The 288,358-nt window shown below is 37.6% G+C and overlaps 1 protein-coding gene across 6 annotated transcripts; it reads left to right on the forward strand.

The window, feature by feature from the left end:
- The first annotated feature begins 33,448 nt into the window (after positions 1-33,448).
- Positions 33,449-237,043, forward strand: KLHL13 (kelch like family member 13). Of its 6 annotated transcripts, none has more exons than XM_037004865.2 (8): positions 33,449-33,738; positions 124,521-124,594; positions 203,472-203,613; positions 213,984-214,116; positions 214,656-214,852; positions 223,145-223,940; positions 233,244-233,357; positions 235,517-237,043. In XM_037004865.2, the coding sequence occupies exons 2-8, from the start codon at positions 124,545-124,547 to the stop codon at positions 236,002-236,004; spliced, it is 1,920 nt and encodes a 639-aa protein (XP_036860760.1). In that variant the 5' UTR covers positions 33,449-33,738; positions 124,521-124,544; the 3' UTR covers positions 236,005-237,043. The 6 variants fall into 6 exon arrangements, with proteins under 6 accessions (XP_036860760.1, XP_036860761.1, XP_017512110.1 ...); XM_017656621.3 differs by lacking the exons at positions 33,449-33,738; positions 124,521-124,594 and adding exons at positions 161,695-161,977; positions 163,665-163,730; XM_017656622.3 differs by lacking the exons at positions 33,449-33,738; positions 124,521-124,594 and adding exons at positions 172,714-173,167; positions 173,659-173,771.
- Positions 237,044-288,358: the final 51,315 nt, after the last annotated feature.

Here is a 288,358-nt window from a genome sequence, read left to right on the forward strand (position 1 = left end):
CGGAATTAAGCAAAATTGCAGGATACAAAATTAACACACAGAAATCTGTGGCTTTCCTATACACTAACAATGAACTAATAGAAAGATGTCAGGAAAACAATTCCATTCACAATAGCATCAAAAAGAGTAAAGTACCTAGGAATAAACCTAATGAAGGCAGTGAAAGACCTATACCCTGAAAACTATAAGACACTCTTAAGAGAAATTAAAGAGGTCACTAACAAATGGAAACTTATCCCTTGCTCCTGGCTAGGTAGAATTAATATTGTCAAAATGGCCATCCTGCCCAAAGCAATATACAGATTCGATGCAATCCCTGTCAAATTACCAACAGCATTCTTCAATGAACTGGAACAAATAGTTCAAAAATTCATATGGAAACACCAAAGACCCCGGATAGTGAAAGCAATCCTGAGAAGGAAGAATAAAGTGGGCTGGATCTCGCTCCCCAACTTCAAGCTCTACTACAAAGCCACAGTAATCAAGACAATTTGGTCCTGGCACAAGAACAGAGCCACAGACCAGTGGAACAGAATAGAGACTCCAGACATTAACCCAAACATATATGGTCAATTAATATTCGATAAAGGAGCCATGGACATACAATGGCAAAATGACAGTCTCTTCAACAGATGGTGCTGGCAAAACTGGACAGTTACATGTAAGAGAATGAAACTGGATCACTGTCTAACCCCATATACAAAAGTAAATTCGAAATGGATCAAAGACTTGAACATAAGTCATGAAACCATAAAACTCTTAAAAAAAACATAAGCAAAAATCTCTTAGACATAAACATAAGTGACCTCTTCTTGAACATATCTCCCTGGGCAAGGGAAATAAAAGCAAAAATGAGCAAGTGGGACTATATCAGGCTGAAAAGCTTCTGTACAGCAAAGAACACCATCGATAGAACAAAAAAGTATCCTACAGTATGGGAGAATATATTAATAAATGACAGATCTGTTAAAGGGCTGACATACAAAATATATAAAGAGCTCACACACCTCAAAAAAGAAAAAGCAAATAATCCAATTAAAAAATGGGCAGAGGAGCTGAATAGACAGTTCTCTAAAGAAGAAATCCAGATTGCCAACAGGCACATGAAAAGATGCTCTATATCGCTAATCATCAGAGAAATGCAAATTAAAACCACAATGAGATATCACCTCACACCAGTAAGGATCGCCATCATCGAAAAGACAAACAACAACAAATGTTGGCGAGGTTGTGGAGAAAGGGGAACCCTCCTACACTGCTGGTGGGAATGTAGATTAGTTCAACCATTGTGGAAAGCAGTATGGAGGTTCCTCAGAATGCTGAAAATAGAAATACCATTTGACCCAGGAATTCCTTCTAGGAATTTACCCTAAGAATGCAGCACTCCAGTTTGAAAAAGACAGATGCACCCCTATGTTTATCACTGCACTATTTACAATAGCCAAGATATGAAAGCAACCTAAATGTCCATCAGTAGATGAATGGATAAAGAAGATGTGGTATATATACAGAATGGAATATTACTCAGCCATAAGAAAAAAACAGATCCTACCATTTGCAACAACATGGATGGAGCTAGAGGGTATTATGCTCAGTGAAATAAGCCAGGCGGAGAAGGACAAGTACCAAATGATTTCACTCATATGTGGAGTATAAGAACAAAGGAATAACTGAAGGAACAGAACAGCAGCAGACTCACAGAACCCAAGAATGGACTAATAGTTACCAAAGGGAAACGGACTGGGGAGGATGGGTGGGAAGGGAGGGAGAAGGGCGGGGAAGAAGAAAGGGGGCATTATGATTAGCATGTATTGTGAGTGGGGGGCACGGGGAGGGCTGTGCAACACAGAGAAGACAAGTAGTGATTTTACAGCATCTTACTATGCTGATGGACAGTGACTGTGAAGGGGCGCATTGGGGGGACTTGGTGATGGGGGGAGCCTAGTAAACATAATGTCCTTCATGTAATTGTAGATTAATGATACCAAAATAAAAAAAATATATATATAGTATTCTTACACAATTAAAATATTTAGCATGATCACAGTCACTTTCAAATAGTGCCTCTCAACTTTCCTTTTATCACAATCCTAAATTGTGTAATACTGAAGCTTTGTAATCATAAAAAGGTTAAAATAGCTTAAAAGGGGTGTTAGATTATGGGATACTTAATATTTTAAACACTCTTTTCTGATTTTAAGAACAATATATAATCATTGTAGGACACTTTAAGAAACACAGGAAAGTATATAAGAAGGAAATAAAACTCATAATCTCATCCCTTTTTGTGGTACCTGTTTTAAATGATGAAATTCACACATATGGGTAATTACTTTGAAAGCAATAAACAGAAATTCATGAAGTAAAACTGAGCTAAATTCACAATGTACAATTATCATTTGTTTTTTAATTCACATACCAACCATTCCAGGCAGACAGGAAGGAAACAGAATGTCACATCAGCCAGCAGGAGAGTTGCTGATCAGCAAGGTGATCTTTGAGGTCTGACAACTGGTAGGATGCATCATCACTGTTGAGGTCACTATGGTGGCACAGCAGGCTGCTTCTGGAACCATTCTTTTATCCTGACTGCCTCTGTCCTCCCCTCTCACCTTAAAGTTAGTCGGTCAACATCTATTTATTGAACAGAACTGACCTAGGCCTAGAGGCATCGGATAGAGAAGCCACCAAAATAGGGCAGGCTCTCTGCCTTTTTGCAGGTTAAAGACTAGTGGGAGTGATTAGCATTAAATAATTATGCCAGTAAATAGAATCATAACCTAAGGGCACTTCTGCGATTTCCATTCTGAATACTCTCCTTTTCATATAATTAAACTACTGAGAGATGTTTTATCTATAAAATCTATAATATTCAGATATTCATGTGTATGCAATACATTTATATACACAGACAAGGGAGTATATACAAACCACCCATATTATACTTTATGGGAAATTTAAATGATTGTTAATGGTAATTTTAATTCTGCTATTTTCATCTCCTATGCTGATTTTAGAATGTCGGCCCTGGGAGAGCTGGAGCGTAGGGTTTTGAGCCAAGAGCACAAGGTGCTAAGAGCCAAGATAACCCAAGGACACCGCTCAGATTGGGAAGGCAGCAAAGGCTCATTGCTTCCACTCTTTGCCGATGCTGGGTGGATTCTCAGAGATCCTGATTAGGTTGTTTCCAAGATCAGGAACAATTTTCCTAAAATAGCCAAGGCAGTGGTTCGGCTTTGCAGAAAACAGAAGGTAGAAATGGAAAACTGAAGAGGTATTTCTGGCAGTGGTTCTCAACTAGTTCAGAAATGTTCAGCCCCACTTTCCGTACAGAACTGCTCTTGTTCCAACAACTGATTTCTTCTCCATGAATAATTCCCACTTTTGTGTTCCGATGCAACGATCCAGCATTCATTGTCATGATGAGAAAAGAAAACGGCAGGCACTGATGTTTCACAGCAATTAGCCCTATGTCTGTTTTTTGATTTCTTGAGCATATACAGGCAAAAGAGGAGGGCAGTGATATGGAAGAGAGTACCTCATGCTTTTAATGAGAGACAGTTGTTTGGGTAGTAAAGGATGATGGTGGATGTTGTATTTCAGAGAGACTTTTTTTCCATTTCAGATTTAACCTTTCCTCATGTATAAGAAACATCTGCTAAGAAGATCAGATTTTATGTGATTAAAATAACAATAACTTTATCAGGGTTTCTTTAATCTCTTCTGATACTTGACATTTGAGGGACTATTTTTCAACCCCATCTGTTTTGAGTATACCAAAAGGACCTGATAAGATCAATTAAGATAATGTATAGAGCAGCATTCTGTAAACTGTAAAAATGTTTTAGGAAAATAAGATTTTATTACTCTTCGTTCATGTTGTAAATTCATATTGAGGGTCTGCTCTGCCATGGGCAGTGTACTAGATGCTGGGAAAATGCAGAGAAGAAGGCAGGCAAAGGGCTAGTCTAGGTCCTCATGGAGTTTATATTCCATGGCGGGGGGGGGGGCGCAAGGAGTGACAGTCAGTAATGACGAATATGGGATAAGTTCTGGAGATCTTGCTTCATTATCTAGATAACCCATGCTTCAAAGCACCTTTCAAGCATCATTTGCTTCTATAAGTGTTCCCTGATTCGCCCTTCCACTCCTTTCCCCTTGATGTATACACATCTCCATCACAGCACTTACCTCGCTGTAACATGATTGCTTCTCATTGACCTATTATCGTTTTTTTTGTATTGTGAGCTCCTCAAAGGCAGGGGATGTGGCCCATTCTCTCCTTGGTACCTATGATGCCTTGCATATAGTATGTACTTACTTAATGTTTATAGTAACAGATCAATTAATGCATGGTGGTTAGTCATGGCCCTGAAATCATAGACTGTTAGTCCACACCCATAAAATAGGAAGTTATATCTAAGATCATGTAGTCTAGCCCCCCTTTACATGTGAAGCACTTGAGTCGCACTGATTTCCTATGTGACTGTGGGCAAAGCACATCATCATTCTGTGTCTTGGTGTTCCCAACCGTAAAGTGGAGATGAGAGAATTTTAGAGCTGAAGGGAGGTCCACAAAAGTTCCCCCTTCTAAATACTTCATTATGAGAGGGGAATTCAGGAGGATTAAACAAACTCATCTCAAGTCCCACAGCAAGTTAGTAGAAGAACCAAGAGCAGATCTTCTTGGACCCACAATAATTCTCTTTTTCACAATCCCATGTGCTTTCTCCCTGTAAGCTTAAGTGCTATCACAAAATTGCTGTGAAGTTACAGGGAAAGAATAGATATGAATACTGTGGTTGAAGTATAAATTAGTGCTACCACTTTGGAGAACACTATGGTGTCATCTAGTAAGGATGCATGTCCCTGTGACCCAGGAGTTTAGCTCCTAGGAACACACCCTAGAACACTTGCATGTGTACATAAGGAGGTATGTACAAGAATATTCAGAGAAACTTTGTTTATAACAGTAAAAAACAAAATGAGCAACAACTCCAATGTCCATTGAGAGAATGGATAAATTGAGGCATACCCATAAAAATGAAACATGAGATAGCAAATAAAACAAATCTCATAATGATGAGCAAAAAAAAAAAGCAAGCCCAGAGGACTACTTACAGTCAATATCACTTATAGAAAGTTCAGTTATGAGGAACATTAAGCAATATATGTGGTAAAGTAATGAATAGCAGTAAGAGATGGATAAATACAAAATACTAAGTGGTCCATGGTCACAGCAATATTCAGCCCACACCAAATACCACCATTAGAGAACAAGCTTGTGAGATGTAAGAATAAGTCTAAAACATCACTTTTAAAATTAATTATAGCTGCACTTCCATTAGTAAGTAGTACAGCATTCAAATTTTTTTTTTTTAGTTTTGCATTTGGAACAGGGACAATGATTTATTTTAAAACACCGTCAACTGCCAGATTGCTCCTGTGGACACTGAACTACATATTGTGAAACTAAATAGACATTCACTGTCAACTGAGGTCTATACAGAAACAAGATATTTTGAGGGTGCCTCCATTTTCTTTAGTGTCTTCTTTTTCATTACACATTTTATATTTTCTATTATGTAGAAGATTGAAGATGGCTTGTCATGGATGTGGTTATAACTGATTTGGGAGGTTTTCTTCCTTGTGAAATTTTGAGGTCACGAAGTTGACATTCCATTTTTAACTCGTCCTCACAAAATGTAAACCATTCTCGAATAGAACCTTTAAAATTAGTCCTTAAAGATGGCTTTGTTTCATATTAGAAATGCAAACACGCCAAATAATTAAAAAATGCTAGAATTACTGTCTTCTCTAATCTATGCTATTTGGCCTTAAATTAATATTTAATTTTTGTAACATCTGATTAGTTAAAAAAGTATATAATTTTCTTCATGGATTAATCCAGTAAGCACACTCTTGTTTAATATTTATGCTCTCAGTCTGTTTCCCTGTTTATTTGACATTCATTATCATGCTTGTACATAAATTTAACAATTTATATAGCATCTATATAACACTAATTTATTTATGTGCCATCTTACACTTGAAATCTTAAGGGAATTTTCAGTCCAATTATCTAGAATGCTTATTTATATTTGAAACAGAATATTTTGCTATTATAATAACTCTAAATGCACAAGTTCAGAGGAGCTGAAAAGATGTTGAGGTAGGCATTGGTTATTCAGCCTCCCAAAGACCTAGATCAAAACCAAAAACAAATAACAGATTTGGCCCGAATACAGAGGGCAAAAGCAGACTTTCAGTGTCTCTTTGATGGGCAGTGGGTGCACAGATGTTGTGACTACGCTTTCTAATTTACACATACATTACAGAGATTTCTTCAAAGGTATCTTATATTTAATAATTAAAAATTGCAATGATCTGGAGGCATTTTGAAAAAAAAATATCATAGGATAATCCAAGCTGTAGTTCATGCTCCTTTTGGCCTTTTCTTCTCGTGTCTCAGGCAGTTTCTTTTAAGATGCCAGATCCCTCCCGACCTCTGTGCTCTCTCTCCTATTCTGTGCTCGAGTGATCCTGGGACTAGCAGCAGGTACCCCACGTCACTGCATTCACACTCAGGCTGTGCTCTGGCTAAGACTTGCCCAGTGTTCCTTTGGGTGCCACATAAATCCCTGGCAGACATATAGATAGGCATATGGATGTTAATAGACCCTCCCTTGCTATAAATTATTCCTAAGAAGATTTAATGAGCTAAGCATATTAACATTTAATAGCTTAAACACTAGTCATATTCACAGCGAACTTCCTGGAGGTAAGAGAAAATTTATGCAGGAATTAGTTGATCGCCTTTGGGAAAAGTATTAATGTCTTCCTGCTCATGTTTATGGGCTCAGCAACATAAATAAGAGTCAATTCTGTGAGGCAACCAAGGACATGCTGCACAATGATCCCTTCCTACTATTTTTGCTTTTGTTTTTGCATCAGGGGCTTATGACAAGGGAAGTTCTGCCTTAGTGGGAGATCAATTGATTTTGCAACTAACAAGCGGTGAGGGGACTCTTTTTGAGAATCTGCTGTGGCCTAAGAACTTAAAACATGCCCAACTGGCAAATGGGAAGGGTCTACTGTGAATTTTTTCTTGGTATTCTTAGAAGCAGAAATTTTATTCATAGGTGTTATTTGAACAATGGTCTGATTAGAGAGATGGTAGAGTGCAGTGATGCAAGAGTATGGGTGCTGGACTCAAGTGGCGCTGCTGTTGAGTCCTGGCTCTGCCACTTAACCAAATGTGGGAACTAGGACAGTGGGTTTAATGCCTCTGAGCCTCCACTTTCACTTCTGTAATGTGGGGGTTAGAGTGGAATCCATCTCATAGTGTTGTTAGGAGGATTAAATGAGATAATGCCTGTAAGTACTTAGCACGTTGCCAGGCACAAATGTACTCAGTAAACATTATAAACAGCATTCTGTTGTATAGAGGCTAAATTATTATCTGTTATATGTAAACTTTATTTATGGCTCTATCTTGTGTCAGAGTTTTACATAAAGGCTAAATTCCTGAGCTAAGCTCCTTGGGGGAAGAATGCTTGTCTGATTCACATGCTATAGAGCCTAACACAATGAGGCCGCACTAAATGGTAGGTGAAACTGGTAGCTATTAAGCATGTTTGACCATGGCCCAAAGCAAGATGTATATATTTTACATAATAACTGAATACATACACATACTTGAACTTAGATTTACAAGACAAACTTTACTAATATGTAAGCAGTCTAATACTTTCTTTTTGTTCTATTTCATCCCTTTAAAAAACAGTCTCATCTTGATTGACTAAATTTGTCTCAAAACTCACTAATGGATCTCAACTTGTGGTTTTTGAATCCCTTGCTGGACAATGAAGCAGCCTTGAATCTCCCCACCAAAGTTAGTGGAAGCTAACAGAAAGGCAGGGCAAGAGCCAAATGGTGGCTGCTTTCAGGACCCTTAGGGACCAAGTCCAAATAGTAGAGATGAGGCAGATCAAAAATAGCAAGGATGGGGATGAGAGGGCTTTGACTTGGAAATGCTGAGTTTTGAAGGTGAAAGCGTCTAATACAGAGCTGGGTCATTCCAGCAGTTCTATTCAAAACAAAGAAAGGGAAAAAAAATAGGAATAGGGATCAATTCCCTGGAAATAAGGCTGATAGGACAAAAGGCCAGGTGGGCATCAGTGTCTCTCCTATCCCCGGAACTCTTCTTTTTCCCAAATTTTTCTTTTCCTGTCAAAAATAGCTTTTGAGTGATTTTTTTAAAACGTGGAAGGTAACACTATAAAGTGTGAATGCATGCACACACACATACCCTTCACTTTACAATCCTGCTTAGTTGTCTTGTGCCAATTCAGTAGATTCAACAACCCCCCCTCCCTTCCTCCCTGCTTTTTCCATTAGTCTAAACTCCACTTTTCTCTGTCTCATTTTCCTTCACATACTATTTTGGTCTAAGAGCTTTTGCCTCTATAGCCTCCTATCTTTTTCAAAGCCCAGACCATTTTACAATCACATCTGTAGACTTCTTTTCAACTTCAATTTCTTTTTGCTTTCATTGGATCCTTTTGCACAAGTTAGTTTCATTCCATTCGTTCATTCATTTCGTCTTCTCAATTTGTTGACACATGCTACATGCTGCTGAGGTAGCAGTGAACAAAAACAAGTTCCTTAATATCATGGAGTTCACAGTTAGGTAGGGGAAGCAGAAACTCATCCTGGGTTTCACACAAAGATATAAAAACAGCCACAGTGACATATGCTGTAGAGGAGAGGTATGTGACAACTTGAGAGTATTTGTAAATCTTTGGTCAGGAAAGTTTTCTTTGGGGAAGTGATTGGATCATAGCTTTGTTACTGCAGGTCAACCAAACTAAGTCACAAGGAGTAGAGTTGATTTGAATTGCAGGAGGAGTCATATCCGTCTTTTCTAGAAATCCTTCTTGCCCTGCTCCTGAGATGTCACTTGCTCAGATTTTCTACTTAGACTAGTCTGTGCCTCTTCCCAACCTGGTTCAGAAGGTGGAGGTGGAATATTCAAAAAGTACATGGATTTTGGAATCAGAGAAATCTGCATTTAAATCCTGACTAAAGGACCTCAGGAAAGGTACTTCACCTTTCTCCAGTTTCCTAATGTGTGAAATCATGACTACATCCTACCCCTTGGAGGACTGAATGAAGTATAATACATACGGGCATCTGGTAATGCACCGGTATTCATTAAGTATGAGCTTCTCTATCTTTCTTTCCTTCTGTGTGTCTCATCATAGCTGTTCTGAGGCTGTTGGACCCTCTGAAGCATTTGCGTTTTACTATCATTAAAGAGTCCCATGGCTCACTCAATGGTGCCACATTAACTTTCAGACCACCGGGATTGTGTGTGATTCATTATTGCTTGACTAGCTCAGTTAATATTAACTGAGAATTTATTACGTGAAAGGCACCACAGGAAATGTAAATCCACCCCATTTCTGACTCTTTACTTTGGGCTGACTTACCTACCCTTCAACACACCCTGTGGGCCTGTGAAGCCAGACCCAAAAGCTAGCAGGCATTCCAGGCAATTGCTATGGTGTCTCTTGCCCCTGTTTAGTCCTGATCTGCTTTTGCTTGATCTTGTCTCCCTGGTTTTCTCCTTTTGCTGTGTACTCTGATTTTGATCATGTGCATCTTTGACCCCCACCCTTTCCAGGCCTTGATCTTTCCCTAACTTTCCGGTTGGCATTTGGACTTTGACTGGCATCCCTTCTGTCTTGGCTCACTACTTTGGCTCGAGAGTTTTCTATTGCCTCAGGTGAGAGTACTTCCTTCTTCATCCAGTTTTCCTGCCCGCTGGGTTCCTCACACTTTCCCAAGTGTGAATTCTGTCTAGCTGCATGAGTCATGGGGGCCCAGGGTGAGGGTGGGGTGAGCTTAGGGGTGTGCTATCAATTAAAAATTATGCAACATAGCTTCCCACCCTCAGGGAGCTCACAATTCATTTAAAGAAAAAGAAATCAACCTTTTTTTTTTTTTTAAAAAAAGCAAGGAATGAATGGTAAGATCAAATAATTGATAATAGAAATACAACTTAATGTTAAAATTATCATCTAGTATTTAAAAAAATAGATCAGCTGAAAAATTATGTAACTATCAGAGGTGCCTGATTTATGAATTCAGCTCTCTTGGACAAATTGGGTCAATATGCTTTGCGGTTTTTAAATAATTTTATGATCAGTTTTTCTTATTTTATCACAAAATATTTTTTGTAGCTCATTTTCCTGTTAAGATCTTAATTTTAAATAAGCAAGTGGGACTACATCAAACTCAAAAGCTTCTGAACAGTGAGGGAAAACATCAACAAAACGAAAATGCAGCCTACTAAATGGAAGAAGGAAGGTATTTGCAAATGATACGTATGATAAGGGGTTAACCTCCAAAATATATAAATTCATACAACTCGAGCCAGGATGGCAGCGTGAGTAGAGCAGTGGAAATCTCCTCCCAAAAACACATAGAGCTATGAAAATATAACAAAGAAAACTCTTCCTAAAATAGAGACCAGAGGACACAGGACAACATCCAGACCACATCCACACCTGCAAGAACCCAGCGCCTTGCGAAGGGGGAGAGGAAGGCCACAAACCAACAAGAAGGGAAGCTCTTCCAGCGGTCACTCGTAACAGCTCTGCAAACTATCTCTATCACCATGAAAAGGCAAAACTACAGGCAGACAAAGATCACAGAGACAACACCTGAGAAGGAGACAGACCTAACCAGTCCTCCTGAAAAAGAATTCAAAATAAAAATCATGAACATGCTGACAGAGATGCAGAGAAAAATGCAAGAGCAATGGGATGAAGTCCAGAGGGAGATCACAGATGTCAGGAAGGAGATCACAGAAGTGAAACAATCCCTGGAAGGATTTATAAGCAGAATGGATAAGATGCAAGAGGCCATTGAAGGAATAGAAGCCAGAGAACAGGAACATATAGAAGCTGACATAGAGAGAGAGATAAAAGGATCTCCAGGAATGAAACAACACTAAGAGAACTATGTGACCAAGCCAAAAGGAATAATATTCATATTATAGGGGTACCAGAAGAAGAAGAAAGAGGAAAAGGGATAGAAAGTCTCTTTGAAGAAATAATTGCTGAAAACTTCCCCAAACTGGGGGAGGAAATAATCGAACAGACCATGGAATTACACAGAACCCCCAACAGAAAGGATCCAAGGAGGACAACACCAAGACACATAGTAATTAAAATGACAAGGATCAAGGACAAGGAAAGAGTTTTAAAGGCAGCTAGAGAGAAAAAGGTCACCTATAAAGGAAAACCCATCAGGCTAACATCAGACTTCTCGACAGAAACCCTACAGGCCAGAAGAGAATGGCATGATATACTTAATGCAATGAAACAGAAGGGCCTTGAACCAAGGATACTGTATCCAGCACGACTATCATTTAAATATGATGGCGGGATTAAACAATTCCCCGACAAGCAAAAGCTGAGGGAATTTGCTTTCCACAAACCACCTCTACAGGGCATCTTACAGGGAATGCTCTAGATGGGAGCATTCCTAAAAAGAGCAGAACAAAACACACAACATATGAAGAATGAAGGAGGAGGAATAAGAAGGGAGAGAAGAAAAGAATCTCCAGACAGTGTATATAACAGCTCAATAAGTGAGCTAAGTTAGGCAGTAAGATACTAAAGAAGCTAACCTTGAACCTTTGGTAACCACGAATCTAAAGCCTGCAATGGCAATAAGTACATATCTCTCAATAGTCACCCTAAATGTAAATGGACTTAATGCATCAATCAAAAGACACAGAGTAATAGAATGGATAAAAAAGCAAGACCCATCTATATGCTGCTTACAAGAAACTCACCTTAAACCCAAAGACAAGCATAGACTAAAAGTCAAGGGATGGAAAAACATATTTCAGGCAAACAACAGTGAGAAGAAAGCAGGGGTTGCAGTACTAATATCAGACAAAATAGACTTCAAAACAAAGAAAGTGACAAGAGATAAAGAAGGATACTACATAATGATAAAAGACTCAGTCCAACAAGAGGATATAACCATTCTAAATATATATGCACCCAATACAGAAGCACCAGCATATATGAAGCAAATACTAACAGAACTAAAGAGGGAAATAGACTGCAATGCATTCATTTTAGGAGACTTCAACACACCACTCACCCCAAAGGATAGATCCACCGGGCAGAAAATAAGTAAGGACACACAGGCACTGAACAACACACTAGAACAGATGGACTTAATAGACATCTATAGAACTCTACATCCAAAAGCAACAGGATATACATTCTTCTCAAGTGCACATGGAACATTCTCCAGAATAGACCACATACTAGCTCACAAAAAGAGCCTCAGTATATTCCAAAATATTGAAATTCTACCAAGCAATTTTTCAGACCACAAAGGTATAAAAGTAGAAATAAATTCTACAAAGAAAACAAAAAGGCTCACAAACACATGGAGGCTTAACAACATGCTACTAAATAATCAATGGATCAATGAACAAATCAAAATAGAGATCAAGGAATATATAGAAACAAATGACAACAACAACACTAAGCCCCAGCTTCTGTGGGACGCAGCGAAAGCAGTCTTAAGAGGAAAGTATATAGCAATCCAGGCACACTTGAAGAAGGAAGAACAATCCCAAATGAATAGTCTAACATCACAATTATCGAAACTGGAAAAAGAAGAACAAATGAGGCCTAAAGTCAGCAGAAGGAGGGACATAATAAAGATCAGAGAAGAAATAAACAAAATTGAGAAGAATAAAACAATAGCAAAAATCAACAAAACCAAGAGCTGGTTCTTTGAGAAAATAAACAAAATAGATAAGCCTCTAGCCAAACTTATTAAGAGAAAAAGAGAGTCAACACAAATAAACATAATCAGAAATGAGAATGGAAAAATCATGACAGACTCCACAGAAATACAAAGAATTATTAAAGACTACTATGAAAACCTATATGCCAACAAGTTGGAAAACCTAGAAGAAATGGGCAACTTCCTAGAAAAATACAACCTCCCAAGACTGACCAAGGAAGAAACACAAAAGTTAAACAAACCAATTACGAGCAAAGAAATTGAAACGGTAATCAAAAAACAACCCAAGAATAAAACCCCGGGGCCGGACGGATTTACCTCAGAATTTTATCAGACACACAGAGAAGACATATATACCCATTCTCCTTAAAGTGTTCCACGAAATAGAAGAAGAGGGAATACTCCCAAACTCATTCTATGAAGCCAATATCACCCTAATACCAAAACCAGGCAAAGACCCCACCAAAAAAGAAAATTACAGACCAATATCCCTGATGAATGTAGATGCAAAAATACTCAATAAAATATTAGCAAACAGAATTCAACAGTATATCAAAACGATCATACACCATGACCAAGTGGGATTCATCCCAGGGATGCAAGGATGGTACAACTTTCGAAAATCCATCAACATCATCCACCACATCAACAAAAAGAAAGACAAAAACCACATAATCATCTCCATAGATGCTGAAAAAGCATTTGACAAAATTCAACATCCGTTCATGATAAAAACTCTCAGCAAAATGGGAATAGAGGGCAAGTACCTCAACATAATAAAGGCCATCTATGATAAACCCACAGCCAGCATTATACTGAACAGCGAGAAGCTGAAAGCATTTCCTCTGAGATCGGGAACAAGACAGGGATGCCCACTCTCCCCACTGTTATTTAACATAGTACTGGAGGTCCTAGCCATGGCAATGAGACAAAACAAAGAAATACAAGGAATCCAGATTGGTAAAGAAGAAGTCAAACTGTCACTTTTTACAGATGATATGATACTGTACATAAAAAACCCTAAAGACTCTACTCCAAAACTACTAGAACTGATATCGGAATACAGCAAAGTTGCAGGATACAAAATTAACACACAGAAATCTGTAGCTTTCCTATACACTAACAATGAATCAATAGAAAGAGAAATCAGGAAAACAATTCCATTCACCATTGCATCAAAAAGAATAAAATACCTAGGAGTAAACCTAACCAAAGAAGTGAAAGACTTATACTCTGAAAACTACAAGTCACTCTTAAGAGAAATTAAAGGGGACACTAATAGATGGAAACTCATCCCATGCTCATGGCTAGGAAGAATTAATATCATCAAAATGGCCATCCTGCCCAAAGCAATATACAGATTTGATGCAATCCCTCTCAAATTACCAGCAACATTCTTCAATGAATTGGAACAAATAATTCAAAAATTCATATGGAAACACCAAAGACCCCGAATAGCCAAAGCAATCCTAAAAAAGAAGAATAAAGTAGGGGGGATCTCACTCCCCAACTTCAAGCTCTACTACAAAGCCATAGTAATCAAGACAATTTGGTACTGGCACAAGAACAGAGCCACAGACCAGTGGAACAGATTAGAGACTCCAGAAATTAACCCAAACAAATACTGTCAATTAATATTTGATAAAGGAGCCATGGACATACAATGGCAAAAGGACAGTCTCTTCAACAGATGGTGCTGGCAAAACTGGACAGCTACATGTAGGAGAATGAAACTGGACCATTGTCTAACCCCATATACAAAGGTAAACTCAAAATGGATCAAAGACCTGAATGTAAGTCATGAAACCATTAAACTCTTGGAAAAAAAACATAGGCCAAAACCTCTTAGACATAAACATGAGTGACCTCTTCTTGAACATATCTCTCCGGGCAAGGAAAACAACAGCAAAAATGAGCAAGTGGGACTACATTAAGCTGAAAAGCTTCTGTACAGCGAAAGACACCATCAATAGAACAAAAAGGAACCCTACAGTATGGGAGAATATATTTGGAAATGACAGATCCGATAAAGGCTTGATGTCCAGAATATATAAAGAGCTCACACGCCTCAACAAACAAAAAACAAATAACCCAATTAAAAAATGGGCAGAGGAACTGAACAGACAGTTCTCTAAAAAAGAAATAAAGATGGCCAACAGACACATGAAAAGATGCTCCACATCGCTAATTATCTTAAAACTACAATGAGGTATCACCTCACACCAGCAAGGATAGCTGCCATCCAAAAGACAAACAACAACAAATGTTGGCGAGGCTGTGGAGAAAGGGGAACCCTCCTATACTGCTGAACAATGTAAATTAGTTCAACCATTGTGGAAAGCAGTTTGAGGTTCATCAAAATGCTCAAAACAGACCTACCATTTGACCCAGGAATTCCACTCCTAGGAATTTACCCTAAGAATGCAGCAATCAAGTTTGAGAAAGACAGATGCACCCCTATGTTTATCGCAGCACTATTTACAATAGCCAAGAATTGGAAGCAACCTAAATGTCCATTGGTAGATGAATGGATAAAGAAGATGTGGTACATATACACAATGGAATACTACTCAGCCATAAGAAGTGGAAAAATCCAACCATTTGCAGCAACATGGATGGAGCTGGAGAGTATTATGCTCAGTGAAATAAGCCAAGCGGAGAAAGAGAAATACCAAATGATTTCACTCATCTGAGGAGTATAAGAACAAAGGAAAAACTGAAAGAACAAAACAGCAGCGGAATTACAGAACCCAAAAATGGACTAACAGAAGATCAAGGCCTAGCTTGGATACCCAGAAAATGAACTAAGATACGATATGAGGAGGAGCTTCCGGCATCAGCACTCTCTGGAGGACTTGTGCCAGGGGGATGATCAACAAACAGCCTCCACAGGGATCTGGGCGATGCTGCGGTTGTGGCTGCATCCACCCCACCATTTCCTGGACTTGCCATTGGAATGAGGAGGGAGATGTCTAGGCTGGCATGTGCATACAGTGAGACAACGAATTTGACCGGATCTGCACTGTTGGAACTCAACCAGGAGTTGGGAAGTGTGCAAGTTGTAGCACTCCAAAATCTTATGACTATAGACTATCTACGGTTAAAAGAACATATGGGATGTGAACAGATCCCAGAAATGGGCTGCTTTAATTTGTCTGATTTCTCTCAGACTGTTCAAGTACAGTTGGACAATATCCATCATATCATAGATAAATTTTCACAAATGCCTAGGGTGCCTAAATGGTTTTCTTGGCTTCACTGGAGATGGATGGTAATTATAGATTTGCTTTGTTTATGTAAAAAAAAAAAATTCATACAACTCAACACCATAAAAACAATCCTATTGAAAAATGGACAGAGGAAGTGAACATTTTGCCAAAGAAGATGTACAGATGGCCAACAGACACATGAAAAGATGCTCAACATCACTAACCATCAGCAAAGTGCAAATCGAAACTACAATGAGATACCACCTCACACCAGTCAGAATGGCCACTATCCAAGAGACAAGTGTCTTGCCAATGGGTTTCAGCCCTGGACAAGTTCACTGTGCATTCAATGTGACCAAAGAAATGACAGTAGAATGTTCTTGGGGTGAAAGGGTTATACCTACCCAACTTTATTCCCACGGTGGCAGGTCAATCACTAGAATCTCATCCACCCAGAGTGAGTCTACATGCAGCAAGCTGGTCTCTGCCTCTGGGCCTCTCTGACCCCACAGCCATCTCAGTCTCTGTCCTTGGCACTGCCACCACTCCAGTCTTGTCTCTGCTCTCCTGTAGCCTTGCAGCCCTGCCACCATGTCACTCAGAGCACTCGGTGGAGCTCTTTATATAGAGTCAGTAACAATGTATTGCCCACACGTGTGTAGTGAGCTAGCCAACTAGGGCCAGTTGAGAATCCTGGCTACAGGAACCTTCACTTTATCCACAACAAGAAATAATGACTGTTGGTGAGGATGTGGAGAAAAGGAAACCCTCGTGCACTGTTGGTGGGAATGTATATTGGTGCAGCTGCTATGGAAAACGTATGGAGGTTCCTCAAAAAATTGAAAAGAGAAATACCTTGTGACACAGCTATTCCACTTCTGGGTATTTATCCAAAGAAAATTCAATTTCAGAAGACATATGCATCCCTATGTTTATTGAAGCATTATTTATAGTTATACATTCTATACATTCCAAGATATGGAAGCAACCTAAATGTCCATCTATAGATGAATGGATAAAAAGGATGTGGTACATATGTACAATAAGAGTATTACTCAGCCATAAAAACAATGAAATCTTGCCATTTGTGACAACATGGATGGACCTAGAGTGTGTTATACTGAGTGAAGTAAGTCAGACAAAGACATATACCATATCATATCACATACATGTGAATCTAAAAAAAAATTGAACAAACACAAAAACCCAGAAACAGACTCAAATGATTCATAAATACAGAGGGAAAACTGCTGATTGCCAGAGGGGAGGTGGGTTAGACAATAGGTGAAGCAGATGAAGAGGATCAAGAGGTACAAACTTCCAGTTACAGAGTAAATAAGTCATGGGGTGAAAAGTACAACACAGACAATATAGTCAATTTTGTAAAAAAGATCTTAGTGATTTTAGAATATGTGATTCTCACACCAAGACTGTTCCTTTGCAGGAGGGCTAGAATAATTGAGACTTATTAGCAGAAATATCAGGCTGTATTATTATTTACAGTGTATGCTTTTCAGGTTTTTCTACAGGATGTAGCTGAATCCATGCTCAAACCTGGATATATATTCAGCTTTATGAAAATATGGTATTCAGGAATCTGACCTTGCAGAACAGGTAAGTAGGACTGTTCATATTACTATTGGACCATTCACTTTTACTTTTTTTTTCCTTTTCATCTACTGCCATAACCTGTGCAAGCTGGCACAGGCTAGCGGGGAAGTGGTGGAACCTGAGGAAGAAACAGGAGAACTAAGCAGTCTGTATACTGACTCTCAAGGATAAAGAAATTGAATGGGAATGGGTATTGGAATAGAAAGCATTTCAGATAGTGTTGTGATATTGTGATTTCTAATAGGAAATATATATTTGATCTTCTCCATTTCTGTCATAGAGCTCCTAAAACCCTTACAATTTCCTGTGAGGAGAGCAATGAAGGTGTCCTTTGTTCTGTCAATGAGGTGACTTTTGGACCACACCTAAAGATGGGGTTGGTTGCCAGGTGAACAAACCACATGATTAAAGGGTTAGAACTTTCAGTCCCATCCGTCTGCCTCCGGGGAGGGGAAAAGGCCTGGTGGTTGAATCAGCTGCCAATGGCCAATGATTTAATCAATCATGTCTATGTAATGAATCTTCCATAGTAGTCCAAAATGACAGGATTCTGAGAGCTTCCAGGTTGTTGAACAAGTGGAGATTCAGGGGAGGGTGGTGTTACTGAAGAGGGCATGGAAGCTCCCTGCCCTTTCCCCATATCTTGCCTTATGTATATCTTCCATCTGGCCATTCCTGAGTTATTTTCTTTTATTGTAAACTGGTAATCTAATAAGTAAATTGTTTCTTTGAGTTCTATGAATTGTTCTGGCAAATTAATAGAACCTAAGGAGTGTGTCAATTGGAATTTATAATCGATAGCTGTTTGTCAGCAGCACTGTCTATCGCTGGTTGGTCAGAAGCACAGGTAATAATCTGAAATGGTGAGTGGGGGTTGAGAGGGCAGTCTTGTGGGGCTGAGCCCTTAAGCAGTGGAATCTGATGCTATTTTCAGGTGGGTAGAGTCAGAATTGAGTTAAATTGTAGGATAACCACCTGTGTCCAGAGACTTGCTTCTGCTTGTGAAGGAGCTCTATATTGACCACACACACACTGGAATTGGGTGCAGAATCCAAAGTAAGTGTTTAAATGGCACAGCAAATTCTAATCCTGAAGAACATCCATATGGTGATGTTTGGAGTCAGACAGATAGTTGCTGTTTGTAGGTTGAAACAGGCCCAGTTCATGGGGTAAGAGGAGCATCTGGACTCTGGTCAAGTAAGTTGAGGTCCAGGGAAGGCACTGAGCCTCAAATTCAAGAACTGGAGTGCAAAGCAAGAATCCAAGGCAGGAAGTCACTTTTCTAGACTGAGCAAATCCAGTGAGGATTAGAAGGATAATTAGGTGTGAGTATACGCAGGCTTCCCTTCATGTCTGCTGGTTTTAAGAAGAGCAAGACTTCTCTCAACCAACAATCCTCCAGGCTTTAAGTTTAGGGTAACCTAACCTACCCTTACTTGCTGAGTTATAAACCTACCCTACTTATTGAGTTATTGTATATCTCTGTTTGGATTGCCTCAGGGAGTAGCAGGGCTGAACTATATAGGTTGAAAGTGGCCTTAATTTGAGAAGTCCCATGGGTCTTCTATCTATAAAAATCCACTTTTCAAAAACATCACCACTGCTTAAGAAATTGTTGAGGATTAGTTGTTATGATGGTTAATTTCATGTGTCAACTTGGCTAGGCCATGGTACCCAGATATTTGGTCAAATATTATTCTAGACGTTGCTGTGAATGTATTTTATAGATAAGATTAACATTTAAATCAGTGAACTGAGTAAAACAGGTTGTTTTCCATAATGTAGGTGGGCCTCACCCAATCAGATGAAGGCCTTAATAGAACAAAGATTGACCTCTCTGCAGGAAAGAGGAATTCTGCCAGCAGACTGACTTGAGTTTCAACATTGTTTCTTCCTGAGGTCTCCACCCTGTTGGCCTCCACAGTTGTATGAGCCAAACCAATTCCTTAAATCTCTCTCTCTCTCTCTCTCCATATGCATATATATATATATATACACACATACATATATCCTAATATGAATTTATGTGACTATCACTCCATTAAGGAATATCACTTATAATGTCATGCTTCCTTCTAAACTATTCCATTAATAGCATCTCTACCCTAGTTCTCTACCTGGTTCTATCATAAGGATAATAGAGAAAAATAACAAAACTGGAAAAGTACATATTAATTGCATTTAAAAAACTTTTACTTTCAAGACCTCCTTATCTTTGACATCAAAATTTGGCCATAATCTTAATGATGTGTGGAAAAGTATTCACTTGAGAATGAAATATTGAACCCTGAAGGATATTAAAAGACATTGTGGACATACCTGTTTGAACAGATTTCAGCTGTGAACGTTCTTTCAAATGACTGGGAGGGGGATACATAAATGCAAATGGTGATCTCATGGTTGACCAAGCCCACCTTCTGGCTTTCTATGCAGCATAATGAATGCTGTGTCTTTGCTTTGAGTTGTAATTTCTCTTTGGGGCATGTGTTAGTTTGTTCGTTTGTTACTTTGTTAGCTCAATACAAGTTAATATTAAAATTCCTGTGTGGTCTTTGTTTTACAATGCACTTGTGTCCATCACATCATCAATATATTTATAAGCTTGAAAAACGGACTAGTGAGGTAACTTAAAATATGAGCAGTTCTACTGTGAATTTAGGTCAGATACTCTCTTAGTAACAAAGCTGCTAAGTGTTGAAACTCCTTTTTCCCTGAAGACATTTCAATCTTAGTTTTGGTTGGACATCTTCCTGGTGTTGCTGAAAGCTAGTAACTATGACATTCCTAAAGATGTTTTCTCAAGTTTCCTGTATTTTTCTTTTCTTTGACTTCACATTTGTTCTTTCCAGCTGTGGGTTTTGATCAGTTGCTTTCTAAATATTCAGTTTCTTTTAACATGTTCAGTAGAAAATTTGGATTTCTTGGTTGGAGAATACGTTTATAGAAATTATTTTAAATAAATAAATGAAATTAAATAAATTTATTATAAAATTAGAGTCATCTGTTGAACTCTACCTTTGGTTTCATCATCCTATATTGATGTTCTTATATGAGATACACATATAGGCAGCACCTAGAATTGTGTTTGAGAGAAGACTCAACAAATACTTGTTCAGTTAACTTAGTTAATAAAACTCAAGCATACATATATGGTTTTACTAGTTTACATGTATGTATGTATGGATGTATGTTTAACCTTATATACATACATTTACCACTTGAAAATCCATACATATATGGTTTTACTAGTTTAGCTTGCAAACAAAAAAATCATTTTAAAGAAACTATGGAAGGATACATAAGAAGTGAATTATAATGGCTATGTGGGGCTAGGGGTACTCAGTGGACAGGACAGAAATGGGAAGACTTTTTCATTGTATATCATTTGATAATTTTTTGGTTTTGAACCTTATGAAATTAATCATTGTTCAAAAATTCATATTAGGTAGACAAATCACATTCTGAAACTTTAATGTCTCATTGAAGTGGCTGGTATGAAGTTTCGAGGATAATCTAATCAGAATATAGGATACTCTCATGAATGTGTGCTTCACTTTTTGAAAATCTGAGAATATTTAGATAGAAACTGAGATTTTGCCCTTTCTATGGAAAAATAAAAGTATGGCCAAGAACATCAGTATTATAAGTAAGATTGCATCAGGAGCATATAAAATACTTAAAAGAATAAACAGTTGATACATTCTTTTAGGTACAATTGGCAGGGTAGTACAGTTAGTCCATCACACAATATTACTTAGTGGCTTGAATTAATAAATTAAATCAACAGCACTCCCAATTTACCTGGCTTTATTTGAGACCCGGGGATTCAGAAATGAATAAGACAGATCTGGTCCTTCCCTTCATGGGACTTACATTCTAGCAAGGAAGATAAATAATACTTTACATTAACAGGATGACATTATTCGAGGAGTACACTTGCTTTGGGAATGTTCTAGAAATACTCATTGTAGTCTAGGATATGAGGAAAGATCTTCTGGAGAAAAACATTAAGCTGAGACCCGAAGCACATGGGATGACTTAGATGCCTTCCTTGGCTGACTGTCTTTCTGATGAATAGAGCAAATCTGTCAGCAGCTTCTATCAACTCTTTCCCAATCTAATTTGCATCTCTCTATATACCTGAAAGTAAGACAATTGTTTTTCCTAAAAATATCCTGATCCCTATCTTCACAAATTCAGGCAAAGCATTGCTGTAATTTTTTTAAATGGCTTCTGTTCTAAACTTGATACATTCAGTAGGTAATTCCTGCTGCCTTCTTTGCATGTGGATTGCTCTTCCACATGTAGTCCAAATCCTTTACCATTTTCATATTTTTCTAGATAACATTGACTATGGTATCACATTACTACATGATGGCATTGTAGGTTATTAAGCGGGACTTCACAAAACCTCTAATGTCTCACCAATGAAAAGTTTCCACATTTTCCATGTCATTTCCTATACTCATAGGGCATTGTATAAGGGGAGTGGTGTTAGAAAGAATTCTCTGGCATAGTTATATATATATGTATATATGTAAATTTATATATTATATATATATTCATATATATATGTGTGTGTGTGTATAAAATTTCAGGTTACTTCACTAAACCAGATCTGTGGACCTGCTACTGCACAGTAGCCACTAGCCACATGTGCCTGTTGAGCACTTGGAGTGTGACTAGTCCTAACTGAGATGTGTTGTAAGTATAAAACACACACCAGATTTCAAATCATAGTATAAAAAAGAGGAATGTAAAATAGCTCACTAATTTATTTGGTAGTGATTACATGTTGAAAATATTTTGGTTTTATTGGATTAGATAAAATATATTATTAAATTAATTTGGCCTATGTCTTTTACTTTTTAAGATGTGGCTACTTGAAAATTTACTATTGCATAGGTGGCTAACATGGCTCGTGCTGTATTTCTATTGGCTAATGCTGCTCTAGACCTCTTTATTTTGTGTATGCTGGCAAAGTCTGAGGCTATTCAGAAGGCTTGGCTAATGTGTTACGGCTGTTAGTGAGCATGAGGAGTCCTCACTGCTGTTTAGGGAATGTTTGACTTTTTTTATTATTGATATACAATCTAGCATTAGTTTCAAGTGTACAACACAGTGGTTAAACAGTTACCCATATTATTAAATCCTTACTCTGACTAGTGCGGTTACTATCTGTCAATGTAGGAAGATGCTACAGAATCATTGGCTATATTCTCCATGCTGTACTACCATCCCTGTGACCAACTTATATTATGATTGAGAATTTTTGTGTCCCTTTATCCCCCATACCCTCCCCTCCCAACTCCAACCCCTCCCCCATGGTAACCACCAGTCATTTCTCGGTGTGTATGAGTCTACTGCTGTTCATTTTGTTTTGCTTTGTTTTTATATTCCACAAATAAGTGAAATCATATGCTCTCTTTCTCTGCTTATTTCACTTAGCATAATAATTAATTAATTGCTTATTCCACTTAGCATAATACCCTCTAGGTCCAACCATGTTGTTGCAAATGGCAGGATTTCTTTTTTTAATGGCTGAATAATAATCCATTGTGTATATATGTACCACATCTTCTTTGTTCATTAATCTGTTGTTGGACACTAAGGTTGCTCCCATATCCTAGCTATTGTAAATAGTGCAGCAATAAACATAGTGGTGCATATGTCTTTTCAGATCAGGAATTTTGTTTTTTTTCTGGTTAAATTCCCAGAAGTGGAGTTACTGGTTCAAACGGTAGAAAGTTTTAGTTTTTTGAGGAACCTCCATACTGATTTCCACAGTGGCTGCACCAATTGATGGGGAATGTTTGACTTTTAAACAGAATCAGTTAGTGACATGGGTCAAAGTCTGTGGATGCAACGGAGACTTTGTTGGGATGAGGGGAGGGACTGGAGGAAGAAACCTGATCACATGCTGCTCAGGTGCTACCTAATGATAAGAGGAAATTCCTAATCATGTCATGGTTATGGGATTGGGACCATTGTTTCCAAGGAGTTCATGCTGCTTAGTTTGCCCATGGAACATCAAGGCAAGCCCGAAGAAAGAGGTGTAATTTTTCATCAGAAGAAATTTAACCTGAAGAAATAGAAGCTGAGCCTCCTTATAAACAAAGTTGCTATACTCACATTTACTATCACCAAGCATAAAGAAGGCAAATCCTGTCAAAAATACTTTGCAATTCTGTGGAGCATTTCATCCTAAAAGTACCTTAGTAACATTAATTCATTCATCAGAATTTGTAAAATGTTGCATAGTGAGCACTACAATCCCATTTATGGATTAGGGTAGAGTCAGTGATGGTCAAACACTTGCCAGAGTTACGTAGTGTTTCGGAGAGCTCGCCTGTCAGCATGGAAGAAGTGAAATGTAAAGCCAAAAGGCAGTTTTGAGACAGGATTAAAAAGGATGTGGTAGAATAGTGCATTCCCACTTTCTCCATTCCCTTGACTAACAGAATTGAACAATTGTACGAGAGTTTTGTAGATGGCCATTGATTTAAATGTCCCTGGTGGGCTTAACATTTAAAGCATGTAAAATGCACAGACATGAATGTATTCAGTTTGTTTTTGTAATGGTCTTTTTTGGGATCTAGTTTGTTTAGAGTAGGGATTACTTGTTTGTCACATACAATCATTCTGATGCCGGGGTTCTTCTTCATGAAGCCGAAGAATGAGCTTCACAAACACTCAAGGTAGGAAAGCAAAGTACAAGCTTTTATTTAGAGATAAAGTGAAAGGACAGAGCTCCCGGCTCACACCAGGAGGGGACAAGAAAGTGCGTAGTGGTGCATTGTCTAGGGGGTTTTATAGGCAGTTGAGGATTTTTTGAGAACATGAAAAAAACTTAGGGGTGTGGACTTGCATCACCTGCCCTGTCCTCAAGGTGAGCTGGGTCATAGCCTGATTGCTGGGGCTGACAGCGGAGTCATGAGTTATGCTGATACCCTTGCGGAACACTCAAGCATTCTAGGCCAAATTGCTCCTGGCCTTTTGACCTTTAACTGATCTCACTGAAGATGTCTATATCTTTATCCTAGAGAATTAGTGTGACCTTGACTTTGCATGATGCTTAGCACAGAGTTTCAGAAGGGACTTCTTTGCCCATTGTTACATTGCTCTGACTGTAAATATTCTGCCCTGCTTTTCCCAGAGGCCCTCACCCTACTCTGACTACACCCACCATCCGGGTCTCAATTTCTTTATCCCACAAGCATTTACTGAGGACTCATTATTGCCAGGGTGAATTGGACATCTTTCCTGACCTTGGGAAACTTATAGTCTGGTAGGAAGAGGCAGGCAGGTGAAAAATACCAGAAAGTGTTTCAAGTGCTCTGATGAGAGGAGTACATCCAAGATTGATAGTATCTAAGACTTAGGTAGCACTTTCTATGTACCAAGCACTGTTCTAAAGTGCTTTTATGTATAATAACTTATTTAACCTTCAGGAGAATCCTACAGATAAGGAATTATTTGTAGTCCCATTTTACAAAATACCACAAATGGGCAAAAAGAGACTCAGTGATTTGCCCAAGGTCACAGTGAGGGATTCAAACCCAGGAACCTGTGCCACCTGGTGGGACAGAAAATGTTTGCTAGGGAAAATGATACTTGAGCTGAGTCTGGTAAAAGGAGAAGCTCTTTGCTAAGCTGGCACGAATGGGGGCATTCTTATTACGATGATTATATGAGCAAAGACCTGCCAAAATGAAGCACTTAGCTCAAAAGAAAATGGTTCAGAGAACGGAGAGGGAAAGGTGGAAAGAGGAGGGAATAGAGTAGGCCAACCAGAACTACAGGGAAGGAGGAGGCTGGAAAAGAGGAAATTTGAAACTTGACAAAGTTTGTTCAGTAGAATATCTCAGGATTCATTTACCAAAGCTCCTGCATTCCCCTTTAGCAGAGACAGCTGAAAATTTAACTATGTTTGAGCCACTGATTGTGCGACTGGGAAAATCAGTTTAATTCTCTGGGCCTCAGTTTTCTCATCAGCAAAATCAAAGGCCAAGCCAAAATGGTCTTTGCATTCCCCTCCAGCACTAGTCTCATGATTTCTGTGAGTTCTAATGTGCAAAGAAGAGGCCAATTTTAAACTGATAAATGATTTCCATTTCAGAAAGTTGAAACTATTTTATATAATAATACCATGGTAAATTTTAGAAAAGGCATCTTAAGCTTTAAAATCCAACACTTGCTCTAGACACTTCCACTTGGAGAGTGTTACCATGTTCCCTGTGGGAGTAAATGCCCCTCAATTCCTCTTCTATGTTTAACACAACTGCCTCTCCATTGGTTCTGATGTTCTCTTGTTTCTTACTTGGAGGTGACCTCTTTTCCTTCCCACTGATCTTCGGCATCTCTTCTGGCAACTAAGTCTTCTGTGAGTCTAAGTTCCCCTGAGTTTTCTTAATTGTTTCCATTGTTTTAACTACTATCTTTACATAAATATCTTCCAATTAAGTGCTCTAGTTCTGTATCTCTAGTGGATACCATCCCATCTAAAAATGACAGGGCTAAAAAATAACTCTGCATCAAAAGTTCTCCAAGGCCTTTCCTCCTTAATATTAATAAACCACATTATTTTCTTCTTCCATTCTCAGTACAGAAAGGTCAGAAACTACAATAAGCAAAAGAATATAATCACCCCCATAATCCTACACACCGAATGGATACTCAGTATTACTATCTTGCTGTAGTTTTCTAAATAATCTTCTCTTATGTATATATATGTGTGTGTATTGTAGGGGTCCTACATATTGTTTTGTAACCTGCCATGAACATCTTTCCATTTCAACACATGAAATCATACGCTGTTTTGAAAGACTGTGGATTATTCAATTATATACTCATATAATATGGTTAACCAAATTCCTGACATTTGGGAATTTATTTTCAACTTATGGACATGAGAAACAGTACTTATATGAATTCCCATTGCTTGTATTATGCATGTCACTTATCACACACAGCTGGTATAATGGTTATGTAAGCTTTGATATATCTCCCCCAAATGTTTTAATACTTTTTGAGACCACGTCTTATATTTCTTTGTGTCTCTCATAGAGTTTAGCATTGGCTTTGCATATGGGATACATTCAATAAATACTTGTTGAATGAATGGAGAGATGAGGTTCCAAGCTTGGGTGACGGGGAATGATACATTTATTGACAAAAAGAGGGGCACTGGTTTGGGGAAGAGAGAAGATGAATTTGATTTAAACATGTTAGTTTGAGGTGACGGGTAGTCTCAGTTTAAAAAAAATATTTTTTAACAAGTGGAACACTTTAGTCAGTTGCCTGTCAATTTTATTTCAGTAGACTCAAGCTAAAGGACAATTCCAGAAACCTTTAGTGTTAGGTGGCATTCCAGAGTCCTTACTACAGCAGCTTGGTTACTTATAGTGAGAATGCTACTCTCTTTTTGAGTTGGTCAATTTGATTAAGAGCTGGCATTTGAGGGCTCTGTCCTTTCCCATATTGAGATGTAATTGACATACAGTGAATTGCACATATTTAAAGTGTTATCTATTTAGTTGTCTTAACTTCACAGCTTTGTGGAAAACTATGTGTAAGGTGAACGTAGAGGATAGGGACCTCCTTTTTCTAATTTCTGAATGCCCCTGTTACATAATCCATTAATCATGGTGTTACTGGCTCTGCAATGAGAACCATGAATATATTTGTGTAGCAACAGGATGCATCAGGAAGCCCTTTTGTGGAAACTTAGAAATTGGCACTCTTTATCTAATATGTCTGACTTTTCCCTGGTATCTCTCATTATAAATGCCAGATGATTTAGTTAGAACTCTTGGTTAGAAGTAACAAAACCTTCTTGGAGCTAACTGAAAGCTCCAATAGTGACCTAAAGTCATGAACACTGTTTTACCAAATTCTTAATAGCTAGGCGAAGACTTTCCCTATCTAGTCTAGATTCCACCCAGGCCAGGTATTAGTTAATGATCAGAAAGTGAGTAGCTGATATAAAAGAACCAATCAGAGACCCTCTGATGGACAGTGGGACTGAGTTTTAGAGATCCTAGCTTCAGTTTGGTTGGTCTCTTGAATAGAGGAGACATAACCTAAGGCTTGTGGCCAATCAAGTCCTACCGGGCAGCCAGGAAAGCACAAAATGCCCATCCGTAATAAGACAGAACAAGGAAGTAGATTCCCTGATAACATACAGAAACAAGACATGGAGATAGTCCTGCCCGCATTCTGGTCTCTGATTTCATTGAATTCCTGAGTCTTGACTGTCTCCATTTTTGTGTTCTTACCCGCAGAGAGGGAAGAAAATAGAGATGCTGCAGTTTGTCAAGACCCATTAACAGCTTTATTGAGCTATAACTGACATTCAATGCACTGCACACTGTAATAGTGCACAAATACTGATATCCATATACACTTGTAAATCCATTACTGCAAAAGTGAAAATGAGTATAACCACCAATCCTAAAAGTTTCCTTGTACCCCTTTGTCTTTCCTACTTTTCCTCACTCCCTCTTCTCATCCTCAGCGATCTGTTTCAATCACTCTAGACTCATTTTCCTTTTCTAGACTCTCATGTAAGTAGAATCATACAGTATATACCCATTTGCATGGCATCGTTCACTTAGAATAGTAATTTTGAGATTCATCCAGGTTAAGTGTATCATGTTGGTGGGGAGACAAACAACAGTTAGGCGCCATATCTTGTATAAGCCTGGCAGCGAGGACTCTCTATTGCAGAGAATCTATTCTGAGACTTTGATGCATACAGCCTGGCCTGCTTGGTCTCTCTCCTTGAATACATCACAGACAAATGTCACATGTCTGAAATGGAACTCCTGATGAAACTCTCTCCTGCTAACAACAAAAAATAAAAACTTGTCTAAAACCTCGTTGCTCTAGTCTTTCCCAAGTTAGTAAATGACATCATCTTTCATCTTCTTGAATGGGTCTTCCTAGTTGCTGGGCCCTTTTCCTCAGTTTCACTCTAATGCATCTGCCTTTTTTTTCTGAATCTATTGCCGCCACCCTATTCTAAGCTGCACCATCACTTGTCTACCTTCCACAGCCTTCTTACCAGCCTCTCTGCTTTTGCTTTTGCTTCCATCCAAATTGGAGAAGCCATGGTGATTCTAAAACACACATTGCCTCTTACTACCCTCATGCTTAAAACCCATCGATGGTATCCTTTGCATGCAAAGTAAATTGCAAACACTTTACTATGGCCTGCAAACCCCTACAGGGTCTAGCCTTTGCCAGCATCTGTAACTTCATCACATTTTCCTCCTTTACTACTCCCTGGCCTCCTTCCACTCTTCAAATGCACCAAGCTCTTTCCCCTTTCATGGCCTTTTCCCTTGATAATGTTTTTGTATGATTGGAGAGACAAAGAAGAGAGGCTTGCAATTAGAGGGCTAAGAAGGGGAAAATTAAGAGGGAGATGTGCATGTTGTTGAAGACAGAGAAGTCAGTCAAGGCAGAGAAATTGAGGACCCTTTTTGGTAGTGGGGGTTTCTGTGGGTACATAGTTCTCTGTGGGGTTGGGACACAGGCTGGAGCATCTAGGTAAAGAGAGGAGATCATTCCATAGCATTATTTTTAGAACCTGTGCTTTCAGAATGCCCAGGAAATGTTTGTTTCCTAAACTTCCAAATCTGAGCTCCTTTTAATTTCATAGGAGCTGTGTTGAGAAGTCAGCTCTGAAAAGTTTTGACAGAAGAGAGCAGGGTTAGAATGTTCTCAAAGTTCTCTGCCCCCGTCCCCCTGACAAAGTAGTGTTAGTCTAGTTTATGGCTAGGGTCATCCTTGAAATTTGAAAATCTGTACAGATATTTTAGATATTTTCCTTCTTCTGACTGTTCAAGCTCAGTCTTGACTTCTCCTTGAAGCCCAGCTAAGAGATAACTTATTCTAGAACTCCTTTTCTGACTAAGGGGATGGGAGCATGTTGGTTTCTCTTCAGTTAGCAAGTGTGTATTTACTTCTGAATTGCAACCCCCACCCTCACCACCACCCCACCATATATGCGTATTTTTTTTCTGGCTACTTGTCTAGACTAGTTTGTGAGCCCCAAGGGAACAGAAATGTTTTTCCTTATTCTGTTCCTTATACTCTATGTAGTGAGTAAAAGGCTAAGCAGACACCCTGTGGGCTTTCCATAAATTCTGGTTCCACTCAATAATGGACCAGTTGAGTGTTTTGAAGAAACACACATTGAGCAGAGAGGCAAAAAGGGGGTCTAATACTTTCTAATTTGCTCTTTAATCAGAGTTAATGCAATTGAAATCCTTTGGTTTCACAGTAGGCACACAGCACACTCACAAATGCTTCTTGAGTGAGCAGGCATCAGCCATGGCTTGGTGCTCTTTGTGGCGGTGTGTGTGTGTGTGTGTGTGTACATGTTGTCCATATCTGCTCATATGGTCTTGGTGAATTTTTATAAATACATAATAAACCTGGTGCTGTCAAACCTTTAGGGAGTATGGTAGGCAGAACTCTAAGATGACTGCCAAGATTCTTGTCCTCTGGTGTTCATGCCCTAATATTCCCCTCTCCTTTAGTGTAGTTGAGCCCTGTGCTCAATGCTGGGAGATTACTCTGATGATTAGGTTACATTATACGAGAAAAGTTAAGAGATTTTGAAAGTGTAATTAAAATCGCTTCCAGAAGAGAGCGAAGTTCTGCCGACCTTGACAAAGCATGCAACATGTTGTAAACTACCATGGAGGGGGGCAATCTCTAGAGCCTGTAGATGCTAAGAGTCTCAGTCCTACCACCATGAATAGAATTCAGGCAACATGAGTGAGCCTGGAAGAAGGCTCTGAGCTCCACACGTGAATGCAGCCCAGAAGACAACTTGATTGAAGCCTTATGAGACCCTGAGTAGCATACCCAACTCAGACACGCCTGGACTCCTGACCCTCAGAAACTGAGAAATGTGTGCAGTTTTAGGCCGACCACCAGGTTTGTGGCAATTTGTTACATAGCAATTAACAATAACGAATACAGAGGATACTTGAGCTGGTATCTAAAACATTTGACACTGTATTAGTTTGTTGGAGCTGCCATAACAAAGAACCATAGACTGGATGGCTTAAACAATTGTAAACAAGAAACAGAAATTAATTTTCTCACAGTTCTCATAGAGGCAATGTGTCCAAGATGCAAAACTACCATGTTTGGTTTCTTCTGAGGCCTGTCTCCTTGGCTTGCAGGCAACCACCTTCTTGCCGTGTCCTCACATGTTCTTTCTGCTGCATGAATGCATGTATGTATCCTAATTTGCTCTTCTAATGAGGACAACTGTCATGTTGGATTCAGGGCCATCCTAAAGACCTCACTTTAATTATCTCTTTAAAGAATCTATCTATAAGTAACATTACATTCTGAGGCACTGGGGATTCAGATTTCAGCATATGAGTTTTGAGGTGAGGGGACACAATTCAGCCCATAATAGCCATCATGCTTTGCTGTAGTCTTCTCACCACTGACGTTTTCGACTTGTTTTCTTATTCCTTGAACCTCCATTACTTCTTGCTATTCTTCAGATTTTTACTATACTATTGTATTCCAAGTGCCTTTCCTAGTTCTTGACATTTTTGACTGTAGGTTAACATGTAAAATCCTTCATAATTACAACCTTAGTTTCTAGTGGCCAGTCTAATATTAATAAAAACATCACCTTACATTTGTATTTATTTTTTTACAAATTTACAAGATATTTTCACCTCCTTTATTTTATTTGAAGCCCAGAACAATGCTGTGAGGCAGGTCAAGTCAATATTATTATTATTCACACTCTGAATTCAGGAAAACACACTCAGAGAGGTGATGGGGCTAACAGTGTCATATAGCACACTATCTTCTGACTCCAAGTCAGCATGCTCTGTCCACTAGAGTAATTATTCAAAGCATCCTAACCCAAACAGCAACTAATTCCTACTGGATAAGCATATTTGTAATATCTTATTCCTATCTGATTATTCAAATGCAGATTCTATAATTGCCACCACCCTTGCTATGTACTGTGAAGGGTTTTCTCATTGTGTGAATAAGAGTTGCTAGGGCCACACATCCATTTACCCCATTTTTCGGTCATTTCTGTTTTAGAACTTACTGTAGAACAACCCCACTTGAACCTTTTTGTGGCAGGCATGAAACAATGGCTTGGATGTGTATCAATTCAGTTTATATTTGCTTATTTATTTTTAACCTATGTGCCAGATTTTTAATACATTCTGAAATTGCTTTAAACCTATCTCCTCAATGAGACTGTAAACTGTGACAGGTGCTTTTCAACTAATAGGCATTTTGTGTGTACTGTAGGTATATACTATTTATTGCATAAACATGGTGGAGAAGCCAATGAATGCATTCCAGTTAACAAAGATGAACTGTGTCCAATATACTGACAGGTAAATGATAGTGCAAATTCCATTGCATTTGGAGTTCTTATCTTTTCACCAGTGTGATAAAGCCTAACCACGTGGTCCTATCTTTAGTTCTAGCAAGTTTTGGAGTAGCTGATTATTACCAAAGTTACCTAAAACCGACTACTAGAATTTCAGTGTATGGAATTTGAAATACCAAGTCAGCAGTGTTGAGATCTCAGATCCCTGATGGGTTTACTGGTAGGCAAAGGGAGAAACATTAGGAAATGTAAAGGACTACAGTATCCACACTCACCCCATCACCTTCTCAAAAAGGGGAAAAAACCTGAGTAAACTGGCTGCTAGCAGTAAGCTCCCATTATTTTTCTAAGGAGGAGTCTGGAATTAATGAAGTAGAAAAGGGGAAGGAAGAAGTATTGGAAGGTGGCCCCAGGTCATAAGCGTCAAGAAGGCAAAGAATGAATTGGGACCTGCTAGGGGAAAAACAGGCTTGACTGGGGTTTTTGTTGGGGGCCAGTCTGACTGAATTGGTAGGGGAGAGTCAAGATTCTGAGGTAGGATAGCAGTTCCTTCAGAGCTGGGAAGCGGGAGAGCACAGTGGTTAAGAGCTTGGGATCCTGGGTCCTCCTCTGCCCCTGAGTAGCTGCGTAACCTTGGGCAATTTGTTTGACCTTTAGGCCCTGGTTTTGTCACTTGTAAAATGCAGACACTGTAGACCTCGTGGACTAGCTGTGAGAATTAAGTGAGTTAACAGTCAGCCCTCGGTTCGGCGTAAACGCTCAGTAAAATGTTAAACTGCGGTATGTGTTGTTACTCTTCCTCTTTCTTAATTCTTTTACTCCCGCGGGGAGGGGGAGAGATGAAGGGCTCACGGCACCAGAAGAGGGATGAACAGTTGTGTGAGAGCCGGGGTCAAGCTTATTCTGAGGCGCGTGCCGCTGCGAGAAGCGGCCCTGTTTCCAGAGCACAGCCTGTGCCCAAGCCCTCCGTGGGCACAACGGGTCAAGATAACCACTGGCAGGAGGCCCAAGTGGCCCTCCTCTTGGAGTGGCAAACCTGGGGAGGGCGCGCTGCTGTCCCCGGATACTTGACAGTTTTCACCTCTCCTGCCTCCGGGGCATTAGAGACCATGTGTGCTCTAACTAGAGCGTCCCAGTTTCGGAGGCTTGAGGGCCACTTGGCGGTCACCTCCACTCCCGGCCCATGCTGGCCGCACGTCGACTACGGCCGAGTTCTGCTCGGACCCTATACACTGACCTAGCCCCAGCTCCCGCCGCCTCCCGCGCAGGCGCCGCCAGGGCCACCCCCGTCGCCATGTTTCCCCCGCCCCCGCGCTCCCTCCCCCTCCCCCTCCCCTCCTCAGCTGGGCTCCCGCCCCCTCCCTCTCCCCCCACCCCCTGGTGCGGTCAGACGGAGGCTCTGCCGCGGCGGTCGCGGCGGCTCAGCTCCTACTCCAGGGAAGCCTGGAACGCTGACTTTTGGAAATAAGTGGAGCGGCGTTCGGGTTAGGGTCCGCGCTCGCCGCCTGCGCGAGAACTGCGCGAAGTGACCGGAGCGAGCAGGGCGTGCGGAGGTGTGGGGCTGGTGCCTCCCGGCAGGAGGGAGTCCCGGCTGCGCCGCGCCACTCGCTCTTTGGCCCTCGGAGCGCAGCAGCGGGCTGACGGGCAGCGGGACGCGGGGACGCGGCAAACAAGGTGAGGCAGGGTCCTGAAGTCGCAGGGGCTCCTCCTTCAGCCGCCTCGCCGCCTCCGGGGACCTGGCGCGGCCAGGCGGCGCGCGGTAAGGAGTTGCCATCTGCACCAGGGGCAGAGAGACAGGGAACCAGCTTCGCTCTTTGCACGTCCCCCCCCCCCCTTTCTCGCGTGCGGGTGCGCGCCCTCACCCCTACACCTTTTCATGCCTATCTCCCGGACTCGCAGGCTTCGCCAGACGCCTGGGTTCTTTCCGGACCCCAGAACCCAATTTTCCTTGGCTTCTTTGTTATCCCTCCGAGATCTTCACGTGTGGGCTTCGCAGTCTCTGCCGTGGGTCTGGGTTCCCTCTACCCGCTTCGGCCCCACAGTCTCTTGCCCTCCAGCAGTTTCTGCTTGGTGCCACCCAACTCATCCCTTCCTCAGAGTCTTCTAACTTGGGAAGCTTCGCTGCTGGCTCTTGAGTCAGGAGCACACTTCTTTTCCTCGAAGCTTTGCTTTTAACTCCGCTGTGAACATTTTTCTCTCTGAATGGCTTGGCTTCTTTGATGTAATCACAGTTGGCTAATGATTTTCCTGGAAGCTCTCCGTAGCCTACGGTTTACTGAAAGTGATGGGAACGATCCTCTAGTATATACTTGCTAACGAACTTAAAAGTTTCTTTCTAGGTTTCAGTAACTTTGTCCAAGAACCACAGCCACTTGAAATGTGTGTATATATGTTTGTATGTAATCCTAGCACATGGCCCTCAATCTGATTCTACCCCTCATGCTGAGCAGGCCCGAGAGAGAGAGAGTGGTTGGGACTTTGATGCCTGGCTCCACTTTTCCATCTGCCAACTGGGATGTTCATCGTTTAAATGTAGTCAGAGGACCCGAATGGTGTGGGATAAAGTTACTCAACTAGCATAGACTAGTTACTAAGCACATTGAATGGGAACTGAGAGACTCAGGGGTTTAAAACTGCCTCTGTTGGGAAGGAACCTGCCTTTTTTTTTTTTTTTTAAGAAGCCACAGTTTCTTATTCTACACCTCATATTTGTAAAGCCTCAAGAAGCAGCACTGAAAAACTAACTATGTAGTTAAAAAAGAGGCTACTTTTCTGTCGACTGGAAATTTAGTTTGCTGATGGTGATTTCACACAGCACCAGTTACTCTGCGATATCACCTTCTCCCCATGCAGTTACCCTGTTAGCTCCCAGGTTCTCCCCATGCAGTTACCCTGTTAGCTGAGGTTCGCTTACTCTGAAAGTGAAGGCAGATACAGTGAACTAGCACATGCTGACATTGCCGCTGTTTTTGGAAATGGGGTATAGACGTCTAGTGCTCAAATTTTAAAACTGAGAAAAATGAAATAATAAAGTGATGACATCATTTTACATTTAAAAATATTTGCTCCCTTCATCCAAGTTCCTATTGATATCATTCTGTGTAACACTGATACAGTTGTTTGATACATTACCAAGTGTTGCCATTAACCTAGTGGGCACTAATTGGCAGTGATCTCAGAAGAAAGCAAGTGTGAATGAAGATAGCAGCTAAATCTCACTGTCCTGGTAGCACTTCTTTTGGCAGTGAGACAATGAATGTAGTTTCTGCTGTAACATCAAGTGATGTATGTCGAAAACAGATAAATAAGAGCCTTAATTTCCCAAGGTTTTGAAATCTGTATTGTTATAAGCACATTTTGAAAAGTGTAGTGGGACTATATAGAGTTTTAAGTTGATGTTCTGAAGAAAGTGATTTTTACAAGAGCAGGAAAGACTATTTGATTATCAATTTAGTTAGATGGTTCACAGATGATTTGTAGTTTCTCCCATTCATTTGGTAAATTCTTGACTTCACTTGGGTTATATTAAAAAATAGGATATAGTAGGGAAAGGGGATTTGTGCTAATAGGGTCACCCTTCCATACCTGTAATTTCCTTGGCAACCCATTCTGGGACAATGTATAAACTTGCAAACTGTTTCAAGGAAAAGAGTTGTATCATTGTTTTATTTTTCTTTTGTGATTACTATTGATACTATGTCTAAGCTAAAATTGCCATTAGTGTGAACTATTTATGTTTAGCCAAAAAAAATAAAGGTGAACGTGAGCCCTTCATAGCATGTTGCTCTGAATCTTTTCAATATGTCTCAAATATGTTCTTGAAAACCCACCTGGTACACCTAGAGGCTGTCAGACTGGATATTTTTGATAATACTAAACATAGCTGCAGTTGCTATTGAATTCTTTTTCATTTTCTTCACATTTTAAATTCTTTTTCTTCATGTAATTTGACTTACAGTAATGAAATGAGATTAACCAATTTTCAAATTGTTTGATTTTGTTGATTTTATTGACATTTAATAAACAATTACAACCTCTTCAAAGTATTTTTCCTTAAATACGTTAGTTGAAACTCACCTATTTTCATTGGTGCAAAATAGCACAACAACTTTGCAGGTGTTTTCAGGTTTCAGAAACTATAGAAGAAGTATGGAAAAATGAACAGCCCTATAGAAAGCATCTCAAAATTAGGCAAAAAAGGTTTTTTTTCAAATTACTGGCATTCATAGCAATAAAATATTTTGTTCATTCATTTAGTGATTTATTTGTCAAAATCAGTTGAGCACCTTGCATGTGCCTGGACCCTCTACTAGGCACAAAGCCCTGTATCATTACAAAGCATGATCCTTGCTCTTGTGGAGTCTCACAGAGGCTATATTCCACCGAAAGATATAGCCAATAAGTAGGTAAATGTGGACGATCCTTCTAAATTTTAGTAAGGACAATGAAGGAAATAAGTAGCCAAAAGTGATATAGAGAACTAGGAAAGGCCTTTTTATTAGCAAGGGTGGTCAGGAAAGGCGTCTCAGCAGTGAAGGTGACCTTTGAGCAGAGACCTGAAGGAGAAGACAGTGAGCCTACCTTGTGAAGAGCAGAGAGATGGCGTAAGAACCGAGGCCTGGAGGCAGAAAAACAGACTTGGAGTGTTTGAGGAACAGCAAGCAACCCAGGATGGCTTGCAGCCTAGTGAGGTGGATTGGGGGAGTGGTTAAAGGTGCTCCAGAGCCTAGAGGTAGTCAGATAATAATTACGGGTCTGGAGATTCTAAGAATTTGGGTTTGACCTCAGAACAGGGGGAAGCCATTAAAGAGTTTTTGTTAACTCCTTTTCTGGGGAAGGTCACTAAAAAAAATTAGTGGGAATATATTGAAAAATTGGTTTTCAGAGGATAAATAGAAAAGCTATTCATTAATTGCATTAATATCTGAGAATAAAAAGCTTTCCTATATGTGCTGAATAAATATGTACAGTTGACCCTTGAACAACATGCTGTTAGGAGTACTAACTCCCCTTGCAGTTGAAAATCTGTGTACAACTTTTGGCCACCCCAAAACTTAACAACTAATAGCCTGTTGTTGACTGGAAGCCTTACCAATAGCATAAACAGTTGATTAACATATATTTTATATATGTATTATTATATACTGTGTTCTAACAACAAAGCAACATAGAGAAAAAAATGTTTTTTCAAATTGTTGCAAATCTTCAAAATATTTTCCAATATCTTTATTGAAAAAAATCCACGTATAAGTGGATGCACCCAAGCAGTTCAAACCCATGTTTTGTTGCTCAAGGGTCAACTATAATTCAGTTCTTCCACTCTGTTTAGATAAGGGGGTAGGGGAATTGGAACTCTGAGGTGAGTATGGTAAAAAGAAGTTTACTGTCCACTGTCACACTGTCACTTGTCCTTGAGATAGGTTGTCACCAAATTCATTAAAAATCAGATCATTGTGTAATGTAAGGATTTGTTTTTCAAAGAATGATGTTTTATTTTCGCATAGAAATATGTTTCCTTTGGAAGGCTGGAAGGTTCACTTGTATATGCAGGAATAACTTAGGTCTTAGAAATGGCCTTTGGGATTTTAAGAGTAGCTTTCCATTTTCCTTTACCTGATGCCTTTTCCAATGTGTCCAAATTGCCATACCTTTATTTTTTGAGAGATTATGGTTGCTCTATTCCTTGAGGCTTAAATGCATTTAGACTTGGCATTGATTTTGTTGTGCTGAACCCTTGCTTGAAAGCAATCCAGCTTTGAGGTCTAGTTGGCTCCAAACAGGGATTCAGGTAGTCACTGACATTCCATAGGGGTAAGTCCTAATATTGTGTGTCAATAACCTTTCAGTGACTCCTGCTGGGTCTAGTTCCAACTCTTAGCACTCAAGGATTCTCCATGATTTGTCCCAGCCTACTGTCCACATGTCCTTATTATTCTCTTATGCAAATCTTCTGCTGGTTTAAACAGATTTTTCTCAGTTTGGAACTTTTGTGCTTGGTATTGTCCTTGGCATAGAGTAGGTGAACAATAACTGCTTGCTGAAAAGATGCCACACCTTCATCCATTTGAAAAGCCATTCCCTTTCCTTTTTGTCATTGTAAATCCCAATACTAGTCAAGGAGCAGTTCCAGTCCCATGTTCTATTTTACACCATCCTCTGCTGACCTGCTCTCTTCCACTGAACACGAACAGGAGGCACCCACCTGCCATGTGTATCATAATTATGTTTTTTGATACCTCTCCATCTCCCCGCTGGCCTCTTGGCAGCATGAAGGTAGCCTGGACCTTGTCTGATTTATTCATTGTAGTATCCTGAGCACCTTGCATATGGTATATGCCCTCTTATACAAAATTGTTGAATAGCAAATAAATGATGATTTGTGATGTTTCTCCTGTTATTGTTTTGGATACTTAAATAGTTGAATACTGTTCTGCTCTTCACATCTTTGCCTGGTATTCTCAAGTAGTGTCTGAGAGGAACACAGCTGTTAAGAGCCTGTGTTATGTGGGGCTAGGCTTTCTGGGTTCCAGTTTTGGCTAGACTTACTAGCTGTGGGACGCTGGGTGAATTTAGTTAACCTCTTTGTATCTGAGATTTCTCATCTGTAAAATTAGAATAACAGAACTTACCTCTTAGGGAACTTGTAAGGATTAAATGAATTATCTAGGTCTATAATACCTTGTTTCCAATTTTTAAATTTTAAAAGCTCTGAAAATGGATAAAAACTGTATTTGGTAGGTTAGGTGTCAAAACTCAGGTGTTGACAGGTCTGGCTTGAACTGACATGAGGGTCTTTATAGTCTTTTATTCTACTTAATGTTTAATCTTTATTTGGTTTTCCATAGAATTAGTAACATGTTTATAAGGTAGTATCTCGGACTCTACTGGGGCATTAAATAATATATAATATATGCAAGTTATTGCCTATCCAAAAGTCTGGACATTTCTGAATTTGGAAGTACATCTGGCACCAAGGTTTTCAGATAAGGGATTGTATAATTTACAGCAAAGTGCTTAAATTAAGGCCTTTGCATGTAGTGAGTTTTTCTTGGTGACGAAGATTAGAGAGGTAAATACACTATTTTAACCTTCCCAATGCCTTGCTTTAATGGTTACCATGTAAATACATGCTGATTTATTCATGCAATAACTCTGAAAAGCGGGCTGTCTGTATGAGCCTCATTTTATCATAGGAAAACAGATATGTCTCTGGATCACATGATTGAAATGAGCCAAGACCCAGGTTTTTTAGTACTCTCTCATCTAGTACCATTAAGAATATTTATTTATTTTTTCTTCTGTTATTTAAACCAAAATGCTTCTTTAAGGCAAGCCTTTTGTTTGCAGGGGAGGGGGTGCAGAGGGAGGATTCGATAAAAAATTTGTTTAATATGATTAGACACTTGCTCTTTGCAGTCGCTAAACATTTATTGAACTTGTGTGTAAAAATTGGTATTAAAAGCAGGAGAAAGGTGTAAAACAAATGAGGCATGGTTCCTGGTCTTCAGTAGTTCTAGCACCATGCATGATTACACAGGAACAATGGTGTTCACTATAATTCCTTATTTTCCTCTGTAAGTTTGCACTCATTAATATTAAACACATACAAAGGAAAACACGAGATAATTGAAAAGTCATCTTAGTGTCCACTATATGGAATTGGTTTTTAATCATCCTCGCCACCCTCCGCTCCCAGAAATAAAATCCCTATATGACATCCTGGCCACCTTTTCTTTCCAACTGATCAAAATATGGTTTTTATTGTTCTCCCTTATCAATATTTGTAAATTACATATTTAATAATATTTGAACAAATTCATATACATTGTGATTTAGAATATGATATTCATACGAAAATTTGGGGTAAAACCCAGTACTTTAGGTAAACCAAATCTTGCTTGCAAGGGAAGCTATGAAACCCCTGGGGTGACCCTTTGAAAAGCACCGAGGCCATGCTGTGTGAGTCTGTTTCTTTAGTTAAATACCCATGCACTTTCATAACCTTAAATTTCCATGGACGTATATAAAAGGTAGTAGACATTAATTCCCCCCTCCCCCATGTTGCCTAATTCCTTTTAGTTCAAGGGAACACTCTGGTTCCCTTGCACAGTTAAAACTTGTGGCATACTATAGGAGCTTTGCTATTTATATATGAACCAGAAATGTGAGGGAAAATTGTGTCTGTTCCTTATCTTGCCTTAACCCCAGCTTTGATGCTATTTTTTGAACATATTTCTCTTAAATTGTTAGTAGACCACTATGAAATAACACCAGTTTTCTGACAGACAAGAACGTATATGGTAAATGCTTGGCTTATTTTTTATTCAAAGATGGCATCATATTGAATACAAGGAAAATATCAATTTTTAGTACAATTGGCCCAGTATATAATTTAAATACAATATTGTTTAACTTAATAGAATTAAGCATTTTAACCATTTTGAAGCGAAAGGGAGCTACAGGAAGATATACACAACAATCTGGTCTTTTAAACATGACTTTTGGTGTCCAGATAATCAAAGAGATCATACATTTTCCTGACTTAACTTTATTCCAGATTTCAGGTCCTCAAAGAAGCACACATTGAAATATTTATAATAATTAAGCCACTGTGAAGAGGGGTAATTCTGTTTGAATGCTGTTTTCTATAGTTTTTTGAACTGTTATGGCTCTCTTAAGCTTTTACTATAGTTACGATAGCAAGAAATCAAATAACAGCTTAGAGATGATAAAAATTCAGTAGCAGTTTCGATAAATTAATAGAGAATTCTCAATAGACCACCGAGAGCAGCTTCAGGTGTTAGAAGGTTTGTCTAAGCTTTTGAGTTGGAAGTACAGGAAGGTAGCATTGTGCTCTCCCATGTTCCACTGTTGTCCTTTGGTTCCAATGTCAAAGGTGCACAGAAGAGAAAGAACCAGAACAGATTGCTCAAATACTGTATATTCACAGAGTTTTGTGAAGATTATTATAATAATGTACATTCAAGTACTTGAGGAGTCTAGCTCACCATACTAACAATGTATTTATTAAGAGTGTACCTGCATTTTTGGACAGTCATCATCATCAGGATCGTGTTTGATCAGGAAAAAGCAACATTCAGGAGTATTTTTAGACTTATTCTACCCTCAGGTAATGAGCTCAAATGTTACAGGTAATGTTCTTCATTTGTAGAGCAACTTTCTTTTGAACCACAGTTAATTATCCTTATTTTATTTACTCTGGGGGAGCAGGCACAGTAAGGGTAAATGAATTGCAGAAGGTCACATTGTCTGAGGTGGAGCTAGGAGCAGAATGTAGGGCCATTGGTTTCTAACCTGGTGCTTTTGCATTACTGACATAAATGACCCTCTAGCTGGAGGGATCCTTTCATATTCCTAGTCTTTCAATTGATGGATGAAACCACAACTTCAGCGGTAGAGATAACAACCATCATTCTATACCTGTATACCTTCTTCTACAATTTGGCATTTATCAAAATAAGTTTTGGATTTATTAAGGAATTTTCTAAGCACTTTTGGCATCATATACATGTGGTATTTAAACATTCATGAGCAAGCATTTGAGTAGTTATATAAAGCATTCTCCTAGGAGGGAGAAAATGTACCCACTGCCCTGAAATATCTTATAATCTAGCAAGGGTAACAGAGAAGGTGAAGCACCTGGATATCAACCAATACTAATACCGATTAGTAATTTATAAATTGTTATAGCACCTACCTGGTACTAATAACAATTGATAATTAATTATTATAGCATCCACCATGAGTATGGCCTCATTCTAAGTGCTTTATATGCATTAACACATTTAAACCACATAACGCTATCAAGTAGGGACTATTATAATCCCCACTTTACAGGTGAGAAAAACTAGCCACAGAGAAGTTAGAGAACTTCCCTAAGGTTACACACCTCATAAGTGAAAGCGGTAGCATTAAGATCCACGTAACTGAGGTCTCAAAGCTGTGATTTTAACTACACTTCCTTTTATTTTAGCTCTGATAGGGGACATTATATAAGAGCATGATAGCTAAACAAGGCATATTAGAGATCATTCTGGAACTAGACAGAGGAATGATCAGAGAGGGGGATAAATTTGGCAAGTTATTTTGAATAAGGCATTTTTGAAGGGGATCTTATTGAAAAGCAAGGAAAGTATTCTGAATATTTTAATATCCAAAGCTGTGTGCACGTATGTTGCATGTGTGTGCACTGGTGTGCATGTGTGTGGGAAAAAACTCTTCAAGGGTAAATCAAATTAAGAATCCTTTATATATATATATATATATATATATATATATATATATATTTTTTTTTTTTGGGAATCCTTTATATTGACAGCTAATGAGAGTTCTATGTTTATGTATATTTGGCTTCACAAACATGTCTTTTAAAATATGTAACAACTTCAATGAATTTTACCAAAATTCAACTACCATACAATTCACCCCTTTAAAGTATACAATTCAATGGTTTTTAGGATATTCACAGTTGTGCAACCATCACCACAATCAATTTTAGAACACTTTCATCACCCCAAAAACAGAAATAAGTGTTTTGAAACAAATGTGGCCACAAAGGAGATGGAACTAGAGTGCCTATTGGTACTACTGCTTTCCTGTCAAAATTCACAGATCCCTGCTCTGTGTAACTCAGATCTTATACTATTTTATTTTTTGCAGTCTAGCTCCAAATTGCTGTAAAATGCCACCTTATTTTAATTACATTTTGATTGTGACTGTTGAAGGATTATGTATTTATCTGATTTTGAATTCTCAATCCAAATTGTTTGTGTAAATTTCTTTATTATGTATTTCTCACAAGTGTATTGATATTAGTACTGCATAACAAACCAGACTTGTATTTAAAAACAAAACTGCTAAAACCACTAGTTAATGGCTACCTCCTTGTCTAAGCATGCTTCTAGAGGGGGCCAGAGATGCCTGATAAATTTTATGTGTACACACTGGCATATTTTCGTATTTCTGAAGGTTATGTCTGATATAGGTTACTAGTGGATAGGTGGTTGAGATAAAAGCTTTTTATTTTCTTGGCTGAGGTGTATAGTATTGGGGTATGTGTTATGGAAAGTGTGTTATTAAATGTGTTCCATGATACTGTGTACAGATATTGTGAAATATTTGTCCTTTTTGGAAAAAAAATATGAAAAGATTGGTCAGCCAGTCAGACTTCACCAAAATATGGTCATTTGTTAGAGTCAAGGACTACATTTCTGTCTGGTGGGAGTTATCCAAATATCTGCATGTGTGGTGCAGGAGGGAGCAGGCTGTTTCCAGTCTTCATTACAGTAACAAGTGATAGTCAGTGTTATTTTGCAGGCTAAAGAATGGTCGTCTATTTTTTATTATTAAAATAATCTTTGGACATAGTTCAGATGTCTTGAAGAACATGGGTGACTTTTAAAATGAGTTAATTTGGATTTGTCTCTTGGTACTTCTGATTTCACCTACTTTTTCTTTCAAAATGATTTTGAAATGTTATTTTATACTTCTTCAGTATTTTTCTATGCTTATTATATACTTTAGTGTCCATTCAGGGGCCAAAGTAGTTTCATTTGAAATTGAAGTGGCTTGATTCACTCAAAAAGATTTGCTGTGAATCTTGAATATATTTTTTATTTGCCCACATGGACTCTCTGCTCATCATGTGTGACAATGGTGTGCTCATGTTGCTGCTGGGGGATAGGATGGAATCAGATAAGATGGCATTAAGGTCACTGGAGCAAGCAAACTAAGTATAACTTTGTATTTATTTGGTGAAAGCACGTCTTTATCATGGAGATTAATAGTTCACATGGCCTCAGGGCAGGGAATCAGGTGCTGTGGAGTTAAAAAGAAAAGATGCTTGATTAAGGAATTTCCGTTTCTATATTAAGCCTTTTTTTCCATTGCTAATTTTGTTTTTCTAACCTACTATGATGCTGGGCCATGTGGGGTTTGAAATCTGTTCATTTAAGGAAGTCTAATTGGTCTGGTTTAAGAGGGCCATCGTGAATGAGAAAGTATCACACCACGGAGAAAAGAGAATCTAGAGGAATGCAAATATTGGGTTTTCTGAAATGACTTGAGATCTAACTCAGTGATTTTAAAAGATGAATCCATTACCATATACCTATAATCTATTACTTCACAATAATTTGATCTTGTGCTTAAGTTAGTGCCAAAGATGGTTTACACTCTTAAATTGTTTAGAATGGCTTTAAGGGGCTCTGCATGTGGGCGAGGTCCATCTACCTCTTTTAAAGATGAATCTGCTTTATCTCTAGATAAAGGAGACTCACTGACTTTTATTAACCTTACTATGTATGACAGCATTATTTCTCTGATGAGATGAAATGAGGTATTTCACTGAAATTCATTCAAGAAAAATTAGTGAGCCCCTTCTTACTCAGGTTTTGGGAATGAAGTGGTCAATAGGCAAAGTCCTACTTTCATTGTCAGAGACACTCATAGTATGCTGTCCATCCTCTTTGTTCTTCTGAAGAGCTGGGGAAAGGCCTTCTAAGGTCTAGTGTGTCTCTCCTGGTACGCTTTGGTGAGAGTCAGTATAACTATAAGAAGAAAGAGTAAATTGCTCTCTAGCTCCATCAAGCTGAAGTGCTGCCTTTAGTTAAAAACCCTTGTTCTTTCCTTGTGTGCCCGAAGTACCTTCTAAGTTATTACCTGTATCCCTTTCCAGTGGCTTAAGTGGAGATTATAAGATCACAATTGTGACAACCATCATTTAACATTCAATTGGAGAAACAGTGGAAATACAAGCTGCCAGGGGACTTGTATAGGAATAGATGATTTCCATGGTATGGCATCACATGACAGGCACCTAGTGGCCCTGCCTGTTTTAAAAATATTACTTCCAAAGGTACTGCAGTCTTATAATTTGCTTGACGTTTCCACTGTTTGGTTGGACTTATGTATGCTAAAGATTTGTTTGGATGGTTTGATTTTGGTTTTTACTTAACAGAGCCACTTTTTAAAAATCCAACCAAATGAAGGCTAGGTACTTGGCTCTGGCAGATTAAAATGGGTTTCCACAAAGCCTTAGCATTGTCTTCTTTAACCTTTTCTTCTTTAATGTGGAATAGCTTACTTGATATGTAATTATCATTCTTGGAAGATACCAAGAGCCTCGCCATGAAGAGGCATTTCAGTATGCTGGCAAAAGGGATGGATGGAAATTAGTATTGGAGGGCAGCTTGAGGTCCTGGCAGTGCAGGGTTAGCTATGCTGGCATGTCCCTAAAGTACTTCTCGGGCTCCTGTGTAGAGCTTGCTGTGTTAGGAATGACATGTGCAGGGCCACCTGAGTCTCCTGAACACCTATTATACATAGTAACTTTCACTTCACTAGTTTGAGAACCTTAGAAATCAATTTTCTTAGTTAGGGGACATGAATACTGCTAAATCCAGGCATGAATGTTGTTCCTTTCTCTCCTGTGTCATCTTCAGTGATGAGAACTTTTCTATCAGTTAAAAAAGCACTGATTCTGCATACTAGACTAGGAATTTAAGGATCATAAAAATTAACACAAGCCCATTGCTGTACTATCCGAACTATGTTATTTAGGTGATTTATGTTGATAACTCACTCTTTCCTTCTGTTCATGTTCACTGCATTAAATTGTTTTAACACATTACATTCTGATAACCTACACAGTCTCACTTAATCTTGAAGGATGTGAATTCTAGAACTCCTTTTTAAAACTCAGTTTGGTTTTATTGGTAAATATAAGCAGTTCTTGAGTCCTTCAGATCCAGTTTTGAATTTCACAGCATATTCATGTGGATACAGGTTAAGCTGTTGTGAGGAGACCTCCAAATACAGTGCCTTAATCAAGATATTTCTTTGTCATGTAACAGTCAGCTGAACAGGCCAGGGTTGGATGGCAACTCCTCAGTTATGTGGTACCCAGGCTCCTTCTGTCCTCTTCTCCATCATCACTAAGCAGCTTCCATCTTGTGAGCCTAGGTGGCTGCTCTAACTCACTGTCACATTCTCATTCCAACAAGAGGGATGGGAAAAGAGGCGGGAGAAAAGACACTCATTCCATGTAAGGATATAGCTTAGCAATTGCTTACATCACTTCCACACATATCCCATTGGCCAGATCTTAGTCACATGGCTAGCTCGAAGGGAGGCTAGAAAATCAGTCCTTAGCTATGTGGCCATGTGTCCAGTCAAAATTATAATTACTATCTAAGAAGGGAAGAATAGATACTGGGGAACAACTAACAGTTTCTGCTATGGGCTATTTCTAATGTAAAACTTGAATCTTTGGTCAGTTTATTTGGAGATACTATTTCCAGAATGTTGGCTACCCATTTGCTTCAGGATAAGAACCTAAACTTGTCAGTATGACATAACAGCCCATCATCATTTTGACTCCTGCCTTTCCCTCTGGCTCCTCTCTCACTTCTCCTAAAGTTTGCATTCTGAATTGCACTTCTCCAAACTTGCTGCATTCTCCTAACCTCCCACTTCTGTTGTTGCAATTCTCCCTGAAATGCTGACTACTTCTTGTCCTTCAGTGTTCAGTTTGGTTTTCACCTGTCCTGGGAACATTTCTTTGAGGTTCTTCTACTTCATGACCACAGTGAGGTGTTTCTTCCATGTAACTCTATAAAATCATGTGTGCCTCTCTTAGCAATATTTATTATAAGTAGTGCTTTTACTTCTCTATTCCTCCCACTGGATTATGAGTTCCTTGAGGGCAGGGGCCAGTCAGTCATCTCTGTGTTGTCTGGGATGATACCGACCCTAATGTTTAATTAGTGTTTGTTGAGTGAGAAAATGAATGAATAGATAATTAGCTTACTGATTATGTCTGCTTGATTCATCTGGCATCTCTTCTTATTTGCCATCTTGAAATTGTAATACTTAGAATATTTTCCAGTAGCCAGGACTGGGTAATTTTATAATAGACTGGTAAAATCAGATAGACAGCTTGAAATATTTATGAGATGACTACAATATACATGTTGCAGGAGGTACAAGAAATAGAGGTACAAATTTTTAGAACCAGGAGGAGCCCTAGGGATCATTTAACCCACCTCTTCTAATTTTAAAAAGATACCTAATCCAAAGGAGAGGAAGAAAAGTATTTGCTTAAGGGTCTCAGTTTCCAAGGAGCTTGCAGTGTCATTGGGTGAATGAAATGTACAGACATGGAAAAGTTGATTTAGAAAAAAGTCCAAAGAAATCGAAAAGACTGGACTAGTCAAGGTAGGTTCAACCAAGGATTTAGGCTTTGAGGTTAGCCTTGATAGCTGGGTGGGATTTTGATATGAGAAGACATTCCAGGTGTAGGAAATGTATAAATCAAAAGTGCAAAGTTAAGAATGTAGATGACTGTTGGGATCTGTTGAGCTGAGTGGTATTTAATAGAGAGAAAGCAGAAAAGTGGAATCAGAAAGTGAAGGGATTTGAATTTGAATACCAGGGTGCAGAGAGAAGCCACTGACAGTTTTTGAGTAGGTAAGTGATAGAATGCAAATGATTTTTGCATGTTTTATTTGACTGATAGGTGAACTGGGTTGAAGGTCAAATGGATCATGAAGCTGGCACATTGTCTAATATGCCAATTAAAAAATATGAACTTAATGGATTTTAAAGTTTTTGCTCAAAGGCAAAAACATGATACCCACAAATTCCCGTGATAATTCACATAACAATGTCAGCATTTTTCTTAATGGAAAAAGTAAGCCCAAGGAGCAAGCTTGTAATGTAAGTAATGTGCATGTATTAGTCATGACATACTGTAGATAATTGTATAAACTCTCACGTTACTCCAATAAACTGTAAAAATTCCTGAAGTAACTGAGAACATGGTAGCAGCTGCAGCATTAGACTTTGCCATTTTGCCAGTCTGGCAAATGAGCATGAAGTGGCATGAGCCTTCTCAATGCATTTGGGAGTCATTCTGTTCAAAAATGGTTTTTTAGAAAGCTAAAACAGAATACTGTATTTTGGTACAAAACATAGGCAAAGAAAGAACAATAAGCAGAGATCAACACTAAATAAAACTCTATCTAAAAATGAAAAACCTTTGCACAGTCAGGAATGAGTATATTTCTTTAAGGACAATAAACATGTGCATGTGGAAGCTACCTGTAGGTGGCTTTAATTTAGACTTGGGAAGGTCTAAGTTTACAGCTTCAGAAACATAATGAATGCTGACTCCTATTTCAAGGACCTATATAAGAGCAATTTGTATTCTCATTTATTTATATTTCTCCTAAGAAATACAGGGGAATTTCCAATTAAATGGTTTATCAAAGTTGTATTGATTTGAGCCTGGCATATTTGTGAAACATTTTTGGGAGGCTAGACAAAAAGTATTTGTTTCAGATGGTGTACAATTAAAGGTGTCTATACCTATTTTGCAATATTTTGGTAACATAATTTAAAATTCACTTTATGTTGTTTTGAAAATTAAAAGCATTTTAGCACATAAAAAAGTATAATTTTTCTGTGATTTTCTTCCTACTCTGTTAGGAAGTCTGGTAAACTTTAGCCCATCATAAACTTCTTATGCCTGTATAACAACATGAAAATCTGTAACAGACAGTTTTTGGCATCATACACCATTGTAAGACTTATTGTCAAAATGTTGTAGGGAAGTGCTAGTTGTATGTGCCTTAAGACATAAAATTGGTTCCTATGTTGTCCTAGCTATAATCTATTGAAAAACATTTATTTTCTCTAGTCCCCAATCAGATTAAAATCATAATTGAAATACTTAAAATAATCTGCAATGTATGATTTAATAGGAATCAGTCAGTAGATAATCTTCACATGTCTATCCATTACATAAAATAGCACTTAAGGATTCTGGACTTAGAGTTACAGTGTAGTAGTTCTGAAGAGTATCAGCTCTAAACCTAACTTAAAATCAGACTCTGACACTTGCTATTTTTGTGTTAATAAGAAACAGGTTACTTCATTTCACTGAGTCACAGCGGCCTCATCACAAATGGGGAAAACAAGGACTTTTATAGGAATTATATAAAATACTTTGAGTATTTAACCAGTTCCTAAAATGCCATAAGGTACAATGAATGCTAGGTATTATTTTTATTTTATATACATAGTATCAATTGATTCTCAAAGGAACTTTGGCTGTTAGCTTCAAATTTATTTTTTTAGCTATTTTATTTGAAGCAAATGTCTACATCATAAAAACAACCAACTGTTGGTTATCATAAGAGAGAGGAGAAGGAGGATGGTGAAATAAGAGAAGGGGATAAAGAAGTACAGACTTCAAGTTATAAAATAAGTTAGTCACAGGAATGGAAGTACAGCATAGAGAATATAACCAGTAATATTGTCATATCTTTGTATAGTAACAGGAGGTATCTACACTTACTGTGGTGAGCATTTAGTAATGTATGTGCTTATTGCGTGGCTATGTTGTACATCTGAAACCAATATGATATTGTATATCAACTACATTCCAATAAAAAATAAAGCAAATGTCTACAGAAGAAGAAATATCAAAAGAATGAGGTTAGTGACATCAGCAACTCAATAGTTATCAAGTAATAAGGGGCACTTTTAACAGGTAAATTGTTATTGTCAATTATTTGAACAAATAAAATGACAGAATTAACCACCAGACTATGCTTGACTTTGCTTTTAACTTTTATAGGGTTTTTAAAAATTGCCTCAGTATTACTTAGGGAGTAACCTTATTGTGATTAGAATTTTTAAAAACTTTATTTTAAAATAATTACAGATTCACAGGTACTTGCAAAGATAGTATAGAGGGGTATCATATACCCTTCATCCTCTTTTCCCCAGTGTAACTATAGAACATTACCAAAGCCCAGAAATTAACATTGGTACAATGTGTGCGTATAGTGCTACGCCATTTTATCACATTGTAGATGTGGGTAACCACCTCTGCATCAAGATACAGAACTATTCCATCACCACATACATAATTTAGACAACTCAAGAGGAGAAAGAAGAAAGAAAATCTATTGTATTTACCCATGTTTCTTAACATGGTCTTTCTATTCTGCTGTTGAGCCTATCTGTTGAGGATTTTATTATGGTTATTGTGTTTTTCAGTTTTAAAAGTTCCATTTGGTCCTTTATAGATTCTATTTTTTTTGCTGACGCCATCTATTTTTTTTTCCATTTGTTTCAAGCATGGTCATCATTGCTCACTGAAGCATTTTTATGATGGCTGCTTTAAAATCCTTTGTCAGATATTTTTAACATGATAGTCATCTTGGTTCATAATTGTCATATTGATTCTTTTGCCATGCAGCTTGAGATCTTTTCTGACAGTATGGCAAATCGGTGTGCCATGTGATTTTATTGATGGGGGACCTGGATATTGTGGGCATTATGTCATGAGATTTTGGATCTTACTCACACTTTGTTTTACCTGGCATCTTCTGACACCGCTCTTTCAGGGATAGGGACCATGCTGCCGCATTACTGCCAGGTGGGTTTATAGTCCAGGTTTCCCATTTGACCTCTGTGTCACTTGAGGGGTGGTTCCTTTTGGCTCTCTGCATGGCCTCCACTAACACCATGAAGGAAGGTGGCCACATTACCCCTGGGCAGTGGTGAAAGTCCTGGCTCTCCACTAGTACCTTCTGGTGCCACCTCAGTAGTGTCAGAGGGAGGAGGTGTGCCTCATCACAGCCTTGTGGGTGGAAGTTTAGGCTCCTGCTAAACCTTTGGAGAAGTGAATATACTCACATTTATTTTTTATTTTTTTTAATTTTAGCATCATTAATCTACAATTACATGAAGAACATTATGTTTAGTAGGCTCCCCCCTTCACCAAGTCCCCCCAATGCGCCCCTTCACAGTCACTGTCCATCAGCGTAGTAAGATGCTGTAGAATCACTATTTGTCTTCTCTGTGTTGCACAGCCCTCCCCATGCCCCCTGGCATTATACATGCTAATCATAATACCCGCTTTCTTTTTCCCACCCTTATCCCTCCCTTCCCACCCATCCTCCCCAGACCCTTTCCCTTTGGTAACTGTTAGTCCATTTGTGGGTTCTGTGAGTCTGCTGCTGTTTTGTTCCTTCACTTTTTCTTTGCTCTTATACTCCACATATGAGTGAAATCATTTGGTACTTGTCTTTGTCTGCCTGGCTTATTTCACTGAGCATAATACCCTCTAGCTCCATCCATGTTGTTGCAAATGGTAGGATTTGTTTTCTTCTTATGGCTGAATAATATTCCATTGTGTATATGTACCACATCTTCTTTATCCATTCATCTACTGATGGACATTTAAGTTACTTCCATTTCTTGGCTATTGTAAATAGTGCTGCAATAAACATAGGGGTGCATCTGTCTTTTTCAAACTGGGCTGCTACATTCTTAGGGTGAATTCCTAGAAGTGGAATTCCTGGGTCAAATGGTATTTCTATTTTAAGCATTTTGAGGAACCTCCATACTGCTTTCCACAACGGTTGAACTAATTTACATTCCCACCAGCAGTGTAGGAGGGTTCCCCTTTCTGCACAACCTCACCAACATTTGTTGTTGTTTGTCTTTTGGATGGTGGCAATCCTTACTGGTGTGAGGTGATATCTCATTGTGGTTTTAATTTGCATTTCTCTGATGACAAGTGATGTGGAGCATCTTTTCATGTGTCTGTTGGCCATCTGAATTTCTTCTTTAGAGAACGTCTATTCAGCTCCTCTGCCCATTTTTTAATTGGATTATTTGCTTTTTGTTTGTTGAGGTGTGTGAGCTCTTTATATATTTTGGATGTCAACCCTTTATCAGATCTGTCATTTATGAATATATTCTCCCGTACTGTAGGAGACCTTTTTGTTCTATTGATGGTGTCCTTTGCTGTATAGAAGCTTTTCAGCTTGATGTAGTTCTACTTGTTCATTTTTGCTTTTTTTCCCCTTGCCTGGGGAGATATGTTCATGAAGAAGTCGCTCATGTATATGTCCCAGAGATTTTTGCCTATGTTTTTTTTTCTAAGAGTTTTATGGTTTCATGACTTACATTCAGGTTTTTGATCCATTTCAAATTTACTTTTGTGTATGGGGTTAGACAGTGATCCAGTTTCATTCTCTTACATGTAGCTGTCCAGTTTTGCCAGCACCATCTGTTGAAGAGACTGGCATTTCCCCATTGTATATCCATGGCTCCTTTATCGTATATTAATTGACCATATATGTTTGGGTTAATGTTTGGAGTCTCTATTCTGTTCCACTGGTCTGTGGCTCTGTTCTTGTACCAGTACCAAACTGTCTTGATTGTTGTGGCTTTGTAGTAGAGCTTGAAGTTGGGGAGCGAGATCTCCCCCCTTTATTCTTCCTTCTCAGGATTGCTTTGGCTATTTGGGGTCATTGGTGTTTCCATATGAATTTTTGAACTATTTGTTCCAGTTCATTGAATAATGCTGTTGGTAATTTGATAGGGATTGCATCGAATCTGTATATTGCTTTGGGCAGGATGGTGATTTGGACAATATTAATTCTTCCTAGCCAAGAGCATGGGATGAGTTTCTATTTGTTAGTGTCCTCTATAATTTCTCTTAAGAGTTTCTTGTAGTTTTCAGGGTATAGGTCTTTCACTTCTTTGGTTAGGTTTATTCCTAGGTATTTTTTTCTTTTTGATGCTATTGTGAATGGAATTGTTTTCCTGATTTCTCTTTCTATTAGTTCATTGTTAGTATATAGGAAAGCCACAGATTTCTGTGTGTTAATTTTATATCCTGCAAATTTGCTGAATTCCAATATCAGTTCTAGCAGTTGTGGAGTGGAGTCTTTAGGGATTTTTTATGGACGATATAATGTCATCTGCAAATAGTGACAGTTTGACTTCTTTACCAATCTGGATTCCTTGTATTTCTTTGTTTTGTCTAATTGCCATGGCTAGGACCTCTAGTACTATGTTGAATAACAGTGGGGAGAGTGGGCATCCCTGTCTTGTTCCCGATCTCAGAGGAAAAGCTTTCAGCCTGTCGCTGTTCAGTATGATTTTAGCTGTGGGTTTATCATATATGGCCTTTATTATGTTGAGGTACTGGCCCTCTATGCCCATTTTGTTGAAAGTTTTTATCATGAATGGATGTTGAATTATGTCGAATGCTTTTTCAGCATCTATGGAGATGATCATGTGGTTGTTGTCCTTCTTTATGTTGATGTGGTGGATGATGTTGATGGATTTTTGAATGTTGTACCATCCTTGCATCCCTGGGATGAATCCCACTTGGTCATGGTGTATGATCCTTTTGATGTACTTTTGAATTCGGTTTGCTAATATTTTGTTGAGTATTTTTGCATCTACATTCATCAGGGATATTGGTCTGTAGTTTTCTTTTTTGGTGGGGTCTTTGCCTGGTTTTGGTATTAGGGTGATGTTGGCTTCATAGAATGAGTTTGGGAGTATTCCCTCCACTTCTATTTCTGGAAAAGTTTAAGGAGAATGGGTATTATGTCTTCTCTGTATGTCTGATAAAATTCCAAATAAATCCATCTTGCCCGGGGGTTTTGTTCTTGGGTAGTTTTTTGATTACCGCTTCAATTTCGTTGCTGGTAATTGGTCTGTTTAGATATTCTGTTTCTTTCTGGGTCAGTCTTGAAAGGTTGTATTTTTCTAAGAAGTTGTCAATTTCTCCTAGGTTTTCCATCTTGTTAGCAATAGGTTTTCATAGTATTCTCTAATAGTTCTTTGTATTTCTGTGGGGTCTGTTGTGATTTTTCCTTTCTCGTTTCTGATTCTGTTGATGTGTGTTGTTTTTCTTTTTCTCTTAATTAGTCTGGCTAGAGTCTTATCTATTTTCTTTATTCTCTCAAAGAACCAGCTCTTGGTTTCATTGATTTTTTCTATTGTTTTATTCTTCTCAATTTTATTTATTTCTTCTCTGATCTTTATTATGTCCCTCCTTCTGCTGACCTTAGGCCTCATTTGTTCTTCTTTTTCCAATTTCAATAATTGTGACATTAGACTATTCATTTGGGATTGTTCTTCCTTCTTTAAATATGCCTGGATTGCTATATACTTTCCTCTTAAGACTGCTTTCGCTGCGTCCCACAGAAGTTGGGGCTTTGTGTTGTTGTCATTTGTTTCCATATATTGCTGGATCTGCATTTTAATTTGGTTGTTGATCCATTGATTATTTAGGAGCATATTGTTAAGCCTCCATGTGTTTGTGAGCCTTTTTGCTTTCTTGGTACAATTTATTTCTAGTTTTATGCCTTTGTGGTCTGAAAAGTTGGTTGGTAGGATTTCAATCTTTCGGAATTTACTGAGGCTCTTTTTGTGAGCTAGTATGTGGTCTATTCTGGAGAATGTTCCATGTGCACTTGAGAAGAATGTGTATCCTGTTGCTTTTGGATGTAGAGTTCTATAGATATCTATTAAGTCCGTCTGTTCTAGTGTGTTGTTCAGTGCCTCTGTGTCCTTACTTATTTTCTGTCTGGTGGATCTGTCCTTTGGAGTGAGTGGTGTGTTAAAGTCTCCCAAAATGAATGCATTGCATTCTATTTCTTCCTTTATTTCTGTTAGTATTTGTTTCATATATGTTGCTGCTCCTATATTGGGTGCATATATGTTTATAATGATAATATCCTCTTGTTGGACTGAGCCCTTTATCATTATATAATGTCCTTCTTTTTCTCTTGTTACTTTCTTTGTTTTGAAGTCTATTTTGTCTGATAGTAGTATTGCAACACCTGCTTTTTTCTCCCTGTTGTTTGCATGAAATATCTTTTTCCATCCCTTGACTTTTAATCTCTGCATGTCTTTGAGTTTGAGGTGAGTCTCTTGTAAGCAGCAAATAGATGAATCTTGCTTTTTTATCCATTCTATTACTGTGTGTCTTTTGATTGGTGTATTCAGTCCATTTACATTTAGGGTGATTATTGAAATATATGTACTTATTGCCATTGCAGGCTTTAAGTTTGTTGTTACCAAAGGTTCAAGGGTAGCTTCTTTACTCTCTGTCTAATTTAACTCACTTATTAAGCTATTATAAATACAGTCTGATGATTCTTTATTTCTCTCCCTTCTTATTTCTCCTCCTCCATTCTTCATATGTTGGGTGTTTTGTTCTGTGCTCTTTCTAGGAGTGCTCCTATCTAGAGAAGTCCCTCTAAAATATCCTGTAGTGGTGGTTTGTGGGAGGCAAATTCCCTCAACTTTTGCTTGTCTTGGAATTGTTTAATCCCTCCTTCGTATTTAAATGATAATCATGCTGGATACAGTATCCTTGGTTCAAGGCCCTTCTGTTTGATTGCATTAAATATATCATGCCATTCTCTTCTGGCCTGTAGGGTTTCTGTTGAGAAGTCTGATGATAGCCTGATGGGTTTTCCTTTGTAGGTGACCTTTTTTCTCTCTCTGGCTGCCTTTAATACTCTGTCGTTGTCCTTGATCTTTGCCATTTTAATTATTATTTTTCTTGGTGTTGTCCTCTTTGGGTCCCTTCTGTTGGGAGTTCTGTGTGCCTCAGTGGTCTGAGTAACTATTTCCTCCCCAAGTTTGGGGAAGTGTTCAGCAATTATTTCTTCAAAGACGCTCTCTATCCCTTTTTCTCTCTCTTCTTCCTCTGGTACCCCTATAATGCAGATATTGTTCCTTTTCGATTGGTCACACAGTTCTCTTAATATTCTTTCATTTCTGGAGGTCCTTTTATCTTTCTCTGCATCAGCTTCTATGCATTCCTGTTCTCTGGTTTCTATTCCATTAATGGCCTCTTGCATCCCGTCCATTCTGCTTTTAAGTCCTTGCAGAGATTGTTTTATTTCTGTAGTCTCCCTCTGTACTTGCTCCTTTAGCTCTTGCATATTTCTCTGCAGCTCTGTCAGCATGTTTATGATTTTTATTTTGAATTATTTTTCAGGGAGACTGGTTAGGTCTGTCTCTGCAGATCCTCTCTCAGGAGTTGACTGGACTATTTTGGACTGTACTAAATTTTTCTGCCTTTTCATGGCGATAGCGGTGGCTCTAGGCAGGTTGTGGATGTATCAGCTGGGAGGAGAAAGTCCTTTCCTGCTTGCTGGACACTTTGCCCTTCTCTGCTGCCTGTGTCGATTTCCCGCACTCCCGGAACAGCCACCGGGTTAATCTCCTAACCTTCTGTGAGCGGGGTCTCTGTCAGAGCAGTGCAGAGCCCTGCGGGGAGTGGGAGGCATGCCGGGTACACTCCTCCATGATAGCCGCGCCCCTGCCAGGGACCTGTGTCCCAGCAGCATCCTTTGGGTCTGGCCCAGGTGGCTGTGCGTCGGGCTGGGATTCCAGTCGGCTGCTGGGAGCGTGGCTGCTCCCTCTGGCACCGCTGCAGTTGTGCACGGGCCTCTACCGTGCCCCTCTGGCGCCATGGTCGCTGGCACATGCGGGCTGCTCCTGGGCCACTCAGTTGCTGCGGGCTCACATGGACCTCTCCCAGGCCCCTCTGGCACTGCAGTTGCTGGTGCACGCAGGCCGCTCCTGGGCTGCTTGGTCGCCACTGCGGCAGGCTTGCACGGGCCGCTCCCGGTCCTCTGTGGCGTAGCTGGCATGCACGGCCTGCTCCTAGTCCCCTCTGGCGCCACCACCCCTGGTGCACGCTGCCACTCTTCCACTACTGTGTTGGTGTCCGTTCCAGTTGGGGGAATGACTGGCAGGCTGCTTAGTGCTGTGAGGGGCTTCAGAGCTTCGCTGCCACCCAGGGAGTTAGGGTGCCTAACATTCCCTGGGATTCCCAGCTGCTGGCTAAGTGTGCCGGGACGACTTTGTCCAGCTGTGGGGTCCCTGTCACTTTAAGACTTGCAAAAAACACTCGCTTTTCTTTTTTCTCAGGGGCGCCAGTTGCAGGGACCTGTCTGCAGGTTTTGCTTTTCCATTTCTCTAATATCCAGCCCCCCGTGCACCTTGTGTCTATTCTCTGGATATGGATTTCTAGAGCTGGTTGTTTAGCAGTCCTGGGCTTTCACTCCCTTCCCATTCTGACTCCTTTCTTCCCGCTGGGTTCTGGGGTGGGGGAGTGTTCGGGTCCCACCGGTCTGCGGCTTATATCTTACCCCCTTTGTGTGATGTTGAGTTCTCACAGATGTGGATGTATACTGGCTGTTGTACTGTATTCACTGGTGTCTCTTTTAGGAATAGTTTTATTTATTGTATTTTCATAAATATATATGTTTTGGGGAGGAGATTTGCACTGAACTACTCACGCCGCCATCTTGGCTCGGCCCCTAGTGACATTTTTACTGTGGTGTTGGGCAGGAGCAGAGTGGTTATTTATTTAAAAGTGTTCTGTCCTGCTTAGCTGCCCCTTCCTGGTCCTTTGGCTGGAAAGAGCAGGCTTTTCTTAGGCCTTTCTTTTCTGCACACTGCGCTCATTCTCATTCCTAGGTTGCCAGCATCTTTAGCTTAGTGTGAAATATATGAGGCCAAAAGAAAGCCCAGGGCACTCACCACTTTGTCATTCTGTGGGTCCCAGGGTCCCCAGCTACTCTGCCTCCTCTCTTCACCTTTCAGAGCTTTCTTGTATTTGTTTTATATATAATGTCCACAGTTTTTAGCTGTACTTTGTAAGAGGAATAGGGAGAAGTACATATACTTCATCATTCCAGAAGCAGAAGTATGATTTACTTTTGGCCTTTCTGAATTCTTGTTAGTTATTAAGATTTCATTACATTTTAGAACTTGAAATGAGACTTATTCTAATTGAGACACTTTGGTAATAATACTATTTGAAAGTATGTTTATATAGGAAACATTTCTTTATTTTGTAAGGCAAAGTGCTCAGTCTCTTTACCTTACATGTACCACAGAGATAAGAGTCTGTTATACCTTTAAGAATTTACTTGCATTACCAAAAAACCTGTTTGATAGAGCTATAAAAGTAGAAGGATGTCCTCTGTACATGACTTATATTTCACAGAGAAGAAAATCTTGGAGTCAGAGTGTGGGACTTATGTCATACAGAATTTAGTAATGTGATTATAATGATGATTAAGCTTGCATGTTATTGCAGCATCAGTTAACCAGTAAGCATAGAACTCTCATTAAGATCCTTAATAATCATAAGCCTTGAAACAGTAAATATAGATTGGATTGAGAAAGTCTTTCTGCTCTAACAGTAAATTTCCTCAGTACTTCCATATCTTAGTGGGCTTTACTTTGTCTTTCCCGTTGTGTTCCTCTTAAGAGAGAGAGCATGGCTTCATAATAACAGCAGGCCCAAAGCTTCCCCTTCCCCTTGAGTTGAGGCCCATGGATAAAGGGGTAGAAAGGTCTATTGGTGACCACATAGATAAAATTTAACTTAAGAGAATAAAATATTCAGAGCTGAATGTTACCATGTATATCAACCCTCTCAGTTTAGAGATGAAAAAAAGCCCTGAAGCCCAGAGATGTTGAGAGACCTGGGAACGGTAACAAGCTATTTAGAAAGAACTGGGCCTTGAACTCAGATTCCCTGATCTTGGGGCCATTGTGTTTTCAGTGGGCTGGTAAAGTGAGGGGAGACTCAGAACTGGAGCCTGCTCTTCAAGAGTCTAGTGGAGGGAGATGGCAAGGGCAAAAGTAATACAGTACGTGGCAGAAAGTGACAGTTCTCATAAAAGAGGGTCACATAAAATTCTGTGAAGTACAGTTCTTCAAGCATTTAACAGTATTCTTCAATTCTATGAATACATTAGGAAAAGGAAAGAAGTCAGAAATCTTGTTATTTCCAAACTCTTTTAGAGAAAAACATCCCCAAATTTCTTAACTTTTATTTGAAAAAAGTACACTGCCAGGATAAAAATATGGATAATGATACTTGGTTTAGAATTTTTCACAATTTATTTAACCCAAAATAAGTTATATATATATATATGTGTGTGTGTGTGTGTTTGTGTAGACACACACATATGCATATATATAATGAATGTATAAATGTATATACACATAAGTTATATATGTATAATTTTAAGACTAGATTCAGTAGGTAGAAGCTTCAAAGAGCTAGACATCACCTCAGTATAAGAGAGATTTTCTAATAAAGCTATTTGAAGATGGAATGGGCCATCTCAGAGTACAGGGAGTTCCTGTCACTGCAAGTGATCAAGGAAAGGCTAGTTGACCTCTTGGCAGGGATTATAGTTTAGAGGGTAATTAAGCACTGTGTAGGTGGTGGGACACAGATGATCTATTAAATTCCCTTGCAATTTAAAGATAATTTTATTTAAATTATTTTAGTTGTTGCCTAAACCTTGGAGACAGAGGCATAATTTAAATATTTTATTTTTCGCTGAAGAAATCCTTTATTTCCTGGTTTTTGGAATACTAAAGTGTCATGTCTAACAGTAAAAAAAAAAAAGAGTTTATCATTATGCAGTAGCATTCTCAGTCTGTAAGGATTGTATTATATTACATTAGGAATGACCAAGTCTTTATTTCATCACACGTGCATATAGGACTAACACATTTTAGTACATATCTCGTGGACTGGAAGAATTTAAGCAGAAGGCCAGGTTGAGCCAGTGCACTGATTTCCCACTATAACAAGACATGCATGTATTTTCACTCCCTTTTCAGTAGTAGTCAATGTTCCTTCTCAATACAGATATTTCAGGTATTTTCTAGTTTTATTATAAGAGTAATGCACACAAATGGCAAAAGACTTAAAAAACAAAAAGTATCTAACTGTCTTCTCTCCCTAGTGGCAGGCATTGTTCATTTTTTTTGTCTGTATGCTGACAGATATTTTCTATGCAAATAAAAGCATGGGTGTATATCCTCTTTTAAATACAAATAAGAACACATGTTACAAACTACTCAATGCATACTTTAAAAAAAATTTTGGTATCATTAGTCTACAATTACATGAGGAACATTATGTTTACTAGACTCCCCCCATCACCAAGTCCCCCCCGACAAACCCCATTATAGTCACTGTCCATCAGTGTAGTAAGATGTTGTAGAATCACTACTTGTCTTCTCTGTGTTGCACAGCCCTTCCTGTGCCCCTGCTACATTATACATCAATGCATGCTTTTTAAAAAAGAAAACTTACTGTAATTATAAATCTTTCCATATCAGGACATAAATACCTTGTATGATTTTTTGAAGTTGAGATAAGATTTACATACCTAAAATTCACCCTTTTCAAATGAACAACTTAGTGGAATTTTTAGTACGTTCACAAAGTTGTGCAACCATTAGCACTAATTCCAGAATATTTTCATAAAAAGAAACACTATACCCATGAGCAGACACTTCCCATCTCCCTTCTATCCCTGTATCTAGTATTCACTAACCTGCTTTCTGTCTCTATGGATTTGCTTATTCTAGACATTTCATATAAATGAAATAATGAAATACGTGGCCTAATGTATCGGGCTTCTTTCACTTAATACAATGTTTTCAAGGTTTCTTTATGTTATATAACATCTATCACTATTTAATTCCTTCTGTTACTGAATAATATTCCGTTGTATGGATATACCACCTTTTTTTGATCCATTGATTCTTTGATGGACATTTGGATGGTTTCTACTTTTGAGCTATTATAACTAATGTTGCTATGAATATTCATATACATGTTTTTATGTGGCATGTTACCTGTTTTTAATAACTCCATATTAAGCCATCATGTAAATATGCTATAGTTTATCTAAATAGTCTGCTTCTTAGGGACATTGCAAACTGTCTTGCACATATCTTTCTCTGTATGTTTGTGAGATAACATTATAAGAGGTGGAATTACACATATCTTTACATCTAAAGATATGTGTAATTATTAATTTTGATTTATATGTTGCCTCCTTGGCCCCCAAAGAGGTTTCATCAGTTTATGCATCTAAGTATCTGTATCCCCACAGCCTTTCTGGTTGTCTTTTTAATTTCTGCAGTATTTATAATGTTCACTTTTACTCCTAATATATTCGTGCTATCTCTCTTTTGCCATAAGTTTGTCACAATTTTTAGGTTAAAAAAAAACAACACCCAACAACCCAGCTTTCAGTTTTCTTGATCTTCTGTTGTTTTTATTTTCCATTTAATTTATTTTTGCTTTTCATTATTTCTATACTTGTAGTTTCTCTATTTTTTCTAGCTTATGAAACTGGATGCCTACTGTATCTATTTTTAGCCATTGCTTTTTAATGTAAATATTTATAGCTATAAATTTCTCTCTAAGCTTTGCTTTAGCTATACCTCAAAAGTTTTGCTATTGTTCAGTTTTAAGCAACTTCTTGTTTCCATTATGATTACTTCTTTGACCCCATGTGTTGTTTGGAAATATTTGTTAATATCCAAACATGCGTATTTTTACTTATCACTTATTACTGGTTTTTGGCATAATTGCAGAATGATTAGAGAAGATACTCTGATTTTCAATCCTTTTGATATTTGTTGAGACTGACTTTATGGCCCAGTATGTGGTCCACTTTTGCAAATGTTCTGTCTGTGCCTGTGAAAACAAAGTGTTCTCTCCATTTGATGAAATAATCTTCTATGTATACCCAATAGATTAAACTTGATAATCTATTCAAATTATATATAACCTTACTCTTATCACTCTTGTCTGCTTGTTCTGTCAGTAACTAAAAGAGGTGGTTTAAAATATTCCATTCTAATTGGTGGATTTTTCAGTTTCTTAGTTGTATAGGTTGTTCAGTCAGTTTTGCTTTATATATTTTGAAGCTATGTATTAGGTGCAAAAATTTTATAAATGTTTTACCTTCTGTCAGGGAGGTCACTCTAGAATCAAACCACACAATTTCAAAGCTGGGAGGGAACTTAAGAGGTTTTTGACCTGTCCCTTTCCATCCTCAGTACACTGTATAGATAAGGAAACTGAGTTCCTTGTATGTGAATTAACGTTTTCAGATTTATACCTTTTAGTAGAGTGGCAATTAGAAACAAAGCCCCCTTTCTGACTCCCTTGTACTGTATTTCCTGCTTTTTTCTGCTTGAAGTTCTCATTATAATCATAGACCTAGCAATGTGCTGAATTACTGGAATGTTCTACCTATATAAACTACTACAAACTGGTTCTTCTTTGTACACTCTGGACAAAAGGACACTATGACCTCGGCTGAAATGTTGGTTCTACCTTTGTTTGTGAAGTACAAGCCTCAACCATAAATCTGCCAGCTCTTTTCAGTTTAACAACTCTTGCAGGTTGAGAACAAACGGTACTCAAAGGGTCTAGAACCTCTTCAAATGCATATTTATGCATCTGACCTGACAGCAAGCTTTCTTACGTATTTCATCTTGTGAAATGAATTTATTGGCTTCATCCTGCTGTTGTGGTTCCACTGTATTGTTTGTAATAAATTGCTTTTTCCTCACTTTTCATTCAAACTGCCAGGATACTTCACATGGATGTTAGCATTTCTTTGTGTTATGCCAGTGCTTGGTGTGTGAGCTCGTGGGGGCAGGTGGACTTACCATTATGGTAAATAATGTATGTCTTCAAACAGGCCATTGAACTTATGCCCATGGCAAATATTTTTCCACTGATGATTTTGTGAGAATTTATCAAGTTGTAAACTCCATGTAAAAGCTCTGTGCCCATAATTATTACACCTTTTTGAAGACTGGGGTCTAGTAAATTCATTTTTTGCTTTACACTCCCACACCAACTCCCAGAATCATAGTCTGATAAGATATCCTTGATTTGTGTGGCTGGTTCTCTCTCCTTTCTGCTCCCTTGCCCCACCATGTACACTTTGAATTATCTCTAAGCTTCCCCTTCCCTTCTAAGAGAGTCACTGCACCAGTACATCTAGAGATCTAGAGATATACTGACAGTTACTGATGGAATGCACGACACAAATAAACAGTATGGGAGAAGATAATCCTTTGAAAACTACTGGTCCATCCCCTTTGGGTCAGAGAATTGTTTAGATCGTCTATGAGGCTTTTGTTTCAGTAGCTCAGATCCCAAGCTCAAGACACTATAGTTAATATTCTTGAGTTGTTAAAGCTTCTCAGAGGTGAAGAAGACTGATTTCAGTCTTTATTAGACAGTGTGTAGGAGTTAACTAGGCAAAGTGGGGGATGGAGGGGCATTCCAGACTGAGGCAGCCATATAAGGGAGATAAAACATGAACTAGGGCAAGGAACTCAGTTTGTGTGCTGAGGGTGGAATGTGATTAGAATTAGCAAGTGACCATGTCCTCACTAAAAGGTTTACATATAACTCCAAAAAGTTTAGATTTCATACTGATGACATTGGGGAGCTACTGCAATATTTTTAAGCAGAGGAGTGACTTCAGAATAGCCTTTTAGCAATGTAACTCAGGCTGCACTTTGTAGAAAGAACTAAAGGCAGGAAAGTCCCAAGATTAATAAAGAGATTATTTAGATGGCTGATAGGGTAATCCAAGGTAAAGAGAAAGTGTCTGAACTAAGGTCTAGTAGAGAAAAGAGAGAAGGTGAGGGATGGATTTGAAAGTCAGTTGTAGGCTCCACAACTTGAATGGATGAAGGAGTGAGAAAGTGGGGAGGAATAAAGGATGAAGTCCTGGTTTCTGGCTTACACTTACTTGGTGGAAGATGTCCCATTCCTAGTGCCAGAGAATACAAGAGGAGGGGCAGTGGTAAAAAGCAAATCATGTAGGTAGGATGAGGGGTTAAATTCTGGACACATTAAGATCAAGGCATTTGTGTGCCATCCAAGCTATTTCGTAGACATTTGGATATGTGGTTCTGGATCTTGGAAGAAGTCGTGGCTTAGAAACATAAAACATTTTTATGTTAGGTGTGTTTTACCACAATCAAAATAATTTAAAAATAAAATAAATGTTTTAAAGAATGTGTTTTAGAAGTCATCAACAAACAGGTGGTAGTTGAAGCCAAGGAGATGCATGAGATTGCTTGCCCAAGAAGAGTATGTAAAGTGTGAAGGGCAAAAATATGAGACAGGGTTAAGGGAACCACCAACACTGTTGACAAGAGCTGTGCAGAGAAGAGATCTAAAATAGTGGTGTGAGGCAACCTAGGAGACTAAGAGGGTGTGGATTTAGGATGTGGTAGAAGAGATGTTTAATTGAGGGAGTGGTCTTCAGTGTCATGTTCCAGAGATGGCAGGTCTAAAAGGAGTGAACATGCTCACTGACTTGGATTTGGTTATGAGAGCTTCTTAGTGACGTTGGCTGGTGAGAGCTGTTGCTGGTAATGCATTCTTTTGCAATTATATTTCACTAGTCTTCTCCACTGGAGACGTCTTGGCATTGTCCACAGTAAGCACTCAGTAAATATTTGTTGAGTTAATAAATTTGAATGTCATCTTCCCTACCTTCAGGAGAAATCCTAATGCAAGGTGGATATGCTTTGCTAAAAGTTCAGTATTTGGTGGATAGAGTAGTCTGCTCGATTCTGCCTGTCAGAAGATACTTGTGTAAAAAATCATACAATTCTTAGTTAAAATAGGTAAGACTGTTTCTAATTTTATGTTTTATTTGAGCATTAGGGGATTTTAGCATTCAAGATTATTAATACTTCCACTTTATTTTGCAACAGTTTTTCTTTCTTCTGTTTCTTGCTTGATATGTTGAAACCCCAGTTTCAGTTGAGGTCACTTGTACCTTATTTAGAAAGAGCAGCATAGGAAGAAAATGTAGTGTGCTCTAGGAGTAATGTTATTTTGAAATGAATTTTTCTGTGATTTTTTTTAGTACTCTGCAGTGTAACAAAATTAACATAAATTGCAATGTAAATTATTATACACAATTTGGGCTTATCTGCAACTTTAAAAGAGCTTTGTAACATTTTTGTAATTGGATAATTTGTTTGGTTTATGTGACCTTAGTTACTTGGGTTTCTGGAACATCATCACCCAGTTAGAACTTAGCAGGAGCTTGTATGCCTTAGATAAAACTTTCTTTTTAAAGGATGTGGCTCCTGTTGCACTAACAGCACTTGGGAGATTTGGGAGGAGAGAGGTGTGAAGTAGTATGTGGAGAAAAGGGGGTATTATTTTTAATTTCATGTGTGAATTTGGCTATTTGGTCAAACATTAATTCTAGGGGTTTCTTTGGAGGCATTTTTTTAGAGGAGATTAACATTTAAATCAGTAGACTTTGAGTGAAGCACATTACCTTCCTTAACGTGGGTGGGTCTTACCCAATTATTTGAAAGCCTTAATGGGAAAAGACTGATCTACTCCAGAGAAAGGAGAATTCTGCCAGCCAGCAGCCTACCTTCAGCCCTAGCTTCAAACTTCACCATCAGCTTTTCCCTGGATGTCCAGCCTGCTAGCCTCTACAATCATATAAACCAATGCCTTAAAATTTCTCTGTTTGTGTATTTTATATTCTATTATGTGTATATATATATATACACACATATATATATACATATATATACACACACACACACACACACACACACACACACACATATATATATATATATATATATATATATATATATACATATATATATAATCTTTAATTGCTTCTTTTTCCATAGAGAACCCTGATGCAGGGGAAACATACTTTTTGCTTTACTATTTTGAGTATTTTGCTTTCCATGTGTACCTCTGTGTTTCCTCTTGGTTTGGTGCTTTCTGGAATTAGACCATGCAACCTGGTTACAGATGCAGTTCAGCAAAAGTGCTGAGACATTTCTGTGTATACAACAAGGTACACTGCTAGCCACTGTGGTGGCTCCTGGATGAGCAAGGCTATGCCTCTGCTCTTGAGGAGTTTAAGACTGGAAGTGATGAAGCATCTATGGGACAAGGCAGACTCATCAATTCTGTAAGAGAAAGCTAAGCAGCATGCAGTGGACACAGCAGGTAGTGATGAACTCTGCTTTGGCGATTGGGGAAGTTTGGGGCTGGTCATTGAGGATGGGCGGGGATTAAATTACTGTCTTGTGGTGGAGGAAGTTGGGTTTGTAACAAGGTATCTCTGGAAGAGGGAGCACTATGAACAAAGGTCTGGGACTGAGGAAAGTAGGGAGTGCGTGGGGACTATGAAGCAATGTTGCTGTTATTTTGTAGAATCAATCACTCTCTAGGGAGATAGCTTCAGAGTGAAAGGGAGCCTAGAAAAAAGACAGCCTGCTGTTTCCTCTCAGCAGCTGCTGCTACAAATGAATGCAAATGTGTGCAAAAGTTTGTATACACAGTCTCTGATTTCTTCCACTAGAGTTGCTTCTGTTTGGAAACACCCACAGCCTTATCATCTAATCTGGTCTATTCTACTATCTTGAATTGACTCAATTTTACCTCTTGGTTAAGCATCTCTTAGGGATGGAAAGAAAATGAAACTTGGCGTTGACAATTCCTACCTCACAACTGTACTCAGGGCTTATCTCACAGTGGCCCTTGGGGCTTGTGGCTTCCTGGAAACATGACTGGTGAAGCCCTGTGAGGTGAGGCATTTTGTCATAACTCAAATGAGATGGCATATATGAAAGTACTTTATAAACTCTCAAGTATTGAACAGATGCAGGCATTATTATAGGTGTTTTTTTTTCCTAGAAACAATGGATACTATGTCAGTATCATAGTTAAGTTCTTGAGCAAGGGCCTTATAGTGTCCATAGTTGAATATTGGTATAACAACTTTTGTTTAAAAAAGTTACTTTGTTTTCCTGATTATCCATTTTTGAATCTCGTTCAAAGGCTTTAATTAGTAGAGACTGCAGAAAGAATTCTTTATAATTTAGTGTCATCTGTAGCAGTCCTGTGGCATGTTTACCTTATTTCATAATCCCTACACATCAGTCCACTTTATAATCCAAGTCACATGGATTTAGTTTTTAAACACTTTTACTTAGGTTTATTGAGGTGTAATTTATATATAGAAAAACATTCACCCTTTTAAGTGTACAGTTCTGCATTTTGACAAACATATAATAGTCATGTTACCACCACCACAATGAAGATACAGAATAGTCTATCACCACCTAAATTCACTTGATGTATAGTGAGCCACTTCCCTCACCCCTGGCCTCTGGCAAGCACTGATCTGTTTTCTGTCCCTATCGTTTTGCCTTTTCCAGAATGTCATATAAATGGAAGCATACAAATTTACTCTTTTAAGTCTGGCTCCTTTTACCTAGTTAGCATAATATCTTTGAGAGTCACTGAATTTGTTACATTTATCAGTAGTTTCTTACTTTTTATTGCTAGTAATATTTTTGCTATGACTGTACCTCTGTTTATCCATTCACCAGTTGCTTGTTTTCAGTTTGCGGTGATTATGAATAAAGCTGTCTTAAATGTTTGTGTACAGATTTTTCTGGGAATGTAGTTTTCACTTTATAGGATAAGTAACTTGGAATAGTATTGATGGGTCATATAGTAAATGTAAGTTGAACTTTATAAGAAAATGCCAAGCAGTTTTCCAGGGTGGGTGTGCCACTTTGCATTTCTACCTGCAATATGTTAGAATTTTAGTTGCTCAGCGTCCTTGCCAGCACCTTGGTTACTGTATTAAAAAAAAATATTAGCCATTCTAGTAGGTATGTATTGGTATCTTTTGTATATTTTTTTAAGTGAATGAGTCTTATTGTAAGTAAATTATTCCCTGATAGCACCTAGGTATGGTCAATGCTTTTTTTTTCAAATTTTAGCCATTTTAGTAAATAGTAATGGTGTCTCACTGCATTTTTTAAAAATGATTTTTAAAACTTTTCATAATTGAAGTATAGTTGTGATATAATATCATATTAATTTCAGACATACAAAATTGTGATTTGGCATTTATTTGCATTACAAAATGTTCACCACAGAAGCATAGTTACCATCTATCACTATACAAAGTTATTATTGACTATATTCTCTATGCTGTACTTTTCATCCCCATGTCTTATTTATTTTATAACTGATTTAGCTTGCTTTATAAGAGGAAGTTTGTACCCTTTTGGCCCCTTTACCTATTTTGCCCATTCCCTCACCCCCTGCCTCTGGCAGCCACCAGTTTATTCTCTGTATTTATGAGTCTATTTCTGTTTTGTTTTTGTTTGTTCATTTCTTCTGTTTTTTAGATGTCACATATAAGCAAAATCGTATGATATTTGTCTTTCTCTGATTTATTTCACTTAGCATAATACCCTCTAGGTCCATCCATGTTGTCACAATGGCAAGGTTGCACTCTTTTTTTATGGCTGAGTAATATTCCTTTGTGTATATGTACCACATCTTCTTTATTCATCAATGGGCACTTAGATTGCTTCCATATCTTGGCTATTGTAAATAGTGCTACGATAAATATACGGATACATGTATCTTCTCAAATTAGTGTTCTCATTTTCTTCAGGTAAATACCTAGAAGCAGACTTACTGGATCATATGTTATTTCTATTATTTAATTTTTTTGAGCAACCTCAATTCTGTTTTCCATAGTGGATGCAAGGGTTTACATTTCTACCAACAGTGCACAAGGGTTCCCTTGTCTCCACATCCTCACCAATACTTGTTATTTCTTGTCTTTTTCATATTAGCCATTCTGATAGGTGTGAGGTGATATCTCATTGTGGTTTTGATTTGCATTTCCCTGATGATGAGTAATATTGAGCATCTTTTCATGTGTGTTTTGGTTATCTGTACATCTTCTTTGGATAAATGTTCAATTCCTCTCTCCTTTTTTTAATTGGATCATTTGGTTTTTTGCTATTGAGTTGTACAAGTTCTATATATATTTTAGATATTAACCCCTTATTGGATATACCATTTGCAAATATCTTCTCCCATTCAGTAGGTTGCCTTTTCACTTTGTGGATGGTTTTCTTCACTTTGCAAAAGTGTTTTAGATTAGTAAAGTCCCAGTTGTTTATTTTTACTTTTGTTTCACTTGCCTTGGGAGACATCCAGAAAAAAATTGCTAAGGCCAATGTCCAAGAGGTTACTATATGTTTCTTTTAGTTTTATGTTTTTAGGCCTTTAGTTTTATTTTGAGATAATTTTTTTTGTATGGTATAAGAAAGTGGTCTACTTTGATTCTTTTGCATGTAAGTGGTCCAGTTTTCCCAACACCATTTATTGAAGAGATTGTCTTTTTCCTATTGTATATTATTATCTCCTTTATTGTAGATTAATTGGTCATATAAGCAGGGGTTTATTTTGGGCTCTGTTCTGTCCCACTGATCTACATGTGTATTATTGTGCCAGTACCATACTACTTTATTACTATAGCTTTGTAGTATAGTTTGAAATTAAGGAATGTAATACTGCCAGTTTTGTTCTTCTTTCTTAAGATTGCTTTAGCTATTTGGGATCTTTTGTGGTTCCACACAAATTTTGGGATTAGTGTTCTTGTTCAGTGAAACGTGCTGTTGGCATTTTGATAGAGATTGCAGTGAATTTGTAGATTGCTTTGGGTAGTGTGGACATTTTAATAATTTTAATTATTCCAGTCTACCAGTGTAATATATGTTTCCATTTATTTTTGTCATCTTCAGTTTCTTTCATCAATGTCTTATAGTTTTCAGATTATAGTTTTTTTTCACCTCCTTGATCAAATTTATTCCTAGGTATGTTTTTTCTTTTTGATGCAATTGTAAAAGCGATTGTTTTCTTAATTTCTCTCTATGCTAGTTTGCTATTAGTGTATAGAAAAACTACAGATCTCTGTGTATTGGTTTTGTATCCTGCAACTTTACCAAATTCATTTTTTTAATTGAAGTATTGTTAATATGCAATCATATTGGTTTCAAATATATAACACAGTGATTGAACAGTTACCCATATTATTAAATCCTCACCCCTTCTAGTCCAGTTATTATCTGTCAGCATAGGAAGATGTTATAGAATCATTGGCTATATTCTCCTGACTGTACTACTATCCCAATGATCAACTTACATTATGACTGAGAATTTTTGTGTGCCTTTATACCCCTCACCCTCCCAACCCACCCACCCCAACCCCTCCCCCATGGTAACCACCAGTCATTTCTCAGTGTCTATCAGTCTACTGCAATTTTGTTCATTTTATTTTGCTTTGTATTTACATTTCACAAATAAGTGAAATCATACAGTATTTGTCTTTCTCTGCCTGACTTATTTCACTGAGCATAATACCATCTAGGTCCATCCATGTTGTTGCAAATGGCAGGATTTATTTTTTTAATGGCTGAATAATATTCCATTGTATATATGTATCACATCTTCGTCATCCATTCATTTATTGTTGGACACTTAGGTTGCTTCCTTATCTTGGCTATTGTAAATAATGCGGTGATAAACATAGGGGTGCATATATCTTTTTGAATCAGGGATTTTGTGGTCTTTGGATAAATTCATAGAAGTGGAATCACTGCCTCAAACGGTATTCTATTTTTAGTTTTTTTGAGGAACCTCCGTACCACTTTCCACAATGGCTGCACCAGTTGACATTTCACCAACAGTGTAGGAGGGTTCCTATTTTTCCACATCCTTGCCAATACTTGTTAGTTCTTGTCTTTTGGATAAAGACCATTCTAACTGGTGTGAGCTGATATCTCATTGTGGTTTTGATTTGCATTTCCCTGATGATTATCAATGTGGTGCAGCTTTTCATGTGTGTTAGCCATCTGTATTTCTTCTTTGGAGAAGTGTCTGTTCAAGTCCTCCACCCATTTTTTGATTGGGTTATTTGTTTTTTTTGTGTTGAAGTATATGAGTTCTTTATGTATCTTGGATGTTAATGCCTTATAGGATAAATCGATAATGAATATATTCTTCCATACTGTAGGTTGCCTTTTTGTTCTGCTGATGGTTTCCTTTGCTGTACAGAAATTTTTTGGTTTGATGTAGTCCCAGTTGTTCATTTTTTATTTTGTTTCCCTTTCCTGAGGAGATGTGTCCAGGAAAAAATTGCTCATGCTTATGTTCAAGAGATTTTTGCATATGTTTTCTTCTAATAGTTTTATGGTTTCATGTCTTTGTAGTAGAGCTTGAAGTTGGGGAGCATAATCCCCCAGCCTTGTTCTTCTTACTCAGGATTGCTTTGGCTATTCGGGGTCTTTTGTGGTTCCATATGAGTTTTAGAACACTTTGTTCTAGTTCATTGAAGAATGCTGTTGATATTTTGATGGGGATTGCATTGAATCTGTAAATTGCTTTTGGAAGGATGGCTATTTGGACAATATTAATTCTTCCTACCCATGAGCACTAGATAGATTTCCATTTATTTGTGTCTTCTTTAATTTCTCTCATATATATCTTACAGTTTTCAGAATATAGGTCCTTCACCTCCTTGGTTAGGTTTATTCCTAGGTATTTTATTCTTTTCAATGCAATTATAAATGAAGTTTTTTATTTCCCTTTCTTCTAATTCATTGTTTCTATATAGGTATGCAACAAATTTCTGTATATTAATTTTGTATCCTGCAACTTTGGTGAATCCAGTTATCAGTTCTAATGGATTTTTTTGTGGAGTCTGCAGGGTTTTCTGTGTATAATATCATGTCTTCTACCAATCGTGACAGTTTAATTTCTTCCTTATTAATTTGGATGCCTTTTATCTCTGTGTTATCTGATTGCTGTGGCTAGGACCTCCAGTACAATGTTGAATAAAGGTGGTGAGAGTGAACATCCTTGTCTTATTTCTGATCTTAGAGAAAGAGCTTTCAGCTTTTTGCAATTGAGTATGATGTTAGCTGTTGGTTTGTCATATATGGCCTTTATTATATTGAGGTACATACCCTCTATACCCATCTTGTTGAGTTTTTATCATGAATGGATATTGAATTTTGTCAAATGCTTTTTCAGCATCGATTGAGATGACCATGTGATTTTTGTCCTTCTTTTTATTGATGTGATGTATGATATTGATTGAGTTATGAATACTGTACCATCCTTGCATCCCTAGAATAAATCCCACTTGGTCTTGATGGATTAACTTTTTGATGTATTTTTGAATTTGGGATGCTAATATTTTGTTGGGGATTTTTGCATCTATGTTCATCCAGAATATTGGTCTGTAATTTTCTTTTTTTGTGGTATCTTTGTCTGGTTTTGGTATTAGAGTGATGCTGGTCTCATAGAATAAGTTTGGAAGTATTCCTTCATGTTCTGCTTTTTGGAATACTTTAAGAAGGATGGGTATTAGCCCTTCTTTAAGTGTTTGGTAGAATTGAGCTGTAAAGGCATTGGTTCCTGGAATTTTGTTTGTTGGGAGTTTTTTTTTATTGCCAATTCTATTTCATTTATGGTTACCGGTCTGTTCAGATTTTGTTTCTTCCTGGGTCAATCTTGGAAGGTTGTATTTTTTTCTAGGAATTTGTGCATGTCTTCTAGGTTGTCCAATTTATTAGCTTATAATTTTTCATAGATTTCTCTAGTAATTCTTTGTATTTCTGTGGTGACTATCCATTGTGACTATTCCTTTTTTGTTTCTGATTTTATTTATTTGTGTACTCTCTCTTTTTGCCTTCATGAGTCTGGCTAGGTGTTCATCTATTTTGTACATCTTCTATATGCATCTATTTTGTGCATCTTCTTCTCAAAGAACCGGCTCTTGGTTTCACTGATTTTTTTCTATTGTTTTATTCTTCCCAATTTTATTTATTTCTGCTCTGATCTTTCTTATGTCCCTCCTTCTACTAACTTTGTGTTTCATTTGTTCTTTTTCTAGGTTCTTTAATTGTGAATTTAGACTGTTTGGAATTGTTCTTGTTTTTTGAGGTAGGCCTGTATTGCAATGTACTTCCCTCTTAGAACTACTCTTGTGGCATTGCACAAATTTTGGACTGTAGTATTTTTGTTTCCATTTGTCTCCATGTATTGCTTGATTACTGTTTTAATTTGTTCATTGATCCATTGATTATTTACAAGCATGTTCTTTAGTCTCCATGTGTTTGTAGGGCTTTTTGTTTTCTTTGTGTAATTTATTTCTAGTTTCATACTGTTATGGTCTGAGAAACTGCTTGATACAATTTCAATCTTTTTGAATTTATTGAGGCTCTTCTTGTAGTCTAGTGTATGTGATCTATTCTGTAGAACATTCCATGTATACTTGAGAAAATGTCTATACTGATGGTTTTGGGTGGAATGTTCTGTAGATACCTATTAAGTCCATCTGATCTAATGTGTAGTTCAGTGCCTATTTTTCCTTATTTTCTGTCTGGTTGATCTGTCTATTGATGTGAGTGGTGTGTTAAAGTCTTCTAAAATGAATGAGTAGGAATCTGTTTCCCCCTTTAATTCTGTTAGTATTTGTTTTACATATTTAGATATTCCTATGTTGGGTGCATAGATATTTATAATGGTTATGTCCTCTTGTTAGACTGACCCCTTTATCATTATGTAATGTCTCTTGTTACTTTGTTTTGAAGTCTATTTTATCTGATGTAAGTACTGCTACTGCTGCTTTTTTTCCCTATTATTTGCATGAATTATCTTTTTCCATCCCTTCACTTTCAGTCTGTTTATGTCTTTGGGTCTGAAATGAGTCTCCTGTAGGCAGCATGTAGATGGATCTTGTTTTTTGTCCATTTTTCCACTCTGTGTCTTTTGATTGGTGCTTTTAGTCCATTTACATGTAAGGTAATTATTGATAGGTCTGTACTTATTGCCATTTTACTTACTGTTTTCTGATTGTGTTTATAGTTCCTCTCTGTTCCTTTGAATTCATTTTTTAATTCTATTAGTTTTTTGGTGGAGTCACTAAGGTTTTGTATATATAGTACAATGTTATATGCAAATAGTGACAGTTTAACGTTTTCCTTCCAATTTGGATGCCTTTTATTTCTTTTTCTTGACTGATTGCAATGGCTAGGACTTCCACTAATATGTTGAATAAAAGTGGTGAGGGTTGGACATCCTTTTCTTGTTCCTGATCCTAGAGGCAAAGCTTTCAGCTTTTCACCATTTAATATGATGTTAGTTTTGGGTTTGTCATATATGGTATTATCTCTATACCCACTTTGTTGAAATTTTTATCATGAATAGATGTTGAATTTTGTCAAATATTTTTCTTGCATCTATTGAGATGATCATGATTTGTATCCTTTTTGTTAATGTGGAGTATCACTTTGATTGATTTGGGGATGTTGAACTCCATCCTTGCATCCCTGGAATAAATCACACTTAATAATGGTGAATGATACTTTTAATGTATTTTTGAGTTTGGTTTGCCAATATTTTGTTAAGGATTTTTGTATCAGGGATAGTGGTCTGTAATATTCTTTTTCTGTAGTGTCTTTGGTTTTGTTATAAGTGAAATGTCCCTGTAGAATGAATTTGGAAGCATTCCTTTCTGTTCTATTTTTTGGAATAATTTAAGAAAGATGGGTGTCAAATGATTTTTCTCATTTGTGGAGTATAACAACAAAGTAAAACTGAAGGAACAAAATAGCAGCAGACTCACAGACTAAGGGGTTCTAGTGGTTACCTAAGGGAAGGGATTAGAGAGGGGGTGTGGAGGGAGGGAGAAGGGGATTAAGGGGCATTATAATTAGCACTCACAATATAGGTTAGGTCACAGAGAAGGCAATATAACACAAAGAAGATAAGTAATGACTCTATAACATCTTATTACATTGATGGACAGTGATTGCAATGAGGTGGGGGGGACTTGATAATTAATGTTGAAACAACAATGTTGTTCATGTGAAATCATAATATTGTATATCAATGATACCTTAATTAAAAAGAAAGAAAGAAAGATAGGTATCAACTCTTATTTAAATGTTATGCTAGAATTCATCTGTGAAGCCATGTGGTCCTAGACATTTGTTTGTTGGGAGTTTTTTATTGCTGATACAGTTTTGTTACTAGGAATCAGTCTGTTCAGATATATTCTATTTCTTAATGCAGTCTTGGGAGATTGCATGTTACTAGGAATTTATCAATTTCTAGGTTGTACAATTTTAGGATATAATTTTTCATAGCAGTCTCTTATAATCCTTTGTATTTCTTTGGTGTTGTTATAGCTTCTCCTCTTTCATATCTCATTTTATGTATTTGAGCCCTTTTTTTTTTCTTGATGAGTCTTTTAAAGGTTTATCAATTTTATCTTTTTGGGGAACCAGCTCTTAGTTCCATTGATCTTTTCTGTTGCTTACTTATTCTCTATTTCACTTATTTCTCCTCTGTTCTTTATTATTTCCTTCCTTCTACTAACTTTGGTCTTTGTTCTTTTTCCAGTTCCTTTAGGTGTAAAGTTAGAATGTTTGTTAGAAATTTTTCTTGTTTCTTGAGGTAGGCATGTATCATTATAAACTTCCTTCTTATAATGGTTTTTGCTGCGTCCCAAGGATTTTGAACCATTGTGTGTCTACTTTCATTAGTCTTCAGGTATTTTTTTATTTCATCTTTGATTTCTTAGTTGACCCATTGGTTGTTTAGTAGCATGTTGTTTAGCTTCCACATGTTTATGTTTTTTCAGGTTTTTTTTCCCTGTAATTGATTTCTGGTTTATACCATTGTTGTTGGAAAAGATGCTTGATATGATTTCAACCTTCTTATGATTATTGAGACTTTTTTGTGACCAAACATGTAATCTGTCCTGGAGAATATTCCATGGGCTCTTGAAAAAAAATGTGTATTCTGCTGTTTTTGGATGGAAAATTCTGTATATATCTGTTAAATCCATCTGGTCTAATATGTTACTCAAAGCTACCATTTCCTCATTAATATTCTGTCTAGTAATCTATCCATTGATGTAAAAGGGATGTTAAAGTCCCTTACTATTATTGTAATACTCTCCCTTTATATCTGTTAATATTTGCTTTTTATATTTAGGTGCTCCTATGTTGGGTGCATAGGTATTTACAATCACTATATCCTCTTGATGGACTGATCACTTTATCATTATGTAATGCCCTTCTTTGTCTCTTGTTATATTCTTTGTTTTGAAGTCTATTTTGTCTAATATAAGTATTGCTGCCTCAGGTCTTTTTGTACTTCCATTTGCATGGAATATCATTTTTTACCACTTCACTTTCAGTCTGTATATTTATATTTAGGTCTGAAGTGGGTTTCTTGTAGGTCACATATAGGTGGGTCTTATTTTTTACATCCATTTGGTCACCCTATGTTTTTTTATTGGACCATTTAATTCATTTTTATCTAAAGTAATTATTGATAGGTGTATGCTTATTACCATTTAAAAAATATTTTTTGGTTGTTTTTGTAGTTCTTTGTCTGTCTCTTCTCTTGCTCTCTTCCCTTGTGATTTGAGATTTGATGACTTCTTTAGTGTTATGCTTGGATTCCTTTTTATTTTATATGTATCTATTAACAGAGTTTTGATTTGTGGTTAAAATGAGGTTCATGTGTATATAGCAGTCAATGTTAGGTTGATGGTCACTTAATTTCAAGTACATTCTAAAAGCACTCCTTTTTTTGTTCCCCCTTCCATGTTTTATGTATATAATATCATATTTTGCATCTTTGAATTCTGTGTACCTCTTGACTAATTTTTATGTATATAACTGATTTTACTGCTTTTGTCTTTTAAGCTTCGTACTAACTTTATAAGTGATTGATTTTCTACCTTTATTGGATGTTTGCTTTTACCGATGAAATTTTTTCCTATCATAATCTTCTTACTTCTAGTTATGGCCTTTCCTTTTCTAATTAAGTAAGTCCCTTTAACGTTTCTTGTAAGACTGGTTTATTGGTGATGAACTCCTTTAACTTTTGTTTGTCTGGGAAACTATATTTCCTTCAACTCTGAATGATAACCTGTCCAGGTATTTTTGGTTGTAGGTTGTTTTCTTTTAATACTTTGAATATATCATGCCACTCCCTTTTGGCCTGCAAAGTTTCTACTAAAAAATAAGATGGTAGCCTTGTGGTGTTCCCCTTGTATATAACTGTTTGCTTTTATCTTGCTGCTTTTAGAAGTCTCTGTCTTTAATTTTTGCCATTTTAATTATATCTTGGTGTGGACCTCCTTGGGTTCATCTTGTTTGCAGGTTTCTGTGCTTCCTACACCTAGATGTGTTTCCTTCCGCAAGTTAGGGAAGTTTTCAGCTATTATTTCTTCAAATAAGTGTTCTGCTCATTTCCGTCTTCTCCTTCTGGAACTCCTATAATGTGAATGTGATTGTACTTGAAGTTGTTGTAGAGATCCCTTAGCCTCCCCTCATTTTTTAAAATTATTTTTTTCTTTTTAGCTTGGTTGGGTTCCACTACCCTGTCTTCCATAGAGCTCTAATCTACTGTTGATTTCCTCTAGAGTATTTTTTGTTTGTTACTGTATTCTTCATCTCTCTCTTTTTTATATATTCTCTTTGTTGATATTCTTATTGAGTTCATCGACTCTTCTCTCCAGCCGTGTGACTATCTTTATGATCATTACTTAAGCAATCTCCATTTCATTTAGCTGCTTTTCTGATGTTTTGTGTTGTTCTTTTGTTTGGAACATATTGCTCTGTCTCCTTATTTTGTCTGACTCTCTGTGTTTATTTCTATTATTAGGTAGATCAGCTATGTCTTCTTGTCTTGAAAGTAGTAGCTTTGTGTAGAAGTTGTCTTTTTGGTGCCCAGTAGTGCAATGCCCCTGGACACCAGAACCAGGTACTCTAGGGTTGTTCCCCACATGGGCTGTGTACAACCTCCTGTTGTGGCTGGGTTGTGATTGCTGTGAGTTTGCTGACAGGCTGTGAAGGCTCTCAGCTCAGGTGTCGGAAGTGACCAGCCATGACTGCTGTGGGTGCACTGGTGGGCAGGGTTTGCCCCCAGAGAGGCTAGCTGAGTGGCCTGGCTGTAGGTACTTGGGTGCACTGTGGCTGGAGCTATTGACCCCTCTCCCCAGGCAGGAGTCACTCTAGAGGCAAACTGTTCCAGGCCAGTGCTGTCTTCCAGGTGTGGCAGGATGGCAGTTGCTCTGGGGGATGTCTTGGGGTGGGAGTGACTTTGGAGGGACACCTGCCAGGGTGGGCAAGCTGGGTGGAGTCCTCAGGGGAATGTCATGGAGGTAAGCACTGTAGATGGAGAGTGTCAGAACTGGCTCCCACAAGCATCTGGTCAACTAGGCTGAAGGAGGGCAAGAAAAAGCACCTGCCAGCACTTACATTCCTGGGAAAAACTTCTGCAAACCCCTGGCCCTCCAGGGCACATCCTACAATTAGTCAGTAAGTCTCCTTCATGTATAACGCAGATGCTTTTCGAACTGTTGCTTCTGTGCTGGGTCTCAGACCAACTGATATATACCAGCCCTTTAAGATTAGATACTTGGTTTCCTGTAGCCTCGGGCTCTTCCTGAGTTCAGCCCTGCTGATTTTCAAAGCCAGAAATCATGAGGGCTTGTCTGCCCAGTGTAGGTCTCCAGATCCAGGTCTGCCCAGTGTTTTGACCCCCTCACTCCTCTGCGCCTCTCTCCCTTCCATTTGTGCATTGGGGAGGGGGGTGTTGGAATCCTACCTCATCTTTGCCCCTTTTACCCTTCTTAGTGTGGCCTTCTTTTTATGTCATTAGCTGTGGAAGATCTGTTCTGCCAGTCTTAAGGTTGTTTTCAGAGTGAGTTGCAGTACATGCAGTTGTTACCTTGGTGTGTCTGTGGGAAGAGGTGAGCTCAGGATCCTTCTACTCTGCCATCTTCCTGTACTCTCCTCCTGAATGAGTTTTATCATATGTATCCCATATACCAATGGTTAATAGTTTTTAAAAAACTGCTAGAGAAAGCAATAATAATATATAAAAATGACTAAGGCTGAAAACTTAAGTAGAAAAAGAACTCATTAAATCAAAAATAAAAGCACAAAAGACAAATGACTGAAATTCTAAATTCACAGAAAAAGAACAAATATAAGGTAATAAGTATAAGACTCAGCCTTACTAGCAAAATATCAGGAAATTCAATTTAATGTGTACCAGATAAGTCCAGTGTGTGTGAAGATGGTTAAGCTCATTTACTCTTCCCAGGAGTGTCAATTAGTATGGCCTTTAGAACAATTTGTCATTATCTATAAGAAAAATACAAATAACCCTTAATTCCAGGGATTCTGATTTAAAGACTGGATCCAATAGGAAGTCTTTTATATGTATATAAAGATATATGGATGAATGTTTTCATATAGTCATACAAAGATGAAAGAATGTTTATATAATAATATTTGTAATGAGAAACTATTAGAAACTCCCTAAGTATGTACCAATGGGGAGAATGTATAAAGAAATAACTTCATGTGTTAATTTGCAAGTACCTAATGTCTAATGATTTCAAGCATCTTTTCATGTGTTTATTGGGCATTCTTGTATATTTTGGTTAAGTATCAGTTCAGAACTTTTGCTCATTAAAAAATACTGGATTTTCTTTATTGTTGAGTTGTAGTTGTACTTTACAGATTCTGGGAGCAAATCCTTTAGCAGATATGTGGTTTGCAAATATTTTTTCCTAGTTTGTGGCTTGTCTTTTCATTCTCCTGATGGCATCTTTCTCAGAACAAGAGATTTTAATTTTCATTAAAGACCAACTTATCAATTTGTTCTTTCATGGATTGTGTTTCTCTTAGTACAGGTATAAGATCTTTGCCCAACCTAAGACCCTGAAGATTTCTCCTATCTTTTCTTCCAGAAGTTTTATAGTTTTGTATTTTATATTTAGTTCTGTGATCCATTTTAAGTTAACTTAAAGTTTTATTTCATTTGCTTTAATTCAAAGACTAAATATGCTATTGAAGTGTAATTATGGGACCAAGTTGCTATTACTCAGATTGCTGTTTTGGAAGCATGGCTGTGTCAGTAACTTTTAAACTCTTTTGACCTTGACCAGCATGGTTGACTTTGTGACTTACTCAAAAATATGTGTACCTGAAATAAAAATTGCATGAAAGAATACTTATCCTAAATACCGGTATTTGTCCTTAGTAATTTTTCCCTGTACTTCTGTTTCATTAAAAACAAATGCTTGTCCTGATCTATTAAGCAGATTTCAGGTCCCACTAATAGGTCCAGATCACTTGAAAAACATTGGCTTACCTTCCTTAGTTGGAGCTCACAACCATCACCACCTCCAGTTATAAACCTAACTTCTTGTTACCCTTTTCTTTCTGACGTGTAATAATTCTGCTTAGTTTCTCTCCAAACAGAATTTAATTTTTGTTGTAATTAAAATTTTTTTGAGATAGTGTTATTAACCTTGTCAGAAAATAACAGTAAGTGGAGCAATAGAAAGAATTTGCTATAAAACTGGAGATTTTTCTCTCCTTAAGTTATTTTAGTTGTGATAAAATTTTAGTATCTGTTAAAATTGTGATGTCTGGCCCATGGGGAGCTATAACCCTTCAGTGTTCGTGTTTCATTATCTATCCCTGTCTTAAGTTTCTTTTATTTCTGAGTAATAGAAACAGCTGCCACTGGCCTAAGGGATGGATATGGGGAAAGGGGCACATGCAGCAAGCTGGCAAATCTTAGCAATCTTGGCAGCCGTTCTCACATCCTGGCAGCATATGTGTTTTGGGCTACATTGGCTTCATTTGTGCTTCTTGCTATGTGAGTCCTTCATCCCTCCCTCTCTGAAGACACTTTCTCTGATTCCCTTTGCATATGGCTGTTCAAACACCTTGAATTTACTTCTAGCCAGACTAGAATCACTCTGTTCCAATTCTAAGGAGAGACATTTTAATTAGTTTAGGTTAGGGCACATTCCACACCTGTCCAATCAGCTTTTCCCAAGGAGGGTGGGACCAGAAAATGCAATCCATGTCTGTTGCTCTGCTTTGAAGATATGCAATTCTCAGAGACTGAGAAGGGTGCTGGGTCTCCCGCAATGTCAGAAAGTGCTGGTTGGCATGCATTTATCTTTTTTTTTTTCTTAAGGTATTATTGATATACAATCTTATGTTGGTTTCACATATATAACACAGTGTTTCAACAATTACCCATATTATTAAATCCTCACCCCCTCTAGTGTGGTCACTATCTGTCAACATAGTAAGATGTTACGGAATCATTAACTGTATTCTCTGTGCTGTACTACCACCCCCATGACCAGCGTATATTGTGATGCCATGCATTTATCTTTTAAAAATTTTTTAAATTTATTTTTTTTATTAAGGTATCATTGATATACACTCTTATGACGATTTCACATGAAAAACAATGTGGTTACTACATTCACCCATATTATTGAGTCTCCCCCCATACCCCATTGCAGTCACTCTCCGTCAGTGTAGGAAGATGCCACAGAGTCACTGTTTGCCTTCTCTGTGCTACAGTGTCTTCCCCATGATCCCCCCCGCACCATGTGTGCCAATCATAATACCCCTCAATCCTCTTCTCCTTGCCTCCCCACCTGCCCTACCCCACTGCTCCCCTTTGGTAACTGCTAGTCCTTTTTTGGAGTCTGTGAGTCTGCTGCTGTTTTGTTCCTTCAGTTTTGCTTTGTTGTTATACTCCACAAATGTGGGAAATCATTTGGTACGTGTCTTTCTCTGCCTGGCTTATTTCACTGAGAATATCCTCCAGCTCCATCCATGTTGTTGCAAATGGTAGGATTTGTTTCTTTCTTATGGCTGAATAGTATTCCATTGTGTATATGTACCACATCTTCTTTACTAATTCATCTACTGATGTACACTTAGGTTGCTTCCTTATCTTGGCTATTGTAGGCATGCATTTATCTTTTAAAATATATTTAAGTTAATTTGGTTTTCAGAATATAGAAGTTCATAAAAAGTTCTTAGAGTATTAAAAAGTATAACTAAAGTACTCTAGGGTTTGTAAAACCAGAAAAAGTCATAGTCACTCAAGAATGACTTTTGTTATTTCCTTCATTTTTTATATTATTAAGCTTATGTACCACATAGAAATTTAGTCAAACATATTGACCTCAAAGTGTTCTTAATTTTAAAATATGGCGGTCATTCACGTATAGACTATCTGCAGATCTGACAACTAAGGGAGTTAGAGACGAAAGAAAATAAATATTTAAAGTATTAAACATGTATTACAGATTTAAGTTGCAGTAAATTTTTTCCTCATAGTTTGAATGAAAGGACTTCATTTGCAGGGTTTTCATTTGGCCGTGTTAAAATTCAAATTTATCATCAAATTGAGAAGGGAATATAGAAAACTAACATTTATTATGACTCTGCTTAGTTAGGCATTTAACCTTATGTTACTCGACTCGGTCCTTACAACCACCATTTGTGAAGTAGGCAGTAATATCCCATGGTCAATGAAGTTAAAACCCAGGGAAAACAGCTAAGAAGTATATGGCCAGACTGGGGTTTAAGCTTATGTCTGTGTGACTTGTCTTTTCTCTCCCCACTCTACTGTTCAGGAGGATGAAGAGTTTATTTACAAGAGCTTTCTAGAGGTAGGTTCGAAAAAGCAGGACTTTGCAGAAGCTACCCAGCTCATTTTCTTGTCTGTGTACTTAAGATTCAGTCTCAGTGTCGAACATGCGGCAAGCATTTCTCCTATATCTGGAGTGAAAAGAGAGTCATAATCAGTTATCTAAAGTTAGTCAATTCAGCACCTGGATTTTTCAGAGGTCGTTAAAGTGATAAATCAGTATTTTACAATAGTAGTAGCTGCTTCTTCAGTTTGGAAAAAAATATGTTTGTTAACCTTATATTCTAAAGATGAATACATGCTAAATTGGGAATGGGTGGGGGGAGTGAAGGGAAAGCTGACCTTTCCTTTTTAGTTTGAATAAACAGGAAGAGGAAAGCAAAGACTGGCTAAACAGTATGAGGCAGTATTTTCAGTTTTCCCTTTTTAATGTGAAAAATCAGACTAAATATATATTTAAGAAATTTTTGTTGAAGACAGATATTTGTAACATGAATACTTTATGTTTTAGGTAGGTGAAATATTTAAATTGTTATTAATGATGTTGACTTGATAGAGGCAAAGCTATCCTTCAAATATTCATGATTTTTACCTGTGAGTTAATGATATTTTACCTTTTAATTTATCAACTTAAATGGCTTTGGCAAATAAAATTAAAATGAATAATCTTTAGGTGTAATTTCAGATTTAGTCTAATAAAATTTAAAACCATGGCTAGGATATAATTCCTAAAATAACTAATTTTTGTCTTTGTGAAGTATATTCATTAAAAGTCTAACAGAGATAAGAATGTGTTCTCTTTGTAGATAATCTGATCAAATGTGGTCTCCCTGGTTTATCACTTAAGATTAATTTTATGTAAATTAAATCTAGCCTAATGCTTTATTTATTAATAATTTCCAATGACCTTTTTAAAATAGATGGACAGGGGATGCTGATGAGTTTGATGCTCTAGGATTTATATTGCTGCTATCCCTCAGGACAGTAAAGGTAGAATCCAAATCATTATTTTATTTCTTTAATTGTTTGGCTATTCCTGTAGAAGCTATCTTTTCTAGTTAAGGGACAAAAAAATAAGGCATGATGTGCTTTAAGCATCAAACATCAGTCTAGACCAAAATGCTTTAACCATTTATTTTCTGCAAATACCTAATTCAGAGTAACCCTGAGTGACTGACTCAGTTGTTGGCCCAGGCTTAGGGAAAATGAAGCCCATTTGGAGTTAATGGATTGAACCAATTGTCCCCCCTACTTCTCTCCAGTGCCTCTAATGGATTTCCCACTGGTATGCCTAGAGCTGGGGTGGGAGCTTATTAGTGCCAGAATTTTCTTCTGAGGCCTTAACCCTCTGTTGTGGCCTCTTGACCTTTCATTCTTTCTGACTTCTTGACCCCCTCTTCTTATTCCTCTGAAGTTCGGCACATACACAGGCCTGTTGAAGTACAAATAAACTTTAATGGTGAGCATGTTATATGGGTCATAGACTGTTTAAAGAATTATCTATTAGTCAAATTCAGCTTCTTGCCACTCTTTCAGGATTGAAATTCTAACTAGTCTCTCTTCACATCTTCCTAAACTCCTTAATCAACCCTGATGCTATGGCTGCTTCTGGGTTAGGTCTAAGAGCATTACCAGGAGTCAGTATTGCATATTCACACTTAATTTATGGTTTTTTGGTAAAGAGCTTATCCCCTCCTTAATTTCTTTGCTTCCAATTTCTGCGCTACTGTTTCCCAGTTCTGTTTGCTGAGCTATCAGAGTACCATTAACAAAAAACATTTTCCTTTACTCTTGACCAGATTCAAGGCCAGTTTCTGAGTTTTCCTGGTTCAGTTCTCTGTGGGTCACTGTATGTGGATCTCAACCCTATCAGATCCCTACATCCCCCTTTTAAATAAACATTTTATAACACTTTAGTTAAACAGAAATAAAGCTCATAGATAGCATAATCTACCTGTACATATAATGAAAATTATAATGCCATGATTATAATATAAAGGATAAATGAATATAATTTATAGTAACAGTATGTATTTCAGGATATAACTGTGAAGGCTCAGTTGTACTACAAGATGGAATGAAGTAATTGATGCTTGTATATACTTCTAAAGAGTAAGTTTGGGTTTGTGAGAAGTAAGAAGATAATTGTGGATAACCAGGAAATTGAAAACCCAGTGATGCACATGGTTTGTAAAAAGAAAATGTTAGAGTAAGTAATAACTGATCAGACATGCATGTATATGATAAGAGAAAGAAGGAAATATTTGAAGTAGGGAAAACTTGCCAGGACAAATCATAGATTGTCAAAAATGGAGAAAATGAGAAAGTATGTTATTCTCACAAACTAACTGGGCCACAGTTATAAATCTAGTGCAAAATAATTCCCTGTGTTTTAATGTGGGACAAGGTACTGACTAGGTATCAGAGAAAGCATAGCTGGTAGTTTGAAATACTGCCACGTGTCGAGGTCTAGTTTAGGTTCCTGGTATTTCCAAAGACCCCAAAGACCGTTTGCTTCTCTAGGTGATGAGGAATAGAGAATGATTTAAAAAGAGCAACAATAAAACAAGAAGCTATGCAGAAGTTTGGCAGTAGGTATCTCTATACAGAGAAGATTGAAAACCAACAGGCAACTCCCAAACACTTTCCATGTGGTCTTTCACAGCAGAGCATTTTTAGTCTTACAAAAAATTTTAAAGATATATAGTACGATGATAATGTGAAATAATAAAAGTAATGTTCATCGAGAACCATGTGGTTTATGTGTTGCTAATTTAATGATGTTTTGTTTGAAATTTATGAAATGGGCAGTCATCTCCTCTGTGACATTTTTGCAGCAGTTTCACTGCTTTTCCAGTAATGCCACTATTGTACTAAAATGCTTTCCAACAAATAGGTAGTTGAAAAATGCTCTAATATTTGGAGCATGCATTAAGAATATCATTTAATTTTGAGATATCTTTATTTGATTGAAGCTTCTATCTCCATAAATACTTTGCCCTAAATTTTGGGGCTTTTCTTTTAACTTCTTGTTAAAGTTACCTATTATTAATAGACACAAGAGTGCTCTTATATCTATTCGTGTTGGGTGTCGTCTGGCAGAACATTCTTCTGGGACATGGGGCAGGTCTTTGTTGTCTGGGACTGCTTGATGCATTCGATGACTCTGGTCTCTGCCCATCATATGCTAGCGGATTCCCCCAATAATTAAGGGTTGTAACAGCACCCCATCGCATTTCTGAAATGCCCCCTGGCAAGTGGTAATCACTGACTCGTTCGCTCTACTTTGCTCTAATTACATACCTGAATTTCTGAAAGTGACCTTCACACATTTCATTTATGACTTGAAAATGTTTAAGGTCCTTGCCCATGCTCTCTTACAAGGAGGATCATTCTCACATTGTGACTATTATGGGATGAATTGCGTTCCCCATAAATTCAGATATTGAATCAACTCCCAGTATCTCAGAACTTGACTGTGTTTGGGAATAGGATATTTAGGGTAGGCCTTAACCCAATATGACTGATGTCCTTCTAAGAAGAGAAGATTAGGACACAGAGAAGACCACATGGAGATGTGGGGAGAAGATAGCCATCGGCAAGCCCAGGAGAGAGGCCTCAGGATCATCCAACCTTGCTGACACTTTGATCTCAGGCTTCCAGCCTCCAGAATTGTGAGACGATACATTTCTGTCATTTAAGCCCCCTAGTCTGTGCTATTTGGTTATGGCAGCCCCAGCAAACTAATACAGTGAGTGACCAACCGATACCCCTTAATGTGTATTACCTGCATGTATATATTAGAGTAATTTAGTGGTTGAGGTCCTTGTTTTCAACGTTACAGTCCTGACTCAGCTACTCAGTAGTTGCAACCTTGGGCACAGTAATTAACCTCACAATGCTTGGGTTTATCTGTAAAATGAGGATCATGGTACCTTCTTCACTGGGTTGTTGTGACGACTAGGGGAAATAACTAATGAAAAGTTCCTGGCACATAGTTGACTTCTATAAATATCAGTTCCCTTTCATTTGCCTCCACTTTTAGGTGTGTTTTGCATTTCCTAAGAGGTGAAATGGCATGATTTGGAATTTATTGTGGGAATTGCTGGCTGCCTGATTGGTGGATGGGAGAGAGGTTTGGGGGCATTTGGGCTTTTTCAATACCTTTATACTTAATAATGTGCATATCATGCTTTGCAGTTTATAGACACATAGAACCTCATATTCATTTATACATGATGCGCAAGGATTAACTCTGTGCCTCAGGAGGTATTATTGTAGGGTTTGTTTTGCTTGTCTAACTTCATTTAAGACACAGGAGACCTGTTCTCTGGGAATCTGTTGGGTTAAATCTTCCTTCACTGTGTTCCACAGCATACATACCTTTATTCATAGCATGTATGTCCTCGACTTTAATGATCTGTTTTCCTCATGAGACTGAGTTCTTTGAATGTGGTGAATGTTCCTTATTCATCTTTGTATCCCTAATGCCCTGCACAGTGTCTGGTTCTTGATAGGTGTGCTATCAACTACATATCACTAACATTTTTAAGTGATATGCAGATGAAAATTAAGTGCTCAGGGTACACAATTCAGTGGTAAAGCTAGAATTTGAGCCCAGGCTGGCTATCTGCAGAGTCCATGCTCTTAACCATTGTACTATACTGCCTTGTCCCTGAGCAAGGATAGGTTATCACCTGGGATACTATAGGGGAATGTTGCGTGGAGAGAGTGTAGAACATTTCATGCAGAGGACAGAGAGCCTCAAGCACACATTGCCTGGAAGCAAACTGGTGTGTGTGTATATCCTGAGACTTGGAAAGAAAGTTATATCCTAATGTACACACTTTTTTTTTTGTATTGTATGTACTGCTAGTAATGAAGGTGTGGAGAATAAACTATATTTCTGACATGCATTTTGTTCAATGGTCAATGTATTTGTACAGTGATAAGTGAATTTTTTTTGATATAAGCTCTCAAATCTCTCAATATGCATGTTATCATTATTCCCTGCTCCTTTATATATTATAACATTTGTCTTAATAGCTGGGCTAAGATAGTTGATACAGCTTTAGGGAATTTGCTGTATTTTTCATGAAAGTAAGGTAAAGTGAAGATGCTGCTCATTCCTTGGGAAATGAACCATTTTAGAGTTTTTCTTTTTAAGTAACAGTTTACCCCCTTGACATCAATATATTTTTCGTTTTAAATGCTTTGGTGAAATGTTTGTCTTGTTAACTCATGGCCATCCTGCCAGCTGTTACTGTAGAGTGTTTTGGAGATGCCATAGGATCTGTTGAGACTTGTAGAACTATTTGCTTCTACAATATATGATCCGAAATTGTTGTGCTCTTTTTCCCAGCCTTGAGCTGCGTTTTATGATTTTCCTCTTTCTATTGCTGTCAGATGTCATGCGTTAGCATTGTCAGTGTGCCTTCCTGTAGCTCTCTTCCTGCCCCGTTCTGATTTGTTGCAGGCTTAAAACCAGTTTGCCAAGCTTCTTCCAAATTGTACTCAAAAGACTTAAGGGTCCATAGCTATGAATATGAATGAGAATTTTTGCTTGAGCTTTGTGGCATGTGTTTTGTCTCCATGGCCTCTTATTTATTTCTTTGCTTTGGTTTGAGTAGATGAAGTTCCCATGTAGTTGGTTCATTCTAGACATTATATTGTAAAACATTGTAAATTTTCTTTTTATGTCTTAAAAGGGGTTGTTTGTCTTAACCACTGTAGATGTTATATGTATTTCTAACACTAGACATCAAAAAGGTAAAAATAATGTAAGAGAAAATTCCTATGTATTTACAGATACAACGATTCATGCAGCAATATGATTGCTTTACGGTAGCCTAGTATAATCAGTATAATTGCTTCATGGTAGCCTAGTCTATTGAATGAATGAATCATTATAAAAATTTTAGGTATGCAGTATTACAGTCATATTCTTAATACGGTATTAGAAATATTGTTACTTAAAAAAAATGTAGCATGTGGTGATAGGCACTTCGCAAATTTTCCAATTATGAGAGAGAGGCATACTGTATGGTAATGTAATTCTTTGAAAGCAAAGTTATAAAACAGTAAGAAAACTAACACATTATTAATTTTATATTAAATAATTCTCCTTTTATGCCTATGTAAAAACAGGCTATCCACTTCCATGCAAGTCTTGCACATGATGAATAAATAGGTAGTAGTGATGATGACACAAAAATGTCTCCACATGGTTATTAGATTTTCACATGAAGGCACTCACACATATATACACCAGATACATTTATTAACTTGATGATTAGTATTCATTAAGTGGAAGTGGATCATCATAAAGGTCTTCATCCTCATCGTTTTCACATTGAGGAAGAAGAGGAAAAGGAGGGATTGGTCGTGTTGTCTCAGGGATGGCAGAGGTAGAAGAGGTTGAGGAAGTGGAAGGGGAAGAGATTACTCAGGGTAACTTTACAGAAATACATCATAATTCCTGTCTGATTTTTTGCTTTTTCACTTTCCTAAAAATGTTTCCATATAGTACCAATCCTTCCTCCACCATTTGCTTTAGTTTTAGTGCCTGCATCATGTTGTAACATGTTGTAAAAGAAGTCAAAAGCAGTCTTGAATAATCGGAACCGTCTAATGTCAATTTGCCTCCTTGCCCTGCTTCTTCTATATCTTCTTCCTCATCATCTGGTACTGGTTCAGAAGCACTCATCTCCATCAAGTCGTTGTCTGTGAATTCCTCTGGGGTGGTGACTATTAGCTCTTGAATTTCTCCAAGATCTATATCTAAAAACCCTTTACCCCCAACCTTTTTTTTGTGCCATATCCACAATCTCTTTCATGATTTCCTTGGTTGCTGTGTTGTAAATCCTGTGAAGTCATGCATAGCATCTGGACAGTTCTCTCCAGCAGGAATTTATTGTTTTGGTCTTGATGGCTTTCATGGCTTTTTCTATGACAGCAATGGCATCTTCAATGGTGTGATCCTTCCAGACGCTCATGATGTTCTATCAGGTTTCTCTTCCATAGCATTAACAGTCCTTTCCATGAGATGTTGTGTTTGGGGGCAAGTAGGCCACTTTGATGCCTTTGGTGTTGAACTCCTGGGGCTCTGGGTGGCTAAGGACATTGTTCAATATCAGAAGAACTTTAAAAGGCAATTGCTTACTGACAGTGTACTTCCTGACTTCAAGGACAAAGAATCGATGAAACCAACCCAGAAAAAGGATTTTCATCCAGAACCTTCATGTACAACCAAAAGACTGGCAGCTGGTGTTTTCTTTTCCTTTCAAGGCTCAGGGGTTAGTTAGTATCTTTAAAGATAAAGACTGGGCAGTTCTGATCATAAACTTGGTTGCATTTGCACAAAACAATAGAGTTAGCCTATCCCTTCCTGCTTTAAATCCTGGTGCTCACCTCTCTTCCTTACTAATAAATGTCCTTTGTGGCATTTTTTTTTCCAGAATAGGACACTTTTTGTCTGTATTAAAAGCCTGCTCAGGCAGATATTCTTTCTCCTCAACGATTTTCTTAATGGCTTCTGGGAACTCTGCTGCCTCTCGGTCAACAGAAGCTGCTTCTCCTGTTATCTTCCATTTCTTAAGCCAGACTCTCTCTAAAGTTATCAAACCATCCTTCACTATTAAATTCTCCACATTTAGGTCCTTCACCTTCCTTTGGCTTCGCTTTTTCTTGAATCCTGTTAGAGTCTATAGATATGCCGTTCCTACAGCAATATTTACACCCACATAAAAGCTGCATTTTCAATATGGGAGTAAATGGTATTTTGCAAAAAGTGCAAGGTTTTCATGCCTGCTGACATAGCTGCAGAGATGGCTTCATGAATTTCCTTTTCTTTTTTTACAATGGTCCTTACATAGATTCATTTATTTTGAAGTGGTGGGCACCACAGCTGCAGACTGCAATCTATAGCACATATCAAGCGATTCAATTTTTTCTTGTAATGTCATGACTTTTGTCTGCTTCTTGGGAGCACTTCCAGTATCACTCGTGGCTCTTCAGATGGGTCCCATGGTGTTATTCAAAGTTTATGGTATTGCACTAAACATGATAAAAAATTTGCAAGAACTGCAAGAGATCACTTTGTATTGTGATGTGCAATTTACTGGAGAGACAACTGCTCACACAGAGATGATTAGCATCACAGGGCATTTTAAACAGATAATTGCAACACTTGAGCTCACTGCACTAACAACAGGAGGTGGCTGCAAAATTATTACAGTAGCACAGTATATACTACAGTTAATTTTATGCAGCTATGATTTAATAGTGCCTCTTTACATTTGCTTACATTTCTCTGAACTGCAAATGGCTCCATGTATGGTTTGTAAGTGTTTGTGTGCCTAAGTTTTGAAAAATTTTAACTTTTTACAATAGATATGTGTATATTTTGTGGCATTAAATGATAAAATATACCAGTATCTATATGTATTGTATGCATTCATGACATACCTAAGTTTTTCTTTTCTGTTTTTGATGTTTGTAGGCAATGCAGTCCATCTGCGAGCTTTTCAAATTGTCTCAAATCTCCAAAAATTTTTCCAATATATTTATTGAAAAATATGTGTATAAGTAGATCCACACAGTTCAAGCCCATGTTGTTTAAAGGTCACACTGTATTTACACAGGTCAAAAGTAAAATCTACAAAAGAAGACATTCAAAGAAGTCCATCTACTACCTTCTTCTCCTCATCTAGGTAACCATCCCTTCTTCCTTCTTAGATAAACAGTAGCACATTGCCTGCACGGTAAGCTTGTTTTTTTAAAAAATATGTTCTGAAGATAACCCTGCAGTAGTACATGGAGATATTTCTCATTCTATTTTATAGCTGTTTAGTACTCTGTTATATATATGACCTATAGTTTATTCAACTGGTGGTCCCCTGTTCATGGATATTTGGACTGTTTCTGCCTTTGCACATAATGCTCCAATAAATACCCTTGGGGATATTTGTATAGAATAAGAATATCTTAGGTTGGATTTCTTAGAGAATTTCTTAAATGGAACTTAAGGGCATCCTGTGCACTCAGGTAAAGGAAATGTGAAATACCAGCTGGGAATTAACAGGAGTTAATACCCATATGATGAGCCTTTTCATGGTGACATAGGTTATTATGTCAGCAGGCGACTGGCCATAGCTTTCACTTCTCTGCTTCACTGCAATGCTGTGAAGATTACTTAAGCTTAACATAGCCAAAGTCTAAGACTGAGATGAATTTATTAAAGGCAATGTATTTACGTGGCCCCTCGCTATATTTCCCCTTCTCATACACATTGTGAGGAGAAAAATTTTAAATGCTTTTCATTTCTTCTTTTCGAACCATTCTGGTAAAAGCTTTTCTAAGCAAACTGTTTTTTTGTCCTTGCTAAAGCAGATGGTAGATTAAATGCAAATGCCTCTGAACTCTTGCCCAGGCCGGTGGGGGGAGGTTGGGCCTTTGTGCAGGGGCTCTACATTTCTCAGCTGGACTGCTAGCCATCTTCTTGTAGTTGAGAGAAAAGAAGCCTTTTGAGCATGAGTTCCTGAACTTTGAAGGGAGAAAGGAGTTCTAAATGTAAGCCTTGGTGTTCTGGACACTTGGAATTGAACATTTTTCTTTCTCTTTTCAATACTAACCTAAACCAAAGCCTGCCTTTCATTGTTAGTATTATGAAATTCAGGAAAGAAGGGAGAAATGTCTTGGAAATATTATGCAGGGCTTTAATGTGTGTTTCTGTAAGTGGGGGTCTCTCTCTAGTCCCTCCAGTTTTGCCCAGTGCATCATGAATCAGTGGTTTGATACCAACCCTCTTTATGCTATTTGTACTAGTTACTGCGGTAATTACATTATTTAAATATTACACTTGCCAATCAAATGTGAGTGTGAAAAGAGAGCTGTTACTAAGAAAACAAAGTTAAATATATTGGGATGATTCCTTGAAAGTTCAAGGGTCCATTTAAATGCTTAAAATTTCAAAAGCTGTCATTGGTTATGGATGAGTCAGCTGAAGTGCTCTGCTGAGCCAAACTGGAGACTGAAGCAATAAGAAAAATCAGTAATACTGATGCTGTTGTTATTTAAAATACTGCTATTTTACTCACTGTGAGTTTCCTGCATTAATTTAGGTTTTAAAAAAACAGGTTTATTGCGATTTAGTTCCCATTACATAGGATTCACCCATTTAAAATGTGCAACTCCATAATTTTTGGTATATTCACAGATATATACAACTATTACCACAGTTCATTTTGGTATATTTTGATCACCAGAAAAATAAGCCCTCTGCCCTGTAGATATCCCTCTTCACCCCCATCTCCTCCAGCCCTAAACAACTACTAACCTATTTCCCATCTCTATAGATGTCCATATTTTGGACATCTCTTATGAGTAGAGTCATAAAATATGTTACCTTTTTTGACTGTCTTCATTCAGTTAGAGTAGTGTTTTCAATCATTATTGATGTTGTAGCATGTGTCAGCACTTTGTTCCTTTTTATGGCTGAATGATATTCCATTTTATAACACTGTTTATTCTTTCATTCATTGATGACATTAGGGTATTTTCCAGTATTTGGCCATTGTGAATAGTGTTGCTATGAACATGCATGTATAAGGTTTTTTTTGATCACCTGTTTTCAAATCTTCTGGATATATTTGTAGGAGTGGATGTGTGAGTCATATAGTAATTCTATGTTTATCTTATTGAGGAACTATGAAATTGTAGTACACAGTAGCTGTACCATTTTATATTCCCCAGTGGTGCACAAGGGTTCCAATTTCTCTATATCCTTGCCAACATTTGTTATCTGTTTTTGTTTTGTTTTTGTAATAGCTATCCTAATGGGTGTGAAATAATATCTCAGTATGGATTTGATTTGCATTTTGTTAATGATTAGTGATGTTGAGCATCTTTTTATGTGCTTATTGGTCACTTCTTTATCTTCTTTGGAGAAATGTCTATACAAGTTTTTTACTTTTTAACTGAGTGTTTTTGTTGTTGTTGAGTTGGATTTGGGATATTAAGGATATTAATCTCTTGTCAGATGTTTGATTTACAAATATTTTCTCCTATAGGTTGTCTTTTCACTTTTCTTGATAATGTCTTTCAGTACACAGAAGTTTTTAATTTTGATGAAGTCCAAATTATCTATATTTTCTTTTGTTGCTTGTGCTTTTGGTGTATAATTAATCCTTTGTCTAGGTTTTTGATGATTTTACTTAATTTTTTTATATGATGTGAGGTCAGGGTGCAATTTCATTCTTTTGCATGTAGCTCACCAGTTGTGCCCAGTACCATTTATTGAAGAGTTTGTCCTTTCCCAATTGAATAATCTTGACATCCTTGTCAAAAATCAGTTGGCCATAGAAACATGGCTTTATTACTGGACTATCAAATATATTCCATTGATTTATTTGTCTGTTCTTGTACCAGTACGACACTGTTTTAAGTAACATTGATTTGTGTAGTAAGCTTTGAAATTAAGAAGTATTAGTCTTCTGCCTTTGTTCTTCTTTTTTATTTTGGTATCATTACTCTACAATTACATGAGGAACATTATCTTTACTAAACTCCCCCCATCACCAAGTTCCCCCCACATACCCCATTGCAGTTATTGTCCATCAGCGTAGTAAGATGTTGTAGAATCACTACTTGTCTTCTCTGTGTAGTACAGCCCTCCCCAAGCCCCACCCCTGACATTATACATGCTAATCATAATGCCCCCTTTCTTTTTCTCCCCCCCTTATCCCTCCCTTCCCACCTGTCCTCCCCAGTCCTTTTCCCTTTGATAACTGTTAGTCCATTCTTGGGTTCTGTGAGTCTTCTGGTGTTTTGCTCCTCCAGTTTTTCCTTTGTTCTTATACTCCATAGATGAGTGAAAACATTTGATACTTGTCTTTCTCTGCCTGGCTTATTTCACCGAGCATAATACCCTCTAGCTCCATCCATGTTGTTGCAAATGGTAGGATTTGTTTTCTTCTTATGACTGAATAATATTCCATTGTGTATATGTACCACATCTTCTTTATCCACTCACCTACTGATGGTCAGTTAAGTTGCTTCCAGTTCTTGGCTATTGTGAATAGTCCTGCAATAAACATAGGGGTGCATCTGTCTTTTTCAAACTGGGCTGCTACATTCTTAGGGTAAATTCCTAGAAGTGGAATTCCTGGGTCAAATGGTATTTCTATTTTAAGCATTTTGAAGAACCTCCATACTGCTTTCCACAATGGTTGAACTAATTTACATTCCCACCAGCAGTGTAGGAGGGTTCCCCTCTCTGCACAACCTCGCCAACATTTGTTGTTATTTGTCTTTTGGATGGTGGCAATCCTTACTGGTATGAGGTGATATCTCATTGTGGTTTTAATCTGCATTTCTCTGATGACAAGTGATGTGGAGCATCTTTTCATGTGTCTGTTGGCCATCTGAATTTCTTCTTTAGAGAACTGTCTATTCAGTTCCTCTGCCCATTTTTTAATTGGATTGTTTGCTTTTTGTTTATTGAGGTGTGTGAGCTCTTTATATATTTTGCATGTCAACCCTCTATCGGATATGTCATTTATGAGTATATTCTCCCATACTATATGATGCCTTTTTGTTCTGTTTGTGGTGTCCTTTGCTGTACAGAAGCTTTTCAGCTTGATATAGTCCCACTTGTTCATTTTTGTCATTTTTGCTTTTGTTTCCCTTACCCGGGGAGATATGTTCATGAAGAAGTCACTCGTGTTTATCTGTAAGAGATTTTTTGCCTATGTTTTTTTCTAAGAGTTTTATGGTTTCATGAGTTACATTCAGGTATTTGATCCATTTCAAATTTACTTTTGTGTATGGGGTTAGACAATGATCTAGTTTCATTCTCTTACATGTAGCTGTCCAGGTTTGCCAACAGCAACTGTTGAAGAGGCTGTCATTTCCCCACTGTATATCCATGGCTCCTTTATTGTATATATTTTTGGGTTAATATCTGGATTCTCTGTTCTGTTCCACTGGTCTGTGGGTCTGTTCTTGTGGCAGTAGCAAATTGTCTTGATTACTGTGGCTTTGTAGTAGAGCTTGAAGTCAGGGAGCATAATTCCCCCTTCTTTATTCTCCCTTCTCAGGATTGCTTTGGCTATTTGGGGTCTTTTGTGGTTCCATAAGAATTTTTGAACTATTTGTTCCAGTTCATTGAAGAATGCTGTTGGTATTTTGATAGGGATTGCATTGAATGTGTAGATTGCTTTAGGTAGGATGGCCATTTTGACACCATTAATTCTTCTTAGCCAAGAGCATGGGATGAGTTTCCATTTGTTAGTGTCCTCTTTAATTTCTCTTAAGAGTGTCTTGTAGTTTTCAGGGTTCAGATCTTTCACTTCCTTGGTTAGGTTTATTCCTAGGTATTTTATTCTTTTTGCTGCATTTGTGAATGGAATTATTTTCCTGATTTCTCTTTCTGCTAGTTCATTGTTAGTGTATAGGAATGCAACAGTTTTCTGTGTATTAATTTTGTATCCTGCAACTTTGCTGAATTCAGATATTAGTTGTAGTAGTTTTGGAGTGGAGTCTTTAGGGTTTTAATGTACAATATCATGTCATCTGCAAATAGTGACAGTTTGACTTCTTCTTTAGCAATCTGAATGCCTGGTATTTCTTTGTTTTGTCTGATTGCCATGGCTAGGACCTCCAGTAATATGTTCAATAGCAGTGGGGAGAGTGGGCATCCCTGTCTTGTTCCTGATCTTGAGGAAAAGCTTTCAGCTTCTCACTGTTAAGTATGACATTGGTTGTGGGTTTGTCATTTATGGCATTTATTATTTTGAGGTACTTCCCTTCTATGCACATTTTGTTGAGAGTTTTTATCATGAATGGATGTTGAATTTTGTCGAATGCTTTTTCAGCATCTATGGAGATGATCATGTGGTTTTTGTCCTTCGTTTTGTTAATGTTGTGGATATTGTTGATGGATTTTTGAATGTTGTACCATCCTTGCATCCCTGAGATGAATCCCATTTGATCATGGTGTATGATCCTCTTGATGTATTTTTGAATTTGGTTTGGTAATATTTTGTTGAGTATTTTTGTGTGTATGTTCATCAGGGATATTGGTCTGTAGTTTTCTTTTTTGGTGGGGTCTTTGCCTGGTTTTGGTATTAGAATGATGCGGGCTTCATAGAATGAGTTTGGAAGCATTCCCTCTTATTCTATTTTTTTTGGAAAACTTTAAGGAGAATGGGTATTATGTCTTCTCTATATGTCTGATAAAATTCAGTGGTGAAACCATCTGGACCGTGGGTTTTGTTCTTGGGTCGTTTTTTGATTATCGTTTCAATTTCACTGCTGGTAATTGGTCTGTTTAGATTTTCTGTTTCTTCTTTGGTCAGTCTTGGAAGGTTGTATTTTTCTAGGAAGTTGTCCAATTCTTCTAGGTTTTCTAGCTTGTTAGCATATAGATTTCCATAGTATTGTCTAATAATTCTTTGTATTTCTGTGGGGTCTGTCATGATTTTTCCTTTCTCGTTTCTGATTCTGTTGATGTGTATTGACTCTCTTTTTCTCTTAATGAGTCTAGCTAGTTTTTTATCTATTTTGTTTATTTCCTCAAAGAACCAGTTTTTGGTTTTATTTATATTTTCTATTGTTTTATTCCTCTCAATTTTATTTATTTCTTCTCTGATCTTTATTATGTCCCTCCTTCTGCTGACTTTGGGCCTCATTTGTTCTTTTTCCAGTTTCAATAGTTGTGACTTTAGAGTACTCATTTGTGATTATTCTTCCTTCTTTAAAAAGGCCTGTATTGCAATATACTTTCCTCTTAGAACTGCCTTCATTGTATACCACAGAAGTTGGGGCTTTGTGCTGTTGTTTTCATTTGTCTCCATATATTGCTTGATCCCTGTTTTAATTTGTTCATTGGTCAATTGGTTATTTAGGAACATGTTGTTAAGCCTCCATGTGTTTGTGAGACTTTTTGTTTTCTTTGTATGATTTATTTCTAGTTTTATACCTTTGGGGTCTGAGAAGTTGGTCGATAGAATTTCAATCTTTTTAAATTTACTGAGGCTCTTTTTGTGGCCCAGTATGTGGTCTATTCTGGAAAATATTCCATGTGCACTTGAGAAGAATGTGTATCCTGCTGATTTTGGATGTAGAGTTCTGTAGATATCTTTTAGGTCCATCCATTCTAGTGTGCTGTTCAGTGCCTCTGTGTCCTTACTTATTTTCTCTCTGGTGGATCTGTCCTTCAGAGTGAGTGGTGTGTTGAATTCTCCTAGAATGAATGCATTGCATTCTATTTCCTCCTTTAATTCTGTTAGTATTTGTTTCACATATGTGGGTGCTACTGTATTGGGTGCATATATGTTTATAATGGTTATATCCTCTTGTTGGACTGACCCCTTTATCATTATATAGTATCCTTCTTTATCTTGTTACTTTTTTTGTTTTGAAGTCTATTTTGCTGATACAAGTACTGCAACACCTGCTTTTTTCTTCCTATTGTTTGCATGAAGTATCTTTTTCCCTCTCTTGACTTTTAGTCTGTGTATGTATTTGGGTTTGATGTCAGTCTCTTGTAAGCAGCATATAGATGAATCTTGCTTTTTTATCCATTCTATAACTCTGGGTCTTTTGATTGGTGCATTCAGTCCATTTACATTTAGTGTGATTATTGAAAGATATGTACTCATTGTTGTTGCAGGCTTTAGATTCTTGGTTACCAAAGGTTCAAGGGTAGCTTCTTTACTATTTACCTGTCTAACTTAACTCTCTTATTAAGCTATTATAAACACAGTCTGATGATTCTTTATTTCTCTCCCTTGTTATTCTTCCTCCTCCATTCTTTATATGTTACGTGTTTTATTCTGTAGTCTTTTGTGTTTCCTTTGACTGCTTTTATGAGTAGTTGATATTATTATTATTATTATTATTATTATTATTTTTTTTTTTTTGATAGGGCATCTCTCATATTTATTGATCAAATGGTTGTTAACAACAATAAAATTCAGTATAGGGGGGACAACGCTCAATGTACAATCATTAATCCATCTCAAGCCTAATTCTCATCAGTCTCCAATCTTCTGAAGCATAACAAACAAGTTCTTACATGGTGAACGAATTCTTACGTAGTGAATAAATTCTTACATGGTGAACGATACAAGGGCATTCATCACAGAAACTTTCGGTTTTGATCATGCATTATGACCTATAAACAATCAGGTCAAATATGAATATTCGTTTGATTTTTGTACTTGATTTATATGTTGATCCCACATTTCTCCTATTATTATTATTATTTTTATTTTTAATAAAATGCTGAAGTGGTAGGTAGATGCAAGGTAAAGGTAGAAAACATAGTTTAGTGCTGTAAGAAGGCAAATGTAGATGATCAGATGATCAGGTGTGTGCCTATGGACTAAGTATTAATCCAGGCTAGACAAGGGCAGCAAGACATCCACGGATGCAGAAGATTTCTCTCAAAGCAGGGGGGGTGAGGTTCTGAGCCTCACCTCTGTTGATCCCCAAATTCTCACCTGATGGCCCCCCTGCGACTGTGCCTGTCTTAGGTTGTTCCTCCCTTGAGGAATCTTACCCGTCTCTGGCTAACCAGTCATCTTCCGGGGCCATACAGGGAAATGTAAAGTTGGTAAGTGAGTGAGAAGCCATATTGTTTGCAAAGGTTAGGTTTTTACTTCTTTGCAGATTTATGCCCTGTGGCTTCTATGCCCAGCACTTGTCTCGAGGTATCTTTACCACCTGGAGGAATTATGATACTCGGTAAATTCGATATGAGGCACGAATTCTATTTAAGGGTTGTAATTAGGAAGGAAGAAGAAAAGCTATAGATGTAGCATATGAAGGAAACTTGGGAGGATTGATTATTTCTTTGACATATCTTCTTGTATAGTACCTTAAGTATGTATAGGTTTTAAACTACTAACTAATTTGCACACACATATTAACATAATAGGAATACGGTGACATAAACAAAGCAAATCTATAATTACCATCCAAATCCAGTGAAGCCAAGAAAACCATTTAGGCACCCTAGGCATTTGTGAAAAATTTTCTATGATATGATGGATATTGTCCAACTGTACTTGAACCATCAGACAAATTAAAGCAGCCCATTTCTGGGATCTGTTCACATCCCATATGTTCTTTTAACCATAGATAGTCTATAGTCATGAGATTTTGGAGTGCTACAACTTGCACCCCTCCCAACTCCTGGTTGAGTTCCAACAGTACAGATCCGGTCAAATTCGTTGTCTCACTGTATGCACATGCCAGCCTAGACATCTCCCTCCTCATTCCTATGGCAAGTCCAGGAGACGGTGGGCTGGATGCAGCCACAACCGCAGCATCATCCGGATCCCTGTGGAGGCTTTTTGATGATCATCCCCCGGCACAAGTCCTCCAGAGAGTGCTGATGCCGGAAGCTCCTCCTCATATCGTATCTTAGTTCATTTTCTGGGTATCCAAGCTAGGCCTTGATCTTCTGCATAGAAACAAACAGACCCTTTGCCCACACTTTGACATGCCCTCTATACCACTGTGCAGAACTCACTGGAGGTCAGCACACAGTAACTGCTTTTTTTTTTTTTTTTTTTTAATTAAGAGAAAGGAATATTATCAGAAAAGAGTACCTCCATGGCTGATCATCTGACACCCTTTAAGTGATCAACATTAAGGATATTTAAAGCATGTGTTGATCATTGATTTACCAATAGTTTTATCCTGTTAAGGAGTAATCCCCCTTTTCTTTCTTTCTTTCTTTTTTTTTTTTTAATTTTTAATCTACACTTACATGAAGAATACTATGTTTACTATGCTCTCCCCTATATCAGGTCCTCCCTAACAACCACATTACGGTTACTGTCCATCAGCTTAGCCAAATGTTGTAGAGTCACTACTTGTCCTCTCTGTGTTGTGCAGCCCACCCTCCCCTTTCTCCCTCCCCCCCATGCATGCTAATCTTAATACCCCCCTTCTTCTTCCCCCCCCCTTATCCCTCCCTGCCCACCCATCCTCCCCAGTTCCTTTCCCTTTGGTACCTGTTAGTCCATTTTTGGGTTCTGTAATTTCACTGCTGTTTTGTTCCTTCAGTTTTTCCTTTTTTCCTATACTCCTCAGATGAGTGAAATCATTTGGTATTTCTCTTTCTCTGCTTGGCTTATTTCACTGAGCATAATACTCTCCAGCTCCATCCATGTTGCTGCAAATGGTTGGATTTTTCCACTTCTTATGGCTGAGTAGTATTCCATTGTGTATATGTACCACATCTTCTTTATCCATTCATCTACCGATGGACATTTAGGTTGCTTCCAATTCTTGGCTATTGTAAATAGTGCTGCGATAAACATAGGAGTGCATCTGTCTTTCTCAAACTTGATTGCTGCGTTCTTAGGGTAAATTCCTAGGAGTGGAATTCCTGGGTCAAATGGTAGGTCTGTTTTGAGCATTTTGATGCACCTCCATACTGCTTTCCACAATGGTTGAACTAATTTACATTCCCACCAGCAGTGTAGGAGGGTTCCCCTTTCTCCACAGCCTTGCCAACATTTGTTGTTGTTTGTCTTTTGGATGGCAGCTATCCTTACTGGTGTGAGGTGATACCTCATTGTAGTTTTAATTTGCATTTCTCTGATAATTAGCGATGTGGAGCATCTTTTCATGTGTCTCTTGGCCATCTGTATTTCTTTTTTGGAGAACTGTCTGTTCAGTTCCTCTGCCCATTTTTTAATTGGGTTATTTGTTTTTTCTTTGTTGAGGCGTGTGAGCTCTTTATATATTCTGGACGTCAAGCCTTTATCGGATCTGTCATTTTCAAATATATTCTCCCATACTGTAGGGTTCCTTTTTGTTCTATTGATGGTGTCTTTCGCTGTACAGAAGCTTTTCAGCTTAATGTAGTCCCACTTGCTCATTTTTGCTGTTGTTTTCCTTGCCCAGGGAGATATGTTCAAGAAGAGATCACTCATGTTTATGTCTAAGAGGTTTTTGCCTATGTTTTTTTCCAAGAGTTTAATGGTTTCCTGACCTACATTCAGGTCTTTGATCCATTTTGAGTTTACCTTTGTATATGGGGTTAGACAATGGTCCAGTTTCATTCTCCTACATGTAGCTGTCCATTTTGCCAGCACCATCTGTTGAAGAGACTGTCATTTTGCCATTGTATGTCCATGGCTCCTTTATCAAATATTAATTGACCATATATGTTTGGGTTAATTTCTGGGGTCTCTAATCTGTTCCACTGGTCTGTGGCTCTGTTCTTGTGCCAGTACCAAATTGTCTTGATTACTATGGCTTTGTAGTAGAGCTTGAAGTTGGGGAGTGAGATCCCCCCTACTTTATTCTTCTTTTTCAGGATTGCTTTGGCTATTCGGGGTCTTTGGTGTTTCCATATGAATTTTTGAATTATTTGTTCCAATTCATTGAAGAATGTTGCTGGTAATTTGAGAGGGATTGCATCAAATCTGTATATTGCTTTGGGCAGGATGGCCATTTTGACGATATTAATTCTTCCTAGCCATGAGCATGGGATGAGTTTCCATTTATTAGTGTCCCCTTTAATTTCTCTTAAGAGTGACTTGTAGTTTTCAGAGTATAAGTCTTTCACTTCTTTGGTTAGGTTTATTCCTAGGTATTTTATTCTTTTTGATGCAATGGTGAATGGAATTGTTTTCCTGATTTCTCTTTCTATTGATTCGTTGTTAGTGTATAGGAAAGCTACAGATTTCTGTGTGTTAATTTTGTATCCTGCAACTTTGCTGTATTCCGATATCAGTTCTAGTAGTTTTGGAGTGGAGTCTTTAGGGTTTTTTATGTACAGTATCATATCATCTGCAAATAGTGAGAGTTTAACTTCTTCTTTACCAATCTGGATTCCTTGTATTTCTTTGTTTTGTCTCATTGCCATGGCTAGGACCTCCAGTACTATGTTAAATAACAGTGGGGAGAGTGGGCATCCCTGTCTTGTTCCCGATCTCAGAGGAAATGCTTTCAGCTTCTCGCTGTTCAGTATAATGCTGGCTGTGGGTTTATCATAGATGGCCTTTATTATGTTGAGGTACTTGCCCTCTATTCCCATTTTGCTGAGAGTTTTTATCATGAACGGATGTTGAATTTTGTCAAATGCTTTTTCAGCATCTATGGAGATGATTATGTGGTTTTTGTCTTTCTTTTTGTTGATGTGGTGGATGATGTTGATGGATTTTCGAAAGTTGTACCATCCTTGCATCCCTGGGATGAATCCCACTTGGTCATGGTGTATGATCGTTTTGATATACTGTTGAATTCTGTTTGCTAATATTTTATTGAGTATTTTTGCATCTACATTCATCAGGGATATTGGTCTGTAATTTTCTTTTTTGGTGGGGTCTTTGCCTGGTTTTGGTATTAGGGTGATATTGGCTTCATAGAATGAGTTTAGAAGTATTCCCTCTTCTTCTATTTTGTGGAACACTTTAAGGAGAATGGGTATTATGTCTTCTCTGTGTGTCTGATAAAATTCCGAGGTGAATCCGTCCGGCCCCGGGGTTTTGTTCTTGGGTAGTTTTTTGATTACTGTTTCGATTTCTTTGCTTGTAATTGGTTGGTTTAACTTTTGTGTTTCTTCCTTGTTCAGTCTTGGGAGGTTTCATTTTTCTAGGAAGTTGTCCATTTCTTCTAGGTTTTCCAGCTTGTTGGCATATAGGTTTTCATAGTAGTCTTTAATAATTCTTTGTATTTCTGTGGAGTCTGTCGTGATTTTTCCATTCTCATTTCTGATTATGTTTATTTGTGTTGACTCTCTTTTTCTCTTAATAAGTTTGGCTAGAGGCTTATCTATTTTGTTTATTTTCTCAAAGAACCAGCTCTTGGTTTCGTTGATTTTTGCTATTGTTTTATTCTTCTCAATTTTGTTTATTTCTTCTCTGATCTTTATTATGTCCCTCCTTCTGCTGACTTTAGGCCTCATTTGTTCTTCTTTTTCCAGTTTCGATAATTGTGATGTTAGACTATTCATTTGGGATTGTTCTTCCTTCTTCAAGTGTGCCTGGATTGCTATATACTTTCCTCTTAAGACTGCTTTCGCTGCGTCCCACAGAAGCTGTGGCTTAGTGTTGTTGTTGTCATTTGTTTCTATATATTCCTTGATCTCTATTTTGATTTGTTCATTGATCCATTGATTATTTAGTAGCATGTTGTTAAGCCTCCATGTGTTTGTGAGCCTTTTTGTTTTCTTTGTAGAATTTATTTCTACTTTTATACCTTTGTGGTCTGAAAAATTGCTTGGTAGAATTTCAATATTTTGGAATATACTGAGGCTCTTTTTGTGAGCTAGTATGTGGTCTATTCTGGAGAATGTTCCATGTGCACTTGAGAAGAATGTATATCCTGTTGCTTTTGGATGTAGAGTTCTATAGATGTCTATTAAGTCCATCTGTTCTAGTGTGTTGTTCAGTGCCTGTGTGTCCTTACTTATTTTCTGCCCGGTGGATCTATCCTTTGGGGTGAGTGGTGTGTTGAAGTCTCCTAAAATGAATGCATTGCAGTCTATTTCCCTCTTTAGTTCTGTTAGTATTTGCTTCATATATGCTGGTGCTTCTGTATTGGGTGCATATATATTTAGAAAGGTTATATCCTCTTGTTGGACTGAGTCCTTTATTATTATGTAGTATCCTTCTTTATCTCTTGTCACTTTCTTTGTTTTGAAGTCTATTTTGTCTGATATTAGTACTGCAACCCCTGCTTACTTCTCGTTGTTTGCCTGAAATATGTTTTTCCATCCCTTGACTTTTAGTCTATGCTTATCTTTGGGTTTAAGGTGAGTTTCTTGTAAGCAGCATATAGATGGGTCTTGCTTTTTTATCCATTCTATTACTCTATGTCTTTTGATTGGTGCATTAAGTCCATTTACATTTAGGGTGACTATTGAGAGATATGTACTTATTGCCATTGCAGGCTTTAGATTCGTGGTTACCAAAGGTTCAAGGTTAGCTTCTTTAGTATCTTACTGCCTAACTTAGCTCGCTTACTGAGCTGTTATATACACTGTCTGGAGATTCTTTTCTTCTCTCCCTTCTTATTCCTCCTCCTCCATTCTTCATATATTTTGTGTTTTGTTCTGTGCTCTTTTTAGGGGTGCTCCCATCTAGAGCAGTCCCTGTAGGATGCCCTGTAGAGGTGGTTTGTGGGAAGCAAATTCCCTCAGCTTTTGCTTGTCTGGGAATTGTTTAATACCACCATCATATTTAAATGATAGTCGTGCTGGATACAGTATCCTTGGTTCAAGGCCCTTCTGTTTCATTGCATTAAGTATATCATGCCATTCTCTTCTGGCCTGTAGGGTGTCTGTTGAGAAGTCTGATGTTAGCCTGATTGGTTTTCCTTTATAGGTGACCTTTTTCTCTCTAGCTGCCTTTAAAACTCTTTCCTTGTCCTTGATCCTTGCCATTTTAATTACTATGTGTCTTGGTGTTGTCCTCCTTGTATCCTTTCTGTTGGGGATTCTGTGTAATTCCATGGTCTGTTCGATTATTTCCTCCCCCAGTTTGGGGAAATTTTCAGCAATTATTTCTTCAAAGACACTTTCTATCCCTTTTCCTCTTTCTTCTTCTTCTGATACCCCTATAATACGAATATTATTCCTTTGTATTGGTTACATAGTTCTCTTAGTGTTGTTTCATTCCTGGAGATCCTTTTATCTCTGTCTATGTCAGCTTCTATATGTTCCTGCTTTCTGGCTTCTATTCCTTCAATGGCCTCTTGCATCTTATCCATTCTGCTTATAAATCCTTCCAGGGATTGTTTCAGTTCTGTGATCTCCTTCCTGACATCTGTGATCTCCTTCCGGACTTCATCCCACTGCTCTTGCATTTTTCTGTGCATCTCATCCCACTGCTCTTGCATTTTTCTATGCATCTCATCCCATTGCTCTTGCATTTTTCTCTGCATCTCTGTCAGCATGTTCATGATTTTTATTTTGAATTCTTTTTCAGGAGGACTAGTTAGGTCTGTCTCCTTCTCAGGTGTTGTCTCTGTGATCTTTATCTGCCTGTAGTTTTGCCTTTTCATGGTGATAGTGATAGTTTGCAGAGCTGGTACAAGTGACCGCTGGAAGAGCTTCCCTTCTTGTTGGTTTGTAGCCTTTTCCTGGGAGAATAGCGACCTCTAGTGGCTTGTGCTGGGCATCTGTGCGCAGACAGGGCTTCTGCTTCCTGCCCAGTTGCTTTGGGGTTTATCTCCGCTGTTGCTGTGGGCTCGGCCTAGCTGGGGCTGTTCCTCCAAAATGGTGGAGCCCTGTTGGAGGGGGAGCGGCCGGGAGGCTATTTATCTCCATAAGGGGCCTCTGTGCTCCCTGCTGCCCAGGGGGTTAGAGTGCCCAGAGATCCCCAGATTCCCTGCCTCTGGTCTAAGTGACCTGTCCTGCCCCTTTAAGACTTCCAAAAAGCACTCTACAAACCAAAACAACAACAGCAACAATGAGAGCGGGAACAGAAAGGAAAAAAAAAAGGAAAAAACACGCGATTTTTTTTTTTTTTTTTTTTCCTCAGGTGCCAGTCCCAGGCACCCGCTCACTGGTCCTGCTGCCCTGTCTTCCTAGCACCAGGGTCCCTGTCCCTTTAAGTCTTCCAAAAAGCACTCGCCAAAAAGTGAGAAAAAAAGGGGAAAAACACACAATCTCCTCCGTCCTCAGGTGCCGGTCTCAGGCACCTGCCCACCGGTCCCACAGGGAAAAACGCGCGATATTCTCTGTCTTCAGTCTCCGGTCCCAGGCACCCTCTCACCAGTCCCACCACCCTGCCTCCCCAGCACCGGGGTCCCTGTCCCCTCTAGGCTTCCAAAAAGCACTCGCAAAAAGAGAAAAAAAAAAAGCGGAAAAACGCGCGACCTCCTCCGTCCCCAAGCGCCGGCCTCAGGCACCCGCCCCCCGATCCTACAGGGAAAAACGTGGGATATTCTTTGTCCTCAGGTGCTGGTCCCAGTATTATTTTTTGCCTTTAGTTAGTATTTAGTTGGTCTGCTTTCTTTGTTGTGATTATATTTTCTCTGTTGACATTTGTTTAGACTTAGGAATGCTTCCATCTCTAGCATTCCCTTTAAAATATCCTGTAGAGGTGCTTTGTGGGAGGCAAATTCTCTCACCGTTTGCTTGTCTGGGAATTGTTTAATCCCTCCTTCATTTTTAAATGATAGTCATGCTGGATACAGTATTCTTGGTTCAAGGCCCTTCTGTTTCATTGCATTAAATATATCATGCCCTTCTCTTCTGCCCTGTAAGGTTTCTGTTGAGAAGTCTGATGATAGCCTGATGGGTTTTCCTTTGTAAGTGACCTTTTTTCTGTCTCTGGCTGCCTTTAGTACTATGTCCTTGTCTTTCATCTTTGCCAATTTAATTACTATATGTCTTGGTGTTGTCCTCCTTGGGTCCCTTGTGTTGGGAGTTCTGTGGGCTTCCATGGTCTGATAGACTATTTCCTCCCCCATTTTGGGAAGTTTTCAGCAATTATTTCTTCAAAGACACTTCTATCCCTTTTTCTCTCTCTTCTTCTTCTGGTACTCCTATAATACGAATATTGTTCCATTTGGATTGGTCACAATTCTTTTAATATTATTTTATTCCTTGAGATCCTTTTGTCTCTCTCTGCCTCAGTTTCTCTGTGTTCCTGTTCACTGATTTCTATTACATTAACGGCCTCTTGCACCTCATCCAGTCTGTTCTTAAGTTCTTCCAGAGATTGTTTTATTTCTGTATTCTCCCTGCCAACTCTATCCTTTCTTGCATATTTCTCTGCAGGTACATCAGTATGCTTATGACCTTTGTTTTGAATTCTTTATTGGGAAGATTGGTTAAATCTATCTCCCCAGGCCCTTTCTCTGGGGTTGTCTGGGTAATTCTGTAGTGGACCAAATTCTTCTTCCTTTTCATGGTGATAGAGGTAGTTGTAGTGCATGTGTCAGCTGGGAGAACAAAGTCCTTTCCTGCTTGCTGGTTGCCTTGCCCTTCTCCCCTCTGCCTTTGTCGGTTACCCACATGCCTGGTGCACCCTCCGGATCAATCCCCTAAGCTGCCATGGGCAGGGTTGCTGTCAGGATAGCCCAGAGCCCTGCGGAGAGTGGCAGGTGTGTCAGGTGTGCTCTCCTGTGAGAATGGCGCCCCTTCGCACCTTGCCCTGGTTTCCTCTGCCTGTTTTGGGCAGCTGTGTGTCAGTAGCGGCCTCTGGGTCTGGCCCAGGTGGCTGCCCACCGGGAGGAGATTCTGGGGGGTTACTGTGGGCGTGGCAGCTCCCTGGTGCTCTGGCACTGTGTGCATGTGTGCAGCCGCTCTCCGGCTGTTCCGCCACTGAGTGCGCATGCACAACCACTCTCCAGCTGCTCTGCCACTGCGTGCATGTGCAGAGCTTCTCTCCGGCTGCTCGGCTGCTGTGGCAGTGCCACACCAGAGGGGTAATGATTGCCAGGTTGTTTATCACCATGAGGTGCCTCAGGGGTGCATTTCCTCCCAGGGTGCTGGGGCACCCCAAATTCCCCGGGATTCCCAGCTGCTGGGTGAGTGTGCTGGGATGCTTCATCCAGCTGTGAGGCCCCTGTCCCTTTCAGATTTTCAAAAAGCACTCGCTTTTCTTTTGTCCCAGGGGTGCTGGCTGCGGGGGTCCGCTCACAGATTTTACTTTTCCATTTCTCTAATATCCAGCACACCATGCAATGTGTGACTGCGCTCCTGGTGTGGATTACTAAGGCTTGTTATTTAGCAGTCCTGGGTGTCCAGTCCCTCCACGCTCTGACTCCTTTCTTCCTGCCGGAGAGCTGGGTGGGGGGAGCTCTTGGGTCCTGCTGGGCTGTAGCTTTTATCTTATCCCCTTCGTGTGATTCTGAGTTCTCACAGGTGTAGATGTAGCTTGGCTGTTGTACTGTATCCTCTGGTGTCTCTTTTAGGAATAGTTGTATTTGTTGTATTTTCAAAAATATATATGGTTTTGGGAGGAGATTTCCACTGCCCTACTCATGCTGCCATCTTGGCTCCTCCTTTCCACTTTGTTCTTTTTTAAGACTGTTTTGGTTTTTCTGGATCCCTTGAAATTCCATTTTAGAATCCGCTAGACAATTTCTACAATTAAGTCCGTTGGAATTCTGATTGGGATTATGTTAAATCTGCCGATCAATTGTAGGAGCATTGCCATCTTAACAATATTAAGTAAATCCACGAACATGGAATGTTTTTCCATTTATTGATATCTTATTCAATTTCTTACTGCAGTATTTTATAGTTTTCAGGGTATAGCTTTTGTCCTTTTGCTAGACTTATTCTAAAATGTTTTATTCTTTTTCATGCTATTATTAATGGAATTTTTAAAATTCCATTTTCATATTATTTATTGCAAGCATATAGAAGTACAGTTGAGTTTTGTATACTGATCTTGTATCCTGTAATCTTCCTGAACTCATTTATTAATTCTAATAGCCTTTTACTAATTTTTTTAGGATTTTCTCTATGCAAGCTCATGTTATCTGCTAACAGACATTGTTTTATTGTTTCCATTCCAATCTGGATGCCTTTTATTTTTTTTTCTTGACTAATTGCCCTTGCTACTACTTTCAGTACATTGTCAAAAAGAAGTGGTGGGAGCAGATACGCTTGTCTTTTTCCTGACATTGAATGGCAAGCATCGAATCTTTCATCATTAAATATATAATGTTAGTTGTAGGTTGCTTTTTTAAAAAATTGCATTAAATTAGCATTTATCTTGATTACTGAGTTTTGGTCACTCCCTTAAAGTTTTGAACCTGAGGTGTCACTTAGTTTAACTCATCCTTGACCTGAAGTTTTAAAAGATTTGGGAGAAATTGTAAAAATTCCTAAGAATTCTGAGTTTGTATTGCTGTACATGTGGCTTTATGTTTTCTTTACATTTTAAAGAAAATAAATCTACAGATCAAAGTTCATGCATTCATTGTGATGATAGGTTTATTTATGAAATGAGATCCCAAGATGCAATTAACAGGCCTCTGAACAAAGAAATAGCCTTGGCGTTAGATCAAATTATAAGGCAAATCACAAATAGTTTCTACTTTAACTTTTTTGATTCACCAAACTATGAGCCTGAATATATCCCATAACATAACTTCTACTGTATCTTTATCCAGACCTGCATGCTGTATTCCCTTGAATCTCTTGCATAGCAAAGGTTGAGTGACCTAATTAGTAAAATGGAGATTTATGGTAGAAAAGTTTTTGTCTGGAATGTTGGCTTTATGTGGAGTTCTGATTAGTGAATTGTCACTTAACAGTTTTTAGTGTATTTGAAAGTCACTTACTAAAAAGATAAAACTCTAGTAAATGGACTACATTAATTGTGATAAGACCAAATTTAGTTGACTTATATTGATAATGACTGAAAGGGATATTAAACTGTATTGTATCTTTTTAAAAGGAAATACTTTGTCTTCTTAATTTAATGTAGAAGAATATGATAAACCTTTAAGAAGGTAGATTACAATTAAATACTTTAATTTTTTCTAAGATTGATTGTGGTGTATAGGTTGCAGTGGATCTTAAAGAGAGTTCTAAATATAATATAAATGGCTGATTGCATGGGTAGAACTCCATACATATTTCTTGATCAGAATAACAAGGATTATGTATATTTTATATATTTTATATATAATATATAAATGTATATTATGTATAAGTATACTTAAAAAAATTCCACCTGTGAATTTTTCAAGAATATGAAAGTTTTGTTCAAAATATAGTCAATGGATAAGCATCTTCTATTCATATTGAACAAAGTTATTTTGGGGAGTGATTAATACTTTTTCTTTTTAAAGTAATACCATAGTGAATTCATCACTATGAAAGAAATACTTTTCTTTTTGCTATTGTTTAGATGTTGCTTAGTGTTTAGAGCATGAACTTCAGTCTTCACCTATAGATTGATTTGAAAATCAGAATTCTTCAGGTTTAAAGATCATAAAATGATTCAATCTTTACTTTTATAATACTAGTGAAAGTAATGTACTAAAAATGCTGCATTACATCTAGACTTTTCAAGAGTCATTTGTAACTTGATTATTCCATTATATTGGAGATACTAGCATTTTTGTTTTAAGATAGATTGTGAGTCTTATTTTGCTTCAGTAAACAGCTTTCTTGTAAGGTGATTACTGTAATATAAAACCACTTAAGAATTTTACCCTTTGGAACATAGAGGACAAATTGAATTATGGCCTGCTAGCATGGAGAAGTGGAAAAAAGAATCTTTACCTGCTTGCTTAAATTCATCCCAAACTGGAAGGTTTAATACTTCACTAAATTTCCTTCCCAATTAAAATATACAGTAATTTTTAATTTACCTTCCATTAATTTCTGCATAGATGTCATTTAGAAACATTTTGTAAGCCTTTGTCTTGTTTCTCCTTCATTGTCTTTCGCTTATTCGTAACTTTTTTTATTGAGGTATCATTGATATTCAATCTTACGATGGTTTCACATAAAAAACACAGTGGTTTCAACATTCACCCATATTGTCAAGTCCTCACCACATCTATTGAGGCTGCTATCAGAAGAGTAAGATGCTATAGACTCATTGTCTTCACCATGCTGTACTGCCTTCCTGTGACCTACCTATACTGTGATTGTGAATTATAAAGCCCCTTAATCCCCTTCTCCTTCCCCACCATGCTCCTCAACCCCTCCCCTTTGGTAAACATTAGTTCCTTCTTGGTGTCTGTGAGTCCACTGAAATTTTGTTCTTTCATTTTTGCTTTGTTTTATACACTACAAATAAGTGAAATCATTTGGTATTTGTCTTTCTCTACCTGGCTTATTTCACTGAGCATAATACCCTCTAGATCCATCCATGTTTTTGCAAATGGGAGAATTTCTTTTCTTTTTATGGCTGAATAATATTCCATATTATTAAAATATGTACCACATCTTCTTCATCCATTCATATATTGATGGACACTTAGGTTGCTCCCATATCTTGGCTATTGTAAATAGTGCAATGATAAACATAGGGTGCATATGTCTTTGTGAATCATGGATGTTGATTTCTTTGGGTAAATTCCCAGCAGTGGAATTACTGGATTAAATGGTATTTCTATTTTCAGTTTTTTGTGGAACCTGCTTATTGCTTTCCAGAGCAGTTGCACCAATTTACATTCCCACCAACAGTGTAGGAAAGTTTCCCTATCTCTGCCTCCTTGCCACCATTTGTTGTTTCTTGTCTTTTGGATAGTGGCCACCCTAACTGGTGTGAGGTGATACCTCATTGTGGTTTTAATTTGCACTTCCCCAATGATTAGTGATGTGGAGCATCTTTTCATGTGCCTATTGGCCATCCATATTTCTTCTTAGGAAAAGTGTTCAGATCCTCCAGTCATTTTTTAATCAGGTTATTTTTTTGGTGTTGAGGTGTATGGGTTCTTTATATAGTTTGGATGTTAATCCCTTATCAGATAAATTGTTGATGAATATATTCACCCATAGAGTAAGATGCCTTTTGTTCTGCTGATGGTGTCCTTTGCTGTACAGAAGCTTTTTAATTGGATGTAGTCCCACTTGTTCATTTTTTATTTTGTTTCCCTTGCCTGAGGAAATGTGTTCAAGAAAAAGTTGCTCATGTTTATATTCAAGAGATTTTTGCCTGTATTTTCTTCTAAGAGTTTTATGGTTTCATGACTTACATTCAGGTCTTTGATCCATTTCGAGTTTATTTTTGTGTATAGAGTTAGACAATAATCCATTTTCATTCTCTTACATGTAGCTGTCCAGTTTTGCGAACACCAGTTGTTGAAGAGGCAGTCTTTTCCCCATTATGTGTCCATAGCTCCTTTATCGTATAGTAATTGACCATGTATGTGTGCATTTATATCTGGGCTTTCTATTCTGTTCCACTGATTTATGGGTCTGTTCTTGTGCCAGTATCAAACTGTATCGATTACTGTAGCTTTGTAATATAGCTTGAAGTCAGGGAACATAATCACCCTGCTTTGTTCTTCCTTTTCAGGATTACTTTGGCAATTCAGAGCCTTTTGTGATCCCATATTAATTATAGAACAACTTGTTCCAGTTCGTTGAAGAATGCTGTTGGTATTTTGATAGGGATTGCACTGAATCTGTAGATTGCTTTGGGCAGGATGGCCATTCTGACAATATTAATTTTTCCTATCCATGAGCACAGGATATATTTCCATTTATTGGTGCCTTCTTTAATTAATTTCATGAACGTCTTTTAGTTTTCATAGTAAAGGTCTTTCACCTCCTTGATTAGGTTTATTCCTAGGTATTTTCTTTTTGATACAACTGTAAATAGAGTTGTGTTCCTGATTTCTCTTTCTGCTAGTTTAATGTTAGTATATAGGAATGCAACAGATTTATGTGTATTAATTTTGTGCCCTGCAACTTTGCTGAATTCAGATATTAGATCTAGTAGTTTTTGAGTGGAATCTTTAGCATTTTTTATATACAATATTATGTCATCTCAAACAATGACAGTTTAACTTCTTCTTTACCAATCTGGGTGCCTTTTATTTGTTTCTGCTGTCTGATTGCCATGGCTAGGACCTCCAGTAGTATGTTGAATGAAAGTGGGGAGAGTGGGCCTCGTCTTGTTCCCAATCTTAAAAGAAAAGCTTTCAGTTTCTTGCTGTTAAGTATGATGTTGGCTGTGGGTTTGTCATATATGGCCTTTATTATGTTGAGGTACTCGCCCTCTGTACCCATTTTGTTGAGAGTTTTTATCATCAATGGATGTTGAATTTTGTCAAATGCTTTTTCAGCATCTATGGAGATGATCATGTGGTTTTTGTCTTTTTTGTTGATGTAGTAGATGATGTTGATGGATTTTCGAATATTGTGTCATCCTTGCATCCCTGGAATAAATCCTACTTGATCATGAGGGATGATCTTTTTGATGTATTTTTGAATTCAGTTAGCTAATATTTTCTTGAGTATGTTTGCATCTATGTTCATCCGAGATATTGGTCTGTAATTTTCTCTTTTTGTGGTGTCCTTGTCTTGTTTTGATATTAGAGTGAAGCTGGCTTCATAGAATGAGTTTGGAAGCATTCCCTCCTCTTCTACTTTTTGGAAAACTTTAAGGAATGATGGGTATTAGCTCTTCTTTAAAGTTTGATAAAATTCAGCCATGAAGCCGTCTGATCCAGGGATTTTGTTCTTAGGTAGTTTTTTGATTACTAGTTTGATTTCGTTCCAGGTAATTGGTCTGTTCAGATTTTTTGTTTCATCCTGGATCATCTTGGAAGGTTGTATATTTAGAGAAAGTTGTTCATTTCTTCCAGGTTGTCCAATTTGTTGGCTAATAATTTTTCATAGTATTCTCTAATAATTCTTTGTATTTCTGTGGTGTCTGTTGTGATTCTTCCTTTTTATTTCTGATTCTGATTATGTGTTTACACCCTCTTTTTTTCTTGATAAGAGTGGTAGGGGTTTATCTATTTTGTTTATTTTCTCAAAGAACCAGCTCCTGGTTTCATAGATTCTTTCTATTTTATTCTTCTCAATTTTATTTCTGCTCTGATCTTCATTATGTCCCTCCTTCTACTGACTTTGTTCTTTTTATGGTTTCTTTAATTGTGATTTTAGACTATTTGGGATTGTTCTTGTTTTTTGAGGTAAGCCTCTCCTGCTATGTGCTTTCCTCTTAGAACTGCCTTTGCCAAGTCACACAGATTTTGGGCTATTGTGTTTTTGTTTTCATATGTCTCCATGTATTGCTTGATATCTGTTTTAATTTGTTCATTGATCCATTGATTATTTAAATGCTTGTTGTTTAGCCTCCATGTGTTTGTAGGTCTTTTTGTTTTCTTTGTGTAATTTATTTCTAGTTTCATACTATTGTAGCCTGAGAAGCTGCTTGATGCAATTTCAGTCTCTTTTAATTTATTGAGGCTCTTCTTGTGGCCTTGTATGTGATCTATTCTAGAGAACATTCTATGTACACTTGAGAAAAATGTCTGTCCTGATACTTTTGGGTGGAGTGTTCTGTGGATATCTGCTAAGTCCATCTGTTTGAATGTAATGTTCAGTGCCTCTGTTTCCTTATATATTTTCAGTCTGGTTGATCTGTCCATTGGTGTGAGTGGTGTGTTAAAGTCTCCTAAAATGAATGTGTTGCAGACTATTTCCCCCTTTAATTCTGTTAGTCTTTGTTTTACATATTTGGGTGTATAGATATTTATAATGGTTATTCCTCTTGTTGGACTGACCTCTTTATCATTTTGTCATATATTTCTTTGTCTCTTGCTATTTTCTTTGTTTTGATATCTCTTTTCTGATGTAAGTGCTGCTATTCCTCCTTTTTTCTCCCTAGTATTTTCATGAAATATCTTTTTCTATCCCTTCACTTTTAGTCTATGTATGTCCTTGGGTCTGAGATGAGTCTCTTGTAGGCAGCACATAGATTTTTTTTTGTCCATTTTGCCAATCTCTGTCTTTTGATTGTATCATTCAGTCCATTTACATTTAAGGTGATTATTGATGGATATGCACTTATTGCCATTGTAGGCTTTAAATTTGTAGTTACCAAAGGTTCAAGGATAGATTCCTTACTATATAAAAGTCTATCTTAAATTGCCGATTACTGTATTTCAAACACAATCTAGAGATACTTCCCCCCCTCCCCCTTCTTCTTCCTCCTCCTCCACTCTTTATATATTAGGTGTCATTGTCTTCACTTTTTGTGTCTCCCTTGGTTGTTTTTGTGAGTAGTTGATTTTATTGCATGCTTGCTTGTTTATTAATTGGTATACTGTCTTACTGTGTGTTTATTTTCTCTGGTGACAGCTATTTAGCCTTGGGAACATTTCCATATAGCAGTCTCTTTAACATATTTTTGTAGGTTTGGCTTAGTGGTGGTGATTTCCTCAACTTTTGTTTATTTGAAAATTGTCTAATTCCTGCTTCAAATTTAAATGATAATCTTTCTAGGTAGAGGATTCTTGGTTGGAGGTCCTTCTGTTTCATTACATTAAATATATCATGCCACTCTCTTCTGGCCTGTAAGTTTCTGCTGCGAAGTCTGCAGAAGTAATAAGTAATCTTTTTTCTCTCTCTGGCTGCTTTCAATACTTTGTCTTTGTCCTTGATCTTTGCCATTTTAATTGTTATATGTCTTTGTGTTGGAAGACTTCCTCTCACTGCTTGGAAGTCTTTGTATGGTTCCTTTTGTTAGGGGCTCTCTGAGCTTCCATGACTTGAATGTCTATTTCCTTCCCCAGTTTGGGGAAGTTTTCAAAAATTATTTCCTCAAAGAGACTTTCTGTCCCTTTGTCTCTCTCTCCTTCTAGTGCCCCTATTATGTGAATATTGTTCCATTTGGATTGGTCATACAACTCTTATTATTCTTTCTTTCTTAGAGATCCTTTTTTGTCTGTGTTTTTCAGCTTGATTGTTTTCTTGCTCCCTAATTTCCAGTTCATTTACAACTTTGTCAACCTGTGAAAGCCTGCTATTAAATCCCCCATTGTATTTTTTGTTTCAGATACTGTATTTTTCAGCTCTGAAGGACTCTTTTGGAGGTCGTCTATTTTTTTGTTGAGGTCCTCCTTGAGATCTTGAGTATTTTTCTGTACATCCATGAGCATGTTTATAACTTTTATTTTGAAGTCTCTATCAAGAAGATTGGTGATTTCAGTTTCAGCGAGCCCTTTTTGTAGTGTTTTGTTTTGATTCAAATTTTTCTGCCTCTTCATATTTCATGTGTGTTTCTTATAGAATGACAGCTTTATGGAGAGGCACCCTCTAGTGCCCAGAAGCTCAATTCCCTGTGTGGGAGCCCCAGCTGTCAGCATGCAGTGGGCAGGGCACCTTTCTGTCTGGCTAGGAGTGATCTGATTTCAGGTGGGCTGTGTGGGTCATCAGCTGATCCTGCACATGGAGAATACTTGGGGCTGTGCTGCTGGAGTTGCTGTGGGTGGAACTGCCATCTGCACAGCCTTCAGCAATGTCAGAAGCCACAGGCGAGTGGGACCAGTGCCTGCCAGGAGCTACCATGGCTGGCTCCTGCAGTACTTACTCCTCCGGGCCAATATAGGGCTGAGAAAGCTGGGAGGGTCTCCTTCTGCCTTTCTGCCTTTCTGCCGGCCTCTGCTGCCATGTCAAGTGGACTGTGAGTGCAAGGAGGAGCCTTGGTGCTCTGCTGCTGGAGCTGCCATGGGCAGAGCCATCCTCTGCCCGGCATGGAGCAATCGTGCAGGCCGCAGATGAGTGGGGCTGATGTCTGCTGTGAGGAAAGAGTTCCTGAGGCTGGCTCCTGCAGACAATTCCCCAGCTGCTCCTGAGCAGAAAGCACTGTATAACTCTTTCCCCTCTGGTATCCCTCTCACTGCTTGGAAGTCTTTAAAACTGCCTGCTTTGCTTTGTCTTGGGTGCTGGTAGATCATGTTCTCTACAAGCGGCTGGAATCTCTGCCTCACACGTGTTCCTCCTTTCTTTGTTGTCCATCCCCACTAATCACCAGAGCACCATGTAATGTAGGTTCATGTTCCCAGAGCAGATCTCTTGGGCCAGGTGTTCTGCATTCCTGGGCTCCTATTCCCTCCCTGCTCCCATTTCTCTTCCTCCCACCTGTGGGCTGGGGTAGGGAGAGGGCTTGGGTCCCTCCAGATCATGGCTTTGACACTTTACCCTTTTCTCTGAGGTCTTGTATTCTTCCTCAGATGTAGGTAGTCAGTTCTGCGGTCTTCAGGTCATTTTCAGGTTTAGTTGTATTTGCTGCATTTTTGTGTTCTGTGTGATTTTGGGAGGAGGTTTCTGTCTTGCCTTCTTACACTGCCATCTTTTTCGCAGAATCTTACTCATAGATATTCTACAAATTTTGTTGGAATATAAGACATTTGTGTTTCTGTAGAGCTGGTATTTCTATAGTGTGCATATTATTGTGTTAGTTTTCAGTTGATTCTTTGGACTTTCTATAAAAACTGTCATATTTCCTCTAAATCATTAGTTCTTAAAGTGTCATCCATGATCTACCATCAGAACGGTCCTTTGTTAGAAAAGCAAATTATCTGGACCCATCCAACATTAATAATGAATGAGAAACTGGGATTGGAAGGGCATAGGGCCCAGGAATATGTGTTTATCTCACTCTCCAGAGGATTCTGATGCATACTTGAGTTTGACGACTACTGATGTAAACAGTGATTTTTATTTTGTCTATCCGTATTTTCATTTCTTACCTCAATTTTTCTTGCAGGATATGTGTATAACAGATGGATTATGTAGAATGGACATTGACTGAAGATGCTGAGACAAATTACTAAACTTCTGAGAATAAGACTGGGGAGGGGAATGATGAGAAATGCTCTAGTCCTTAACCAGGTGAATGGGGGAAACCTAACTTTAGAAGGGGAAATTAAGTAAGAGAAATTAAGAAAATAATTTGGGTTAAGGATTATGGTGGGTAGCAGAGAGAAGTATGATTCAAAGTGAGACATACTACAATGTCATCCCTGTAGACAGCAGTTATAACATTATGAAATTGCAAGAAATGAAAAACAACTAAGCTTGGCAATTGACAATGAACATTTGTTAGATGAAACTTAGCCCTTGTTATACAAGGGCAGTGACTATTAGAAAATCAGGATTGCATTAATCCAAGGTTAATAACTTAAACATTGGTAAAAGGGCTCATTGCAGCGATGAAACATATGGTGCCATTAGCTGATGTTATATACCAAAGGCATTCCTAAAGCCTATTGTGAGTGACAACATGAAAAGGGATTCCCAAGGGCTCATATTGAGGAGGAAGGAATGGTCTTATATTAAGAAGCAGTGGAAGTGTATGGTGTATGGTGTATACTTGTAGCAATAGAGAGCAAGATGGTGGTGACCACATGGTGGTGACATAGGCAGATTGCCTCAGTGACAATAGGAAGAAAACTGAAATTATTGAAGATAAACTCATCAGCCACCCTGATGTGCAGACAGGGAAAGGGAGAGACTTAAGGAACATGGGGGAATCTAGTATTTTTGGTAGGAGTTTAGACCAAGAAGTAGCTGTTGTCAGACCTCTCTGGATCCCCTTTTTGAGCACAAACTGTTGATCAGGAAGAACCCAGGCAGGCTGGTCACTGAATTAAAGGTGTGTTGTAGCTACAGTCTTTAGGACAGTGCAACCATTGTCATTTATAACGTTTCACGTTTTGTTAGGGGTCTGTATGTGGGAGCATACCACATAGTCCTAGCCGATTATAGATTTACTCTAGGGAAAAAACACCACCCAGGCCAACATCTACTACTCAAGTGTTTTAGGTAAGACCTCTTCAGTGCTGCAGGTAGGAGGGGAGTGTGGTGTTTGTCCTGTGTGAAGGCTGAATGATTCGATAGTCTTAACACTCTGTGACAGCTTAAAAATCTAACTTTGTATAACAACTATTTCTGAAATACAGTTCTGTTTCTTAAACTACAGTTTTTGCAATTTCAAGATAATTTTGAATTTTTAGTGATGCTGCTATATATAACTTGATTTAGAGAAGTGCAATTACGTGCAATTTTTCTACATTTTGCAGTTTTTCAATTTTGTACTGTTTAGCATTTTTCACTGATCTTTTCTGTCAGCTTTTCTTATCACAGTACTTAACAAAATTTTATTTGAAGACAGACTATTATAGAAACTCTTAGCTTTTTTAAATATAACATCAGCTTAGTTCTTAAGCAGGGTTTACCTTGCATAGTATGAAATTGGTTAGGCCTATCTCAAATCCCATTATTTTTAAAGCTCTTGATTCTTTGACAGGGTAGGAAAGAGTGAGACAGTGGATTTTTATTAAATGCTAAGTCATAAACTAGAATCTCTATTTGAAATATTATCTGACTATATGATAGGTGCTTGAGAAATATTAGATTTGGGAATTCTTAAAAGCTTAACAAAACAGAAGGAACAAAATAGAAGTAGACTCATAGACACTGAGAAGGGACTAGTGTTACCAAGGGGGAGGGGTTGGGAAGGAGGAAGGGGATAAAGGGGCAAAATAATTCACAATCACAATATAAGTTGATTACGGGGATGGTAGTACAGCACAGAGAATACAGTTAATGATTCTGTAACATCTTACTACATTGTTAGATAGTGACTGTTCTAGAGGGGGTGAGGATTTAATAATATGGGTAAGTGTTGAAACATTGTATTGTATATTTGAAACCCACATAAGATTATATAACAATGATACCTTAATTAAAAAAAGATCACATAGTGTATTATTCTATATATATGAAATATCCAGAATAAGTAAATCCTTAGAGAAAGAAAACATATTAATGGTTTTCAGGAGCTAGAAGGAGAGGATGGGGAGTAACTAAGTAATTGGGACAGTATTTCCTTTTGGGGTGAGGAATATGTTTTGGATCTAGATAGAGGAACAACATTGTGATTATACTAACTGCCACTAAATTGTTAACTTAAAAATGGTTAATTTTATGTTATGTACATTTCACCTCAATAAAATTTTTAAAAGAAAAAAAATAAAGGCTTAAGAGTCAAATAGACTGAACTCATGCAAGATATCTCAACTATTAGAAACAGTCTTGTCAGTTTTATTCCTGGTGAGCTAAGTAGAATATTTTCAGGGCAAAACCACAAATAGGTCTTTGTCAGGTGCGTGCTCTGAGTAATGATTAGTTTCCCATTTATTCTTGAGAGTGTCATGGCCATGGACAAGTGTGTCTTTTTAATTACAGTATATGTCTGTTTATATTTTTGTTCCGTCTTTTTCTTAATCTTTGAAAACATTCTTTTTTTTATATGCTGGCCTTTGTATGTCATGTTTTGTTTGCTCATCTACATAGTTACTACTTTAGGACACAGATAACGTATTATACCTTTTTGTTTATTTTTTATGAAAACATTTCAGACATACAGAACAGTACAGAGAACAGTATAACAAACACTCATATAACCACCACTTAGCTATATAATACCTTAATGTTTTGCCATTTTCCTTCCAGAACCTTAAGAAAATATTAGATACAGATGAATCTCCTAGCATATCCCTCCCCAACTGTGTTTCTTTCTCTTCCTTTCCTGAGGAAGCTATTATCTCAAATTTGGGGTTTATCATTCCCATGAATATTTTTACACTTTTTCTACATATGTCTGTTTGTGTATACACAATATAATGTGTATGTGTACATACATATATATGGTATTGTTGTATGTGTTTTTGAGATTTATGTTAATGTATTGTACTTCTTCAGTTTACATTTTTGTTTAACATCATGTTTTTCAGATTTACCTGCTCTAATATCTCTACTTATGAAGATAAAACATCAACTTCCACCCTACATCTGCCTCCAACTGCCTGCTGTTTCTCTGCTCTTATTAAAGTGCAACTGTGAGAGTGGGTGTCCTTGTTTCCTCTTTCCTTTCATTCTCTCTTGAACCCACACTGATCAGCCTTTTTTCCCACCATTCCATATAAACCACTCTTACTGAGGTGTCCAGTGACCTCCATGTTACCACACCAATTTGTCCATCTCCAATTTGTGCTTCACTTAGCCTTCCAGCATCATCTGACACATTTGATTACTCCTTTTCTCATATAATACTTTATTTTACCTTCTAGCCTACACCTCTGGAGTTTGACCCTACCTCATAGCCACTCCTTCTTACTCCCTTTGCTGGATCCTCCTCACTTTTTTATATTGATATAAATTGAACAGAAAAGTACAGAAGGAAAAGTAAATATTACCCCCATCCCATATTCCCTCTCACTAATAACAGATATAAACAGACTATTCTTGTGCCTGCATGTGGTGTGTGTGAATTTTATTGATGAAACAATGCTTCATCTTAAATTATATTTACTTGTTTATTAATGACTTGTATTTCTTCATTGTCCACTTCCTCTTTATATTATTTGCTCACTTTTATTGTAGTGTTCATTTTTATTGAATAATTTTGTATGTGTGTGTTAAGTTAAAATCATTAACTGTTCCTGCCATGTGTATGGTGAATATATTTTTTCCTACTTTAACAAATGTCATTTGACTTTGTGGTATTTTTGAAGGGTAGAATTCTTATTTTTTTGTATAATCAGAGTAATCAGTTTTTCTTTTATGGTTTCTAGATTTGGGGTGCCTCTTACCTTCTCCACTGCATGCTTTTAAATAATTTCACTTGGGTTCTCTTTGGTACTGTTTCAAAGTTTCATTTTTTTCCTTTAAATCTTTGATCCTCCTGGAATTTATTTAGGATACCCAAATGTGAAATGAAGTGAAGCCATTTTCTAAATAGCTACTCAATTGTCCACCAACCATTAATTTAATCATCTCTTTTCCCTTACTTCTTTGAAGGCCATCTTTAACATAGAGTAATTCTCTGAATTATTTGAGTTCCTCGCAAGTTCTTGAAATAATTCGTTTTTGTTTTATTTTTGAACCACTGCAATGTGGTTTTCCCCACCCAAATTGAAACTACTTTTTAAAAAAGGTCATTGCTGACTTTATAGCTGTCAAACCAATTAGCTGTATCTTAGTTGGTCTGAGCAGAACTTGAAACAGTTGAATACCCTCCGACCTCTCTTCTTCTGAATCACCCTTTTTCCTTAGCTTTTATCTCATGCTTTACTTAGTTTCTGTTAGGTAGCTGTTCCCTCTCCCTCTCTTCTCTGCTAGCTTGTTTTCTTTTGTTTCTTGCACAACAGTGTTCTTTCAGATTCTATCTTTTCATGCAAATACACTCCTGAGTAATGTTTCCCAGTCATCACTGCAGCTGTTACTTATCTGGCTAAATAGTTCTATATTTTCACTGCTTGTTCCAAGCTACATCTAGGTCTATATATCCAGTTTTCTGTTAGTTGCTATGTGGTGTGTGCTAGAGTACTTCAGTAAGTCTTAACCAAACCATTGTTCTCCTTGCTTTCAATATTTTTCCTTCTTCTCTACATTCTGCCTGCCTTGATATCATCAGCATTTCTCCCAGTTACCTAAATAGATTTGTCTTTGATGTCTCCTTATCCCTTTAATATGTGTCAGTGACCTGTAAGTCGTTAAGTCCTGGTTCTCCCTTGCTATCCCCATAGCCCTTGTCTGTATCTTTATTTCATGCCTTGACTATGGAAGTAGTTCTTTTACTGGACTCTATACTTTGTTTCTCTCTCTCTGATCTGCACTCCTCTCCACCATTGCAGGCAATGTTAATTTTATAATACATATATGTGATCATCAGAATCCTCTGGTTAAAAACAGTTGGTCTTAGTTAAATTCTGCATAAATTGATCACCTGCATTTACTTTCCCTCCCTTCTTAACTCCATTAAATGAGGACCAAAAACATGGAGAAATTCAAAAGGACAAAGAGAACAGGAGTGGAGACATTGACAAGATACAAGGTTAAAACGAATTTTTTACTTAGAGCAAAGGAAGCTACAATGATAATAGCTCCCCATGCATGAACTTTTGAGAGAATCCAACTAATTCTTCCCATTGAACTCCTAATACTTCAAGACTTGGAGGTACTGGTCTGCAGAAGGCAGAAATGGGTCATGAGATTGAAAATATGGGCTGTTACTTGAAAGTCTTTTCAAATCCCAACACCTACTTCCTGCTTCTCAGGAGACTAGAGGTTTAGAATCTGGAGAATTTGAATGGGAAAGCCCCAGACTCAGAGATCCAGGTGCAGCAGGTAGATTTGTTGAAACAATGGGATTAATTAAGTAGTTAATTAGTCCATAATTTGGGGATTTATATTATATAGTCCTACCCTAGATGCAGTTGGAGAAAATGGGACATGTATTATTTATGTTCACAGTCCCAGATTTCTAATAGTGATCTAGATATAGTTGTTTTTCTTTTGGTACATCTGCTAAAAAATTGTGTAACCTAAACAAAATTAAATTTTCTCAACATCTCAAAGTTCTCTCACCACTTAAACATTTCTAGAAAAGGTAAGTTAAGGTCAGTTGATTTTGAGAAGCCTAAAAAATGTTTATTCGTTTAGGCTGCTCAATTTCTTTTATTTGTAATAACAGGATTACAAGCAGAAAAATATGATTGCACAAATAAATATAAATGCTATATTGTCACTTGATTTGTTTCTTTTTTGGAGTTATAAAGACCCAAGAAATAGAGTGCCTTTTCCCCTTCTGCTCCTTTTGATTTTGTCCATAAATTAAGGCGTAGGAAGAGGGCAGGGAATAATAAAGAAAACCGTTTTTTCCTCTATCTTAATTATTTTAGGTCTTCATGTAGCTTTATAACAAACATAATTATATGAAGAAGCTAAATTGCATACTATACATTTTTATTGTCCCAATTCAGTAAGTCCATTTTATTAACAAAAAACATCTAAGTAAAATATATATTTTGCTTCCCAATATATTTGAAATTAATAGAATACGTGAACTATACTGTATATCTCCAATACAAAATATTCACATTACTAAAAATTAATATATTAGCTGTACAGCTGACCCTTGCACAAAGTGGGGCTTAGGAGTTCTGACCCTCCTATGCATTCAAAAATATGCCTACAACTTTTCGCTCCCCCAAATCTTAACTACTAATAGCCTACTGTTAACCAGAAACCTTTCCAATAACGGCCGATTAAGATATATTTTATATGTTATATATATGATATACTGTATTCCTACCATAATGTAAGCTAGTGACAAGAATGTTTTCTTAGATTGTAGCAAATCTCCAAAACCATTTCTAATACATTTATTGAAAAAAAAATCCATGTATAAGTGGACCCATGCATTCAAACCTGTGTTGTTCAAGGGTCAACTATAGTTCAATTTACTGTGACCCAACCTGCTCTTTTCCCATAAAAACAACCAAACAAAAATTCAGCCAGATCAAGAAAATACCCCCACTACCTGTTTTACATCTTTCAAATTTCAAAATATTATCTCTTTCTAGTCTTAATTTTGACTGCCCATTTCTTAGATTGTGGATCCTGCTTATGGGCCTCTCAGGCCTCAGTTCCCCGTGGTAACATGGGGTTTAGTGCTGTCTCTGCATCTCCTTGGCAAATGTTTGCTTCAACACTTCACTTCTAATTTCTCTTGCCTAACCTAACTTCACACAGACTTCTCAGGTCTTCTGACCCTCACTTAATCCAACTTCCTGTATACTTAGTTGTTTTTCCATGGATAATTGTTAGCTAATGATTTCACATGGAATTTAGTTAATACTATTTAATGATTCAGAATTGAATTTTGTGGATATTTTGACTATTGCATATTCAGTTCCATAATGTTCTTTATTTTCTTAATTTTCATAAGCTCAAATAGGGACATTAGGTGCATGGACATACATTTTGGCTATCACAAAATGTACAAAATATTACAAAGGTGGCATAATTTGAAAGTCCTACCATTGATTTTCATAGTAAATATTGACTTCTTTTCCTTCTGAACAGGTCATTATCCAACTTTTAGAGGTGATGGATCATCTCCATAGAGGGGAATCAGTGGCTGCAATACTCCGTAACCGGTATATTTATGGAAGCAATTTACCTTATAAGTTATATAATGTCTCCCCTGCCTATTTATATACCTAATAGTATTGGTAGTATAATAAATATTTGTTGAGTACCTAGCATAAAAAAAGAAGTATTTGCTATATGAGTGAATAAAGAATGACTGAGTGACAAAGAAATGGAATGAAGAGCATGTTAGTGAGTGTGTTTTCTAAGCTAATGAATAAGCAGAGAATATAATTAGAAATCGTGATTGGTATGAATTGTGAACACCTGGAATTCGTTCAGTGGCACTATTGATCTGAATTTTTAGTTTTAAAGCATAACAATGAAAAAATATCTCATTCCTTAAGAGTAGATGTCTCATCAAAGTATTATTTAAGTACTGTTGCCCTGTGATTGTGTGTACATTTCTGTTTTTTAAAAATGCAGTTAGAACTTTTTCAGGAGTTATGAGAAATGCAGAGCTTCCTGTAGTAATTTAGGATTTTAAATTCATGGTTTAAAGAAACATAGCCTTTGCCTTGTAGGCAAGAAAGAGTATCCTTTATTCCCAATAGTTTAATTGTATGGTTAGGTGAAGCATTTGAAATAATATGCTGGAGTTGTCTATATCATAGCTCTGACACTTACTAGTAGTGTAGTCTTGGACAAGTTTCTGAATTGCTCTGCACCTTAACTTCCTCATATATGAGCTGAGGATAATAATAGTTCCTACATCTTGGGGTTATTTTCAGGATTAAATAAGTGTCTATGGAGTGTGTGTGTGTGTGTGTGTGTGTGTGTATGTGTGTGCGGAGACAGAGAGAGCTTGGCAAATAATACATGGCATGTCAGTGCTAGTATAGTAAATGTGGGATTTTTAGCTATTTTGAAAATGCAATATTTGTGTTTCTGAATTCGGAGGCACTTTGTAATAGGTGTGTCTTAAAAGAATATGAAGAGAGGGGGAAAGGTTGAAGTAGAAAGGGGACATATATAAAGTCATTGTTATTTGACAGATACCATACTAGGAATTTTATATAATAATCCCATTAAATAAATATCATATCAAGCGTGCCTCTCTGTTGGAATGTATACTATCATGTGGGCAAGGGGCTGCAAGGTAGACTTGCTCAGAGACACAGAAAGTAAGGAAATTATAACAGGAATAATATGCGGCCTTGTTGGGTGAATAGATAGAAGAGTAGATTGAATTCCTAATGGCAAATTATATATGAAGAGTTCAAGCACTGCTGAATAGGAGAGTTGATATCCCTCAGTTGGAAGAGAAAATAGTAGAAGGGCAGGATTTCCTAAGGTTCAGTTGATAACTGAGGTAGTTTTATCATACTTGAATTTGTTTCCATTATTTTTATGGAGGTATACTTACATACTGTAAAAATGCACAGACATTTAAATATGCATCTTGTTTGTTCTTTACACACAGACACATCCAGGTACCCACAACCCAGATCAAGATATAAAACAATTCCGTCCCTTCAGAGCATTCCCTCATTCCTCTATCCAGCCCATGTTCCCTCTATTCCTACTGAGGGGAATCACTATTCCGATTTACGTATCTTGGATTAGTATTGCTTGTTCTTGAACTTCATGTAAGTGGAGTCAGACACTATGTACTCTTTTGTGCATGGCTTCTTTTGTTCAAAATAATGTTTTTGGATTCCATCATTGCTGCAGGGAGCACTGGTTCCTTCTTTCTTATTGCTGTATAGTATTCCGTTGTCTAACATAGCACAGTACCCCTTTTCTTGTTGACAGTCATTTATGTTGCATGCTTTATTTGGCTATTTTGAATGAGCCAGTTATTGACAATTTTTATGTCATTTTGTGGAGATATACACTCTTTTCCTTTGGATATGTACCTAGAAGTGGAATTGATGGGTTATAGGAGATATACATACATGCATATATAAATGATATATAGATTATATATGCATATATGTATACATATACATATATAACTCATTTCACATCAATAGGAACTGCCAAACACTTTTCTAAAGTGGTTATACCATTTTCTACTTTGACTAGGAATAAGTGAGAATTCTCACTAACTTTTGGTACTGTTAGTCTGTTCAATTTTAGCCATTCTCTCCGGTGTGTAGTGCTTTCTCCTTATCATTTCACTTTGCATTTTCTTCATATGTAATGGTATGGGTTGGTTTTGGTATGTTTATTAGCTATTTGTATATCTTTTAGATGTAGCTGTTCAAGTTTTTTGCCCATTTTCAAAATTGGGTTGTTCTCAAAATTGAGTTTTAGGGTTTTAAAGAATTATTCTTGATATTTAGATGTATGTATCATGTATATTTTCTTCCAATCTGTGGCTTGCCATCCCATTTTCTTATTTGTGTCTTTTGATGAGCAGATTTTTTTTTATTTTGATGAAGTTCAATTTATCATTTTTTAACTCAGTGCTGTTTGCATTTTTCCCAAGAAATTGTTCCCCTCCCAAGTTTTAGGATTTCTTCTGGACGTTTTATAGTTTTAGCCCTCATATTATGAGTGTGTTCTTGTCCAGAATGCACAAAAAAAAGAGAAAGGAACTTAAGGCCTAGATATCACATAGCATTTTGATAATAAGAATACTTTATAGATATATATTAAATAATGGTGATTATTATTTACTGAATTGTAACCTGAGCTATACTTCGCAAGCTATAGGGAGCCAGTCGTATGACCCCTAATTTATGACACAGTGACTTTTGACTTCCTACTGTTATAATCTTTCTTATTATAAATAAGACTTCTTTGAGAGAAACAGAAAATGATGGTAAACTGCCCCATTCATCTTATGATGCTGTATAATGCAGATATCAAAACCTGAGAAAACTGTTACTTTTTTGCATACACAAGTTAGGGATCAATTTCAAATTCTAAATAAAGTACAAACCAAACACATTCAGGAGTCTATGAAAAGAATTAACCCTTTGCAACTAAGAAAGTTTTATCCCAGAGTGTGAATTGTTTAATACTATGAAAGTGACTCATGTGATACTTCTTGTCAATAGATCTCTTGAGGAAAAAAAAAATGCTAAAGGTGTTTGACAAAAATGTATTGCCTATTTTAAGAATAAAAATGTTAGTGATACAGGTAAGGCAGTACAGCACAGAAAAGATAATGACTTTGTAACATCTTACTCTGATGATAGACAGTGCCCACAATAGAGGGGGTGAGGATTTAATAGTATGGGTAACTGTTGAAACCACTGTATTGTTTATGTGAAACCATCATAAGATTGTATATCAATAATACTTTAATTAAAAAAAAAGTTAGTAATAGAAAATTGCTCCCTTAACAAGGAAAAGAATTCTCTCTGAAACCAACAATCCAGCATCATACTTAATAGTAAAACATAAGAGTTGTTCCTTAAGCAGCAACAAAACAAAAATGCCCACAGTCACCATTATTTAATATATATCTATAAATTCTGGCCAGTGTTAATAAAGAGGTATAGTTAATGGAAAGGAGGAGACAAAAAATCATCATATTTTACAGGATAAGCTCATGTACCTACAAAAACTAAGACAAAACCAACTTCTTAACTGATAGAACTTTAATAAGAGTTCCAAAAAGTAGTTGGATATAGGATAAAAATTAAAAACCAATGCCTTTTATCTGTATTAGAAATAACATTTAAAAGATATAGTCGAGAGCAATCAATTTATGAAAGCCATAAAACATAAATATTTAGTAATAATCTCCTCCAAAATGTCTAGGACCTATATGAAGAAAAATTTTAAATTCTACTGAGAGACAAGAAAGAAGATATTTTTAAAATGGAAGGACATACCCTGGTTCTAGTTTAAAAGACTAACTCTTCCCAAATTGTTATGTAGATTTAATATGAATTTAATAGAATATTAAATTGTCAAAGTGATTATTCAATAAGATAGTGAGTGTATGAAAGAAATGTATGCCTATTGCTTAACACAATGTCTGGCATGTAGTAATTACTAGTCAAAAAGTCTAACAATTTGTTCTCCTTATAATTCAACAAACATCTATTATATAATTGCTACATGCTAAAATATGATGGAAAGTGATAACTCTTGTTCTCAATAAGCTTATATTTTGCTGGAGGTGGGGGTGGTGTCAGATAAAAACAAATACATATATTGGAGAAAATTGTTGTGAGAAATTAAAAGCTGATAGAAAGATAAAGAATTAAGTTTGTGGGGCAGCAATACAAAACAGCATTAACTTATTAGTCTTAGATCTAACCATTCATCATATATTTTATCCTATTTGAAGTTTTATTCCAGTGATTCATGAGGTACAGAGAAAAGTCAGCCCTATGTGGTTTGCTTTGCTGCAAACACCGTCTTGCTGTCAGCATCATCCTCATGCACACATTGCAGTTATGTCTGGGACGCCTCATTGCGATAAGCATCGCTTGTTTGGTGTTGTGCTGGTATTTTTGATGGGCTACGTAGCGCTAATCAGGATTTCTGCCGTGATGTGTAAAACTCTGACGTATTCCAGTTTTCTAAAAGTCCTCTTTGGTAAATAAAACACAGTATTAAATATTGCCTGGTATCTGCAATACAGGAAAAAGAGTGCCAAAGACCGTAAAATAGGATTTTCATCCCTTTAACAAATATTATGCACCACTTGCTGCCCAAGGTGTTAGGAATAAAGTAATGAATGATAATACATGGTTCCCTGCCAGTTAAGTGGCTATGGCAGTAGTCAAAATAAGAAATAAGGAGAGTCTGAACAAAGATGATGGCAGTGGGGATGAAAAAGAGGGGAGGGGATGGAGTTGTGAAATATTTAGGGGTACATTTGAACTAGATTCTTCACATTCTAGTCAAAGAAACCTTTTACAATTGCTAACCTGATAATGTTACCCAGATTCCCCTTTACTGTCTCTAACTATTGAAGTCCTACCAGCTCTTCAAGACCCAGATCCAATTCCATGCCCTACCTAAAGCTTTCCCTGATATATCCAAGCAGATGATCAGGAGGGTCGCTCTCTTCTCTCTTTGAACTCTTTTACCCATGCAATGAATTTTATTGTGTTTGGTTCTGCGTTGAAGTAATTTGTGTCTTTGCTTACATCATCATTAAGGGAGCACTTTCAGAGAGTGACTAGCTAATGTGTATTTTAATCACATCATATATATAATGCAGGATTATGTACATAGGCCTTCATTAAATATTTGTAGAAGTTACAACATTTATCAGCAACTACTTGTCTCTGATTATTTTGTTTGGTTGAATTGTTTAGGGTCATTTGGTATCCCACAGTCAATTCTTACTTAAAGTGAAGTAACCGAATATTAAGTGACAATCATTAGAATTGTAAAATAGACTGATGAAATTTAGTACAAATTCTAGGAATAAGCTTGACTTTTTAACTGATGCAATATATAATCATTTCTTAATGGCATAAGATGTCAAGAGAACACAAGGCTTTGAATCAGGTCATTTGATATATAGAAATATTGAGCTTCTACTGTTTGGCAAGCTGTGTCCTCAGTTGTAAAACTTAACGATTGGAAAAGCCCAAACTTCCTTTTAGTTTTAAAAGTCTAGAATTATATCTTTACTCCTAAACACTAAGTGGGTGGTAAGCAAATGCACCTTCAATCAACTTGGAGGATGATCTGTCATTTAAGATAAGTCCTTTTATTACTGTTTTCCTATTTTGGCTTTATAATGTTCCATAAAGATACATTTTTCTGGATTAAAAAATTATGAGGATCTAGTTCTGTCTTGCTGAAGCAAGTGAGGCAATGACTATAATAAGGTCAAATCTTAGGCCAGAAGTTGCCTGTAAGGATTATAATATAAGAAGAAATATGATATAAGAAGGAATGCCCAAAATGCTGAGGCCAGCTGCACTTTATTCAGTGGACTTTTATTTTGGCTCATAAATTGCATGAGCTTTGGTTACCCATTATTATTGTCATAATATATTGCAGAAGGTACATGTGTAGTTTCTCAGTACATTTGTTCCTCTCACTGAAGAGTTGCATGTCTCTATAGGAAGGGCACAAACTTGTTAGTAATGTTGCCTGTTTGAGCTATGAGAGGACTTTTCTAGCCATATAAAGTTCTGTTCCTGGGAAGAGGAACAACTACCCTGATTCCTCTTCCTCTGCCTGCATCTTGAATGTTACTATTCATAATTTTGTACATACTCTACACATTCTTTCTGGCACTCTCATCTACATCCATTACTTCAATCCCAAACTATGTGCTGAAGATCTTAACATTATATCTTGAGTCTAAATCTTTGTCATTTGTCCCAGACTAAAAAAGTTCTTTATTCCCCAATGTTCACTAGTTGTTTGTTTGTTTTGGCTCCATAAGTAATACATATTTATTACAGAACACTTAAAAAATAGAAAATGATACATGCAGGGAAAATCACCACGTAAAGTAATCTCTTTTATCCTGTGCTGCATCTGTACTTTAGTCTTTTGTGCGGTTTATTAATTTGTTTGTTTATATTCTTCCTCTTCTTATTCACTATGCTGTACTTTCACCCTTCAGTCCATTTTTAAATGTAACTGAGGTTGTAATAATTGAACATGATCTGGTTGTAGTATTGTGGTTAAGAACAGAGGCTTTGAAGGCTTTCAAATACAGGTTCAGATCAAGCTCTGCTACTTACGATGTGAACTTTGGAAGGTTCCCTAACCCCTCTGAGTCGGTTTTCTCATCTATAAAATCAAATAGTATCACTGTATTGGGTTGTTCTGAGGATAAAATGAAATATTTGTAAGATAGCCAGGTTACTGGCACATGGTAAGTGCTGAGTCAATGGGAATGCTTACTGTTGTATTATTCTGTATATTGTGTCTGTATCCTGCTCTTTTTCTTAGTCGTATAGTGAGCATTTTTACGCCAATAAAAACTTGTAGTAGACATAAATATTATGCAAATAACATGTAAATAAATAGGTAGCTGAAAAATATAAACTCTTCCTTGGTACAAATGATTTCTTAATGTTAAATATTTAGTTTGAATTCACTTTTGGGGTGTCATAAGTTACAGTGTCTTCCATATCTATCATATTTTCTCTGCTCAGTTTAATATTTGTTAGCTTTTTCCTTCTATATAATGAATTCATTTTAAACTGGGTCAAATCCTCACTTGACTCCCTCTGATGTACAATTTGGTTGTTACTCTGGTGTAGATTCTCTGCAGTTGATTGATAAAATTTATAGCTTTCCTCATCTGATCTTGTTATCTGACTTCCTCTTCCTGGTTTACCGAGGCCATGCTTTCTTACTCTCTTGAATGTACCAAAGGCTTTCAACATTGTTTTCTGGCTCCTATATGAAAGCATTTGCAGAGTTCCGCTTTTTCTCTGAGTCTGTATAATGACAGGTCTCCTTTTCCTTGTTTTTCAATACATTATCATTGGACTCATGCTAGTTGTTTTTCTGTTTATTTTTGAAGAAAAATTCCCAGAATGTCCTTTGTACTGTCTGTTACCTTTGTCTGAAATGTTCTTCCCTATAGTCTTTGGGTGGCTGGCTCTTCTGTTTTTCACATCTTCACTTAAATGTCCTCTCCTATGAGAGGTGTTCTTTGACCAACCAATGTGAAGTGGTCACCAATTTAGCATCATACGACTCTAGTTTAATTCTCTGCACAAGACTCATCACTATCACTATTAGATATTTTCCTTCTTTTTAAATTTAATATCTATTCCCTTTCACTAAATTAGAAGCTCTAGGAGGGCACTGATCTTGTCTGTCTTGTTGATTGCTTTAATCTTAGTACCCACAGCTATGTCTGGTACATATTAGTTGCTCAGTAAGTATTTGCAGAATGAATGAATGAATTAACCATTGCCCCTCTCCCTATGCTCTTGGGTACTAATTCAACCCCTTCCTCAGACTTTTACCCAAGAGTCAATACTGGTAGAAATAAATGATTGAAAAAATAAATAAATGGGGAAAAGAGACAAATCTTCCTTACAGAAAAATTCCAAATTGTGTGTGTGTGTGTGTGTGTGTGTGTGTGTGTGTGTGTGTGTGTGTGTGTGTTTCACATCCTCCAAGAGATAGAACTTCATCTCCCTCTTCTCCGTGAGTTTGGACTTAATGATTCCCTTCCAAAAGAAAGAGTATGGAAAGGAAAAAATAGTACCTTTACAATGAAGAACCTGTCAAATACTACCTGTTGTAGGCAGAATAATTGTCCCCCAAAGATGTCCATATCCTAACTCCCAGAACCTGTGACTGATACTGTACATGGCAAAAGGGACCATGCAGGCAAGATCAAGTAAGGTTCTTAAGATGGGGAGAATACCCTGGGTTATCCAGGAGGGCCCAATGAATCACAAAAGTCTTTTTAAGAGGAATGCAAGAGGAGTCGGTCAGAACAAGGAGATGTGATGAAGCAGAAGCTGAAGTGATGCTCTTTGAAGATGTTGGGAAGTGCCACTAGCCATAGGATGCAGACAGCCCTTAGAAACTGGAAAAGGCAATGAAACCAATTTTCCCTGGAAGCCCTGCCAATACTCTTTTTAGACTTCTGACCACCAGAACTGTGAGATAATCAATTTGTATTGTCTGAAACCACTAAGTTTGCAGTAATTTGTCAGAACAGCGATAAGAAATGAACACACCATGTTTCCAGGGTCTGGCGCACAGGCTTCCTTAAATATTTCAACAGTTCTCATTTCTGATTTGATACAAACACAAAGAGGTATTGGGTCTGCATTATTTGGAAGAGGGGGTACAGGAGAAAGAGCACTTTTGCCAGGTCTCAGTTTCCATGCAGGCACTCATTTTCCTTATGCTTTTTGTTTATACAGTATTTGGCAGAAAGTTGGGAAAGGCAACATCAAAGGCTACTAGCTATTTGTTATTCAAAATTGAACATCCCTGTTTTCCCTACCCAAGTATAATCTGTTGTGAAATATTTGGGAAAATATGGAAAAGTATAATCCCACTGTTCTGAAACAGTGTTAATATTTTGAAAGTCATACATACAAGTGTTTACTCAATGTAAAGATTCCCCAGTATTGTAAACACAGAGGATCCAAACCTGTCTCATCTCAGTCCTTAGCACCTGGTCTATAGTCTTGGCCTCATTTGGTGACACAACCAAATTATTCAGTTGCCTGAGTCAGAAATTTGGGCATCATGTTGGACCCTCCTTCCTTTCTCATCCACCATATTGATTCAGTCACCAAGTCCTGTTTCTCCTTCCAAATTATTTTTCGTATCTGTTCCCCCTGCTACTTTATTCTTATTACCAACTTTTTACTTCAAGCCTACGTAATTTGTTACCTATCCTTCGAAACTGTTTTTTTTTGTATCATTAATCTACTATCACATGAGCAACATTATGGTTACTAGACTCCCCCCATCATCAAGACCCCTGACATACCCCATTACAGTCACTGTCCATCATCAGCATAGTAAGATGCTATAGAATCACTACTTGTCTTCTCTGGGTTGTACAGCCCTCCCCGAGCCCCCCCCTACATTATGTCTGTTAATAGTAATGCCCTTTTTTTCCCCCCTTATCCCTCTCTTCCCACCCATTCTCCCCAGTCCCTTTCCCTTTGGTAACTGTTAGTCCATTCTTGGGTTCTGTGAGTCTGCTGCTGTTTTGTTCCTTCAGTTCTTTTCTTTGTTCTTATACTCCACAGATGAGTGAAATCATTTGATACTTGTCTTTCTCCACCTGGCTTATTTCACTGAGCATAATACCCTCTAGCTCCATCCATGTTGTTGCAAATGGTAGGATTTGTTTTCTTCTTATGGCTGAATAATATCCCATTGTGTATATGTACCACATCTTCTTTATCCATTCATCTGCTGATGGACACTTAGGTGGCTTCCATATCTTGGCTATTGTAAATAGTGCTGCGATAAACATAGGGGTGCATCTGTCTTTCTCAAACTTGATTGCTGTGTTCTTAGGGTAAATTCCTAGGAGTGAAATTTCTGTGTCAAATGGTATTTCTATTTTGAGTTTTTTGAGGAACCTCCATACTGCTTTCCACAATGGTTGAACTAATTCACATTCCCACCAGCAGTGTAGGAGGGTTCCCCTTTCCCCACATCCTCGCCAACATTTGTTGTTGTTTGTCCTTTGGATGGTGGCCATCCTTCCTGGTGTGAAGTGATATCTCAGTGTGGTTTTAATTTGCATTTCTCTGATGATTAGCGATGTGGACCATCTTTTCATGTGCCTGTTGGCCATCAGAATTTCTTTTCTGGAGAAGTGTCTGTTCAACTCCTCTGCCCATTTTTTAACCGGATTATTTGCTTTTTGGGTGTTGAGGTGTGTGAGCTCTTTATATATTTTGGATGTCAACCCTTTATTGGATATGTCATTTATGAATATATTCTCCCATAATGTAGGATGCCTTTTTGTTCTATTGATGGTGTCCTTTGCTGTACAGAGCTTTTCAGCTTGATATACTCCCACTTGTTCATTTTTGCTTTTGTTTCTCTTGCCCAGGGAGATATGTTCATGAAGAAGTCGCTCATGTTTATGTCCAAGAGATTTTTGTCTATGATTTTTTCTGAGTTTTATGGTTTCATGACTTACATTCAGGTCTTTGATCCATTTCAAATTTACTATTGTGTATGGGGTTAACAATAATCCAGTTTAATTCTCTTACATGCAGCTGTCCAGTTTTGCCAACACCAGCTGTTGAAGAGGCTGTCATTTCCCCATTGTATATCCATGGCTCCTTCATTGTACATTAATTGACCATATATTTTTGGGTTAATATCTGGACTCTCTATTCTGTTCCACTGGTCTGTGGGTCTGTTCTTGTGCCAGTAGCAAATTGTCCTGATTACTGTGGCTTTGTAGTAGAGCTTGAAGTCAGGGAGCATAATTCCCCCTTCTTTATTCTTCCTTCTCAGGATTGCTTTGGCTATTTGGTGTCTTTTGTGGTTCTGTAAGGATTTTAGAACTATTTGTTTCAGTTTGTTGAAAAATGCTGTTGGTATTTTGATAGGGATTGCATTGAATGTGTAGATTGCTTTAGGTAGGATGGCCATTTTGACAATATTAATTCTTCTTAGCCAAGAGCATGGGATGAGTTTCCATTTGTTAGTGTCCTCTTTAATTTCTCTTTAAGAGTGTTTTGTAGTTTTCAGGGTACAAGTCTTTCATTTCCTTGGTTAGGTTCATTCCTAAGTATTTTATTATTTTTGATGCATTTGTGAATGGAATTATTTTCCTGATTTCTCTTTCTGCTAGTTCATTATTAGTGTATAGGAATGCAGCAGATTTCTGTGTATTAATTTTGTATCCTGCAACTTTGCTGAATTCTGATATTAGTTGTAGTAGTTTTGGAGTGGAGTCTGTAGGGTTTTTTATGTACAATATCATGCCATCTGCAAATAGTGACAGTTTGATTTCTTCTTTACCAATATGGGTGCCTTGTATTTCTTTGTTTTGTCTGATTGCTGTGGCTAGGACCTCCAGTAATATGTTGAATAACAGTGGGGAGAGTGGGCATCCCTGTCTTGTTCCAGATCTTAGCTGAAATGCTTTCAGCTTCTCGCTGTTAAGTACGATGTTGGCTGTGGGTTTGTCATATGTGAACTTTATTATGTTGAGTTACTTGCCCTCTATACCCATTTTGTTGAGAGTTTTTATCATGAATGGATGTTGAATTTTGTCAAATGCTTTTTCAGCTTGTATGGAGATGATCATGTGGTTTTTGTCCTTTTTGTTGATGTGGTGGGTGTTGTTGATGGATTTTCGAGTGCTGTACCATCCTTGCATACCTGAGATGGATCCCACTTGATCATGGTGTATGATCCTCTTGATGTATTTTTGAATTCAGTGTGCTAATATTTTGTTTCGTATTTTTGCATGTATGTTCATCAGGGATATTGGTCTGTAGTTTTCTTTTTTGGCGGTGTCTTTGCCTGGTTTTGGTATTCGAGTGATGCTGGCTTCATAGAATGAGTTTGGAAGTATCCCCTCCTCTTCTTTAAGGAGAATGGGTAACATGTCTTCTCTAAATGTCTGAGAATATTCAGTGGTTAATCCATCTGGTACGGGAGTTTTGTTCTTGGGTAGTTTTTTGATTACCAGTTGAATTTCATTGCTGGTAAATGGTCTGTTTAGATTTTCTGTTTCTTCCTTGGTCAGTCTTGGAAGGTTGTATTTTTCTAGGAAGTTGTCCATTTCTTCTAGGTTTTCCAGCTTGTTAGCATATAGGTTTTGTAGTATTCTCTAATAATTCTTTGTATTTCTGTGGGGTCCATCATGATTTTTCCTTTCTCATTTCTGATTCTGTTTGTGTGTGTCTAGGTTCTCTTTTCCTCTTAATAAGTCTGGCTAGGGGCTTGTCTATTTTGTTTATTTTCTCAAAGACCAGATCTTGGTTTCATTGATTTTTTCTATTGTTTTATTTTTCTCAATTTTATTTATTTCTTCTCTGATCTTTATTATTTCCCTCCTGCTGACTTTGGGCCTCATTTGTTCTTCTTTTTCCAGTTTCAATAATTGTGACTTTAGACTATTCATTTGGGATTGATCTTCCTTCTTTAAATAGGCCTGAATTGCTGTATACTTTCCTCTTAGAACTGCCTTCACTTTGTCCCACAAAAGTTGGGGTTTTGTGATGCTGTTGTCATTTGTCTTCATATATTGCTTGATCTTTCTTTTAATTTGTTCAGTGATCCATTGATTATTTACGAATATGTTGTTAAGCCTCCGTGTGTTTGTGAGCCTTTTTGTTTTCTTTGTGGAATTTATTTCTAGTTTTATACCTTTGTAGTGTGAGTAGTTGGTAGATTTTCAATGTTTTTTAATTTACTGAGGCTCTTTTTGTGGCCTTGTATGTGGTCTATTCTAGAAAATGTTCCATGTGCATTTGAGAAGAATGTATATCCTCTGCTTTTGGTTGTAGAGTTCTGTAAATGTCTGTTATGTCCATCTTTTCTAGTGTGTGTTTCAGTGCCTCAGTGTCCTTACGTATTTTCTCTCTGGTAGATCTATCCTTTGGAGTGTGTGGTGTGTTGAAGTCTCCTAGAATGAATGCTTTGTGTTCTATTTTCTCCTTTAATTCTGTTAGTATTTGTTTCACATATGTCAGTGCTCCTGTGTTCATTGTATATATATTTATAATGGTTATATCCTCCTGTTGGACTGAACCCTTTATCATTATGTTATGTCCTTCTCTACGTCTTGTTACTTTCTTTGTTTTGAGGTCTATTTTGTCTGATACAAGTACTGCAACACCTGCTTTTTTCTCCCTATTGTTTGGATGAAATGTCTTTTTCCATTCCTTGACTTTTAGTCTGTGCATGTCTTTGGGTTTGAGATGATTCTCTTGTAAGTAGCATATACATGGGTCTTGCTTTTTTATCCATTCTATTACTCTGTGTCTTTTAATTGGTGCATTCAGTTCATTTACATTTACTATGCTTGTTGAAAGGTATGTACTTATTGCCTTTGCAGCCTTTCGATTCCTGGTTACTAAAGGTTCAAGGGTGGCTTCTTTACTATCTACCCATCTAACTTAACTCTCTTTCTAAGCTATTATAAACAGAGTCTGATAATTCTTTTATTCTCTCCCTTCTTATTCTTCCTTATCCATTGTTTATATGTTAGGTGTTTTATTCTGTACTCTTTTGTGTTTCCTTTGAGTCCTTTTATGAATAGTTGATTTTATTTTTTGCCTTTATTTAGTATTTGGTTGCTTTCCTTTCTTTTTCTGATTTTATTTTCTCTGGTGACATCTATTTAGCCATAGGAGTGCTTCCATTTGTAGCCTTCCCTTTAGAATATGCAGTAGAGGTAGTTTGTGGGAGGCAAATTCCCTCAACTTTTGCTTGTCTGGAAATTGTTTAATCCCTCCTTGAAATTTAAATGATAGTCATGTTGGATGCAGTATTCTTGGTTCCAGGCCCTTCTGTTCCATTGCATTAAATATATCATGCCATTCTCTTCTGGCCTGTAAGGTTTCTGCTGAGAATTCTGATGATAGCCTGATGGGTTTTCCTTTGTAGGTTATCTTTTTTCTCTCTCTGGCTTTCTTTAATCCTCTGTCCTTGTCTTTGATCTTTGCCTTTTAGTTATTATATGTCTTCTTGTTGTCCTTCTTGGGTCCATTTTGTTGGGAGATCTGTCAGCTTCCATGGTCTGAGAGACTATTTCCTCCCCAGTTTTGGGAAGTTTTCAGCAATTATTTCTTCAAAGACACTTTCTATCCCTTTTTCTCTCTCTTCTTCTTTTGGTGCCCCTGTAATGCAAATATTATTCTGTTTGGATTGGTCACACAGTTTTCTTGATATTGTTTCATTCCTGGAGATCCTTTTATCTCTCTCTGCCTCAGCTTCTCTGTATTCCTGTTCTCTGATTTCTGTTCTTTTAACAGACTCTTGCACTTCATCTGGTCTGCTTTTAAGTCCTTCCAGAGATTGTTTCATTTCTATTATTTCCGACCGGACTGCAACCCTTAGCTCTTGTATATTTCTTTGCAGGTCCATCAGCATGGTTATGATGTTTATTTTGAATTATTTTCAGGAATATTTGTTATATCTATCTTCCCTGGCTGTCTCTCTGTCGTTGTCCGAGTGATTCTTAACTGGGCCAAATTCTTCTGTCTTTTCATGGTGATAGAGGTGGTTGTAGGCAGGTGGCACATGTGTCAGCTGGGCGAACAAAGTCCCTTCCTGCTTGCTGTTTGCCTTGCACTTCTCCGCTGCCTGTGTTGGTTATATGCACACAGGGAGCAGTCTCTGGGTTAATCCCTTGAGCTGCCATCAGCGGGGCGGCCCTCCGGATAGCCCAGAGCCCTGCAGGGAGTGGCAGATGCATAGGGTGTGTTCTCCTGTGAGAACGGCGCCCCTTCTTGCCTTACTCTGGCTTCCTCTGTCTGTGCCAGGCAGCTATGCACCGGCAGTAGCCTTTGGGTCTGTCCCAGTTAGTGGCTTGCTGGGAGGAGACTCTGTGTGGTTACTGTGGGTGGGGCCGCTCTCCAGCTGCTGCAATGCTGTGGTAGGTCTGCTGGTTTGCTTGTAGCACTGGCCGGGGGAAATGAATGACAGGCTGCTTATCGCTGAGAGGGGCTTCAGCACTGAGTTACCCCCCAGGGTGCTGGGGCACCTGAAGTTCCTTAGGATTCCCAGCTGACTAGGCTGAATGTGCTGCGATGATTTTGTCCAGCTGCTAAGCCCTTGTCCCTTTAAGACTTTTAAAAATCACCTGCTTTTCTTTTGTCCCAGGGAAGCTGACTGTGGGGACCTGCTCACAGTCTCTGTCTTGGATTTTACTTTTCAGTTTCTCTAATATCATGTACACCATGCAATGTGTGTTTGTGCTCCTGGTGCAGATTACTAGGGCTTGTTATTTAGCAGTCCTGTGCTTCTGCTCCCTCACCACTCTGACTGCTTTCCTCCAGCTGGTGAGCTGGGGTGGGGTGAGTGCTCGGGGCCCCTGGGTCATGGCTCTGTATCTTACCCTTTCCGTGAGATGCTGAATTCTTGCAGATGTAGATGTAGCCTGGGTGTTGTTGTTGCATGCCACTCATTTCAGTGTTTTCTCAGGTGAAATGGGAGAGAACGAAAAACACAGACAACACAGACCAATAGACAGACAATGGCTGCAGCCCCGATGTGGCACAGTGCCTTTATTTTTATACTGCCTTTCTCAGATGCAGCCAAGTGCTATACTCATTTTTCCCTTCTCAGGGGGAACAGGCCAGGACATCTTGTTGATTTTCTTAGACGATGCCTTGTGAGCAGGGGCAGTGTTTTCACACATCCTCAAGGTCTCCCTATTTTCAGCGTGAGGTGTTTTGGCTCATCTTCGAGGACAAGATATGTTTTTTTTGGATTTAACCTCCAAGGACTGCACCAGTCATTCTCAAGCTGGTGCTTTCCCATTCTGCGTTCAGACATGGGGGGAAGACAAAGGCTGTTCCCTATAGTTGTACTGTATCTTGTGGTCTCTCTTTTAGGCGTAGGTGTATTTGCTGAAATTTCAAAAATATGTATGGTTTTGGGAGGAGATTTTCGCTGCCCTACTCATGCCGCCATCTTGAGCCTCTCTGGGTCTAAACTGGTTTTTAATTTCTATTTCTAGTATAATCACTCCTCCCTCTCCTTATCCTCCTCCAGTCCTTCCCTCCCATTATAGCCATAGTGATCTTTCTGAAATGTAAATATGTTTATATCATTTCCTTGTTTAGGGTTCTTCAGTGGCTTGCACTGTGGGAAGACCTTTCATTCAGCTCCTCTCTACCTCACCAGCCTTATCTCCTGACTAGAGCATGTGTTGCAGCCTCCCCTAACATTAGAAAGTGACATGTTTCCTCATATTTCCATCCCTCTTTCTGGTATGCCTTCTCTCTGGTTCTTGGCCTAACCAACTCCTGTGTATCCTTCAAGACCCAGCACAGGTATTAACTCCTCTGTGCAACTTTCACTGACATGTATCCCCTACCTCTTGCAAACAGAATTTGATGTTTCTTTCTTATGGTTTCCATAGCATGAACTCTTATGTTTTCTGTGGTGGTGGGTAGTAGTGATCCAATTCCCAATCGCAGTAGTAGTTGCACTGGCAGTGGTTCTTGTAATAGCTAACTCTTAAATAGTATTTACTTTGTGCCAGGTTCACACTCTTTATAAACTATTAATTTATTATTCTCATAAAAGCCCCATAAAGTACATACTATCATTATTCTCCTACAAAAGAGGGAATTGAGTCACAGAGAGTTTAAGTTGTCCAAGATGACATGACTAATATTAGCATGGCTTTGGGTTCAAACCCAGGAACTTTAGCTCTAGAATCTGTGCATTTAACCATTTGACTGTCCTGTGTCACCTGTCTATGTCCCACTCCCAAAATGCATTTCCATTAACTGGTTCCCTAATCTCTGACATCATAGAGAGTTAATGGTTTAACAATTCCATGGTGACGTTTTGGAGAGGGCAGCAAATGAATAAAAAAGGTCTGGCTCTAAATTTTGTGCAGAGCTTCTTACCTACTTCCCATGGTGTTGCCCCAAAGGCCAGGCCAGCTCTGCTTTCCTTTGGGTGTGCAGACACTTTGACTGATAGCTTAAGTGCTATCACTGAACTGTGAGCCTGGACGTTGGTAAAAGTAAATTTTCTTTAAAAATTTTGCTCTTCCCCCCTTTTCCAAGCTTTCATTTTTCTCTGTTTTCATCTTCCCAACAAATGCAGTTGCATGGTGAGTGTTAAAAGGCTGTGTAAAACTTCCAAAAGTTCCTGAACCACTGTTGGGTCATGTCCTATTATGGGTTACATGTGACAAGGAATATGGACCTATGAAATAATTCAGAGCCGTAATTAATGTGAATGCTTTTATAAAATAGACAATCAGAGAACAAAATTTTCTTTTGTCTTTCTGGTTATTGTGCTGTGTGATATTTTGACTCACAATCCCTAAACACTTTTTTTTCTTTCAGCCATTGCTTCGCCTCAGATCGAAATGAACAGAAAAAGAATAATACCGTTATTTTTTCCTGGAAGCTCTACTCTTTCATTGGATTGTAGTTGCTGTGGCTGCCTTTGGGGGTTAGCTATGGCAATTTAAAACTTTGTGTCCCTTAAAGGATCTACTATGGGTCTCCTCTGAGAGCCCAAGGCCTTAACCTATCATCAAAGGAAAGGAAATGTGGAGACCCTCTTATCCATGCTATGTTATGAAATGAGTTCTCCTGAAGGCGAAGGCACAGCATGGCATAGCTGACATAGATATGGGCTAGGAAGAAATCCTCTGCTCATCTTAACAGTCTGGTTTCTGGGAAACAGAGTAACAGAAGCAGCATAATGAATTCAAATTAAGCTTGATGTTGTTTTTTACAAGTCAGGAGCTATGCCTAGACATAGATGGTATCACTTAGGTTTTCCTTGGCACATTACTGAAAATACTATTAGGTAACTTTGTCCAAATTTGTCTGAGATCGACCACTGTCCAGAGCTGGCAGGTCTGTCAGGCTTGGTTTAGCTCCCACGTTTTCCCTCTTGAGCTTCAGTAGCTGTTCAAGTCTGTGGGAGGCCACCTAGAACATACTTTTCTCTATAGGTTCCCTGAGGCAGTGCTAAAACAGGCAAGGCCTCTAGGGAGAGAATGGCTCTTTGATCTCCAGACTCTACAGTTTGTCCCTCCATGTTACATTTATCCTTTGACTGTGTGACATGAAGGAGAAAGTACATAAATAATAGCTTTTGAATCCATACTCCTACCCATTCCCTTTAAGAGTAGTTCATTTACCTGATTGACCCTTCTGTTGAAAAGGCAGAATGTAATACTGAGTTTGGAAAACCCTGTTTTCTGGTCCTTATTCTACCAACTTATCATTGGCAATTTATTTAATCTCCTATCAGTTTCTTTCTTTTTTACCAAACAGAAATACTTTCTTTCTCCTGTCTCGAAAATTGATGAGATGATATGCTTGAATTACTTTGTTCTTCCTGGAAGGTAGACCCTGAATCAATTCAAGTTGATTTTTGAAAGGAGTTGAAAACAGAGTTAAGGTTATTTGTTTTGCTAAGAATAGTTGTGACTCCACAAATAACAGACTGCATTTCTGTAGAGATAGAAAATGATTGTAGAGATAGCATTCAAGTCTCTGAAATGTAAAAAGCCAGGGAATCTGACATGCAAAGGTAAGAGAGCTTCTCCAAGTTCACAAAGCAAAGGAAAGAACCAAGACGTGAATACCCAGGTTTTGTGACATACTTAAGTGTCATAAAGTCCCAAGGATTAGGAAGTGGATACCTTTAGGTGGGTGCATTATCTTGCCTGCCACACCCAGCATCCATGTCAACTATTCCATGCTATGTGCTTTCCTTCTGAGAGTTAAGATGGTGGCTCTTTTTCTATTGTAAAAATTATTTTTTAAAACATTCATCATATAAAGAGGTAAAAACTACAAACTGTAAAATAACAGACATTGGAATGGAAGGACAATGTAGGGTATATAACCAATAATACTGTAATATCTTGGTATAATATGGGGTAACCACACTTACTGTGGCAGGCATCTAGTACTGTATATAATTATCAAGTCACTATGTGTACATCTGAAACCAATATATCAATTTTATTACAATAAAAAGTAAATAAGAAATAAAACATCATCATAGAGGACTATATGCCTATTTCAATGCTCCTATGTACTTTCTTTGACTAAGAGAATTGCCACCCATTATAGATGGAATATACATATATATGTATATAAGTTATAGAAATTTTGGATAATGCAGAAAAGAAAATAAGTCACATATTATTGCACCTTCTCGAAGGTAAACCAATTGTTAAGTTGGTATACTGCCTTTCTATGGTGTACTTCCATGCACATGTTTTCCATAGTCCTCATGGTTATGTTCAATTTAGCATTTGTCTTTCTTATGTAGTATGATACCATAATCACTTTCCATGTTGTTAATAGTCTAATCACCTAATGAAAAATAATAACATATTTCTTATAAAGTTAATCTGTGTTCATAGTAGAAAAGTTAGAAAGTATAGAAAAGTATAAATAAGAAAGAATTTCTAATCCAATCATTCAAATTTTACTACTCTTAACATTTAGGTTTATTTCATTCAGTCACATTTTTTCTTCCTACTTTTTTACAAGACAAAATTAGACTCATATTTTATAAGTAGTTTTTATCATGTTTTTTCCTAATAATAATACAATGCTAATATTTCCCCCATGTTTTTATTATATATCTTTTTAAACAGAAAATTTTGAAATGAATTGTATTGCAAAATTAATATGTGGTCTTTATTTTTAAAACTTGGAAGTACATATATGAAAAACAAGAAAATTTTTGTCATAACCCAATCACTCAGTCAATATTTTGGTTTATATTCATATAAAATGTGTACACGGTTTTTACAAAAATGGGCTCTTATTAGACATACTGTTTTGCATTTATAGTTTTCACTTATTATATCAAAAGTATCTTTCCATGCCCCCATTTCTCTAGCATCATTCTATGAGCATTACATGAGATATGTTTATAAATGCTTTAAACACTGTCTGAAATATAATAAACACTCAAATGTTATTTCCTGTCATAGTTGTTGTTAGCCTCATCATAAGAATTATTTTATTGTGTGTATGTACCAAAATTCATATAAGCATTTTTCTGTTTGTAAATACTTCTGCTTTGAAACAGTCTCTATAGACAAACTGCAAGATCAGTACACAGAACTTCTTTGTCTTGGATCATTTTAGAGTAACTTGGTGACGCAGTGCCCATCAGCTCCAAATTCTTTAGTGTATAATTCCTATAAATGAGAACATTCTCCTATATAACCTCAATTCAACCATCAAAATCAGAAATTAACATTAATATATTACTACATTCTAATCAAAGTCCATTCAAATCTCTCCAATTATCCTCAAAGTGTTCTCTATAGCAAAAAGTTCCAGTTCAGAATCATGCATTGCATTTAATTGTAATCTCTCTTCAGTATTTTTTCCATCTGGCACACTTCCTCAGTCTTCCCTTGACTTTCATGACCTTGACAATTTTGAAGACTGTAGGCCAGTATTTTGTAGAATGCCCACTTTGGATTGGGTTAGTCTTAATGTTCCTCGTGATTATGCTCAGGTTTTGCTTCCTCAGCAAGTACCCCACAGAAATTATATTGTATTCTCATTGCATCCTATCCAGTGACACCTGTTTTTGGTTTGTCCCATATCGATCATGATAACTTGACAAGAGGGGTATCTGTCAGGCTTCTCCCCTGTAAAATTACTTTTTTCCCCTTTCTAATTAATGCTTTCTCTGGCTGGGGGGTGGGGAGTACATTTAGACTCTGTAGATGTCTTGTTTCTTATCAAACTTTTAACATTTCATTTATTTATTTGTATCCATATGGAGTCACAGGTTCCCAACTTAATCAGAGAATGATAATTCATTATTTATTCTGATGCCAAATGGTCTTGGATTTGGCTAATAGGAGCCCTTTTGGTTTGGTTTCTGTGTCCTCTTGACATGTCTCCATCATTCACCTTTACATTTAGAGTTATGTTTTCTTTTCTGAGTGCTTCCTGACATTCCAATTCATCTTGTACTTTCTCTGCCTTAGCCCCAGAATGAGACATCTTGGTTTCTTTTCAGAAAGAATGGTGTCTACAACCAAAATCTGTGGGCCTTGTGTGTTCATTGCTATTGGTGTGTTGCTGCCCCTGGGCCCTTTGGTCAGAGCTAAGAAATATATGTATGTATATTTACACACATATATACATATATACATTTACATCTGTATTTCAGTTTCTTTATATATTGAAAACCATTAGTTCTCACCAATACTTCAAATTCCAACCCAACACGATGGAGCTCATTCTAGTTTTCTCCCTTTCCATATTTAACCCATTTCCATGTTTCCAGCCCTCATTCTCTAACATTGAGAAATGTGTCTTGCATTATTGGACCAGTGCTACTGTATGTAGCCAAAACCCTATTGATGCACCCTGGCCCTTTCCCTCCCCAGATGTTGGCCTACAGCAATTCCTGACTAGCTGTGGCTGCTGTTCCCCTGCAAGAACACCCTCCTAATTTTGTTTGGGGTTCCGCTCATGTGTCGGGCGGCCATCAATCCTGCCTTCCTGCAGTGATGCCTTCCTTGTCCTCTACAGCCCCATAAAGGGCTTCTACCAATATGCTTGTTTTGCATGACCCCCACTAGTGGCATTTGGACTAAATTGTTCACAAAGGAGAAGGGAATGAATACTCTCTGTGTTTGGACTTCTGATTTATTGTCACTTTTTTCCTTACAAACATGATTTTTAATGATTTCTATTCTTCTGTTGACTGTTGTTGGTATTCTTGTAAATAAACAGTGCTTTTTGCTGTCAACATCCATGTTCTCTTCATTATATTTCATGGTATTTTTGCTTTTCAACTTGAGTGCTTTTCTTCAGATTAATGTTAATTAGCTCACCAGTTTACTATTATTGCTGATCTGATTTTTACTTAATTATACAATAATCTGTTAGAAAAAGAGTCAGTTGGGAATAATGTGATTTTGCCCATAATTACGGTATAATTTGCAGAATCACTACTTCTTTCTTATAGTAATAATTTTTAAATGGAGATAAAACTTACGGCACAGTAACCTCTTCCTGGTTATTTAAGGTGAGGGACATGTGTTCAAAGAGTCTGATTTCCTTAGCATGGTACAGCAACCCTTCATATCAGGCTCCCAAACCACCTTTCCAGCCCCACTTTTGGCCACTTCTCAATTTCGTGCCCTTTGGTGTTGTTGTGCTACATTATTTGTCTTTCCCCAAATATGCCACATTCCTTCATATTTCTGTGATAGTGTTGGATTACCCAACAGGTAGATTGAGCTCTTGCTCAGAACACCAACCAGGCACAGGCACCAAATAATGAGGAGAAAAAAGAGTATTTGATATTTCATGACCATCTGGTTTTTTCTCATCAAAGAAATTAGATCTTTGCTGGGTTTATATTTTGAAATACATATGAGGGAGGCACACTAGTGAAGGCCTCTGCAATGAAGGCCACTCAGGGTATCTTCAGACACTCCTCCATGCTTTTGCTCTTGTTGGATCTGTGAACTTGGCTACCTGCCCCCTACAGAATTACATGCTATTTCACCCCACAGAATTCGACTGCACATCTATCATATCACTTAGCACAGTGCATAATAATTGCTTCTCTAATAGTCTCTTCCAACTAGACTACAATGTACATGAAAATGACATGTTCCTGTCTAGCCATTCATCTCCTGCATCTATCCCAGTGACATATGCAAAGTACAGACTCATTAAATATTGAACTGAATAATTTATTGTCCTGACTATAGAATCAGATGGTGGCCCTTGTAGGAGATATTAAATGATCTCTCTTAAACTATAAGACACCTGTTTCAGTAGCATCTACCAGGATAGAATTTGATATGTCTGTGTAGTCCAGTTTTGGTATATGTGAAACCATTCAGGGAATAAGCAGTGCTCAAAAATAAGTATTCTGAAAAAGCCATAATATTCTTATGCTTTTTATTTTTTACTGCAAGGTGGTTTACTGGTGAGTTTTCCTCTTGCTTGCCCAGTTTTTTAACAATCAGGATACATCTTTAGATTTTCTAAATTTACTCTTGTGTATACATGTCCATTCAGTTTTATCAGTTCTTTAAAAATCAAAGAACCTTTTTAGTTAGATTTGGACCAGAGATGCAGGCACCTTCTGATCTGCTCATTGTAGTCAGTTTAAGGGGGAAAATTTTAAATTCTGTTGTTGGATGGGTTCCACATGACCCCTGGCTCTTTTGCTACGTAAATATCATTTATCTATGGTCTACAGCAGTAATAGAATGGCTTAACTTGTTTCTGTCCTAGAATTATAGTCCTGCTCCAGACTACAAAAAGATTCCAAAGATCATCTTTTGAGCATGAAGCCATCTGAGTATAGTGTCGTCTTATGGCAGTGGTTCCCAGATGCCAGTTAGTACATGGAAGCTGGTCTGTTATGGTATTGTTACAGGTCTGAAGTAATGTAATAAAACAACTTAGTGATTTTTCTTGCAGAAAGCTCAATCTATTAAGTATAAGGGATCATCACTTATTCTGAAATTTTCCTTCATCTTTTGATTATTAAAATGTCCTTTCTTTAATGAAATTATAGTAATAAGGAGTTGTGTACTCTGATTATCAGAAAGCCTTAAGGGAAGATGAGTTTCAGAATTCAGGTTCTTTCTGGATTTTGGATGGGCAATCAAGTGTATGTACCCTATATTACATAATAGCCCCAGCAAGGGCTGAGTTGATACCCCAAAATGAGTTTCAGTGATATTTCTGCATTGAAATGTAAATATATTTGTACTAAGTGAAATATAAAAAGCCTGTGGATGGCCTCATGTTCTTTCAGGTCAGGCTTAATTGCCAGATGAGTTCAGGTCAATTTAGATTTTGCTGCCAAATGAGTTACAGGCAAGAAAAAAATAGGCGTGGGGGGGGGGGGCATTTGATTTCCAATTGTTTGGATTTTGAAATTGTAGATAAAAGAGGTCATGAATTTATAGTTGCCTTTGAAAATAGTCTTACTTTGCAAAATAAACTTGGCTACCCTTTGTAGGGCCCCAAGATGTTTTTGAAATTTCACTGGTCCACAAAATCCAAAAGCATGGGAAAATACTCCCTTGAAAGCTGTTGGAGTGTAACTTTACCTTTATACTCATCCCTAACTAATGACAATGTAATCTTTGGATGTTGCAAGATGCCTCAAATATACTTTTAATCAAAGTAAAATGAAATTAAGCTTATTTTGTATCAATTTTAGGAGGCTGGGGCAGGAGAGAAGGTTGCAGCAGAAAAGCACCCACAATTTTGAGTGATACGTTGGGATTCTTTCTGATAGGGATTGGTTATAGCCTGAAAGATCCCCTTGGATGCATTTGTATGGCCAAATAGATAAGTGAACTTGAGACCCTGAGAGTAGCTCTGTGTTGGAGAAGGGCAACAGCAAATAGCTATGTGAACTTAGGTTAACTGATTAGTTTTTGGCATCTGTGGTTTATGTTCCTATGCATCAAATGGAGCTAACTCTATCTCACAAGGTTAAAATGAGTTAGCAGCTATGAAAACACTTTGACAATAAATACCACTTTAACATGAAAATCACTATTTTGAGGAATAATACCATAGCTACAATATATTGCCCTTCATGTAACACATTCATTGTGTATCATTGTCCAATCTGGCTTCCAGATGGAGAGGTGATTTGACCTCTTTGTCTTTTTAAGGTTCTCTTCTCCAGCACCCTAGCAGGATATGTTATCTAAGTAAGAAGTCTAACAGTTTTGCCTTCATAATTTTGTGAAAGCAAATTTACCTAATTACAAACTCGTAAATGGATATGAGCTTGTATGCATACATGCTTTTATGTAGTCTGAAGTAACAGAATCAATGAAATACAGCTATATAATTCTTATCTCAGCGAATCTGTCCGTAATGTGGACTTGGTAAACTTATAGCTAATGGTATTTATATGTTAACCAATGTGCCAGTTATTGATTTACTGACCTCCAGCTTCAAATTCACCCTTTTTGAGCATAGACCTCTGACATTCAAATATTTGTTGCCTTTACCCCTGGTGTTGAAGTTTTATTAGTGGAGGGTGCTAGAAAGGCAAACCAGGAGGATAGGGTTTTGCTTCCTGTTTCTTGTGTGCCTGCTCAGTATCTGCAACTCGGGCATCTTCTCTAGTGCTCAGGACCGTCTAGAAGGTGCCCTCCCCTCAGACAGTTTTGTCGTCGGGCGCTTCTGGAAAAACACTTTCCAGGGGATGCATTTTGGGCATGTTCTAAAAGGTAGATTCTGAAAAGTTCCAGGGGGCAAGTTTCTGGCAAATTCCAGAAAACAAGTACCACAGCATCTTCTCTGCCCATCAGGGAGCCACAGCTGTGCCCTCTCTAAATAAGGCCTGGATCTTGGCCTGGGTTGGGGACACTTCCTTGGACACTTAAACTCTGTTTCTCACCCCTGGGGGAGGGAGCTCTTCCTTGGGTACTCTATCTCAGTTCTAAGGGTAGTAGTTGTTCCTGATATCTGTGATTCCTGTATTGTTTAGAATTCTCTTATTGCCCATTGCTCCAATTCCCTGTTATTCCAGTCCCCTGTCATGCTGAATAATTCCTTATGTGAAACTATCCCAGTTCAAATTACTGTGTGGGTTCTCTCTCCTGATTAGGCCTAGACATGTAACAACTAATTCTATGAGCCGCCATGCATCGCTTGCAAGGTAGTTCTTAAGAGATGATACCACTGTGCCTGTACTTGAAAAAGTTAGTTGCAAAAAGGCTACACATTTCGAATATCCTTTAGGGAAATGTCTTAAGACACCATAAAGTTAAAGTGTTCTTCCCATGGAACAGTTTGCATGTGTACCTGGGTACTTGTCTCTCTGTTCTCTCTGTGGGCCACACCTTCACTGTTAGTTGCTACACTTCTTCCCTTCTCTCTCTATTTGCTGGGATAATCTCTGTTTCTAATTCCAGCTTTGTCTTTTACAAGCTATCACTTGCCCTCCCTGGGTCTCAAATTTCCTTCTTGGTGAGGCAGAGATAATAAAAGATCATAAATTAATGAAATTGAGGACATGAAAGTGCTTTGTAATTAGTAGGGCATCATACAAAAGTAAAGTGCAATTACTTGAATTTATTAAATAGTTTTCTCTGCCATGTTTTTAATTTTTAAGTCACATTTTATTTTAAAACCTTTAAGGAGCCTTCAGGGGTACTTACAACCTAATAAAACAGTTATATAAATACATAGAACTATTAGATGGAGCAGAACATGCTGGGTGCTAACATAGGGATTATGGGAGTCCTAATGATTATAATTTAATTGTGGCCTGAGGATTTGTGGTTGAGTTCCAAGGAGAGCCACCTGATCTTGAAGAATCTAAGCCGCCATTTGTTAAATTGCTGTGACACAAATGGGCCTTGTGCTAAGCACTTTACATATATTATCATATTTTATCTTTACATTTATTCTCAAATAATTTTGTCTTAGCCTTATTTTCAGAATATTTGGCCTGAGGACAGATTTTTGTTGATTTTCTAAAAAATTGAAATCCCCTCATGTGTGCACGGTCTGTGGCAATGAAAGTTTTCAAGATAGGAAATACTAGTTTTTATGCAGCTTTTCAGGTATATTCTATTTTTGTGTATACCCACAGATAGCTGCATGTGAAAAATTGGTTAAATGCTTTCACCTTAGATCAAGAGTAGATCGGAAGATTCTCTATGATGATCTCCATATTGAAAAAGGGAAATTATTTTTTTTTAAATTGCCCTCTCCCATTTGTCAGTTGATAGTGTGTCAGTGGGTGTGGGACCTGCTGGGCAGTGACATGGCTGACTACAGGAAGAAATGTAGCACACTCTTAAATTAGAGATGGATGCTCTTTGAACACAGAGTGATCTGTAGATCACAGGATGAGTGCATCTCCCAGTGGAAGATGTTGCAAAGTACAAGTGACTGTGTCCTCAAAGCACTTGTCTTCACAGTTTGGATTCTGCAAGACGCCCACCACAGATACTTCACCTTTCTCTTAAGAAGTCAAGAGATCTAAGTCTTCAGGTTTATTAGAAAGCCCTTCTTCAGTTTTAAATTTCATTGTGATGAGCTCTGTACTTTTGACTTGTCAGTTTGAAGGCAAGATGGGAACCTCCGGTTTGCTTGGCACACGAAATATGTGAGCATAGCATGTGCAGCTTTAAAAAATAGCTCCTAATAGATGGGTGTTTTCTGAAGAATAAAGGCTCCTGGCAGTACCCAGGCTTACACTTTCAATTTGAGTGGTTTTCTTATTTGTCTTAATGCTTATTGGAAAAAAAAATGAAAAAGCCTAGTGTGTCACACTTGTAGTTTCATGGATATTGTTGCTGAAGTCAAGATTAGAGCAGGTTAAAATATCCCATCCAGACCAGCTGCATACTGGGTACAGTGCTCAGGCATGCCCAAGAATGTGTGTCTGCAGTCTTTTTAGGGAGAGCAAAACCTGTCATCTGTAATATGGTAACCTTTAAATATACAAAGTATTTATAGTATATGTAATTGTGAATTGGAATCAGTCCTGTGCTCTATTTTTTGTTTAGTTTTTCTCTTCTTGTTCAATTAACATGGATCAGTGGATAAAGTGGAATTTTTAAAATGTAAAGGTGCCAGACTGTCATGGAAATGCTAATATGCAGGCATGATTTTGATGAAGTCAGTCATGTATCTTCAGATATGAAGACCTAATTTAGTGATTCCATGAGCCATCTGTTTTTGATGAAAAGGACCAACTTGAAAGAAAACAACCATCACACAAATATGATGGAAATTATTTGAAATTTGCATTTTCATAAGCACGATGAGAATGAATTTCTATCTTTACATGTCATATGTTTGGAAACACACATTCTTCCAATCTCATGTGTTATTTTGAAACACACAGAGTGCTGTAGAAAACCTACCCCAGAGGTCTCTCAAAAAGTTAGACATAGAGCTACTGTATGACCCAGAAATTCCACTCCTGAATTGAAAACAGGTACTCAAACAGTATATGTGCGTACATGTTCGCAGCAGCACTACTCACCAGAGGCAAAAGGTAGAAGCCACTCAAATGTCCATGAGTGGACGAATGAGTAAACAAATCATGATCTATACCTACAATGATATATTTAGCCATAAACAGGATTTGGCATGGTGGATTCTGGGCTAGAAGACAGTGATACACTACATTGTGGATGAACCTCCAAAACATTATGCCCGGTGAAAGAAGCTTGGCACAAAGGATCACTTAGTGTATTATTCCATTTATGTGAAATAGCAAAACAGATAAATCCATAGAGACAGAATGCATGTTGGAGGTTTCCAGGGCCTGTGTAGAGGGGAGAGTAAAGAGCAACTGCTAAATGGATATGGGTTTTTATTTTGTGGTGATGAAATTATTTTGGGAAAAGGTAGAGGTAGTGGTTGCCCAACATTAGGAATTCACTAAGGGCCACTGAATTCTTCAATTTAAAATTGTTAGTTTTACATGAATTTCACTTCAATAGGAAGAAAAAAACCCTACCCCACAGTGTGGTGAGTATGGCACTGTGTGGGGAATAAGATGATGTGTTAGGTTGTATATAAGCATTTCTTGTTTTAGGAGTTATCTATCTGTTTTTATAGTTGCTTTTCCATTATAGTAAGTTACAGCAGTTTACCATTTGCAGTACTAAGTGGAAAGTTTTCCTTTTAAGATAAAGGTAAATTTGAAAGGGTTGATTTAAAGAAAATGAATAAATAATGAAGGTAGTACTGAGATATGGCAGATGAAGGTTAATTCACACATGACTGAAGAATAGAAAACTAAGAAATGCTATAGTCTACGTTCAAGCCAATTAATTTTTATTGAGTACACAATGGGTCCTAGCTGCTGTTCATCTAAGGTGAATGAGATGCCTTGGATACTTTCACCCTAATAAAGGAAGTAAGCCATATCTATAAATACTCTAGGAAGAGGCTGAATGTGCCAAGTTCTAAAACTGAGAACAGACAGACTAAGGTCAAGACTAGGTACCTGTTGGATTACAAGTACCATTGAAGAAAATACTAGAATATATAGGGAGAAAATGTACTGAAAAATTTGTTTTTGACATTGGAAACAAGGAGCAGAAGTAATTAATAAATGCAACAGACAGTGTAGTCAAGTTCCATATACTGTGGCCCTTTCTGCCTCTACCTTTTTCTCTCTCATAAACTTTGCAGTCATCCTGGGCTCCCCCCTCCCTAACAACCTCATATTTAAAGATAATGTACTGTAGGACTTAAGTAGTGCAAAACTCTGGAGCAAGACTACCTGGGATCAAATTCCAGTTCCCATATTTATTCACTGTATAACTTGAGTCACGTCTTTTGATTTTTCTATGCCTTAGTTTCTCTTCTGTAAAGTGGGGATATTAATACATTGAGGTCATAGTAAAGATTAAATGAGTTGATCATTAAATGAGTAAAGCATTTATAACACTGCTGGGCACATGGGAAGTCATCAACAAATGTTAGCCATTATCACCATCTCCAGTCAGTAAGTCCTGTCCATTCTGTCTCCTAAAAATCTTTCGAATATCCCTCACTACTACTGCTTTAGTTTATGACTTTATGTTGTCATGATTATAACTGTGCCTTAACTATTTTGCCTCTGCCTTTCCCCACCATCCCCTCTGTCTCACCTGACTGCCTGATATATTCCTGCTTGTTCTTAAACACTCAGCTCAGGTGTCATGTCTGAAACTTTCCCTGAAAATGTCCTGACCTAGCCCAGTTGAGGCTGTCCATGAGCATTCCTACCAACTTGAGCAAAACTCCACTGTAGTGACTTGCCTGTAGGATTGTAACTGTACTTGATATTCCCTGGGGGCTGTGACCACCTTGAGGGCTGGGGAACTGGGCTTACATGGTTCCGAATGTACATAACACTTGTTACAAAGTAGGTGCTTATTAATTGTTTAGGTGGATGAATGGCTTCTGCTTGGAGAAAGTTACCTTACAGTCTTCATTTCAGAATTTGAGGTGATCCCAGATATGGCTGAAGAAGAACAATGTGTAGTAAGTCCTACATGAGTTCAGAAAAGAGGGAATTTGGTGAGTGTTAGAGAAATCAAATTAGGCGTCAAAAAGGAAGAGCTTAATTTGGGACTTAAGAACCAGCAGAACTTAGGTGAACAGAGGAGTGGCCCCAGTCTAGGCAGGGGGAATGTTTTATGAGTTGAATGGATTGTGACAGAAAAAAACATCTAACATCTCAAAACAGAGAAGAGACCAGCCTAACTAGGGTATGTGTGTGTGTGTGTGTGTGTGTGTAGGGGTCAGAAGGTGTATGTTGAAAAATACAAGTAGTTTCCAACCCAACAACGGCATGTATTCTAAAGGTTTATTTACAAATCATTTGTTTGTACATGGTACCTCATATACATGATAGTGAGGTTTCTAGCCAAGCACAAAATGTTGTATTTAACGTACATATATAGCTGATATATCCCATGATAGTACTATCCTGAGCTCCAGGGCTTGGTGGGGTGGGTTAGGAAAGGCATGGTGGATTCTGGGCTAGAAGACATTGAGTAATAGAGGAAGCTGAGCTTCTTTTTCTCCTATGACCCTTTCTACACCCTTTCCTGTATCTCAGTTTCTCTTTCTCTCCCTCTAGATGTAGTTTCTCTACCCCTAGCCCCACCCACCAGCTTCCTTCAAATAGCACCCCACCCAAGATTGCAAGGATTCCAAAAGGCTCTATCTCCCTGGCAGCCTTTTCCATTCCCTGAGGGCAACAGCTCTTTGCTTTTTGAAGAAACTTGACTGAACTAATTCACACCAACAGGAGAATAGCCGAGTCATCCTGGCAGCTGTACTTATAATTTTTAAAAGGCTTCTTTTTTAGCTTAAATGAACCTGTAATTGCTAGATTTCCTGGCAGTAGTACACAGCAAACAATGAGGTGGACGTTGGGAAAGCTAAGGTGCAAGCATTGGAGAGCAAGTTTGTTGGATTGAGCTGGCATTGTAGAAGATATTTTGGGTCAGGGAAAGCCTTTGCTAATTTCCCTTCCCACTCTGCCTCCCTCCCCCATATCGTTTTTATATGTTCCCCTCTTTAAATCCACAGAAACTGTAAGCTGCATTTTCTTTTCTTTTTTATTATAGCTCCCATGGCAGTTCTGGGTAAAGGAGTTCTGTGTTTTCCAATTGTGTGTAAATCTGGGACAGCCTATAATGAGAAATGAAGTTGAATAAACAAGGTGGTGCTGGGGATGAGGCCCTTGCAAGTGGAGTCGACAAATATATCCACACAAGAAATGGAGTCATAGAAGGCTTTGACTAGAAGATTGAGATGATAAAAGCAATAAGGAAGGCACAATTAATTCTAAATTTTTTATTAAAAATGATGGGGTGTGAAGTTCATGCTTGGCTTTTGCATGACTGGTTAATACAGAATCCTATTTTTTGCTCCTTTTTTTTTTTCCTTTGTTCTGGAACTTCTTCCTTTAACTCTTAGTTGTCCATCTCCCTAGCTGCCTGATTATCTCTGTGGCTTCCCAGTCAATCTTGTCTTTAGGACTGAGAATCTTAGAGGCTTTATGACTCTTGTATTTCCAGCCAGCGTGTAGGGACTTATACGCTACGTTTCTATATCTCAGCAACAAAATTCAAGTCCAGTATTAGCAAAACACAGCTCTCTTTTATAAGACCACCTTACTTTTGTGTAAATAAAAAGCTCCAGCCTTTCTAACCATACCCAAGAACACTCCCTAAGATAGTGGTTAATGATCTGCATCAGTTGGCCCTCACAGTTGGAGGAGCCTCCCTCCCCTCTCCCTATTCTCTATTTTGAATCGACTCTTCCCTATGGGGAACCCCAATGTCTTTTATTTTTTATAGTTTTCATTATATTAATATACTTGCTCTTTCTTCCCTGTTCACTTGCACAAAGGCAGAAACCAGGAAATGGGGTAAGAAAGGGATTTGAGATATTTCCTGAGGCCTAAATTATAGTTCTCATAGTAGAATAGAAGATTTATCAGTCTTTAATCAAATATGCATATTTTCTCTATTTTGGATGTTACTAGGGCTTGTTAGCATTGGGCTCTCCTGTGCTTTATTTGTGTATTTTACTCTTGTCTGTTCACCGTACCATTTGTGTTACTAGGTATTGGTGATGTGCAGTGGCTTGCTTGATTGAATTCACAATTTTATTTTTTTGTTCAATCTAGTGGAGCAGTTATTGTCAAAATTGGATTTTGCAGTTTACTCTTTCATCATCACTGGTTACAATAATTTAATAGGTTCAAATAGTCCAAACAATATGCTTTTTATCCTTCTGAGTTAGCAGTCTGTAGAAATGATTGTTTTTAGGAGATGGTGTTTTTTATTTCAGTGTTCATTGGTCTAGATGGTGACAAACTGGTGAAACACATTTCTTCCGTTTCTAGCTTTGCGCCTTACTATCATGACTTAGACAAATGATAATTGGCATTTCCCTTCCGTATTCCTAAGCATTTCCTTTGCTCAGTTCAGTTCAGCCATTCACTTACTGAGCTGTTCACCCCTCCATCCATCCAAGCTCTGAGTTAGGTATAGTAAAACCATGAGGAAGGCCCACCTGCAACTCTCAGGAGTTTATGAGTCTAGTTTATAGAAACAATTATTATCCAAAATGACAGGAGCTATAATATTCAAAGTGCCATGGGAACTTAGAATACCTAGCCCTGGAGTCCACTAAGAGATGTGAAGGGAGGGTTCATGGAAGAAGATATGCTTGGACACTTAAGTATGTCTAGAAATTTGCTTCGTACACAGGAGGGCAGGGAATCTCAAGTGTAGAGGATGTCATATGCCAAACTGCTGAGGCATGAGAGAATATGGCACAGAGGAGATCTCTGCCAAGAAATTGCTCATTGAGGGATAAAACAAAGCTCTGTGAATTGGCATTGGGATGAATTTATGGCATAGGTATAGGTTGATCATTCTGCAACTTTAATCATATAGCATACTATGTGAAGCTAAGAGGTCTTCTGTGACCCATTCTTCCCTTCCTCTGGCCTTTTACTTCCTCATGATCATTGTGAGAAGAACTTTCTCCCTTTTCAGTGGTGTTGAGAGTCGTATTTGTGGGGTTTTTTTCCCTAAAGCAAATACAGAGGTGAGTAGTAAACACTGAATTAGGTGTCAGGGGACCTGGATTCTTGTTTTCCAGTTCTCTCAGCAGCTTTGTCCTTTGAGCCAAGTTATTTAGTAACTGCTTCTTCACTGGTGAAATGGGAATGTTAACACCTGCATTGCCTACTTTAGGGCCACAGTGAAAATGAACATGAGACTTTTACAGATTAAAAGGTATAATAAACTTTCTTACTTGAAATTCTTCTATCACCTGACACTTCAAGCAAGTAAAATACTTCATGGAGTATCTGAGATAGGAAAATTAGATTGAAAAGTAGTCGATAAGTAGAAATATTCTTACTTCCTCATTAAGTCCATATGCCTGCCCTTCTGTTTGTGGAATGTCATTTAGCTTGTTTCTTGGTTTCCAAACATGGTACAAATTCCTTTTTTTCTCAGTGCTCTGTCATGTGTATCTTAGTCCCTTTTAGATTCGCACTATGACTATTAAATAGTAATTGATCTAAGAGTTAGGTTAGTGAAATATGAGTTGCTGTATTTCATAGTCAACCTTGAATAGTTGATATCCATTAGGCAGTTTGACGTAAGTATAAATTACCATCAATCATTTGTAGTGGTATGATCTGAGTTTTGTTAACATTTTAGGGATATGTAAGAGGGTTATGATTCATTCAGGTAGGAATGGGAGGTTATGAAACTGGCCTTTTATTTCCTTTGCCATCTTTCCTAATCCAATAATAGTACAGGAAGAGTTTTCAGTAGCAGGAAAAGGCACTTCCATTCATTTTCTCCCCTTTGACCCCACCTTTCCCATTAGATTGAGTGGTAATAAAACTGGAATGTGATAATTCACCTGAAATAGTAACTTCTGGGCTGTAGGAATATAACCAATTGCTTCCCGTATAAATACCCCTGACCATCCCTTCTTTAGGTCCGTGGTTCCAAAAGTCTGTCATCCAAGGATATTTCTGTACAACAGAAAACTATGAAATACTTAACTCATCCTGCTCTGAGCCATCTTACATACACCAGAAGAAAGGAGAGGTACCGCTGTGGATGAGATCACATGATATGCTATTTTAAATAAAATGTAAGTGAATTATTTATACTAGATTAATAGAGACCCTGTTATCAAAATCACTAATAAAATAAAAGGCTTACTGTAGACGATCAGGAGGTAGTTCTTCCCCTCTTTTCTCCTTTTACAGTGAACTAGGACTAGTTCATGTGAATTTGGATAAGTACCTATTCTGGTTCAAAGTATAATATAAAATGATTGTTGCTTCTTTTCTGCCAGGCCTGAGGGAAGTACTCTGGCAATTGTTCTCTTTTCCATAAAACTAAATGAGGAAATGGTCTGACTTTTCTCTTTGTTTTAAAATCTGTGGTACCATTGATACATAGTTCAAAAAATTCTTCTGAACACCCAGTAGATTAAAACATTTTTATGTCCCCTAAGTACTGCCCATTTTTGAAGATTTCCTGTAAAAAGTGTGGCACATATCCAAAGTCATGTTCTCCATTTTCTTCCTGTATTTGAATTTTTTCCTTACAAGTTAGTGAAAAGGAAAGTGGTCAGTTTTTGCCCTCAAGAAAAAAGAAAGGTGTGGACAGCTTTTATCTGAGACATTTTTAAGTCATTGAGAGAATATTTTCAAGCATTAACAGCTTTTTGAATTATTGGCTCTTAACCCCCTTTAACACATAATGACTGAATAAGATGAAAAGATTTTTTTATTGTCTCCGTACAAGCAAGCACCATGGTTTTTGCATCATTGCATAACTCTAAGAGATTATGCATGCATAAAAAGGATGAGACAAAACAAAGTTTTAAATGCCAACATCAGTGAAAGCTTGTTTGGGTATGTGACACTGTGCATAATGGGGTGTGGTTCCACGGGGAGAGGACACTGAATATTTATATTTCAGGACACGTTTCTCTGGTGAAGCTCTGTGTCCTACATTAATCTCCCAGCTAACAGTATTATCCCTTTTTTAACACACCCCTTTCTTACACTTGCATTTTCTCCCTTAAAACCTCATGATATTCTAAATCTTTTGGATCCAATCCCCGGCCTTCACTCTCCCATCTCTTCTGTGGTTTTCATGAATCTTTTTGTTTACTGTATGGAACTTTAGGTGAATTCTCTTAGTTTACTGCAAGTAGTAAAAGATAATCACAAGTCCCCCTCATCTCCACCTTACAGCTCTTCTTTTCCAAAGATACAGCTCCAGCATTTAGCTCTTCTGTTGGTATCCTGTTCTCATCAATTCTCTGAAATTTTCAAACTGGAGCTGTGATATTTACAACCAACAATGTTATATAGTAATGCAAAATTGCTGCCCAGTACAGATCTAGTTCTCTCCACAATTCATACCCTTTCCCTTTTGGTCTTGGGAATGGTGAAGGCAATTACTGAGATTAATGAGTGCTGTCAAGTCTGGGAAGGTGAGTTTTCTTAGGCCACTTACCCTCAGGCTCTGACTTTTGCCTTAGTGTCATCTCCTCACTATCTTCGTTCACTTTATAGGCAAAGGGTCAAGAAGGTTTCTTGAGCAATGTGTGCTAAACATAAGGAAAAATGCATGGTCTCTGTAATGGAGGAACATTTATCAACTGTAGACTCAAATCATCATGAAAGACATCACAGAAAATAATAGAATTTCAGCTGGATCCAAGAGGATGGATTGAGTTCAGAAAAGTGGAAAGGGGAAGAGATTTCATGTAGGAGGACCTCTGGAGCAAAGGGCTCTCAAAGAACAAAGCAAGCTTGTGAGATGGAGAATGGGAAGTTGGTGTTAGGGGATCCTATGACAGTGAACTGCAAGACTCGGTTCGCCAGCTTGTGGTGAGTTCTCACTGCTGAGAGCACAGTGGCTTGATTAATTCCTTGAGTGATCCTCTCATTCACCAGATGGCTTCTCAGACCTCTCAGGATAATATCCAAACCTTTTCACTAGCACGTGAAGTCTTTTGTGATGTGTTTTCTGTACCTTAAAATCCACTCCCCTCAACCCTCTGTACCCTGAACTCCTTCCCATCATATAGAAAACATTCCCAGTCCTCCCATTATGTTGTACTCCTTCCAGTCTCTGTGTGTCTGCACAGACTATTTCTGCTAGAGTCTACCGGGTGAGTTCTTCAGCCTCAGTTGTAACATGATCTTCACTGTTCTTCTACTGTAGAGTCCTGGGCATATACTACTAAAGCCTCTACACCATATTTTGTGCTGTCAGACTACATGTTTACTTCCCTCACTCAAGTAGGAGCTTCCTGAGAGGAAAAGAGTGTGTCTTGTTCACCTTTACATCCATATTACCTAGCAGAGGACCTACCTGGCATATAGCAAATTCTAACAAATACTTGTTGAATAAAATACTTATTAAATGCTTAATTTATATCACTATTGTATTTTAAGAGAGTCATCTAGAAGCAGTGTGATTGATAGATTGAAGATGGGAGATACAAAGAGACTAGTTCTATGTATTTTTTGAAGTAACTCATTTGTTAAACAAACAGTAGGGGTTTGATACCTGGAAATTGATAAAGAATAAAGGATAAGACTTAATGACTTGCTGCTAGGGGAACAAAAGAGGAAAGAGTTAAAGGTAATAAAGATTTAAGGTAATATGACAAATAACAGGACAATGACCCTTAAAAAATAAGGTTACTTTCTGATAGGTAGTGACTGCGCTAGAGGGGGTAAGGATTTAATAATACAGGTAACTGTTGAAGCACTGTGTTGTGTATTTGAAACCAACATAAGGTTGTATATCAAGGATACTTTGATAAAAAAATAAAAAAGCAAATAAATAAAATGAAAAAAAATAAGGTTACTTTTAGGTGAACGTGTTTTTTTCAAAGTCGGATCTCCTGGTGTTAGTATTTGCCTCCATTTCTATGCTAAAGATGAACTTGGTTACTGTTCAGTTTACTGCAACTAAGCTCAAGATTCATGTGGTTCTGATCTTCATATCTGATCAGGACTAAAGATATGAAACATAAATAGTTCAAACCTGCTAACTACCATTTCCTATCAAGAGAAGGTGTGCCGTGCATAGGTTTTTGAATATATAAAGCCTTTTTCTGCTTTTGTGAGCTACAACTGAAGTGTTATACCAGACAGATGCACTGGGGTGCGCTACTATGTAGCAGAGCCTAGCTGTGCATCACTGCTCTCAACTTTAAAACTCCAGAGAATTTGATGAGAGAGGGATCCACAAGAACATGACAAATGATGAGAGTTCAAACCTTAAGAGAAAAATGGGCTTATTGGTAAGAGACCTTTCTTTTCCTTTATTTACTGCTGTTCTTTATTCATTAAAATAGTAAGCCTGTTGTTTTCATATGTGACTGTGAAGCGGTGTACAAAAATCAATTTCATATATACTGTAGAATTCAGGAGACATATTGGTAACCATGCAAAAATCACAGGAAGCATGTATAAAGCTTGATTTTAAAAAAATAATCACTAAGGAAATGTTACTTTATTTCAGACTTTGCTGTAGATTTATTTATATGGCTAGCTTAAATGTAATACAGGCTAAGAAATACATATATATTTTAAAAGTTAAAATAAAGAATATTGACTTGTGTAGAGATGCATAATTTCACTCAGTTGCCAGAAGGTGGCACACCAGATTCTTTGTAAATACACAAAGGAAAGAATAATATTAATAAGAATATAAAATAAGCTTTATTTAAAGATACTTTCATGTATTTTTAAGCAAAAACAATATCATTGTTATTTGCTTGGGGAGGCTTAGTTCTAAAACATAACAAATATTAATTTAACCCATTGTAGCTTATGATTCAAAAAATACAATTTTTTGTGTATAGTATTTTAAAAGTAGACTTCAAAATGGTATTGCCATTAAGGAGTTGCTGTTTTGAATTTTTCATTCTAAAAGAGAGACCAAGTACTTGCTATCTACCTTTTGCATAAGAAATCCTTTGATTTAGGATAACATTTTGGGTAAGGTCTCTGCCAAGGTCCCTCTAAAGATACTATTATACTCTGACTTTGTAGTTATGACTTCAGTAATCCAATAGTGCTTGTGAGATGAACCGAGGAAAAGCCAAGACTGTTTTGAATCAAAAGTTAGATACGGGTAATGCTTTGTAATGTTTACTTTCTGTAAGCTAATAACAATCTAAATATAAATACATTAATTTTGTGTTAGAGCGCCTCAAATCACCTGCCAGCTTACTTTAATTTTTTAAGCGAGTTGACTCTTGACAGCATTTACTGCAGTGTTTCTGTAGTTTTCTCTGTTTGTAAAATTGCAACCCTGAGGCAACAGCAGAGTATGTCTGTCTGTTCATCATTGCCTTTTGTATTAGCCAAAAGGGGTTAGATACATGACAGAACTTCACGAAAACAAAATCTTCTGGTTACTAGACAGTACATCTATTTACATGTTTTTATTAATTAAAAGCAGTATGAAAATAAGAAAATTGGTAGGAAATGAACCTAGAAGAACATTGGCCATCTGTTCTCTGAAAGCTTGTAATGTGTGTCATTTGCTTTCAGGTTTTTATGGCAAAACAGTATATCAGCAAAGAATTGAACTTTAGGTTTCAAAAGCTAGAAAATAACAAAGCATTCCTAGTCTGAGGATATATTTACTGGAAAAGTGTTTCCTTTCCTGGTGTCCAAATTTGGCAAGTTTCAGTCTTTTAGATCAGCTGCCAATAGATGTTGCCTTTCATGTAATCTTTATTCCAAACTTTCTGAAACATTAAGAGAGCTTCTAAAAACAAATAGAATTTTATGGCTTTCTAGTTAAGTTTTTTAAAGTTGATTTACCTATTTAGAAATTGTTCTGTGTGGTCTTCACTGGATTTACAAGTGTGGTTTATTGGTTTTCAGCTAAAATATTTGCAGTGTATGCTTTGAAAATTTTGAACTGAATACAAGAAAGCCACAATTAACCAGATTTTTTTTGCACTCCACTTTCAGGAGACGGAGGCAATTGTCTTTAAAACAAGCTGATTTCAAGGATATATTCAAAAAGTCAACCTCAGGGTATGTCCAAGGGTCTGCATTTTCCTCTATCATTTTGTCAATGAGAACCTATTTTCATAAAAAAGACCCTGAGATACTAGAAGACATTCAGTCATCAAGGAAACTTCAAATAATGTCTAGGGTACTGTGTTTGGTAAGACAACAACAAAAAGATAAATTATTCCTTTAAAATGATGGCATACATCATTGTATCATGCTTTCTGTTTTCCAGCATGCTTTCACAAACACAAGTTCAGTTGATTTTCATAATATTGCTGTGAGTCCGGCAAGAAAAGTGGCATCTTCCCTATTGTATGGATAAGGGAAGACAACACCAGAGGTCACAAGGCTAATTAGTGGCAGAGCTGCAACCGGGCCACACATGGCTTGCTCGGGTCTCTTCTGCATCCTTCCTCACTGAAAAAGTTTGAAATGAGTTTTTAACTTTTACCATGCATCGCACAGTCAACATAATTTATACTACCCTTGTTTCTTAATGGCTGCACTTCACAATTTGCCACTTTGCGTGTGTCTATTTGTCCGCCTCTGAGCCTGTCATCCACCTGGAGACCTTACTTTCAGATTCTCCCATACCTAGGGGGATTGGGAATGAGGGACAGCAAGAAAATGGCTGTGGGCAGTGCTGACTGACAACTAGTGGTGAGCGGCCAGTGTTGGTACGTTCAGGAAGGCCAAGGACTGAGAGAAAACAGAAGCTCACTAGAGCTGGGGTTATCTTGAGTGGGGGTTAGCAATTTCTCCAAGTTAAGCAGACAAGGCATAAAAATCAGTTGGACTACTTGTTTAATATACAGAGTATTGGGCCTCACCTCCAGACACACTGACTTTTTAAATATTCACCCCAGATGATTCTTACTCATACTAAAGTTTGAGAGCATCTGCCTTCAAGTTGGAGGACTTTTCTCTTGGTATATGTATTGGAGTATAAAGAAAAAGAGCCACTTTTCTCTCAGTAGCATCCATGTTCCATGTCACAGCATATGGGGGTGGGAGTCAGGCCAGAGGGTGGAATGGCAGATATCCCTTGCACACATTGTTGCATCATCTGAGGCATATCACAGTAGCTATTGTGTATTACCCCATGAGGTATTTTTTAAAAGTCTTGTGTCTGTTTTAGACTTGAAGAAGGTAACAGAAAGATTTCTACCAAAATACTAAACTAATTAAGCTTTGATATTTTAAGAGTTTAACCTCTCCCCGTTTTAAATTTCAGTGACTTTAAAAGAATTGGCCGGAAAACTAGGCTATCCTGGGTTCTGGATGATCGTTAAGGCTCTATAGTAGCAATATATTTACACTTACTCATGTTTCATATGTGAATATGCAGTCTGCCTGATTAGACTGTAAGGATTTGTGGCCAAGGAACATTGGTTCTTTTGTAAATTCAAAACATCTAGCAAAGTCATAAATTCTTAGTACTAAATGATGATTGAACTAATTCAGCATGCACCTCCTCCTTACAGGTTTTGGGCTAGGCATAATTGATTGATTTTGGTATTTGTGAAGTTCAAGGAGTCTATCATACACTGTTAGTAATGGCTAATGTACTAAGGAGACCTCAGTTTAAACAAATGCATTTTAGCTGACAAATGCAAAAACATGGTCCTAATTAATCAATTTGCTAATGCTCGTTTCCTGTTTATAGTTTAAGCCCCATCTTGCTGTCTCTTCTCCCTTTTGGGAATACGCGTTGTTCTATGCTTTATACATCTGAATCTCAAAAATTGGTAATTCTGAAATCCCTAAACATAAATATTTCATTTACTAACTGAGCAGTATCATAGGAACTTAAACAAAATGGCCAGACTCTGTAGTGGAAGACTCATAAAAATGTTCAACAGTTTCTCTGATTTAGATCAAGCTGAATAAGGAATGAATTAATAAATATATGCTAGTTAAAGGGGGGATATACTCAAGTGTCATGTAGCTTCAGAATTCCATGAGAAATAACTGATTATTTAAAACATGTATTTGATTTTGAAGACATGCAGTAGTTCTGAACTTACTGGTTGAAGTACACAGGCTTAGAAAGGCAGTCAAGAAACCCAAACAGGGTTAACTAGAAGATCAACTGTGCTTTTTATTCTATCATATCAAAATCGCATTTACTTTAGTTAGTAATGGAACATGAGATGAAGGAAAACAAATGATTTTCCCCCATTGGACAACCATTGTATTCAAGTAATGAAGTTAGAACCCTAAAATAATACCACGTTTAGTTTGTAACACATAAACACTTTATATAACATGAGTTAATGATGTCTTACAGCATAGGGTTTTCATTGAATTGCTAAATATGTTTTTCAAGCATAGCAACTTTAAATTGCAAACTTTTTGGCTAGCTTCTATAATTTAGACTTAACCACCATATATTTGGCATCTCTCAGTATAAATGTTTCTGTATCCCCCTCAGTTTTTTTTTTAGAAAAATCTGTCTAACTCAAAATCACCCAAGAGAAGAATTCTAAATCAGAAACTGAGAAGGATGTCAAAATAGTCATGAAAATAGATGTATCGAACTGGTTGCTAAGTCTTTTGGATACCACCATAGTAGGCAAATACTGTGACTTATGAACTACATGTTTATGAAAGCTTCTGAGTCCCATGTTGTGGCAGTGGATCACAAGGTTAAAGTTTGAAATTGTCTTTTTGGAATTTAATATTTTTTCATTCATTATGCAGTTGTAAATTTTTTAGCCAACAATAGTTTCTTTAGATACGTGTTTAGATACATGTTTAAAGAAACAATAGTTTCTTTAGATACATGTATAGAAAGTTTAAAGTTTTAATGGTTAGGCCTGGGAAATGGTAAAAGCAATGTAAAGGGAGTTTTTTCATGGAAAATTTAAGTAGTGCTGTATGTTCTTAATGAGTCATCATTAGGATTAGCTTTCCATGAAGGTGTTTGCCGCTGGTTAGCAAAACATTATTGTGATAACTCTATAAGTATTTGAAACCAAGATATACAAATACTCATGGGGAGGAAGAGATAGACAACTAGGTAATCGTCTCGATCTCATTTTTAGCTATAGCATTTATGGTACAGATGTGAATGCTTCAGTGACTCTTTGGGTAAAAGGATATAAATATAATTTAAAAAATGCTATTATTTCATTAATTTTTAATTGGAATGTTAAGGAAAATGTCTTACATATTACTTTAAAGGTCTTTTGGTAACTCAGATTTTTATAAAAGTATGGGTATATCTGAAAGAATGTAGAACATTGCAAATATTGGCTTTCATTATCTGGCATGCCTTTTGAGATTAGGTATGTGATAGGCTTATTATTGAAAAGTTTTTCAAACATCATAGATAAAAATTATTAGAAATTGTTTACTCTTATCAAAATAGTTCAGGATTTATAAAAATTAAGGCTGTAATTTGTTTATTATGTTGTCTTCACATAGCTTTTATAAATTTGCTTCTATATTTGATGCTAAAATTAAAACAAAATAGCAAAATTCTTTGAAGAGCTTTAAATGAATATAGGTTTTTGTCAGTAGAGCCATAATTTTAACTTTTCTTTCAGTAACACTGTACATTTTAAATGTCTTTTAATATCAGTAAGTTTGCACATGTAATATACAAATACATCAGAAAATCTAGCAATGGTTTGATTATTTTCTTTCCCCAAGGTAATTTAAGGAGATACTTAGGAAGTTGCTGGAAGTTGACTAAACCGATTAATTATCATTATTTGAGATGATTTTCTTCAATATACACTATTTTTAACAAGATAATATATAATTTAATTTTTTTCATTTTAAAGACTACACCCTAAAATTATCAAATTAATAAATGAATACCCTTTTTATCTGAACTCTGCTTTTAGTAATAGTAGAATCAATAACATTTTAAAACCTTCTAGCATATATCCTGGCATCAATATACTCTTATTTAATTACTCCTCTGTTTATAAACTTCTCTTTCAATTTTCTCAACAGATATTTATTGAATGCTTTCCAATGTGCCAGGAATAGTGCTCAATTAGGAAGATACAAAGATTTAGGGATTGCTTCATGGGGGAGCAGGAATTTGGAGAGGGCATTGCAGGCAGATGAACTAGCATGGCCGGAACACAGGGTGTGGTAATAGCATGACCTCTTATTGGAGCACTGGATACATTATCCTTGTTTGATGATGAAAAATTGTCTTTCTAAATTGCTTTCTTCAAACAATTTATAAATGGTAGTGAAAATCAGGTATATAGATAGTATATATTTTTAAATCATCTATTTCTGCCTCCACCACTCCCAACACATACAAACACTTTGATTTGGAGTTTAAGGCATTGTTTTAATAGATGGGAATAGAATACTTAAGAATTAATTTAGTTGATGACTTTCAAAGATATACAAAGACTTAGTTGGGCATATGGATTTAGGAATCATATATGAATGAAGCACTCAAGGGTGCCAAAAAAAAAGCTATAAACAATATAGATGCTATACAAAACAAAAGGAAGAAGGAAAGGCAAGAATTTCTGGATTACCCACTCATTATAATCCTTTTTTCAGATGTCATGAGAGAGTAAGGGCAGTCAGAATCTGTGGGTCACTGGATACCCAACAACTGAATCTTATCTGCTCAGTTCCTCTGGATCTTTGCCCTTCTACCCCAACTCCTATCTTCCCTGCAAACTTAATTCATCTAACTCCCAATTATAAAAGGTGATACATAAATATAGGATATCACTGCCATTCTGGCTTTCCATTCTCTCTCCAGCCAATCATTACCCTCCTCAGTTTGGTCCCCTTACCTATTGTTGCCTGTCTTACCAGCTTACCAGCCCCTCTTTTTGCTGTTCTGTACCCATTTCCTCCCAAAAGTTAGTACCCTTCTTATCCTTAGGAAATGTTAAAGATGGGAAGAATGCTTCCCTTCACATTACTTACGCCATCATGGAGGAATCCTCTGGCATATACGCACATGTGCATGAGTATGTGCCTACACAACAGTTGTGTTTTTCTACTTCTTTGTATTCTGAAGGAGAGAAGCACTATTTGATCCAAGGCATAGTCATAGATATAAATTTGTGGAACTATAAGGATCCACACAGTTCTGTTGTGGAAACTGACATGTGAGAAGGTGCTTATAAAAGATGAAATGATGACTTTCCAATGTAGTTGTCTTTGAGAAACATCTGGGATTTTCCATTTTGATCTTAGCAAAGCTATATATATGAGTTTCTTGTAAGAAAATTTTAATTATTTGATATTCAATTTCCTGAAACAAAAAAGCAGACACACACACACAAGTATATATAATCATTCATGCAAACAGTTCTATTTCCTGTAATAAGGAGCCCTGAATGTAGTAAGAATTTGCTCTGTTGTCCAGAAGTTAATTTTTTGTGGACTTTAAAGGGTTTAACAGCCATACTTGGTTGTCATCCAAGTACTTTTATTGACTGATTGAACATAACAGAGCACATAATTGGCATGATCTGCAGTCTTATGCGAGCAGCACAAATAACATGGATATTCCAGATTAATCTGAAGAGACATTTTCAGGATTGAAGAGAAGATTACACAGTGCCTGCTCACATGAACTGCAGTTAATGCTATTAGTCTTTAGTTGTACCTACCACAGAATTAACCAAAACTTGGAGGAAAAAGGTAGGTCAGTTCTTAGGGAATATTGGGAAAATATGGAGAGAGGTCAGAAACGTGACATATTTAGTCAACTCATTCAGTTAAGTGGTGGTACTGGAGACAAATTATAGCAGTCAGTTGGTAAGTGAGTTAAATTTTCCCATAAAGTTATTTAGAAACATTTACATTAAGGAATAAATTAGACTTGTAGCTGTATATTTCACTTTTCTTCCATACTATGACTGGTTTACTTTTTGCTTACCTTTTCCTCCCTCACCATTTTTAAACATCTTTTGGAATTCAGATTTTGCAAATGGTCTTTTTGCACACTTTCATATTTTTGGTATTTCACTCCCACTTCTGTCTTTGACAGTGTGTATAGTTGGAAGAGTACATAGCTCTTTGTAGTTATTGTGTCTTTAGAATACATTGAGACATTTACAGAATGTGCTTCACTTCATAGAGAAGCACACATCCTATGGAATGGTCTCATTGAGAAGGAGGGACAGTAGGGATTCTAGACTGGCAGAAACTTGGTTTCTAGTTCCATTTCTGCTGCTGCCTAGCAGTGTGACATCAGACAAGTTAACTTCTCTGAGCTTCAGTTTTTTTGTCTATACAATGAGAGTGCTGAGCAAGATGATTTGTAAGAATCCTAAAAGTTATAAAAATCTTCTTTCTACGTTGGGAACCAGGGAATTCTGTGCCGTAAGATTTGACTCTTTTTGTAGCCCTGAACAAGTCCCAGCATTGTCCCTTTTTATTATATCTCTGAAATACACATTTCACAGGTATTTTTAAGTGAATCGTTAATGTTTATAAAATGCTTTGAAGAACTTTTGTGTGTGTTGTCGTTCTGTTCTGTTTTATGCAGTTGTCCATAATAGAAATCTAGCGTTCTGTAAATGAAATCAGTGTTTTCTATGCTGTGAACAAGAGTTTTTGACATTTCCCAATCTAAATATTAAAGTAGTGGGACACCGAGCCTGCATAAAAGTACATTTAAAATACATGTTTAATCACTTTCTTCCTTTCACTCTGTAGGTGAAAACATTTTTAGTTCCAGAATGTAATGGTAATTACAATCCATAGTTGCTACTGGAGTCGCCATCAGGGTAGTAAAATCTAATTTGGGCTCTGCTTATCTGTCTGAAGTTTATTTTTAAACAATGTATGAGGAATGGTGTTGTTAAGCAAATTAATAGTGTAAAGTATATTTCATGAACTGTATTTCTGCTTAGAGGATTATTGTTAAAGCCTTTGGCATATTAGTTGTTTGCTCATAAGAGATAATTGCAAATGATTTCTAGCAATTTATTAAAGCAAAATAATGGAATATGAATAAATGTTCTTTATCAGATGTAAAGCTTTTAGGGTTTTGGAGTCTTTAAGAGTACCGAGGGTGGGATGGAGGAAAGCAGCCTTATTTTCTTTTCACTTTGATCAAACACTACAATTGTTGGAGGGCCACAAAAACAGGTTCTAAACATTAAGTCTCAGAAAAATCTAGACTGAAGTTGAGATTGATCATTTGGTGGTATTGGTTGATTTCTTTAGAGCCTAATGAGATTAGACAAACAATTTGTTGGCTTTTTGAATCAGTTGATTGTTCACAGAGGAATAATAACCTGAAAATCTTTGCAGTAAAGTGATCTTCACCTATTTGTGAGGGTTACCCTCTTCAAAATTTGGAAAACTCTATATTCACCCTATTCCTACTCATAAATGTTGAGCAGTCTTTATAGACTGTTCAAAACACTTCACTACCATGTTTTTACCTAATTTGGAGGGACTTTGTTCTAGAAGTTATATTTATAATTACTGCTTTGTAAGATTTTCATAAATTGGAAAGTGGTTGAATTTCCTTTCTAAAACATCACTCCTTGCTACATACAGGTTAATTTGTAGCCCTTTTATGTTCTACAATTTTAAATGTTTGCGAATGCTTCAGGTTTTTGGGATGGGACATTCCAAACTTGTTTGTTGAGTGTGTGTGTGCTTCCTTCTTGAGGTTTCCAGCAAATTACCACTGCGTTTTGTACTTGGGACCTTTTTGCCCCATAACCACTAAGAATTATTATACAAAGCCTTCTAATGTAAAATATTGATTATGGTTTATTTGTGTTAGTGGCACTTTTAAAACCTTTTAAACTATATATTTGGCCAATAAGGTATTGACAAATATTCCTTTCTCTGATTCCTTTGAAGATTTCCATGAGACAGTTTTGTGTATTGGTGCTCAAAAGAGTTGGAAATATAGTTTAACCCTTTAAGTTACTTGATTGGGATTTTTCAGCATATTTGTACATGAAAGTTGGAATAAAAATCATTGAGATAGTGGTGGCTGACATCTATTTAATATTTAATAAAGTTTATGCATTACCATTTAGTGTTTCAAAATAAGCTTTCTCTCTCCATATATGTATGTATGAATGTGTATATGTATATACTGCATATACATATATTTGGGCTTCATAGGAAAGGACTTTTTGCCTGAATATTGATGTGCATCTTAAAAGAAGGTACTTGTGATTCCTTAGCTGATTTCATGCTCTATTTCTGGTATATTAAATTATATCCTTTGGAATATTTAAAAGTAGTTTCTTTCTACAGAAACATTCAACTGTGCTTTTTAAATACAAATGAGAAAACCTCTTAAGGGACTAAATCTCAATCTTTTGAAAAGTAGGAATAATTTGGGAAGAGTATCTGAAAGCAAAATACTTAAATTGGAAGCACAAGTTTATTGTTTGCATGCAAACCAGAAAGTAAATATGAGTTTTTTGTCAGTAGTGTGATTTTTAAAAAAGTTAGTGGCTTTCCTGTCAATGGCTGTCTTAACATTGCACTGGTGAAGATGGGTAATTCTGTTTTTAGGTAGAAGCAGAAGGATGCCATGAAGGTAGATACCTAGTGATGGCAACTTGCCTATATCAGAAGTAAAATTCTTCAGCCTGTAAAGAGTTCAGCATAATACTAGTTTATCCTATTTTCAGTTCTTAGAATTGTATAGAAAATGTGTGAGTTTGGTGCTTTAAACAGAAACTAAAACACCCAGTCACTTTCGGAGCACTTATGATGCTATTTTCTAGCAGTATTTTAGAACAGTACAGATGAGCCCTGTATTTGCCATTGTTTTCGTGAAATACTTCAAGCTGCCTTTGACAGCAGCTTTAATTTTGAACCTCCCTTTCAGTCACTAACCCCAAGAGGTAATCCGACCGCTGCTGAGCTTTGGAATGGTCCCTGCTGGACACCTGCTTGGCCAGTAGCATTGGTCTCTCCTCTAGGCAAATTGTGAGCTGTTTGGGGGTGGGAGGAGGAGGGCGGGAGGAACGGGAGGGGAAAGGGGGAGACAAGAAGGGGAGGGCAGCATTGAATTAGATTGTTGATAGCGTCCCTCCGAGACTGCTATTAAGAGCACGCTCCTCTGTACTTCTCTGCTGCAGAAGACAAGAGTGATATTGGTGTTACTACGGCGTGTTGTAAATGTATGAGATTTTGCTCATCCCGGCTTGGAAATAAGAATAGGGAAAGGAGAACAACTTGAATAAGAAGCTACTAGAAGAGCGTGCAGAGTTCTGCAGCAGTTTATATTTATTCTTACATTTTGCCTTCTTCTAATGGGAAAACAGAGACTGGCATTTTTTAAACGGGCTTTTCCCATAATGGCATTCTTGTATTGTGTGGCCAGAGCTTGCACAAGAGGAAAGGAGGCTGCCGAATTTAGTCACTGATCTCTATTAACGGTGGCCTAAGGCTATGCTGAGGTTTATATCCCATTTGTATTGTTGCAGCTCAAAAGAAGAATGTTCAGAGGATGACAAGTGTATTCTGAGTAGGTATGTCGTTTCATTTTCATATGAAACCCATCTACTTTTTTTTCCCTGCTACTACTGGTCAGAAATCAGGTTAATAGGCGCAGAATATAGTACAGTGCTGCAGTATCCCTGTTAAGGTAGAAGAATGGTAATGTAAGCTTAAAACCAAACCAAACAAAAAAGCAAAACCCTAGCCGCTTTTATTAAATAAAGCTGCATTGTGTGGTATGCACAGTGCAGTCCTAAAAAAAAAATACTGCAGTCAACGCTTTCCTAACGAGGTGGCACTATTGTTGAGTGAGAATGGTAGAATCATCGTATTGCTTTAGGGGACAGGAGGATTGAAAGGAGGTATCTTGCAGCCCTATTGTACAGATTGGAAGCATCGGTTTAAGGGCACTAGCAGAATCGCTTGCTTGTTCTCCGTGGCAGCCGCTGCTGTGTCAGTACAGTGTGGAATGGAAGTCCTCGTTGGTAGTCTGTTATGGAAACGCTGTTTACTGTTATTGTAGTACCGTGGTGACAACATGCCATTGAAATGGAAAACGAGCTCTCCTGCTATCTGGAAATTCCCAGTTCCTGTGCTTAAAACATCCAGGTCAACTCCACTTTCTCCAGCATACATGTAAGTGAGAGAAAATAGGATCTTAAAGTGGGATTTCATTCATGAATCAACCTTGTGGTAAAAGGGGGTAAAAATCCCAAAGAGCAACATCCCCAAACCCAAACCCACAAGATTAAAAACCTCAGACTTGCTTACATTTAAATTTATTGGCATGCCCACATTTTACCATTGTTTTATTTTCCTAGGAGTTTATGTTTATTCTCATTTAATGTGCTTGATTCTAATCTAATTAATAATATGAAAGTCTGAAGGAATACCTAAGGAATTACATAATGATAAAGTTTAATCTTTTACACTGGTTGGATTTATTTGAATTTCTGTATATCCAAAATAACTTAAGATGACTTCTTTTGTGTAGCAGCACAAAAACAGCTGATGATTGATCTTGGTGTTATGTTAAATATGGAAATGCTTTCTATAATTTTTTGATGAGTTTGAAACATTCAGAGTTAACACATTGATCAGAAAATGAATCTTTTAATCAAGACTTTTATTCTTGAGTTGTGTATGAATATTAATAAGTTTGATGTTTTATCTTTCCCAGTTTTATAATTTAAGTTCTGAAATGTAAGTTCAAATGCATGCAAATTATAGTTCTGTGAATAGTTATTTATACACATGAAGTTGAACAGCGTATATTATACAAATGTCTATTTTAGAAATTTATTTTAAGTAAATACATACTGAAATATACTGGGAAGTCTTTCTAGAATTCCTAGAGTTCTAGAGAGTGTTGCTTGAAAAACAAAATCCAGGAGATAAAATAAAATATTCTTTTGAAGTATTATCTGTGATCCATTTTTTGGTGGAGGAAGGGGTGAGGGAAAGCCAGACCTTTTTAATTTTAATTTTTTAAATATTTGTATAAGAAAAGCTTTTGAGTAAAAGTCTATTTTAACTGTGAATATTCTCTTTAAAATATTTTGCAATAGGAAAGGTGTGGAAAATTCTTCCTGCTTTAGGTTAATTGTGTGCTTAGAAATATCGTGAGTTGCCATTTTACACTTTGTTTTTGTTTTATATGAGGTTCAGATGCACAGTGGTATCTGTCTGGTTCTTTGAAAGGCTTTTAGCTGCTGAGGAAGTGTACTTGTGCTCTCAGTCCAAAGGAAGCAATTCCCTGGACAGCTCTGAAAAATGGAGACATTTCAGAGTTAAATCTTGTCATCATTTCATTCATTTCATTTTCATACTATTCTTCACATTCCTTCTTAGAGATGCTTCAGGTTATTTTATCTGTCTGGGTATTAAACTCTTTTTCCTTTAAAGTTTAAAATTTAAGCTATATTTATAAGAAAAGAAAAAGAGGTCAGCTATATTTCTTTCTCAAAAGCTATATTTGTGAAAAGCACGAATTAATGGAGGGGACAAGTTAGTGGAGCACCTTGAAATAATTTGAAGAAACGAGATGTGCCTGTTGACTTTATGAATCTTAGCTGGTGAGACACGAGCAAAGATTTACCAAAAGCAACTTTATCATCAACACAAAACCAAACCTAATACACACCCCAAACTAAAATCACTAGGTTACAATTAATAATGGTTACTAATGATTCTAGTATTCTTACTGTATCTTACTGGTCAAAAGATCCAAATTGCAGCTCCTATTACAGTTGGTTTGCCAGTTTTTAGAGATGATTAAAAAATACTGATATTTTATTAATTCATACTAGCTGCAAGCTTCAGTACAGCTTAATCCAGTATCTTTAATGAATTACTTTCTTCTTTTTAAGTGCTCACCTCTTTGACTTCATGGTATGAGTGAATTGATTTAAATGACAGAAGCTAGAAAATATTACAGATCTTGCATGTTGATGTTGGTTATTGGTAGTGCACATAGGTAAAATGGATAAAGGTACTTGAAGAGCTAGTGTTAGGCTAGACTATTTTGACATTGTAACAGTGTATATTATTAAATTGGCCTTAACTTTTATTTTTCTTTATAAATAAATTAATATAAGGTTTAAAATATTATATAAATATACACAGAGAAAATACAGGAAAAGACTAGCTTGGGGAGTTTAAATGAGGTTTTTAGATAAATTGTGTAGGTTTTGTCTGTTTTAGATTAAAGTTCATTGTCTTACTTGTCCAGAAATAAAAATATGATGTTTAACATGTTGTTCTCATCAGTGCTTTTTTATATTCCACAACACTTCTACACACAAAATGATACTTGAGTTCAGCATAATTTTTTTAATCTCAAAAATTATAAAGACTAAGTTAAAAGACTGGGCTAAGTAACATTTGCTCTAACAACTCTTTAGCTGGCAAATGTAGGTTAGATGGTTATTTGCATCTTTTGGGTCTAAAGCCTTTGCATTGAAATGGAATAAATTTTGACTCTTTGATAAATTGTGATATTTAAGAATTTACCTGTAAAATTATGTATAAACATTTAAGATATTGTCATGAATATAGAATTATTCACAGTTGCTATAAGCATATTTTGTATGTTTGATTAGGTAGCATCAGTATTGATCTGTCATGTGTTATCATTATTTACTGTGATTAATGCACATTTTGTGGTTTTCATTGAAGGCTTGGGTACTTTCTCAAAGGCTGAAATTTCCATGTAAAATATTTTTGGTTGTAGTAGAAATGTGGAATAGTAATTGAGCAACTATGGAAAGAAATATAGAGGCTCCTTGCAGACTCTTTCTAAACTCAGTATAGGTGCTGCTCAGCTAGAGCTCTTCCATTGATGCTGTGGACAGGGCAGCGCCGCTACGCTCGTGAAAGCTACAATAGAGCATGTTTTACTTTCTGCAAGCATTGAACAGAGGCTATTTTTCCCTTGTGGATTTAAAGTCAAAGTTAGCTTTCTTTATTCTTGTTTGGAACTTGAATCAGAGTTGAAACCTCATTAGATTTTCACGACTTCTTGATGATAAAGACAATGTTTTTAACGATATTAAGGAAACTAGATTCTTCTGTAGCATAAAGCACTTTTTCAATTGGGCTATAATATAATTTGGGAAGAGTGGAAGACAAAAGACTTAGGAAAACATTCATGGGCCTCCATATAGCTTGATCATCAAATACTTAGTCTTCATTGGATAGATAAGGTCTCTTCCTTCAACTTCAGTTTTGAACACTTGCAGGGTGGTGTGCCATCCATGTGGAATTCTGAAGGGATTGTCTTCATAGAAATCTGAGTGGCATGTTTGTGTTACACTCTATTCAGTAGTAGGTTGAAGTTCAACCTTAGCCTGAGGGAGGACCTCTTGGTCAGTGTAAACTGTATTAGTAAAGACTCTGCTCCTGACAGGTGTGAACCATATAAATTAACCTGTCATTTTTGCCTAAATTAATAAAGCTGAAAGGGCAGTCACATCGAAGCGGTTTTCTGGTTTTTTGATATTCTGGTGTTTTAAAACAGCAAATGGTTCCTTCAGGCTAATATTATAGAGTTAATATATTGTTAGTTTCTAAGGACACACACGAAATAGAACAGGATTAGCATTAAAGGTCTATTATCTTTTCTTCACAAGCAGTAAATTTTGACAGTAATGGTGTAGCAATAACAACGGGTAAGGAAGACAATGAGTAAGGCTCAACCAGCGCAATTTAACAGTGAATTCTAGTAAGAGAGACCCTGTGAGATGTTTGCCTTAGAATTTTACCTTTCTCCAGCTAACAGACAATAAGTGTAGAATGAGCGTTAGTGAATTAGTCCTCCAGCCAGGGCACTTGCATTTGGTTAGCTTCCTGCTTACAGCTATTTTGTTTAATATGCAAAATATATTTTATAGTAAATATCAATAGCACAGTATTTTATAGCAACTGTTTTCTATCATTTCAGCATTAAGATTCAGTATCTAGATTTCCTGAGAAAAGATTATGCACACTATATAAATCTTTCTTGTTTGTGGGTGATTCAAAAGATGGACCAAATGAAAACGTGCATTTCCAAATTTGACATTTTTTATCCCTTAAGATTGTTTTTTTCCCTGATTTAGTGAATTTTTAAAAGGTCTTAAGATTTTAGAAATCTTTTTTATTTAGCAAATTTCTTCTTTAATTGATAATCTTAAATTAGAAAAGAATATATCTAATTACTTTCACAATTACCATATACATAAACATTTGTTTCTGTCTGCTTAGTTTATTTTTACTACATAAGGTCAATCTAAAAAAAGTATGTGGGGAAATAACATTAATAACACCAAAGAGCAATTTAGTGGTAGTCTGTAACTTTTGTGGCCTGTTCTTTGGGAATTTCCATTGTCTGAGTTTGCAGAAGGGCCAGCTTAACACTTATTAATGGAAAATCGGAGAGATAAAAGTGATCTCAGAGGTCATTAAGAGAGCCCAAATCCCCTTTAAAGCATGAATCCTTCCTGGGACACCTCTGAAAGATGGTGATACACATCCTCCTTGATCGCTGTCAGTGACAAAGAGCTCACTACCTCACCAAGACAGCACCTTTCATTTCTGGACAGCTCTTTCTTGCATTGGGCAAAATCAATTCCTCTTATCTTTTATCTCCTGATCATAGTGCTGCCTTATGGAGCTATATAGAAAAATACCTATTTTCTCCTTTACGTATAAGCCTGCAAGTCTTTTCTTTCTTTAACCATTATTCACATACCATGTTTCCCAGATCCTTTACTCTACTGGCTGTACTCACCTGGATAGTTGGTTCATGTTAATTTTTATACAAGATACTACTTCCTTTTCAGAGGTTTGTGATTGAATTGCTTGCTCCTGCTAGGCAGCATTTATTCTTGTAGACACTTAAGATCTATTAATCTGAGAAGCCTGGCCTGTGCAAGTGAAGTTAAAGTTTTGCTTTAAAGCCTATTGTGTGTGTTTTTTTAAAAGACCTCTTGAAACCATTTAATGTAACTGAAGAATATTGCACACATGAAACTTGCAAGACCGAGAGCTACGATTTCTGATGCTTTCAAAAATTTCTGAGAATCTTACTTGTGAATAATTTATCTAGATTCATTGTTTTTTATACTTAATGAGTGTTACTTCCAAGTACCCCTCAAAACACTTGCCCCAGAGGGAAGAGAGGCAGAAATGCAAATCTCATATCCTCACCTGAAGTTTGCAGTTTCTAAGAATTCTAAGGATTCCAGACATTCTGCTTGAAAGTTAGAATATTTAGATGAGACCTAAGTAGGGCCAATTTAGGGGGAGGAAAAAGAAAGAAGAGATACACAAGTATTTGTATTAATGACTTATTATTCCTGATTAAAAAGTCAAGCATTATAAGGATTGTATATGATGATATTTTCAATTAAAATGGCAGCCACAGTGCATTTCTTAATTTCCTGAAGACTGTGAGAAAGAGGTGGTATAAACATGAAATTCTTCGGGAATCGGTACATAAAGAAGTTACTGAGTAATCCAGTTTGGAAAGTGCTCGGTTCTTTTTCTGCCACCTTATATACTGAGTTTATAATATTCATAATAGAATAAAGCATGTAATATATTATATGCCAGTCATAACTCTGCTAGGTATTAGGGTTATAGTCCTTGCAGTCATTCAAAATGACTATTCTTTATCTTCCATCCTATATTCATAAAAAATTAAACTGCTTCATTTATTTTCCTGCTGTGAAAATTCTGATCCCAGATAATCAGGTTAAGTAACATTTTTGTTTACTGTGCTTTCAGTATTGATAATAGATTTAATGGTAATGAAAACACTACAGAAGAGAAATGTGTCTGGCCAAAATGTGGAGACAGGAATTAGAGATAAATACCAGATTTTTAAAGTGCACATTACACAGGAAAGAAAATGATGCAATTTATGTTTAAACCTGATAGTAACCTTTTGAAACAGGAAGAATGCAATGCCATCCTATAATTTGGAGAGGGATTATGTACTTTGTAGTGTACAAGTGTACATATTGTACCTTTTAAGGAGCAATAATTTGATCCTGGTCTAGAAGATGTCATCTTTGTGAAAAATAAAATTACGTTTTGTTTCCAATTACAGTCAAATATTTTCACTGGCATGACTTACTGTGATGAGGATATACATTGCTTTTGCCCAATTTTGCCACATTTATGATATGGTGAGACAAGAACATCCCCAACTTGTTGGGGAGTACTTCTTATGATATGGTTCAATAGAGAAATGAAATAACTTATCCTTCCATAGGAGAATTGTAAATAAAAACAACTTTCAGGATTCTAGGACCTTAACACTTGAATCTAGCCTATAAAACAGATACTGTAAATTTCATGTGAAATGTGTTTATTCATGATTTTTTAAAACTGTCCTGGTTTAGCATAGTTAAATAGAATGCAATTTACCAAGTACTACTGTTAAAGTGTCAAGCACTTTGCAAGCTGCCTCCCAAACACTCTTTATGAGTAAGTCTTCTTCCTGTTTTACACGTAATGGGACAGTGGTTCAGGAAGGTTAATTAACTTGCTCAATGTTAAGCTTCAAATAAGAGGTGAAGTGAGAATTCAAACTCAGGTCTGCTTGATTTCAAAGCTCTTAACTGCTGTAATGCCTTTTTGGTTTTATAAACTTTTGTTACTTTTCATGCCTAGTAAGACAATGTCTTACTAGGATTAGAAGAACAAAGAAGTACAACAGATGAGATATACTTTTTTAATTGGGTGGTGGTATTAGGGGAAGTTGGCTTTACTTGGCAGGACTGTCAAGTAGTGAAGTTGTAGGAAAATACTAGGACAGTTATCTTTACTGGCTGATATGAGATCGGGATTAAACTCATTGTTTCATTATTTATTTTTATTTTTTTTTACCTGCTTTTCCTCTGCTCCTGCACATACCCATTGCCTTAATCCTCCTTAACTATCTATTCCAATTCCCACACTCTGACCTGTGGGGCTCAGGGCCCACAGTGGAAAAACAGTTCTGAGGGGCTTCACCAAGGAGGTAGTACCTGTTCAGTAGCAGTAACAAGTGGCTTTCATTGTCAATCTGTGGTTATTTTTTCTGCCTCATGGTTGCAACACAGCTGCTCCTTTTCTAGCATCACATCCACATTCCAGGGAGAATGGGAAAAAATGAAAGACAGAAGCAAACCCTTACTCAGTCAACCCCATTGTAAGAGCTTTTTCAGAACTACGCTCAGTGACTTACTTATAATTCTTTGACTCAAAAAGTGTGTTGCAGGACCATCTCTAGCTCCAAGGGGTCCTGGAAAATGTAGCTTTTCAGCAGGGAACAGAACCATGCTGAACGAAACTAGGGTTCTATCTTTAAGGAAGAGGGGGGAATGGATATTCCGTAGGTAACCGGTGTTGGCCATAGTCTATCCCACAGTTCTCAAAGTATGTATTTAATTTAATTTAATTTATTTATTTATTTATTTTCATGTGACACAGACGGCATTTTTATTAGTATTGACTTTTTGAGATGTAATTCACAGATCAGAAAATTCACCCATAAAGGTATACATACAGTTCAATGGGTTTTATTTTATTTTGTTTTTATTTATTTATTTATTTACTTACTTATTTTGGTATCATTAATATACACTTACATGAACAACATTGTGGTTACTAGATTCCCCCCATTATCAACTCCCCACCACATACCCCATTACAGCCACTGTCCATCAGTATAATAAGATGCTATAGAATCACTACTTGTCTTCTCTGTGGTAAACTGCATTCCCTGTGCACCCCCCTACATTATGTGTGCTAATCATAATGCCCCTTTTTCCCCTTATGCCTCCCTTCCCACCCATCCTCCCCAGGCCGTTTCCTTTTGGTAACTGTTAGTTCATTCTTGGGTTTGGTGAGTCTGCTGCTGTTTTGTTCCTTCAGTTTTTGCTTTGTTCTTATACTCCACAGATGAGTGAAATCATTTGATACTTGTCTTTCTCCGTCTGGCTTATTTCACTGAGCATAATACCCTCTAGCTCCATCCATGTTGTTGCAAATGGTAGAATTTGTTTTCTTCTTATGGCTGGGTAATACTCCATTGTGTACATGAACCACCTCTTCTTTATCCATTCATCTACTGATGGACACTTAGGTTGCTTCCATTTCTTTGCTACTGTAACTAGTGCTGTGATAAACATAGGAGTGCATATGTCTTTTTCAAACTGCACTGCTGCATTCATAGGATAAATTCCTTAGGAGTAGAATTCCTGGGTCAAATGATATTTCTATTTTTAGTTTTTTGAGGAACCTCCATACTGCTTTTCACAATGGTTGAACTAACTTACATTCTACCAGCAGTGTAGGAGGGTTCCCCTTTCTCCACATCCTCGCCAACATTTGCTGTTGTTTGTCTTTTGGATGTTGGCCATCCTAACTGGTGTGAGGTGGTATCTCATTGTGGTTTTAATTTGCATTTCTCTGATGATTAGTGATGTGGAGCATCTTCTCATGTGCCTGTTAGCCATCTGAATTTCTTCTTTGGAGAAGTGTCTTTTCAGATCCTCTGACCATTCTTTATTTGGATTATTTGCTTTTTGTTTGTTGATGCGCATGAGCTCTTCATATATTTTGGATGTCAACTCCTTATTTGATATGTCATTTATGAATATATTCTCCCCTACTCTAGGATGCATTTTTGTTCTACTGCTGGTGTCCTTTGCTGTACAGAAGCCTTTTAGTTTGATATAGTCCCACTTGATCATTTTTGCTTTTGTTTTCCTTGCCTGAGGAGATATGTTTATGAAGAAGTTGCTCATGTTTATATTCAAGAGAGTTTTGCTTATGTTTTCTTCTAAGAGTTTTATGGTTTCATGACTTACATTCAGGTCTTACAAGTTTACTTTTATGTATGGAGTTAGACAGTAATCCAGTTTCATTCTCTTACATGTAGCTGTCCAGTTTTGTCAATACCAGCTGTTGAAGAGGCTGTCATTTCCCCATTGTATGTCCATGGCTCCTTTAGCGTATATTAATTGACCATATATGCATGGGTTAATATCTGTACTCTCTATTCTGTTGCACTGGTCTATGGGTCTGTTCTTGTGCCAGTACCAAATTGTCTTGATTACTGTGGCTTTGTAGTAGAGCTTGACATTGGGAAGCGAGATACCTCCTGCTTTATTCTTTCTTCTCAGGATTGCTTTGGCTATTCGGCGTGTTTTGTGGTTCCTTATGAATTTTAGAAGTATTTGTTCCAGTTCGTTGAAGAATGCTGTCAGTATTTTGATACGGATTGCATTGAATCTGTAGATTGCTTTGGGCAGGTTAGCCATTTTGGCAATATTAATTCTTCCTAGCCAAGAGCATGGGATGAATTTCCATTTATTAGTATCCTCTTTAATTTATCTCAAGAGTGTCTTGTAGTTTTCAGGGCATAGGTCTTTCACTTCCTTAATTAGGTTTATTCCTAGGTATTTTACTCTTTTTGATGCTGTTGTGAATGGAATTGTTTTCCTGATTTCTCTTTCTGCTAGTTCATCATTAATGTATAGGAATGCAACAGATTTCTGTGTATTAATTTTGTATCCTACTACTTTGATGAATTCAGATATTAGTTCTAATAGTTTTGGAGTGGATTCTTTAGGATTTTTTATGTACAATATCATGTCCTCTGCAAACAGTGACAGTATGACTTCTTCTTTATCAATCTGGATGCCTTTTATTTCTTTGTGTTGTCTGATTGCCATGGCTAGGACCTCCAGTACTATGTTGAATAAAAATGGGGAGAGTGGGCATCCTTGTCATGTTCCTGATCATAGAGGAAAAGCCTTCAGCTTCTCACTGTTAAGTATGATGTTGGCTGTGGGTTTGTCATATATGGCCTTTATTATGTTGAGATACTTGCCATATATACCCATTTTGTTGAGAATTTTTATAATGAATGGATGTTGAATTTTGTTGAATGCTTTTTCAGCATCTGTGGAGATGATCATGTGGTTTTTGTCCTTCATTTTGTTGATGTGGTGGATGATGTTCATGTATTTTCTAATGTTGTACCATCCTTGCATCCCTGAGATGAATCCCACTTGATCATGGAGTATAATCCTCTTGACATGTTTTTGAATTCGGTTTGCTAATATTTTGTTTCGTATTTTTTCATGTATGTTCATCAGGGATATTGGTCTGTAGTTTTCTTTTTTGGTGGTGTCTTTGCCTGGTTTTGGTATTAGAGTGATGCTGGCTTCATAGAATGAGTTTGGAAGTATCCCCTCCTCTTCTATTTTTTGGAAAACTTTAAGGAGAATGGGTAACATGTCTTCTCTAAATGTCTGAGAAAATTCAGCGGTGAATCCATCTGGTCTGGGAGTTTTGTTCTTGGATAGTTTTTTGATTAACGATTGAATTTCATTGCTGGTAATTGGTCTGTTTAGATTTTCTGTTTCTTCCTTGGTCAGTCTTGGAAGGTTGTGACTTTGTAGTAGAGCTTCTAGGAAGTTGTCCATTTCTTCTAGGTTTTCCAGCTTGTTAGCATATAGTTTTTTGTCATATTCTCTAATAATTCTTTGTATTTCTGTGGGATCCATCGTGATTTTTCCTTTCTCATTTCAGATTCTGTTTGTGTGTCTAGGTTCTCTTTTCCTCTTAATAAGTCTGGCTAGGGGCTTGTCTATTTTGTTTATTTTCTCAAAGAACCAGCTCTTGGTTTCATTGATTATTTCTATTGTTTTATTTTTCTCAATTTTATTTATTTCTTCTCTGATTTTTATTATTTCCCTCCTTCTGCTGACTTTGGGTCTCATTTGTTCTTCTTTTTCCAGTTTCAATAATTGTGACTTTCAAGTATTCATTTGGGATTGTTCTTCCTTCTTCAAATAGGACTGGATTGCTATATACTTTCCTCTTAGAACTGCCTTCTCTGCATCACACAGAAGTTGGAGCTTTGTGCTGTGGTTGTCATTTGTCTCCATATATTGCTTGATCCCTGTTTTATTTTGGTCATTGATCCATTGATTATTTAGGAGCATGTTGTTAAGCCTCCATGTGTTTGTGAGCCTTTTGTTTTCTTTGTACAGTTTATTTCTAGTTTTCTTTGTACAGTTTTATTTCTAGCCTTTGTGATATGAGAAGTTGGTTGGTACAATTTCAAATTTTTTGAATTTACTGAGGCTCTTTTTGTGGCCTAGTATGTGGTTTATTCTGGAAAATGTTCTGTGTGTATTTGAGAAAAAATTGTATCCTCCTGCTTTTGGATGCAGAGTTGTATAGATGTGTTATGTCCATCTGTTCTAATGTGTTGTTCAATGCCTCTGTCTCCTTACTTATTTTCTGTCTGGTGATCTGTCCTTTGGAGTGAGTAGAGTGTTGAAGTCTTCTAGAATGAATGCTTTACATTCTATTTCACCTTTTAATTCTGTTAGTATTTGTTTCACCTATGTAGGTGCTTCTGTGTTGGGTGCATAGATATTTATAATGGTTATATCGTCTTGTTGGCTTGACCCCTTTATCATTATGTAATGGCCTTTTTTGTCTCTTGTGACTTTCTTTGTTTTAAAGTCTATTTTGTCTGATACAAGTACTGAACACCTGCTTTTTCTCCCTAGTTGCATGAAATATCTTTTTCCATCCCTTCCCTTTTTGTCTGTGTATATCTTTGGGTTTGAATTGAGTCTCTTGTAGGCAGCATATGGATTGATCTTGTTTTTTTATCCATTCTATTACTCTGTGTCTTTTTACTGGTGCATTCAGACCATTTACATTTAGGGTGATTATTGATAGATATGTACTTATTGCCATTGCAGGCTTTGGATTCATGGTGACCAAAGATTCAAGGGTAGCTTCCTTACTATCTAAGAGTCTAACTTAACTCACTTAGTATGCTATTATAAACACAATCTAAAGGTTCTTTTTTTCCCCTCCTTTTCTTCCTTCTCCTTTCTTTATATATTAGGTATCATATTCTCTAGTCTTTGTCTAACTCTTTTTATTACCTCTGGTGAGAGCTATTTAACTTTAGGAACACTTCCATCTCTAGCAGTCTCTCCAAGATACACTGTAGAGATGCTTTGTGGGAGCTAAATTCTCTCAGCTTTTGCTTAGCTGGAAATTGTTTAACCCCTCCTTCAAATTTAAATGATAATCTTGCTGGATAAGATATTCTTGATTCCAGGCCATTATGCTTCATTGCATTAAATATATCATGCCACTCCCTTCTGGCCCGTGTAAGGTGTCTGCTGAGAAGTCTGGCTGCTTTTAATAATCTGTCCTTATCCTTGATCTTTGCCATTTTAGTTATTATAGGTCTTGGTGTTGCCCTCCTTGGGTCCCTTGTGTTGGGAGATCTGTGCACCTCCTTGGCCTGAGAGACTATCTCCTTCCCTGTATTCTGGAAGTTTTCAGCAATTACTTCCTCAAAGGCACTTCTATCTCTTTTTCTCTCTCTTCTTCTTCTGGTACCCCTATAATACAAATATTGTTCCATTTAGATTGGTCACACAGTTCTTTCAGTATTCTTTCATTCTTACAGGTCCTTTTTTCTCTCTGTCTCAGCTTCTTTGTATTCCTCTTCCCTAATTTCTGTTTCATTTATTTTCTCCTCCACTGTATCTAGTCTGCTTTTAGTACCCTCCATTGTGTTCTTCAATGACTGTATCTCCATCCTAAATTGGTTCCTGAGTTCTTGAATATTTTTCTGTACCTCCATGAGCATGTTAATGATTTTTATTTTGAAATCTCTTTCAGGAAGATTCATGAGGTTGATATCATTTGAATCTTTCTCAGGTGTATTCATAATTTTGCTTTGAACCAGGTTCCTTTGACGTTTCATATTTGTCTGTGGTGCCCTCTAGTGCCCAGAACCTCTACACTCTAGAGCTGCTCAGCCACCGGAGCAATTTCGCAGGTCACAGGGGAGCCGTGTTGGTGCCTGGGGGGAGGAAAGGACTGTTTCCTGCTTCCCAGCTGCTATGCCTGTCTCCACTGCCAGAACCAGTGGGCCGAACACACACGTGTAAGCCTCTATGTTTTGTGTTTGTAGCTGCTGTAGGCAGGGCTTCCCTCCAGCTGGCCTGATGCCAGGACAGGGGTTGCTGGTTTGTGAGCCTGAGCCAGGTACAGGCTAGCTGGGAGGAAGACACAGCAGGCTGTGTATCACAGTGGGGGTCTTGGAGCTGCATAGCCAGCCAGGGGGATGGAGCTCCTGAAGATCATTTAAGCTCCCAGCCTGCTGGGCAGAGTGCACCCGGACAATTTTGTCTATGTGTCCTTTCTCCTGAGCAGTAAGCTCTGTGCAATTCTTGCCCCTTTAGCAGCCCTCTTGCTTTTAGGAAGTCTCTCAGACTTCCCACCCAGATCAGCTGGATATGAATCTGTTTTCCACAAGCAGTTGGAATCTCCATCTCTCTAGGTATTCTGCCTGTCTCAGCTTTCCAACTGCAGTAAACCACCAGAGCACCATGCAATGTAGGTTGGTGCTCCAAGAACAGATCTCCAGGGCTAGGTGTTCAGCAGTCCCAGGCCTCTACTTCCTCCCTGCTCTGTTTCTCTTCCTCTCACCTGTGAGCTGGGGTGGGCGAAGGGCTTGGGCTCCACTGGATCGCAGCTTTGGTACATTTCCCTGTTCTGTGAGGTCTGCTTTTTTCTCCAGGTGTATGCAGTCTGGTGCAGCCTTCTTTCCTGTTGCTCTTTCAGGATTAGTTTTATTAATTATATTTTCATATTAATGTGGTTTTAGGAGGAGGTCTCTGTCTCACCTCTCACGCCACCATCTTTAATCCAATCTCCCCCTCAAAGTATCTTCCTATTTCTCTTGAAGCACTACTCTATCTTCATTGGCCACCCACCATGCTTTAGCTGTTGTGCTCTTTTTAGCACTTTCCTAAAGTACTACCCAGTCAGTGTATTGAGTACTTTCTTGTGGACCTTCTTGACCCATTGCTTAACTGTGTGCAGCACCCAAGAAAACCTCTGTATTAGTTTTCTGTTGCTGCCAGAACAAATTACAGTTATAACATATTATTACATAACAAATTATTATTACTATTTTTTTTTAGGTCGAAAGTCTGGTATGGGTCTTACTGAACTAAAATCAAGGTTGTCAGCAGACTGTGTTTGCTTCTGCGGCTCCAGGGAAGAATCCATTTCCTGCTAATTTGCATCATTGGTAGAATTCAGTTATTTGTAGAAATCACCAAGGTTGCCATCTTCTTGCTGGGTGTAAGCTGAGAGTCATTCTCAGTTTCTGGAAACCAGCTGGTTTCCTTGGCTTGTGGCTTCCTTCCTCCATGTTCAATGCCAATAATGGCAGGAGTCCATCACATCCATCTCTTTCTGATTCACTCTTCTGCCTTCTTCTTCCACTTTTTAGGACTCATATGATTAGACTGTACAAACTTGGATAATATGGAGTGGTTCTAAAAATGTTACATTCTTATTACTAAGCTATATTTATTAATCTCTGGGCCAGTAGTTTTGTTCTTGAAAATTACAGTAGTTTAAACATAACCCAGGCAGTTTTCAAACTTTGTAACAATCATTTCCTGGAAATCTTACTAAGAAGTAGAATTAGCTGGTGACAGCATTATAATCTGGGATTGTGTTGAAAATATCATGAAAAGAAGTTCTACTATTAGAACTTTTACTATGCTCTAGGTCCTATAAAATAGCAAAAATGTGTTGGGTACATTGATTTTGCATGTATACACAAACACATAAAATGCAAATGAGTTAAAATTAAGATGCTTATCATTTAAAAACTATTAATTTGTCTTCTTAAAATGCAGGCTGTTTTTGAGATGATGTGCCTGGTCCAAGCCTCCTTTTAAAAGCTAAGAATCATTAGTGCCACCTTTTAAATAAATTCATGGTATTTTTAAAATAAAATTTTAATTAACAGGCACAGAATTACTCCACTGATTATTAGAGCTGTATAAAAAATTCTACAGTGAGTGCATAATACAAGTTGGTTGATGTTGACTGCATTTTCTTGTGTTGACGAATTGAAAAAATTTCAAAGGACTACATTTCTTTCTACTTTCTCAAAACATTTTCAGTTTATTAAAAGAGTGTTTCTAAATAAGATAAAATGTAAAGGCTACAAGAAAATGGTAGTTAACAGCTACAAGGTCCTTACATGTCTCTGGAAAGTCACAAAGATAATACAAGTTATTAAGAACCTTTTATCAATGTTCAAAATATTACAGAAGTAGCTAGCAGTGGCATATGATTATGTGGCCGTTGCCTTGCTAATGCCCTTCAGTACTTGATGCCGCGGGAAAACACTGACATTTGGATGTTACCTCGTTAACATCTATTGAGTGAAATAGGAAGAATGAAACAATGGGGAGAACTATCTGTGCCATTCAGATATTGAGCATTAAACCTCATTCTCCAGAAAGTTATTATGGCCTGAAAAGTGACATTTCTTAATTTGGAGGTGAGCATAGGGATGTTCCAAACTCAGGACCAATCATTTAACTCCTAGACACTGTCTGCTTCCTATTATAGAAGGTACAGAAGTTGACTGAGTTTTTTATTTAAAAGCATTGGATACTGTATTTTAGAGCACTAGAATTTTGAGAGTGAAATATTATGAGAATAATAGATTGTAGTGGGAAGCTCAGCTGAATGTCCCTGAACAGCTGCACTAAACTGGTGTTTCTGCCATCCCTCTGCACCTCCCCTGTCCCTCTTCTGCCCTCTCACATTAAAGTCTCAGACTGCAGGTGTTTCGAAAAATTCTTAATGACCTATGTTCTATGTTTATAATTTGGTCTGTAACATCTTCTATGCTCACTTTTTGTTTTTCTGGTTTCAAAAATATAGAGCTTTTCACTGATTGATAAAAAAAAAGCTTAATTATCTTTTAAAAAAGCTTAATTATCATATTCAGCATTCTTTGAAGCCAAGAGCTAGAAGAAAGCTTAGAAATTACTCTTTGTCATACCACTGCACCTTGAAAGAGAATGTGATATTTATCATGTCAGATCACTTTACCTCCAGCTGTGATATTCTATTTGATGATTTAATGCATTCTTAATTTATATTTCCTTTTTATTATTTCTTCCCATTCCATCAACTGTATTACAAATTAATGTTTAAGTTGAGTTTATTAGAAAAATCACAACTAGATTTGTCTTTATTGATGTGATTGCATCAGAGCTTTTCTCTTGTCTACAGTAAACCATGTTCCTAATTAACTCAGCTCGATCTAGCTTTAGTTTGGATACACCCACAAAATATTTGGAATAGATTTTTGAAAAGTATATGGATGTTCTAGGCTGTGAATAGGTTATCTAGTCCCCAGCATCAGCAAATTGAAGTGGTGTGCATTCATTGTGAGTACTTTCCTACAATTGTGAGGTTATGTGTATGTAATCATTGCTGAATGATTCACAGCTAAGCAAAACTTCATGGAACTGGAACCAAAATGTTGATCTCAAGTAGAATGTAGACCTGGCTAATTAGAATATTTTTCATTGACATATTGCTGAACTATAGATAGATGCAATTAGAGACTGCCTTTTTTCAGATGATGTGATGCATCACCATAAGTTTTGCCTTTCTTTCATATAATTATAATTGCAGATAATATTTTTGAATAGCTGATTTTGTTTGACTGCTGATCCAGCTTTGCAGATAGCCTGATCTGGATGAACAATCCTTTAAAATAAAATAATAGTAAGGAAAGTTGATGTAATTTTTTATTTGGTGTGCATATGCTAAATACGAACTGATACACTTCTGTACTAGGGAGCAAAGTTTACAATTCCGTTGTGCTACTGTGCTTTATGTGAATTAAGCGCCATGGTATTTGTTGGTAGATAATGGTAAGAATATTATTATTTTTATATTCTTTAAACTTTTGGAATGTAATTATTTCTCTTACTGTGGTTTCTTTGCAAGCATGTATCCTGCCTGTTCTTTGTTTCCCTGTCTGCTAGAGCAGTGTCTGGCACATAGCAAATGCTCAGTAAATATTAGGTAGATGAATGAATTTAGAGAGAGTTTTTAGGTCTGTAGCCCTGTGCACATCACTTAAGAGTGCTGAATTTCTTCATTAGATATGTGCGGTAATCTAATATATCACACTTTTGTTACACAGTGAGTTATAGCTCTCTTCCTTATGAAAAGCACTAATCCAGAATCCTGATTCTGTTCTTTGCTTGGTGAAAAATACTGTGATTCTGGCACATGCTGAAAGTAATTTTAGTAGAAGCAATTTACTGATGACCAGAATACTTTAGTCACGCCTCATCAAATTGTAATTAGGTAAAGAAAATAAGACTAGAATCTGTCTCAAGACAGCAACTGCTCTTAAAGTTAAGAACTATTTGACTTATTTTCACATACCTCTTACTATAGTGGGAAAACTATTTTAGACAAATTTATGTTTTAAAACTAGTATGTTTGCACTTAAATGGTAATGTGTTTTGTATGAATAGTTTGAAAAAATGACTGACTAGGAAAAAGGAAGTCTGACTAGGATTTAGGAGAAATACATAAAAAATTAGTACCTAAAAAAATCATTCACAGTTATTTATGTTCTGAATTGTTTTATACTTAAAAGTATTTCAGCCTAACTGCAAAGGTTGGGCAGATACCAAATTTAAATTAAGTAAATTTCCTTCTATCAAAATGTTTGAAATGAATGGCTTTTACACATTAATTGGTTGTCAATAGAAACAAAAGGCATCACTGTTATTGTATATGAAAACAACATATTCTAAAGCAAAACAATTGATAGTTTGTGAATATTTGGATTTTTATTTATTCTCTAGTTATTAAATATATATTTATTTTGAATTATTTGCTGAAATGTGCTATTGGCTAAGGAGGGCTAGTCCAAGAATGCTTGAACCCGATTGTGGGATTTGGTTTTTTGTTCAGCAAGTGGTAAGAGATCATTGAATACTTTTGAGCAAGGAAGTAACTTTCAGAGCTATAAATACAATCACAGTATGTGAAGAAGCTATACTATGACAAATATGTAGTTTATATTAATAACCAAATCCAAGTAAGAAATATTAGATACCGGAAGTGTGGTAGGGGCAGTGAGAGCGAGAGGAGGTGAAAGATAGGAGCATGCTAGAGAGTTCTTCAGGCACCACTTTGACAGTTGTCTAAACATGGTAGATGGGGAAGAAGCAGGAGTGAAAGATGCCTGAAGTATTTTGATAACAATTTTCTCTTTGAATCCAAAATATCCTGTCTATGGTTCTCTTAATGCATGATGTCTAGATATATGAGATCACTGAACTTTCTTCTGTCCGACCAAGCTTCCAAAAATGACCATAAAGAACTGTATAGTCAAGTTCATTTCCATTGAAAGTACCTTTAAATAAACCAATTTTCTCATTAAAGCATGATCTATAAAAAGATTGGATTTTGGAGATTTTAAAAAGATTTATAGCTTCAAGAAATAGCTGTTGTAAATGGGATGAGTGAGGGTAGTAGCATTTAGAGGAGCATTTTCCAACTAGCTGAACAAACTTAACACCTTAACTGTGCTATCCTCACCTACTTGATGGCTCTCCCCTGTCTCCTTCTCATCAGCACTCTGAGAGTCAGAAACTATAAACTGGGGTGTGAAACACTGGTTTAAAGGACTCTGTGGAAGGAAGGAAAGGAATGCTTCCCTTTTTCTTGCTTAATATCCCTCTCTCCTATTTATCACAAACAGAATAGTACTTCATTACTACTTCATGATTCATAGCTTCTGAAAAACACACATAGTCTGAAAATACTCCCATTATCTTCTATTTAAAATTGTCCTCTAAATGACTGGGAAGTGAGAATGCTTGATGCATACTGTGTCATATTATTTAAATGATATGATTGCCTCTACCTTTTTTGAGTTCGACCCTAGAACACATAGACTGTTTAAGTCACAGACCATAATTTTCCTAAAAAGAAATACCTTGCCCCTAAAGTGGCCAACTCCCTAATGAATTTAATTTGTTAAATTAATGAAATTAATTAATAAATTTAATTAATAATCTTCATTATCCCAATGAGGATAATTTGCATCTATCCCATCCAAAAAAAGTCTGCTATCATCACCAATTTTATTAAGAATATTTATTAAGAATATAAAACTCAAAAGAAAACTTAGGCAAAAATCTCTTGAATATAAGCATGAGCAACTTTTTACTGGACACATCTCTTCTGGCAAGGGAAACAAAATAAAAAATGAACAAGTGGGACTATACCAAACTAACGAGCTTCTGTACAACAAAGAACACCATCAGTAGAACAAAAAGGTAACCTACAGTATGGGAGAATATATTCATAAATGACATATCCAAGAAGGGGTTGACATCCAAAAAAATTAAGAGCTCATACAGCTCAACACCTAGAAAACAACCCAATTGAAAAATGGGCAAGAACCTGAAAAGACATTTCTCCAAAGAAGAAATATGGATGGCCAAAAGGCACATGAAAAGATGCTCCAAATTGCTGATCATCAGGGAAATGCAAATCCAAACCACGAGATATCACCTCACACCAGTTAAAATGGCCACTATCCAAAAGACAAGAAATAACAAGTGTTGGCAAGGATGTGGAGAAATGGGAACCCTCCTACACTCTTGGTGGGAATGTAAATTGGTGCAGCCATTGTGGAAAGTGGTATGGAGGTTCCTCAAAAAACTAACAATAGAATACGATTTGACCCAGTAATTCTAGGAATTTACCTAAAGAACACAAAATCCCTGATTTGAAAAGATATATGCACCTATGTTTATTCCTGCATTATTTACAATAGCCGAGATAAGGAAGTAACCTAAGTGTCCATCAGATGAATGGATAAAGAAGAGGTGGTACATATACAAAATGAAATATTATTCAGCCACAAAAAATCCTGCCATTTGCAACAACATGGATAGATCTAGAGGATATTATGCTCAGTGAAATAAGCCAGGCAGAGAAAGGCAAATACCATATAGTTTCACTTACTTGTGGAATGTAAAAACAAAGCAAAACAGAATGAATAAAACAGCAGTAGACTCATAGACACTGAGAAGTGACATATTTACCATGAGGGAGGGGTTTGGGTGAGTGGGTGGGAGTGTGCAGAGGATAAAGGGGCACAAAAATTCTCAATCGTAATGTAAGTTGGTCACAGAGGTGGTAGTACAGCATGGAGAATATAGCCAATGATTCTTTAACATCTTCCTGGGTTGACAGATAGTAACTGCACTGGTTGGGGTTAGGATTTGATAATATGGGTAATTGTTGAACCACTGAGTTGTATATTTGAAACCAATATAAGATTATATATCAATGATATTCAAGAAAAAATATTTAATATTTTAGGTAAACAAATATAGTTTGCCTAAAGGACTAACCTTAGTGTTACTGCACTATGAACAGAGACTTATTAAAGTATTTTTGTAGAGCAATTTTTTGTTACTCACTTTAGCAGAGCTGTCTGTAGCTAGGTCATGAAATTTCACTGTGACGTGGAACTGAACATTATAGCAATCTTAGTTAAAATAGTTTTCTAGGAAGAGTCTCATGCTCTACCAACTGAGCTAGCTGGGCACAAGTGGCTTTCTAGGAGTGTAGTAAAATGGTGGATCCTGACGGCATTTTAGTAGAAAAATTGGAAGCCATTTTGGGGTTAAAGACTGCACTTCTACCCTTGGAATATGATACTTGAATGTTTAGATGGGTGAGTGGGCTGTTAGTAACAGTACAGATTTTTTTGCATCTCCTAACAGCCTGAGATTTAAAGTTAGCAATAGTTGTTTCTTCATGGTAAGCATAGTACAAGAGGGATAACTTAACCTCTTACAACAAGGTGTTATGAAAAAAAAAACCTTAATGGGGAAGTAGATATGTAAAAGAAGGAAAATAATTATAATATGAAAAATTATACTTAAATTTATTTGCTCTATAAACTCCATATCTGAGATGAGCTTGGATTACCCTAAGTGTAATTCTCAGACTCCTTGGGTTGAGAGTCTGTCCTCTGATTTTTTTTATAACCTTCCCCTGTCTTAAAAATACTGGCTGTCATAGTAAAATATTGATTTGATTAAATTATGTTAAACATATTACATCAAAACATGATTGATTTGATGCTGAAATTTTTACTACATTCATTGAAATAATTAGAGATGCTTCTAGGTCATTGCAAAATCAAGGTTGAGATTTGTTGTGTTTATTATAGCCTTTGAGAACAGAATCAGTGAGAGCTGCCAATTATAATTCTTAAACATGGAATGCAATTGGCTATTATTTTGTAAGTTTGAAAGTCTTCTTTTTTTGTTTGTTTCCTTTTAAAGAGAAATAAACATTCCCTTAACACCTGGTCATGAATTAGTGACTTCGTGAAATTGAGTATAACTGGGAAATTCAGAAAACACAGAAAAGGATAGGATTTTTACCACTTGGTTAATGATTCTCCTCTTCCCAAAGAGATTTGTCTCAGGGATTTCTAATTGGTTTTGAGTTTGTGGAATCTTCCTTTATAACAAACTCAAAAATTGCATAACTTGGATGTTTGAATATTTAATAAACTGAAATTTTAGGCAGGTGTAACCCTAATTCTTTAATAACACACTTTTCCATTGAAATGCGCCATAGCACAATAGTCAGATTTCAAAGTTGGTGAGCTACCGGTAAGTAAAATGACGCCTTGGTTAACAAATCCTCTGGGAGCAAAAATCTTTAAGGAAAGTTGGCCTGGATGTCGTAGTTGCACAATTCCAGTTTTTTCATTTGGAGATGGAAAGAGAAGGCATGCTCCCTGCCTCAGGTATAGCTAGATAGACCAGTGGCAGGTGCTGGCTCTAGCGTAGGGCAGCCTTCCAGAGGGCTTCTGGTAGCAGACCAAGTGCAACAGAAGATCACAACTACAGGCATGCCTCAGAGATACTGCAGGTCCCTTTCCACACTATTACAATAAAGCACATATCACAATAAAGCAAGTCAAATGAAACTTTGATTTCCCGGTGCATATAAAAGTTATGTTTATATTATACTATTAAGTGTCCAATAGTATTTTGTCTGAAAAATGCAATGTACATACCTTAATTAAAAATATTTTGTGGATAAAAAATGCTAACCATCATCTGAGCTTTCAGCCAGTCATCTTTTTTTCTGGTGGAGGGTCTTGCCTCAGTATTGAGGCTGCTGACTGGTCAGGGTGGGGGTTGTTGGAGGTTGGGGGGCTATGGCAATTTCTTAAAATAAGACAACAGTGAAGTTTGCTGCAGCACTGGACTGTTCCTTTGCTCTGTAACATGCGATGCACTTTGATAGCATTTTACCCACAGTTTCAAAATTGGAGTAGATCCTCTCAAACCCTGCCACTGCTTTACCAACTATGTTTATGTAATGTTCTAAATCCTTTGTTGTCATTTCAACAGTCCTCACAGCACCTTCACCAGGAGAGTCCATCTCATGAAACCAGTTTCTTTGCTCATCCCTAAGAAGCAATTCCTCATCTACTTAAGTTTTATCATGAGATTGTCACAGTTCTAATGTAATAATGAAAATTTAAAATATTGTGTGAATTACCAAAATATGACAGAGACATCTGTGAGCAAATGCTGTTGGAAAAATGGCCTTGATAGACTTGCTCCATGCAAGATTGCTACAAACCTTCAATTTGTAAAAAATGCAATAAAGCAAAGCACAATAAAACCAGGTGTGCCTATATTTCCTCTTTGTACTGGGGAGGGGATTATTGACAGTGATGGGAGCCCATGCTGTTTCCCCAACCCACATCTACATATTGTCATCTTCGTACCTCCACTACCACTTGGGTGCTCTCTCACCTTGTATAGCTTCTTAAGGCAAGGGGGATTCCGCTTAATATAGCAGGTATGGCATCAGTATTTAGAAATCCATTCTTTTGCTTACTCTTTGAATTCTACTTCAGGTATCTATCAATCATCTATCTATCATCTATCTATCTATCTATCTATCTATCTATCTATCTATCTATCTATATCTATCTATCATCTATATCTATCGATCTATCCATCTATCAATCTGTCCATCATTGACCTATCATCTATCAGTCATCTCCCTCTATTTATCTGTCATCTTTCATCAAATTATTAATAGGAAACATGAAGAGTGAGAAATAGTATATAACCAAGTTTCTAAACAGAAGAATTTTCTGGTCTAGATGCATGAGACTTCATCTAGTTTAATTAGTACATGGATTTTAAAAGATGAAGGAAGGCTAAAGTCTTGAAATATGGTAAGTAAAGGAAGCAAACAGTAATTTTAAGGGTTTTCAGGGACAGGATTGAGATATTCAGTGCAAATGCTTTATGGTTTGGATAATTAACTTTCATCCGGGTAGAGTTATCTGATGGAGTATCATTTGTCATTCCATTTGTTTAGCCCAATTCCCTCATCTGTGTCATAGTACTATTTCTGTGATTGTGATGGGTGACCAGACTCATGGTGAGGCCTTATACTCTTACGAGCTTTAGTTCCTTGTCTTTAAAATGGGATTGTTATGAGGATTAAGTAGCATAGAGAACGTGTCTGGCACAATGCCTAGTACATAGCAGGTGCTGGGTAAACAATCATATTCCTATGTTAAAACTGCCATCAGCTATTTATTAATGTAATTTTATTTTAAATGTGATGGATATATGCATTTAAAGAAGCTTCTTTACTTTGGAAAATCATTTTACAGTCTGACCCTCAATCACCTTGAACTTGATTTTCTCTTCTGTGGACTCTGGTATTGCTGCAACAGAAAAGAAAGCCTTGGAAAGATTAGTAGCTATTTTATATCTATGCCAATGATTTCCATTAGTGAAGTCACTGCAAGGTGACAATAATGTACTTACATTCAATTCATTAAAAAATACAGATAACTAACCAAAGTTTATCTTTCTTGATTCCTCTCAGGCAAGAACCTCATTAAGAGATACATTCTCCATAGCTTCTTAAACAGCAATTAATTCACGCCTTATTGAGAGAAGTTGCTATGATATTTATAATTTCCTTGTGTAATGATACTGCAAATGACATTTTAGTTGGGACATATCTTTCAACATTTTAAGATGCAGGTTTTTTCCCCTCTTTCTTTTAATGAAAATACCAGGCTTATTTTGTACATATCAACTTATTTAATAAGTTGGAAATTTTCTTTCTGATTTTTAAAAAATACCTTCCCTCTTTTTTTCTTAAGAGAAGTTGAGAGAGTGAGAGAAAGTGTGTGTGTGTGTGTGTGTGTGTGTGTGTGTGTGTGTGTGTGTATCATTCAGTTTTGGGGAGGAGTGAAGAAGGAGAGTTAAAATCCTAAATTCTGTGAAGTAGGAAGGTTATTAATGTCTTTAGAATTCAATACAGTATGCCTACTTTGAATCTTTTGAAATATCAATGACAAATGACTTCTACCATCTTAAGTTTTTAATTTATTTCTCAAGGGTAGAAGGAAATACCTTGGCAGATTTAGCCCTCAAATTCAAATGAGTATGAGAACAGGTGGTTAAATTTCTCCTCCACCTGCCATGCAACTTTAACACAAGAAATGTTTCATTTAGCAAATGCTGCTGCTAGCAAATACTTCTCTGTTTCAGAACAGAAAAAACAAATGGAGCAATACTTCTTTGAAGAAAATCTTTTTCTTGATTCACTTTTTAAATTGTGAATGTGAGAAATACACATTTTGTTTTACTGGGGGATGGCTGGTGGAAAGCATGAGTCAGTGCCTTGATTAACTGACCAATTTGTTGTATATTATACCATTCATGGCTTTTATGTTTCTTTTGTTTTATTATTGTGGCTGTTCTTGCATACCAACACACTGGCACTGACTTTCAGTTGTGATAATCTTATTACCCTGAGAAATTACAATGTTTGTATAATGCTTTAGACACTAACTCAGAAACCCCTAGTCTTTTGTTATGGTGGAATTATGTGATTTGAACATATTGTTAGGTGTAACCACTTTGTCGTGTAATGGTCACAGACAAAAAGAAGTTTTATGAAACTAATTGGGAACTGAATAGGGAAATGTTAAAGATGTTGTTCGTATACTTTTACCTTTTTTGCTTTTCTCTGATTCATTTATTTTTCCCTTCTGAAATTAAAAACAATATAGGAAAATAAAGAGAACAGTTTGACAACTATTCTGAGAGTCTTGGGCAGTGCATTTTTCTGCAAGTACATATATTCTATGAGCATCTTTTATTCACAACAGTGTTAATGTGGTGTAAGCAAGAAGTTAACATGCCAGGGCATGGGTTGGCACATATAATACCTCTGCTGAGAAAAATCAAGTGTTTCAGGTGTTTTCATACTACTGATTTCAAAAAGTACTAAAATATCCCCTTTTCCTTGAAAATGATATTTGACCTCACCTGGTTTTCTGTATAACATGAACTGGTGCTTGCAGTGCTAGAAACTATGAGATTGAGACACACGTTTTAGAATTTATCAAGCTTTTTTAACGCAATTTTTTCAAACACAAAAGTACTGGTTTCAGTGGATTTTAGGGGGGCTTGGTAGGGAGATTGATGAATGTTGGAAAACTACTTAAGGCTTTGAAGTCAAATTATGCAATTGTAAGATACTCTTCCCTTCCCCATATAGCATACCAACGATCCTGATTGCTGTAGCGACTTCTAAAAGTGCACAGTTTTTTTATAGAATGTCTACCAAACTATTACCTCACAGAACTGTTCATTGTAGAAAACATATTTGAACCAGATTGACAGAGCCCTCTTGCTGCAGCCCACGCACCAGGTCTTACATGTAATACACCATTGTCATGTGTTCACTTTTAAAAGAAAAAAATTTGTCCATTTGATTTTCAAATTGCCATTAAAAAGTCAGTTTGGGGAAACAGTGCCATGTAGACAGCAAAATAATACATTTTGTTTGCACTAGCAATTTTGAAAGTGTATCTTCCAGTCTACTCTTAGATAAGTTTACAGGTTTAAAGATGAAGTCCTTGCTTAAATTTGCATATTCGGGAATACTAATGAGGTTGAATATTTTTCTCTCCATTAACCATTTGTACTTGCATCTTTATGAATTATGTGCTCATATCATTTACACATTTCCCTTGGGGGTAATTTTTAAAATATGGAAATTTTTGAGGCAAGAGCCTAATGTTGACATCAGCCTGTTAACATATGACAATTGCTTTGACTTTCTATTTCTTTTGTCTTCAAAAAATAGTGCAAAGAAATACCATAGTCTGTGTATGTTCATTTCAGTTGTTGACCACCTTTGCAATGTGTTCAGCAAAACGATCAGACAGTGCCTCTTCTCTATCTCTATCATAATGCTCTTCGAAAAAGTAATGGTTCTCTCTGAGCAAGCACAGTTGACTGATTCATGTACGCTTCATGAAAGATTGCTTTTGTGCTCTGTGGTTGGCCGTTGTTTGGAAAATGAGATGTGTCCACTGGTAGTGGGATAGGCGGGAGTGGAATGGTAGTAACATACAGACGTTGTGGGAAGATTTGATTTTTAGACAGAAAATTGATTAGCACAATGTCTCCCATGAATAATTTTACAGCGTTCCTGAAATGGGACTATTTGGGCAGGATTTGCTTGAGTCTCAGTTACCATGTAAAAGTGAATCCAAATGACAATTGTGAACCAGAATTAAGCAGAATTGTTATTCTTATGTGAGTTTAGATAGAACAAAAGCTTTCTTGTATAATTGTCTTATAAATTTCAAAGCCATTATCTACTTATCTACTGTAAACACTTGATTTTTCAAATTTGTTGGGCAGGAGGAGAGCCAAGGTATTTCATTGTTAGGTAGTCTTGGACAAGTTAGTGGTAATTAGTAATCCTACTGTTTGCTACTGCCAACATTGCTCAGGGAGTCAACCCTAGGACGGGAAAGTTATTTAGAACATGAAATTACTTTAGAAAAATTTTCCTGAGTGGGTTAATCCCTCTCTATTAGGGTTTCTCAACCTTGGCATTTCTCAACCTATTTGCCTGAGTACATCTTCGACGTGGAGAAGTTTCCTGCAGATTGCAGGGTGTTTAGTAGCCTCCCAATAGATGACAGTAACACCACTCCCCACTCCCTCCCAGCCACACTAAAAAAATGTCTCCAGACATTGCCAAACAGAGGAGGGGGGTGAAAAATCTCCTTGTACCCCCTCCTCCTGTGAGAACCACTGGTCTTAATACTGCTTTTAACCATATTGCTTGGGAAAATCCCTTAAGATTAAAAACATGTTATTTGTTTTTAGAATTCCACAGATAATCATTTCTTTAAGGCTACTTTGATATTATTGTGGCCTGTTGTTCACAGAGAGGTTTCACGTCCTTGGAAGAGCAATGTTCTTCACATCCACTCAGTATACTTCAAGAAAAGGAGATGGAAAAGAATATTGAATCTGCTGAGGAGGATGGCATGACATGTACTGCTGCAGAAATAATAGGGAGTGCTCGGAATGTTAAAAAGTCAAAAGATGTTGATAAAAAGTCTTGAAGAAAGAAGACAAGTAGTGATTCTACAACATCTTACTATGCTGATGGACAGTGACTGTAATGGGGTTTGTGGGGGGGACTTGGTGAAGGGGGACCCTAGTAAACATAATGTTCTTCATGTAATTGTAGATTAATGATAAACAAACAAACAAAAAAGTCATGAAGAAGATGATTTTAGCGAAGTTGTCTTCAGCTTTTGAAGTAATTAATTAAAAAGCAAGCCTTATTATCTTGCTAAGAAAAGGCTACATTTTCCTATTCTGCTTTTCAATTTTAAGAGCAAGAGGCAAATGACAAGTAAACAAGTTGTTTTCTGTAGTGTAGTCAAAAAAAAAAAAAAGAAAACACCAAAATTGTTTTCCAGGATATGTCATAAGCACAATGTGGTTTCAGCTTTACTCCTGCGCCTTTTACATCTGTGGTCCTATAAAAATGATAATTGATGGTCATTTAAAGCACTGCACTATAAAGAAATACCTTTGGAATGATCCACAGACATGAGACTGTATTCATTCAGATGCCTTATATTAAACTTTTAATGTGCCAGGTTCTGTGCAGAGGATACAGAAAATAGTAATATGTTCTGATTGACTATTGCATTAAAATAATTCTGAATGAATGGAAATTTTCTGGTTGGGGATACTAATCACCATCAATCTATTTCCCACTTTTCCAATTGAATCTGTAATTTTTAATGTCTGTATAAAAAAGTCTGTGTGAGTGTATCTATATTTCATGTTTATAATCTAATTATTTTTAAAGCTATTTCTGAAACTAGGGGAAAGCTATATTCATTTTCCTTTATGCTTGTTAAAATTTTATTTAAATTATTCTCTTTATTAAATATCCATGAGAGTTGAATAAAACATGGTCATATTTTATTAATTCATTTTTGGTTATGCTATGGCTCTAATATAATTAAGAAGAATTGATGTCACCCTTAAGGCTGGGATTTTTGCTAATTATTATGGAATTTAAACCTAGGAATTTTTGAAACCACTGATGTCAGAATTCAAAAAGCAGAATCTTTATTAAAAGCCTGATATTTTCTTAAACCTTTTTATTTTTTAAAACTGATAACTTAGATTATAGGTATGGTAGGGAAAAAAGTGAAATCTTTCTGATATTGGATAGACCAGAGTTAGGCATGCAAATAATTCAACATTTAGGAAGTTAAACAGGAAAAATACTGAGTTCTAGCATTTGAAAATCCATTTTTCCTAATGTCCATTTTATCAGTTTACAGCATGAATGCACAAAGCCATTAGAGCCATGGGCTCCCTGCTCTTAGGCAGGCGATTCAGAGACAGTTTTAACAATATGTACCTAAGGAAACACAAGTAAAGTCAGCCTACTCTAAGTAATAAAGAAAGGTTGTACCAAGATGGCCAATTTTTAAAAAGTGTCACCTAAGAGGCCCTTTAACTATGAAATATTTTGCCAGATTCTCTATGACCTGTTGGCCACAGGTTCTTCAGTCCTTTTTACGGGCCCTGAGCAATTATTAGTCTAATATATGCATGGGCATAGCACTTATTATAATTATTATTCATGCCTTTGAAAAGATGGAGATATCATCTTTTGTATTGTATTATATTGTACATATTGTACATATACCAAAATACTGAAACACTAGACTGTTATTTTGCCTAAATAATCCCAAACTGGTAAGTAAGAGATAGTGCTAAAAAAAGAAGTTGTTTTATGTGTAAAATGTTTGTTCAGTTGGGGTTTATTAGAACTATAACTAATGACAGAAGAGGAAGTAATTGTATTAATATACCACAGTTAATCTTTGACTTTTAATAATGGAATTTGTGGAGTTTGGAATCAGACTAGATTTAGATTCAAATCCTGGCCCACCTACTTTGATAACTTTGTGATCTTAGGTATGTATTTTAACTTTCTGTATGTAGCTCATTTTCCCTACTTTAAGTAAAAAAGAGGTAGTAATAGCATCAGATTGTTTTAAGGGTTATATAAGATCAGGTGTGTAAATTCCTTGGCAGGTACCTGATACACAGTGAATATTCGATGAATGATAGCTCTTATTTTTAACTTTCTAAAATTAGGTATTCCAAAGTAATTTTAACTATGAATAACACAATTTCGTGCTCTTGCTGCCTAAATAGTATGATACTAAAAGCAATTACTGTGGCACTAAAAGTGAAAAAATTCCTTTGTGATTACAGTTGTACGCAAGCAAGCTTTTAGGCTGATTTCTCAGTTCTCATGTATCTTTTCTGACTGTGGAAAGCCTTTTACAAATACACATGTCTCTTCTATGATGCAGAATGGTATGAGCCTAAAATACAGTGAAACAAAATTCAGTGTATTCTGTAGTCACATGATTAGCACTACTATTTCCCTGAATAATCTCATTGTGAATTATATATCAAGTTTTACTTTGCCTTTCTTTCTCATTTGAAAAAATTTCAGATCTCTAGTGGAAGAGGAAGACCAACACATGAAATTGTCCCTCGGAAGCAGCGAAATGGGCCTCTCATCCCATTTGCAGTCTTCCAAGGCAGGAACCACACGCATCTTTACCAGCAATACCCACAGTTCTGTGGTGTTACAGGTAATTTAAGCTGTACATTTGGTAGCATTTACATGGCTTTAAAAACCACCCAGGGGTTTTGTGGTGTGGGGTGCTGATACTAGGGAAGGTTGTGTGTTTTTGTGGACAGAGGTGTATGGGAACACTGTACTTCCAGCTCAGTTTTACTGTGACTGAAAGTTGCTCTAAAAAATTTAATTTTATAAATTAAATTTTTTTTTAAAAAAAGCAAACACCAGATGAGGAAAAGGTTTCCTGATGTTAAAAAAAATCCCCAGAGTTGATTCTTTGTTTTGTTTGTGTAAAGAAAGCCTTGCTATCATGTCGCTGTCTTACACAATGTTATATTGGCAACATTGACTTTCCATTTCCTCTCTGCCAAGGTAAATATCATAAGTTCCCACACTAAATTCTTTAGTTCATCACTCACAACCTATTTTACTATCACCTTTATCTTAGTTCTAAAGATCGTATTTGGTGTCTCGACTCGCATTGGCAATCTTCGGGGCATGGAAGTAGGGGTGAGGATGCAGGATTGCAAACACGCTGATAGATGTAAGAGGTAATAACTGACATCAAAGGAGAGGATAGAAAAATGATAGAAAGCCAAAAGAACAAAAAAACCTGCCATGTGGAGCTCTTTAACATAAGGATAAGGGGTCCAAGTATTTCTGACCATTGTGGGCACTCCTTGACGTCTGTGGACTTTGCTGCATTAGACGGCAATATAATACTGGATGTCCATAAATGTCTTTAGGTATAGTTAAATTAGATCCATGTTCTCTGCCTAGTAAGATAAGGAAAAGAAATGTTTCTAAATGTATTTTTAAAAGAAATCTCCTTAGGTGAATTTCACATATATATCCCTAGTCAAGAGCCGTTATGTTAAAGCAGCATGTAAAGTATATAGCATTCTGAGAGAAGAGGCTTATATTTGCTGCATGGCTCTGCTGTGTCATATAGTTTTCTGGGTTTTATTAGTCTTTATCTCCAAAATGTGAGTCTTGACTAGGAGAGCTCTCAGTTCTCTTCTAGTTTGCATCTGTGATTCAGTGCAGTCACATTTTCCCAATGTTTTGGTTTCTCACAGGAGCTGGGTTTTAGGATTCATTGTCCTCTGTGTGTATTAACAAGGGAAATGTGATGGTCAGGAAAGAATCTGTCCATCTTGTGGCATCTAATACTACAAAAATGGTGTAATTGTTGATGTTTTAAGGCTATGGGAGGAGAGAATGAGGGATCAAGTAGATAAGAAAAGCATGAGAGTAAGAGGTTTTTGGTTATATTAAAATATTCTCTCTAAAGAAAAGAGACCTAATTACCTCTCTGCTATACTTCTGCCTATCCATGTCCATAGTCATGGATTAAAGCCAATTTTTGTGGTCCTGATAATTTTTCAAATTTACTTTAAACCAAATAGTGAAAGCCACTGCAGTGCAGTGAAAGAGATTTAGGGCAGTGGTCCTCATTTTGGTGTATATCAGGATCACAAGGAGGAGGACTTGTTAAAACAGGGAGGAAGGGAGGATCTGAGTCCTACCCCAGAGTTTCTGAATCTCATTTTTTTATGGGCTCCCAAGAGATGCTGCAGGTCCAGGGAACATACTTTTAGAACCTTGTTCTAGAGATAGGGTTTTTCTTCCACCATAAAGTTCAAGAGAGATGGCCTCTCTCTTCCTCCGTGTATTCCTAAGTTACTGTAATAATGGGGAAACATTGGAAGTAGCTTACATATCCACCAAAAGTGAAATGATTTCCTAAATTATGTTGCAGCACAGCTATGTAATACTGTGCAGTCACCAAAAAGAGTGAGGTAGATCTGCATGTATTGAGTAGAAAGAATATATTAAATGAAAAAAGTACCAAGACAAATGTGGCATAGCCATACAATGGAATATTATTCAGCTATATAAAGGAATGAAGTACTGATATATGCTACAACATGGTTGAACCATAAAACATTATGCTGAGAGAAAGACAAGTACCAAATGATTTCATTCATTTGTGGGGTATAACAACAAAGCAAAACTGAAGGAACAAAACAGCAGCAGACTCAGAGACTCCAAGAAGGGACTAGCAGTTACCAAAGGGGAGGGGTGGGGGAGAATGGGTGGGAAGGGAGGGAGAAGGATATTAAGGGGCATTATAATTGGCACACATAATATAGGTAGGTCACAAGGAAGGCAGTATAGCATGGAGAAGACCAGTAGTGACTCTATAGCATCTTACTACGCTGATGAACAGTGACTGCAGTGGGGAAGGGTGAGGACTTCATAATATGGGTGAATGTTGAAATCGCAGTGTTGCTTGTGTGAAACCTTCATAAGACTGTGTATCAGTGATACCTTACTAAGAAAAAAAGGTCGGAGGGAGAAACATTATGCTGAGTGAAAGGAACCAGAAACCAAAGACCGCATTTTGTATGATCCCATTCATACAAAACGGCCAGAATAAAGAAATCTATAGAGATAGAAAGTAGATTAATGGCTGTTTAGAGTTAGAGAAAATGCGAGGATTCAGGGGTGATAGCTGAAGGGTATAGGGTTTCTTTTGGAGATGGTGAAAGTACCCTAAAATTCACTGTGGATATGGTTTCACATATTATCTGTGTATATACTAAAACTACTGAATACTGCACTTTCAATAGATGAATTGTATGGTATGTTATATATCAATAAAGCTGTTAAGATTTTCTAGATTTGTTGCATAAAATTGCTATTATTTCTTCTGAAAACAGTTGGTAGAATTCACCAGTGGAAATCCAGTTTTATTGTAGACCTATGGCTATTCAGGTTATTTATTTCTTCTAGAGTAATCTTTATTAGCTTGTGTCTTTCAAGAAATTTGTCCAACTGAGTTTTCAAATTTATTGGCAAGCTATTGTTCATATTTCCTTATTATCCTTTTAATAGCTATATAATCTCTAGTGATACCACCTCTCTTGATCCTGGTATTGGTAATTTGTGTTTTCTCTCTCTTTTTTCCTTATCAGTCGGGCTAAAGTTTTATCAGATGTATGGATTTTCTCAAAGAACCAGCATTTTGGTGTTATTGTCTTTTCTGTATTTTTCTGTTTTCTATTGCATTAATTTCTACTCTGATCTTTATTTCCATTCTCTGGCTTAATTTGGGATTAATTTGTTCTAATATTTCTAGTTTCTTAAGGGGGAAGCTGAGCTCCTTCATCAGACTGATAATAAATATTCTTAGTTCTGAAATTTATTTTATGTGATATTATATTCATGGCAGCTTTCATTTAACTTGTGTTAGCTTGGCATATCTTTTGCCATCTTTTTATAGCTTTTAAAAACTAGCATATAACAAAATTAATTTTTTTATCAGTCTACATATTTATAAGTTTTAACAAATATATTGTTTTATGTAATCAGTGCCACAATTATGATACTGGACTATTCTATTACTCCAACATACTCTGTTGTTACCTGTTTGTGGTCAAACCCATCCCCACCTCTAAACCCTGGATAGTACTGATCTGTTTCCTGTGATTGTCATTTTGTCTTTTTGAGACTATCATATAAATGGCATCATACAGTCTATAAGCTTTTGAGATTGGCTTCTTTTATTTTGTCTAATATACTTGATATCCATTCACTTTATTGTATGTATCAATAGTTTGCTCCTTTTTATTGTTGAGCGGCATTCCATGGTATAGAACTTTGTGGGGTCTCTTTTCCATGCTCCTTTGTCTCCGTCATCTCCCTAGTACTTCCCAATGCCCTAGGGCTCTCTTATTGATCCTGTGGCCTTAAAGCTGGAGTTTTATTATTCTGCTCTGCTGTACACTTACCACTACTGAACCAACATTCTGTCCAAATGCAGACAGGTATTTACTGGAGAACTATTGCAACTCCTCCAACCAAAGATGAAGATTTCTTTCCATCAGAGTTTTAGGCATTTGCCATCCCACTGTCACCACTGTCACTATTGCCACCTTGGAATTGCCTGGGAATTGGGTTCAAGAGAGCAGAAGGGGGGGGAATGTAAAATGGATTTTCTTCACTCTCTCTGAGCTTTAAGAATCCCCTTTCTTGCTCTTCCAGCTAGAAATAGAGCTTTCTTTGTCTGCACCCAGATGCCTACTTTCGTGTTACACGGTGCCTTAAGTCCAGGCTCAGATGTAATGGGAGGAAAAAGTAGGAGGTAGGGTGGAGGGCTCACCATCAGTTTGGAGGTACTTTGCAAACATTCTGATTTTCTTCCCCAATTCTGCTATCATTAACATATTTTTCATTTACTTTTAAGCTTTGTGAGGTGGAACCAGAGAAGCATTTATTCTAGGGAAACCTTTTTCCTAGTACTGAGGCAAATCCTTTTGAGTGCTCTTCCTAAGGCCCCAGAATTATAAGGTCTCCACTTCCATGGTTTGAATAAGAACTATTCCCAGCCTTGGTAAGACTTGGAGAGTGTTCCTCGTGTTCCTTCTAGGTTGTTCTTTCCTAGACAAATGCACTTATCAGGACTCACCTGAATACTTGAAGGGGACTGTTTTTAGCTCTACTCTCTTTGCAGAGCTCTCCTCTTGTATTCTGCCCTACAAACCAAGTCGTTTCAACCTCCCTAGACTCAACCAGGGAAGAATGCTGGGCTTCGATTGGGATCCCACTCCCCGTACCTTTGTTTGGGATCTCCAGGCAATAAGCAATCATGGGGCTCGTCTAACTTGTTTCTCATCTTTCATAGATCCTTCTCTTACACCAGTTGGACTATTTTTTTGTTTCATATATTTTGTCTGGTTTTCAGTTGTTTCAAGAGGTAAGGTAAATCCACTCGCTGTTACTTCATCTGCTCTGGAAACAGAAATTTACAGAATATAATTAAACACTAAATTGGGCACCCAGACTAACTGTGCTTTACTATTGTAGAGATTTGGTTAGGGATAGCTTTACAAAGGAGGTAAAATTTGAGTTAGGCCTTGAAGGAGGGAGGACATTCTTTGTGAAAATGATGGCATCAATAAAGGTACTAGAAAAGATGTAGGCTTGGGTTTTTACCAATGAGACAGTCTGAACAACAACCTGATAATACGGGTCAGAGTCCTTAGGGAAATAATGAAAAATAAAGTTGAACAGTTGAGTTGGGGCCAGCCTTTAAAGTCTTATATTGTGATATAATGCAGTGATGGAAAGCCATTAAAAGTTTTTAAACGCTAAGCAGGGCTATATGATGATAGCAAGTTTAATTAATATTAATATAAACTTTTATATCCAGTCTGTATATCATTTCCCTTAAACATTCTTCTGTTCCTTTTCTGTCCTGTCAATTAAGTGAAGAGCAGCCTTATAAAAACATGGCAATGGCATTGTTTTGATCAAATATATTACATTTACTTAAAGATTGGAGTAAACCCATTCCTTAACCTTTTCCTCTTTAGTTCCTTCATCTCTGTTCATAAAACATTTTCTATTAATAATTTCTATTGATCTCAGGATGCATTTCCTTTTTACTCTACTTCCTCTTCAAAATTATAGTAATCAAAACTCGATTGAATATGCTAGTAACTTATTTCCAGTGTAGAGGTTAGTGGAAAGATTTGCTTACCAGAAGTCTTTTTAATACCTGAGAGTACTGATCTAGCGTTTTTCATAACATTATATTTAATTTGAAAGCTTTTGATAGCCAATCAACTTTTGTTATAAATTATTTGTAGCTCATCTGGTTTCTATATTATACTTGTGTAATGTCAGCACATATCCTCGTCCATTTTAATAGGACTGTTTTAAAATTTATCAAGCTCATTTAAAATGTTTTGGTCCTTCAGAGTATTACATATGTGCCTCTTTCTGCTTAATTGTATTTGAAGGTTTGATACATTGGGTAAGTTTAGTACAGAAAGAGAAAAACCTTCTTTTAAATTTTGTGGGGTTTTTACCCCAAAAATATGTGAAGAAGAAGAAAAAGAGAAGATATAGGAGATTTATAGAAGGGGAAAAGGGAAACATTGGGTAAAGAAATTGAGAACAGTCAGCAATTCCCTCATAAATGGAACCCAAAGCCCAGAAGGAATAGAAAACTAGAAAACTAAGATAAGGATTGGGGTAGAAAGAGGTTGAGTTAAAAGAAATAGAAACCCTTTTAAAGATGCTCTAAAAGACTAATTGGAAACTTTGAGCAATTTTGCATAAAGCAGAGCTGTATTAGTGTATAGTGGACTAGTATACAGCAATAGACAACAAAGCTTATGAAATTCTAACAAGAAGAATGAGTCAATATAAACCTGGTGGAAGAAAATGGTTTTATAATAAAAGGACACATTTTAAGTGTGCAGGGTATCTTTGAGATTTTTCCTAGCGTTAAATAGGGGAGAAGATTTACAAGAGGGAAAGCAAAAAGTAGGTATGTAGAGGGCAGATGGGAATTGTGGAGAGTGGTCTACCCCCTTTTCTTTTAATATGTGCGTTCTTAATGAGATTAAACTATAAAGCTGTTTAGAGAAATGGTTGTCTTCTGCTATAAAGCAAAGTATGTTATAGAAGGAACTTTAGCTTCTTTTCTCTTTAGACAGAGCCGGGATAGACAGATAACGACATGCAAACAAGATATTTAGAATCTATGAAAACAATCAGAATTGACAGATCTTATTTGGATAAAGAGCAATAATCAGAAATAAAATTGGCAAATGTGGAATTGGATAATGGAATTATCCATTTATGCATTTGCAAATAAGGGTGGTGAAATGTATAGAAAGGGAAACTACATGACGTGAAAATGAATGCAAAACCTCACAAAAGCAGACACTTCGCCAAGGGTAGATAAATCAAGCATAGAATATAAGATACTCGGAATATGATAAAAAGTGGTCTAGGAATCTCAGCGTCCTTTCTTTGGGGACTCCAGATTATACTGAGAAAGGTTAGAGGATTTTCATAAGGATAGTAGTGCAAAGGGAAGCAAAATAATGAAGTTTGTGGAGTGGGTATAAAAGCTCCTGGTATCTTAGGTGAACTGTCCAGATTTTGAGGATTAAGTACATACCTCAGCAAGCAGTTTTGATGGGATATGGACCAGATGAGAAATGACACAGATAATGATACAGGAAGCATTAGCCATATATTTTTTTCAAAGGGAAAAAGAAAGAATAATAAGTAGTAGGAATGGATCCTCCTGACATTACTCAATTCCGAGGAGAAAATAATTGTAGAAATATTTTAAAAACAAGGCAAGCTAACAAATGAGCCATGAAGGTTTTGGAACTTTTTTAGTGAAAGAAAATAACTGATCGGATACAATCATTGCTTTCGACTGAATAAGCCCTGATTGCCTTGCAGAAATCTACATGTATCTTAGAGAAGAAGATCTAAAAATATTTTGAAGAATAAAAATAAAAGCAGCATACAGTACCTAATCTCGTCTCATTGGTGTCTTGACATCTCTTTTTTTGCCAGTACCCAAGGTATATTAAATTTCTCAAGATAAACCATGTTTTAACTAGCTAATTGCTATTAAAACTTTAAAAGTACACTGAGAAGGGACTGGTGGTTACCACAGGGAAGGGGTTGGAATGGGTGGTCGGAGAGGGAGAGGCGGGTACAGGGGTACAGAAATGCTCAATTGTAATGTAGGTTGATCATGGGGATGGTAGTACAGCATGGAGAATACAGCCAGTGATTCTGTAGCATCTTTCTATGTTGACAGATAGTAGCTGTACTAGTGGGAGGGGAGGACTTAATAATATGGGTAACTGTTGAACCACTGTGTTATATACTTGAAACTAATGTAAGATTGTATATCAATAAAAAAATTAATTTAAAAAATAAAAAAGTACATATTCTTCAAATGAACAATTCCACTTGTGAGAGTATGTCCCACAGATCCAGTCTCATGAATAAGTATATGTACAAGGAGGTTCACTGCAGCATTGTTTGTAATGGCAAATTTGAGAGACAACCAGGGAAGTCTGGGTGAATAATTTATGTTTTGCCCACACTATGGAATACTATGCATCCACTATAAAGAATGAGGGTGCTTTGTATATACTGAGATAGGAGCTATCTATGTTATGTGCTCCAGTGAATTTTTAAAATGCAGAACAGTATGTGTACTATCCCTCTTAAAAAAAATCCCGTATACATTCAAATAAAAGGTAGATTTAGTGTATAGCCTGGAAGTAGACATAATAAACTGCTAACAGTAGTTGTTCCTAGTAAGTAGAAGAAGTGGAGCTTTAGTTCCCAATTTATATCCTTCTACATTTTTACAACAAGTAGCTATTTAATTTTTTTAACCTGAAATTTGTCAGAGGGAGGAAAAAAGCCAAGCCCTTGGGAGCCAACATTTTCTCCCAAACCCTGGTTCAATTTCTCTTCTCTCATCTCAGCCTTTACAGTTTACCACAGATAAGCACTGTAGGCCAAGTTCATTTTCTCACTGGGAGAGGTCTCACAAATAAAGTTCATGGTTGCTAGTTACAAAATTAAAATTTTGTAATTTAATTACAGAAATTAAACTTCTGCCCAATGTGACTACACGGTTTTAAAATACCAAGTGGTGGCTTCTGAGTAAAATCTGGTTTGTTTGTTCATGCATTAATTGAAGATTCATTAAGTGCCAACTGTGTGTCAAGCACTGAAGAATTCAAACATGCTAGTCCCTCAACTGTTCTAGCTAATGGCTCCCCCCTTCTCAGTGCTTAAGGCTCCCATCCCCACCCCAGTGGTCACATTCAGTACTTCCCAAAGTTCACCTACATTTGAAAGGTAAGCCCTTTAAATTCATTGCACTTTAGATTCACTATAAGAATTTTCAGAGCGACTTCTTGCCTCTACATGAGAATATTCCCCTAAAACTGACGTCTCTTTTTACCTCTACATTTCTGAATAACAGGGACAGGAGATGATTTAGCAATGGAAAATGGAAAATATCAAGGGTGGTGGGATTTAATGTTTGTGTTTATAAAGGAAAAGGGGCATTTGTGAAAGATGTGATATTTATGAATGAAAACATATGTCAATCACTGTTGGAGAAAGAAAAATATGATACATAATTCTGTTCTAAAGTATATGTATAATGTATAAATATTTTTGGAATAAAAATATTTATATTTCTCTCCAGAGAGAAAGTGGCTGGATCACATTATCTCTTTGAAGTTCCAGTTCTGCAGATTCAAGCATTTTCTTTAAAAAGCAATTTAAAAATTATGATGAGAAGATGTTTAGACTGAGATTTATATTATACATATGTGTAGGATCAATATTTCTAAAACTGCATTCTTCAGTGTGTCATGCCTTTTGCTTCTTAACTCCATAAAAAACAACTTTAAATAAAAGTTTTATTTGGGGTCATTAAAATATGAAGGGGATAGTATAATCCTTGCTATTGGTTTTTGCTGTATTATATTCTTATTTCATATTACTAGAAAGTAATTTGTGTGAGCATCTTCATGATTTCTTATAACAGTACATTTCTACTTGAGAAATTACAGATGTAGTCTTGCCAAAAATCTTCATTTTTGAGCTTCATTATTAAACTGCATATTATTTCCTTCTCATGCATTTTACCAGCCTGTTAGAATCTTAAAATGTTTCATTGTCCCAAGAGTAGAGCCAAAAAACAACTGCCCATTTGTCATTGGCTGGGAACACCAAGGGAGTGGGTGGAAGAGCTGAGGAACAGGCCTTCTTATCACCAGAGCCTTGGCCCTCCTCTGAACTGTGGTGTTAGCCTATTAATTCTCCACTAAATTTTAGGCATTTGGGGACAATTATGTCTTGTGTTGGAGCTCCCTGGGCTCTTCTTACCAAAGATAATTCAATTCTAAACTTGAAACATGAAAGATAATTGGTCAAACAGTAACAATGTACTAAGTAAAAGGATATCAAAGATAATTCCTAACTCAAAGATATGGAAAAATGTAGTTGGTAGGAAGGAACTCCTATCTTGCAGTTAACACAGATACTCTTCTGTTCCTTTTCTTTCTCAAAAAAAAAAGAAAGTAAAAATACAAGGTGCCTCAGTAAAGCACTATGAAAGCACTATTATTTTATTTTTATGGAAAGGAATGTTAGTCCAACGCTCTAATTCTGCATGTTGGAAAACAAAAGTGGAGGGAAAAAAGGAAAACAGAAGTGTTTTTTCTAAAACAGGCTAAAAGCCAATGTTTGTATAAATAAGCGAATGTACATATTCTTACCTTATTTGTTCTTAATCTAAATTAGTCTTAATTTTATCTTTCTACTACAGTGAATTAAATATACATCGTCACATATCAAACAAGCTGTTTGGTTATTTTCTTCTTCTGAGTGATTATTCTGTTGGCTTTATGTCCCAAATAGGTCACACAGACACACATTAATATGTAAATGGAACTTTAGCATGCAGAGGTTTGTACACCCACTTTACCTTGATAAGTGGCTCAACTCATGTTCTTGTGGTAGGGCTTTGACCAGCTTCGACTTGAGGGATTGCTTTGTGATGTGACCCTAATGCCAGGTGACACAGATGATGCCTTCCCTGTGCATAGAGTCATGATGGCCTCTGCTAGCGATTACTTCAAGGCTATGTTCACAGGTAGGTTGCCCCTTAAACTCTGCATCTACTCTAAAACAGTATGAAATTTATGTGTTTAAATCTTTTCATTTCTAAAGTGATATTTCGTTCTTTTGGTATTTGTTGTTACCAGAAGAAATGGTTTCAAGAGGAATATATACCCAATACATGTGGTTGTAGGTGGCGCTTCTTTAGTTTGGGAAATGGATGTACCTTTTTCATAGTTCTGTCCACCTTTATTTCACAGCTCTTTTTCAGACACATAGATGAATGGGCCATCAGAGAGTCTGGGTCCCGCTAGCACAATCAATCTTTAATCCATCAAAAGATATGAAGTGACAGGAGAACATTTGGGAAGCACTGCATCATATATGAACTCCAAAGACATATTCTTTTTTAAGTGTACTCCTTTAACTGTAAAATATGCAGAAGCCTGACTCTGACACAAACACTTACACAAAATAAAACTTTTCCTTGGTTTTATTGCATCTAATTAGCAGCAGAAGTTTGACCTTAATTAAATTATCCACCTTCATTTAATTGATGTCTTTTTATTTAAGGTGGAATGAAAGAACAAGACTTAATGTGCATTAAGCTTCATGGTGTGAGCAAAGTCGGTTTAAGGAAAATTATTGATTTTATTTATACTGCAAAGCTTTCTCTTAATATGGACAACCTTCAAGACACACTGGAAGCTGCCAGTTTTCTACAGATCCTGCCTGTTTTGGACTTCTGCAAAGTATTTCTCATATCTGGGGTAAGACATTTCCAAATCTTCAAATCTCTTCCTGCATATACTCTGATGTAGCTTGTTTGGAGTAGACTCGAAACTGTTGTGTTGATACGTGAAACTTTGGCCATTAGAGAGCGGCGTCTTGTGGTGTGTGATCTAGAAGCAAGTTTAGAGGAAAGTAGTACAGGCATGTTAATACAAAACAGAATCATTTAATACAATTAATAAAAGCCTTCTGTCTAATCCAATGACATCAGACAATCATAGTGATTGATAATGATATGGACCTTAACCTGTTAATGTTATATATTTTCTGGTTTTATTCACCTTAATGATTTTATACAAGCAGCCTTCTTAAATGGAATTCTGTAGATATACAACTTGAGCTTGTAGAAATCTTTTGAAATAGGTGCAGTAATGTTTTTTTCTTCCTTTAAATGTAGGACCTGGGTCTTGAGAAGAACTAATGCCTATGTGTAAAACCTAAAAAGATATAAATTGTGATTCCATGGAAACACATCACGCACTGAATTGTTTTTAGTGTTTTTTAGTAGATAAGAGGGGTCACAACTACCAATCAGTGAACTACTTAGCAATCAGCCAGTTCCTGAAGACAGTGCCTTATTTTAGCTGAGAGCCTTAAATTTTACTTTGGGGAAGCAAAATGTCTTGCTTGCAAAAAAATATTACCAAGAAGATTTCTAGAGCTTACATAGTTTGCTTTTGTGATTAAAAATTATGGCAATAGTAAATTTTGATATATTTTCTCATTTATTATATTTATTATGAACTCATACCAATTTTCATATTGGTAAATAATTGCTTAGTCCTTTAAAAATTACATTTACTAAAATTGGAGCCCTGTCTTAAAAACCCTGCATTTCAAGAGAACATATCCTTAATGATTTTTTAATAAGCTACTCTTTATCTTATAAAGTCAGCCAACAGCTTATTTAACTGGACTATTGAAAGTGTGTTTTGCTTATTTCCATTTTAAAGTACTCAGACTACTGTCTTATAATTCCTTATGAACTGTTAAACTAACTGCTGTTTTTAAAGGTTTTATGGCAGCATGGTTATAGTGCTGACTCGTATTGTCCTCTTCTCTATGGCACAAATAGCCCAAGTGATGTTTATTTCCCATGTTGCTGCTTGTCACCATTACTGCATCTGAGGGCTAAATTTCATTTTAATTTAATTATACAAGGCTCTTCCCCTCAGAAGCTATAAGCATCTTTCCTCCATTTGTATGCCATTGACATCATATAACAACTTCATCTCAAGGAAGAAATCAATTGTACTGAATGTATTTTTAATGTATCAAGTCTAATAATTAATTTAGTAATAAATGCTTACATTTATAGACTCTTAACACTGATCTTAGCTTTACATTGATATTAGCATCACATGGTCATTCTGAGCCAAACCAGGTACAGTATTGTGATTTCTTTGGAACTAATCATTAATAATAGACATTGTTGACCTATCCTCTAATACCAAAATTTAGTACATAGAGCTTTAGATATTTGGCTGCTGTCAGTTTGTTTACCTGAAAGAAAAGGACCAATATGGATAAAGCACAGTTTATGAAAAGTTAGTAAAGTATACAATTATCAAAATAACAATATTAGAAAATAATTTTGTTCTAGAGAACTCTATTTAAAGCAAGTTTATTTAGAGATGATACTACCATAATTTTGCAATATTAACAAATTTCCTGTAATTAGAATGTTACTAGTTCTTTAACATATTTGAAACATTTATTATAAGTGTATGTTTTAGGGCTTTGAGAATGTCTTTGTTTTTATAAACACTTAATACTGTCTTAAAGATTATATTCTTCATTCCTAGTATCCTCTGCAGACATCCTAAAACCATTTCTAATGGAGAAGAGGCTTGTCCCTGACAAAGCTTACTCATGGTATAGTTTACTCCTGCCTTTCTTGGTTTCAGAACTTTCTTGCCTATGAGCTTCGAGGAAACCTCTTTTCTTAGCACAATTCTATTTACTTCTCTTTCATCTTGTTTGCTGAGGATACATCTGTGTGATTTTACTGCGGAAACCTTCACTCTCAGAATCCATGATACTTTTTGAGGAAAGCTGGCAGGTTATTAGTTCAAGGATTGTGTAAAATACAAGTTTTCCTTTGTCCTTCTTTCATGCACTCCATTTCTGAGTGAAACATTCAGCCTTACCCTATTTATTTCCCCTTTCCTTCTGAGCAATCAAGTCAGTCAGGAAAAGCACTAGCGCTGGGTGCCTTTCCCACTTAGGAAAACTCAAAGTGTCAAGATGGTGTATTTTTCAAAGGTAGATTTGTTTTCAGTTCTCCCACAAGCAAAGTTATTATAGATGATTAAAGAAAAACCAATCTCATATTTTAAAAATTGTGTGCCTAAACCAATCATTTGGAGGAACTAGATTTATATTTTTCATGATATTGTGTGATTATAGTTTACATAACCAAAAACACTACTTGTGTTTGAGTTTTTAGAATGAAAAATTAGTTTCAAAGGCAATTTTGTTCTATCCCATTCTTAATCATCTGTGTGGATGAAAAGGGCAGTGGTACATATAACACAACACAACAAATGGCCCACAAAGCATTTCTACATTAGTTTTGAATGATAATTTTAAATACAATAATAAAGCCATACTTGCCTTTGGTGGTATAGAAACATCAGTTTTATTCTTTTTTTCTTTTGGTATCGTTAATGTACAATTACTTGAATAACATTATGGTTACTAGACTTCCCCTGTAACAAGTCACCCCCACATACCCCATTACCATCACTGTCCATCAGCGTAGTAAGATGCTATAAAGTCACTACTTGTCTTCTCTGTATATAACATCAGTCTTTTTCTAACAGAATATCAGGCTCAGTAGAACAAGAGCCACTCCCCTCCTAACTTTGCCATCCTTTTCGGTAATAGTGCTCTCTTAGGATGGTAATTAGTATTATAGTTTATAGGACCTGGCACTTTTGTTCTTGCCATGTTATTTTCTTGGTAGTTGTGGAAAAGAGAATTATTGAAATGACTATAAAAAGATGACAGTGAAAGACAGAAAGCAGAGCAGGTATAATTTTCTGTAGAACTAAAAACATTTACTTTCATTTATCATGGAGATAATGGGAAATTACCTTTGTTTCGTTATATACCAATAAAAATTATATTAGTTTTGTCCTTATGACATTGCATAACTACAGCATGCTAAATACCATCCAGCCATTCTGTGATTTACAAACAGGCTGTAGTTAAATTTTTTTAAATCATTTGTTTGCTGTTTAGAATTTGAAGCATCTAGCATTTGCCCCACAGAATTACTGTTATGGAGGATTACAGGCTAGCCCCCCAAACCTGATTTAATATAAGGCTGCTGAAATAGGACATTTGCAATTGAACTGGAGATGTTACAAATTAAATATACAATTATACGAAATAAACAAACCAGAATGAAGGTGAGCGAGAAACCGTTTTCTTTTATATAAAAGCATATTTAATCAGAGAATGAAAATGCGCCTTAGCCTTGGTGATACTCTTTCTTTAAACTCATTTTTTAAAAGTTGTGTTTCTTTTTCTCCTTGATACAAGCATATCATTGGTTCCATCTCTACATTTATTATCATTGATTGGGGTGAGGAGCTTACAGTGAAATGTAGAGAAATTTTGTTCAGGTGACGGGGTAGTGAAGAGGTGGAGATGGTGGAAAACAAAGGAGATGCATATGTGGGAGAGAGGCAAAAGGCAGAGGAAAGGGGTTCTCTAAAGGGAAAACGGAAGGGACTCAGAAGTTCTTGGAAAAGACTTTTGCTGTTAGGTGATGATATCAGCAGCAAGCTTTGGGAATGTTCTTCTTGACATAAGAATTTCCTGTACAGTAAACAAATTTCCATTCCTTATTTAATCTAAATTGGATTCATCCATAAAAATTAACAAAGCAGTCATTTCAGAATTTTTTTTTTGCCTTTGGGGAGGTTTAATGCAAATCAGAGAAAAAGTGTATAGATAATTTTATAATGAACCAACTGTTTTCCTCTTCCCAAACCAATCTTGACTTCTTATTGTCGAGGTTGACACTCAGCAAGTACTACCCAAATACCAGTTGTTTATGGTTGGTTGAGCATCTATTCTGATTAGTTGGTACCCGTACTGTGTGGTTTTTAAATATTCTAAATATTATCCCTGCCTATAACTTTAAACACCCAATTCTTGCCCATCTGCCATCTGGGACTCTGTAGGGAATGAAGAGGCACAGCCTGGGCTTAAACTAATTCATTCCTCCATAACCATAATAATAATAATGTCTAATATTGCATCCAATAAAGGAAATGCATTCAAAGTACAAAGGAAAAAGAAAATTGGAGTTCCCAAGCTGGAGACACCATCAGTAGTCACCTCAAATGACATTTAGAATCTGAAGAGAGACAAAAATTGAGAGAGAAAGCTTTTGTATTTTAGTCATCCCTTTATTCTTCTTAACAAAGGTCTCTTCCCTGTATCCTGCAATGTTCTCACCTGTTGAAGGAGGCCCGGGAAAAGATGGCTATTATAGCCCCCACCCACTAAAGTAGTTTGTATGATTTATCCCCAGTCTGTTTTTGTTGCCATGGTCTCTCTCTTGGCATTGGTTATACTTGATGCCAGGCTGTCATTTTAATAAACTACATAGCACCAGGCAGAATTTAGTGCATTGAGTGTCTGAGGAGTCCCCCGAAATTTGCCAGCTAATTTCTTAATCTTTACAGTTCCCTTGAAAGTACAAAAGAAGATCTTCATTTGCTTTTTCTTAATTTTATTTTTTCCTTAATGGGAATTTATTTGTATAAGACACTGATCTTCAACAAAATAACATCACAGATTTCTGATGAAACCTATCATTAAAATACCAAGTTATGTTAATGATAATGTTTGTGTGCATCGGGTGTGATTTAAAAAATTTGAAATACCACTTTGAAAATTATGATGCTTGGAACTGCATTTAGTGTGACCATGAAGGTTGTTTGATTAAAATACAATAATTATAATAATTTATATCAAGGAAACTTAAATGTGTACTTGATTATCTTAAAAACAGTTTTATTGGTTCTCATAAGTGGTTGAGAAATTTTGTCCTCTTTTGCTTGTCTGTCATTTAAAAATGCTAATAGAATTATTACTTCTGTAATAACTCTGGAATTTTGGCCAGGTTATATGTTCTGATGAAATTAGAGTTCTTTCTATTTGTGAGTTTTTTTTAAATAAACCATCAAATTCATATTTTATATTTTCAAAATGTATTATATACATGAAATTCATTATATGTTATGTGACTGCACATGTCCATTATTTAAATACTGTCTAGGCTAAATGTTTAGGTATATGCTAGTTGAAGCGCATTTGTGAATCATGACTGAGATAAGTTGAAATGACCTATAATTGAATGCTCTGTATTTTTCCAAAAATTGTTTACCATTATTCCATCATTTTGATCAACTTATATTGTTAACTGTTATTCTAGGCTTTGTTTCTATAATCCCTATATTCTACAATTCATTTTTTATCTTTCAGTACATGTACTTCATAAAAATTAATTTCCTATTATGTATTTTTCTTATCTGAGTTTCATTTTAAAATTAATAAGGTTCTAGTAATTATCTATGTTAATTCAACATGTATTCTATTTTTAGTTGTATCTATAACCACATCTTTAATTTTTTTATTGCTGTTAATCATAGTATTTAACCTTTGTTTTACAACCACAGCGTTGTAGCTGTTGTACATAAGCTACAGAAATTATTTAGTCCTTCTATCAAAAAGATAACAATTCAGAAGGTTATGAAACACCATTCTCTGAAAATTTTTAAGAAAAGAATAGGCAACTACCTGTATTGACAGGGCGGTCTGTCAAGGTCTTTTTCAGTCCTGTGCATCTGTATCTGACTGTACTGATGTATAGAAGGTATTTACCAAATGCCTTTAAATAAAAGGTACTTTCTTATTCTGTTAATTTAATAATTGTTTTCTTATTGGATGAAGTTAAAGAGGGAAAAGGGAAAAGCACTAAATACCTTGACCGTATTTTTAAATTATACAGTTTGGTTTCTAATCTTTAATCCTGGCTTATTTTAAATGCTACAAATTTAGATTTAAATTTGGTGTCTAACAATTGATGACACCATTTTGCCTATTTAAAGTATCAAGTATCCATTTTTTGTTGTTTCTATTTGTATTCTTATCAATAATAATGAGGATCTGCATACTTAGGAGTTATTTTTGCATAGTCATCTAGTTTTGCTTACCCGTAGTAGTAAATGTGTTCCACAGTGCAAATTACCCTTGCTCTACGCAATGCGCTATTTCTCACTTGCCTCAGAAAGTGAATATGTTACCCCAAACAGTAATTCCTTCCACCCAAAATGATTTGGATAATTGGGTATTAATTTTAATTTCATTTACACAACCTAAAATTTTATAAGATACCAAATTGCCACTCCGAAAATCGGATTAAAGTGGACTTTTTATTAACCGCATTAGAAATTCAAGGTATTGAACAGTGTTAAACTATGTATTTCCAAAGGCTCATACTTTGTTAATGTATTTTTCCTAGTTATTTTGTGTTGCGATTATATTTTAGGTAATTTTTTACATATAGCTATTCAGTGTAATAAGCAATTAAAAATTGCTGGTGATTTCTGCAAAGCAAGTCAGCTAGCTGCTTAAAAGAGTTGAAATTCTTCTTGAGTAATAAATCTATGAAAATAGCCTTGTGTGTGTGTATGAGAGCTTTCAGTGGTATTATATCTCAACTGGGCTTTTATTTCCACAGAGGGCTAATTATTTTAGTTTCATTTCAGGTCTTTTTTTTTCATTTCAGCTTTTAAGTAAAAAAGATAATAGAATGATTAGCCAATTTTTTCTTAATCGTCTTCCAATCTGTTAGCAATGCAGTTGTATCAGTGAGATTTGTGTGACATTTGTGAACACACACACACAACAAATTTAAGAAAAGTCATTTGAGTCATTTGCCTATCACCTGTCTCTTTTTGTACACACATATATGGACATTTGTAGGGTAGGCTTGTCTTTGGGATTTATTCCTTGCATAGTATTTGCTGATATGATTTGCCTATTTTCACTTGACCAGTTTACTTGACCAATCAGTTCTTAAAGTAGTCAAAAGAGCTCTTGCTAAAGAGGCCTCTCCATAACTTCTTTCCTTTTGCTGGGGAAATTTTTCTGGGCTCCTCTTGACTCCAGCGGAGCTTGAGTAGGCTGGGAGTAAGAGAGTGGCTGAGGAACTCTACATTGCAAGCCGTCATGATAACCAGAATTACATGAGTAATTTGATATAGACACACCCATTCCAGCCTTCACAAAAGTGATTCATTTCCTTATATTTCCAGATAAATAATGTGGAAAATAACTTCACCCTAGGAAATATTGCCCTATTAAATTATCCTCACTATGTATAAGCAATAACTTTTGAAGGACTCAAAATGAATCATTGTAACAAATGATGACTGTTTACATAAAAGAGAACGCTAGGGATCCCATATTAGAGATTTTCTGTTTGTGGGTTTGCTAACTGCGTTACTTCTAAGAATCATGACTAAGAGAACTGGACTTTTAAGAAAAGTGGACTGACAGAGGGAAGGCAGTACAGCACTGAGAAGACAAGTAATGACTCTGTAGCATCTTAGTACACTGATGGAAAGTGACTGCAATGGGGTGTGGGGGGGCACTTGAGAATATGGGTGACTGTAGTCACCACAGTGTTGCTCATGTGAAACCTTGGTAAGATTGTATATAAATGATACCTTAATAAAAAAGAAAGAGAGAGAGAGAGAGAGAGAGAGAGAGAGAGAGAGAGAGAGAGAGGAAAGGAAGGAAGGAAGGAAGGAAGGAAGGAAGGAAAGAAGGAAAGAAGGAAGGAAGGAAGGAAGGAAGGAAGGAAGGAATGAACTAACTAACGAAGGAAGGAACGAAGGAAGAAAAGTGGACTGAGACAAACCATAATGAATAACCCTCTATTTTTCCAAAATTTCCACTTTTTGGGAGGGAGCACACATTTTTGAATTGTTTCTTGGAGTAACTTCTAACCTACTAACTGATTTTCTTTTAGCTGCTTTTCTACTGAATTAGGTAAAGGTGGTTTGTGAATTCTCTTTAGATCATTAATTTACTTATGTAAGAATCTTCATTTGCATCTATATGGACAATAAACATAATTTATTCTAGAACATTCTAGTAAATTTTTGAACAGGTATTTATGTTATCCAGATATAAGTGTCATGAAAGTAGTTGTGTTTTAATTTTTCTTATTGGCTGAATAGGTCACTTTAGACAATTGTGTCGAAGTTGGGCGGATCGCCAACACCTACAATCTGACAGAAGTGGATAAATATGTTAACAGTTTCGTCTTGAAGAATTTTCCTGCATTGCTGAGCACGGGGGAGTTCTTGAAACTCCCTTTTGAGCGTCTTGCCTTTGTGCTTTCTAGTAATAGCCTTAAGCATTGCACTGAACTTGAGCTTTTTAAGGCTACCTGTCGCTGGCTACGCCTGGAAGAACCTCGGATGGACTTTGCTGCAAAATTAATGAAGAACATACGATTTCCACTGATGACACCACAGGAGCTCATTAATTATGTGCAAACCGTGGATTTCATGAGAACTGACAATACTTGTGTGAATCTCCTTTTGGAAGCCAGCAATTACCAAATGATGCCATATATGCAGCCAGTTATGCAGTCAGACAGGACTGCCATTCGGTCTGACACCACTCATTTGGTTACCCTAGGAGGAGTGCTGAGGCAGCAGCTGGTTGTCAGCAAGGAATTGCGCATGTATGATGAAAAGGCCCATGAATGGAAATCGTTAGCCCCCATGGATGCCCCAAGGTACCAGCATGGCATTGCCGTCATTGGAAATTTCCTCTACGTCGTTGGTGGACAGAGTAATTATGACACAAAAGGAAAAACGGCAGTTGATACAGTGTTTAGATTTGATCCTCGATACAATAAATGGATGCAAGTTGCATCTTTAAATGAAAAGCGCACCTTCTTCCACCTAAGTGCCCTCAAAGGATATCTGTATGCAGTCGGTGGGCGAAATGCAGCTGGTGAACTGCGTAAGTGTGTGCATTTATATTAAGCATAGAGACTGGTTTCTTTACCCCCAAATTCTTGTTGAATCATTAAATAATCAGTTCTGTAAAATTGAAGGCATAAAAATGTAGCTAAGATTTCGTTTTAAACTGTTTTTCTTAGAAAATATCAGACAATCTGTATGCCTAATCTGGGCATATATTTTTGGCATAGTATAAATTATATCTTATAAATACATCAGTATGTGGCAGAATATTTTATTTGTGCAGTATATTGGTTTTCAACTTGAAGGTTCAACTACAAAGTATATTCTGCTAACTTAAATTCTAACAGGATCTGGACAGAAGTTTGGCATATGTCCTTATTTTCCATTTCTAAAAGCCTGCATAATATTTTACTGAACAGGTTAAAAATCGTTCCTTACTGAGGACTGACTTTCATTCTTTTTTACATGATGTGTTACCTATCAGCATCCACGTAGTAAGATAATTTTCTTTATTGGTTAAATGTACAAAGTTTAGTATCATCCAAAGTATATTTATGGTATGATAATCTGTGGCTATTAGTTTTAAAAATCATTCTCTCTTAGTGAAATACTAGTTTTCCTCACTGTAAACTGACCTGATTAACTTTATTTGATGGTCACTTTTTTGTCTTCCTAATCTAAGATTGGCCATAGTACAGCTAACATTAAGCAATACTTTGGCTACATAAATTAACTCTAATTTTGTTATTTATACCATGTCTTACAGATCTCTCATTACCATTCTTGTTTGGCCTTTTTTCCACCCCTCTTCTTTATTCTCTGTTAGAAACAGGGTTCTTGCAGTGACCAGTATTTCAGGTTCCATAATGCTTGGGAAGTTTGAAATATTAGCATTGGCTCTGGAAAAATTCAGAAATATTATCAGAATCTTTTTCTTTAGTATTCTAAACAATAAATGGTAGTTGAATGGATTTGGGAATAAGCTATTTATTATAAACAAAAAGATCTCTTGGTTCTTATACTTTCAAGCTTCTCAAGCCCTTTCTTGTTAGTGACATGGTCTGAATATTACTGATCTTTCCTACGCACAGGTTTTTTTCTCTTCATTGTCACAATGTTATTTTTTTCAGACCAGGCTTTCAAGATTGTTAGACTAGGTGTCATGATCATGAACCACATGGGTTTCCCAGTATAGTTTAATAGTCAGATTTCTAAAAGCACTAGAGGCATTAGTACCCTTTGCGTAGAATTGTCATTTCAGGTCTCCTTAGTCAACTCAGCCACACTATTTTCATGTTATTGTACCATGTGAAATTTATGTTATCTGGAAATACCCAGAAGATGCAAGTAGTGACTTGGCACTTTCTTAGAAACACTGTTCTGATAAAATCATCTTTACGAGTTTATAAATTACAGGCCATCAATCCTGACAGTCAGTGGCCATTCTGAAACTTCTTTCCTTAAAGGAAATAGCTCCATTTTTCACTCAGTGCTTGCTTATTGATGATATCACCCCTGTTAATATGCAGCTATGTATTAAGTTTTCAATACTTTATCCCTAATATTGACTAGAGGCTTTATTCTTCTAAACATTTATGATCTTCAGACCAAGGAGAGTCATACATAAAACCAAGAAGCTAGAGGGTTCTTTTTCCCAACAAACCCCACTCCATTTGAGCTCTTCATGTTGTACTTAATTGGGAACAAGAAGTAGACCTACCCCACTGGGCAAGTGGCTGGCTTCCTTACTCATAACCTTCAGAAATAAACCCTTCCTTCTCCTATTTAAAACAGCCTTCTCTGTTCCAGTTTGAAGGGAAAAAGAAACAGGACAAGCATGCTTTTCATGAAGTATTCCTAAATTCTTAATAACTGATTAATTATATTGAGGCTTTAAAAATCACAGTCTCCCAGAACTTAAACCTAAGGGTAATGACTTAAATATTCTAAAAAAATATTACCCCTCTGGATGGTAAATATAGGCCCATTTTAATCTTAATTCATAAACTGCATTTTTCACAAATAGATGAATGAATATAATATGGACACAAACCCTCAATACCAAGAAGCAACTGTAATTCCATTTAAAGGCCAATGATGCTTCTTTCCCTTTGAAATTATCTATTATAATCTATGAGTGAGTAAAATTTTATAAAAAATGATTGCTTTCTCAACAATTAGCATACCCAACAAGTCCAGTCTCTACTAAATATTTTTTAAATTATATTTTAATGTGGATAATTAAAGAAAACAACACTATGAATGCCCATGTACTCATCTGCCAGAATTAAGACTGCTAATATTTGTCATATTTGCTTCAAAATATATATATTTTTAATTTTGACAAAATCTACAATTACAGAAAGAACATTATGTTTACTAGGTTCCCCCCTTCACCAAGACCCCCCACATACCCCTTCACAGTCACTGTCCATCTGTGTAGTAAGATTCTGTAAAATCACTATTTGTCTTCTCAGTGTTGCACAGCCCTCCCGTGCCCCCCACGCACTATACATGCTAATCGTAATGCCCTCTTTCTTTTTCCCTGCCCTTATCCCTCCCTTCCCACCCATTGTCCCCAGTCCCTTTCCTTTGGTAACTATTAGTCTATTCTTGGGTTCTGTGACTCTGCTGCTGTTTTGTTCCTTCAGTTTTCCTTTGTTCTTATACTCTACATATGAGTGAAATCATTTGGTACTTGTCCTTCTCTGCCTGGCTTATTTCACTGAGCATGATACCTGCTAGCTCCATCCATGTTGTTGCGAATGGTAGGATCTATTTTTTTCTTATGGCTGCGTAATATTCCATTGTGTATATGTACCACATCTTCTTTATCCATTCATCTACTGATGGACATTTAGGTTGCTTCCATATCTTGGCTTTTGTAACAGTGCAGTGATAAACATAGGGGTGCATCTGTCTTTTTCAAACTGGAGTGCTGCATTCTTAGGGTAAATTCCTAGAAGTGGAATTCCTGGGTCAAATGGTATTTCTATTTTGAGCATTCTGAGGAACCTCCATGCTGCTTTCCACAATGGTTGAACTAGTTTACATTCCCACCACAACCTCACCAACATTTGTTGTTGTTTGTCTTTTTGATGATGGCCATCCTTACTGGTGTGAGGTGATATCTCATTGTGGTTTTAATTTGCATTTCTCTGATGATTAGTGATGTGGAGCATCTTTTCATGTGCCTGTTGGCCATCTGGATTTCTTCTTTAGAGAACTGTCTATTCAGCTCCTCTGCCCATTTTTTAATTGGATTATTTGCTTTTTGTTTGTTGAGGCGTGTGAGCTCTTTATATATTTTGGATGTCAATCCTTTATTGGATCTGTCATTTATGAATATGTTCTCCCTTACTGTAGGATACCTTTTTGTTCTATTGATGGTGTCCTTTGCTGTACAGAAGCTTTTTAGCTTGATATAGTCCCACTTGTTCATTTTTGCCTTTGTTTCCCTTGCTCAGGGAGATAATGTTCATGAAGAGGTCACTCATGTTTATGTCCATGATATTTTTGCCTATGTTTTTTTCTAAGAGTTTTATGGTTTCATGACTTACATTCAGGTCTTTGATCCATTTGGAGTTTACTTTTGTATATGGGGTTAGATAGTGATCCAGTTTCATTCTCTTACATGTAGCTGTCCAGTTTTGCCAGCACCATCTGTTGAAGAGACTGTCATTTCCCCATTGTATGTCCATGGCTCCTTTATCGTATATTAATTGGCCATATATGTTTGGGTTAATGTCTGGAGTCTCTATTCTGTTCCACTGGTCTGTGGCTCTGTTCTTGTGCCAATACCAAATTGTCTTGATTACTGTGGCTTTGTAGTAGAGCTTGAAGTTGGGGAGTGAGATCCCCTATACTAAATATTTTAAGTTAAAATATATTTGAAGGTTTTTTTAAAATCATGTGACTGACTTAAGTGTAATCAAATTGAGAGTTTTGATTCCAGGAGAAGCTTCAGGCCAAAAAGAGTCATTGCATGAAACCAAGAAGCAAGAGGCTTTTTTTTCTTTTCCTGACCCAGCCCACCCCTTTGAGTTCCTCCTATTTTAGGAGCAAGTAGACTCTCTATATTGTTGATGGAAACAAACCCTACGTAACTGGCCCTGATTACCTTGTAAAAAAAATAACAATGACTTCTTCTGAATTTGATCCATTAATAATGTTTCTCTGTATAAGTAAGAAAAGTATATGTATCTGTTGGCTTTTCCAGTTTTCTTGCCCCACCCCCCTTTTTTTCACAGAATAACAGATTTTGGTTCTAAGGAAACTCTTGCTTCTACTTCTGAGTGTTCCAGCCAAAGGCTGGGTCTTTAAACATTAGTCCTTCTCTAATGGACTCGCCCCACATGCACACACGGACATCTGTTGTATTAAGTGAACATTCCCATCTTAACTGATTATGTTGACATATTAATATGCCTGTATAAACAGGGAAGAGAATAGGAATGGGTGGCAGGAAGGGGGGATTGATGGGAGAGTCATTTAACAATTTAACAGGTTCATTAGTACCAGCACATCATTTATTCTTCATACATACTATAACCACTGCCTACATATAATTATGAAAAGAAAGCAGTGGCAGTATTTGCAAAGCATTTTAGATCAGTTTAATGCATTTGGCCTTTTAAAATCTTTTCATGGAGTCTATGGACCTAAGCCCAAAGCCTGTCAAAAAGATACTACCAGTGTGTGTGTGTGAGCCTGGGTGGGGTATTGCTGAAATGTAACTTCTTAGAAATGCTGCTTTCCTTTGACACCAGGTACAATGGGAAACTATGGAAAGCTTAGAGTAGCTGTCACTTAAGTGAAAAAGGAGTCAGTTATTTCTAGCATCTTTCAAAATTATGTCATATAAGAAATTGATCTTCCATTGAGGTTTTCTATATTGAAGAGAAATATGACAGCTCATATACTTTCACTTCAGTTAAATATTAATAATTCAAACTTTCAAATAATGAAATAACTTACATAAATTGCATTAGATTTTTCAAATAAATATATAATAAAGTTTCTTATATTTATAATATACCTCCATATCCCTTAATGGGTTTGTAGTATTCTTCATTAAGGAACATGTCACCATCTGTCACTTTTGGGTTCTACAGACCATGTCCCTCTCTGTAAGAGAGGCAAAATATCATGGACATAAACATGAGTGACCTCTTCATGAACATTATCTCCCTGAGCAAGGGAAACAAAGGCAAAAATGAACAAGTGGGACTATATCAAGCTAAAAAGCTTCTGTACAGCAAGCCATTGTTCAAATGGTTATCTTCAGGCCTGATCTCTTTCCTAATATCAAAGAACAAGTAGATTCTATATCATCCTTTGGGACCAATTCTGCACACTAATGGAATCAGCTGAGAAAATAGGCCTTCCTGATGAGATTTCTGAAATAACCAACCTAAGTATAATTCTTCAATTGGAGAAGGTCTCTAATTTAAGTACCAAGCACCAGACTACCAAAGATGATTCTCTAGAATAGGGATCAGCAAACTTCTGGAAAGGGTCAGAAGTAAATATCTTTGGCTTTGCAGGTCATAGAATCTCTGTCCCAACAAATCAACTTCACGGTTGTATTGCAAAAGCAACTTCAGACAACGTAGAAACAAATATATGAGGCTGTGCTCCAATAAAGCTTTAAGTATGAACACTGAATTTTGAGTTCCATGTAATTTTTGTATGTCACCAAATCTTCCTTTGATTTTTTCCAATTCCTTAAAAATGTAAAAACCATTTATATTTTTAATTGTGGGGCATACAAAAGCAGGGGGCATACTGGCTTTGGCTTCAGGGCTGTAGTTTGACCCCTGCTCTAGGTTTTACCAGTTACCTCATTACCATTCTTACCTCTCACAGGCTGTGATGAACTGCTTTGTGGCTACAACTCCTTGCCTGGCATCATCCCTTGCTTCCCTCCCTGTCTCAGGGTTGTTGGCCCTAACCTATATCCTGCTGCCTTGCTAATATGGAAAATAGAAATAAGGGCATGTATATACACTTTCAGTTAGGTGTATTCTATTTTAAAACTAAATACTATTGGTTTTGCTAGTAACAACTGCAGTTCTGCATGGAGAAAGTCTAAACATTGACAGTAAAGATTAAATGATTAGGAAAGCTAAAGGAGATGGATTATTTAGCTCAAAGAAGACAAGTTTAGGGCTGATGAACTATTACATAGTTATTATATTACTGGTGGTTAATAAGCATCTTACACTTAGGAGCTCCTACATGAGAAAGTATAGATAGATTCTTTTAGCCTCTATTAGGGAAGAACATTACAGTTAACTCACTAACAGAAGAACAGCATTATCTTTGTACATAAGAAAATCTTAATAATCATAGAGTGAATAGCTACCCAACTTACTAGCTCCACTATAAAAAGAATAAGAGGAAACTAATGAAAACTGTAACAGAACACATTGAATTAGACATAAGGAGAGACTGTTAGATTCTAGAAATTCCAAAGTTCAAGGCAGAGTTCTTAATTAAAAAAAGCATAGGACTATAGTAAAACCTATCTTTGACATCAGATAGATGGAAAAGATGATCTCTGGAAGTCTTTTAAAATCCTTTCACTGGCAAGAGGTGTGATAAGGCTACTTTCTTTTATCAGCTAAAACCCTACCATTATTACTTTGCTGATGCCAACTACCAATCAATATACTAGATCCTGTGTAAGTGGAGAGAGAGAGATAATAATGTTCATTGAGTAGGATTCTCCTTGTCAATTAGGTGAAACTCATGCTAAGGGCAGATGGAAATGAACATTAAAGAAAACATCCAGTGAGTGGAAATAGTCAAAAACAGTACAGGAGTAAAGAGTTTTAGCTTGTTATTAATTGTGGAAATAGCCTTTATTTGGGGGAGAGATTTTGCAGGATCTTGCTACTTAATGTAAGGTAGTAGAAGAAATAAAATCAGGAAGAGCCCAAGCCTGAAGCAATGAACAAAACTAATAAGAGATTAGATCAAAATGAGAATTGTAAAAGCCTTTGAAATAAGACTGAAAATTAAAAGCTAAAGGAGCCCAGTAAAGGGATATGAGAGGTGACATAATATTGGTGTTGTTCGAGGAGAAATAAGTACTTCACATGGTGAATTTGATGAAGAAATGAAATTCTTGGAGTAGAAAGTCTCTTTCACTCAATCTCTCTCTCTGGATTTGCCTGCTCTCACATTATTTTTTGTTAAATAGGAAATCTTGTTTGAAGGATGATTCATCAGTTAGGACTGCATTTGGCTGCAAGCAGCTAAACCTTATTCCTGTGGCTTGATCACATAACCCCAGTCAGTAGACTCTGGCTTCCATTTCGTTACCTAGAACAATATCCTATGGTCAACTCGAGCTTCAGGGGAACCTGCTAATTTCAATTTTATTTTGATTTTGTCACAGCGCTTCCTTGAGCAGTGTTAGGGTTATGTTAGTAAGAAAAAAGCAAGGTTAGGGAGGCAAGAAATTGGGTTAACAACTGACAGTGTCTACAATAAATAGTATAAATTTTTCAAGTCAAGTCTTGATTTTGTGCTTTTGACCAGAGTCCTTGTAATGATCCTATTTCTTTCTGCCTTTTAAAAAAGGATCACACTAAAGGGAACACTAATGTACTGTTGGTGGGAATATAAATTGGTGCAGCCACTATCTAAGACAGTATGGAGGTTCCTTAAAAAAATTAAAACTAAAAATACCATAAGACCCAGTAATTTCATTGGGAATTTACCTAAATAAAACAAAATCACTAATCTAGAAAGATACATTTACCTCTATATTTATTGCAGCATTATTTACAGTAGCCAAGATATGTAAGCAACCTAATGTCCATCAACAGATGAATGGATAAAGAAGATGTGATATATATGTATGTGTACACACATACACACACACACACACACACACACACACACACACACACACGGGAGTATTACTCAGCCATAAAAAAGAATGAAATCTTGCCATTCACAGCAACATGGATGGACTTACAGGGTATTATGCTAAGTGAAATAAGTCAGATACAGAAAGGCAAATAGTTTATGATTTCACTTATATGTGGAAAAGAGAAAACAAAACAAACAGAAATAAATATAAATACAGAGAACAAACTAGTTGTTGCTGGGGGTGATGGGCAAAATAGATGAAGCTGATAAAGAGGTAGAAACTTCCAATTATAAAATAAATAAGTCATGGAGATGAAAAGTGCAGCATAGAGAATATAGTCAATAATATTATAACAACTTTGTATGGTGGCAGATGGTAACTACACTTATCATGTTGAGTATTTTGTAATGTATATAAATGTCAAATCACCTCGTTGTACACCTGAAAGTAATATAATATTGTATATCAACTACACTTCAATAAAAAAAATTTTAAATGCCAGGTAAAGAACAAACAAAAAGACCACATTTTCTTTTTTTCTCTTTTTTTTAAATAAAGGTATCATTGGCATACAATCTTATGAAGGTTGCACATGAGCAACATTGTGGTTACAACATTCACCCATACCATCAAGTCCCCCCAACCCCACTGCAGTCATTAGAGTCACTTCTTGAAAAATACATTTTCTATCTGTCTGGGCTGTCATTGTTCTGTTTTTGAGGTTATAACAGATTGATATTTAAATAAGTTGAGGTCACTTCTCCAAAATACTTTGTGTTAACGATGATAAATTTATTACTGAGAGAAAGTACCTCTAATAAAAACTTTACTTCATATTATGCCGCCAGTCATCTGCAAGTAAGAGCAGTACTGGCTGCAACAGTATTGGGTTTATAGAAACCATTGGCTTTAATGTATAAATGTCGAAAAATTATCATTAGTATCCATTTTGTAGTCTGGATATAAAGTAAAGCAGTAGGTAGGCATCAGAATGTATATATGCAGTGTGTATACTTTCATTCCCAACTTAAAATTTTGCTTCATATCTATTAACTTTTGTTTCAGATATGGTGGATGAACATGGGGGCCTAGAACTAAGTGTTTTTCTTCCTTGTGATTTTTTTTCTCATCTTCTATTCCACATTTTTAGAGCAAAGAAATGAGAGAAGTGTCAAATTATAAAGCTATACCTAGATGCTAAAAGAAAAGAAATCCTAGAGATTTCTGCAGTGACAGAAATGTGTTAGGTTATTACATTATCTAGGCTAATGTAACATGTATTAATGGTTCATATGATTAATATAATCTCAATATTTAATATAAGAGACCCCTACAGAATATCACATAACTATAATAGATATGTTTTGGTTATTTGAGTATTATTACTGTTCCACCTAAAAGGAAAAATAATTTTTAAATTTGAAATCATTAATAATTTTCAATTTTTTTTAACAGCTACAGTAGAATGTTACAATCCAAGAACAAATGAGTGGACCTACGTTGCAAAAATGAATGAACCCCACTATGGCCATGCTGGAACTGTGTATGGAGGTGTAATGTACATTTCAGGTAAACAATTATAATGTGAATGCACTTAATACATAAACTTTTAACTATACCACCATCTTTCCATAGAGTGTTGATAAAAATAATCCAAAGAAGTGGATAATCAAAATATAATTTATGTTGAATTTTGAAGATATTTGTGTGTATTCATTTAGTATTATTTAAGTTCGTAAAATTAGTGGCAAAGCAATCCTGCTATAAATACCTAACTTTGAAGAAATTGGAGTGTTCAACTTCTCCAGCTTGCCTTTCAGTCCCCATACTCTGTACTCTAATAAACGCTATACTCTAATAACCACCATTCATATTCTCTATGGCAGTACATAATTCATTTCTATTTTAAATTTAGCTAAACTCTATGAGGAAGTATAGCATTATATAACATATAAGCTCTACTGTGCATGAAACTTGCTACTGATATATGCATAATAATGTTCATTCTCTCATTAGTGCAACCTATGTGTTTCCCTTTCCCTTAGCATTATAATGGTATTCTACTATGATGTCATTGCATGACTGTTTCTGTGTTGATTACCTTTATTTTGGCCATGTGTACATATATTTTTCTAATAAAAAATTCTGAAATGGCTACTGTTTGTTCACTCCAGTCTGTACAGTTGTCCCAGTAACAACTTTCATTCTAAAATTATTGTGTTCAAATCATCCTTGTAAGGAACTTGGAAAGGCATCTTATTTTAATGTAATGTCCACCCCTGCTATTGAAGTTTTACTTTGTTAGGCAGGATCTTATTCATCCCTGGCACAATCTTGCTTTCACAGTTTTTCCCCCTTTTGAGGGCCTGCCAGTGCCAGGCCAGCAGTTACATTATTAGAGAACAAAGGTGTGAGTCTCTGAACACTGCCTTATGAAACCTATGATCAAGAAGGATCAGTTAAAGGCCTGTAACGTGTGATTGGCAGGTTTCTGGAGTTAAATTTATGAGCAACTATAGGACATCATATATTGAAAGAACCATCCAGAAATCATATGCTCCACTAATCAATGATTTATACCATCTACCTAATTTGTGTATATAGAAGCTATGCCATTATAATGAGAGCTCCAAATCTTCTGAGAAAAAAATGACATCCAAATTGCTCTAGTCGTGCTTTGGCATCACTGCGATATACTGCACAAATAACCTTCCTAATCAAGAGTATGGCAGGAGCCATACCTGATTTTAAAGTCAAAGAATACTGTTTTGCTTTCTGAGAATTCTGTAAAGTATAGAAAAAATATTAAAAAGCAGAAAGGAAAAAAACAAACAAACAGTGATTGCCATCTGGCCACCAGGTAGTGGAGCTTTGATATGGCTGAAAAGTAGTTCAGTTCTCTCCCTAATCTGCAGAACATACAGACTGATACTTTCTTTCATTGGAGAGACTGATTTATATGTGATCTCTTAGATTTTTAATGCACTTTGTATTAAGATCACTTAGATTCTTAATTCACTTTGTAGATGACATGGACTCAATAAATCAAGTAAATGACTGCACATACTAAATGCCACATATATTCTGCATTCTACTTGTTAGCTTTTTAAATGTCCATGCTGATAGAAGATGACATTACCCACCCTCACTCCATCCACCAAAAACTCTACAAAAGCAAACAATTCTGAATATTTTTGGAAGCTTACAGGTTTGCCCAACACTTCCAACTCTTTCAAAGCATTTTGGCTTATTTCACTTCATAGTGACAGTACTACTAAGATAACTAGAGTAGATGCTCTGATCTGGCAAGTGAGGAAACGGGCACCTAGAAATTAAAGCACCCAGCCCCGTGCTCTGTGCCCAGAGGGTACCCACTAAAAAACAGTAGGAATGAGTGTTGCTTTGTAGTTGAGATATACTGCAGACCCAACTCTAAAAGTGGCAAAAATATTTTTTCATTTAGTAAAGACTCTTAAATCCCACAGTTCTCTGTTAAGGGAGTCATTGCAATAATATGAGCTAGGTTTTTGTTTCTTAAGAAGATGAAAATGTTTTCCTTACTTTTAATACAAAGAAGGTACTTGTAGAAGACAGACATTTATAAAAGCACTATTGGTAAGTTATAAGATGTCATAATATGTGGCTAGATATTTATTATCTAGGAAATCTTTACTTTTGCCTTTTTATAATAATTTGTTTAGCTCATGTCTGTTATTTTCATTCTGCAGGAGGAATTACTCATGATACTTTCCAAAAGGAGCTCATGTGCTTTGACCCTGATACTGACAAATGGATCCAGAAGGCGCCGATGACCACTGTCAGAGGTCTGCATTGCATGTGCACGGTGGGAGAAAGGCTCTATGTCATTGGTGGCAATCACTTCAGAGGAACAAGTGATTATGATGATGTCCTAAGCTGTGAATACTACTCACCTATCCTTGACCAGTGGACCCCCATTGCTGCCATGTTAAGAGGGCAGAGTGATGTTGGGGTTGCTGTCTTTGAAAATAAAATCTATGTGGTTGGTGGGTATTCCTGGAATAATCGTTGTATGGTAGAAATAGTGCAGAAATATGATCCAGATAAAGATGAATGGCATAAGGTTTTTGATCTCCCAGAGTCCCTGGGTGGCATCCGGGCTTGCACACTCACGGTATTTCCACCGGAAGAAACCACACCATCACCTTCTAGAGAGTCCCCTCTTTCGGCACCCTAAGATTCATCTGTGCCACCAAGATGCTGTAGTCCTATCTTTGCAATGTGTCCTGGATTCTCTTCTTTTTCCACCCCACCCTTAAGTAGTGTATGTTAGGATTAGCCTCCAGTAATTGATATGAATATTGGAAAAAAAGACAACATTGATGTTCTTTGTGCTGTTTGTTTGGCTTAGAGTGTTTATAAAGTGGTAACAAAACCATTCTGGAAGTGTAGCCCATTGAAGCTGATGTTTAACCTACAGAAAACAACAACAACAACAAGGTATTGTCTATAAAAAATGTTTTTTATAGGTGGATTATAGTAAACGTACAAGTGTGATAACTAGGCTTCAAAGTACAAAGTTTTCCTTTCATCCTTGACTGTAAGGTGTCAAAGGGAGGCAGCCTGCTCCAACAGGAAACAATAGACAAAAGGTTGCCAACTCGCATGAGCTACCTCCCTCTTCTCATAAAGTATTTTTGACATATCTGTCAACCTACCCATCTGCGTGGGTGCATCGAGAACATAAAAAGTTTCTTAGACACACAGGAGAAATAATCACTGAAGTTCTTCAGTTTTAATTTTAAAACACCAGCATGACCCCTCTGCTTATAAACAAGGGTTTGGAGTTTCTACGGTGTGTATAAACACATATACATATATATCAAATTCAAAATTTTAAAAATTAAGTGGCATGGCAAATCAATGTGAAAAAATTTTTAAGACATGTTTTCCAAAAAGCAGCTTCTATTAAGATGGGAATTCAGTATGCATAGACTGAGTGTACATATGTAGAATCATACTGAATTTAGATGGATAAAGGCTAGAAATTTTGAGCAATTAAATTTGTCACTTGACCTGATTTTTCCTTCCAAAACTAATCGACACTTCTCCTTTGCTGTTGAGGTAACTTACGTATTATACGTATTCTGTGTACTCTCAGTTCATAAGGTTATTTAGCACAAAGTAAAGCAGCCTCACCTGGTGAGCTGCTTTTGCTCAGTGAATTCAACTTCCATGTTTTATCTTTTTTGTTCAATAAAAAACATTTAATGTCATTTTGGTCTGAGGCATCCCATTATTGTCTGATTTGACTTTCATTAATTATCCTTTTTTCTTTTTGGTATGGCAAGATGCAAGCGATCAGAACTTGGAACAGCTTGGATTAATGAATATTAATGACTTTCATTCAAGGAAAAAAAAAATTTGACCAAGTCGAACTTCATTGGTCAAAACTCATTGTTGGTTGTCTTGGAGTTAGTTTGTGGAAGATGCTAACTGGCCTCTCTTCATCCCCACAGAAGAACTGTCAGAGATGATAAACCGTAAGAGCAGTTAAATTTCTGAGGTCAGTTTCCCTGATCTTCAAGAGATCCATCTTGCCTCATGAGACGGAATTGTGTTCTTGACCTAGTATAGTAAATGAAAAATGTTTTCGTAAAAAATTGCTTGAGAATTGGTATGGCCATGTGCACAGTCTTTCTTATTTTATCTGCAAATGACCAGATTAAATCTGAACCAAAACTTTTGAGCTATTTAGAAGACCTAGAGAGAATGTCACCAAGTTTGTTCACCAGTGGGTAATTAGCAGTGCAGATGTCACTTCCTCTATTCTGAGTGAAACATAATGAAGATAACAATTTTCCCATCAAAACAGTTTTTTAAGTTGAGAGAAGTATGGTTTGCATGTGAAAGACCCTTTTTGTCAACACTATTCTTTTTTTGTCTTTTTTTTATCAAGGTATTATTGATATACACTCTTATGAAGGTTTCACATGAAAAACAATGTGGTTACTACATTCACCCATATTATCGAGTCCTCCCCATACCCATACCCATTGCAGTCACTGTCCGTCAGTGTAGTAAGATGCCACAGAGTCATTATTTGCCTTCTCTGTGCTGCACTGTCTTCCCCATGACCCACCCCCACACCATGTTGTCAACAGTATTCTTAAGGCAGAGCAACTGGTCAAGGGATTTCAGTTGTCTGCTATCGGCAAGCAGATTTAGCCATTTGCACATAGTTCACACCTGCCTAAAAACAGGGTCATGTACAGGACAGTCCTGCCACAGTCCAGTGTGGGTGTCCTTGGTCAGGTGGCTCTCCTCCAAGTAGCAATGGTTCTTTCCATCTTGTAGCCTCTTCTGCCTCTAGGACTGTCCTCGGAGTCCTCTCCATTCAGTGAGGAAAATGGAATGTTGCAGGTATGAGGGCTGGAGGGGTCAGGCTTGAAGGAGGCATACACCTCACTTTTGTCCACATTCTGTTGGCCAGAAGTCAGTGTCAAGGCCACATACAAACACAAAGGGGAGTGGAAAATACCAGATAGCTGTGTGCCCAGAAAGAATAGGAAATAGGGTCAGTGACCCATTGGCAGTTTGCCACGGGGAATAAATAACACAAAGCATACACAGTTCTGTTTGCCAGCTTACCTTTTCTGCATCCATGTCGTATGTTATTTAGACTAGCAATTAATGTCACACAAGTGCTACTATTAAACAATTCCAACAGCTGGTAAATTATTACACATCTTCCTTCACAGTGAATTAACTATTTGTCTTTATCAAAAGTATCTGCCAGGTTGGCTTTACAAGAATTTCTCACATGTGCCATTCTTCATTCTTAACCTATTTGAAAAAGGAGTTATAGAATACACTAAATCTCAGAAGGTTCCAATTTTCCTTCTTGATCTAGGTTGGAAGGGTGGGAAAGATGAAGAAAAAAACCTACGTTGCCTATTTCTAGAATTAAAAAAAAATTCATCTGATAATCCAGTTTTGCCCTGAAAAGTGAAATTACGATCTGAAGCTATTTCCTAATATTACTTTAGCAACTTTTAAAAAACCTAAGTATGTAATGTTTCTTTGGGAGTTGCTAAAATAATTCCCTCACTTCAGCCTCTGAGGGAGCGCTCCACAGGGCAATTAAGTAGTGTTTTATTTCATTAGTTCGAACATGTGACCTTTCTTTTCTTTTCCCCCTTTCAAGGGCCTCTGCGTTTTTTTCCCCCAAGAACAGTAAGCGCTTCCCTGAATGGGAAGTTGGCACTGCCTCTAATTTTATTCTTGGCTTTTGTACCTTTTCTTTTGTTTTTCATTTCAAGCCACTAAACCTGTTTAGTCCTTTCCACATCAGATAGCTCTTTGGGGAGCCAGGGAGGAAAGTAAATGTGAAACAGTTCACAAGCATTAGGGGAATTTTACTTTAAATTGGTCAACTAATGCTGTATTTTAAATTTTGGAGGGTAATTCTAAAATGCAAAATATAGAAAAATTGGAAAACGCAACAAAAGAAAAAAGGTCATTCATCTCCCTCAATATCAAGATAACTATTGCTAAAATGTGAGTATATCATTTTACACAATTATCATTTAAAATCTGTATAAAGAATTTCATGCACCATATATTTTTTGATTTGGCAGTACATCGTTTTATGATACAAATATGTTCTGATACATCAATGCATTTCTGATACAGAATACATCAATGCAATATTTGGAATAAGGCTTTCTAAGTCCTATATTAAATGAGGTTTAACTGCTAGGAAATGTTTTAGGATTTTTTTGGTTTAAAAATATTGAAATATTAATATAATCAAATCAGGTGTCTGCAGAATTAAGTAATAGTGATGGTAGACATTAACATATTTATTTCATCAATGAATCTAAGTAATTTGTGTACTTCAGATCTCAAAATGGATATTTCATTCTCTATTTAAATTTAGTGTCCCTTACTGTCTCCACTAATTGGTATTACCAAATAATTGTCAAATAGGTCTTTACCTTGCATCTGTTTTTTGGCAATGTGACTAAGATAAATGAAGATTGAATTTTTTAAAAATGAGAATAAAGGCCACACTACTATCAAGAAAACATTGTAGCAGGTATTGGCAGACTTTTTCTGTAAAGAATCAGTAAATATTTTCATCTTTGTGGGCCATACAGTCTGTCCCAGCTCCTACAACAACTCTGTTGTAGGGCAAAAATGTAACAGTGCAGAAATGTTTAATCATGGATATGTTCGAATAAAACTTTATAGACCCTGAAATTTAAATTTCATAGAATTTTCACATATTACAACGTATCACTCTTCTTTTGACTTTTTTCAGGCATTTAACAATGTGAAGACCATTCTTAGCTCCAGGGCTATAGAAAAAAACAGGCCACAGACCAGATGTGGTCCATGGGATCTAGTCTGCTGACTCCTGCATTACAAGAGCATGTTTCATTATCATTCATTTCTTCCTCTGACAAATATTTATTGTGACCCTATTTCATATAAGTCAATGAAGACTCAAAAAGCAATTGCTACCCTCAAGAAGCTCAGTCTACTTGAGCAGACAAATACTATGTAGAGGGCGGGAGGCTACAATGAGTGTGTGAAGAAGCAACATCTGAGCAGAGCAACACAAAGAGATGTTTATAATATGGGAGGCTATAAGGAAAAGAGTACTTCTGTTAATAAAATAGAGTTTATCTTGCCTCAAAGATTAAAAAAAAAAGAGTACGAGTTGGGAAGGGGTAGCCAGTCCTTGAAACCTTAGCTTCTCTCCCCTGATATTCAGCTTCCTCTAGCAGATCTCCCAACTACCAACTTGCTGATTCTGTGCCAGGTAGGGACACACATTACCTGTTTTTTTAAAAAATATTCTGTAATTGGCAGAGACCAGGATGGAATATTTAACAAGACTTCCCTAAAATTACAGTGTATCAGTATATACCTTTAACCACAAGGAACAGAAACCCCCCGCTCTGATAATAAGGACATGTGTTTTCTTTTCAGGCTGAGGGAGCCAACTTCGGATATATGACCGCCCCTGGACCAGTTGCTATGCCAGGCATGGATTGGCTTAGAGTAATTATCTGATGTGAAATTGTCATTGGGGAACTAACCGTAATACTCTCCATACTCTGGAAGAACAAGGAGGAAACACAGAGAATGAAATTAAGCTAATTGGATTTACTTGCTTCAGTTTGTCCACGATCAGTCTAGGTGTTTCCTAGATTAGTGTTTTCTGAAGTCTGGGCCACAACCTACTAGTACGAAAGTTCTCAAAGTGTCATGCAGGCACCCTGGTGTCCCTGAGACCTTTTCAGAGAGTTGAAGAGATCAAAACTATTTTCATCATAATACTAAGATGTCTTATGCCTATTTCACTCGCCTTCTCTCACAACTGTACAGTGGAGTTTTCCAGAGGTTCAGGGACACATGATGACACCATTGCTCTGTCAGGTCATGGGGTATGACTTTGTGTATTCTTGTGTTTAAAAAATCCTCATTTTTCATTTTTTATACGGTAAATATCAACAGATGTAAGCCACATAAACAAAACCTCTTTGGTGTCCTCAAAAAATTTTAAGAGTATGCAGGAGTCATGAGACACAGAAGTTTGAGAACTACTCTATTCTAAAATCAATTTTAGCAACAATTTACAGAAATGAAATAAAAGTAAGTATACTTATTAAAAATTTTTTAATTAAGAAAATCACAATTTACATACATACATGTATATACACATACACATATATAATCAAAAAAATTTGCAAAGCAATACTTACACAATTACATATGTGTATGTGTGTGTGTGTGTATACTTGGTTACGGTATAAATAAAATGTCTTACTGTGACTCTGTTCCTCTCTGAGGGTCACACTGACTACCTTCTGCAGACCAGCTTCCTTGACAGGAGCAAGTGAGAGGATTTGGGGGCCAGATCTGGATGGGGTACATAGAACTTCCCACACTACTTTCAAGGAGGCTAGGACATATAGTCAAGGGTTGGAAGAGAGAACAATTCCGGTGAAACACTAGCAGATCCTGCCACAGTGAAATAGTCTCACCACTTTCAGAGGTGACATGTTTCCAAGGAATTGGCAGAATCTCATATCGGGTCTGTCAGTCAAAAATATCTCATGGGGTATGAGATCTTGAAATCAGAGAGGGAACAAGAATAAATTGCTTTTGCAGGTATCAATGAGGGAGCCCCATCTGCTATGGCTTCAGACCATGAGATCAAGGTAGCAGATGCAAGAAAATCTCATGAATTTTACTCCCACTATTCAATATTAGTGAGTTGCTGAAGCACAGTGCCAGAGTGTCAGAACATCAGGAAACTGTAGGCTCTGCCCATTTCAGCTTCAATTGTGAACCTCTTTTGTCAAGTGGAAAACAGAGAGCAAAATACAGGAAGAAACTGAGTCATGACCTCTGCAGTGTGGTTTGCTTCTTTTTGTCAGAGCAAAACTTCAAACCCAGAGCTATGCACAGGGATTGGTTGCAAGAGACGTGTTATAAATAATTGAAGCAGGAGCCTGGACCCTGTGGACCAGGTTCCAAACAGGCTTCTGATCGCTGCTGCAGAGGAAACCCCATTCCCCAAAACTGGCCAAGGGAACACAGGAAAGGGGTCAAGAGCTGGGCCTGGTGAATCACTTCTGTGAGACTCTGGGAGTTCTGTGACATAATCATATTTTCTGACTGCTTTGTGTCCCACACTTTGGGAGGTTCCCTCTATATAAACTCAACCACTCATTTATACTCAGTGGTATATAGGTGAATATTTTAGCAACCTGGGGAAAAAAAAGGGAAGCACCTCCATTTACAGCATTTGCCAATTTTGGTTGTGTAAATTCCCACCATGGCCCATTTTAAGGGAGCACATGACATCTCTAAGAATGGAGTTGGGAGGCGAGGCAAAAAACAACTTCTCACAAGCTGGTATAAGCCAGCTCCAGCACACAACTGTAATTTTCATCAGGTGAACATACCACACCTTTGTCCTGTCTGTGGAAGTCTGAAACTGACCTGAGAGGAATGTGTAGACGGAGAGGAGGTTGTCGGACATTGAAAAAATTTGCAGGCATTGGCCAAGGAGCTCCACCTCTTTGAAACAAGAAGCTGGTTGTTTCAAGAAGCTGGGACAATCTTGTAGAGGGGTCAGTCAGGAAAAGAGGGTGGGGAAAACTTGGCTGAAGGCACTGGTGGTTTGGTGGGACAGTAGCTGTGAGTACCTAAGAGGCAAGCTCCCCTTGGTACTGGAGACTGTACTCTGTTAGTCCTCAGCACACTGATGGGTCAGCCTGCCAGGCCCCAGGAAGCCAGGGAATTATACAAACTTCCCTTCTATGTGCAGACGTCCAGAAGGAAATGGTGACTTGTGGCCTGGTCTGGTCACATAGGGAAGCTTCACAGGACATGAACCTCTGACCTAGACAGTTTTGAGCACTGTGCCTGGAGCCTAAGGGACACTCTGGGTCCAGTGAGGCCAGTGTGTCAAAGGAGGCCCGTTACTATTATCCAAGAAGAAATATGTATCCAGAGAAGACAGGGCAGGAATAGCTTATCAGTGGCACATGGCACATGGCTCTGCACATTTGTCACATCTAGTGGCTGCTCTTTCTGTTTTCTTCCCTTTGGTAGATTTCTTGTTTTAATCCCCATTGGCTACTTACCCCTTTATGGGAGTGAGCACATTGGGTTGCATGAGCATACCTGATAGAGAGCTAGGAGGAAAGTATATGGAAAGGGTGGGAGTCTTTGGAAGGTGAATGAATACCACTCATCCATCAGGAAGTCACTACCAGTTCTGCCTCCAAGGGAAGAACTGTTTGGTCACAGGTTAAGAAGACAGTCTTCAACAAGCAGGCAGGGGATATGGATGGGAGAACTGGTCCCTTTGTAGAGGGACGGCTGTGAAGTGTCAACTGTCCGTCAGGAGTGAGAATGAGGTAGCAGGAGAGTGCTTCATGAACACATGCTCAGGGTGCCCCTCGCTCTTCACTGAGTGAACCTGTTAGCACACTCAAGGACATACACCAAGTCTTGCACATGCCACTCTTATTCTTGATGATTTGTGAGGGTGGTCCTGATAAGATATGGGCACCCATTCTTATGAGGTGTCCTAGCCACCCCACTCATGCTATTGCATGGGCAGTCAGGGGCTGTCTTGCAGTAGACAAAAATCCAAGAAGGAACCATGGAAAATTAAAATGTCCCAAATAATTGGGATTAGTGCCCTTCTAAAAGAGACCCCAAAGAACTAGCTTGTCTCTTCTGCCATGTGACAACATGAAGAAAAGACAGATGTCTGTGAACTAGGAAGCAGGCTCTCATCAGACACCAGGTACGCCAGTGCCTTGTTCTTGAACTTTCCAGCCGCCGGAACTGTGAGAAGTAAATTTCTGTTGTTTGTAAGCCACCCAGTCTATGGGATTTTTACTTAGACACCAGCCATCTCCTCTGACCACTTCTTTGTACCACCACCATCCTGAATCAGTAGCTCCAACCAGCCTTCTAGGCTTCCTCAATCACTTAAGCCAGAAAATCTGTTCATTCTCCTGACATCACAAAAAGGAGTGGTGGGCTCCATGTGTCCACCCTGTGAGAGGATAAATGCCAGATCTCAGAGACGGTAAAAGGAATGTAAGAGATACCTGTTGTTTTCTAAGACTTTGACAGAACTTTGAGAAATAGGTTTTCGGATGTTTTCTTTGATAGGTATTCTTTCCATATATTCTTGTGGTTGAGTGTTTCTTTACAAGTAAAACTCTCCTGTAGATAACTTGTAGCTAATATGATCATTTATGTAGACTATCTCAGGAACTCTACAGTTCAACCACCAGAACTAATAAATGAATTGAACAATATCATAGGAGCCCAGGTGAATAGAGAGAAATCTGATGTATTGTTTTGTACTAGCAAGAAACAACTGGAAAATGAAACATTTTTTAAATGCCATGTATAGCAGTGCCAAGAAACATAAAATAACTAGTAATAAGTTTAACAGAAGACAGTCAAGACCGTTGTGATGATAACAATGAAACATTGCTAAGTGAAATGAAATTAGGTGAAACAGAAGTATTTGGAAAGATATGCCACATTCATAGATTGGAAAACTCAAAGTTGTTAAAATAGCTATTCTCTCCCCATTGAATTGTCAATTCAAAGCCACTCCAGTTACCATCCCTGCCGGGTCTAGTGAGTCATGGGAAGAGTTCCAGCAGTGAGGCCACAGCTCCTCAGGGAAGCAGCTGAGAGGAGACAGGCCTGAGGCCTGGGCTGCACTAAGATCGTAGTAGAGGTGGCAGGTTATTTTATTGCCCCTCTAATGCAGCTCTGCCCAGTAGAAACATGTGACCCACAAATGCAAGTGATATCTGTTAATTAAACAATTTCTAGCAATAATATTAAACCAGTGAAATTATTTTTAATAATATGCTTTGGTTAAACAAACATTCCCAGGACATTATCATTTCCACAAGTTATGAATATTTAAAATTACTAATGAGATAGTTTCACATTTTTGAGATCCCATATGTGTTCTGCACTTACGGCACACCTCAATCCAGAAAAGCCACATTTCAGGTGCTCGATGGCTACAAGTCACTAGCAGCTGCCACTTTGGACAGCCAGTTTGAAGCAGTATCTTCTGTTCTCTAGTTTTCAGGGTTTGTTTTAGTGGGGTGGTGTATTGAAGTATTGTTCGTATACAATCTTATGTTGGTCTCCAATATATAGCACAGTGGTTCAACAGTTAACTGTATTATTAAATCTTTATGCTGACTAGTGCAATTACTACTATCTGTCAACATAGAAAGATGTTACAGAATCATTGACCATATTCTCCATGCTGTATTACCATCCCCAAGACCAACTTATATTATGATAGTACTTTTGTGCCCCTTTATCCCCCTCGCCCCCAATCCCTTCCCCATGGTAACTGCCAGTCACATCTCAGTGTCTATGAGTCTACTGCTGTTTTGTTCTTTCTGTTTTGCTTTGCATTTATATTCCACAGATAAGTGAAATTATATGGGATTTGTTTTCCTTTGCCTGGCTTATTTCATTGAGCATAATACCCTCTGGCTCCATCCATATTGTTGCAAATGGTAGTATTTCTTTTTTATGGCTGAATAATATTCCATTCATAGTTATTTTTAAAAATCTATTGAGGTATTACTGACATACAAAAAGCTGTACATATTTATACAATCTGATGAGTTGGGAGTAAGTATACACCTATGAAACCATCACCTCAATATATGCCATAAATATATCTACCATCCAAAAGTTTCTTCCCACCCTCATTATTATTATTACTGTTGTTGTAGTTATTTTACTTGTTTGTTTCTTCAGTTTGAACAATAGCACAGGTCATGGGGTTAACTAAAGTCATCCCCTGTAAGGTCAGAGACTCCCTCTTCCATGTCTCTTTCTTCTGGTACCCTCTGGGTCAAGCCAGCTGACCCTCCTTGGAGCAATCTTTGTACTCTTGATATGTCCATGTAGGAAGATTACAGAGGCTCCCCTAAGCCCCTTAACATGAGAAGTATTTTGGTACATGTTCTGTATCTACACATAGGCTTTCCTGTGTTACCATCTCTCAAAGGGATTTTTCCAATAATCTCCCCTTTTTTTATATGCAGTTTTTAGGAATATGTTTTGTTTATGTCTTCCATTTCAACAATAGTTAGGCAACACTCCTTAGGCAAGCAGAGAACATCTCTTAAGCATCAACTAGTTGTTTGGTGATGTTTAAAGAACTGTGCACCATGAGCCCCTGCTCAGGCCAACTGAAACTCTACTGAATTGCCTTTACACCTACTTATGAGGATCCTACCATTAGTTATAATAGAAATGATGCCTTTGCAAGGTTAATAAAAATTCCTTTACATGATGGCATAAAGGCTTGCTGTGATAGCCTGTCTTCTCACCCGCATCCCAACACCACTACCATTTTTGGTGTGAGTAAAGAATTTGGGTCTTTCAGGGGTGACTAAACCTTTGTAGTTGGCCCCTCCCTGGCAGGCATTACACAGTTTTAGATCCTTCTAACCGATGGCTATACATTCAGTAGCCTTAATTTGTTTACTAAGGGTACACTGCCACTCTCACCTTGGAGCTAGCCTGGAGTCCTCTAAACAGGGAGCTGCCTTCCCAAGAGGCTTTCTGCTTGTCTGCTTTTCCTTTTCTAGAAACCAGTGTCTTGGCTAACTCCTTTCCTTGAATCCTGTCTACTTGTCCTTCTGGATAAATGTGTGCCTAACTTTTCTTTCCACTTATGGCTCCCCCAGGTCAGCATTGATCTTGTTCTGTTAACCTGCTTTTCCTTCCTAGTCACTGCCCTTGGTACCAAGATACATCAGTAACATCCTAAGAAATGAAGCTTACCATGACCTCTATAAATGACTAGGGGCTGCATGTGCTATGCCTCAAATAATTTAAAATTTAATGTATTGGATTTATGTTTCTTGGTAGACTTTCCTTTTCTCTAGCACCACCTAAAGTTGTGTGGTCCCCCAGGGTAGAGACTTCCTGACCAATATCTGCCTGTGCTACAGTCTTCACAACAGTGCCCTGCAGCCCTTGGGTCGAACTGATTGACCCTCCTCTGGACAGCCTCCTCAATTTCTGGAGGAAGATTCCAGGAACAAAAGGGGAGGCCCTTTGGGCACCAGTCAGCTGGCAAGCCCCACAGCAGGGATCTCTCCACAGGTGCCACACATGTGCTAAGAGTCAAGGCCAAGGCCTCAGGAGCCTCTGTGAACTCAGACTGAACCTGAAGCCCTTCGGAGCCTTTTACATTGCTTGCCTGCTCTTGCTTGCATTCCCCAAATGTGTAGAAATTCCTCACTGAAGATGAGCAGATCAGACCCTTCCTGTGATGGAATCTGAGATGACTGCCTGCACAGGAGGGAGTCGAAGTTCAGAGAGCAGCAGAACTCCATGCTTGTCTAAAGAGGCCCATCTTGTTTGGAGAGCAACTAGAATGTGAGTGGTCCCTGACCACTAGGACCCACATCCCCAAGACGATGGCAGCGTCTGCTGCATATGTAGATCAGTCAGGAGGACCGATCCCTGCAGGAAGGGCAGCCAAGGGCAATGTTGCTGAGAGTGTGTCCCTCAGGCACCTGGGAGAACCGCCTCTTTGACCAAGGAGGCCCACCGGTCCCATGGGCCCAGCAGAGTCTGGTGGGGGAACAAGATGGGGACTGATTTCTTAGAGGTGTAGAAAAGGATGGTCCCCAGGGAAAGACACATGTGGGCCGCGAGAGAGAACAGAACAGTCACACATGCTAGGAGAGCCTATCTGCTCCATGCTGTGGGTGGGGGTGGGGCGTGTGGGGGGTGGGGAGCCGGAGTGATGCCAGATGTGAAGGAAAACCACAAACGCACAGTAAGGACAGGCTGTCTAGGACCAGGCTCTGCTCTTCCCACGCCAGTGACCTGCATTGCTCCATTTAAAGGCCTGTCTCCCTTGAATTTTGCGCGAATGCTCACTCTCTGGCTTGGGTCTGAATGAACTCAGCCTCCTTGTTTGGTTTGTCTCAGTGACAGCACAGTGTACACTGGACAGACTGTGTTTGCCCAGCTTCCCAGGGAGTATGTGGGTGGTCCCCAAATTCTATACAGAGGGGAGGAAAAAGAGAAACCCCATCTGGCCCCATGATGTCCCAGAGTGTGTCTAAGGTAGAAGGTACAGCCTTGGTACTTGGGCTCCCACATTACAAGTGCTCTGTTTCAAGAGATAAAATAATCATTCAAGAGAAAAGATAATCAATAAACAAAATGTCAGTCACATGAAGATATACATGAAAGGGAAAGCTCACTGTGGTAGCTCACATATTTCCTTCTTTCTATGGTAGGGGGGAAATCCTGTTTGTAAAGAACCATGCTGCATAGTTATGTAAAGCACACTTGTCATGAATTAAGGAGTTGTAGAGATTTTCTCACTGATGGTTGCATATTCTGCAACCTTAAACTACACTCAGAGTTCAGTGCTTTCTTGACCTTCAATTCATGCCAATGGACCATCTAAACTCTCCAAATGGAGTCCTTATCCATTAGCACTCACTCCTGATACTCCTCCCCCAACCCCTGACCACCACTAGTCTACTTTCTTTCTCTATAGATAATTTTCCTCTATTAATTAACATTTCATATTAATAGAATCATATAATATGTGGTCTTTTGAGACCTGACATCTTCTACTTAGTGTTTTGTTTTCAAGGTTTTCCACTTTGTGGCATACATTGGTACTTCATTCCGTTTCATTTCAGAACAGTATTTCATTTTGTGGACATAAGCCACATTTTATTTATCCATCTGTTAGTTGATGGACATTGGGGTTGTTTCTACCTCTTGGCTTCTGCGAATAATGCTTCTCTGACCATTCGTGTCTTTGTGTGGACATTTGTTTTCCTTTCTCTTGGGTATATACCTAGGTATGGAATGGCTGGATCATATGGCAACTCTGTGTTTACCTTTTTTGAAGTACTGGCGAACATTTTTTAGTAGAATTGATTTTGGTGATAGCAGTTTTCTTTCTGCTTCAGCTAAACATTCACTAATATGGATTACACAAAAACATCACTGAATATAATTGGAGGGGTGATTTTTTTCCTTCCTTCAGATCTGCATTTATTTATATTGATCAGGCCCACGACTACGTCTTCCAGGATTAGATATCCCTGAAATTCATTTCAATGGTGACTGACAGCCTATGATTTCCCTTGGGCTTTGTTCTTGTCAGTTTCTTTGCCTGGTTTCTAGCCTCATTCCCGTTCTTCGCCTTTGCCACTCCATTCCATCATTCTCATCCCACGAGAATAGGTTCCTCGATTTGGGGCCCCTAAATCACTTAGCCATCTGGTTTAAGGAGTGCTTGAGGTCTGAGAACTCTGTCCGGGAGGCTGGTCATACAGAGGCCATATTAAGAAATATAAAAAGAGAAAGGAGAAGGAGAGCAGGTAGCACAATGAAGCTGGTCCCATATGTGGCTTAAAAATTAGAAAAAGCTGAATGAGTCTCCACTTTGAAATAGGGAAGAAAGAAAATCCGCATTTAAAAGCAGTTGGTCCATGGTCTATTTAGAAACTTGTGGCCTATGATCACATGTGATAATCAGTCTTTCCATCCAGCAACAGCTTCTGCTAGGCTCTGCCTTCTGTGAAGGCTCTTTTCCAGAAAATTCTGTCTTCATCCCTCTGTCCTCAGAGAACCACCTAGGGGATGGGGCTTAGTTGAAATCTTCAACCAATCACATTCTGACCCTGTCTTCCCCCCATCCCATCTTGCTTCTTCCAGAATATTCTATCCTCATGCCCCTGCCCTTGCAGAAATTCCAAGAGAGGGGGGTTCTACTCAGTTTTTCTTTAATCAGTCTCATGTTCTGAGCTTGTCCCTGATATTTTCCTCAGACCAGCCCACACAACCATTCTTATGCAGACTTCTTGTACCACAGACCAAGTGTTCTTCTTGCTCCTTCAAAGTCCTGAGATTAGACAGGCCACCAAAGGAAGCCCAGTTAGGGGCTACAGAAACACTGTACACTGTGAGATCAGACCTTCTATCATCCTTTTCTTCAACAGAATGACAGATCATTCCAGCTCCAAAATGTTATGGGGTACAGCATTCTCCTTCAATGTGAGCATGTACAACAGCTGAACATGCGGAGACTCTGACAACTGAACAGTGTGAATACCAAGTAAGCATGCTCATATCATTTATTTCTAATATACTCAATATTATATAATGTATTTATAATATATATAATTTATTACATTTATTTATTATCTGATTATTTATAAGAGGTAAGTTTGTTCATACCCCACTGACTGACAATTGGTATATATTGCCAGAATTTCCAGATAATGCATCATGCAGGCACAGTGATGAGGTAACAAAGCTATGAACTGGGCATTGGGAGACCTGGGCTGTTATACTAGCTCCACCATTAACTGACTATGTGACCTTGGATAAGTCACTTTCCCACTGTCTCTTCATCCACAGAGTGAAGAGTTTGGATTCAAAAAGTAAATTTTGAGAGGGTGTTTTTAAAACATTTAATTTATTTCTTTACTGTGTCTACAAGTTTCACAAAATAATACTGCTATTCAGAGCTGAGGAACTCTGTTCTATTATTTTCTGTTACTATTGTAATTGCCTGGTGTGACCCCCAGAAATTGATTTTTATCACCCAGTAAGGAGATATGACTGTGATTTGAAGAACACTGGACTGGAGGGTTTTTAAGATTATTTTTCTGCTTAATGTTCTGAAACTTAAAGGGGCTAAACTGGAAACATGGCAAAACAAAGTAGCATTCATCCTTGGCCTCAGTCTTGCTGAGTCTTTCTCTTTGACCTTCCTCAGCTTGTCAGCAGCTATTAAATAAAAGTCAGATACTCTGTATCTTCAGGTGACAAGGTCCCCTTAGTCACTGGCCCAGGCTTGATTCCCATCCTGGACACACAACTGCAGGTAGCCCAAGGCACTTAGCCTCTCCTCTCTAAACCCCATCACCCTCATCTGAAACAGGGGGATGAAGTGCAGACCCTACAGATTGTTAATGGGGGTAAATGAGATCCTGAACACAAAGGGCCATGACCTGTGGATCCCCCAGACTGAACACGGTCTGCAGCCATCATTTGTTTGTCTTGCACCATGTACACCCACCACTTTGCCATTTTCCCTACCTTGTGTGTTGTCAAACACCCTCTGCGCACATTTAGCTGACTTGGCGGACTTCTACAGTCACTTGAGTTTGCTATTCTTGGCTTAATGTAATGCATGGGACAAATCTGGCATTTAGTTCAAGTCATTCACTGTATTTTCACTGGTCCTAGCACTGTGGAATTCACTTAAGTCACGTGACCTCAGCAGGTAGTTTAAACTCTAAGTCTCATTTTCCTCATTAAAATGGAAATAATACCTGTCCTACCTGCTTTCTGAGATTATTGGGAGGATCAAATGAGATACAGTTCTTTACTGTCTCATCATTCATTAATTCATTTGACCCACATTTACTGATCACTGTGTGTCCCAACAGCAGCCTTGTCCTTTACTTGCTGGAAGCCTCCAGTGTCAAGAGGAACACAGACCTGAAAAAAATGTGCCATCATGGAGGTTGTGCAAAGGGCTGGAGACCCAGGGGAGGAAGAACAAGTGGCCTGAGGAGAGGGCAGTAATTCACTGTCAGCAAGATCGTCAAATCTAGGGCTTGTGTTGGAGGGAGGTTTAACAGGTGAGCATCATTTTGTTGCCATAGTTAATGCTGTCAAAGCATCCTTTATGTGACTCTACCCTGGCTGCTCTTCTTTGTGGTGTCCAGTGTTTTTTCCCTTTATGTTCTCTCATTTGTCCTGCCTCTCCTACCCCAACTGCTGATAATTCAAAGACATCAAGGGATTTGCCCCAAATCACTATCCAGCCAGGCCTCTTCCCAGCTGCCCACCATGGACATGCATCCTTATTTTTTGATGAGCACTGTATTTTATGATGCAACATAATATATCCAAGAATGGTGTGGAGTATGGGGCATTTATTGCTGTCCATCATACCTAACATCCCCCACAACCTAAAGGTTCTGGTGCTTTGGGATATGACTGGTTTGAGTTAAGCATTGTCTGGCCCTCCTGTGGTTTGCATCTCCAGAGTTTTCATGTAACACACAAGTCATCTTTTCATGGCTTTTGACTGTACCATTGTGCCCAGTTGTTCCACTTAGCCACAGTGCTCTGTCATAATTAAACCAGGCAAGATAACAATACAGACTCATGATTGCCATATTGATCAGCTTCACATCACATGTCCTGACAATGTTTCTCATTACTCATGATGCATCCCAGGGTGATTTTCCAGAGACACTTGAAGAGTAGTAAGTCTAATTTTGGCAAATGTGCAATGACAAATTTGACTTCAATCATCTAGGGAATGGTCAACAGTGAAAAAACCGCAGACACTGCTTAAGTAGAGGTTAGAGATAAAACATATGAGCCTGACCAAGATGGAAAAAGAGGGCACCACTGTATTGAACATGAGATTTGGGCTTCTCTAAACAATCTGAAATAACTGAGGGACATTCAACAAAATGACTGACTAGTACTCATCAAAAGTGCCAGGATGATGAAAGCCAAAGACTACAGGACTGTCCCGGACTGGAAGAGACCGAAGACACAGAGCAACGATTATAATGTGGGACCGGGATTGGATCCTGGAACAGAAAAGGGACTTCCGTGCAAGAAACTTGGTGACATTCAAATAAAGTTTGCAGTTTAGTTACTAGCATTGTACTGATGTAATTTCCTGGTTTTGATAATGTTAACTAATATTATGTGAGGTGTTAATATTAGGGGAATCTGGGTAAAGGGTATATGTGAATTCTCAGGACTATTTTTACAACTTTTCTGTAAGTCTAAAATTACTTTAAAATAATAAGTTAAAAAATGATCTGAAATAAACAGATATAATCTTAATGGACAACCAAATGCATAACCTGGTCATATTGGAGCTAAACTCAGCATTTGCTAAGGGGCATTAGAGCCTGATGCATGTTTCTTCTTTAGCCTTAGAATTAGTGAGATTTTTATAGCCTTCTACACATACAAGTAGTGAGACGCTTAGACCAGGCTGAGGGATGATTCTGAAGGGATGAGTGTGATCATCGGACTGAGTCCTATGACCCTAATGTCTTTATTCCACAGTTTCCTCATTTAGAAAAGGTGAAATTAGATTCAATTTTTAAGAACCTTTTAAGGTTGTGGAGTTTTACAGCATTGCTTCGAACACACTGCCAATACTGAGTAAAATGGTCCTTGGAAAAATTGAAACAGGGATGTTAAAGAAGGGACAATTTCTTTGGAGGCAGTGCCACTCAGCAAACATTCTGAAGATGCTGGTGGCTTGTGAACGCCCTTTGCAAAATAGCCAGAGCTGGTGCTGTAAGTGTTATCTCTGTAGACAGGTATGGCCTCTTGGCAAATGTTGGCGATAGGGATGTTGGGAACAGACTACAGGAAGGCCAGCTCATACTATTGGAAATGATCACGGAGGATTCCTCCTTTGTCTGAGTGTCATTCTCTCACAGTGAGCTCATGGACATTTTCCACTCAAAGCAACATTGTTGTCCAGGAAAGTAGAAAACTGTATGTTTTATTCTAGAATTTTTAATCCATAGTTTGTCTCCATTTCCAAGATGAGGAAAGTGCGGGGCAATATATTCCTGTGGTTTTGCCTGAAGTTACAGAAATCCAGTGAAGTAGGTGCCTTCTCTGTTCCATGCACTAATAACAGTAATCATTGGTCCAAGTGGCACAAAGGGTCAGCTATGCAAGATGACTAAGTTCTGGAGATCTAATGTACAGCAATGTGGCCACAGTTAACAATACTGTATTGTATACTTGAAATGTGTTAAGAGAATAAATTTTATTCTCTTTAAGCAAAAATGAAAAGAAAAAAATGGTAACTGTGAGGTAATGGATATGTTGATTAGCTTGATTGTAGTGATTATTTCAAACAATTGTACACAATACAGTAAAATTCCTACAATTTTTATTTCTCAATTATATCTCAATAAAGCTGGAGGAAAAATAAAAAGCACATTCAAGCTATTGTTGTTTTGTTCCTTCCTAGCCACCCTGTGCCCCTGTGGTGGATAAGGTAGTTATAACCACTGCATTGTACACAGTAGGGAAACAAGTTTGAAAACACCCACCCATAGGCAATGCACAGATCCATGTGCTCAGGAGGTGCATGAATTCTCCAAGAGAGGATGCTCAGTGGTTGCAAGATACATTTTGGTTATTTCCCCCAATTGTTCCTTCTGGTCAGGAGTATGTTGTCACTGGCTCACCATTTGAACATTTTCTTGCTTAGAAGAATTCAAACTTTTTAGAATATCACTCCCCTGCTTTTAAGGTATCTCAAGTCTTAATAACTGTCTTTTCCATGAAGTCACAATGGAGGGAAATATTTTTGTGACACTTGGCATTTTGAAGGTGTTAACAAGGGTAATCAGGTGAGAGTAATGGAAAATGTTATCATTTTATATTAGCATTAAAGGTAATATTTTGCTAACCTTTTTTCTAAGGCCACTGCCTTTTCTAATTTTGCTTGCGTTTCTGTGTTACATTTTTAATTATCAAAATCTGCTATATTTCCTCTTGATAAGCTTTATATTTTAGACACACACAGTCAATCCCATTAAACTCTACTTGAAATCAGGTTTTTCAATTGAACACTAACTAGTTCAACGCATGTTAATATCACTAAATTAAGTAACTATGATCTCCTAGTTCCTTTGAATAGTGAATTGGTGTAAAAAGATGTTTACTTCTGGGTTTCAATGCGTTCCTGTGGTTAACTGCTCATCTCTAGGAGGCCTCAAACTTCACATAAGCTATTTAACAAAGTTTTGGTTGAAATTCAATTTTAGAAGTGTTTCCAGCTGAGGTAGCACCTCTTTTTGCAGAATGCAAAGGACGAAATGACCTGGGCACAACAGCTCTTTATTTTAAAAAAGAAATTATTGAAATGTAATTGACATATAATGCATGTTTAAAGTGTACAATGTTTGATTTGATACATGTATACTTTGCAATATGATTACCACTATAGTATTAGCTAGCACTTCTATCACCTTATCACCATTTCTTTTTTGTGGTGAGAACACTTAAGATCTACTCTCTTAGACACTTCGAAGTTTATAATGCAGTATTGTTGACTATAGTCATTTTACCAGCAGCTCTTTAGAACACACAAGTATCATAGTCATGATTAGATAGTGGTGACATATCTACACAAGGGATCTTACAGGTTACTAATAAGTTAACTTTAGGATATGGGAATTTTCCAGGTGGGACCAATCTAATCACATGAGCCCTTAAAAAGCAGAGTTTTCTCTGCCTGGTAACATTAATAGGAAGTTCAGAGGGATTTGAAGCATGAGAAGGATTTGGTGTGCCATCCCAGGCTTTGTGGTGGAGGGGAGAGAGGGGTCTACGCACAAGGAGCGAAGAGCAGCCTCTAGAAATGGAGAACATCCTAGCTCACAGCCAGAAGGGAGATGTGGAACCCATTCCTGAAGCCACACAGAGCTGGATTCTGCCAACACCCTGAATGAGCCTGGAAACAGGTTCTCAAGCCTCCAGATGAGAGCCTGGTGTGACCGACAATTTGATTTTGGCCTTGTGAGCTTCAAAGCCCAGAATTCAGATGAGCCTGTGGACTTCTGACCTCCAGAACCATGAGGTACTAAGTGAATGTTGTTTTAAGCCACAACGTTTGTGGGAATTGATACACAAGAGTAGAAAACTAATGCACAGTTCCTCGTGGTTGAAAGAACTAGGGCTGTTTATCCTGGATAGGACATGACTGAGGGGGAACATTTGGATAGCTTTTCATGTGCAAGAAGTTGTAGATGTTCTGTTTTGCCATTGAGCAGTGCTGAGGTGATGGAAATGTTATATAGCTACACTTGTCAGTGTAGCAGCCACTAGCCACATGTGGCTCTTGAGTACATGGTAGGTGACTATTCCATGTGAGGTACTGAAATTTAAATTTTCACTTTAAATTTTATTTACTTGTAATGACTTTAGATTCAAATAGCCATATATGATTACTGGCTCCAGAATTGGACAGAATAGCTCAGAAGGTTAAAGCAGGAAAATGCATAGAAGCACTAAGACAGCAAATTTAATTCAACATAAGCATGGCCCTTCTACTATTGGATCTATTTACAAATAGAATAACAAGCTTTTAAGTAGTGGGTTCCCAGTCACAGGAAATATTAAGCAGAAGCTGGATGATTATGTACCAAGGATTATAATCAAGGATGATTATGTATAGGAAGGATTTCTGCTTTGGAAGGAGGTTACCTAGATGACCTCTACAATCTTTTCTAATTCTGAGATTCTAGGTTTTAAAAAGTGGACATAGCTTTACTGAGTGTCTCCATATGTTATCAGAAAATAACTTACCTCAAGTAGAATCAATTTCTCTCTCTCTTTATATATATATAAACATAAATTCATATTTAACATAAATAAATATATATATATATAAAATCTATTAAAAGTGTGATGATCTATTAAAAGAGAGGAACATTATTTGCAAGAACCATCAGAGGGCGAAGTTCTCTGGAGGCAGTTGTAGAATCTTGTAGTAACCTTTGTTTTATGTCCTTGCTCTGAAGCCTGAATTATCACTTTGCTTTGGGTTATATAGGATTTTAACCTCTAATACAAAGAAATAACAGTTAAGAAGGTAGGCTCTGTAGTCATTATGAGCTAGGACCTGATTTCTGCTCCTCATCCTGTAACCTCAGGGAAGCTGCTTCATCCCTTTGAGCTCCAGTTTTCATTATTTGTGAAAGGTAAGATATAATAAGTATCTAACCCATTGAATGCTGAGGATTGAATGAGCTGGTGGGAGTTATCACGCCCAGAGTAAAGTGTTCAATAAAGGTGATCTGTTGTCACTGGGATCAGCATTCGGCAACAGCATTTGAAATGACCTGGGATGTGTTTTGCCTTAGGTGAGGAGACCATTGTCTTCCGGTGGTGATCAAGGCCTACGTACCAGTGAGGTGGAATAGAAAGGAAGCACCGGTGAGCTAGGGTCATTTCTTCCTTTGGTTCTACTAAAGGAGGGGCAACCTCAGCAGGAAACATTTCTAAAATTTGATTTAGTTAGGTGGGGGGAGTATCAGTCTCTTAAACAGTTGAGCTCATCCTGAATCCCTAGGAAAGAAAATAAATTGTTTCTCTGAGAGTTACTATTAGTGTCTTGCTATAGAACATTCTCACACTCTGCTGACCTCTACACATTTACCAAGCCTTTCAGATGATGTCACGGGAACTTCACCGGAGGTGGAATCTGGGCTTTATAGTATTGTCTCCATTGAGTGTGTTATGCGGCAAGCTCCTTAGAGACCGTCTGAGGAAGCCGTGGTTCATTGTTTCCCCACAGCATGATGTCATTAGGGAAAACCATATCTGTGACTTAAGTGCTTCCAGGGCTTTCCAGAAAGTGTCAAGTGAGATGACAAGTCTTGTCTGTCTATACCATGCTTCTTTTTATTCTCCATAGGAATTCTTGTATTTGGCCAGCCTTTGGCCAGATACTGTGCTTTGTTGTTTCTGCACATACCAAAATTTTTCTGGCAATTTAACCCATTTGTGGGTTTTAATGGTCTTTGTTTTACAAAGCCACCTGTTCCTTTCTTTTTTCTTTTATTCAAGTATGATTTTTATAAGGGTGAGAGGCATTTTACTGTAGTCTGTTTCAATGGCCCCAGAGAAATTGTACAAATGTACAATTGAATACAGTCCAATTGCTGGTACTGTTTCAGCTACCAACATGAACTATTATGAGAGATCTGCAACAGGCCACTTTCATATGTGCATGTGGCTACAGTCAGATAAGGAAACATACATGTCTTATTTTTAAAAAAATACCTAGGGAGTGCATTTTATAAGAAAGACCCCTTTCAAAATGAAATAAAATAGGTGGGACTGCAGGATGGCGGCGTGAGTAGAGCAGTGGAAATCTCCTCCCCAAAACACATAGAGCTATGAAAATATAACAAAGAAAACTCTTCCTAAAATAGAGACCAGAGGACACAGGACAACATCCAGACCACATGCACACCTGCAAGAACCCAGCACCTTGCAAAGGGGGTAAGATACAAGCCCCGGCCCGGCGGGACCCAAGCGCCCCTCCCCCCGGCTCCCGGCGGGTGGAAAGAAACCGGAGCGGTTTTTTTTTTTCTTTGGCGAGTGCTTTTTGGAAGCCTTAAAGGGACAGGGACCCCGGTGCTAGGGAGGCAAGGCGGCGGGACCGGTGAGCGGGTGCCTGGGACCGGCGCCTGAGGAAAAAGAATATCCCACGTTTTTCCCTGTGGGACCGGAGGGCGGGTGCCTGAGACCGGTGCCTGAGGACGGAGGAAATCGCGCATTTTCCCCCCTTTTTTTTCCTCTTTTTGGTGAGTGCTTTTTGGAATACTTAAAGGGACAGGGACCCTGGTGCTAGGCAGGCAGAGCAGCAGGACCGGTGAGCGGGTGCCTGGGACCGGCGCCTGAGGACAAAGAATATCACGTGTTTTTCCCTGTGGGACCGGTGGGCGGGTGCTTGAGACTGGCGCGTGAGGAAGGAGGAAATCGGGCGTTTTTCCCCCCCTTTTTTTTTTCTTTTTGGCGAGTGCTTTTTGGAAGTCTTAAAGGGACAGGGACCCCGGTGCTAGGGAGGCACAGCAGCAGGACCGGTGAGCGGGTGCCTGGGACTGGCACCTGAGGACAAAGAATATCGCGCATTTTTCCCTGTGGGACCGGTGGGTGGGTGCTTTTTGGAAGCCTTGAAGGGACAGGGACCCCGGTGCTAGGGAGGCAGGGCAGCAGGACCAGTGAGCGGGTGACTGGGACCGGTGCCTGAGGACAAAAAAAATTGCGTGTTTTTTCCTTTTTTTTTTTTTTTCTGTTCCCTCTCTCATTGTTGCTGTTGTTGCATTGGTTTGGAGAGTGCTTTTTGGAAGTCTTAAAGGGGCAGGACAGGACAGTTAGACCAGAGGCAGGGAATCTGGGGATCTCTGGTCACTCCAGCCCCCTGGGCAACAGGGAGCACAGAGGCCCCTTATGGAAATAAATAGCCTCCTGGCCGCTCCCCCTCCAACAGGGCTCCACCACTTTGGAGGAGCAGCCCCAGCCAGGCCACGCCCACAGCAACAGCAGAGATAAACTCCATAGCAAATGGGCAGGTAGCAGAAGCCCTGTCTGTGCAGAGCTGACAAGCATAAGCCACTAGAGGTCGCTATTCTCCCAGGAGAGGAAGGCCACAAACCAACAAGAAGGGAAGCTCTTCCAGCGGTCACTCGTACCAGATCTGCAAACTATCTCTATCACCATGAAAAGGCAAAACTACAGGCAGACAAAGATCACAGAGACAACACCTGAGAAGGAGACAGAACTAACCAGTCCTCCTGAAAAAGAATGCAAAATAAAAATCATGAACATGCTGACAAAGATGCAGAGAAAAATGCAAGAGCAATGGGATGAGATGCAGAGAAAAATGCAAGAGCAATGGGATGAAGTCTGGAGGGAGATCACAGATGTCAGGAAGGAGATCACAGAAGTGAAACAATCCCTGGAAGGATTTATAAGCAGAATGGATAAGATGCAAGAGGCCATTGAAGGAATAGAAGCCAGAGAACAGGAACGTATAGAAGCTGACATAGAGAGAGATAAAAGGATCTCCAGGAATGAAACAACACTAAGAGAACTATGTGACCAATACAAAAGGAATAATATTTATATTATAGGGGTATCAGAAGAAGAAGAAAGAGGAAAAGGGATAGAAAGTCTCTTTGAAGAAGTAATTGCTGAAAACTTCCCCAAACTGAGGGAGGAAATAATCGAACAGACCATGGAATTACACAGAATCCCCAACAGAAAGGATACAAGGAGGACAAGACCAAGACACATAGTAATTAAAATAGCAAGGATCAAGGACAAGGAAAGAGTTTTAAAGGCAGCTAGAGAGAAAAAGGTCACCTATAAAGGAAAACCCATCAGGCTAACATCAGACTTCTCGACAGAAACCCTACAGGCCAGAAGAGAATGGCATGATATACTTAATGCAATGAAACAGAAGGGCCTTGAACCAAGGATACTGTATCCAGCACGACTATCATTTAAATATGATGGTGGGATTAAACAATTCCCAGACAAGCAAAAGCTGAGGGAATTTGCTTCCCACAAACCACCTCTACATGGCATCCTACAGGGACTGCTCTAGATGGGAGCACTCCTAAAAAGAGCACAGAACAAAACACACAACATATGAAGAATGGAGGAGGAGGAATAAGAAGGGAGAGAAGAATAGAATCTCCATACAGTGTATATAACAGCTCAATAAGCGAGCTAAGTTAGGCAGTAAGATACTAAAGAAGCTAACCTTGAACCTTTGGTAACCACGAATCTAAAGCCTGCAATGGCAATAAGTACATATCTCTCAATAGTCACCGTAAATGTAAATTGACTGAATGCACCAATCAAAAGACACAGAGTAATAGAATGGATAAAAAAGCAAGACCCATCTATATGCTGCTTACAAGAAACTCACCTTAAACCCAAAGACAAGCATAGACTAAAAGTCAAGGGATGGAAAAACATATTTCAGGCAAACAACAGTGAGAAGAAAGCAGGGGTTGCAGTACTAATATCAGACAAAATAGACTTCAAAACAAAGAAAGTGACAAGAGATAAAGAAGGATACTACATAATAATAAAGGGCTCAGTCCAACAAGAGGATATAACCATTCTAAATATATATGCACCCAATACAAGAGCACCAGCATATGTGAAGCAAATACTAACAGAACTAAAGAGGGAAATAGACTGCAATGCATTCATTTTAGGAGACTTCAATACACCACTCACCCCGAAGGATAGATCCACCGGGCAGAAAATAAGTAAGGACACACAGGCACTGAACAACACACGAGAACAGATGGACCTAATAGACATCTATAGAACTCTACATCCAAAAGCAACAGGATATACATTCTTATCAAGTACACATGGAACATTCTCCAGAATAGACCACATACTAGCTCACAAAAAGAGCCTCAGTAAATTCCAAAACATTGAAATTCTACCAACCAATTTTTCAGACCACAAAGGTATAAAAGTAGAAATAAATTCTACAAAGAAAGCAAAAAGGCTCACAAACACATGGAGGCTTAACAACATGCTACTAAATAATCAATGGATCAATGAAAAAATCAAAATAGAGATCAAGGAATATATAGAAACAAATGACAACAACAACACAAAGCCCCAACTTCTGTGGGACGCAGCGAAAGCAGTCTTAAGAGGAAAGTATATAGCAATCCAGGCACACATGAAGAAGGAAGAACAATCCCAAATGAATAGTCTAACATCACAATTATCGAAACTGGAAAAAGAAGAACAAATGAGGCCTAAAGTCAGCAGAACGAGGGACATAATAATGATCAGAGAAGAAATAAACAAAATTGAGAAGAATAAAACAATAGCAAAAATCAACGAAACCAAGAGCTGGTTCTTAGAGAAAATAAACAAAATATATAAGCCTCTAGCCAAACTTATTAAGAGAAAAAGAGAATCAACACAAATCAACATAATCAGAAATGAGAATGGAAAAATCACGACAGACTCCACAGAAATACAAAGAATTATTAAAGACTACTATGAAAACCTATATGCCAACAAGCTGGAAAACCTAGAAGAAATGGACAACTTCCTAGAAAAATACAACCTCCCAAGACTGACGAAGGAAGAAACACAAAAGTTAAACAAACCAATTATGAGGAAAGAAATTGAAACAGTAATCAAAAAACTACCCAAGAACAATACCCCGGGGCCGGACGGATTTACCTTGGAATTTTATCAGACACACAGAGAAGACATAATACCCATTCTCCTTAAAGTGTTCCAAAAAATAGAAGAGGGAATACTCCCAAACTCATTCTATGAAGCCAACATCACCCTAATACCAAAACCAGGCAAAGACCCCACCAAAAAAGAAAATTACAGACCAATATCCCTGAGGAATGTAGATGCAAAAATACTCAATAAAATATTAGCAAACAGAATTCAACAGTATATCAAAAGGATCATAGACCATGACCAAGTGGGATTCATCCCAGGGATGCAAGGATGGTACAACATTTGAAAATCCATCAACATCATCCACCACATCAATAAAAAGAAAGACAAAAACCACATGATCATCTCCATAGATGCTGAAAAAGCATTTGACAAAATTCAACATCCATTCATGATAAAAACTCTCAGCAAAATGGGAATAGAGGGCAAGTACCTCAACATAATAAAGGCCATATATGATAAACACACAGCCAGCATTATACTGAACAGTGAGAAGCTGAAAGCATTTCCTCTGAGATTGGGAACCAGACAGGGATGCCCACTCTCCCCACTGTTATTTAACATAATACTGGAGGTCCTAGCCACGGCAATCAGACAAAACAAAGAAATACAAGGAATCCAGATTGGTAAAGAAGAAGTTAAACTGTCACTATTTGCAGATGATATGATACTGTACATAAAAAACCCTAAAGACTCCACCCCAAAACTACTAGAACTGATATCAGAATACAGCAAAGTTGCAGGATACAAAATTAACACACAGAAATCTGTAGCTTTCCTATACACTAACAATGAATCAATAGAAAGAGAAATCAGGAAAACAATTCCATTCACCATTGCATCAAAAAGAATAAAATACCTAGGAATAGACCTAACCAAAGAAGTGAAAGACTTATAGTCTGAAAACTACAAGTCACTCTTAAGAGAAATTAAAGGGGACATTTATAAATGGAAACTCATCCCATGCTCACGGCTAGGAAGAATTAATATCGTCAAAATGGCCATCCTGCCCAAAGCAATATACAGATTTGATGCAATCCCTCTCAAATTACCAGCAACATTCTTCAATGAATTGGAACAAATAATTCAAAAATTCATATGGAAACACCAAAGACCCCGAATAGCCAAAGCAATCCTGAAAAAGAAGAATAAAGTAGGGGGGATCTCACGCCCCAACTTCAAGCTCTACTACAAAGCCATAGTAATCAAGACAATTTGGTACTGGCACAAGAACAGAGCCACAGACCAGTGGAACCGATTAGAGACTCCAGAAATTAACCCAAACAAATATGGTCAAATAATATTTGATAAAGGAGCCATGGACATACAATGGCAAAATGACAGTCTCTTCAACAGATGGTGCTGGCAAAACTGGACAGCTACATGTAGGAGAATGAAACTGGACCATTGTCTAACCCCATATACAAAGGTAAACTCAAAATGGATCAAAGACCTGAATGTAAGTCATGAAACCATTAAACTCTTGGAAAAAAACATAGGCCAAAACCTCTTAGACATAAACATGAGTGACCTCTTCTTGAACATATCTCCCCGGGCAAGGAAAACAAGAGCAAAAATGAGCAAGTGGGACTACATTAAGCTGAAAAGCTTCTGCACAGCTAAAGACACCATCAATAGAACAAAAAGGAACCCTACAGTATGGGACAATATATTTGAAAATGACAGATCCGATAAAGGCTTGACGTCCAGAATATATAAGGAGCTCACGCACCTCAACAAACAAAAAACAAATAACCCAATTAAAAAATGGGCAGAGGAACTGAACAGACAGTTCTCTAAAAAAGAAATACAGATGGTCAAGAGACACATGAAAAGATGCTCCACATCCCTAATTATCAGAGAAATGCAAGTTAAAACTACAATGAGGTATCACCTCACACCAGTAAGGATAGCTGCCATCCAAAAGACAAACAACAACAAATGTTGGCGAGGCTGTGGAGAAAGGGGAACCCTCCTACACTGCTGGTGGGAATGTAAATTAGTTCAACCATTGTGGAAAGCAGTATGGAGGTTCATCAAAATGCTCAAAACAGACCTACCATTTGACCCAAGAATTCCACTCCTAGGAATTTACCCTAAGAACGCAGCAATCAAGTTTGAGAAAGACAGATGCACCCCTATGTTTATCGCAGCAATATTTACAATAGCCAAGATTTGGAAGCAACCTAAATGTCCATCGGTAGATGAATGGATAAAGAAGATGTGGTACATATACACAATGGAATACTACTCAGCCATAAGAAGTGGAAAAATCCAACCATTTGCAGCAACATGGATGGAGCTGGAGAGTATTATGCTCAGTGAAATAAGCCAAGTGGAGGAAGAGAAATACCAAATGATTTCACTCATCTGAGGAGTATAAGAACAAAGGAAAAACTGAAGGAACAAAACAGCAGCGGAATTACAGAACCCAAAAATGGACTAATAGGTACCAAAGGGAAAGGAACTGGGGAGGATGGGTGGACAGGGAGGGATAAGGGGGGGGAAGAAGAAGGGGGGTATTAAGATTAGCATGCATGGGGGGGAGGGAGAAAGGGGAGGGTGGGCTGCACAATACAGAGAGGACAAGTAGTGATTCTACAACATTTTGCTAAGCTGATGGACAGTAACCATAATGGGGTTGTTAGGGGGGACCTGATATAGCGGAGAGCATAGTAAACATAGTATTCTTCATGTAAGTGTAGATTAAAGATTAAAAAAAAAGAAATAAAGAAAGAAAAGGGGGATTACTCCTTGATAGGATAAAACTATTGGTAAATCAAAGATCAACGCATGCTTTAAATATCCTTAATGTTGATCACTTAAAGGGTGTCAGATAATCAGCTATGGAGGTACTCTTTTCTGATAATATTCCTTTCTCTTAATAAAAAAAAAAAAAGCAGTTCCTGTGTGCTGACCTCCAATGAGTTATGCACAGTGGTATAGAGGGCATGTCAAAGTGTGGGCAAAGGGTCTGTTTGTTTCTATGCAGAAGACCGAGGCCTAGCTTGGATACCCAGAAAATGAACTAAGATACGATATGAGGAGGATCTTTTGGCATCAGCACTCTCTGGAGGACTTATGCCAGGGGGATGATCATCAAAAAGCCTCCACAGGGATCTGGGCGATGCTGCGGTTGTGGCTGCATCCACCCCATCGTTTCCTGGACTTGCCATTGGAATGAGGAGGGAGATGTCTAGGCTGGCATGTGCATACAGTGAAACAACGAATTTGACCGGATCTGTACTGTTGGAACTCAACCAGGAGTTGGGAGGGGTGCCAGTTGTAGCACTCCAAAATCTTATGACTATAGACTATCTACGGTTAAAAGAACATATGGGATGTGAACAGATCCCAGAAATGGGCTGCTTTAATTTGTCTGATTTCTCTCAAACTGTTCAAGTACAGTTGGACAATATCCATCATATCATAGACAAATTTTCACAAATGCCTAGGGTGCCTAAATGGTTTTCTTGGCTTCACTGGAGATGGATGGTAATTATATATTTGCTTTGTTTATGTCACCGTATTCCTATTATGTTTATATGTGTGCACAAGTTAGTTAGTAGTTTAAAACCTATACATACTTAAGGTACTCTACAAGAAGATATGTCAAAGAAATAATCAACCCTCCCATATTTTCTTCCACATGCTACCTCTATAGCTTTTCTTCTTCCTTCCTAATTACAACCCTTAAATAGAATTCGTGCCTCATATCGAATTTACCGAGTATCATAATTCCTCCAGGTGGTAAAGATACCTCGAAATAAGTGCTGGGCATAGAAGCCACAGGACATAAATCTGCAAAGAAGTAAAAAGCTAACCTTTGCAAACAATATGGCTTCTCTCTCACTTACCAACTTTACATTTCCCTGTATGGCCCCGGAAGATGACTGGTTAGCCAGAGATGGGTAAGATTCCTCAAGGGAGGAACAACCTAAGACAGGCACAGTCGCAGGGGGGCCATCAGGTGAGAAATTGGGGATCAACAGAGGTGAGGCTCAGAACCTCACCCCCCCTGCTTTGAGAGAAATCTTCTGCATCCGTGGATGTCTTGCTGCCCTTGTCTAGCCTGGATTAATACTTAGTCCATAGGCACACACCTGATCATCTACATTTTCCCTCTTACAGCACTAAACTATGTTTTCTACCTTTATCTTGCATCTACCTACCACTTCAGCATTTTATTAAAAATAAAAATAATAATAATAATAAAGGGAGAAATGTGGGATCAACATATAAATCAAGTATAAATATCAAACAAATATTCATATTTGACCTGGTTGTTTATAGTTTATAATGCGTGATCAAAACCGAAAGTTTCTGTGATGAATGCCCTTGTACTGTTCACCGTGTAAGAATTTATTCACTATGTAAGAATTCGTTCACCATGTAAGAACTTGTTCGTTATGCTTCAGAAGATTGGAGACTGACGAGAATTAAGCTTGAGATGGATTAATGATTGTGCATTGAGCATTGACCCCCCTATACTGAATTTTATTGTTGTTAACAACCATTTGATCAATAAATATGAGGGATGCCCTCTCAAAAAAAAAAAATAGGTGGGACTGAGGCTTAGAAACAAGATGGAACAGAGAAGATTCTTATAACGGGAAGAGCACTGGAGGGAATTAGGGCTCTGATACTACTTCTGGATTTCTCGCTGGTAACTCACTGTTTGGTGCTTTACCTTTCTCAGCCTCAATTTCCTTATTTATAACAAGACAGGATTGGGTCAGATGAAGTCTAAGATCCTGTCTAGTTATAATCATCTGTGCTCCAATAATTCCATATAGAAAAAAAAGAGAAAAAACAATTTTGGTAGCTTTGGGTAACTCAAAAATTAAGGAATAGCACTAAAGAGGAACTGAGTTGTCTGCCTTTGTGATTCCAAAAGTTAGCCTAAGAAGGTCAAGTATCAATAAATACAGGATCCTGAAACTCAAGCCAATGCAAATTCGCAGGTCACATCTTATTCTTTACCTCCATAGTCTCTCATCTAGTTGAAAAAAAATAGCCAAATGCTTAAACAGTCTTCTACAATTTTCAATTTTTAAAAATGTAACAACCTTTGAGATCAGTTATGAAATATTATCTCCAGTTCTATAGGTGAAGTGAGGACTCTGCGGACCAGAGAAGTTAAGTGACTTATTCATGGTCACTTGTCTAGTATGTGATGGAGCTAGAATTTCATCTCTAGGACAAATTCCCCTTTTACCACCATGCGTTGAGTTACAATGATTTTATTGAGCAATTGTTTTATGCCAGATATTGTAAAAGCTTTTATTTGTTTGCTCATTAGTGTCCTTATTTTCCAGACAAGAAAACTAAGAGACAGAGTTGTGATTTATCTTGGTCAAGGTCAAACACCTCTTGTAAGGTAGAGCTGGAATCAGATGCTCTGTTTGTCTGACTTTAATTCTGTTCTCTTACCAGTATGCTTTTAATTATTACTATGTTAGCCTGCTTCTTTTGCTAAACAAGCCTCTTCCAAGGTTATTTCAATGAGTATGTGATAGCAAAGGCCTTAGAAGTAGGAGCTATAAGATCAAGGGCAAGGGAAGATCAGGCTAAGGTGAACCTCTCTCATTTCCAAATTGCACAACTGCAGCTGTTGGGGGCACAGGGGGAGGGGTTTAGTTTATTTTCTTCGGTTTTTGTCCCTGCTGCAACAAAGATTTGAAGGGCAGACACAGTAGCAAAGCACCACTGCAGCCGCAGCCCAGACCCAACGCTCACCCAATACGTGTCTGCTGAAGTTGTGCAGTATGGTTCTAGGGAAATGGTCTGGTCCAGCTGCCTGGAATATTCTTGCATCAGATGGCCTTGTTCTTTCTCTTCACTCGAGCCTCTGTTCAACCATCCCTCCCTCAGAGGGCACACCCTGAACACCTTATCCAGAATAGCACCCCAGCTGTCTAGCTCCATTTTCTGCTTTCTTTTTCTCCTTAGCTCTTGTCAGCCCCAGAGAGACCAAATATTTATTTAGTCATTTATTATCTATTTCCTTCCACTGGAATATAAGCTCCATGTGGGCAGATATTTGTCTGGTTTGTTCAGTGTTATATTCATAGCTCCTAGAGCAGTGCCAGGCCCACAGTATCTAATCAGTGAATATTTGTTGAATGAATAAAAGGAAGAAGGCCAGTGAGGGTAACAGTGGCTACTTATGCCTGAAAAATCAGGATTTAGGTGTGAACATGGACAAGGGCCACTAGAAATTCTGGCCACCATCCAGAAACCAAAGGGTGGGATGGGGGTGTCCAGCTGGGAAAGTCAAACTGTGTTTAAAGGCATTAGTTCCAATTATATGAACACTAAAATTGTCTAGCTTTAGGTTTTTAAGTAAATGTTTTTTCCCAAGGTTCAATTTGAACCATCTGTGGATAAAATGAAAGTTCCTGTGGCTAGGATTCTCACCGGGCCCTGCTCGGCTAGCTCACTACACAGGTGTGGGCAATATGTTGTTACTGACTCTATAAAGAGCTCTGCCCAGTGCTCTGGGCGACCTGGTGGCATGGTGGCATGGCTGCAGGAGAGCAGAGCAGAGGTTGGAGTGGTGGCAGGGCTGAGGACAGAGGCCCAGAGGACAGCTGTGTGGGATAACTGTGCAGAGAGTCCCAGAGGCAGAGACTGGCTTGCTGCATGCAGACTCGCTCTGAGTGAACGGGATTTTAGTGACTGACCTGCCACCATGGAAATAAAGTTGGGTATAACCCTTTCCCCCCAAGAACATTCTACTGTAATTTCTTTGGTCACATTGAATCAATCCATAGTGAACTAGCCTGGGGCTGAAACCCATTGGCAAGACACCATTGATTCTGGGATTTCTTTTTTTTAAACAGGAAACAATCATTTAATTATGTATATATAGGGAATCCACACAGACATGAGATTTCCTGGGATGTTAAACTTTATTAGATCTTTAGAGCTCATCCAATCCACCTCTACCATAAGAAGAGTGAGACTTGGACAGGGGAAGTAACTTGCTAAAGATCAAACATGGCCACTTCCTGGACCAGATCAAATGGAAGCCGGCAAACCTGAGGGGCCTCACCCTGGGACACAGGGTGACAGACTAGGTAGTTACTGAGTGACTGGGGTTTTAGTAATATGCCAATCTCTTGACTTTTACGATTGTTTTGCTCTAAGTGGTCCATGTTCAAAGACCAGGGGGTGGGCTGTAATATTGTGGGTTAGAAGAAATACATATTGGGTCATTCAGATGACCAAAATATATTTTGCATATGTACTTGGCTTTCCTCCACCTTCCCTGGCCCAGAGCTCCTAAAACCCTTCTGATTTCCTCAGTGATGAAAGCCCCTAAGGTGTCTTTGTGATGTTAATGAAGTGACTTCAGAAAGCACCTGAGGATGAGGTTCTGGTGGCCAGTGGAGCCAATCAGGAGATTAGTGGGTTGGAATTTTCAGTCCCTTCCCCAACCTGGGGAGGGGAGAGAGGCTGGAGGTTGAGTTCAACTGCAGGTGGCCAGTGATTTAATCAATCTTGTTTTGGTAATATGGCCTCCAGAAAAGCCTCAAGGGCCCAGGTGTGGAGTTTCCTACTTGGTGAGCACAAGGAGATCTGGGGAGAGTGCAGCACCTGGAGGGCAGGGCAGTTGCTCGAGTTTTCCATGTGCCTCAGCCTAGGCCTCTCTTTCGTCTGGCTGTTTGTCTACATCCTTCTCGTATCCTTTAATAAACTGGTTAAAGGTAAGTAAGTGTTCGCCTGAGTTTTGTGAGCTGCTCTAGCAAATAAATCAAGTCCAAGGTGCGGGTTGTTGGAACCGCCTATCTGTAGCTGGTTCCTCTGAAGCACAGGTAACAACCTGAGCTTGCAATTGGCATCTCAAGTGTGTGTGGGGGGAGGGGGGGAGGTCTTGTGGGACTGAGCCCTTAACCTGTGTGGGGTCTGATGCTATCTCCAGGTACACAGTGTCAGATTTGAGTTAAATTGTAGGACACGTGGCTGGTATCTCAAGGAATTGCTTGATGTGGCAGTAAAAGCTCTGGTGTCCAGAAGTGAAGTGAAGAGTTTGAGTGAGCAGCAAGAAGACTCACAGGTCAAAAACTGCGTCTTTCTGATACAGCAACATATAAAAGTAACCAAACTACCACAGATATTTTCAAGAATAAATTTCAGTAAAACTTCAGAAATTTTTTTGGTTATATGGAAACACCTGGGAGTGTTTTAAAAATTACTGATGTCTTGGTCCCACTTCTACAGGTACACATTTAATTGTCATTCAAATGTGCAAAGTGGGTTAAGAATCGTGCCTTGGAGGTCAGGAGTATGAATTTGGGAAGTAGACAAAGTAGGGCTCAAATCATCTCTCTCACTTACTGGCTGCTATGATGTTGGGTGAGTTCACCTTTCAGAGCCTCAGCTTCCCTATTTGTAAACTGAATCTAATTGACCTCACAGGGATTTTGTAGGGTTTAAATAAGAGAGTCCAAAATGCATATACCATGGTGCCTGCACTGTTGAAGCACTGGATAAATGATAGCTACTATTAATTATTATTACTATCATGCCAAACCATAGTAATTATTATTATGCCAAATAATGATTTTCTCCTTCCACATTTTAAAAATGGCAACTTTCAGAGCATATAAGGATTAGCCAGGTAGTACAATTGATGCAACTCTGTGTATATGAAATGAATGCACACCGGCTGCAGTATGGAACTGAGGTGTTTAAAATGGGCCTGCCATGTAGTTAGGTTACAGAAAACAAAGCCCTGAATTCTGTGGGAACCAAATTTATGTACTGCCTCATGTGGTACACACCGCACCAGCTGAGAGTGAGGCAGTGATCGGCATTCAGACTGGCTCTGGGCAGAGCTGCGGCAGCTATGCAGCCAGAATCAGGCTGCAGGGAGCAGCTGGGCCCTGCCAGCCTGGGGCACGCTCGGAGGCTGCTGCCGAGCAAAGGAGCAGTTGGATCCCGGAGAGGGAGGCAGCTTAAGGTCATCCAGAATGGCAGAGGGGAGCCTGACAGCGTCCTCTGTTTTCTCCTTTCTCTCTTATGGGTATTCTGGGAATATGGAAAAGGAAACAACAGAGAAACTTTCTGCAGGATAAAAAGCAGTCACTTGATGGTCGACAACCCACATATTCTACCCTTGGGGAGGCTGTTTTGCTTTTGGAGCGAGAGGGCACTGAGCTGATTGACCTCCTTTTTGCTACTGTAGCTCCAGACTCCAAAAGCTCTGTGAAGTGTGGGGGACAGTTATTTGAGTGGGCCAATGACACACTTTAAAATGTACATTTCAAGCAGAGGTAGTAAGCTTAACTGTGGAAAGATTGGCAGCAAAGTCTTCTTAATGGGAGCTGCACCATACTTGTGTTTGGTAAAGAATGCATTCACCAAAATATTAAAAACTTGGAGTTGGCTAATGAAGAGTGAGAAGCAACACAGGAGGTGGGCAGATACCTTTATTTACGGCACTCTTCAAAAACAGATCCTTTTCATGCATCAACTATTGTAAAAATAAATTGCAATTAACTTCTGGTTGTGTTTTTAAGAACACAATGGGACAGAATCAAATTCTGAATGAGAGTATATCATCCTAGTTTAGAGAGTAATTTCCATTAAAATGACCTGAAATTCATTTTGTCAATCATGCTTATTATGATATTAGACCTCTACCTAAAAAAATGTTGGAAGAAAATGCCTTCTTAATCTAATGGAACCAATTTTCCTAACAGCATCTCCCATAATTTTCCATAATTATTAGTTAAAATGTACAAACATACACCCATTGCTGGCAGTAAGTCTCAAATAGGATGGAAATGAGCTTATACATCTTCCATGTGGGTGATCACATATATTTCCAATGCCTTTGTGGAACTGACATAGAAAACTTTGTGGGCCTGTTTTACCACAGATAAGGAGGAAGCTAATTAAGACCTGTAACACTTCTTTGGGGAATATTATAAAGCACAGGGAGCTTTTAATTGGGTTTTGGTTCACTTTAAAATTAATTGTTTCCATTGCCATGTTCAGGCGATCATTTCTTCTGTTTCTTTCAAAATGATGCTTTGATCTTAGCTATAAATGACACATGGCAAATTGTCTTTATGTGACAGATAAAATAAAGAAGTTGGGAGAAATTGACAGACTTTTTTTTGTTTTTTCCAATAAACCCTTCTAATTTTGCATTAGTGTCTTATATAAAACACTGCTACCAATGGCTGTATTGCTAATTGTTAGCAACATCCTATGGGACCTTTAGCGTGTCTGCTGATGGGGACATTTTCAATTATAAATCACTTAATGCCCCCATTCCTCTGCCTCCCCCTCTCCCACTTCAGCTGCAGGATAAATATCTTTCCTTATATGGTGCCGATGGAAGTTTGCAAGTTTGAGTTAATTTCAGCACACTGAGTGCTGTAGCTAGCGCCTGTCATTTTCCAACACCCAGCAGAACACAGCGTAGGCACGAGCACTCTGCAGCCCACTCAGTCACATGCAGAATGATTTTTTTAAGTGAACCATATCAAGGCTGTAAGGGCCTTGGATGATTTAGACAAGAAAATGCGAACAAGGGTGCATTTCTCTAAAAAATGTCTCTGATTTTCTGCTTAGTGGGACTACACAATCCATTAAAGCCTCTCAGAGGGCCGGGAGCTGTTTTTTTTCACCAAGCCAGGGAGGGTGCGAGCCTACGTGCGTATTTGGTGTGGGTTTCCCTGCGTGTGTGTATGTATGCATATCTCCAGACGTTAGGGTGGTGGACCCACAGTTTCCTTTCAGACTCCTGAATAATAAAATACTGGACAGAGGAGCACAGGCGATGTTTTTCTGTCTGTTCATGCCACAATAGTATTTCTGAGATGACTGTTCTGAGCCCCACCGGCTTCTGATGCTCTGCCGACTGGGAATTAAAACCCTTGAGAGTGAAGGATATTTGTCCTCCTACATTGATTGATACCCTTCTCAGCGCCTCTGTGACAAAGGAGGAAAACCAGGGCTGAATTTTTTTCCTATTACAGTGAGTCATTGTAGAATAAGGAATCTCAAACCCCAAAGAGAAAACCTAGTAACAGGTAGTAGATCTTGATTAGAGGGGAGAAGAGAGGCACAGAAAGAGAGGGAGAGAACATTGGATACTTTCTAATTGCATTTATCTCTGAAAGATTTGAAATTTTTCTAGTCAGAGGCTGAAAGGGTAGACCATGGTATTGGGTGGCATTCTGGGGAAGAAGTCAGTGTAGGTTTTGGGGGGCTGTTATAGGAGCCATGTTATAGAAGTGAGCTGAAGAAATTGCTAGAAATCATCTCTGTTGTGGGCTGAGAACTATTATCCTTCCTGACATCTACTCCCCTGTTTGTTCCTCATAACCTGAGGAAGCGAGCTGTGCCAGTAGCAGATGTCTCCATTTTATGGATGACAAAACTGAGACCCCAGGAATTTGCTCACTGTCACACAGCTAGTCTGTGGCCATATCAGTACTGCTTTTATTTTCAGTTATTTTGATGGTTACATCTGCAACACAAATAACTTGTATGTACTTTTGTTTCTCTAAAATTTTTGACCAAGAAGGATGAGAAATTTAGCTCACCACCATTACCTCTTCCCTTCCCCGCTGACTTTTATTTCTTTGTCAGTGTGTAGCAAGCAATGACTATATGACCATAAGGAAGTCACTTCCCTGTGCTCAGGTCCAATTTTCTCATCTGTTACATTAGAGTTGGGTCAGATGCTCTTGAAGTTTCCTTTCAGCTGCAACCTTTCATGATAAAGAGTCAATGAGCACATCTCTGAATCATTTATAGGGCCTCTGGTTCCATTTACTACATAGTTACTGCAGGGGACATATTACTACTGTCTGACTATGAATCAATGAGGAGTTAATGCTTGAACTTGGACCTCATGGTAACAACTGTGATTTGTATGAGGAAGAATTTTAAGGTTTCTTTGTCCAGTGACCTGCGTCAACACAAGTGATCCAGAAAACTGCAGCTCATGCTGCACGAGGACCCGACTGACTGCCCCATCACCAGTGATGCTAAATGATTATGATAATCCCTGAGGGAAAAATGGAAGCACATTTGTCCCTTCAATCCATAACTGTCCTGACACTGAGTCCCAGAGACCATATATATGAAGTCTTTCTCTATGGGTCATAAACACTGCATATGTCATCTTCTCAGGCCAGGATTAGGCTGATGTGCCTTATTTTGCCTATCTTCTCTCTGAACTTCCAATTTTAGGGGACATTTCATTCAGATAGATTGCTTGCTTTGTGCCAGGCCTGAGTTAACAAAGACTTGTTGTCCTTTTCAGAAGCTGGATAGGGCAAAATATACATTTATTAGCCACTTGTATGCTCATAGAAAACAAACAAACAAAAGCCATCTGGCTAATAGCCACATCACACATGGGCAGTGTGACGGGGTGGAAAAATCACAGGTTTAGAGTCACACTGTCCTAATTGAAATCCCAGCTCTACCACTTACAGGGGATGTGACCTTGGGCAAGCTACTTAACCTCTAAGAGCTACAGTTCTTCCATATGTAAAATGAATGATCATGCCAGTTTTTAAGGGACATTATAATATATGAAGAGTTTCTAGCACAGTACCTGCTACAAAATAGTGCTCAATAAGTGGGAAGTATTTTATTAAGATCAAATGTCATCATGCTGGTGTTTCTGTTTATATGTGTGTTGCAGAGGCAGCATATGGAAAGACGCCCAGGGCTTGTTTTATTTCTGTTTCTGCCTCATTGCCTAGTATAGTATCTGAGATATAGATAGCATTCCAGAATTATTAAATGACTGAATGAATGATTGAAAAACAGTAATATGAAATAGACCATACCAAACTGATCAACTCCAAGGGCTTGTGAGTTGTTCAACTACTAAGCAAGTTGGCAAAGCTGAGACTCACACCCACATCTGGTTTCAAGGCAAGTGCTTATTAGCAGGATCTACCTTATTAATCTATAACTGTTTTGTTTCCTCCAATTTAGAAGAATTTGTGAGTTTCCAAAGACATGTCAATCACTCCTTTGCTCTATTGGGTCCCTTTTCTAAGTAAGGTAAATGGGATACTATTATTTGTTCACTCATTTAACAGTTTTGAGTAGGAGAGCAGAAATTTTGAAGACAAGTATGGGTTGGAGGGGCTCTGTGGGGCTACCCTCTGCTCAAAGCCTCTATTCCATATCTATTATGGGTGTCCATAGATACTTCTAGAACAGTCCACTGTATTACCTACAACACTAAAGCATCTGCCTTATATTCTTTGGTAAGCTCACGAAGAAAAATAACATACATTGTCTCTCCAATCTGCTTGCCAACATCCATGTTCTTGATTAATCAAACCCATTTTTCCTACTGGTAGGTGTAAGGAAAAGGGTTTCTTTTAGAGTACATGGGGAGGGGCCCCATTTTGGGTTTCACATTGGCTCATTTCTACTACTTTTTCTCTGTCTCTTCCCTCTTAGCATGAAGAGGCACCTATTGATCTCACCTGTGTTCTGAGCATTGCTAATACTGACATGCTCTGGAGCAAGGACCTTAAACACAACTTCCTGTGACCATTTGGTGAATCAGCAACAAAGGCTACATTAGAACCCAGTTCCTGAGGCCTGATCTTGTACTCACTCCAGTTTGCTGAGTGATGATAGCTGGGAATAACAAGATTTATTTGAAGACTTTTGGTTCTGGGCTTCCAGACCCTGGAGATGAAAAACAAACAAACAAAAACAACCCATTAGATGAACTAGATAGTAATTACTAAGATACAGAGTGAAAGTTAGTTTCAGTGTTGAATTTATTTGGTTTTAATACCTTCTAATACCCTATGTTTTTTTTCTTTATTAAGGTATCCTTGATATACAATCTTATAAAGGTTTCACATGAGCAACATTGTGTTTTCAATATCCACCCATATTATCAAAACCCCACCCCCACCCCTTTGCAGTCACTGTCCATCAGCATAGTAAGATGCTATAGAGTCACTACCTGTCTTCTCTGTGCTATACTGCCTTCCCCATGACCACCCTACATTATGCGTGTTAATCATAATGCCCCTTAATCCCCTTCTCTCTCCCTCTCCAACCACCCTCCCCACCCCCCTTCCCTTTGGTAACCACTAGTCCCTTCTTGGAGTCTGTGAGTCTGCTGCTGTTTTGTTCCTTCTGTTTTGCTTCATTGTTATACTCCACAAATGAGGGAAATCATTTGGCACTTGTCTTTCTCCACCTGGCTTATTTCACTGATGTGCTCCAGCTCCATCCATGTTGTTGCAAATGGTAGGATTTGTTTTCTTCTTATGGCTGAATAATATTCCATTGTGTCTATGTCTCACATCTTCTTTATCCATTCATCTACTGAATGGATACTTAGGTTGCTTCCATATCTTGGCTATTGTAAATAGTGCTGTGATAAACATAGGGGTGCATATGTCTTTTTCAATCTGGAATAACTGGTGCTTTTAAAACATCTTGATTTCCAGGCTATACAGCCACTCTGAACCTTTTTTTAGCCAGTTGGGTGAATTAGTGTACAAAGAGATTTCTTTTTCTAGCTTCTTTCCATATTTCAAATCCTATAGTCCTCAGAAATATACAGCCACCCTCCCCCCCACCACTCCCACTCCCACCATGCACATACTCCATACCCACATCTCATGTTTTAGAGCCCCTTCTCTGTCCTGGGAAAAGAGTGAATTTTGTCTGCACAAACATGGGACAGGTTTATTAGGTCAGAATTTGGGAAGCTGTAAAAGGACAAAGGACACTATTTGATTGGAGGCTAAGAAGGTACGTTGATTCCCAGGTTTAAAGGACCTTTCAAGATTCCTTGGGGCTAGAATTCAGTGTGTCTTGATGGCTGAGTGCCTGTTGGTTAAAACAAAGGAATGTAAAAAAATACTTTTCAGATGAAGAGAAGATTTTTATTTGCAGTGGCTGGAAATTTCTTAGGCAGAAACTGTATTAAGACAGGAATTTTAAAAAAAGTCATTCCATCTCTTTTAGTTAATAATCATTCACCCTGTGGGTGGCGGTGGGGATGCTCAGTGAGGGATCAGCCTGAGAATGACAGAGTGAAGCTTGGAGTCAGAGAAATTTGAGATTGTGAAGAAGGAAACAGCCATGTGATTTTGAGCAGCCCCATTATTATAATCTACAGATGATCTTAATAGTAATCACTTCACATTACTGATGTGAGAATTTAGTATAACATGAGAAACCTGCAAGAACAGTCTCTGTCACACAATAGCAGCTCAATAAATGGTACCTGTTCTGACAACCTGGGCTGAATTATGGTTCTTCCCCAGCCCGCACTACAGTGGAACAGCTCTCAATGGCAAAGGGGATGGAGAAGCGTCTGGCACAGATCCCACGCTCAGAAGCCTTATAGTTTTTGAAGTCAGACTACCTGGTTTCGAGCCCAAACGATGCCGCTTTCTAGCTACACCATCTTGGGCCAGTTTACTTAATGTTCTGAGCCTCAACTTGCTCATCTGTAAAATGGAGGTAGCAGTGCCCACCTCATAGGGTTGTTTGAGTATTTGAAAAGTCAATACATATTTTTAGAAGAGTGCAGGGCCTAATGCACTCAGTAAGTATTCACTATTATTTTATTATAGTCTAAGTAATCACCCCTTGTCTGTATCTTAAATACCATTTTTACACATAAAACAGAGTAGTGCCTAGTATGTAGTGGCCACTTGATAAAAGTTAGTTGCTCTTTTTCTTTTCTGCCCTCACATATTTATCTTTGTTTTTTTAATGAAAAAATTTAAGATCTTTTATCTGTTTTTAGAATTGAAATACTATGTTTTTATTTATTGAGGGCTTATTCTACATCAGGTACTGCTAAATGGAAGAACTCAGAAGCAGTGACTATTTTCAGTTTAGATGAAGAAATCAAGCACATATGTGCCCGTGGTTTTCATTTGGTTTCAGTAACACAGCTTGTCCTTTCTGTCTTGGTTGGTAAGTGGCAACTTGTATGTGGCAGTGTTAGGACTTGAACCTGGGGTTTGTTGGCCTTCAAACGCCATGTTTATTATACTGCGTTCATTGAATGGGGCAATATATAGATTAGCAAAGCTTGCATCAGACTTTGAAGTGGAATGGAATGATTCTAATGCCATGGATTGCTCCCCATGTTCTGCCCCTTGGTCCTAGGACAGAACCTGACTTCCTTGAAGGAACCCAACACTTTGCAGAACTGCCAGCTGAGTCTCTCGGTGTGGCAGCACAGTGCTTCTTACCAAGGTTCCTATTTGCAGGCCTGGGTGAGCAGGCATTTATAAGGCTTTTGCAGGTGCTGCTAGTTTTGAAGCTCTCTGGGTTTGGATCAGTTTAGCTCCTGTGTGTTTTATGCAGAGGACTGTAGAAAGACAAATAACTTGAATTTATGGACCTGAGCATATACACTGCACATGTGACTGTGAAATCTCTACTTGGTGACTTTACTATAATGAGCCTGGTTTGTTCCTGAATGTGCCTCAGATGGGTTGATCCCACCTGGATAAAATGAAGTAAGAAAATCCTTCTGGAGTTTCTTTTTAAAAAGAAATGTCAGGATTAAAGGAGATTGTGCCAGCATTAGCTCCTAAAGGGACCATGGCCTTGCACGATGTTGAATCTCTGACCTCTAAGATGGTGTGGGCATTGAAGAGAACTACATTCATGAGCTTCTACAAGTGACAGGGTCAAGTTGTTGCCTGGGTTACTTGAGGGTTTTAAGCTCTATAACACCGTAAGCTGTGCTAAATAAAAATACAACAAATGCAAAACCAGCATGTAATCTCAGCTTCCAGTCAATATCACTATCCATATCCCTTATCTGCCCTACCAAGCAGGATGTTACCCCTGAATCTCTTCTTTGTAGGGTTTCTGGAGTGTCGTGGTCCAGCTGCAACAGTCAAACAGAGCTACCAAAGGACATGAGGAGACCGGAATAAAGGACACAAGAGAGCTGGGAAGGGCTGACGCTCCTTCACGTCGCCAGCAAAACTTTATTGAAGGTCTAGGGTATTTATACAGCAAAGAAGCACACTATTCCAGGAAATGGCATTATCTAATAAACAATCAAGCACAGTGTTGACATCAGCAGTAACTGGGCAAAGGTAGGCTCAGCAGGGTTCCGTCAGTTGCTCATGAAATGCGCAAACAGGGTATTCTTTGTTCTCCATTCCAGCAAGTGGGGGAAGGCAGGCCAGAAGCAGGGGTGGTGTTTTCACACACCCTCAAGGTCTCCCTATTTTCAGAGTGAGGAGTCTTGGCTCGTCTTCGAGGACAAGATACGTTTTTGTGGGCAGATAACTTCCAAGGACTGCACCGGTTGTTCTCAAGCTTGTGCTTTCCCGTGCTGCGTTCAGACATGGGGGAAGGTGCTTTCCCATTCTGCCTACAAATATGTGAGAAGACAAAGGTGGCCCCTGACACTGGAGAGGCTCCTGGTTCCATCTGTAGGCCAGGGATAGTGTCATGTGCTTTATATATATTGAAGCCATTTGTTACTCATAAAATCCTTTAATATGGTTATTCTTATCTTCACTATCTTCATTTTATAGATGAGAAAAAATGAGTCTCAGAGGGGTTTAATGACTTGACTAGATCACATAGGTAAGTAAGAAGGAACAGAACTGGGATTTGAACCTGGACCCATCTGACTTTTAGTAAGTACATGCTTGTTCCACTGCGCCAGGATGGTGAGTGCTGTCCAAGGTGCTGGGTGTGTGGGGGAGGTACCAGAGCTACTTAGAAGTCTTGAGAATTTTTTCTCTTTATTGTGTCCTTGAAGTGGACATTATTAATTAGGGAACACTATTTAGAATTCACCGCACATGATCATTTTTAACTGATTTATGTAACTGTGGAAAATAAAATAGTGTTTGTGATGGACCTTTCTTAGCAACATGGACCACAAAAGGTTTTGCAGGTGCTCAAACCCTCTTGAATGTTTATTTAGCTTGCAGGTGATCAGTAACAAAATAACTCTAATGATATCACAGATGGAGGACTCTAGAACTTTTAAGGTCTCCATGGCCACTGTTTGGTCTGTGAGGTGGAGTGTCCTTCCTAACTCAGGAGTCAAAGGCCTTGGAGAGCCTCAGGTCCTAGTGAACTGAAATTTCTTCTATCACCAAGCTGGAGCATTTAATTGAAATGGGAAATGTGTATATAAGATATTTTGGTTGTTTTGGACCTGAGTTCAATTGCTCAAAATGGTCAACATTGAGAGTAATTTCATTAGTCCTACAGAATCCAGAGACTGGTGTGTATACTTCACAGTTAATAAGCAAGTTCAACTGGAAAGAGAGGGTGTTTCAAAACATGGCAGGAATTGCTAATGTCATCTCCTTAAGCTGTCTTGGGGATTCAGAAAAACCTAAAGTATGTCTTGAATATTGCATGTCTCAGAACAGTGTGGTCCCATTTGTGGGGCACAGTACCCAAAAAAGGAATCTGGACTAGGTCCCTTGGGTGGGTTAGAGATATTTTCCTTGGTGGACTAAGAAAGGAAATAGGATTAAGAACTGTAGGAAGGTGTATAGATGGTCATGAAAGCCATTGTCTTATTTTTTAAAAATTGAGGTATAATTGACAAACAACATTATATTCATTTCAGGTGTCCAAGATAATGACTATATTTGTGTATTTGTGAAAAAATTACCACAATAAGTCATTAACATCTCTCACCACACATAGTAACAAAATTTTTTTCCTTGTGATGAGAACTTTAAAGAGATCTCTTAGTAACTTTCAAATGTGCAATACTGTATTTTAACTATAGTCACCATAGTTTACATTACATCTCCATGACTTATTTTAAAACTGTAAGTTTATACCTTTTGACCCCCTTCACCCATTTTGCTTGCCTTCTCCCCTCATCTGGCAACCACCAATTTGTTCTCTGTATTTCTGAGATGGGTTTTTTGTTTTTTGTTTTTCTTTTTTAGATTCCACAGGTAAGTGAGATGGTACAATATCTGCCTTTCTCTTTCTGACTTATTTCACTTAGCATAATACCTTCAGGGTCCATGTTGTTGCCAATGGCAAGATTTTATTGTATTTTATGGCTGAATATTATTCCATTTATGTATATATATATACCATATCGTCTTTATTTATCTATTGATGGGCACTTAGGTTGCTTCCATATATTGGCTATTGCAAATGATGCTGCAGTAAACATAGGGGTGCATACATATTTTTGAATTCGTGTTTTTGTTTCCTTAGGAAAAATACCCAGCAGCCAAATGCCTTATTGTTTATAGTGTTTACTTTCTTTTATTAAAAGCTCCATTGCAGGGTTTTTTTTCTTTTTAGTTCTACCTGATCAGTTAGATTTCAAAATAAACTGTGTTTTCGAGTATAGGTGAGCAATCCTCTGAAATTTTAGTTTCCATTTCTTATTTAAGTTTAAGAATTCCCTTTTTGCTTATGACTCTTACTTTTTTTTCCCACTCTTATTTCTTTTGCATTTTTCACCTTTTCATTTCACCTCTTGTATTACCGATAAACCTTGTTTGGTTTTGCTTTCAATACACAGCCACCCTGCTGTATACCTCACATTTTGCCAGTTTTAGGTCAGTGAAAAATTCACTGACATGAGATACTATTACATCTTTTGATGAAAAAGCAGCCTGTTATACAGATGTTTTCAATGAAGAAATGGCTAAGCTCTGCTTTGTGTCAACATGGTGCATTTCCAAAGGATTTGTCTTTGCCTTTGAATACTGAGGTACCCTTTTCTGGATGAAGCTTGTGCAAGCATCATGCTGAAGCAGAATTAGGGGGTTGACTAGGAGAAATACCTAAGGCCACATGGAGCCTGACGTAGACCGACTCACAAAGTTCCCTTCCTTCTGAGTAAGGTGAATGTTTTCTTTTTCCTGAGGGTTGGTTTACATAGAAAAGCTGTATCTAAAGTCTTTACTGAGCTGGGCATCGTGTGCATATTTGCAGCCATGGGAAAAACCCTGTGCTGTTCTGCATTTTATCAGCTCTCCTCAGTGGCAAATTTGTGGTGTGTTTTTATTCTGCTCTCATCTTTCTTGAGAGCTTGTGTAACAGCTGCCAAGCATAGTTCAAACTCTCTATCAATGTGGTGACCACATTTTGCAATTGCCAGTCAGGACACATGTGGTCTGACAAATTCCAGTGTATATAAGGAGACAATGGAATGGGATATTTCAAGTCTAAACTATTGCAGAATGTATAGACACCATTCTGAGGAAAAGAAGCATGTTCAGATTTTGTCAGCTTGGGAACATTTGTCAAAGCTCCTATTTGGGACAGAGAATGCTGTGTGTCACCTCTTGAGCTTTTTTGTGCCTTTAGAGACTCTGCTGTTCTCCATTGCTAGATTTCAGGTGGGATTAGGCCAGCTTAACCTTGGTAAAGTCCTGCTGAGTTCTGGTTGTTCATTGTTTCCAGTACTGTAGCCACTTTGCTACAGGAACTGCACATTGTGAGAGTAATGTGTTTGTACGAAGATAATGTAAATGAGGCACCATATTGAATTAACAGTCATATAGCCATGAAAGTCCTGACCTGTGGCTTGTGTCATTTGTATCTTTACTTAATGCTCATACTTCATACATGGAATTTGGGGAGACCTGTGTAAGAGTCTTACAAACTCCTCCTAGACTGAGAGGGAACAAAGTGGTCAAAATTTATGAGGGTGTGGAAGAAGGAACTTTCTTATCGGCAAATCCAGTGACAATGCTTCATTAGACAGAAGCCATTAATATTATGGAACAGGCCCTTTGGGCTTCAGGGCCAAGGTCACTCATACCTCTGGGGGAATCCTGCATGCATAAGGTTTAAATGCACAGTTGGACCTTATGTAAATGTTGCCAATATGTTCTTGGAGAACAGCATGATTATTTGAAAATTTTAATATAGTCTGAATACTGAATATAAAAGTTTCTTTTTCTGTTTGACAAAGCAAATGCTCTTTCTTCTCCTCCTAGGAGTTTCTCTTTCTTTTAAAACCAGGAATTGAAGTTCCCTGCCTCCTTGAAGGTCAAGTTAGCAGCTGAGATGACAGCAGGCTTCATTTGCTCCCTTTTTGCCTCTCTGGGGATCTGAAGTTGTTTTTACTCCCTTAAGTTTGTAGTTGTCACTGTGGTGACTCTGGATGACAATTTTCTGTTTTCTTGCACAAAGCAAGAGAGATGGAAGGGAGCACACGTGTCTCCTGATAATCTAAATCATCCAGGTGTGATGATCCTGATCATCCAGAGTCTATGCTCATTTCCTCAAAGTTGAAACCAGAAATCAGGTTGGGAGAGTAACTGATTGCTGAAGTCTAACTAGAAATGGCTCTTGTAAACTCTGACTCTTAAAATTAGTCTTTTGGGAAAAACAGGGTCTCCTATTTCCCCAAAAAGCAGTGAGATGGTTCTATTCACAGATCCTGTAGTATCTGAGCACTCTCAGAGGAAGCTAAGTATACACAGCAATTCATCAGGGAACTTTCCATCTTGTTTTCTCAAATGCAAAACGTTCTTGGCTAAAGCTAATACAAGTTTTCAGAACCTTGCCTGTAGGATCTGGATCCACAATATTGTAGTTTCCTAAACCCTTTGTTACCTCTGCAAAAATGTGCCTTGGAGCCCAGATTGTGAAGTACATGGAATGAAATTCCGAGTCCTCCAATTTTCGCACTCTTCATTCTTTTCTCTTAGTCATCCTTTCCTTCATTCATTTAAGACATACTTATTGAGCTTTTAGTATTTGTCAGGCATTGTACTAGGTATTGAGAATACAAGTGGTAAACAAATTTTCACAAAGCAGCCACATAGGGTACCCCTTAAGAACACACATGTTGCAATCAGATGGCCTGGGTTTGAATCCTGCCACTGCTACTTAACAGCTGTTTGGTAGTAGATCATTTAACCTTTCTGTGTCTTAGTTTCTGCATCTGTAAAGTAGGAATAATAATAGTATGTCTCTTACGGTGTTTTTATGAATATTAGATGAGTTCCTGGCCCATATTAAATACCTGTTTTTATTAAATAGTATGAAACATACATTCCAGTGGAGAAAATGCATAATTATAGATCATGATGAAGAAAGGGAACAGTTTGATGGTTCCAGTATCCTGACACTGTTTATAGTTTTTTGTAACATTTTTCCTGGAAAAGGATCTTATGAAATCATTTGTACTGTGAATTGAAGAGTCTTAATGTATTTATACTTCTACAAAGGACAAAACTCACATTATATATAAACCACTTGTTAAACTTTATTGCACTTTGGAATCATCTTGGAGGCCCTACCACCAGAGTCCAAGTTGGCTACTACAGAGCTCCAGCTATCACATTTATTTTCCAGGCAGCAGGATGGAAGAAGAAAGGGGGAGGCATGTGTTCTCTCTCTCTTAAGGAGACTTCCCATAAGTTCCATGTAACATTTTTGCTTACTTACATCTTATTCTCTTGAACTTAGATGCATGGCTTCATGTAGCTGCAAGGTGGGTAGGCAGTATAGAGTTTTCTGTGTTGAATGTGTTGTTGGGTAATTCTTTCTGGGGAGGTCTCCCTGCTGGCCAGATAGACCTCAGCTCAGGAGAGGGTTCATGACTCTGGTCAGTTGAGAAAAAAGTCGGGAGCAGGTCGAGCAGATGCAATCAAACAGGAGTTTATTAAAGTGAAAGTACATACTCAAGGAGGGAGTGGAGGTGTGCTTGAGAGATGAGTAGTGCTGGAGTGTCTCTTCCTGAATTCTTACAAAAGTTTAGCTTATTGTTGCACGGGGGCAGGCATGTTTGAATGGAATATTCATCAGGACAGGTGGTGTTTTCTCAGAATGGGAGTGCTAGGGGCTATGCCCTCTTTTGTCCTTTATAGTCAGGTTCAGAACTGTCATGGTACCAAGGTGTGTGATTTTTAGTATGCTAATGAGCATATAACTTGGGGTAACTGTAGGTCACCTTTGCTCCCCATCTAGTATCTAGCTAGTTTGTTTTCACTTAACCTGTTTTGTTAGCTGGCCACATGCACTGGCCTCAAGTTATGGATATCTATGGTTTCTTGACTCACCCAGGGGCTGGCTCTGTTTTCCTGAACTACACTGCCTATGTTAAATCTGTTCAGCTACAAGTTGAGGTTCTCTTTACTAAAGAAGAAGTAGAGAATTGATATTGGGAAACAACTAACAGTCTTTGCCAGAGTGTCAGTCCAGCTCTCTGTCTAAATTCTTATCTAAATTTGTGGCTTTACTTTTTCCTCATTTGGGACTATTACTAAGATTCCTTTTATTCTCATTAGTTATAACTAGGTTGGATTTTTGGTTCAGATGAAATGAAAATCTATTTATTGAGCACTTGCTCTCTGCCAAGCATTGTACACAATGCTATATTGTAAACTACATTATTATCCCAGTTTTATGGCACAGAGAGGCTAAATGACCTCCTTGTCCATAGGGGCAGAGTCAGGATTCTGATGCAAGTATTTCAAAGCCAGACCTGCTTTTTAAACAAGGCACTGCTTGATTTGCTTACAGTTGGAGAAAGGGAATGAAAAAAAGTAGAAGGGGAAGAAAGAGAGGCACTGTAAAAGTAGCATTTCTTTCATATGAAATATTTATAATTTCCGTATTCACAGCTTATGGAACATGTATAGCATAGCATTTTAAATGTTTTATCTGATTTGTTACAAATACATTTTTTATTGAACTAATTGGTTTGCCATTCAAGGACCTTCACAACCTGGCCTCCTCTTTTCACATCTGCCTGAGCTCATACCACACAGTGAGACATAATGGAGAGAAGTTGTAGAGATAGGCAAGTTTAGGTTTCTTCCCCACCTCTCCCACTCTTATCTGTGTGGCTTGGGCAACTTACCTCTTCCTATCTGAGTTTTATTTTTCTTTAAACTGGGAACAATGATACCTACTTTAAAAAGGCAGCTGTAGGGAGTACATGAGCCTACGTTGATGATACAGCTAGAATTTAAATGAATGTCTTCTCCTGTCATCTTTTTTCCTTCCTCCGTTCCCTCCCTACACCCCACTTTCCCCCTTTTCCAGCATGCTCTTGTCAAATTGGTTTAGTTACTTTATTTTAAACAGAGTTTTTTCAACCTCCATGCCTTTGATTTTGTACTTTTGATTTTGCCATTGCCTCTTCCTGAAATGCCTCCATTTTTTTCTTCCTTTGTTTCAGATTGGCATCTATTTGAGACCAGTCTCCCAAACAGTATGTTTTGTTTTTGTCTGTGCCATGTTTATTACCTGCCTTTGTTTATTTTTATCTTTCATTAGTTTTTTTATAGTTGTATAGTTAACATAATGTATTAATTTCATGTGTACAACATAGTGATCTGACATTTTTATATATATTATAAAATACCATGATGCGTGTAGTTACTGCCTGTGACCATATGAAATTATTACACTGTTATTGGCTACATTCCCCATGCTGTACTTTTTATCCCCATGACTTACTTATTTTATAGCTGGAAGTTTGCACCTCTTGATCACCTCCACCTATTTCTTGATCCCCTTTGGCTAAACCCTCCCACCCCGTGTAACCACCACTTATTACCTGCCCTTAAATGAGGGCATACTCTGATTCAGCAGTATATAGCCCAGCACTTGCCATTTGCTTACACCTAGCCCATTTATACTCATTTATGGTCTCTGCTGGGCTCCTGAAAGCATTGCAGTTTGGCACATGGCCCACTCCGGCTTATGTCCTGCCTGTTGTTCAAGGGCCATCTCAAATACCTCCTCTCCCCTGCAAGTCTTCCTTGATCTGATCATAACCTGAAATTTTCTTGTCCCCCTTTGAATCTCTTAGAGGGTGTGAAACACATTTCTTCCTCAGCTTTGTGCTAATGGTGTGTGCGTCTTACTTTCGCACTTACTGAAGTCTTAGCTCCCTGAGGACAGGGATCTTGTTTCATTCATCTTTGCAGCCTCCTCAGTACTCAGGAGCTGTCTTGCTCCTGTTAGGCATAGATGCTTGCTGACTGGTCAGGGAAGTCATCCTTGCTGCAAAGCTGAACTACAGAAGTTCACCCAACAAAAAGCATTTTGTAAAAAGGCATTTTAGAAATGGGTAATAGCATGCTTGGTAAGAGTTCAAGAAGTGTCCAACCAGATCATTCTCTGGAAAAGACAGAAAGTAGATTTTTCCCTCAATGTGCAATGCTGGCTCAGGATCTGTATTTCTTTAATTTTGCTCCCAAATTGGTATTGACGTCAGTCACTGAGAAGTTTTTGGCTTGTGCTGAATTTCATATTCAACAGGATGGGCTTTGTAAAGTAAATGGAGTGAAAACCCATACACCGGGAAGCTCTAAATTGAATGTGCATAGTTAGTGCAATCAGTGGCTAATTAAGGTGAGGTTTATGGCTGTTTTACTCTTTTACCCTGAAGAAATTTCAAGACCAGTTTCGTACCACTTGCTATTGACAAGTGGGAGGCCAGAGGGTCAGAGAGTCAAGGTCATTGAGAGGTTTAGTTCTGTCAGAGGTGGGTTGATAGATGGGCTTGAGGCTTGAAGAATAATTATTTTCAGTGGGTCCTTTGGTTTCCTTTGGTGGTCCAGAAAGGCTGGGATGGACTCCGTACAGTCAATACAACTTTTCAGTAAAGTGGGAAACTATTGCTGGGTTTCTAAGCAGTATGCTAATACAAACTGGCTGAGGCTTTTGCAGGGATAAGAGGAATAATTTAGAACCTCCAACAAAATGGAGAATGAGGCCAAGGCTGAATTGCAGTGCCCTAGACTACCTTCCTTTGTGGCTTTGGTGCTGATAGTTATTTTCACAGCCGGGAACCAGGACCCTCCAGTTCTCCACTCCCACACTCAGTCAAGAGATAGATTGAGAAGGTCTGTTTTTCAGCAGTGTTTGCAATACCAAAGACAGCAGTATCGTGTAAAGATCCATCAGTAAGGAACTAGATAATTCACTTAAGTGGCAACCAGAAGCTAAGCAGCTCTTTAAAAATATAGACCTGTATGTATGTTCATAGAGTTCTGAGGTATATCATTAAATGATGAGAGTGAATTGTAGAATACACTTGTGTGAAAAAAAAAGTATGTGTGTACTTACACGCCTTCACTTGTATGTATATGTAGCCACGGAAGTCTGGAAGGATGTTTACCAAAGGTCACCAGTTATTTATCTGGTGGCACTAGTTGGGGAAAGTTTTCTATTTTGTTTCATTATTAATTTAAACA

The sequence above is a fragment of the Manis javanica genome, chromosome X, assembly GCF_040802235.1.
Source record: "Manis javanica isolate MJ-LG chromosome X, MJ_LKY, whole genome shotgun sequence".
NCBI classification, from domain to species: Eukaryota; Metazoa; Chordata; class Mammalia; order Pholidota; family Manidae; genus Manis; species Manis javanica.

Coding starts and splice junctions, on each gene's coding strand:
- KLHL13 (XM_017656621.3), top strand. CDS start 161,937: ATGATGAGAGTTCAAACCTTAAGAGAAAAATGGGCTTATTG. Junction 203,614..213,983: donor ACAGTTCTGTGGTGTTACAG/GTAATTTAAGCT, acceptor TTCTTGTGGTAG/GGCTTTGACCAGCTTCGACT. Junction 214,853..223,144: donor AAGTATTTCTCATATCTGGG/GTAAGACATTTC, acceptor TTGGCTGAATAG/GTCACTTTAGACAATTGTGT.